Consider the following 231,875-nt stretch of genomic DNA (forward strand, 5'->3'; position numbering starts at 1 on the left):
TGCTGTGGTTTTCCATATTTCTCAGCTCCCCATCAGTTTTGTAACATCAGATTCTCCAAAAGCCCAACCTATTCAAAGGTCAATGGCTGCCCTCAAATTATGGAAACCTGTATTGCACAGCCACTCAGCAAATATGTACTGAGCACATGCTAGGTGCCACTGTTTTGGGAGCTGAGAAACAAAAAAGAGCCAGGATACCAAGGAGAAGTGTTCTCAGCAGAGGCACTGATGTGCCAAGACACCCCAGGTCAGAATAAACTTGAATAGCTGGGAGGAGTGGGAAGGAAGAAGGCCAAGTGGCTGCCCAGATTCAGATCCTGGCTGTCACTTAATAGTTACTTATACTGCCTCAGTTTTCTCATCTATACAAAAGGAATAAACAGTAACCTCTTCAAGGGGGGCCGTTTTGACCCTGAAGTGAGTCACTGCATGCCAAGTGCTTACAGTGTCTGGTACTGCATACTAAGTGCTTGTTTCCCAAAACGCTGTGGCTGAACTACAGGATAAAAGACGGCCTGGTCTCTAGCACCTTGGAGGCCAAAGTAAAGCCTAGTTTTTACTCTAGGCTGTTCCCTAAGTTTAACAGCATTTACTCAGTGTTTGAGGGACTTACTTCCTGCACCTACAACCCACCCCTACAAAGCAGGTCCTTGTCAGACGGCCAAGATCGCACAGCAGGTAAGCGGGCCTGGGTTCACGCCAAATCAGGGCCAGAACGTTAGGCCGGATCCCCTCAATCTCCCGGCTTCCTGCTCTCCGCTGTGGAAACCGACTCCGGCAGAGGCGCGCTCCTGAAGGCTGGCCCTCTCACAATCCGGAAGCCAACCCCAGTCGTTCGCAGTCTGGGGCCCGACCCCGGAGCCCCCCTCGCAGTCTGAGGGCCAACCCCCGGCACCCGTGTCGCCGCGAGGCCTCGGGACCGGAGAAGAGTAGCGGGCGAGCAGAAGGGGCTGACCCAAGGTCAGTGGGCCCGTGTTGTCCCTCGCTCCGATCCCGCCCCTAACCCCTGGACCTCCGACCCGCCGCCTCTCCACTCCCCGCGTTGCGAGCTCTGCGGCCGGCGGGGACCAGCTCTCACCTCGCCAGAACCAATAGCTCAAGCCGCTCCACACCGCGAAGCCGACCCGCAAAGGTCACCGAGTGCGCAGGCGCCGCGCGCGGCCCGCCGGGAAGGCGGAAGGAGCGGCGGCGCCCGAGGCCAGAGCGCCTGTCCGATCGCTCCCGTGTCCCACAGCGCCCCCGGCGGCCGCGCGGGTCCTGCCGGCAAGGAGGAGGGGCACAGAGGCCAGGCGCCGCACCGAAGGCCCGGCCCCACGGGAAGCAGGGCGCCCGGGTTGTGTCCGCGGGTCCTATCCCGTGACCAAACGTCCGGATCTTCGGAGGCCTTGTAATGCTGAACCAGGGAGGTTCTGGACAAACCAGACGGCTTGCTAACCTGGAAGAAAGGGACCCTTGTTTTTAGTCGTTAATGGACCTTTATTTTCCTTGTTTATGCCCGGTGCTGAGGATGGAACCCAGCGCCTCACACGGGCTAGGCCGGCGCCCTACCGCTGAGTCGCGGCCCGGCCTCTTGACCTGACTGGGAGAGGGGCGCCGTCAGCGGGCGACCCCGGCCTCGGCCAAGCGGCCGGGCCTGAGCGGAGGCTGGCCTTGAGCGTGGGAGCCGTCGGCCTCAGGCGCCCTAGGGCTGGGCTTGCTGGCTAGTGCCACTGCGCCCGGCCAGAAAGCATGTCTTAGACCCGGAAGGACCGAGAAAACCGGACCGGAAGGAGCCGGGCGAGCGAAAAGACGGGCGAGACCAGAGTCGAAGACAGGGCGCGGTGGGGACTGTTGGGGGCAGGCTGGGCTTTGGAGCGCGGGTCCCCGGACGTGCGGTCCCAGTGCGCCCTGAAGGGTAGGCTTGGTATGAGGACTGGTGAGCCTTTCTCAGAGCCTCTTGGCCGGAAAGCGAAATTTTTCTTAAAATGGTGACTGTCACTTAAGACGGCCATCCAGATGCTAAGCAAGGACCTTACAAAGACAAGGACAGCGTTTAGAAAAAATTTAGTATCATTGTAAGGTCTTTCAAGACAAAACTGTTGGACTTCAAGCTAGACTTGAGATCAATAAGCTATTTTTTTGGGGGGGAGGGGTACTGGCGATTGAACCCAGGGACAGTGACCACCGAGCCCCGTTCCCAGCCCTATTTTGTATTTTATTTGGAGACAAGGTCTCACTGAGTTGCAAGTGCCTTGCTTTTGCTGAGGCTGGCTTTGAACTTGCCATCCTCCTGCCTCAGCCTCCTGAGCCGCTGGGATTACAGGTCTGTGCCACCCTGCCCACCAGATCAATAGGTTTTTAATAGCTAGTTTCAAATCCAAAATCCTAAGAAAAACACTTCAAAAAACCCAAAATGTTTAAGGAAAGGGTCACCCCAGCACATTTGTTTGAAGGATCTAATGCTGTGTTTTGTGGCTAGAAGGTCAGAGAAGACACACAGTGCCTCAAGCACAGTTTCTCTGGCTTTTTGAGAGGGCCACTTAATGGCATCAATAGCATTTGTAAATGCTTTCAGCTGTTGTTTTTCCCTTTAGGACAGAAGTTCACTCTGCTCAGTGAATTTGCCAAGCCTCCCTTAAATATCAAAGCCCAGAGGCCTTCAGCAATTTTTCCATGTGCTGTGGCCTAAAGGTCTACAAGCCTATTAAGAACTGCCTGATGTCAAGCTGTCCCCTTTAACTCTGAACATTGGCCAGGAATGCAAGATGAGCTGGGCCAAGTGAGTGGGGAGCAACCCAGAACCACTGAATCACATGGAGGAATCTGGGACTGTCTAGGGTAAAGAGATGTCTCTGGAGAAGGGTCCTAGGAGTTCCCAGAGGAGGAGGAGAACTTAACTCGGGACCAGAGGGGTTCTTGGCATACCCGATGGAAAAAAATTTCAGCATGAGCCAGACAAAGGCACACAGAGATTTATTTAGGAAAGTAGGTACCCATTTAAGGGGGAATATGGGCTGTCTCCAGAGTAAGAAGTCCTGACTTGGGCTGGGTGTCCAATGTTTATAGAATGGGAGTATCAGGGGCTGGACTAGTGGTGGATCTAGGTTGGAGCAGCCAGTTTTCCTGTGCTTGCATATTGCCTTCATTTTACAAGGGTATGGGCCAAGGTCTACAACTGTGTTTTCTGCCATCTCAGTGGCTTGATTCTTCATTTCAAGCTTGAGAGTGTTTTCCTTAAGATTCTGAACCCCCCTCTCTCTCTGTCTCTTTCTCTCTGTTTCTTTCTTTCTTTATACTAAATCCCTATTTTAGGACCACACAGAATATTTAGTTAGGAAACTAGAAGCAGATTCCAAACTGAAAAAAGCATCAAGACAGTGTCCTTATGAAATAGTAGCAAAGAGGATAAAGGTGCCTCCCAGAAAATGTTTGTGTGAAAAGAACTCTCTTCAGAAGAGCACCTTATAGCCCGCCTTAAACCCAGCAGCTGGGGATGTTTTGGAAATCACGCTCAGCAAGAGACCAAGCACCATTGGGAGGATTGGAGTGTTAGACCACGACGCAAGAAAAGACCACTGACTCCAATTAAAATCAAATTAAAGCAAGCTTATTATTTCGACCGGCCGGGCTGCCTTGCCCCTCAAAATCGTGGGAGCCAAGGACAGCCCTGAGGCTTCTTTGTGGCCCAGTTTTATAGCCCAAAAAGTTACACGAAGGGGGGTTACAGATAACAACACTCTGAAGAGCATAACACAAGTTTACATTTTTGCTGGCCCCGGCACCAGAATTTATGGAGATCTTAGAGACTCAGAGAGGGTCCTTATCCGGCCAGGGAAGGCCAGAATTTATGAGGCGTCACTAAGGTTTAGGAAAGGGTTGTTATATGGTCAGGGAAAACCGGACCTGGGTGAGTTCAGGGCACGGGCAGGCATTCCAATCAGCTTTACAACATCAACTAATGGCCAGGCCATACAGACATCCTGATATTTTTACAAAAAACAGAAATGAATCCTTCATAACTTGTGACAAGCTGGCTTCTGATCTAATGAGATAACTAGGCTAGGTATATCAGGAGAACTTGGTGGACTTAGATGAGCTAGTGCTCTGAAGTTCTGGTCCCTGAGCTGAGGTTACATGGGGCTTTTATAGGAAATTTGACATCATTTCTTAACCATTATGACATTGGTGGGTTTGAATTCTTGGCCTATGTGACCAAAGACAATGCACAGGGAATTTACGATAAGTAGTTCACATGTGCAGAACAAAGGCAGTAAAACACTTGACAGTGTTATCTTTAAGTAGTTTTTATCACAGTCAGCAGCAACTCAAGATGACTTGAGTTTACCTTCCTAAGAGCTATATTTCTAAGAACTAAGCCTATGAGGTTATAGTTTAGACAGCAATTAATTGACCTATCAATTAAATGATGTAGCTACATTCCTAGAGTTTAGAAAGTTACAGAAGAGAAGATTCTGTTCACACTCATCAGTTGAATCTCTGGCCTTGAAAGCCTGGCACAGGGGTGTTTACTTTTCAAGTCTAGTCAAACTCCTAGGGACAGGTATTTACAATCCAATGGGTAGGGACCCATGGTTAATTAGGTTTTCTGAAGAAAGGTTGACAGAAGGGGAAGGGAATTAACCGCTTTTTTCAGGCATTGTTTTTTCATCATAAGGTTTTTTTTTTGAGAGAATTTTTTAATATTTATTTTTTAGTTGTCGGTGGACACAACATCTTTATTTTATTTTTATATGGTGCTGAGGATCGAACCCAGCGCCCTGTGCATGCCAGGTGAGCGCGCTACCGTTTGAGCCACATCCCCAGCCCCATCATAATGTTCTTAAAATTTCATTTTATAATCAAGTCTGGTTTTTCAATCACAGGGAGGCTGAAGCAGGATGATAGAGTTCAAAGTCAGCCTCAGCAACTTAGCAGGACCCGATCTTAAAATAAAAAATAAAGAGGGCTGGGGATGTGGGTTCAGTAGTTAAGTGCCCCTGGATTCAATATCTGGTACCAAAAAACAATAAAAATCAAAACCAAATCACCTTCCACTTAAAAACACTTTGTGATGTGGACAAAGGATGATAACATGTTGGAAGAGCAACACATCAGGGGTACAAATGTCAGTGAGTTCTGGAATTACTTGATGTGCTTTTGATGTATTTATTGAAATTTGGAGTTGTGTCTTAGCTTTTACATGAAGCATGAGTTGTAATATTTTCCAATCAGTGTTGAATGACCTACTGAGCCTCAATGGCTTTGTACGTTGGGAGGTAATTTTGAGAGACCACAGTGTTTGGAAAAGTGTTTGAATCTCTGGCCTTGAAAGCCTGGCACAGGAGTGTTTACTTTTCAAGTCTAGTCAAACTCCTAGGGACAGGTATTTACAATCCAATCACCAGTCACATGGTCAGAATATGAGACCCCAAAATTGTAACATAAGTTAGTGGCAGGACTGGGACTTGGAGCAAGGACTCCTGGCTTGGGAGGAAGCAGGTTCATGTTTTGAGACACTAGGCGCTCCACTCTGCCTAGCCTGGCTTCTGTCTGCACGGTTTGCAGGCTGACTTCTTATTTGCCTCACTTTGGACATTTTCCAGTGTACAACTGGGCTTCACAGTAGTGACCCATGCCATCTGCATGTTCCTTACATATTCTTACATGTGGCTCTTTCCTGAGAGCCCACATACCAGCCTCTGCACTGGGCACTGAGGATGTGATGGTAGTGGGCAGTTCTTTCTGTTATCTTCCTCTGTATACCTTTGCTGGGTTTTCATCCCGTCCCATCTTTGAGGGTATTTCTCAAGGTGCGTTGGAGTGAGTCATGGCATCCATATAGACTGGACACATTTTTATCTTTCTACAATGTGTCTGAACTTAATAAATAAGAATAAATTCATAAACTACATCATTTTCAGACTTTAATTCACCAGTTACACATGGTTTCACTTGGTATCATGACCAAAGCAATCACAAGTTCTTTTATTCCATTCTGATCTTAATTACTAATATCCATAACACTCAAGTCCCATGTCACACTTCACATAATAATATGTGTGAGTTACAAAAAGGTGAAGAAAGTTTAAGATGGCAAAGGCACAAGTACAAGTCACCGTAGGTGGCTATCAAGGGATTAAAAACTGATGGGGTCCAGCCCAGCGGGGGAATCCAAGGGTCCTGAAGGAGGAGTGATGTCAGCGAAAGAAGAAGAGATGGGACAACAGGTTGCAAGTTACTAGCATTCTCCAGAAGAAATCTGCTGCCCCTAGAGGGGCCTTTATTTTCATACCTTTTTTTAAATATTTATTTTTTAGGTAGATGGACACAACACAATGCCTTTATTTTTATGTGGTGCTGAGGATCGAATCTGGGTCCTGCCCATAGCTAGGAGAGCGCTCTACCACTGAGCCACAATCCCAGCCCTTCATACCTTTTTTTACAGGTGTTTTTTTCAGATAGTTAATGGATAACTTCAAAGCCAAAACTTCTTTGATTTACATAATTTTCAGAGTTACAATCTTTTTGACATACATTAATTACCTAAGATATTGAGTATATTGTTCAAAATATTTTTCTATAACCTTAGCCAATCATGATTAAGCATTTATGTTTTCACCTCAATCACTAGGTGCTAGGCGACGCAACTATACTACATGACTCCTGACCTATTATTCACTTTAAATTTTAAAGCATACCAATAATTATTTCATTAACTTTTATTTTTTAAAAATATTTTTACAATTGTAGATGAACACAATATCTTCATTTTTATTTATTTGTTTTTATGTGATGCTGATGATTGAACCCAGGGTCTTATGAGGCAAGTGCTCTACCACTGAGCTACAACCCCAGCCCTAACCTTTAACTTTAAAGCATACTTATGATTATTGGTAAGCTTTCTTCTAAACTAAAATCCCAGTAAAACACACTTAAAGAAGTGAAAGTTATTACTTAAAAAAACCCCACTACTCTGAAGTGCCTCTAAAATATATCTATGTTAATTTTACATTATTTTATTTTTAATTTCCAAGGTAATTTCCTTTTTTCATATAACCTATTTGACTACTTTCTTACAGAATTTTCTTGATCCTTGGTCAAAGCACACCAATTCTTATGTCTTGTAATCTTTAACAGAAGGGCAGGCTTTACACCTCAACCCATTTGTCATTTATATTAACTATGTGTTTTCCACTTTCATCATAAATTTCTGTGTAAGGCAAAGGAGAATGTGTTAGTGGGGGGAATGTATTTTTATTAACCTCTTGTCCTCGAGGAGGATAACATAAGCTACATACGGTGGTCCTTATTGTTGGCACAGCAATTGTTTTTCTGTAGCTAGATGTTGTACAGGTTGAGGCTTTAGGATGGGGTTGGGGGGGTAGTGTAAATTGTTAACCATGGGATAAGTATTTCTTGTTGCTTAGGCTTGGGGAATAACACTATTGTTTGTATCCTGAGAGATACTGAAATGCACCTCATGACATGTCTCCATCGTATCCTTAGTCTCATTCTGGGAATTTTCCTGCAATCTCAGGCAATATGTACTTTTATTATTGATTGATATATGTCCTGTTATCCATATCATGAGTATCATAAACAAAACACTTAACCTTCCTGATGGTTTTGGTTTCCAGATGGTGCAGCCTTGCTGCAGCATCCCCCACCTTGTGACCTTGTCCGACATCGGATGTAGGACCGCCTTCACTAAAAAACCAAGTCTGGAAGGTGTCAAGGGGCAGAGCTGCCCTGATGGCAGGCAGTTCTAAGTGAGCTCGTGGTGGGATGGATATGTGCTACAGGCAGGAGGAACAGTGATGAGCTAAAGCCTGGGCATAACTGGAAGTTTGTCACACTGTGGTGATTTTCCTGGGCAAGGCTCTCGACAGGTGACCAGGTGATGTGTCAGTGTGCTGCCATGCCAGTTTGAGATACCTCATTTTAAGGGTCTTAAATGGGGGCAGGGTGTTTACATCTGGTGTGATTGGTAAGTTTGTGTCTGGTGTTTCTGATGATTTGATTATGCCCAGGTGTCCATGTGCTTCTGATTTAATTTGATATGGTTTCCAGGTGATCATGTTTTATTGGTATAAATAAGTTAAAATCTGTGCTTTATGATTGTGCTGGGCAGATGGCAGTGTAGAAACAAGGTTTAGTCATTCCACCTTGGCACTTGTACTCAGAAATGGAGAAACTCATGGCAAACCGTTGTATATGATACAGGGCAACTCAGAGGTAGGCACAGCCTGGAACTGCTGATCTATATCAGGCAGTAACTCGGAGCAGGACCCAGCCTGCGCCAGCGGCCCTCCACCCCACTTCCTGGAGCCAGGCTGGACCATTTCGGCTGCTCTACGGGGGTAACATCTGGCCCACCCCTGTTTTGTCCAGCTATATCAGGACACTGCCACCCGAGACTCAGATTTAGTAAGGACGAGGATAAATCCCAATGCAGAGTTGAAGAAAGGACACAAAGACAGGCAGCAAGCAGCACGTTACTGCAAAAGTAACCAAGTGGGGAATTCTACCAGGAGAAGGGCCGTGAGCCGGACGGAGGGCCTGACTTCCGCTGGTGCGCTTTGCCTTCCTTCGCTCTCCGTCCCCTCCCCGCTCTCCAGGACCGTGCCCGCACATCGATTTAGTCTACCGGACGCCCGCAGGTGTCCACGAGTACGCAACTGCACCTGACTGCGCCCCGGGCCAACGTCCAGGGCCACTTTGCTCGGCCAGGAAGCTCACATACGGGGGACCTTCTGGGATGGGTCTGGGCGAGGCCCACCTCGCCCGCACTGGGCGCCGTGCCAAACGGCCCCCGGGTCCTGCCTGAGGCCTCCTTCACTGCTTACCCTTCAAGGCCCCGCCGAGGCGTCCTTTCTTCACGAAACCTTCCCCGACCTCCTCTTTGTCCCTCTCCCCAAAATAGGTGTGCGGAGGCCTGAGCCCAGCAGCCAGGGGCAAAGTCCCTGCGCGCTTGCGGTCCAGCTCCCGAGGGCCGAACCTCAAGGCCGCCCGCCCTGCACTCAGGGGCCTCGCGCCAGACCCGCGGGCAGCGGCTCCCGACACACCGCACGCGGCCGGGCATGGCGGGCAGCACGAGGCCGAGGGCGCGGCCCCACTCTCCCGCCGCGCGCTCTGATTGGAGGGCTGCGGGTGGGCGGGGCTTCCGGAACGCCGGCGGCGCTGCGCGGGGAGTTCCTGCCTCTGGCTGTTCCCGCGCTCGGCAGGCGGTTGAGGAGGCGCGACGCCAGCTTCCACTATGCTGCGCAAACTCACGGTCGACCAGATCAACGACTGGTTCACCATCGGCAAGGCCGTGACCAATGTGGAGCTGCTGGGCTCGCCCCCCGCCCTCCCAGCCGAGGCGGGCAGGGATGAGGCTCAGCGCAAGGACGTGGCCCCCAGCGCTGGCCCCTCGGCCCCGGCCCCGGCCCCAGCCCCGGCTCCGGCTCCAGCTCCAGCCCCGACCCCGGCCCCTCTGGTCGGGGCCCTCGGGAGGTAGGGCGCGGGGAGCGGGGCAGGCCGCTAAGCCCTCAGGAGCTGCCTGCGCACAGACAGCGCCTCCAGAGCGTTGCCGGCGTTTCTGCTTTACCGACGGGCTCTGCCCTCAGAACCTGCAGTGGGTTTCCAGAAACGTCGCGAAGTGCCCGTGTGTCCCCCTTCCCAGCGCCCACGTGACTGCACGTGCACCGGCATCTGCTGCGGTTGGGGAACCCGCCCGACACTTCGCGGTCACCTGGGGTCCGTGGCGTACATTAGGGGTCGCGCTTGGTGCCTTGCGCTCTGTGGCCTGCGACTAGCCTCTGACGACGGGTGCGCTGCCGTCGGGGGGGGGGCAGTTTTATTGCCTAGAAATCGGCGCTGCCTGGGTTCCTCCCCCCCTCTGCCCTGCGCGCTCGTCTTTTTTTCTGCTTCCCTGGTTTCCTTTGCAGAACGCCCTTCGGTGGCCAGCAGCCATGTGCCCCCTTTCGCCCTGCCTCCTTTCACTTAGCCTCCTGCCGATTGACCTTCCTGCCTGCTCTCGGCCTGGTGGCTTTCCCCTTTTTAGCACTGATGGGTCCTCCATGGGATGTACCACATTCACCTGCTGAAGATTGGCTGCTTCCAAGTTTGAGCAGTTGGTAAAGATTCTATGTAGGTTTTTCTGTGGACAAGTTCATTTGGGTAAATACCAGGGGTTTGTGAATGCTGGATCTTCGTTCAGTTTTGTTAACCCTCCTCTCAGGATTCTTTGGCTTAAGAGCTGCTGTAAGTTATTCGCTTCACGTGAAATTTGTTGGAAACAAGGCAGGAGGATAGTCTCTTTGATTCAGAGGAGACCTAGATCTGGTGTCTTTAATAAAAACAGCCTGAGAAGTCCCCCTAGCTGAGTGCGGGGAATCTCCGTTACTCTGCTGCACCCCGAGTTTAGCACCTTTGAAGTTGGGAGTGGTTTTTTTTTTTGGATAAAGTTATTCTTGTTAACAGGTTACATCTGATTTGATGGTTAGGCCCAGACTATGGGTCAAGTTCTTGTGTGTTGCTTCAAGCCTTTTGTAGGGTCCTTTCAAATGCAATCTTGGGATCTTTGGTAATTGTTTTCTTAGAGCCATGGCAGGGACAAAGTGACCCCTTGTGCAGCTTAGAAGTGGTTGCTGTTTGTACTCTCTTTTCTTGAATGACTGTGGTGAATGATCCTTCTCTGCTCAAAAAACTGGTGAAACTAATTGCTTGAAGTAACTCAATTAAATTATTAAGTTATTTTTGACTTTGTCAGAAACTAAAAATATATATTTAAATGTCATTTTAACTATTAAGGACCATTTTTAAAAATTTACAGTTCTTGGGACTGAGGGTATAGCTCAGTGGTAGATCCTGGCAAATGAAGCCCCGGGGTTTCAATCCCAAGGACTGTAGAATAAATAAATAATCCAGTTCTTCATGGACTAAAATGTTTATAAAAATAAATCAAAATGAATTTTCAGAGCAATAAAATGGGAAGACAAAAGCCCCATTTTATTCTATTAAATTTAATGTGTAAAATTAATTTATAAAATGGTCATAAATGTTTTAACTTTTGTACTTAGTCCTCGACAAACAACATCTTTCTCAGTAGTGCTAGCTGAGATGATATTCCTCTGTAAGTGCCTTTCTGGGCTTTAAACATATATATCCAATGCCAGAGTTTCTATCATGTAGTAGACACTCAACTAAATGCAGCTACATTAGTTAATCATCATAACAATTGTTTGGCATTATCATTAATCACCTATTATGATTTTATAGAGGAAGAAATAGACTTGGGTAGCAGAGTAACTTGCCCAACTTCATGTAGCAAATGGTCATAATGGGTAGAATGACCCCCAAAGATGTATGCTAGACCCTCTGAATATGTAATGTTACATGGCAAAAGGGAGATTACTTAGATTACCTGAATGAGCACAATATAATCACATGAGCACTTAGGGCTGGGGACATAGCTCAGTTGGTAGAGTACCTCCCTCACTTGCACAAGGCCTTGGGTTCAATCCCCAGCAATACACACACACACACACACACACACAACAACAACAACCAAATAAACAAAAAACACATGAGCCCTTAAAAGCAGAGAATTTTCTGTGACTGAAGTTAGAGGTTTGAAAGATTTGAAACATGGCCAGATTCTTTTTTTATGAAAACCATTTCCAGTAAGGAATTGAGTACCTTAGTCCTACAGTTGCATGGAACTGATTTTGACTGACAACCTGAGTGAGCTGTCAGTAGGGAAGGCAGTCTTGCAAACCCTTGATTTTGGCCTACGAGACCCTAAGCAGAGGGCCCAGGTGAATTTGACTGGACTTGTGAGGTCAGTCTCTGTTTTCTTTTTTATACCTTTATTTTGTTTATTTAGTTTTTTTATGTGGTGCTGAGGATCGAAACCAGTGCCTCACGTGTGCTAGGCAAGTGCTTTATCGCTGAGCACACCCAGCCCAGTCTCTGTTGTTTTAAACTGCTAAACTTGGGATCCTTTGTTGGAGCACCATTGCAGTTAGGAAACCAACACAGTGGTAGGGCTGGGTTGCAGATTTTGGGTGAGTTGACTCAGGAAGCCTGGTCCATAGTGTGGTTCAAATGTTAGTTGAACTATGTCTTTCCAGTAAAGGAGAGTTCTGGCTGCAATTTGGGCTTCAGTTAGAAAATATTTGACATGGGAAGGTGGCTTTCACAAGCTGGGGCTGTCCCACAGTACTGTGTGTGGGCTAGTCACTTAGTGGTTGTTTGCAGCAAGTGACTGGCGTCCTGTCTGTGAGAATGTTGGTAAATCAGTATAATGAGTAGTGGCCACCAGCATTGAAATAGTGAACCTGACTGTATCTCAGGTAGTTCAGAGAACTGCTCTGTGAGGGATATGTGTGGGTGGTGAAGAAAGGGCTACAGTTTATTTTCAGTGGGTAAAACATTGCTTGCTTTCCTGCCATGGGAGGTTGGCGTGCTGGGCTCACAGGGCTTGGTGCAGTGTGTGTGAGGATGAGTAGTTTGCAAATCATGCTTCCCTCAGCCACGGGGCTCCCCCTTTCTTCTTTGTGTGGTGCTGGAGCTTACTTGTTTTGATTGTGGATTATGCCCTGTTGTCCTTACTTTCCTTGGCTTATGAGAAAGGAAACCCTGGAGGCTGTGCAGGGCATTTTGAGCATTCTTCTCCAGGGCTGTTGGTCTGTCTGCCCTCAGCTGTGGCTCTTATGCCCAGTGCTGCTTTGTGCCTTCTGAGTTGGAACCTCCTCTGTCTTCAAGGCTTACATTAACTCCTAGTCCATGACATTCTTGAATAATTCTCACTGTTGTGCCTTTGACTCAACATCTTAAAATTGTGCTCTGACCCAGAGGCTTCCCTGAAGAGAGCTTCCACCCAGATTACTTCCGCATTTTTCCTCTGAATGCCTGCTGTGTTGGACATTGTACCAGGTTGCAGTCCTTCCCACAAATAGAAGTCTCACTCTTTGAGGGAGTCAAACATCAGAGAAGTTGAGAAACTGACCTCGACCAGTCTGCATACATTGTAGAATACATATCTTTGACTCCAAAGTATATTGCTTTTTTTCTTTTTGCCTTATTGCCTTTTGGTATTTTGGCCTCACACAGATGTTAATGTGTCCCTCTGTTAACTTCCAAGAATTCCTGTGTTCTATTTACTCACTGTTGTACTTTGGATCTTAAAAATCTCCCAGAGGCCCATGTGTTAAAGGCTGGGTTCCTAAGGTGGTGCTTTAGAGGTGGTGGAATCTTTGAGAAGTGGAGCCTATTGGAAGGTCCTCAGGTCATTGGGGGCATGCCCTTGCATGGGGTAATGGGATTCCAATCCCTCCCTCTCCATTTCTTTTTTTGCTTCTTGGTCATGAGGTGAGTGGTTTTGCTCTGCCATGTGCTACTGTCATGATATGATGCCAAGATGGGGCCGATTGATCATGAACTCAAACCTGCAAAACAATGAGTCAAAATAAACCTTTTCTTTTTATAAGTTAATTACCCCAAGTATTTTGTTATAGCATTGGATAGCTGACTAACAACACCACAAAGTCCATGTTTTTTATATCAAAAACAGATATTTTGACTAACAGATGGTTTATTAGGTAAACAATATTCCCTATTGATTAAAAAAACACTGGAGTATCCTGTGTGTATTATGTGCAGCTAGAGTATATTGAAAGGGAGGTAAAAGATGAGGCCAGAGAGGTAACAGAGATTATGTGTTGTCTCTTAAATCATAGTGAGGACTTTGTTGCTTCATCTGTGGGAGCTGGGAGCCACTGGAGGAGACTTGGCGTTTTGAGTGGAGCTGTACTATGGTTTGACTTATGGCTGCACCAGGATCACTGCTGCATGATTTAAGTGGGTAGAAATAAGATCAGGAAGGAGTCTGTGGATATTATCTGTGATGGCTAATTTGTGTGTCACCATGGCAGAGTCACAGTGTCTTGACAAATGGTCAAACACTGCTCTGGATTTCAGTGAAGATGTGTTTTGGATTAACATTTGAATTGGTGGACTTTGAGTAAAGCAGATTACGCTACATGATCTTAGTGGGCCTTCTCCAATTTTTTGAAGTCCTGCATACATCAAAGACTGGCTTCACTTCAGCAAGAAGAAATTCTGTCATCACATGAACTGGTACATGAGATGTGAGCTGCAGCTCTTCCTGGATCTCCAGTCTGCCCAACAGATTTTGGACTTGCACCTCTATGATGGTGTGAGCTAATTCCTTAAAAGTAAATCTCTCTGTACAGATGTCCTGTTCTGGTTCTCTGGAGGACACTGACTAGTACATCATTCAGGCAAGACATAGGATGGTGGACTGGACCAGAAAGGTAGTCAGGGGTGGTAAGCATGGTTGAACTGGGGATATGCTCTTAAGATAGAGGTGAGAACCTTGTAGCTGGGCCAGATACAGGATGTGAGTGGGGAAGTGTTGTAGGTGGCAAGAAGATTTCTGGCTGAGCAACTGGAAGGTGTTGCTAACAATGAGGAGGGCAAAACTGCAGGAGGATCTGCACTATATGGGGGTGGGGGCTATACCAGAAGTTTGACTTTGAAATGCCTGTTGGCAGTTAATGCAGACAGTCTATGTTGAGTCAAGTATGATTGGAATTAAGACATCTGAGGGTTAGGGCTTTGGGCTTAGTAGGGTGAGACCACTCAGACTGCGGGTGCTAGATCCTGGTGGGTGGGTGTAGAGTGAGAAGAGGTCCACAGCCCATGCCATGGTGCTTGGTGTTCAGAGGTTGTGATGGAATGAGCAAAGAAGACTGGGCAGGAGCTAAGGGGAGGGTCAGGAAAACCAGGGAGTGAGACCTCCCAGGAGACAGTAGCTTGCTTTACATCCTGAGTGTGAATCTTTTTGTACTGTATGGGAGTTATAATATGGGTTGTTTCCCTGCAGAAGAACTTATTTAAGACAAATTGTCACTAAATCTCTACCACTTAGTGCAGTCCCTATCACATAGTATTAGTGCAGATATTTGTTTGAATGAGTGAGCTGCATTAGTAGGTCCTAGGTACTGGGTGCTTACAGTATGCCAGGAGAGTTGCATTGTGCCTTGATCTTTGGCTGTATGTGTGAGTAAGCTACTGTAAACTAGGGGATTCTGACGATTGTGCTGTACTTATTTCCAGAATTACAGTGCAGCTCACTGTTTCCATACCATCAACCTAGGCCAAACCATGGTCATCTCTTGCTTGGATTATTATAAAAGCCAACCATTTCTGGCTTTCTGGTTTTGCATCCTTGCTTACTAATGATCTGTCTAGCACTTACAAGAATTCTTGGCATTAGGTCCATGTGGAATGATCACACTATCAGTCTTTGAGTACCTGTGTGACTCTGGTGGGGAGACTGCCTTGCCCAGTGTTGCTTAATTGGTACCTGTGTCATCTGCTGCTCTCTTTCCTGCACTAGGGCTATACTTGCATTTTTCTCTCTGTCTTGAAGATTCCAACTCTATTCCCACCACTCAGCTTGTGCATTTTCTCTTCCTTCTGTGTCGATTGTCCTCCCTCTTTATTTTTCCTGTTTTTTTTTTTCCCCCATGACAGGCTCCTAGCATAATTGGGGCCCTGTTCAAATATCTGCTCTTCAGAGAAATTTCATATGACTCCCATATTCTTTAATTCCTCCACCTTCTTTTCCAATCTTAGCCTGTTTCACCTTTCTTCCTCTAAGTACTTATCATATGCCAAATGCTTGTTTGTGATAGCCAAAAACTAGTTCTGCCAGTCATCTTTGCATTTGTGTGATTATGACTTGGTCCCCTCCCCTACCCAGGGAGACCAGAAAGATTCTGACTTGTAGATTTGGATGGTTAGAGAGTGTTGTCATTTACTAAGATGGACAGGGCTTTTTTTTATATTTATATTTATTTTTTTATATTTTTTTAGTTGTAGTTGGACATAATACCTTTACTTTATTTTTTAATTTTTATGTGGTGCTGAGGATCCAACCCAGGGCCTCACATGTGCTAGGCAAGTGCTGTACACTGAGCCACAACCCCCCCTCTGGACAGTGCTACTTGATGAAGTGTTTGAAGAGCTGTACTTTTACTGTGTGTGTCCTGGGCATTGTCTTAATGGTGTATGTTTTGGCTGATTTCTCCCTTGATTTTTGTTCTTTTGGAAAAGAAACCTTTATGATTGGTGGTTTTGAGCATGTTGATTTTCATTTTGTTTTAATTTTGAGACAGGGCCTTGTCAAGTTGCTGAAGCTGGCCTCGAGCTTGCTATCCTCCTACCTCAGCCTCCCAAGTTGCTAGGATTATAGGCCTGTGTTACCTTGCCTTGTGATAATTATGTTGACTTTGAGGAGATGTTGAGTAAGCAACTGTTATTTTACATTTGGATCACAGAAGGTAGGTTTGGGCAGGGCAGGTGAGATAGAGTGGGTGTGCTTCCCTTCTGTTAGTTAGTTAGCTCTTGCTGGGTGAGCCACTTAATCCCTCTGAGGCAGCTTGCTCCTCTCTCAGGTGAGAATAATATCACTCACTGATTTACAAGGGTAGGATTGAATGGGAAGGCACACATGTTCCTGGTATGTAGAGGACTTACTTTAACATTATTCCATGGGTTGAGCTGGTCAGGAGTGCTGTGGTTGGAGTCTGTTGTGTTGAGTCCTGTGTAGAGCTCTTTCCCGTGAATGTCTTTACTTACTTCTCATTGTTCCCTAGCTAAATGCTTCTGTGACTTCTCACACCACCTTCTCTTGATAAAATATACCTGCAGAGTTCCCAGTCATCCTCACCCTTTATTGTCCTTTGTATTTTTTAATATTTACTTTTTTTAGTTATAGGTGAACACAATGTATTTATTTTACTTTATGTGGTGCTGAGGATCGAATCCAGTGCCTCACACATGCTAGGTGAGCACTCTACTTCTGAGCCACAACCCCAGCCCTGTCCTTTGTATTTTTGACCCTAATTCCTTTGCCAGCTTTAGGTATTATAAATAGTCGGTGAATAAAAACCTTGATCTATTAGTATTCAGGAAATTATTTGTGTTAAAATTTCTATTTTATTTGTTGATTTTTCCAGAAACAACTCTATAGTTTTAAATTTCATAAGCTAAGACTTTCTTAAGAAGCACTGTTATTAGGTTATTGCCAATTATAAAATGAGAGAAACTCAAAACAGAGTGTATTATTCTATTCTCTTCTAAAATCTGGTTGTAAGATGGATTTTGGGTGACAGATGGCCTGGCATGAATTCTCATCCTGGAATGACACAGCTTCGGTCATGATGGTATATACCTGTAATCCCAGCTGCTCAAGAGGCTGAGGCAGGAGGTTCAAGTTTAAGGCCAGCCTGGGCAGCTCAGTGAGATCCTGCCTCAAAATAAAAAATGCAAAGGGTGTGGAGTCGAGTATCCCACACTGGTAGAGGTCAATCCCCAGTACCTCAAGGTGGGGAGGAAAGAAATGGTAAGGGTTTTAATATTCTAGGTTTTTTATTTTTTATTTTTAGTTATCAGTGGACCTTTACTTTGTTTATATGCAGTGCTGAGAATCAAACTCAGTGCCTTACGTGCTAGGCAGGTGCTCTACCATTGAGCCACAACCCAGCCCCAGGATTCCAGTTCTTTAACAAAAGAATAAATTTGACTAATGCATCACTTTCTACTTTAATTAAATTATTAAAATGTAAAATTTTTATATATTAAGTAATTTGCTATTTTATTTTTTTTTGAAGAGAGAGAATTTTTCTTAATATTTATTTTTTTAGTTTTTTGGCAGACACAACATCTTTGTATGTGGTGCTGAGGATCCAACCCTGGCTGCTCGCATGCCAGGCGAGCACGCTGCTGCTTGAGCCACATCCCCAGCCCTAATTTGCTATTTTAAATGAGTATACATTGTCAAGATTGAAAGTTTTTCTGAAGTAGGATAAAAAATCCATTTATTTTTACTGATACACTGTAGAGATGTTTTTAATACTTTCCTTTAATGTTAAGATAGAAAATAAGTAATTAAAAATGAATCTGAGTCAGGATAAAGCACTACTTTGTTTGTAAACTGCAGGTTATTTCCTCCCTCAATGCCCCCTTCCCCTGTCCCCAGCCGAGTATGAGATCACATCATGGGATATTTACATCATTCCACTGTTATATTGTATAGATAGAATTCACAGTAATCATTTATTTTATACGTAGCCTATTTTAGAATAAAAATCAAGGCTAACTAAGTTTCACACAGGATATATAAAAATCCATACTAAATTGCCTTGGTTCCTGTGAGATGTGTTTGAAGGATAAGAAAACACTTTAAACATTTTAAAAAAATATTTAGGAAATAATTTAGTTAGAAGCATACTGTTCAGTGAGAACATTACATGTTTAGAGTGGTTAAAAAAGAACAATTTAAAACGGGATACTCATCCATGGGAATTTTAACTTCTGACCTCATGACAAAGAAAACTGAAGTCACATCACTTTTGTTTAATGTTAGGAGTATTGGTTCTTGGATGGCTTGGTTATAGGAACCTTAACTTGGTGGGTAGTAGTACGGTAGGTTCCATATTCTGTAGGAGCATGCTGGGAACCTGTTCTTGCTGTTCCTGTCTACGTAACTTGAGATGGTGGGTATTTCATCTTTTTCTGGACTCTTGGAGCTTTCACCTGGGAGTGTTGAGTCGGGGGGACAGCCTATGTCCCAGGAGTGCTGTGGGCCCTCATGCTGAGTCCCTTTGTCAGGACTACTGAGGAAGTCTTTCAGAACTTGCTTGAAGATGTAGACTATTTCCCATGGCAGCACATCATTTTCTGCTAGAACTTCTCGAAATCTAGGGGGAATGCGGGAATGAATATCCAATTCAGACAATTTTTTTTTTGTCACGTCCCTGCAACTCCAAGTATAGCTTACATAATGTGATCGATACTAGTTACCCACCTTTTGAGTAATCTGTACGTAGCTCTAAAGTTATGCTTCTAGTAAAGAAATTTTGATTCTAATTGAATTTCCTACCAGTGAGATATCCACAGATATTTTTATCCAGCTTATCTCTAGGGATTTTGGTATGTGGGTATTTGGTATGCATGATTAAAGAATTTATGCCTTAGGTTACAGTTTCCAGTCTAAATATGTGAGGAGCTTAGACCTGGGTGTAGCAAATATCAGAAGAGAACATAGTATATTTACCTGCTGAGAATAGTTCCAGTTTGGCAAGGATGAACTTGTGAACAAAGAACTTCGAGTTGTCTTTGCTCTGCATCTGGGATGGTTGTATGGGGACTCTGGTAGTTTCTAAGCCAGTTATAATCCACACCTGTTTTTTTCACTTTTTGCTCATTTTCAATCTCTTGTATGAATCTTTCTCGCTCCTTTAGATGCCATTTTAATTCCCGAAGCAGAGTCTTTGTCACTATATCTGAGTCAGCATAGTGTGTAGGTTTGTAGGAACTGTTTTTTGGCCATTTCATCCAACCAAAGAGTGGCATTTTTAACCTGTGGAAATAGTCTCACTTGTTTATGTTTATACAGTTTTATAGTTCTGATCAGCAAATATTTGTTTGTTTATTTGAACAGTAAAACTGTCAAAAAAGTGCATAAGTTTTTCAGTGGCTAGATATGCAGGTCAAAATAAGATTAGAACATGGATTAAAGTCTTCAAATTTCTAACTAGGTCAGTGCCAAAAATCAAGCTTTGAAAATACTTTTATGTAGCTAAGCAGAAGTTAAATGCATAAAGTCAGAGATAATCTACAAACTGAATAATATCTGAAAGTAACACTTGCTATTAAAAGTTCTTCAGAGGCTTTAAAATACCAATGCATTGGAAAGGGCTGTCAAAGACATACTTTTGGTCTATGCTTTATACAGAAAAAGCTTAAAGCTTACCTGCCAAGTTGATGGATCTGATGTGGGGATGCTGCCACAGTGTACTCAAATTGAAGATGAAGCTGTGTCTCATTCAGGCATATCTCGTTCTCCTGGATTTTCCTCTGTAGAATGAGCCTGCTGATTTGCCCCGTGAAACTGTATTTGAAATAAATAACTTTCTGTGTTAGGAATGAGGTTGTGATGTCTTCTTTTGGAGAGACTGCTCATTAATTCACCTTGTAAGTAAGCTAGAAGAAATGACAAAAATAACTTACTATTTAATTTTCACAAATTATATAATGGCCTGCCTTTTGAATGCACCTCATTCTATTTGAAAAAGATGCCGGCAGCTATGGATACTGGTCCCAAATGCATTCCGACATGTCTTTGGTAGTGACGAAGAACATCGTCTGAAGCACCACAGATGCGCTCCTAGCTGGAGTGAAGACTGTCGCATGATGTGATGCTTTGCTGTGCATAGCTGTAGGTCACAGTTTAGTGCTGTATTTTTATGCCTGTAGAGCTCTAAAAATAACCATGTTGCTTTTATTCTTCAGCTTAACTTTCAGGCTATTTAGAAGCCAGGTCACTGTCCCCTCTAATGAAAGCAGGAAAAAATGGATCAGATTTGACTATCTGCAAAATACACACTCTGAGAAGTTTTGTTGTAATTGAACAAAATAGGTAAAGCATGCTGATATCAGTCATGTGAAATATTTAGCAAATGTTATGTTCAATATTACTTTTCTTGCAGAATAGTTAGATTTGTATACTAAAGCAAGTTTAAATGCTAGAGGACATTATAAACACTTAAATAGGTAACTTTAACATTCATTTGATAATCTCTGGATATAACATCATAAGGCAATAATCGGTTGTTAGGAAAAAAAGAAATAGATTTAAGAACATTTAGTTTAAAGTGAGATCTTATAGTTCCTCATAGAAAGCATTTTGATGTTTTATCTTAGAGCTGCCGATGAAGCATGGGTTAGGTGAGTATTGGTAGACAGTGCTTTTTATTGTGCTGATTTTCTATTCAGTATTCATCTTGGGGAAGAGTAGATAGAGAAGAAAGGTCTCTGGCTCTTTGTTAGCAACTACACAGTGATTTTTCCTTTTATAATTTTTGGTTTTTTTTCTGTTGCTTTTGTTTCCAATGAGCTGTGAAAAACAGACACTGTTCACATCAGACCTCCGTGTGTGTGATCAAGGGTGTGTGGGATGGTCCTGAGAAGCTGGATGTCAGGATCCATTACCCTCACTAGCAGGCTTCACCTTGTGCTGCATGCAGCACTCTGAGAAGGGAAGAATGAAGTTTATCGTGATAGAAACATCCTGCCTGATTTTATACTCAAATTGCAATGACTCTTCTTCCTTTGAATTGCCTTCTTGTTACTGCTTTAAAATGTCTTTCTTCTGAAATGGTGATGGAAAATATAACATAGTATATTGAATATGGACAGAAACCAGGTTTCCATTTGAGGCTCTATGCAGCCTTGTTATCCCTTCCCACCTGGCTCTTTCCTTGCTACCATCCCAGTGCCAGGCCTGACTGTCCCACACTTTTGCTTGCTTTTGATCCCTCAGCTCTAATTACACTGACTCTTCTTAAATGCTTATTCTTTCTCAACTATGTAGCCATACCATAATTCTTTTTCAGGGGCCAGTTTGAATACCAAATTCCAATTTAAAAAAAAATTTTTGACAGTACAGCGGATTGAACAAACGCAGAGGTGCTCTACCACTGAGCCATGCCCCTGACCTTTTATTTTTTTTATTTCAAAACGGGGTCTAAGTTGCTGAAATTGACTTATGATCACCTTCCTCAGACTCCCAAGTTGCTGGGAGTATAGACATGTGCCACCATGCCAGGCTCACAGTTCTTTTCTTATCACCTCAGCTCACAGGGAGTAACCTTCTTTTGAACTTACTCATATAAATCAGTTTTTGTATTGTTCCAAATTAATTTTTCTTTCTCCTGATGTTGTATTGAATTAGAGATCACATATCAATCTCTAGTGTTCCTCCTACTAATATGTAGATCAAGAACATGTGTGTTTGAAGATTGAAATAAGGAAGTACTTTTAGTGAATATTTTCTGTTTATAAGGGTAAAATCAGATTAACATTGGAATTTATTAAATATTTTATTAAGTTAAATGAGTTACTTCTAATGAATTATAACACTATTAGGATATTTTATGGGAAGACAGAGCTTGAACTTAAAAAAAAAAACAGCTTTTGGTTGTCACAGTTTTCTAGGCATATCTTGTTAAGCTAAATGGTATAAAATTTTTAAAGAGTCCAAGTAAAATAGGGCCATGTTATTCGTTGTGTGTGTATATGTAAAATTTCTAGAGGTATAAGGAATTATACAGAAAGGTAAGTCTGGAAAAATAAAATTAGGGAACCTTGCAAGGCAAACTCAGGAGCCAGGAACAGCTTTTTAGATGATATAATCAAAGTCATTGGATAAAGTATTCAATTGTTAGATTGCAAATAAAGAATTTTCATTATGGGGAGACTAAACTTCTGTTTTTTAATTCCTTTGCTATGGGATTAAAAGTTCTGGATTACTTTTTTTTTCCAAGTTAAAAATCATATTTCTGGGCTGAGAATATAGCTCAGTTGGTAGACTGCTTGCCTCACATGCACAAGGCCCTGGGTTCAATCCTCAGCACCATAAAAACAAAATATAACCCCACATTTTTATGAGGGATTGTTTTTATAAAAATACTTTAAACTACAAGTATAAGGAAATTCAACATAAAAAAATGCTGCATATGAAGCCTATAATTTATGTCGCAATCAATAATGAATGACTGAAAACTTTTCTCCGAGATCAGGAACAAGGCAAGGATGTCTACTTCTTTTTAAATTTTTTTATAGTTATAGATGGAAAGTATGCCTTTATTTTATTTGTTTATGTGGTGCTAAGGATTGAACCCAGTGCCTCACATGTGCCATGTAGGTGCTCTGCCACTGAGCTATAGCCCAACCTCTGCCACTTCTTCTATTCAGTACAGTACTGGAAATTCTAGCTAGATCATTTATGCAAGAAAAAGAATAGAGAAAGTTGTTAATACCAAGAAGGAGTCACTGTATCAAACTCAAAGTAGTCAGGAGGTTCTGTTAGAAGGGAGAGCCCTTGTGCACATGCCTACAGATAAGAACTGTAAAAGATTATCTGAAGGGCTCCTATGCATATAAGAGCTTTTGCCAAGGCTTTTCCAAATTTTAGCTTGCCACATGAGTCACAAGGACGGCTAGCCAGATGCACAAGAACACACACCTGAAATGAAACACTGTCTTCACTAATGAACTAAGTCACTTCCTATGATAAGTGCCTGTAGTCCATGTACTCTTTGTCACAAAATAACTTTCATGTATTCTTCTTTTCATCTTTAAAAACCCTTGTCTTGGGCTGGGGGTTTAGCTCAGTGGTTGAGTGTTTACCTAGCATTCGTGAGGCCCAGGATTTGATCCCCCGTGCCACCAAACCAAACCTAAATGAAAACAAAAACTTTGTTTTTCTTCACCTCCCTAAGTAGACCCATACTGTGTGTATTCATTTTTCATTTGCACTTGCTATGCTCATTTCAAATTGAAATCATTATCATTGGAAAATCTTTTGTTATTTATGTTGACAAAATGAAAGTCATTGAATAGTAAGGAGTAAAATTATCTCTCTACAGTTAATGTGATCTTACATGGAGAAAGCACTAAAGGATCCACACATACAAAAACCAGTGAGAACTAATAACAGGTAACAGGATACAAAGTTAACACACAAAAATCAGTTGTATTTGTATACACTAGAAATAAACATAAACAACACCAAAAAGCATAGAATACTTAGGAACCAAGAAAGCAAAAGACTCATCTGATGAAAAGTACAAAAGATTGCTTCAAGAAGGAACACAAGTGGAAATGCCCCATATTGATGGGTTGGGAGATCTAATATTGTTTAGATGTCAGTTCCACAGCTTTATTGCAATCTCTTATCAAAAAATCTTGTGATGTATTTTGCAGGAATAGGAACCCATCTTAAATTCATATGGGATCTTAAGTGACTTTAGATAGCTAAATCAGTCTTGAAAAAGAGTAAAACTGGAGGTACTCACATTTCCTAATTTCAAACCTTACTACAGAGATATAGTAAATAAAAAATTGTAGTGCTAGAATAAAGGCATACATTCCAATGGAGTAGATTAATGAAAGCCCAGAAATAAACCTTTGCATATATGGTGGAATTATTTTTGTAAGGATGCCAAGACCATTTAAGGTGAAAAGATAGTTTTATTTCCCAACAAATGAAGTTAAAAAAAAAACCACCTGGATATCCATAGGCAAAGAAGGAAATTGGATCCTTGCCTTTTGCCATATAAAAATTAACTAAAAATAGATGAAAGACCTAATGTGAGACCTAAAACTGAAACTCTTAAGACTTCATATCATTGGATTTGGCAGTGATTTCTTGCATATGACACTGAAAACCCAAAGAATAAACGAAAAATATTGGTAAGTTGGATTTCAGGAAAATTAACATTTGTACGTCAAGAGACCATTGGCAGAGTCAAAAAGCAGTTCCTGGAGTGGGAAAAAGTATCTGAGAGTCATCAGATTAATACACACACTGTCTAAGAACTCCTAAAACTCCATAGCAGCAGCAACAATAAGCTCAATTCAAAAATGGGCAGAGGAGAACTGGGGCCTGGGTTTCATCCCCAGCACTGCAAAAAAAAAAAAAAAAAAAAAAAAAAAAGCAAATGAAATTGAATGGATATTTCTCCAAAGATGATATATAAGCTCATGAGAAGATGCAGATTTTAACTACAATTAGATACTACTTCAAACTCATTAGGATGGCTGTTATCAAAAAGACAAGGAGGTAGAGAAACTGGAACCTTTGTGTGCTTTTCATGAGAATGTAAAATGGAACAGCCACTGTGGGAGACAGTATGGTGGTTCCTCAAAAAGTTTAAAATAGAATTAGCCATATGATCCAGTAATTCTGCGGCTGGGTTTAAATCCAAAAGAATAGAAGGGAGGGTCTCAAAGAGATGTTTTTACACTTATATTCGTCAGCAGCATCATTCAAGGAGCTAAGTGCAGAGGCAACCAGTGTCATGTCCATTGACAGTGAATGGTGTTTTAGTCATCATTTTCAGTGCTGTGGCTCAAAGACCTGAAAAGAACAATTTTAAAGGAAAAGTTTATTTGGGGCTCATGGTTTTAGAGGTCACAGTCCATAGATGGCTTACTGTGTTGCTCTGGGCCTGATGTGAGGCAGGACATCATGGTGGAAGGGTGTGAAGGAGGAAAGCAGCCCAGTACAAGACAGCTAGGAAGCAGAGAGAAGTAGCTCAGCTCCCCAGGGTCAAAATATAAACCCCAAGGTACATCCCCAAAGATCTACCTCTTCTAGCCACGCCCTAGCTTCCAGTTGGGATTAATGTAGTGATTAGGTTAAGGCTCACATAACCCAATCATTTCACCTCTAAATTTTCTTGCTTCGTCTGACATGAGCTTTTGGTGGATACCTCATCTCTAAACCATAGCATAGGTATGCAGAATGTGGTTTCTCCTTGCAGCGGAATACTGCAGCCTTAAAAAGGAAGGAAATTATGACCTGTGATAACATAGATATTTTGCTAGGTGAAATAAGCCAGTTGCGAAATAGTAATATGAGATTCCACTGAAATGAGATGACTAGTCAAAATCGTAGAAAGCAGAAGGGTCATGCCAACACTGTGGTAGAGGCAAATGGAGAGTTGCTGTGTAGTGGGTATGGTGTTTGGATTTGTAACATGGGAACAGTCATGGAGCTGGATGGTGGCCACAGTTACACATTATGAGAGTCCTTAACAGTCGAGTGGTACATTTTGGTGGATATACCACAACAGGAAAACTGAAAACTATAGTTAATGTTTGATAAGAAGCTAAGATATCAATTTTTTTCAGTATTATTTCCTTCTTAAGATGTTTTACTTGATACCAATATATTTACTTTTTGTCACATTGCTGTGGGGTTGTTATATATTCTTGATTTACAGGAGTTCATGGTGTGCTTCTTTGTAATGTGTGGCAAATGGGCATGTGACCACAGTTTTTGCCTTTTATGTTTCATAAAGGTATTTGTCATAAATTTTAAATTATAGCTTAGCTTACTCATACCTTCTTTTTGACTTTCTGTCTCCTGAAGCATAATCTATTCCAAATTATCAAATATAGAATATTGGTTTTATGGCCTTAAAAACGGAAGTACCTGGACATGTAGTTGGTTTGCACTTGATTTGAAATTGATGTGATGATAGGGGTTAGACTTTTTTGGTCCCCAAATTGGATAACCAATATGCAAAGCAAGTGATCATTGCTCCACCCAGGAGAATTTCCTGGTCTTCATATGCCAAGTAATTTTGACATATATTCTGGGCATTGTGAATATTATATTAAGGGTCTCTGGGTCTTGTGGAAATCCTGTGGGGAGTGCAGCTGACCCATTTGTGTTCAGGCTAAGGTCTCCAGCATCTGGCTGGTTTTCAGAGCCATTGCTGTGCAGCCTACCTCTTGTCCAGCACATGTGCCCCCTGGTGGTCATTCTGCCCTCAGCCTTGTTTGGAGTCTGATGGCTCTTAAGGGTCAGAGCATGAGCAGCTCAGTGCTGACCCCAGCACTCTACGAACAGCCTCGGGTTCATTTTCTAAGCCCTTTCCTTCCTGCAGCTGTAGCCAACATCATCCAACTGCACCTACACCCTGGGCCACACAGGGGGAAGGCTGAACAGGAGAGGGGCAGTAGGAACTGCCCATTCTCTGTTAGCACAGCTGTTCCATGGGAAGGGAGGCTTAGGTTTCTGCTGGCCCCGTGGTGCTGCTGTTGCTGTTGCCTTCCATGGTATTTATTGCTTGTGGGCCAGAATGAGAGAATGGAGAAAAGAGGCGAAATGGCAGTTGTGAACCCTTGGCAGCCCTTTTGCTGCCCCTTGAGGCAGAGCTGAAGGTTTCTCCTGGCCCTCCGCCTGGACAGTGCTCCTGTGTGGACCTTGCCCTGGAGTGAGTTCAGGTCAGGAACACCAGAAGAAACAAGGGACAAATACCTCTGGCTTGGTGGGGCTTTGCATCTTGGCCTTCTTCCCTCATCTGCCTGCTGCTGTTGGCTTGTCAGAGGCCCCAGATCATTGGGAAACGCTCTGTACAGGGTATTAGGTGCCAGCTTTAATTTTCCATGCTCTACTCTGTCACAAGTGTGGTTGGCCCTGCCTGTGCAGTCTTCCCAGGGTCCTGTTTCCATTGATCTTTGTGCCACCCTGGTTCATTGCTGCAACAGTCGGTGTTGATGGTGGGGGTCTGCTGTGCGCCTCTTCACATGTTCACCCTTAAAGCAGGAGTCAGATATTTATACCTCTCTGTGTGCTCAAGTCCCATCTTACTCAGAACAGCAGTCAATATCTTTCTAGTTACTCCCTGACCCTCCCCAGGTATCCCCAGTTCTCCCCTGTACCTTTCTGAGTATCACCTTCCTGTTGTCCTTTTTCAGGCTCTGTTGACCACATTGGGTATACTCTGGCCTCAGGGCTTCCCAGGATTCTTGGGGAGGAGAGCTTTCTCTGTGAGTAGCTGTATAACTGTCTTCTTCAGACTTTTGCTTCAATGTCATCTGTCACTGTGTTTAATGTTGCAGTCTTTCTTGCCCAATCTTTCCTTCTGGTTTTATTTCCCCCTATGCCCTTATCTAACCTTCTTTGGTTTTACTCATTTACTCCTTCCCCAGCTGGACTGTAAGTTTCAGGAGGGCAGTCTGTGCTGGTGACCGTTCCAAGCTTAGGTGCTCAGAAGAGTGCCAGGCACAAAGTCAGACTTCACTTACTTATTGAGTGAACTAGTGAACAAATATCAGGCAAACAGTAACCAAAAGAATGGTGCTATAATTATTAGCATTAGGCAAAAGAAAGCTCTAAAATGAATAGCATTTTATTAAAGTGTATCAGGGCTCTCCAGAGAAACAGGACTGATGAAATGGATGATTATGGTGAGAACTGGCTCCTGGGATTATGGAGACTTGAAGTCTGGTGATATCTTGGGGAACTAGGAAAGCCAGTGGTGTAGCTCAGTTAAAGTTTGAAGATATGAGAACTTGGGGTTGGGGGAGCTGCTAGTGTGTGTACTGGAGCCCAAAGTCCAGGTACTTCTGCGTCTGAGGGCAGAAGAAAATGGTGGTCCCACCTCAGGGGACAGAGATATTATACCCTTCCCTTCATTTTGCTCTGTTTGGGTAGGCCTCATGTGGATGATGACTTCTCACCCATGTTGGGGAGTGTCCGCTTAGTCTGTTGGTTCAAAAGCTGATCTCTTTCAGAAGTGCCTTCACAAGATGAAGCTGGATGTGGCTTAAGCAGTAGCGCGCTCGCCTGGCATGTGTGCGGCCTGGGTTCGATCCTCAGCATCACATACAAACAAAGATGTTGTGTCTGCCGAAAACTAAAAAATAAATATTAAAAAATTCTCTCTCTCTCTCTCTCTCTCTCTCTCTCTCAAAAAAAAAAAAAAAAAAAAGATGAAGCTGGAAATGGTATTTTACCAGCTATCTGGGCATCCCTTGGCCCAGTCATATTGAGTGAATCAGTAGCACTCATTCCCTGACAATAGTTGCCTTAAATTAGTCATTGGGAACAAAAACACAATACAATTTAGCATGCATATTGATAGCATGTTATGGATGTCACTGTACTTGCCATTTTTATGATACTTAATGTCCTGAGCATTTTTATCAACTAATGTGAACAGAGCTGTGGTAATCTTTAAACACCATGCACATTAAGGATGTGTTTTTCAGATTTTAATCATAATGAATATCATGAAAAGTGCTCTTCCTCCCTGGAGTTCTTCACACTCTGGCAGTTTTACTTTCTCAGCTGCATTCATAGCATCTTACATATTGGGTCTTATTCACCAGGATGGTAGTTGTGAGAGGGCGAGGATTTGTCTCTGTTCACTGCACTGTACCTGGTGTCTTGAGAGCACCTCACACATGCAGGTGCTCAGTTGGTGTTTGCTGAATGCATGTGAGTGTTTACAGGTGTGAGTATTTCACTCAGGGAAGTTTTGATTGTAGGAGCTGTGTGTTTAACATTTTAGGAGATACCACAGATTTCCCTTTAGCATAAATGGTCACATTCTACTTACCCAACCTCCCCCTAAATATTCTGAGGCTGTTTGCTCTTTTTGGCAACATTAGTGTGTGAAAAACAGGTTCTCATTGTTTGAATTTGCATCTGCCTGGTAGCAGTGAGTTTGAGTGTATCTTAGTTTGCTTCTTGGCTATTTGCATGTTCCCCTATAACTTAGTGTAAACTAAGGAGACAGGAACTCTGGCACACAGAGGTCTGGTGGTTTTGGGGAATAGTATCCAGGTTTTACTATTCTTTTCAGGTCACTCAGCCAGAGGAGCTCGGAAATGGAGTATATTAACAAATACAGACAACTTGAAGCACAAGAATTTGATATGTATAACAGCGACCAACCAACTTGTGGGCCAGGTAAACAGGCATCTTTAAATATATATATTTAAAGTATGATGTGTTAGTGTTCACACATTATGTTCTTAAAAGTTTAAAAAATATGGTGTTTTTGTTAAAATAAGAAATCACATTACTTGTTAATGTTTTGGGGCATGAGTATATGATAGATTATAGAATGCTCACTTTTTTCTTATAGTTCCTAAATTGTCTGTTTTTTGAATATTAATAAGGATTCTTTGCTTTATTATTAATTAAAACTACTTAATTTTTTCTATTACTTACTGTAGGAGTTGCTTTTTTTTTTAACAATGAACATTAAAATGAAAATTTAACAAAGCATGATGTGTAACGTTTGGAACAAGTTGCTTTAGTGCTTTTATAGTGTCAGGCCCTGTTTGTGTGGTGGAAGCTCCCTGTTGAGTTTTTGCTTTGTAAAGGTTGACTGTGGTGCACTTCCTATTGATCCAGTCAGGAAGCTCCTCCTCCCTTTTCCTATGTGGTATACTCACACTCTGACTTAGGAATAGAAGTTGGGGTTACACGAATATTTCCCTTTTCTTTGTTTTTTTGTTTTTTTTTTATACCAAGGATTAAACCTGGGGTGTTTAACCACTGAGCCACATCCCCAGAACCCCCACTTTTTTTAAAAAAATATTTTTTAGTTGTAGATGGATACAGTACTTTTATTTATTTATTTATTTTGATGTGGTGCTGAGAATGAAGCCACAATCCCCACCCCCCCAGCACCCCTTTTTAAGATATTTTATTAAGAGGAGACATTAAGTTGCTTTAGGGCCTTGCTGTTGGTGAGGTTGGCTTTGAACTTGTGGGCCTTCTGCCTCAGCCTCCTGAGTTGCTGGGATTATAGGCATACACCATAGTGCTTGGCCCCTTTTCTTTTTTAAGTCTTATTAATGATGGTGATATCTCATCCGTACAATGAGGGTACTACTATATAAATCCTTATCCTTTTTGGGATTTATTTGTATTTTTTATCAGTTTTAGAAAATTCTGAACTATTATCTATGACACATTTTATTTAATTTTGTGTTTTTAATTTTTGGGGGGCATGGGGTCATTGTACTGTAGTCTGATTAATTCATTTATCTTTCACCTTAAGGCAAAAGCAGCCTTGGCTCCTTTGCCTTCCTCTGTGTTCTTGCCTTAGTGTAGACATTGGCCTGATATGTGTTCATTGGATCATTGTCCCTGCAGTGCCTTTAAGGAGATGTTTGTGTATGTCACCTAGCATCTTTAAGTGGCCTCAGGAGAGAGATTTGTCTGAATAGTTGAATGCATTATTATTAGAAGTGATAGTTCAGAATACCTGTGCCCTTTGATGCAGCTTCTCCTTATGCTAAGAGCAGTATAAGGTTGTGCACACAAGAATGTCTGTTGCATCATTGCTTACTTATGGGAAGTCTAGGAAGTGTTGAACTTCCTCCTCAGAATAGAGGGGTGGTGAGGTGCTGTGCAGCCTTGTTAGGGCGTGGAGGAGCCCTGTGAGTTACTGTGGAGAGAGGTCTGTCATCTAATGCTTTAATTTGGGGAAGCATGCTGGTTAGTTTCTAGATAACTCTATGTGATTCAGTCCTTCCTATTACACCTCTGCTGGCCTGGGACACACACACAGTCCATTATTGCATACTGCATGTGATCCCGAAGTCTGCCATCTGGGATTTCAACTGTTAAGTTGCTAGATTACAAATGAATGCCTGCAGTTCAGAGTGTCTGTTCTCCCAATTTACGATTTTGACTCATATTTGAAACTGCTCTTTGCTTTCTGTCTGTGGCTTTTTAATACACTTGGAGTTTTTCACTGGGCAGTCACTTGTCCTGCAGCTTTGACTAACTGAGGAGGGTATGTCCAGCCACCAGCAGCCATTGAGGCGTGTGTGAGCTAGCATGGGAATTCAAAGGAATAACTCCTCCTCCAGATCTTATTGAGGTCAAGGAGTTGCATAAGTAAATGCTTTTGGAGTTAAGTACTTTAAAAGAGCTCTGGGGGGCATAAAATGCTACCAGTAAAGGGACAATTGGGCTTAGAGTGGAAGGGCAGGTAGAATTAAGCTCAGTGGCAATGTGCGGAGAAGATGGAGGGAAGCTTGTGATGGGAGGAAGCCTGGTGCCAGCCCTGAAGGAGGAGGCTGTTATTGCTGGGAGTAGAGAGTAGGGAGGGATGGGAGGGCCAGTGAGGTCAGCTCTGTAGGTTAGATACTAGCGCCCCAGCGAGGTCCACACCCTACTCCTAGAACCTGTGAAAGTGCTGCCCACATGGTAAAAGAGACATTGCAGATGTGAGTTGCAGATCTTGAGGTGGGAAGATTTTGCAGATAGGTATTGTTCAACCCAGGGATTTCCTAAGAGGGAAACAGGAGGGTCAGAGCCAGTGGGGGAGCTGTGGGTGAAGTGCTCTGAGGACAGGTACCAGCAAGCAGTGCAAGGCAGCCTGAGAAGCCAACAAGCCTTCCCCACAGGCGTAGGAGGGTACGTTCATGCCTTGATGTTGCCCAGTCAACTGACTGTGGCTCAGATCTCTAGAACTGTGGAGAAAGAATATGTGTGGAAGCGCATTACAGCAGAAACATAAACTCATACAGTTGCCTTGGATGAATGAGGTTGTGCAAGATGGCGTGCCCAGAGATGGGACCCACAGCCATGGCCAAGAAGTTTGGTCTTAACGGGCAGAGCAGTGGGAAGCTACTGAAGTTTCAATTTTTTTTTTCTTGTCAGGGGAGATGAGTGGGAAGGGAGGAAGGGTGTCACATGCTTAGGTTTGTGTTGGGGAAAGAACATTGTGGCTTTTTCAAGGCTTGATTGGAGTGGTGAGAGTGGACTTGAGCAGCTGGGAGATACTGCCTGGACCGGGGGGACCTTTTGTGGACATGCAGTATGTCTATGTATGTGTACATAGACATAGGGCCATTTCTATTTCTGTCTCCTTATATGAAAACCATGAGATGACACTGCTACCCTAGCTCTAGCCAGCCCTGAAGGCTTCAGCTGAACATTGTGTTATATCTAGTTATAAAATACTTTTGATTTGGTGAAATATTTTAAGTATTTTAAAAATTGTTTCTAAATAGAAATTCAAGGAAAGATGCTCAGTGAATTTCTGTAGATTACATTAGAATCATTTCCTGTAGTTAAAGGTTGATCAGTTTTTAGAGCTGGAGCTGGAATGGCATTGGTAAGCAGAAACTCTCCTGTCTGAAGAGCCCAGCTCCAGGTTCAGATCTCCTTGGGGGCTTTTCTGCTCTTGCATGGCAGTTGAGTTTGTCCAGGGTAGTATCTTTGGGTGATGATGAAAAGCCACAGTTCTGCCTCCTTTTTAATTTGGGGTGTCTTTAGTGGTTGTTCAACTTCCAAGTAGCTCTCTGAGCTTTTAAGAGCTTGGCCTCTGTAGAGTGTCTGAGAAGGGAACCCCCCTGTCAAGCTGGGCTAGTTTTGTGTGCAGAACCATTCTGTCCTTGAAGAACTTGATATGTAATTAGCTGTTTCGAAGATTTAATTTTATGGTTAAGTTAGAAATGCATCAATCTTTTTTTCTGTAGTGTCCACTGTTTGAATTTTAAAGCAAAAGCCATTATATTCTCCATACGGCCTGGGGTGCCACTCATTAGTTAAAATCTTTTGTGTACTCTTTGGAATCTCTAATTGTGAAACTTTGGATTATATTTTAAATTGTAGGATTGCTTTGGAAAGAGAACTAGGGATTTTTAGGATTTTCCCAGTTTATATAAACTATTTTAATCTTATCAAGTTAGGATAAAGAGACAATGGAAAAAGGAGAGTAGCAAATTTTGAGGCTGTAGTCTTTGTCCTGCTACTTCTGCACTTCACTTTGTTGCATGTAATCTGTTAGTTGCCTTAGATTACCCTCACTGCTTTTCCTTTCTGTTCTGATGCTGAAGCGAAGCTGATGGAGTCACGTGCTCTCTGGCTTCTGCCTGCCCTGGAGCTGTGTGTGCAGAGGCGGCTCCCTGTGTGCTGGGTCTGCTTCAGCCAGTGACCTGAAAACGTCAGGTGGTGTTTTTGTGGCACCGGGAGAAGGCCGTAGTTTAGACAGTGCAATGAGGGCTTTTGGCATTTTTTCCCTGTGAAATTTCTATCTGTAAGTAACAACCTTCAAAATGCAAGTAATCAAGTCATATAAGTCACATCAGTATTGTCAGAGTAACAGGGTTCGTTTAGCAGCACAGTGAACTAGGGCTTCAAGTCTCTAAGCAGAAAGATAATCTCTAAGTCTCTAAGCTTCTTGTTTTTTTCTTCCTCAAAGAACCTTTATTCTTTCCTCTTGGAAAGCTCTTCCCTCAGCCTCTGGCTCCACTTTGTCCCTAGCTTGTTTGCTTGTTCCTCTGCCCCTGCCGTATGTCCTTACTCACTCAGAGTGTGTGGCTTCTCCCTTTCCTGATTGTGTTCCAGGGCCTAGGCACATAGACTGGGAAGGCAAGAAGTATCGGTGACCCTCTTAAAAGCCGGGAGGAGTACTGGATGAAAGCGAGGTGTGATAATGAGAAAAAAAAAATTCCCTGCTTTAGAGAAGCCTAGGAAGCTCTGTGCAGAGTGGGACTTGGAGAACATCCCCCATCAGTGCAGGGACCCCTTAGGAAGAGTACTGTTTTCCACAAAGGAACATTTTTTTTTCTTCTGCTCTGAGTGATTACAACAGATCTGGCTCCTATCATTGCAGAGTTAAGACGGGTAGAGCTGTTCAATGTGGGGAGGCCTTGGACTCCATTCCCAGCAGGGCCAAAAATAAAATGAAAAAAAAAATAGCCACATCTTAATTATATATTATTAGACCAATTATGAAAGAAAAACTTGGGTCCATGTTTATCAGGTGGGACAGTGATAGGGAGGAGCCGCTGGAACAGAAAGGAAGAGCCAGCCTGGGGAGGGAGGAAAAGGGCTCCAAGAGGAGGGGCATCCAGAGAGGGGAGCGATTTAGGAAAGAGAGAGAGTAAGCCTAAAGAGTTTATTTATTTTGGAGATAAAATTTATTTCACAGCGAATGCTTGTACTCCAAGAATTTGATAGTTGGTCAGCTTGCCAAATGATGGCCAGAAGTCGTTCAGGGTTTTAGGGCAGCCACAGCAAGGCATATATTGAGAGGGGCACCCTCAGCAGGGTGATGTAGTCCCTTTCACCAGGCCTGGAGTTTTAAGTAGTGTGTGATTTATTTGTTGGCTTATTTTAGTAGTAAAGTGGGTGTATTCTATTAAGATTCCATTTCAGCACTTTTTTTTTTTTGGTTATCAGGGATTAAGCCCAGGGGTGCTTAACCACTGAGCCACATCCCTGCCCCACCCCAACATTCATCCCCCTTTAAAAATTTTTTTGAGACAGGGACTTAATAAGTTGCTTAGAGATTTGTTAAGTTGCTGAGATTGGCTTTCAACTTGAAATCCTCCTGCCTCAGTCTCCTGAGCCATTGGGATTACAGGTGTGTACCACCAAGGCCAACCATTTAAGCACCTTTTAATAAGTGACTTGTCCTGTTTTGCAGGAGATTACCTTGGGAAGCAGTATGGTTTACTGTGATGGAAGTGTCCTCGCTGTTCTAGGTCCCTCCCTCCCTCCTTCCCTCCCTCCCTCCCTCCCTCCCTCCCTCTCTCCCTCTCTCCCTCTCACTGTTTTCTTCTTTTATTTTAATCTAAGGAAAGTTTCTAATGTGCCTGCTGGCCTTATTAACCTGTAGGAAATGTGCTTTTTTTTATTTGCATGTGTACATATACATGCCATACAGATAGATCAGAATAACATTGGGTTCTGTACTTTGTATTTTCTCAGATAAGCTAGTCCATTGTATTTGTTTGTTTTGTCTGAATCCAGGTCCAAGGCCGCCTTTGGCTAAATTAAGCAATGCAACATGCATCCCAGAGACAACTTATAAATACCCTGATTTGCCTATAAATCGATGTAAGGAAGAGGTAAAATCATTTTTGTCATAATGTAATTTTGCTTGTTGAATAGATGCCTGGGGCCCAACACTGTTGGTTTACCATGTGAGAGTGAGCAGATGAGCCCACCTATGGTATGCAAGGCTCTGTGGGTAGAGGCTGAGGAGCTTAGCCTGGGGCTCCATGGAGGTGGCTCCCTGGGACCATGCTGCTGATTTTCCTGTTGGCTTGTGCTCATTGTGCTTAGCCTCCATCCAGATGGCCTTGTCAGCCTCTGCAGTAGCTGTCAGTTATTGTTGGCCCCGCCCCAGCAGAGCTGATTTAAGAAACTCACCACCAGGTCTCGTTAGAAATGAGTGTGTGCTCAGCATCTCTATCGGGTTCTCCTTGTAGTATTGGCCCATTTTGTGCCTAGGATTGATTTTGTCAATCATTTACAGATCATTTTGTTATGGATGCCAGGCCAGTTCTAGCAGGAGGATGGTTAAGTTTCTGATTACTTACCTGTTATTAAATAAGGTTAAAAGGAAGTATATTGAAATCATTACCAACTAGCCTAGTGGATAAAGCAGTTACAAGGGAAAAACAGTGAAAAATGTTCCAAATTTCATTTTTATTTTGCTTAAGATTCAATCATGTAACTTTTTATTGAGTAGATATACTTTACTAATTTTTAAATTTTTTAAAATTGTTGGTAGACCTTTATTTTTTATTTTTTTGTTTATTTTTATGTAGTGCTGAGAATCAAACCCAGTGCCTCACACATGCCCGGCAAGTGCACTACCGCTGAGCTCCAGCCCATACTTTATTAATTTTTAGAGGCCAATATTCAGAATAATTTGTATTCTTTTTTTTTTTGGTGGTGCTGAGGACTGAACCCAGGGCCTTGTTCATGCAAGGCAGTCACTCTACTAACTGAGCTATATCCCCAGTTCTAATTTGTATTTTTTAACGATATATATTGCTAGAAGCATAAGAGAGCTTGAAGTGGGGGGATGGTGGGGAGGAATCAGATTGGAATTTAGAATGTTCTGTATAATCTGTAAATGAAGAAGTAGATGTTTATTTAAAAATTCATCTTGAGTTTTAAATGGAAATTTAAAACCACTTGAGTATAATAACAGCTTTGTTTTCATGTAGAATCACATTCAGATTTATGACAAAATTTTGAATCAATAGCAATTTAGACTTAAGAGCATAGAAATCTAGTTTGGGCTTGAAGGTGGCAACCATTTATAGCCTTCTTACTCTCTCTTGTGATGACTAGATGGTTAATTAATAAATTTTATTTAAAGGAAGACAAAAAGTCTTCTTAAGATAGATAATACTTTACATTGTTGTCAATTTTGTGCCAATTTTGAAAGGTAACTTTTTAAAAATTTCAGGTTATTTCTTTGATAGAAAGCAATTCTGTGGTAATTATACATGGTGCCACTGGAAGTGGTAAGAGCACTCAGCTCCCACAGTACATCTTGGACCATTACATTCATCGCAGTGCCTACTGCAACATTGTGGTCACTCAGCCACGGAAGATAGGTGCCAGCAGCATCGCCAGGTGGATCAGCAAAGAGCGTGCTTGGACTCTCGGTGGTTTGGTGGGCTATCAGGTGAGCATGGGAGCGAGAACTGAGCTCTGTCTGCTGTGTTTTCTATGTAAGTTGATAGCATGTGACTGTTTTCTACTAGCACTGAAAATGAAGCCATTTTACTTAGAGTGGAACCATGGCATAAATTAAAAAAAAAAAAAAAAGAATTTCTTGAAAGTAATTTTTAATTTCTTACCCTGTTGAACAGGAGACAAGTGAGGATTCTCAGGCTCTTAGCTTTTATAATTTTATTCTTTTAATTACACCACTGTTGTCTAGAAGGTGTTTTCATACGCAGTAGTCATAACATGAAAATGTTTTAGGCAGTATGACTAGATAAACCAGCCCCCCTACCCAGAAAGGAAGAAGAAATCAAATCAAAGGACTTGACTTCAATTTGGACCCTGTCTTCTGAAATATAATCCTTTTAAATTCCTTACCATCCTTTTAAAATGGACATACCCTGTTTTGGTGGTTAATGGGAGCCATTTAAACCTGACCTTTCCCCCATCTCCCTTCCTTCCCCAATTTTAGGTAGGACTAGAGAAAATAGCAACAGAAGATACCAGGTTAATCTACATGACCACTGGAGTCCTGCTTCAGAAGATAGTCAGTGCCAAGAGTTTGATGGAGTTCACACACGTCTTCATTGATGAAGTGAGTTCTCTGCCCTTAGTGGGCCTTCAGGTGCAGAACATGGGCAGGTCTCCTGCAGTGTGTCCTCCTGTAATGGGGCCTCGAGTATTTTGTGTCTGCAACTGCCCTTTCTACTTATGAATGTGAATTTTTAAATTCTTCCCTCTTTGTTTCAAATTATGGGAGCAGAAAGTTGAGAACTAGGAAAAGATTGCTTGTCGAGGACTGGGGATTGGCAGGCTGTAGCCTAGTCAGGCTTGGAACTGATTTTGTAGCGGAGATTTTACTGAAGCTATTTGCCTTGTGTGTTGCTCTCTGTGGTGCCCTGGCTGCGGGGGCAGAGACCATCCCATGGGCTCCAGGCTGGGGCTATTCACCGCTCCCCTTCTGTAAGGGGAGACACCTGCCACAGAAAGACAGTTAGGAGAACCATGTGGTGTGTGCATGTTTTCAGTCACATCACAGGCATTTTCTATCTAGTAAATCAAGGACTTTTTAATAAATTGGGCTGGGTGTGTAGCTCTGTCCTAACATTTGTAAGGCTTGGGATTCAGCCCCTAACAGTGCAAGCAAAACAAACAAACAAAAAACCACAATAAAATTGAAATTATTGCTCTATTTACTGTTCATAAAACAAAAAACCCAAAACCCTAATAAAGCACTGTGAACCCTGTCTTTGTGCCTGGTTTAGCTTTCTTATTTTTCTCCTTCTCAGTACATTTTGGATTTCTCAGTAGAATGGGATATTTTAATCGATGTTTATATTTCCAATACCACAATTTTCCCAGGAGCTTTGGAAATGGCTCCACCAAACTTCTGTGTTTTAAACCTCCTCAGCAATTCTGTCCTGAGAGGCTTGGCTCATTTCTAGAGGGTAGAAATGTCTACTAGTCCATAGTTCTGTGGAAGGCATGAGGGGAGGCCGGCGCTCAGAAAGTCCAGCTGACTGGGCAGCCACTGCCACCAGGCCCTGCCACTCTTTGGAGGTGTGAAAACAGTGGGCACCATAGGTAGGGCTGTTTGGTGTGCTACACTCTTGCGCATGCTTACTTGGCTTTATAGCACCGTGGGTGTATAGGAGAAGGTGGAAATGATTGGCATTCCCTCAAAGTAGTGTCGTGGACAGCGTGATTCAGAATTTTTTTTATTGACAATTTTGAGTGTCTTTAGGTAGAAATAAAATTCAGATTTAATAAGTAGTCACAATAGGCTGTCCCTTATTGGGCTCTACTATGGTCGAGAGCTCATTTTACATGAAAGGAACCTGAAGCTTAGTAATGCTCAGTGATCAGGCTGCTGGAACAGATGGTGTTGCAGCACCCAGAGCGTACTCCAGAGCCTGTGGTGCTGAGGCCCACCTTTGCTTTTCGTCTGATGTCTGCTCACTAAGTATCTCTCTCTGCATATACATAGGTGAGTAACAGACACACTGCATCCTTGACCACATTCTTTTCTAATGGTTGAACAGAGGTGGCTGTTCTCTGCAAGAACTCGCCCTGCAGGAGTAGTGGAAGGGACGGCGGGGGTATGCTGTGCCATCACCCCATGGCCACAGCTGCCTGATGCAGCACCGAGTTGCCTGCATCCAAGGTGAATATACTGAATGTGCCTGGAGAATTACGTTTATAGATAAAATTGATCACATTCTCTGGAATGATTTGAGTTTCAGAAGCAATGTAAGCGCCAGAGTTGAAGATAGGCAGTTTAAGATGGAATGATAACATTTTAGCTTCCAGCTCTTGAAAAAGAAAAAGCTCACTTTAGGCAGGTTGTTTGTTCAGGGAGCATGTTTTGAGTTCCTGCTGTGAAAGAGGGGTCTCATTGGTGCCTAGTTTCTGCTCTCAGCCCCTTGCTGCCTAGGGAGATGGGTAGCTCCTGAGGGGTGTGTTTGTGTCACGGGGAGAGGCCTGCGGTGGGGGACCCCAGGGGCTTGGAGATGGGGTAGGTGAGATCTGTGGGCAAATGGTAAAAGATGAGTGTCAGAGTTCAGAGGGGAAAGGTTTCCATGTTGGGAGCAGTGGTGGACATAGCAGTGGGGCTGGGGTTAGGGGGGAGGTTGCTCTGGGGGTCCTTTACTGGCTGTAGCCTTGGTTTTTCTTTGTCAAGTAAGATATGGGAGGCTTGCAATGAGATGTCTCAAGGTTGGTGATAGGACAAGGTGAGAATGAAACTTTGTGGTGGGCTGAGGACTTCCAGCTGTTATACATGCTGACAAATGCTTTCTCTGTAGCACTTCCCTGCACATCTGCTTCAGTGGGGAGTGGTGCCAGGAATCGGGTTGTGAATAGAAGAGCCTATGAAATGACATGTTGGGGCTTTTATCCTGAGGAGAGTGCCCCCTTCTTCAAATGTAGTGGCCATCTCTCTTCTTTGACAAAGTGTCTTCAGATGGAAACTTGCCACCCCCTTGTGTGCAGAGATACCCTGACCAAGTGTGGGTTAACTGGATTATTTTTGCAAAGGGGCCCTTTGTCCCTGGCTTGTTCGGAAGGGCCAAGGGGAGGGTGGTGGCGCTGCCATGGATTTTGGGGTGGCTAAGTCTGCACATTCAAGCAGGGCTGGAGGCAGCTGTCTCCTGGAATGCACTTCCATGCTAGTGTTGTTGAAGTTCTGCTGTTGACCTCACACCCTAACCTTGCTTTGACCAGCCCAGCTTTTCCAGGGCCATCCCTTGCCCACCCTTGGGAGTTCTGCACATCATGGAGCATGACAAGCGGTTCTCCAGCCATCATTAGACTGCTATGTCTTTGTCCCTGTACTTGGCCAAAATAGCAGTGAGCCTTTAGACCATGGCTGAGGGGAGTCAAGGGGCATGAGGGGTTGGCCCAGTGGTTCTCTGTGCTTGGGGAAAATGGGAATATTGTTATTTGCCAGTGACCTGGGGGTATTATTGGCATTCAGAGGACAGGGCCAAAGATTCTTCACATTGTTTTTCCCAAATGCCAGTAGGTCCTCAAGAGCACACTGAGGTAAGAGTGGCCTACGCGGTAGCCTCTGGCTTGTGGGCAGATGCTCTTTGCCTTCTCTGAGCCAGGAGTGCTGTCACTCCCCTGAAGAGCTGTGCTGACAGACAGCTGGGTTAGCCCATCTCCCAAGGGTGCACTAAAGTACCCTCTCCCCTCTCATTTAGTAGTGACATGTTTGCTTGTTGCCATGTGGGGACGCCCCCTTATTTTATTTTGTAGGTACATGAGCGAACAGAAGAGATGGATTTCCTGCTCTTGGTAGTCCGCAAACTTTTAAGAACAAATTCACGTTTTGTGAAGGTAAATTTCATTTTATGAGTAACAGGAATATTTATAAAGTTAAGACTTACTGTTTATTTGTGTTTTTCCCTGTCCTATTTTAGCAGAAACAGTTAGATCCAGCCTCTTAAAACTCATCATTACGTGTAGTATATTCCAGGTCTTCCAGGAAGCGGACTGACGGGCATTCTGATGTGCATAGTGGGGAACACTTTTTGGTTATTGTGTTGTGTTGAATTCTCACACTTTCTCCAGGCTTTAAAAAATGACCTAGTAGTAGTTGGCTGCAGTGAAATGCTGGGTCCTTGAACGGGGACTGTGGTTTAAAGGTGTGTGAGTTTCTCTGAAGCCCTATTTTGGAAACAGCACTAAAGTCCTGAGGTGCTAGAGCTGGAGGACAGCAGATGTGCTGCTGTTCAGAGGTACTGACGGCTGTGGGGAGGGAAAACACCCTTTTTTATTTGAACCCAAAGGAGGAAGGTATGTATGTGGGCAAAATAGTGAAGGGTTTAGAATAACTATGCCATCTGCACTGGGCGCATCTGCTGGCACATGGCTATAATCCCAGATACTCAGGAGGTTGAGGAAAAGGATGGCTAATTCTAGGCCAGTTTGAGTAACTTGGTGAGACCCCATCTCAATTAAAAAAAAAAAACAATAATTATGTCATCTAAACAAGTCTAAACATGGATCACCCTCTGTTCAGCTGTGCTGAGCAGAGGTCTTTGGGAGACACCTTGCAAGTGTTTGGGATATGCATGTATTATAGTGTGGGACTGCTAAAGGATTCGCTGTTACTGCAAAACAGTTGCCTTCTAAATCATGAAGTGTTTGTCTCCGAGTCTCAAATCTATTCATTTTATTAGGAAAGCATTTCTTTTCCTCTCCCACCCCCAAGGTGACCACACCTTAATTTGGTGACGTTTTTTTTTAGTTGTAGATGGACAGTATTTTTATTTTATTTATTTATGCTTTATGTGGTGCTGAGGATCAAACCCTGTGCCTCACATGTTCTAGGCGAGTACTCTACCACAGAACCACAACCCCAGCACCAGCTTGGTGATTTTTTTAAAGAAATACAACCTGACCTTCACTGTGGGTTTTCTTGGTGCTCTGAGTTACTGGAGAATGAGTGAGAGAAGGGGCTTTTGTTCCTGTTTAGGAACCTTAGGTTAAAAATGGCACTGAAGATAATTCAACAAATTGAGGTATTGTGTGATTGTCATCTGAAGACTTTTCTCTTTTACTCAAATCAAAATAATGACTAGATTATATAGTTTTTTTAGTTTTCAATGGCAAGGAGAGTTAAGAGTGTTGGTGGATTTAAGAAGAAATTCTGGCACACTGTGGACAACAGTGTTGAGGAATGTGAACCTGTCCAATAAGAAGCAAGAGGTTTTTCAGCTTCAGTGTGTTCATGATTTATTTAAAAATATAGGAAGCAGTATATTTTCCAAATATATAGACATGTATATGTGCCAAATAATTAGAAGTCAAGTTCTAGATTGTTCTGTAAAGTTAAAAAAAAAAAAACTCATCAAATCCTTGGTTATTTCCTTCTTATGCGAGTGCTGCTGTTAGAGAATATGGGTATAAGAGAAAGGGTATCCAGACTGCATCCCCCTACCCAGACTGTAGAGGTCCCTTGGTTCTCCTATCAGGGTTTCTCCCTGTCCCCGCTTGCTGTCCTCTGGCCCGCCCACCCTGGACTAGCATGTCTTGAGTAGGTTGCCACCTTGTCTTGTCTGCAGGAGGGGCTGGGCTGCTTGGGGAGGCCAGGGCTGTGCTGAGTCCAGTATGGCTAGGCACAGTGTGCTCCGCCAAACAAAAGCGGAGTGTACCCAGTGATAGAGCACTTTCCTGACATGGTCAAGGCCCTGAGTTTGATCCCCAGCACTGCAGAACAAACAAAAGACAATAACAGAAACCAAAAGCACTGCAGTTCACTAGCCTGCCCTCCTTAGATGACGGCTAGGGATTTTGTGAGGTGACTGGGTGTGTCCCTGGGGGTCACTCTTTCACCCCAAGTGGCCTCTCAGAATATGCTTTCCTAACCTTCTCAAAATGAGTTCTGAGCAGTATGATTTTACCATTTGTGTCTCATGTCTAAGGGAGAAACCAGTGTTTGTCCACCAGTAACTGCACCAACTGTGCCGAGGTCAAGTCTTTACTTTTATGCCAAGATTCAGACCCCTTATTGCCAGATGCAGCAGGTAGTCAGCTGGCAGCCAGAGAGCTGTGTTGCCCACTTAGCCTGTGAGTGCTGGGGAATTGGCAAACCTCAATAATACTGCCACGTTCTCCAGGCACGTTTGATGTGCTGTGGACACTGTTTCTGGCATTTGGGACCAGGATTCTTAAGGGTATTATCTGACATTTGCTTTTTGGCAAACCTTACAGTTAGTTGTCTCCTGAGTGTCCATCATCCTACTCTGGCCTGGGCTAGTGCCTTGTGTCTGCTGCACAGCTTTGATGCAATTTCTTGGGCTATAGTCAGGGTTTTCTGGATCTCTTTCTCTTCCTCTTTGCTAGTCCACTGCCTCAGTTTTCTGGAGCATATTATCTAATAATTTATTTTTTAAAAATTCATTGATGCAAAATTTCCTGTTAGATAAATACTGTAGCTTTATTGGAGACATATGATTTCTCAATTGATGAAATAATGTAGGAGGAATAGTAAAAGTTAGTATCTGAGCATTCTTTTTTTTTTTTTAGTTTCTTTTTTTTTCTTTTTTCCTTTTGATTTATTGGTTGTTCAAAACATTACAAAGCTCTTGACATATCATATTTCATACATTAGATTCAAGTGGGTTGTGAACTCCCATTTTTACCCCAAATACAGATTGCAGAATTACATCATTTACACATCCACAATTTTACATAATGCCATTTTAGTAACTGTTGTATTCTGCTACCTTTCCTATCCTCTACTATCCCCCCTCCCATCTTCTCTCTCTACCCCATCTACTGTAATTCATCTCTCTCCTTGTTTTTTTTCCCATTCTTTATAATAATATGTATAATACATGACATTAGATAAAGGTTATTATTTAATATCTAAATGTTATTAAATATAGGAATGAAGCAGAAGACAAACCTGGACTTTTAGTTGAGCTTTATTTCAGTGATTGTTATTCTCATTGTTTGTTACTGGAACGACCTCTCTCATCTGTAGGTGGTTCTGTCTTTTATCTGTAGGTGGTCCTGATGTCTGCTACCATCAACTGCAAGGAGTTTGCAGACTACTTTGCAGTTCCTGTTCAGAACAAGATGAATCCTGCATATATTTTTGAAGTGGAAGGCAAGCCCTATTCAATTGAAGAGTATTATCTTAATGATTTGGAGCACATTTATCATAGTGTGGTATGTTGGATGATTGTTTCTTATGCAATGATTGGTCTTTTGTATGTGATCAAACCTGCACTTACCATCTGTGGTTGCAAGGCATTATTAGAATTTGAAGTTAGAGCAGAGGGGACAGAACAGGTAGAAGAACAAAGGAGGGAAACTCCCAGGTGGTTGTTATAAACTGAGAACCATAAATACTCATATTGCACATCCCAGTGAAAATTAGTGGGGCTGATTTCATACTTTGTTGATGTTGGAAATAAAATGTTAGATTTTGATCAGTACAAAGTTGTAGATTCACTTGGGAGTCAGAGGTAATTTTATTTTAAATAAAATTTTGATTAGACTTACGTTTTCTAGTATGAGTAAGGTGTATTGATCTGACCATGAAGAACTGGGGCAAACATTCTCATGAAGGTTGCCATGGATGTGAAATTGCTTTCATTTGGTGGAACATTCAGAGACTCTGAGGTGAAAAAGTGAAAGCAGACCTGACACTTCTCCTTCCTATTCCTGCTGAGTGCATCTCAGTGTTGGAGCACTTGCCAGTATGCATGAGGCCTGGGCTCAGGACCCAGCACCATTCATGTGCATGGAGGAGGAGAGACTTTCTCATTCTCCTCACTTTCTCACCTATGTCTTCAGGCAGCAGCAGTGGAAGCCACTCTGTGTGACCTCTTGTGAAATCTCCCCCAGGCTTACTCCTGAGGATGAATAAGAGCATGCTGCGTTACCTTTGACTGAAACAGCAGCATTCTGTGCTCATTCTTCTTTCTCATCTACTTGTTCGTTTCTTTTCATATCAGTGTGTAGTGTTCTTGAGAGCTGCAGTAACCTTTGTTCACGTGGATGTATGCCATTCTTTTTTTAAATAAGCCCTAATGTTTCTGGTCTTGGTTCTGGAAGGGAATTTCCACCACTTGGCTCTACTAAAGGTTGATGAAGGAAAGCAGGTTTATTCAAAGTTTTAGAAATACCAGGGTGCTGCAAGAAATCAAATGTGCTAGGAAGTGAGTTGGCAAGGTACCCTGCAGAAGAGTGTGCCCCCAGAGGGAATTCTACAAGCAAGTACACCTGGCCAGGCAGTATGCCCCTTGTTCTGATAGGAGATCGGGATTCTGCCCCTTGCTCTGGTAGGAATTCTGGTTTACAGTCTACATGATTAGCTAATTTACAACTGGGGAGAGTATGGTGAAAAGGCTACAGCTGTGATTGGATGCCCCTTAGGGAATTTAAAAATGGTATATTCTGACCACATGGCTTCTTAACTTAAAATGGCTCTATTATACACTGTCAAATTTAAGTTACTATAAAAATATTTGTGGGTTACATTATAGATTTAACTTTTAAAAAATATTTGTTTTTATGTTGTGATGAGGAGCGAACCCAGTACTTCACACGTGTGAGGCAAGTGCTCTACAACCGAGCTACAGCCCCAGTCCCTAGATTTAACTTTGATAGAAAAGAAAACACTAATCTTACAAAAGGCAACCTTGAGGAAGATAGGGGAGACCTTTTCTTTCTCAAATCTCCATGTTGGGGGGTGCTCAGGGCCAAGAACAGCTTTCTTAAGAGGAGAGGGGGCAGTGAGACAAAAGGCAGGGTATATACACATGTAGATTCAATTCTGCCATGCTAATAAGAAATAGGTTTGTTCCAACATGTTTCCTTAGGGGTAACTTTGGCCAGGGGTTAGTTTTCAGTTTTCATTCTCAGCAGGAGGAAATGGAGGATGTAGAAAAGCAGTTATCAGGAAGTTGCTTTTAACTTAAAGGGGTTCAGTTTCAGTCTTAGCACAAATACTGCTGCTTACACCTTAGTGCACCCCTGAGAGCATGTTAGTGGGCTGGAGCTTCTTACCCTCAGCATTGTTGGCATTCAGGGCCAGGTGGTGGGGGCATCCTGTCCATCGTCAAGAGTTCAGTCCCAGCCTCCATGCCCAAATGGAATCAGTGCTCCTCATGCCCTTACACCATGACATTGCTAAATATTCCCGGGAAATAACTCTGCCTTGGTCCTGGCACTGAGGACCCTGCTGGATCAAAGAACACATGCATTTGTGGTTTTGGTGGATGCTGCTCGTTGCTCTGTGTAGGAGTATTTTTGATGTTGAACTATGCTTTCTACCACAATGATGTGGTTGACTAGGGTTTCACCTGACATAAGAGACAGTTTGTCAAACTGAATCATGTTGGAGGCAGGCCAGCACTGGCTGTTAAATGTAGCATTCCTATTAATTCAATTTTAAAATGACAGTATTTCAAAAGGACAGAAAAGTGGAAAGAATATTGTAGTGAACGCCTACTTACCTATTCTAATCCTAGACTCTATAGTCAGCATTTCTTTTAGAACATGGAGTTCTGAGAAAGAAAAGGTCTCCCCTATCTTTCTTTTCATTGTTGGGAAAGCTAAGAAGCAAACATTGGTGTATCTCTGTTAATTGAATTTCCTTCTGATTGTTTGCCCAAGTTTTTCCAGTGTGTCCTTTGTCCTGGGACCATATCCAGGATACTGCATTACATTTAGTCTTTATGTCTCCTTAGGCTCCTCTGACTGACAGCTTTTTAGACTTTACTTCCTTTTGATGACCTTGATGGTTGGCAGGAATCCTGGTCAGGTGTTTTGTAGAATGCACCTCTATTGGAATTATTAATTAATTTTTATTTTTGCAGTGCAAGGGTTGGAACCAAGGGCTTCATATTTGCTAGGCAAGCACCCTATCACTGAGCTACTCCCTCAGTCAGTCTATTGGCTTTTGATGGTTATTTTATTTTTTTCCTCATGGTTAGATTTGGTTATGGTTTTTTGTGGCAGAGGACCACACAGGTGAAATGCTGTTCTTGTCATATTAGATATCATGACATCACTGATGATGTTGATCTTCATCTTTTGCTGGTTTTCTCCATCATAGCATCACTTTCTCTTTTCCTTCTACACTGTTCTTTCTCTGAAACTAGTCACCAAATGAAGCCCTTATTCAAGGGAAGCAGGGAGGAAGGAGCACTTATTTGTAACATTTCAACATTTTGTATTTCCCGATAGTTTTGGATTATGAGAGTAATGATGATTTTCTGGTCTTTGGCTAAAGTTTAATTAATTCCTCTTGGTGTTTATTTTGTATTGTGTGTCAGAGCTCTCAAATTATTTAGATGATTCCTTGTGGCTGTGCTGAGGAGCAGAGTTGGGTATAGCCATTTGCTCTCTAAGTCCCTTTGCTTGGGTCCACCCAGCCTCCAGAGAGCCAGCATCGCCATGGCTCCAGGTGTCTTATGTTCCGCAGGCTGGGGAGCACCTGTTTGGCATTTTGACTGAACAGCTTGACTTTGGTACCTGATTATTTTAATGAATGAACACACAAGACTTAACTATTTATATTCTTTTTTTTTAATTTGGTGGTTGGGGTGGCTGCTGGAGATGGAACTCATGCTTAGCATGTAAATGTAATTGTGGAGAAAACTTCCATGATCCTTAGCTCAGATCCAGCAGTAGAGCATCTTGTACCTTGACTTACTGTGTGTCAGTTTTGGACCACCTTCCTCCACCCTAAAGCATACCTTTTATGTATCCTTGATAGGGTTTTTTTTCCTTATTTTTAGGTATTTAATCCAATTAACCTGGATTCCTAGATGTCGTAGTACCATTTATTTTCCCATTGTCTGCAGTGCCGTTCTCTCATTTGCCACATGTATCCCTCCTTTCTTCTTGGACCCACTAGCCAGCCTAGGTATGTCCTTGTGATGGCAGATGTGTAAGACTCCTGGACCTCCACTTAGGACAGAAGTACTGTGATTACTGCCTCATTCTGGGGAGAGAATCACAAGGACCACCCACTTGAGTGGAGGGATACAAAGTGCCCTGGAGTGCCCCTTCTCATGCCATCCCCTCATGTACACACCCATGCTCACTGTCGGTATCTTGGTCCAGGAAAACAGTGACGTGGGCCGATGTTTTGTCCAGTCCATACACAGCAGGGATCCCCATGACCTTTCCAAGTGCTGACTTGGAAAGTATGGCTCTATTTGGTGTCTTACCAAGGTGTTTTTTTTTCAATACCTTTATTTCACTTATTTATTTTTATGTGGTGCTGAGGATCGAACCCAGGCTTTCCCATGTACGAGATGAGTGCTCTACCGCTGAGCCACAACCCCAGCCCCTACCAAGGTGTTTAAAAATACTCATGGGGCTCAGCTCCTAGAGTTTAGTGGAGTTACTTGTGAATCACTGACACTCCTTTTCTTTCTTTCTTTTTTAAAAAAAACCATCCAACTATTATTTTATTTATATTACTATGCTTAAGTTACATGGAAAAAGACAACCAAGCAGTTCTGGCCCATTTCAGAAAAAGGTTACAATCAACACCAGTTATGTAGTGACAAGTAACTAGGAATGGTGACATCTTTGGGTAGAGACTGACAAGGAAGAATGGGCTCTGGTGCTACGTTCATCTCCAGCAAGAAAATGGGCCAGCACAAGCCATGCTAACACTGAGCCTTTAGTGCTGGGCACAGATTCAGATCTCTTCTCTGAAGCTAGCAAATCAAGTGAAATAACTGGGTTTACAAAAAAGGTTTTAAAATGAAGCCCAAATAGGTTTAAAAACCAGGCTCTTGACTTATTCGCCATTCAAAATTTACATAAAACACACTTTTTTCACTCTAATAGCCCACTATTTCCTCACCTAGCCCACCATTTAGCTGCAGAGACTCTTCTGCCTCAAGATGTAAACATAGGGAAAAAAATTAACAGCAACTGCATAATATTCTCTCTACACACTGCTGTTGGATGGAAAATACAAAATTAAAAGAAAAGAAAAGAAAGATTCCATCTTAGATTCTCACAACCTCTTGTTCCGCAGTTCATGAATCTGACTCTGATGTATGTAAGTAGAGTTTTGTTTTCAGTGAAGGAGACCTGGGAAAAGATGGATTTATCTTTTTTTCTTCACAGATGGTACGTGCTCCTCAAAGCCCTCACTCTCTCTAACTAGAGCACGTTCCAGGATCACACGGCCTTCCTTATAATGCTGGCTGTCTTCAGTAGCAAACTCATAGATCCATCCCAGTTTGCTATTGCAGTTTTTGCAGCTCACATCTCGAGCCATGTGGCGGCCAATGAGCATGACCTGATCTTGAACTTCACTGTCCTGTAGGTTAACTACCTTGTTAAAAAGAAACGCTCTACCCGTGGCACCTGTGAACCGAGTGGAGATGAGTTCTGAGTGGTTAGTCAGGATCGTGTCACAGTTTGCACAAGAAAACAGATGGGTACCACCAATATGATCAAGGAAAATTCTGCCCATTTTGATAGCTGAAGTTCTAAAAAACCCTGAGTGGCGGTGAGATCAGCACTGCCAGCGGCTCTTTGCTCTTCAGCTGGGACAAAGCCCCTCAGCCACCCGAGTCTCCAAGTTTTTCCTGACACTCCTTTCCTATGGCTTGTTTATAGGAAGACTTCTAGGTGGGGTTACATGCCACTATTGGAGTTTGTGGAACATAGCCTTCTCTCCTCTTTTCCTTTCTTTCTTTCTGTACAGTTGTGTTATAGTGAACACTGGTTATTTTTGGCTAGAAAATGAAATTCTTATATGTGGAGGTTGCATGTTAGAAATGGATGTACGAGGCATGCTTCCTCAAAGTTATTAGTGAACAGAAGTCAACTTGTCATATTTACATCACTTCAGTTTAGCTATTAGCTGATTTAATTTACTCAGTAAAAATTAGAAAAAATAATTTCCATATGGGCTTAACTTCTGATTACCTGAACACTTCTTTTGATGTGTTTTTCACAAAATCAAACGCAGTATTTTACATATAGTAGTTGATAAGCAAAAAATTTAATTATATAAAAAGCCTTCTTTTTTAATTGATTTTATTTTTTAAATACATGACAGTGGAATGCATTATAATTCTTATTAAACATAGAGAACACAATTTTTCATATCTCTGTTTATAAAGTATGTTCACACCAATTCATGACTTCATACATGTACCTTGGATAATGATGTCCATCACATTCCACCATCACTGCTAACCTCCTGCCCCCTCCTTTCCCCTCTCACCCCTCTGCCCTATCTAGAATTCGTCTATTCTTGTTGGAAAAAATTCAGAAAGGCCATAAAATAGACTGTGGGAATTGTGCTGTATCTGTCCTGTGGATATTGTAGACACTTAGATAGCTCGATCTCAATTTCTGGAAAGCTATGCTCACAAATGGTCCTTCCAGCAGTGCTGGGGAGATGGTTGTTGTGTGGCTGGTGCCCATTGCTCCTTAAGAGAAGTCTTATAGGGCTGGGGATGTGGCTCAAGCAGTAGCGCGCTCGCCTGGCATGCGTGCGGCCCGGGTTCGATCCTCAGCACCACATAACAACAAAGATGTTGTGTCCGCCGAGAACTAAAAAAATAAATAAATATTAAAAATTCTCTCTCTCTCTCTCTCTCTCTCTCTCTCTCTCTCTCTCTCTCTCTCTCTCTCTCTCTCTCCTCACCCACACTCTCTTTAAAAAAAAAAAAAGAGAAGTGTTATAGTATCTGGGCTCAGCGTGGCTTTGTTTTAACACATGGTGAAAGGTAGTCTAGTGAGCTCTGAAGCCTTGGCAGATCACTCCCTTGTCATTTCCTTTAGCACATTGGTAGGAATATGATTGTGTCATTTCCTGGTATGTTTTGCATTTGAGGACCTTGGAATCTTAGGGCTCTTGAAGGCAGACTTTGGGTCCCTAGACTTTTGATGCATCTTATCCTGTACCTTCAAAATAGATTTCCTGCCAAATGTTTCGTCTCTGAATTCTTTTGACTCCATCTCTGCTCCTACAACTGGGTCAGGCGATTGATGAATGTAGGATGTATGTGCCAAGTTGTCCCCCTTGGGCAGTGTGTGCCACAGCAAGTGCTCAAGGGTTGCTACAGAGGGTGTTGCGTTCACTTGGGTATTTGTTAGAATGACATGAAGGTGAGAATTGCCCACCCATCCCAGCATTTCCCCTGCACCCTGTTTTGGTGTCTGACTTTCTTCTTTTCTCTTTCCAGCTCTCTCCCCATCTCCTGGAGGAACCAGTGATAACGAAGGATGTCTATGATGTTGCCATCTCCCTAATTCAGATGTTTGATGATTTGGACATGAAGGAGAGTGGGTAAGAGCAATGCAGCCGTGCTTCAGTGTGCGCCTTGTGACGCGTGTTGTTCACTTGGAATTCTTAGTGCTTTCACGTCATTAAGATACAGCAGCACAAACTATTGAGTAGTCACTGGATATGTTTTATACTCAGGCTAGTTTGGAAATGTTTTACTTAGAGTTGTCAAAACCAAGCTGAGTGGTTTTAGGACTGGTAGTTTAATTATTTAATTTAATTTTTTTTTTTTTTGTACTGGGAATTGGTCCCCAGGGATGCTCTACCATTGAGATACAGCCCTTTTTGTGTTTTGGAGAAAGGGTTTCACAAAGTTGCTGAGGCTGGCCTCAGACTTGTGATCTTCCTGCCTTGGCCTCCCTTGCTGAGTTTATAGGCTTATGACACTGCACCTGGCAGGACTGGTAGTTTTAGAGTTAGGATCTACATACACCCTGCAGGTGGAATAGCTTTTCTAGACACCAAGTCACATGGCTCCTAATCCTCTAGTAAGACTCTTAAGTGTGCCCAGTAGGAACCCTTGGGAGCTTTTCTTTGCCTTTGCTAGAAATATGTATTCCTGTGGACCAGCAGGCTTCTTTTGTAATCCAAATATTTATGGTTTGGCAGATTCTTTGAAACTTGGGTCATTTTTCCTTGAGGACAGTCTGGTTTTAAGTGGTGGCTAGAGCCCATGATTTAAAAAGAGTACTCTGTAATTTTCTTACAGTTTATATTTAGGACTTGTGTGTTGGAATGACAAGCAATGAGAATATAGATCCCACCTCCCAGCGGCCAGGACTGGATCCTGAGTGGCTTTTCTCCTCTAGTCAGAGGATAGTATCTCTTTTATTTCTGATTCCAGTAATTTGAGTCTTTTCTTTCCCTTGGTAAAACTCCTGAGAAGTTTGTCAATTATGTTGACCTTTTTAAAGAGCTGCTTTTTTTTCACTTTTCTCCTCCCTGTTTTTGTCCTTAGTTGTGAAATCGGACTTTCTTGCACTTTCACTCTTCCTAAATTATACCCCTCAAAGAATCTGCTGCTAAATGTTATCTTTTTTGTTTTGTTTTGTTTTTTGATTCTAGAGATTGAACTCAGGGATGCCTGACCATTGAACCATAGCCCCAGCCTTTTTTATTTTTAAAAATTTATTATCCTCCTGCCTCAGCCTCCCTAATCTCTGGGATTACAGTGCCACTGTGCCCACCTCTTAGTTTTCATTTAGCTAAAAATTTCCTTGTTTCACACTCATTTAAGTTTTAAAAAATTGAAGATAAAATGGCTGTATGTATACAGTGTGATGTTTTGAATCATAGACATATGACTTACTCTAATTATTGACTTAACCATTCACTCTCATTCTTGAAATGGAATTTTGTTAGGTGCAAGTTGAAGATCCCTTATCTGAAATTTGCATAGACTTCACTGACAGAGCACCTGTAATTCCAAAACCGAAATCCCAAATGCTCCAGTATCCGAAACTTTCTGATGCTCAAAGTGAAGTTTCAAATATTGGATCATTTCATATTTCAGTTTTTTGGAGTAAGAATGTTCAAGCTGTACGTATGAAATGTATGAATTCTGGGTTGTTATGTATTTCTCTTCATACATTTCTTTTTCTTTTTTTAAATTTTATTTTTAGTTATTGATAGACCTTTTATTTTATTTATTTATATGTAGTACTGAGAATTGAACCCAGTGCTTCACACATACCAGGCTACCGCTGAGCCCCAGGCACCCCCCCATACACTTCCTTTTTCTAATTTTACTTAAATAATATTGAGGAATATACAAATACATATAACATGTACATATATATATACACAAGTACATACATAAAATAAGTACATATAACAAATGTACTCATTATTCAACTAGAGCTCCTTAGGATTGTCTATCTATAAGATCATGTCAATTCTGAGTAGAGATGGTTTTACTTATTCCTTTCCAGTTTGGATACTTTTTATTTCCTTTTCTGGCTTAATAGCTCTAGAAAGAACTTCTGGTACAGTGTCAAATAGAAGTGGTGAGAGCAGACATTGGGTCTGTTTCTTGTCCTGTTGGAAAGGCATTCTGTCTTTTACTGGTAAGTGTGGTATTAGTGTGGGCTTCTCTGGCTGCCCTTTGTCAGGCTGAAGAAGTGCGTTTCTATTCCTAGTTAGTTTAGTATTTTTATTATAAATGAGTGTAAGATTTTGGTCAGTGCATTTCCTGTGTCTGTTGAAATTATGTGATTTTTTGTTTTATTCTGTTGATATAATGAATTACTGATTTTTGGATGATAAACCAATTCTGCATTGCTGGGATAAACCCACCTGGCTATGGTCCTTTTATTATGTTGTCTGACTTGGTTTGATCATGTTTTATTGAGGATTTTTGTTGCTCAGAGACATTATGCTTTAGTTTTCTTTTCTTGCAGTCTCTTTTATGGTTTTGATATATTAGGGTAATATTGGTCTTATAAAAATGATTGGGGGAAATATTTCTTCCTTTTCTGTTTTTTTGGAGGAGTTTGTGAAGAATTGGAATCAATTCTTTGAATGTTTGGTAGAGTTCAACTGGAAAGCCATTGGTTTCTGAACTTTTCTTTATGGTATCTTTAAAAAATTTAATCTAAATTTTTTGAGATGGGGTCTTACTATTTTCCCCAGGCTGGTCGTAGATTCCTGGGTTCAAGTGATCCTTCTGCCTGAGCTTCCTGAATAGCTGTAATTACAGGTGCATGACACTGTGCCTGCTAGGGGTATTTATTAAATTAGTGACTCATTCTCTTTGTTTGTTATAGCTATGTTCAGATTGTCTGTTTCTTCTTGTGTTTGTTTTAGTAGTTTGTATCTTTATAGGAATTTTTCTATTTTGTCTAAGCTATCTAATTTGTTGTTGGTGGTGTTCATAGTATTCCTTTTCTGTGAAGTCAGTGATAGTATCTCTTTTATTTCTGATTCCAGTAATTTGAGTCTTTTCTTTCCCTTGGTAAAACTCCTGAGAAGTTTGTCAATTATGTTGACCTTTTTAAAGAGCTGCTTTTTTTTCACTTTTCTCTATTGTTTTTCCTTTTGCATTTTATTAATCTCCACTGAAATTGTTATAGTTCCTTTCTGTTTACTTTAGGTTTAGTTTGCTTTTCTTTTTCCAGGGTCTTGAGGTGGGCATTAGGTTTAGGGGGGCATTAGATTTGGGGGGTCTTAATATAGGCATTTACAGCTGTAAATTTTCCTTTAAGTTCTGCTTTAGTTGGGTCTCATAGATCTTGGTGTGTTATATCTTCATTTTTTTTTCATTTGAAAGTATTTTCTTTGTTTCCCTTTGATATTTTCCTTGGCTTGTTGCCTCTTTGAGAGTGTGTTATTCCGTTTGCACACATTGATGAGTTGTCCTACTTTTCCCCTTTTATTGATTTCAAATTTTGGTCCATTGGGGCTAAAGAACATATTTTGCATTCTTTCTTTCTTTTTAAGTTTTTTTTTTGAAATTTATTTCATGGCCTAGAATACAGTCTATCCTGGAGAACAATATATGTGTACTTGAGAAGAATTCATATTCTGCTGTGGTTGGGTGGTCTGTTCTATAGATGGCCATGTCGGCCATGGTGTTTTTCAAGTCTTTAGTTTCCTTAATCTTCTACCTAGTTGTTCCAGTGATGATTGAAAACAGGGTATTGAAGTTCTCACTATTATTGCATTGCCTGTTTCTCCAGTCATTTCTGTCAGTTAATGCTTTGTGTATTTCTGTCAGTTAATGCTTTGTGTATTTTTGTGCTGCGTTAGGTGCATGTATGTTTACGGTTGTTTTAATCTTTCTGACTCATGGACCCATTTATCATAAAATGGTAAGTCTTCATCTCCTGTAACACTTTTAATTTTAGGTCTATTTTGTTTATATCAGTGTAGCCATTTTTCTTTTCTATGGTTACTGTTTCCTTGGCAGATCTTTTCTTTCCTTTCATTTTCAATCTGTTTGTGTCTTAATATAAAGTATATCTCCTTTACACAACATATCCTAAGTGGGATTACATTATATAGTCTAACAGTCTCTGTCTTTTGGCTGGACTGTTAATCCATTTACATTTAATATCATTATCAACATGATTGAATTTATGTGACCATTGGCTTTTTGTTTTCTGTATGTCTCATATCTTTTTTGTTCTTCTGTTCCTCTTTACTGCTTTCTTTTGTATTCAATAAATATTTTTTAGCCTTTTCCCCTCACTTATTTTAGGCTTTGCTTTAGGGTTTGCAACATGTACTTTAAGTGCTTCAGATTTATACTAGTTTAATACTAGTAATATATAGAAACATTACTGCTATAGAACTCTATTCTCTTTCTTGCTTTTTTTCATGATTATTTTTATATATTTTACATGTTACAAACCCACAAAAACATAGTTGTGTAATCATTACCTTAGTGTTCATTATCATTTCCTCAGGCCTTGATAGCTTTTTGAATATATATATTTTTTAGTTGTAGATGGACCTCCAATACCTTTGTTTTATTTATTTATTTTTATGTGTTGCTGAGGATCAAACCCAGTGCCTCCCACGCACTAGGCAAGCACTGTACTGCTGGAGCTTATTCCCCAGCCCCCATGATAGCTTTGCTCCCACTTACTTCCCTTGTGCTGTTATGGAAAATATATTACATGTTACATTTTTATATGTTATAGGCCCAGCAGTGTGTGTGTATGATTAATTTTAAAATCATCTAAGGGAAAAAAAGAACCAAACTAGATATTTATAGTGCCTTTTATAATTACACAGTTGTCTTTATCAGTGCTCTGTTTTCTTTCACATGGGTTTGAAATACTGTCAGCTTTCTTTAGTATTTCTAGTAACATGGGTCTGCTGGAAAAAAGTCCTCATTTTTTTGTTCACCTGGGAAAGTCTGTATTTGCCTTTATTATTGAAGAAGAGCTTTCTGAATATAGACGTCATAGTTGACAGTGTCTTCTTTGAGCACTTTGTGTGTGCCATCCTGCTGTTTTTTGGCCTCCATTGGTTTACTGAGAGAGCAGCTGTTAATGTTATTGGGATTTCCTTTGAATGTAGTGTGCCATTTTTTTCCTGCTGCTTTTAAGTTATTCCCTTATCTTTGGCTTTCATCATCCATGACATTTGCCATTTCCTGTAGGGCTGGTGTAGTATCTGAGCCTTTAGTGGACTTTTTATCATTCTTCAAAGCCAGCCACTGTGGGGCACATCAATTTTATGTGCCCATTGATCACTAAATTGGTCTCCTTGGCTGGAGGCCATACCACACAGAAGACTGTGGGATTGAAAAGAGTACCCGTAGGTCTGTGAGTAGATGTACGACAGGAACTTTAGGTGCAGGGAAGGGAACTCAGCTGAAATCTGTGTCTGTTTCCACAAGGGTAAATCATCATCCCTTCAAGATGAAATCATGGGCTGGGCTGGTTTACCTACAAGTGGCACAATATTTGGGACTTGGCATTTGGCCCCTTCTGCAGGTTAGTGGCCAGCAGTGGCAGTAGCCAGATCAGCCTTTGAAGGTGCACGTAATTGACTCTATACCTAAGCCATCATTCCTGCTGCCCTGGGAACTTTGCATTGAACAGCTCTTTAGGGACTGGAGGAGGAGACCACAGACATCCACATGGCCTCTGGTTCATCTGCCAATTAAAAGTCTCTTTCATGGGCTGGGGTTGTGGCTCCGTGGTAGAGCGCTTGCCTCGCATGTGTGAGGCAGTGGGTTCAATTCTCAGCAACATATATACATAAATGAATAAAAAAAGGCCTATTAACAACTAAAAAGAATTAAAAATAAATAAAAGTCTTCTTCACTATTGCTGCCCTATGGCTGTATTTCCTTGGTACCTGCTCCAAGAGACTCAAATGCCTCTTTATAGATTCTTTATCATAATTATTGCTGTCTTGTTATTTCCAAGTCCTAGACCAACTGGCCAATCAGTTAGCTTCCACCTCTTTATGGGATAGACCCAACCTAATGGCCAAGTCTGCTTCCACCTGGGGTGGACTACCAGATGCATGGATTGCCCTCCTTCTTGGGGAGAGTTCCCTTCCTCGTCATCTCTGAATGGGGTTATGATGCAGCAGGTGTCCAGTCCTGGCTGTTACCAGCATCTCCTTCAGGCCTATGCACGAACCAGGCCTATTTTTTTTTTTTTAATATCATAGTGTCTGGGCAATGGGTGTTGCTCAGAGAGGTGGCTGAGTAGCAGGAGCAGGCACCATTGGAGCACTGAGCTACCTTTGTTCTCATCACTGGTCCACCTCTCTTGTGCCCTTCCTCCTTCTAGTTGCTATTTCCAGGCTTTCCCAAGGCTGACTTCATATAGTTCCCTTGCTACAGCCTCAGGGAGGCTCCCTTATCATCCCTTTGCACAGACACTCCACACACATACCTCCCCAGCTTTTTCCCTTGTGTGCCCATTTCTTTCCTTCATGGTACTAAGGCTACACTGAAGGGGCTTTGTTCACTTGCCTCTTGTCTGTCTCTCTGGCTAGGATACAAGCTCCAGAGCAGGGTGGGGACACTTGTCTGCCTCATTACTGTAGTATCCTAACTGCGTAGAGGAGAGTCTGGCACAAATGGAGGGCTCGAAGGTTTGTGGAGGAAAGGAAGTTCTAATTTCATGCACAAATGTACCTACTACAATGGGAAGATAAGGGGATGATTTGAGATTTTAGTCTTTAGAAATGCTTTTTTTTTTTTTTAAAGAAGAAATGCTTTCCAATAATAATTTGGTCTCTAATAATAGTTTTCTTGTAGTTACTTTAAATGTTTTGTGTTTAGGGGTTCTGGATTATAGTAATTAAATTTTCTGAAAACTTGCAGATCATGCTTCTTATAGGTGAGCATAATGGGAGTGAAGAGTCCTGGGTTCCAGGGGCCCAGGATGTTGTCCTTGTGGCCTATGTTTTCTTATGTGAAGTAAAGAACATTGCATGTGGCCTGTGTTTTCTTATGTGAAGTAAAGAGCATTGCATAAACTCTGTGAGTGCTTTAACGGTCAAGGCTGGTAGTGTCAGAGTTCTTGAAAAGCAGTGGCTGTTCCAGCCTTGATTCATTACATAACTCTCATTTTCACAGGAACAAGACCTGGTCGGGGGCCCAATTTGTGTCAGAGCGGAGCAGCGTGTTGGTGTTTTTGCCAGGTGTGAATGTCATGGTTTTGTGACCTGAAATTATCATACTATGGATAGCACACATTATGAAAAATTATATTTTTCATTCTTTTTAGCCACCAAGAATATAAACAAATATCACTTTCAATTTAATTTCTTAACGAGAATGAAGAATTTAACTATTTGAAGGAAGTCTTGCCACCTTCAAGATTTTTAGTAAGATATTTAGCTTTGTTTAACTTGTATTCATTTATATGGCTGTAAATGTGAGGTAATTGTCATCAGTCTGCATTAAAACTTTTCAGTAACAGTAACATGTAACATCATAAGAATCATCAGCATAGTCTTTGAGTTCCTTTGACAGTGTTTGGGAAGATAGGCTCTTAGTTATACCTTTTTGAAGACATTAATTTGTATTGTACTTTTTCAAAATGATTTTAAAATTATTTTAATCAAGTAGTATAGTTTGAGAAAACATAACAATTCAAAAATTTTCTGTTGTCGAAAGGTAATAGAGCATGTGAATGCTTTAGTGATGGAGAACAAAAAGCTTTGCAATGAGAAAAATTTGTTTAACTTTGGAATGCAACATGTGAGTTTCAGATCTTTGTCACATTTTGCTTAGGGTATGGATTTATTTTATATTCAAGAAACAACCTATTAACTGACAATGGAGTAGAGTTCCATTTGCTAAGTATCTATCTAGGTATATAATATTATATTAAGGGAAAAGATCACCAAAGCAGAGCCATATTGAAACTAACTTCATACTGCAAATGAGATAAATGCTTTTTAACTGCTGAACATTGCCTGAACAAAATATTTATAAAGTGATTCTTTAATTCAGGTTTGGTGTCTGATATCTGCTTACATAAATTGAAGTTTGACCTGTGTTTATGTATCCCATTAAATGTTCTGTCGAGAGCCGCTCTTCATTAGTGTTCTAGGGCTGCTGTTACAGCGCCACTGCTTGGATGGCATAAAACAATGACTTCTTCCTCACTGTTCTGAGGCCTGACATTCAAAACCAAAGTGCCTGCAGAGCTATGCTTCCTGTCAGGCTCTGGGTAGCCTTCTTCCCAGAAGCCCTGGCCTCCTGTGGTGGCCATCAGTCATCCCTTGACTTGTGTCTGCATCACTCTCATCTTTGCTGCTGTCATATGGTATTCTCTGTGTCGGCCTGAGACTCTTCCCTGCTTAGGAGGGCACCAGCCCTGTTGGATTATGAGCAGTAACCTCATATCAACTGATTACATCTGCAGGGACTATTTCCAAATAAGATCACATTTTGGGGTTGAGACTTCATATATTTTAGAGGGGAATACAGTTCAGCCGATATCTGACTCAAATTCAAGACAAGGCAAAAGCACATGCAACTGATATAGATCAATAAACATTTTTTAAAAACCTAATGAAAAAGGTTTAGTGTATCTTTATGACCAGGTCTCTCTCCCTTTTTTTTTTTTTTTATTACTGGGGGTTGAACCCAGAGATGCTTTGCCACTGAGCTACATCCCCATCTCTTTTTATTTTTTGAGACAGGGGCTTAGTAAGTTGCTTAGGGCCTCACTAAGTTGCTGAGGCTGGCCTCAAACTTGTAATCCTTCTGCAACTCAGCCTCCTGAGTTGCTGGGATTATAGGCATGTGCCACCTTGCCCAACATTACCATGTCTTTAATATGTGCGCGCACGCGCACATACACACATTTAACGCGCACACACACACACATACACTTTATTTTGTGGTGCTGTGTGGTGCTGAGGATCAGACCTCAGAACCTCATGCATACTAGGTGAGCACTGTACCACTGACCTGTATCCTAGCCCCAGAATGTGTGTGTGTGTATAATTTTTTTTTTTTTTTGGCAGAGCTGGGGATTGAACCCAGGGATTTCCACATTGCTAGTCAAGTGTTTTTACCTCTGAGCTATATCTCAGCCCTCAAAATATTATTTTTTAATTGAAATATCTTGCATGCTCATTGTGGAACATTTGGGAAATCTGAGTGAAGAAATATAATATTGCTCATGTAGTCAGTGCTTATAGGTAGTCAACTCTGTTGAAAGAAAACATTGGAAGACTTTTCTCCATAATTTCGAGTTACTATTTTTTAATGTACTTGTGCATTTTTATTTGTCATCTGATATATTTAGGTAATAAAGATAAAAAGGCTTTCTTTGAAAAATATGTCATTTAAAAGACTGGATTTATAGCAATAAGTACAAATCTGTTTTTTCCCCTCCTTCCCCTGCTCCCTGCTTCCCAGGTCTGGGTGAAATAAACTATATGCATGAACTTCTCACAAACATGGTTCACAAAAGGTGAGTTTAAGTTGACACAGCTCTAGTTTTACTTTCAGACCATTGTGTTGTTTATGCTTTGCATATTTTTGATTATCTGAGTGAATAAGTGTTTTTGTATGTCATGTGTATCATGTGATATTCTACTTTAGGAATTTGTTTCTTAGGTTACAGGTCTATCCACTCCATTCCAGTGTGACTTTAGAAGAACAGAACAATGTGTTCTTAAGTCCAGTCCCTGGGTACAGAAAGGTAGGAAGGCGGGGAGGGTTCTTGGTTCTAGGTTCTTGGCACTTCAGGCACCCTTCTGTGGAGACTGTCCAGGAAGGACGCTGGCACTGCCTGCCCTTTATAGGCACATCTCCTGGACAAATGCTTGCTGATAACCCAGCTATGTCCCTTGGTATTGTCTTTTATTTTGTAAATCAGTTTGCTAAAAGCTAAAAATTTTATTTCATTAACTCGGGGCATTATTGCTAATGGGTTTTGATGACTTTTAATTATTCTTGGGCATCTCTCTAGGTTTGGGACTGTGCTGATGTCTTTGGCACCACTCTGGTGACTTGGTTAGATGCCTTAGTTGAAGTCCTCCTTGAGACATTGTTTAGTCTGGGTCATGTATGAGTGTTGTGATTGCCTTACCATGACCTTTCAGACCCTGAGCTGGTGGCCCTACTCCCTGATTTCCATGGGACTATTTGGAATCTCTGGAGGCAACCTAGACCTTGAATGGTAGTTCAAGGCTCATGGTTATAGCTCTTCCTCTGGATTTGACCTGGTTGTACTTTTGTTCCCGATAATTTCAGGAGCCCTGGAAAACATCAGAAGCAGGGTTAGGAGCAGTAACTTGCCCTGTGTACTTGCCTGATGCTTTTAAGCCTCTGTGTGTCTGGTTTTCCACATGTTAGGGGCTTCTTGATCAATTGTGATCTGCATAAAATAGGAAAATGGCTAAAGTTAAAATTTTAGTTCAGTATTTAAGAAGCTTTGAAATTTTCAAGATGGAGATTTATTTGCTGATTTTTTATTTTATTTAAAGCTCTACTTTTCTCTTTGGTGCTCAACAGGTTATTTTGTCTACCAACATTGCAGAGAGCTCTGTCACCGTCCCGGATGTCAAATATGGTAAGGTCCATCTCGCTCAACTCCACATAAACTATGGCTTCCTTTGGCCTCTTTGTCTCCTCAGGACACACCTCCCCCCACACAAGCTAATCACTTCCTCTAATAATAGAAGAGAGGCTTCAGAGAAGTAGGGTCATGTGGGTTCCCCATCCTTTCAATTCCCCAGTCCTCCTTAGGGTGTGCCACATCACTTGGAGCAGAAGTGTCCTCAGGGTGTGGGGGCTTGTGGGAGCAGAGTGTTGTGGGTGCCCTGGTGGAATTCTGTGACTGGAGGGAGGCAGGTGTGAGGGAGGAGCCCACGTAGTCTCTGGTCCTGAAGGTGTCTTGAAGGATGCCACACACTCCTCCATCTGGCCTTCTGCCTGTGTGCCCTTAATAGCAGATTCTTCCCTCATGAGTGTCCTAGGTGGATTGGTTGTGGTTGAATGCCGGATGTGTGGCTTTAGGAGTACAGCAGTGAATAGGACACAGTCCTTGTCTTCACAGTGCCTACATTCTGGTGGGAAAGAGACAATTAGCAGGTAAAAAATAACAATTTCAGGTAGAGATATAAGTGATAGATAAAGATAAATCAGGAGAGGGTTATGGTTACTGGGAAGAAAGATCTTTTAGCAATGCAGACATCTTCAGTGACTTTGACAAGGGTGGTTTTGGTGGAGGCAGAAGTGCTTACAGTGGGCTCTTGAGAAGGTACAGAGGAGGTGCATCACAAAGCAGCATGTGTGTGTGAGTGTGAGTTTCTGGGGATTGAACCCAGGTGTGCTCAGCCACAGAGCTATATCTCCAGCCCTTTTATTTTTTATTTTGAGACAGTCTTAGTAAGCTGTTGACGCTGGCCTTGAACTTGCAATCCTCTTGCCTCAGCCTCCCAAATCACTGGGATTACAATGTGTGCCACCATGGTGGCCAGATAGCACTGCTGAGGCCTTTTGCTGTAAAGGGAAGGTTAGAAATGGGCAGTACTGGGAGTGGAGGATGAGAGCCTATTTTCCTGGACAAGCACTTCCAGTGAGTTTGCTGGGTGAGGGGAGAGGAGCAGGAGAGGGTAATGTGGACATGTGAGGAACCATTCACAGTCTCAGAGAGAAGGCTGAGTGTGGAGACTGAGGCTGCCTGGGGGCAGAGATGGCCTGGAAGCTCTAGGAGGTCCTTGCAGCACCTTTGCCTGTGTGATGAGCTAGGAGGAGGACCCTCTGAGGGAAAGGACAAAAAGCCTGGGAGGCTCGAGCAGATGAGGTGGCCATCCACTGGCAAGGGAAGTGCTTTTCCCTCCCCAAGGCTTAAGGGGCAGGGTGGGGGTAGAGAGTTGCTGTGCTCCTGGGCCATTCTTGCATCAGACACTAGAACAGAGCAAGGTGGTGCCCAGCTGTGGCCTGGACTTGCTGTTGGTGACCAGCAGGGAGTAAGGCCCAAGAGGTCAGGTAAGGGACAGTGACAGGGCATAGATGGGCAGCTTAAGGCCCCAGTGGGTGAAGGCTGGCTGAAGTAGGGTCCCAGAGCAGGGGAGAGGGAGGACAGGAGTTCAGTCTCAGAGAGGGGTTCTTGAAGCTATGGTGAAGGAGGAGGTGCTGCTGGCACCATGTGGGTGGAAGGGGCACTGCAAGGAGGAAGCTGCTGACTGGGTGGAAGGCCAGGGCGTGGGGGGCAGGGCTTGAGCCCTGAGAGGGTTAATGCAGCTGGTGCCTTTCTTATGGGTATTGAAATCTCCAAAACTCATGTCGGGACTGGTGTTGTGAGAGGACCAGGGAGCCAGGGGCAGGGTGGGGTGCTTCATGGCTCCATCCCTGAGGCTGTAGCAGTAAGAGGTTGGCTTAGCATGCGAGGATGGGAGAAAGGTGGCCAACCACCATTAAGGGAGGGACTGTGTGTGTCTCCAGAGAGGGCTTTGTCACCTGTGCTCCACAAATGAGTACCTGAAGCACAGACAAACCAGGGGCTCTGTCACCTGTGCTCCACAGATGAGGACTTGAAGCACAGACAAACCAGGCAACTTGCCCTAACCATCCACAGATCCCCCGCACCCCTACCCCGCCACACACTCACACACACACACACAGACAGACTCAAGATTTGAATCCTGGCAGTCCAGAGCATCAGCCACTCTTGTTGAGTCCTCCTGCAGCTATGCCCTTTTGGGTAACCTTCATCTTTTGGGTACATCCAGGTAGGCCTTTCTCATGGTACATAGGGTCTCACAGGTTATTCTCTGTGCCCAGAGGCTCTCAGTCCTCAGCAAGAAAGAGGCCTCTGTCTTCTGTCCTGACTGTAGTGCATGGTCAGCATGTTCCCAGGTTCCTGTGAGCACACAAACTCCAGGGGCTTTGACTGAACCATTGTGCACTGTGATTCACTAGGTAGCAGTCTTGTATTCACTTGGGGTTTACATTCCTTTTTTTCAAATGACAGTTATAGATTTTTGTCTGACTAGAACTCTGGTTTGTGATGAAGATACGAATTATCAGAGTCTGCGATTGAGTTGGGCCTCTAAGACCAGTTGCAACCAGAGAAAAGGTAAGGCAATTTGGGTCCACGCTGAGGACTTGGTGGTGACATGGTGTCTTTGAAAACATTACTTTTGCTTTTTACTTCCTTTATTGGGATAGTTTTAAGTCTGCTTATCCGCATTGCATGATGTCAGTTTTTAACTCCACATTTCTCTTCTTGCTGTGTGTGGGGGCATCTTTATGCCTAAGGGATCTTATCTCAATACTGTTGTTTTTCATAGTAAAATTTAAACATTTTGGTTGAACAGTCATAGAAGCCATGTGGATCACTTCACTTATTTGACAAGCCTTCCTCGAATCTTGATGCTCCTAAGGTGCTTTTCCTAAATGGGTTGCACAGGGGCTCGGGGTTTGCCGCACATCTGCAAGTATCCCTGATAGAGGTAATGGTGTCACTTTTAAGTGCAGGATGTGTTGGCCACAATGGAAGTACATTCACAACATGCCTGACATAGGTGTCATTCTCTCCTGTGGCAGGAACTGGCCTTGGGGACAGTATCTATGGTGTGTTCTGAGGTAGGAGCAAAGGTATCTGCTTGGACTTAAAGGCTGTGCTTATGTGTGCCCACTATAACCCATTTGTCCTCAGAGCATCTGACATGCAGAGAAATGGGCCTGAGCTTCTCCTACAGAGTGGTAGGACCAAGATTCAATCCAGAAATCTGACTTCAGTCCTCATTCTTTTTTTTTTTTTTTTCTGAAGTATTTTTACTTGTAGATGGACTCAATACCTTGATTTTATTTATTTATTTTTATGCGGTGCTGAGGATCAAACCCAGTGCCTCACACATGCTAGGCAAGTGTGCTGCCGCTGAGCCACAACCTCAGTTATCATTCTTGACTGCTCTTTTGAGTTCTCTCTCCTGAAATCCCTCATCCAGAGGGAACTGAGAGCTGACAAAGGCGTCATTCCAACTTGGCTATCGAGGGTGTTTGATTGCTGCGAAGGCCTCAGGTTGGGTTGTGTATTGTTATAAAGTTAGGTGTAGTGTTATCTGTTTTTGTTGTTGTTGGTTCTTATAGAAATTTCAGTTTTATGCTTTAAATTTACATCCAGGATCCATTGCACATCACAGCCAATTGTGTACAAGGTGTGGCTTTAGGTCATGGTGCTTCTCTGCCTGTGGCCATGTAGGGGCTCCACTTCATGGAATCATCCTTGAGTTGAGTCTGTTCTTTTATGAAATGGTCATTCAGGTGCGGTCACAGCAGGAGATGCTGAGGGAGGGCTTGCCATTGCAGGGCTACATGGAGATACATCAGTGGTCAGGGGCATGAAGCAGTGAGGGAAGGTTGAGGCCATGCCTTTGTTGGGCTTTCTGGGGGAAAGGCAAGGCAGGCAGGTGGACAGCATAGGATTGGCTAATTTGAATAACACGGGTAGACTTCTGGTTCCCACGGTGATTCCTCCTTGCCTGGTACCAGTCCCTAGATGTTCTCACAGAGCCTCCTGGGTGTTTATCCTGGAACTTTGCTGGATTTGTTAATTAGTTCTAGGAGATATTTTTGTGATTGCCCTGGGATATTCTGTCTAGCCAGTCCTGTCATTTGCTGATAGGGTGGGGAGGGTGGAGGAGGAAGTCCAGCTTGCTTCAGTCTCCTGATGGCACAGGTGCAGAAGAAAAGCTCTGTGGGCCACTCTGTTTTTTTCTTTTTTTAAAAATATTTTTTATAGTTGTAGTTGGAAACAATAACTTTATTTATTTATTTATGTGGTGCTGAGGATCAAACCCAGGGCTTTGCATGTGTGAGGCTAGCGTTCTATCGCTGAGCCATAAATCCAGCCCCAACACTGTGTTTTTAAAACTGGGTATTTATTAAGGACTCCCCCATCCTTAGAAGATTTTGTTTCTGCTTCATAAGTGATACAATGACAGAAGGATAACAGGTTATGTTGTGGTATAGACTTGGGCTGAACTCCTGATTTGTATATTGCTCACTCATTTAGTATGAAGCAGCCATTTTGAAGGATGCCTTTGTTGAGATGTTAGGATGGGGGCAGGGGAAGCTACAGGACTGAGTAGCTGGGCCTAGTCTCCACATCTCTGCATTAGGTGAGCGCAGTGTCTATCACCAGTTGCATGACTTTTCTTTAGTGACCTCTGTATTTCTGTTATTATAAACAGTGCGTTTGCAGGAAATGAGTGTTATTTAAAATGTTTTGGTTTCCCCTGTATGTTGGGCCAAGGTTATTTTCTGTAGAAGCATGCACTGGATTCTATAATGTCGTTCACTGAATAGAAGTCAGCACTAACTCTGATTTATTCCAGCTTTTTAGGATATTTTTTAGAGTAAGTATGTATATATGCCTAATGAAGCATATATACTGACATATCCTGAAGTTTTCACTGACCTAGTTTGGGGGAGATGATTAAGTTTCTCCTAGTCCAGGTCTGATGGCTAACTACATGTCTCTTCATGCTGATGCTGAAGGGGTTGGTGCCAGGTGTAGCTGAGCTTCTCTCTTTTGCAGGCCGTGCTGGACGAGTGTCTAAGGGGTACTGTTACAGGCTGATACATAAGGATTTCTGGGAGAGCTCCATCCCTGATCACGTTGTTCCTGAGATGTTGGTAATGTGCTTTGCTTATTTTCAAAGTTGAATTTTACTGAATGGTTTAAGTAATATAATTATGAGTGTCATATACTTTTTTTGTGTGTGTGTGTGGAGCTGATGATTGAACCCAGAGCCTTATGCATGCAAGGCAAGCACTCTACCAACTGAGCTATATCCCCAGCCCTGTCATATAGTTTTGATTCCAAGAAAATCACTGACTGTTCATCTTTATTTTTCATTTTTATTTTTTGTGGCACTGGGGATAGAACCCAGGGGTGCTCTGTCACTTAGCTACATCCCAGCACATTTTATATCTTATTTTAGTGAGTAAGGGTGTGGCCAGGTTTCCTAGGCTGGCCTGGAACTTATCACCCTCCTGCCTCAGCCTCCTGGGCAGCCAGGATTACAGGGATGTACCACCATGCCCTGCTGTGCTCTTTTTAATCATAAAACCAGTTTATCATTTATTAAGCACCAAATTCTTCTAGGGCTCTTACCAGATTTATATCCTAATGAGAGGAACGTTTCTTGGTGTCTACTGGCCTATAGTGGCATTGTCCTTATATGCTGCTGTTTTCTGTTCCTTTTATAGTGAGTAATTGTTTATCAGCATTTGTCTTTCTGCTTTTCTGTCTCTCTTCTTTCTCCCCCACTCTCTCTCTTCTATTTCTTGCCCCTCTCTTCCCATTGCTTTCTTTTTTCTTCCTTTTTCCTCTCCCTGTCTTTGTCTCTTTCCTCCTCCTTTTATCTTCCTTCTCTCTCACCCGTTTGTTTGTTTCTTTCTTTCCTTCCTCCCTCACCAAGAGAAGAGGTTTATTAGCTCACAGTTCTGGAAACTGAAAGTCGTGGGTTGGATGGGGCTGGGGATGTGGCTCAAGTGGTAGCACGCTCGACTGGTATGCTTGCGGCCCCGGGGTTCGATCCTCAGCACTACATACAAAGAAGGATGTTGTGTCTGCCAAAAACTAAAAAATAAATATTAAAAGAAATTCATTCATTCTCATTCTCTCTCTCTCTCTCTCTCTCTCTCTCTCTCTCTCTCTCTCTCTCTCTCTCTCTCTTAAAAAAAAAGAAAAAGAAAAAAAAAAGAAAGTCATGGGTTGGTCCTTCCCATCTTTTTCTACCTCTGATGAGGGTCTCCTTGGTGAGATCACATCATGGCAGATGGCATTATAGTGAGAACATAAGGAGGGAGACTGCACCTGAGGGGACAGGAAGCCAGAAACCCAGGAGGGACCAGTCTGACTCTTCTGTGAAAACCATCTCTGGATAACTGACCAGGTTCCATGAGAACTCCCTTGACCTCTCATCAGGGCAGGCTTCTAATGACCTCCTTACTTTGCTTAGGTTCCACCGTTTTTGTTTTACCCTTTTTTCTCTTGATCTTGTTTTTCCTGCTTTCTGTTTCTAAAATACTAGTTGTGTGAATAGGTTAATCTGGTTGTCTTATCCCTGAATCTAAGTTGTGCTCTTTTCAGCGTTGTCCACTGGGAAGCACAATATTGAAAGTGAAATTGCTTGGCATGGGTGAGCCCAGAGCTCTCCTGGCAACCGCCCTTTCTCCACCCAGCCTGAGTGACATTGAGCGTACCATCCTTCTACTAAAGGAGGTAGGGTTTTCTGGAGTTTATCAGTGGTGGAGAAAGCTAAGGTTTTCTTATTTTACCGGGGGAACCTTAATTTCATAATCTTCAGTATATTTGGCTGTTGTAAATGCTCAACATGTGCTTGAAAAAGCCTGTGTAATGACTAACAGGTAATGCCATGTTTCATAGCCATGGTTTAGACTGGCTTTGTGGGTGGTCTTGCTGAAACGCACCACCTGTGCTGCTCATCTGTGCCCTGATCCCAGCACTCCCTTGCTTGCTGTGTGTTGATGGTAGAGTCTCTCTCCTGCTGCTCTTCCTCTGATTTTGGTCCTTTCCTTAGCCCAGCCTGTTTGGTGCTTGTGACCCTGCCCTTCCTACTTGAGTTCCACGGCCCACTCCTGGTTCACAACTCTGCTCTTGGAGCTTGCAGCCCCCAGCCATGGGACCAGCTATGTCCTTGTCCAAAGTCTGTGTGTGCTCTGCTTCTGACTCTTGAGGTTGAGGAGCTGCCTGTGTTTTACTCTTATATATGGTACCTGCTTGGGTTTCTGCAAACTGAGGAGGTTTTATTCATAGGTGGGTATAACCGGTATCTGTGGTGTGCCATGGGCTGAGGCTGCAGACCCTTTATTCAGTACTGTGTGTGCTGTATTTGTTAAGTAGACTTTGGTGGCAATCCTTGAGTGTTACCTCCCATATAAAACATATAATATATTTTAAAAGAAATAATAAAAGTCAAAGTTTCAAGAGAGAATTAAAGGTTTTAGGGAGCATTAATCTTTTATAAGTTGACTTGGATATCTTTCAGAATCTTATTCACCAAAATTAGGTCTTTATTTCTTGTTTTGCACTCTCCACCAAAGGATGAAAAGGATGTGAATGCACCCATGCTTGCTAATAACATTGATTTATTTTGTAAAGGTTGGAGCACTTGCCGTTAGTGGTCAGAGAGAAGATGAAAACCCCCACGATGGTGAATTGACCTTCTTAGGAAGGGTACTAGCACAACTCCCTGTCAATCAGCAGCTGGGTAAACTCATAGTGCTGGGACACGTGTTTGGATGCCTGGATGAGTGTCTGATCATAGGTGAGTGTGGGAAGCAAGCCTAGGGCGGCTCTCTGGTGCCACACTCTAACAGTCTTCATTCTGTGTCTTCTGTTGTCAGCGGCAGCGCTCTCATTGAAGAATTTTTTCGCGATGCCTTTTCGGCAGCATCTTGATGGATATAGGTATTTAACATTCATATTTAAGAGGTCACCTGGTCCTAATGGTGTTGAGTGACACTTGTTGTCATTCTGCAGGAACAAAGTGAACTTCTCTGGCAGCAGCAAGAGTGACTGCCTTGCACTTGTGGAGGCCTTTAAGGTGAGTCCCTGTGCTTGCCCATGGAGGTGGCACCACAGGCTGCCAGCATGTCCACATACATGGAGGCAGGGGTGGAGGGAGGAATGTTCAGCATTCAGCAGCTAACTGTTGGAGGAAGGGCCGTGGGGACAGGAGGCCAGTGCTGGGTTTCTATTCTCGCCACTAAAAGACTCAGGGGTCACTCTAGTTAAATTAGGCTAATTGGGCTGTGCAAAATAATCACACAAGAGACCCAAATACCTTTTTCTTTGGGGTCGCTGTGACAGCTCCTCTGACCTTAAAGGGTCCACAGGAAGAGGGCGAGAGCACGTGCTGACCCCTTTTATTGAGAAGCTATTCAAATGAGTCAAGGGGTCAGGTTTCAGGGGGCTGAGTCTATCTTCATGATGTCCACCGTCAGCAGGTTGACTGACATCTGGGTAGACCACACAAAGGCATTTCCATGGAAGATTCTATCCTAAACAGGGCAAGGGGTTATATTACAAAGGAACAGGTGAGCGTAGCTCCACCCATGGGGCTGTAGCAAGACACACCCATGCACAAGACACCTACCCTCGAACCCAAGAAGGGTGGGGAAAGCTCTGCCACATTTCTGCGACTGAGTGCCTCAGCACTCAGCCAGGGAGTGTGACTCAGTCAGGTGCAAGGTGGGTCTCCCACAGACCAGTGTCACGAAGGTGATTGAAAACATTCAATTTGCAAATTTCCTGTGGCCACAATGTGTTGAAATTGGAATTTTAAAACATCTGGTAGCCAATAAATTATTCTGAAACTGTGGATCATTGATTTGTAGACGTGGCAGGCTTGCAGACAGCGCGGAGAGCTGCGGCATCCCAAGGTTGGTAATGTTCCCTGTTGTTTCCTTGTGGTGGCATGAGTGACGAGGTTTCCTGAAGACTCTGTGTGCCTGCTTGTTCACTGCTCAGGAGCTGTGGACAGCTGTTGTGTGCTGCCCTCTGGGATGGGCAGCTGTGATCTTAAGTGGCTGGGTCCTTTTGCCGGTGCCCCTGGCTTTAGTCACTGGGTAGGAATCCATGCATCCTGCAGAGCACAGAGCTGCTGGCTCCACAGCTCCATGTGCACTGATCTTCCTGCCAGTTCAGGATACCTTTTTCTTTGGGGTTGCTGTGACGACTCCTCTGACCTACACTTCAGCTAAGTGTAGATAATAGGCTTCAGAGGAGTTTAATCTGGTTGCCTGCATTTCGTTTCTTTTAATTTGGTCAAGTTTTTTTTTTTCCTAAACCAGGTAGGCTTCAGAGACTTTGACAGGTCTGTGTAGATTGGCTTTGCTTAGGTGAGTCTCTACCAAGTGTGCAAGCTGCCCTAGGAAGCTGTCTTCTGTACACTCAGCCATGTCACCTGCTTTGGAGCTGTGCTCTTTCTCAAGCTAGTCAGGGTATTTCTGCCTTTAATGCTTGGGACAGGTGAACCATAAGAGTGGTTCCTGTGTGGTGCTCAATGTGCAGTTAGAAGCCCTGGAGAGGGTGTGCTGTGGTCACTGTAGTACGCTGTTTAGTGCACAGTTGCTCATGTGCCAAGACTTCTGTACAGGCTTGTAGACAGTGACTGAACCCAGGGGCACCAGCAAAAGGACCCAGCCACTTGCTTACTTTCTGTACATGGCCAAGTTCAACTCTATTTTCTGTACTTGGCCAAGTTCAACTCTTATTTGTTACCTTGACATTGAATATTATGCTTTTATGAATTTAAAGGATGAACTTGACTGGGGACGGCTGAATTATATTCAGATCAAGAGAATTAGAGAGGTAAGTTTTAAGTTCTTTTACTAAATGGACACAGGTAAAACTGGCTTAGCAAATGTTCACTGAGGACTGAGAATGCACAGGGTGGTCCTGACTGCTCTGAGAAGTGGCTCCTCCACCCATCCTATGTCCAGCAAGGCTGCCTTGGTGGCTTCATCCAGACATGGCTGTTGCCTAGGCTCCTGGGTAGGACTCCCTGATGCTTAGTATTAGAGGAACAGATGTGTGATATTATCAGGTGTCCTTTCAGAATTTGTCAGGATAGCATGTGGTCTCTTCATTGTTAACTGACTGACATGACTGAAAGCACTCTAGCTTCTACTGTCATGCCATCCCTGGGTCCTGGGTGCCTGCTTTCTCCTTTGAGTGTGTCCTGTGCTACTGGCCTGTGGTGTGTGTGTGTAGACGTGCATGCACAGGGACTTGCACAGGCACAGTGGGAGTGGATTTTGCTGTTAGGTTTGTGTACCCTTGTGGGATGAGCGTCTTCCAAGCTCAGGGAAGCTAATAGTGCAAACGGGGAATATGTGTCTTTTAAGTTGACAGAACGCACCCATGAAAGCCTCTGCCTTTTTGAGAGAGAAGTTTTTTTAAAAAACAGTATTTTCAGTTTCTCTGGTAGTTGCTGATCCTATCTGGTTGCTCACTTTTTTTTTAAAATATCTTTTTATTTTTTATAGACGGACACAATATCTTTATCTTGTTTTATTTTTTTTTAATGTGATGCCGAGGATCTAACCCAGTGTCTCACATGTGATAGGCAAGTGCTGTACCACTGAACCACCCCCCGATCCCCATTGTGTCTCTTGATTTAACTTTTTTAGTCTTCCAGAGATGAATATTTAATTTATTGATATTTTCTAATTAAAAACATTTAAAGCTATGAATTTGATTATAAGCACAGTTTTGGCCACATCCTGCTGTTCCTGTTCATAATTTCCTGAGTGTTTTCCTCTTTGACTCAGCTCTTTAGAAGAGTTTTTGTATAGTTCCAAGGTAGAAAAAAATTTTGCTAGATATCTTTATATTAATTTCTGATTTTATTGGATTTTAGTCAAAGGAAGTGACTGTCATCACTTCAGGATGATTTCCAGTTGGCTCTAGTGTGTATAATTACGCTCTTGTGGGAGATATCAGGCTGGCATCTGGACGTGCTACCCCTTCAGGGCTCTGAGTTTCTCCTCCCTTCACAGAGATAGTGGTTTTGACTTTCTTCTGTCCTTTCATTACTTTTTTTCCCTTCTTTTTCTTTTTTTGTGTGAATGTGTGCTAGGGGTTGAATCCAGGGCCTTCGGCATGCCAAGTATATACTCTACCTGTAAACTGCCCACAAACCTCCACCAGCCACTTGTAGGGTTGTCCCCTCAGTTGTGTTCATGCCTGTTACTGTATGTTTTTACATTTTGTAACACATTGAGATGATGTTGAGGTGACTGTTGATAGCTCATAGGATTGGAGCTGTGTGTTTTCATACGTGTTCACGTATTTAAATTTTTTTAAAAAAATGCGTTGTGCTCTAGGTTTCCAATTTGGCTGACCTATTATTATTATTTATTTATTGTACTGGAGATTGAACCCGGGGCACTGAGCCACATCCCCAGCCATTTTTAGTTTTTATTTTGAGATAGGTTCTCACTAGGTTGCTTAGGACCTCTCTAATTTGCTTAGGCTGGACTCAAACTTGCAAGGCTCCTGCCTCAGCCTTCTGAGCCACTGGGATTGAAGGTGTGTGCCACCATGCCCAGCTCCCTGTGTGTACATTTAAAGTTTGACATTTTGTATAAAACAGTTTTTGTTACAAGTGGATTTTTTTAATTAAAAAAATTGTTTTTCATTTGGAAGGACTGTTTGACCATTGGTCAGCTGTCTTGTTTTTAGTCACAAAAGCAGAACAGGCTCATGGCAGAGGTTGGGGAAGGAATTGAAGGATTTCAGGTGTGTAGTTGTGGTCACCTGCATACTGGACACTCCCAGGTGAGGCTGGTTTGGGTCTACTGTTGGTGTGCACTAGCTGAGGTAGAGGTACAGGCCGTTTCCTGTTTCCTACTAATGTAGTGTGGCGCATCTCGGGCTTATAGGATGCCTTGCGCAGCTGCAGTGCCTCACCCTGTGGGTGCTGGTGCATTCTGTTGTGCACTTACTCCCTGCTGTTCTTGCTCTGAGGAGCATATGCATGGGAGACACCAGATTTCAATGTGTTTTCTCAGGTGGCTGAATTGTATGAAGAACTGAAAAACAGAATCTCCCAGTTCAATATGTATGTGGATCCTCGGCGGCCCGTCTTAGACCAAGAGTATCCACATAAGCAGCGCTTCATCCTACAGGTGCGCTGGGGCTTCCTGGGAGTCTTTCCCGACTCTTTCTGCTTGCTTGGGTTTGGCTGAGAAGCTCCCATCTCCAGCTGTCAGCACTTCTGCCCTAGCTGAGCTTCAGAGATCTCAGGGCCACCTGTACATGCCTAGATGAATGGAGACTGGGAGCCATTCTCACTTTTCCTTATTTCCCACTTCCTGGCACTGAATTGACAACCCAGACCTGCATCTTCCAGGGCATGTTTGTGTGGAGTACTCAGCTGTCACTGAGTCTGTTGTGGCTTCAGAAAGTGAGAGTGTCTGTGATATCATTGGCACAGGGAGCTGTCCTCTTACCCTGCAGGGACATTTTAACTCTTGGGGCTGTGGGTTCAGATGACTAGCTGTGAGCTGGAACCGTCCTTATAGGGAAGGTAGGGAAGTGGGTCCTGGCAGGTGGAGGGTGCTTCTGCTGTGGTTTTTGAGAGGGGCACTGGCTAATCATGCAGCCTTGGACAGCTGTCTTTGTGGGAATGGGGATGTTTTTCTGGATGTAAAGTTACCAAGAGGCAGGAGAGTCTTCTATGGGTGTGTCCTTACCAAAATGATGCTTTGCAGAGTGCCTTTGAGAGGTGAGTATTAGATGCCAACCTGCTGCCCTCAGTCAGGTGTCCAGATGGGAGGCTGGGAGTCTCATTTATTTGCACACCTGGGAGAGTGGAAGTCAGTGTGGGGCTGGGCTATGTGTGGTGACTGTGCTCAGCTCCCTGCCTTTCCCAGCAGTGCCTCAGCTCCTTTGAAGAAAGGGTGAGTAGAGTGCGTCTGTTGTGGGGAAATAACCAGTGTGTGACTTCTACCTGGTGGGGGAGAGGTCCTGTTTTTATGCAGATGACACCTATCTTTTGCATATTGGGTGGCCCAGAAATGCTGGGGTGAGATTAGAAAACTGGTGAGAATAACTGATGAAGTGTGCAGTTTCTTCATGAAAATGAGCTTCTTTTTCAGGTTGTATTGGCAGGTGCTTTTTATCCAAATTACTTTACTTTTGGACAACCAGATGAAGAGATGGCAGTGAGAGAACTGGCTGGCAAAGACCCAAAGACGACCATCGTGGTGGGTACAGAGGACGAGAGGCTGTCCCTGGGTGTAGACTGAGTCACTGGTTTCCAGCTGGAATTGCCTTTTGGTTGTGGACAGTGCAGAACACGAGCCTTTCCAATTGTTTCTGTCTTGAGGCTTCTGTGTGGATCTTCCCTAGAGTGAATGTTAGCCTTGATTGGCCTTTCAGAGACTTCTGGTCCTTTTTAGCAGATCTGGGCTTGCAAAAAAGCCTGAAGAAATTATGTGTTCATGGCAAATGGTGATTTGATCATTAGCTGTTTAGAAGGATTTGAGGCACTTTTCCTTAAATTTAAGAACATTTTGTTAATTAGCAACTTAAATATTATACAAAATTAAATGTTGATTAGCAGCTTAGTACTGTGATCCCCTGACTTGGATGCCCAACAGAAAGTCTTAGGGAGTGTACACTTACTTATTTTAAAATTCAGATTAGAGGGCCTCTCAAAGTCTGAGCTAGAAGGTATGGCCTAGAAATCAGGATTTAAATAACATGTACTGTAGGTGAATCTAGTGATCAGCCACAGGCACTGACCATTGGGTCAATACTGTGGATTGTTTGCACCCCAGCAGCAGGGTGATGCACAGCTGGAGGGAGGCACTGGAGAACTGGACTTCATTGAGCTCCTTGCTTGGTGTGAGCTGGAGTTGGGCACAGGGTGGGAAGCACTTGGTGAAGAGCAAATGCACACATGGTCACTCCCTGTGTTGGTTCTGGGTATTGCTATGGCACTTGTGCTACTGCTGAGGAAATGAAGGTTCACAAGAGAAGGGCCACTCTACCAGAGCATTAGAAATTCCAGTCTGTGAAGAGCTATAGCTGAGCACTGTGGGGCCCTGGGTGAGGACCAGTGATTTTGTTGTTCATCAGGGATGACTGAGATCTTCTTTTGGCTTCCTCTCTCCCCTTGTCCCCTTTGTGGTGTCCTTCCTTTGGGTCTGCACTCTGGAAGGGCCCTAGGGACAGGACCCTGCCTTAAATGCCTCCTTCTGTCACCAGGCTGCCTTACTCCTCATGCACTCTGGTGGCCAGAACTAACTGTGCATCATAGAAGCTGCATCGTGCCTGGCTTGTCTTAGTTCTTCTGTAAGAAGCCTTGAACTAAATACTTTTTATTCATTCTTCCCTGAGCCTCACAGTGACAATTTTGAGTTAAGGATTTGTCCTAATTTCATGAAGTGGCCATTCTATAACTTGGTTAAGGAGACATAAGCTTCAGGAAAGGATGAGATGGGACAACGTGGCTAAGCCATGCCCTCCCTTGCCTGCTGCCCTCCTGCAGCTGGTGTGGGCCTGAGATCAGGGTTTGGCTTCTGAGCAAGGGCCCATGTAGAGCCAGAGCTAGGAACATGACTGGCCCTGGTGTGCACAGAGGGCATGAAGTGTGGCAGAGCCCTGCAGCAGCTGAGTTTCCTTGAGAGCTCACCTCTGGCTGCTGTGATGAGCATTATTAGTACATTTTTCTCTCATTATTAGTACATTTTTCTTTTGTTAGGTTCCATTTTTCCTTATGTAGAAATACAATGTTTTTAAAAAGATGTGTTTAGCTTGATTATTTTAAGGCAAAATAAAACAGAAGTCAACCAATATGAATTTTCCTATATTAGATTGACCTTTTAAAAAAATATTTACTTTTTAGTTGTAGTTGGACACAAGTACCTTTGTTTTATTTATTTTTATGTGGTACCAAGTATCCAACATAGGGTCTCACACACGCTAGGCAAATGTTCCAATGCTGAGCCACAACCCCAGCCCCAGATTGACCTATTTTTATAATGAAGAATGAGCCTTTAACATATTTTGTTATTTAAACTTAGTTATAGATTAAAAATCATATTAGGCTATTAAATATCATTTGGCTTCCTTTACCCGTAGCATACCCACTATGGGTGAAGGTGGTGACCTGTGTCTGTGAGCTAAGAGATAAGCAGCAGCCTGAAGCTGACAGACTCGGTGACTGCTCCATCAGCCCTCGGTGACAGCTCTAACCACTGCTGTGGTGTTGTGTCTTACAGTTGAAGCACATTCCTCCCTATGGATTCCTTTACTATAAACAACTGCAGTCTCTGTTTAGACAGTGTGGTCAAGTCAAATCCATCGTATTTGATGGTGCAAAGTAAGTAGATGTTTTTGTAATCAATTGCACTTGTGAGGGAGGCATGACATTCTAAGTGTTCAGACTCCAGTTACACATGGACGTGGGTCTTTGTGGGGCTGCTGCAGGTGGCTCTTGGAATGCAGCTTTGCTCTAGCTTGTCAGTAGGGTACATCATTTCTCTTACCTGAGTGGCCTCTTAAAGGGAGCACTGGAATCTGGTAGCATAGATGAGTTTGTGGCACAGTGGGCTTCTCTGCAGGTGCCCTCACTCGAGTGCCTCATCCCCAGATTTTCATGAAATGTCATGAATTTGTTATTTTATAACCACGAGGACACCCTGAACAGAATTTATTTGCTCTTAATTAATTAAAAATATCTTTCCTGAATGATTTTGATCTGTAGTCCTTGCAGAAGCTCAGATTATTTGGCCCTATTTTGTCAGCAGTCAGAAATGAATAGTTGATGGAGTATCACTGGGAGTTTTTATTTTTAATAGGAAATTCGTACATGCAAAAAGACTACTTAGAGTTCTTAAATTCACTAAAATTTTGAACTCAGAAAAGTTCTTTTAGTGTTTCAGTGTTTTAAAATTTTTATTTAATTTGACAAATCTAGTTAATAAGAACACTTTATCTTTGACTAACATCCTGCTAATTGGGTTGAACGTAGCAAATCCATTTTTAATTTAGATTATTCTTTCCAACATTTTAAGTTCCATTTTTGGTGATTAACATATACATTTTCTTTGTAGGCCTGTGAATACTTTCTGAGGCAAAGTCATAATCCTAACAAGCAGACCTTTTTAAGTGTACTTAACAGTCTTACAGGTTTAATGAATTGAACTTAGGGTTTCTGAAGAATCATCATGGGAGAGGCCCAGATTGGAAACCTTGTGTATAGGCCCAGAGTGGGGGCAGTGACCATCTGGGTGGGTGTTGGAGAGTTTGAGACAAGACTTCAAGCAGATGGAGAAGGTGGTAGAACAGGAACGAGTTAGGGCCAAGTGGCTACGGAGAGCACAGGACTGATGAGATCTGCGTGACAACTGTCTTGGCAGGAACTGGCTTTGTGTCAAGTGGCATCAGATGGGCTTGGGGTTCGGGTCAGGCTGGTCTTTTGTCACAGACTGACAAGTGTGAACATGAAGAGATGGGCACTTGGAGACCCTGCATGTCCTGTTCTGAGCTATTCTTTGGAGCCTTACTTAGACTACATGGAGGCAGATGAAGACATGAGAGGAAGCAGTCTGGAGACTGAAGGAGCCATAGCAGAGGCACTGACAGGGTCCACCCAGTGTGTTTGAAATGAAGAGGGGGTGGTAGGTGTAGCTCTTGGACTTGACAGTTGGTTGATTGTGGAGGACAAAGGAGAGAGGAGCTGAGGAGGCTCAGGTTTGGGCTTGGATGTTGAGGGCCCTTGATGCAGCCCTGAGCTCAGGGATGGGGTGGGCTGGGGCAGTAGGAGGTGGGGAGCATGCAGGCTTGTGGAAATGACAGGATGGATGTGCTCCTGGAAGGTTAGAGGCTTGGAAATGTTGTCTAGAGCTTAAAAGAAATCATTTTTAAAGAGGTACTTAGGAGCCTGCTAAAGAAAGGTGATACAGACAATTATGCTTCATTGAGCAGTAGGTAGGCAGACAGTGCATGTGTAGTAGTGACGGGAGTCCCAGGGGCTACTAAGGAGGGCTGAGAGAGAGGAGGGCATGCTGGTGTAAGCAGAGGAGGGGGCTAGGGATGGCATCAGCTTCAGGGAAGCAGGGCATACAGTGACAGGCTGCTGCAGGTTAGCCATCTCAGTCACATACCCACCGATGCTCTGGTTGGCTCAGTGTCCTTCCTCAGCAGCAGGGAGGACATAGGTCTATGACAGCCCACCACTCACTGATGGTATGGCAGAAGGGGTTGTAAGTCTCTTTGCATAGCCATGTGAACACATCCCAGAGCCACTGGGATTACAGGTGTGTGTTACTGCACCCGGCATCTAGTACTTCTTATTGATTAATTAGAATGAAGAGTCACTGGTGTTGTGAGGAGAGATGTACAGTGAGAATTTTTACATTTATGGCATTCATAGCACAGTGTGAACTTGCAGCATGGATGGCTGGCAGGTCCCCTTGCTTCATGCTTGGTTCTCGTCCCTCCAAGGAAGGGGATGGACTGCGGTCCCAAAATACATGAGGGGCCATGGGGGTAGGATGTTCAATCACCATCACTGGGTAATAAACTTAGTAGTTTTTGAAGGGAGATTAAGTTCTCTGAGCTGTGCACCTGTGCTATTTTCTGAATCTGTGTTTTTATGTGTAATAGTTAAAAAAAATCAAACCTGTTATTTTTGTTATTTTGAAAATTAAGATTTCTTGGGGCTAGGGTTGTGGCTTAGTGGTAGAGTGCTTGCCTAGCATGTGTGAGACACTGGGTTCAGTTCTCAGTACTGCAAATAAATAAATAAAATAAAGGTCTACTGGTAGCTAAAAATTATTTTTAAAAAGATTTCTTGGGTGAAATGGTCTTGTGTTATATTATATAAGGATAACACCTGGTTTCAGTGTAATGACTTATCATTGTAATTTTTATAAATTTTCTTTAAATCAATCTAGTTCTTTTTTTGGGGTGGGTAATGGGGATTCAACTCAAGGGCCCTCAACCACTGAGCCACATCCTCAGCCCTATTTTGTATTTTATTTAGAGGCAGGGTCCTACTGAGTTTCTTAGTACCTTGCTTTTACTGAGGCTACCTCAGCCTCCAGAGCCACTGGGATCACGGGTGTGTGTCACTCCACTCTGCATCTAGTACTTCTTATTGATTAATTAGAATGAAGAGTCACTGGTGTTGAGAGGAGAGTTGTGCAGTGAGAATTTTTACATAATTTCTAGATAAATTGTATGTGATTATTTTTACCAGATGCCTGATGAATGTACTTGCTTTATATTTGGGGAGCAGAGCCTTTGTGGAGTTCTCGAGGAATCCGACAGAGAGATTTAAAACCCTTCCTGCAGTGTATATGGCAGTTAAGATGTCCCAGCTGAAAGTGTCGCTGGAGCTCAGTGTACATGCTGCTGAGGAGATCGAAGGGAAGGTGCAAGGAGGGACGGTGTCGAAGCTCAGGAACACCAGGTATTTCTCAAAGACTTTGCCTGGACTCAGGTGCCAGATAATGTTTTCCTAGGGCTGTGCAGCCTGGTGTGTGCTGTAGCTTATGCTGCAGGTTTGGTTTGAATGCTAGTTGCATCACTTCTTTGTGTGTGCTTGGGCGCATTACTTAACCTCTCTATACCTCATGTTTTTTTCTGTTTAAAAGGTATGACACCCATTGTATTAGGCTTTAAGTTTAAGTAGTACAGATTGAACCTAATGTTAATTCCCTTTCTTCCTCTTTAGGCATGTGTATTTCCTTGTGATAGTTCTCTTTTAAGCCAAGTGGAATTTTCTTTGTTTTAGTGGAGAGAGGATGGGACATAGTGGAGGTGCAGTTGGGAGCACTTGTTGCTTGAAGTGCCAGCTGCCAGTGGTGTCCTTCCCTCCAGCCATGTGGTGTGGGCCGGGATTGCTTTATATCCATTGGCTCAGAGTAAGGCTTATGGACCTTCTTAAAACGGCCTCTAGTGTTTGCAATGGTTCCTCCCTGCCACTTGGGCAGGAAGTCCCACCATTTCTCACTGTGACCTTCCTAACTGGTGGAGCTCATTAATGATCTGAGTGCTGGTGAAAGAAGGGGTGTATGTTCGGCTGGTTTCGTCCAGTGCCTGGTGTGTTGGCTGCTGAACACATGGAGACATGGTGGGTTCCATCCTCTGCTTAGAGAATACCACCCTGCTCTATCAGAGTCCACTAGTACCTGAACACCAGTAAAGGAAAAAGAGTGGGATCAGATCTGTCTTATAATTCTTCCCTTCATTTTAGAATACCAGGTATTAGAAAAGGAAAATCTTGGGTTTATTGAATTTGTCTTTCATGTCCCAGATCTTTGGCACTTGCTGTCCTAGTGCCCTAAATGATGAGTGACTTGTCTTGGGCTTCTTGGACAGTTGTGTGTGTGTGTGCTCTAACTCAGCATTGAACCACGCATGGATTCTTAGCTTCTTAAAGTCAAAGCCACTACTGAAGTCACAAGGTAGGAACCATAGCAGGTCCTACTTAGATTTAGAATTTATACCCTTGAAAATAGATATTCTGTAAGAGTCTTGGCTTTTAGAATATATTCCCAGGGTGGTACATAATTATTATGGCATGCACCCCTTCCAGGGTTATTCAGGAAGCCACCAGAAATTGACTTCTATGATGAGATCAAACTCAGGGTCTCTGGCTGTGTTAGCTTTCCATCCCTCTGACAAAGGCCTAAGGTAATTAGCTTCCAAAAGAAAGGTTTATTTTGGCTCATGGTTTTAGCCCACAGTTGCTTGGATCTGGAGGCATAGTACACCATGGCAGGAGCACGTGGTGGAGGAGACCGTTCACCTCATGGTTTCCAGCAACAGAGAGGAGCTGTGCTCAGTGCTCTCCTTCAAGGGCATGCCCTCCCTTAGGGACATAACTTCCTCCAACTATGCCCCACCTCCTAGGGGTTCCACCACCTGCCACAGGAGGGACCAAGCCTTACAGTACATGGACCTTTGAGGGACATTCAAGATCCAAACTATAAGCCAGGTGTGGTGGCAAAGGCCTGTAACCCAGGGACTCAGGAGGCTGAGGCAGGAGGAATGCAAGTTCAAGGCCAGCCTGGGCAACTTAGTGATATCTTGTCTCAAAAAAAACAAACAAAAAAAGCGACTAGGGATGTAGCTCAGTGGTAGAGCACCCCTGGGCTCTATCTCTAGTACTCCCCGCCCCAAGATCAAAACTATAGTGCTGGCTTAGATATTTTTTTAAAATGTTCTTTTCTTGTAAAATATAGGAATAGGTGAAGTGAAAACATTTTGAGGGACACTTGATTTTTATGTATTTTCACAACACATGTGTTGTGTAGGGTGAATGTGGACTTCCAGAAGCAGACAGTGGACCCCATGCAAGTCTCCTTCAGCACCCTGGACAGGTCCCAGACAGTGGCAGATCTCCTTCTGACTATTGATGTCACAGAGGTAAGCACAGTGTGATGAGTCATGAGAGCTTCTCTCCTTAGAACCCACAGATACCATGTGTGTACAGGAAGTAAGTTCACACTTGACTGTACACCTTCATCATCTAGTGACTGTGGCCAAGCTTGAATTACTCTTCTTATTAAATTGGAATGTGGCTAAGATGGAAAGTGAAGCAAATATAAACAGACATTTAAAAAGACACATTAAAATATTAATTGGCATGATGATATATGCTTGTATAATTCAGTTTATATTCACAAAATAGGTTGGCAACAGTATTATTTGGGTATATTTTGCCTCTTTAAAAAAAAATTCCAGTCAGGCATGGCGACACGTGCTTGTAATTCCAGGGACTCGGGAAGCTGAGTCAGGAGGAAGGCAAGTTCAAGGCCTGCAACTTAGTAAGACTATGTCTAAAAGGACTGGGGAGGTAGCTCAGTGGCAGAGAGCCCCTGGTTTCAATCCCCAGTACAGAAATAAATAATAAATGAAAAATAAAATTTCAGTTAAAATACTTGCATGCTTCCTGGCCAGTCTACAGCCACTCCTCGCTGGGAAATTCCACATGGAAGTCTGGATTCCAGCCAGACTGGAACACTAGTGGTCATGGGCCCTCATGGTTTGTGGCAGCAGTGGTGGACATTGTGTAGCCGTGCCCTTTGACAGAGGTCCACCTGCTGCTACTCAGCTGGTGGGCTGTGCACCTGCCAGGTGAGCCTGGGGGCATCCAAGGCCTGTGTGTGGCTTCTCCTCTGGATGACCTGGAGACAAAGGGATACTCCTCTTGTGTGGCCTCCCAGAGCCCTGAGTAGTTGGGCATGCTGGAAAGTCTTGTGCCTCCAAGAGCAGCTGTGTCACACACATTTCTTCACTGCAGATAGCCAGAACCCTTCTTATTTCCTTATAAACCCATGGAGAGCACATGAACCCAGGAGTGCTGGGAGGTACCTGCTGCACTTTCCAGGCTTCACCTCTGCCCTCCCTGCTTTCCAGGTGGTGGAAGTGGGCCACTTCTGGGGGTACAGGACTGATGAAAAGAGTGCAGAGCTTCTGAGAAAGCTGACTGCTGAGATGAACCAGCTAGAGTTGGCACCCCTGCCCGCTCACCCGCACCCGGACTTGGTCTGTCTCGCACCCTTTGCAGATTTTGATAAGGAAAACTACTTTAGAGCTCAAATCCTTTATGTTTCTGGAAATTCTGCTGAGGTACGTTTTTTCATAACAAATCACTCAAAGGGAAAAGAGATAGTCTATAAACTACTTTGTAAGCTTATCTGGTAATTACAGGTGGAAATTACATGGGAAATCATTACAACCAGAACAGATTGCTCTGGGTATTCTGTGATTAGAGAATTAGAGAAGACCACTGTGCTGCTAGCATCAAGTCAGATGATGTTGTGGACACTGTGTCTGAGCATTTGCTTTCTTTATCTTGTAGGTGTTCTTTGTAGACTATGGCAATAGGTCTCATGTAGACCTAGATCTTCTAATGGAGATTCCCTGTCAGTTTCTTGAGCTTCCATTCCAGGTAAGGTAGAGAAGATTCTGAGGCATGAATACTGAATGCTAGAGGGCTCTTGCTGGAGGTCATGGGGCCCCTGCCCTTCAGCTTACCATAGGGTAGCCACAGCCCAGAGTGGGGAAGAAACTTGTGTCATACTAGCCAAACCTGATTTCTACTCACAAAAGGTCCAACACCATAGGTGTTTTTGCCATTATTGTTTTTGGAGTGAGTTAATATATATGGAGGATCTCAAGCTGAGCAAAGAAACATGTTGTTGTAATTGAGTGGTGTATGCTAAGGCTTCTGTTGGCACCAGGCAGAGTGTAAGGGGGCCATCTGTGTGAGTGCAGTCTCAATCACTCCACACTTCTGCTGGTGGTGAAAGCAGAGCCGAGTTTTTTTCAGCTGGGAAAGCCTGGCACACACCTTAATGAGGTCCAGAAACAAGGGTCACATATCTGGGTGAGTGTTCGCTCATTGATGAATCTGTCTCAGTGTGCATCTGTGTCCTGTAGGCTTTGGAATTTAAGATTTGCAAAATGCGACCCTCCGCAAAGTCTCTTGTTTGTGGCGAGCACTGGAGCAGTGGAGCCAGTGGGCGCTTTGCCTCCCTTGTGAGTGGCCGAGCCCTCTTGGTGAAGGTCTTCTCAGTTGTGCACAGCGTCCTGCATGTGGACGTGTACCGCTACTCAGGGGCGCAGGATGTCGTCAACATCAGAGATGTCCTCATCAGAGAGGGTCATGCGGAACTCGCAGAGGAGTCCTATGAGTCAAAGGTACAGTCCTCTTGCTGTAGAAGAGAGAAGGAGGGGCCCTTTCTTCCCTTCTGAGGTCCCCAGAGGGGGCTAGGGGTGGGAGGAGTTGCTCTTTTTCCGTGGTGGTGATTAAAATATCTTTTGATTCCTTTGAGACTAAGTTATGGTGGCTGGGTATTATTTTTCTTGGTTTCCTACTCAAGCTATTACTTTTGAAATTGAAAATTAGATTGGAAAATGTTCTAGATTTTTAAAAATAAATTTCAAGAATTATTTTCCATAATGGAAGTAGTTAACAAAATATTTATTTTAAATATTTCAAGCATTTTAAAATTTCTTCCAACTATTTTTTTTCAAAAATCAGTCATGAAGAGGTCACTTTTGAGTCTGATGTTGAGATCTTGCGTTGAACTTCTATAATTCTACTGGGGATGAAGGATGCTGGGAATTTGGAAAGAACAAACAATCCAGCAAAATATTAACTAAAGATCCAGTTAAATTTTCTGTTTTTTCTCTTTCACTCATTTATTTATTGTTGATTGGTACTTTATAGATATACATACATAAAGGTGGAATTCACTGAAATTCATTATTTAATATGTGAAAAACAGAAACAGTGTTAATATTCATCATGTAAAACTGAAATTTTTCATCAAAAATTTGTTTTTTTAAAAACAAATTTTTAAATTGTTTTTTAAAAAGTATTCTGTGATGGCTAATTTTTGTAAAAGCTTTCTTATTTGTTTAAATTTGAAAATGAATTTGATGAACATTCCCTGTATCTTAATGATAGTACAGATCTTACATCCATGAAATGTTTTGGTTAAGTTGTAATAGGGTGCTTTTAGTATGATTTTTTTGCTTTTATTAAAAGAAACTTTTTCTTTTGTTTTGTTCAGCAAAGCCATGAAGTTCTCAAGGGTCTCTTTTCCAAATCAGCAGAAAATGTGGTGGATGCGTCTGTTCCCTCTCCTGGGAAGGACGACGAGAAGCACCTGATCCGGATTTTGCTGGAGAGCTTTTCTTCCAACAGACTGGGTGCCCCAAACTGCAAGGTGATGTTTAGGAGCTAGTAAAAGATGATCTGGACACTGTGCCACTCCACACTGCAGGCTGAGGCTGCAGCAGCAGCCCCGGTAGCTTTCTACCTTGGTTTCCCCATGTAGTCTGGGCAGGTGCAGAGAGTGCTCCACCTGGCTTCTGTTGTGCTGACCTCCCCCTCTGAAGCAGTGCTGCTGGTTCCCACTGGGCCGAGGCATGTGGTGCTGGCTTCTGAGTGAGCTGCCAGGCTAGGTTTCCTGAAGCTCATGAGCCCATCTGCTTGGACTAGAGCTGGTGCTGCCCATTCCATTTGCAGAAGAGGGCTGGCTGGAAGGTCCCCTCCTTGTTCAGGTTCTCCACTTCTATTACCCTGGCCTTTGCCCTGCATGACCTCAGGTCTGCCTACTCAACCTACTCACTGGTCTGCTGCCATTAAAAGAAGAACTTTTGCCGATATATTTGGAGTGTTTCACACACCACACATGGGCTTGGTTGTGTTCCTTCAAGGCACAGTTTTCCTTACTGAAACATGAGGATGGTTGGATTGAGCTTCTTTTAAAGTATGGGCTGAGGTTGGGACATTTTTTTTTTTTTTTTTGCTACTGGTCACACTGTTTCGTGTGTGCAGGCGGTGCTCCATGGACCTTTCAACCCTTACGAACTGAAGTGTCATAGTTTGACCAGAATATCCAAGTTCAGGTATGATTGAATTAATTTTCCCATAAATTTTTCTCGGTTCCTCTATTTATAGCCCTCATCAGGAACTAGTCTTCCTCATATCTAAACTGTTAGAATATTTTTACCTTGTCCTCTTTTCCTTCCTAGCTCCATCTCAGAGGTGTTCTATGAAAGCCATTCTCTGATCACACTTTTGAGTGTCTTTCACCAGACTTCATTTCTTCTGTTCTCGTTTTAATCGTTACTCAGCAGGTCTGTGAGTGCCACTCTGTGCCAGAAACAGAGTAAGAATTAGGGGACTGTGATGAACAGGATACATTTGTCATCTTTGCCAGGATTATTATGTTCAGTGGGGGTGGGGGGCTGACATTGACAACATAGGGTGAATAGGTCTTGATAGGGGCCATAGTACATCATCAGAGTGGCTAGGGCCAGGCCATGCTTTGAAGGCCATGGAGTTCTTCCAGAGAAATCTGACACCAGAAGACTGCAGAGGAACAGGTATTTGGGGTAGGAAGGAGAAGGTTAGGGATAGTTCTAGTAATAAGCACATAGGCCTAAATCTGAGGGGTTGTACTTGTGAATAGTTTAGTATAATGGAGAATTGGTGACTGGGGGTGGGGGTGGCAGGGACTACAGACCTTGTGGCAGAGGAGTGCAAGCTTCATAAGCCATGTTTAGATTTCATCTCCAAACACAGATGGGAAGCCTTACAATGTGCATTCTAAAATGATCACATTGGGTGAGTTCAAGCCTTTGCAAGTTCATCCAGTACCAGTATCTGGGAATCCCTGGGGAGCTAATGGATATAAGGATGCTCAGGCCCATCCCGATTTGAGAGGAAAAGTGCATTGTCACAGGCTCTCCAGGAGATCTGTGTGTGCACTGAAGTTTTGAGTAGTCCCATGTGAAGAGCCCACTGCATTTCCAAGTAGAAGAGTCCTCAGGCAGGAGCAGACCTCTGATGCCGGTCACTGGTGTAACCAAGGCCAGGGCAGCTGAATAAACACCTTCTTCAGGAATGGGAGCAGCAGGATGGAGCTTGATTAGGGCCAATGACGAAGGATGAGGAGGAATGCAGGATTCCCTGTGGAGTGCGACTGGCTTCTGGAGAAGCGACAGGAGGAATGGGGTGGACCACATTGTGTCCCCTCTGCTAGAATACAGGTGACAGCCATGTGGGCTGGAGTGCAGGACAGACTCTGGATGTAGGAGCACGTTTGGACATGCATATGGTAATTAATGCCAAGGAGAGGTCTGGACCACGTCGGGGGTGGGAAGAAGGTAAGGCTTAGTGGGAGAATGGGTCCAGACAAGCAGGCCAGGAGCCTGGGAAGCCCTGCATGACGCACCCGTGGATTGTCACACTTGAGTGCTGGACCATCTGTTTGAAGTGCACTCCTGTAGGCTGGGCATGCTCCCTTGCTTGGTCCAGAGCCCATGTTCCTTCCAGGTGTGTCTGGATTGAGAAGGAGAGCATCAACTCTGTGATCATCAGTGACGCCCCTGCAGACCTGCACCAGAGGATGCTAGTTGCAGCCTCACTCTCAGTCAATGCAACTGGTAAGCAAAGGGCTTACCAGTTCATCTGTGGTCCTCCTCTCTTCTCCTTTCCTTGACTTTGGTTGCTAGGAACAATTGCTCCTTATGTGTTACAGTTTTAGACTGTTTTCTGGGTACATTGACTGATGCACATTTAAGAAATGGAGCACTATCACTCTTTGTACAGGGAATGTGGGAACTAACCTATACTTTCATCATTCCCTCATTCCTCCATGCTTGGCTACAAAGGAAAATAAATCCAATTCTTAGCCCTGGAAAACCTGATCATATAATGAGGAGGAGAGAGAAGAAAAGAACAACCGAATGAGTTGAACACCTACATGTCCTCATGAGGTGTCTTTGGGGACTGGAAGTAGGCAGTGCTTCCCTAGGGGGCTCTGTGGGGACCTCTTTGCAGAAGAGAGGCACTGTGAACAGTAGGACCAGCAAGGTAGGAACAGTACCCTGAGTAGCAGATAGTGGGTCTGACGCTGACTTTCATCCCAATGTGCAACAGGATCTACCATGCTGCTGAGAGAGACCTCTCTGATGCCTCCCATCCCTGGCCTCCCAGCACTCCTCAGCATGCTGTTCGCACCTGTGATGGAGTTAAGGTAGGGTGTGGGCCTCTGTTGTGTCCCTATACCGGTTTCTGCAGAGTGGGAATCTGCAGGGGAAAGTGGGAGCTCTCCTTGCTCCTTTGAAAGAAAGCATCCACCAAAGAGGTGGGAGGCAGCCCCACTGTGCTTAGCCTTCTCTATTCTTCAGTGTGCTCAACCTGATTGTCACTGATGTGAACCCCACTTCTTATCTCCCCTCCCCACCCCTTTGAGATAAGGTTCAGGCGGTCTCCAGCTCACTGTCCTCCCACCTCAGCCTTCCTGACTAGCTGGGACTACTGGTCTGTGCCACCTCCCCTGGCTTTCGCTTCTGGCTTTTGACTTCATAGTGGTGTGAGGGGTGCTCGTTCACACTGCACATCTTGAACTTTGGTGTGTCCCTGAGCTAGTGACATGCAGCCTGGTCCTCTGGCAATGCTAGGCAGCTCCAAAGAACCCCACTGTCCTGCTGTTGCTGAGCTGAGCTCTGTAGTTCAGGTTGCTCGGGCCTTTGACATTGGATGCTTTCAGCTTGGGTGCTGACAGGGCTGAGAGTGGAGGAGCTCTGAAAGTGGGGGATACCTGTACATGTGCTGGACTTACTTCAGAGGGAAGCCCAGAGGGCTTGGTAAGTTGCACACCATATCACAGGCACTCGGGGGGCTAGGGTCCTCCCATAGCAGCATGTTGGCCACATCCTGCTGTCCAGGCTGTGGATTCTGGGGAACTTCATTAGCTACCTTTTCCATGAGTAAGTCAAGGCCAGGAGATAGACCGTCTGGCAAACTGTAGCTCCTTCTGTGCCAAGATCAAACCAGGATTTCTCTCTCAGACTTTAATGTGGAGAGCTTGAACACAAGGAGCTGCAGAGCCTTCACTGATGGTGAAGTACTAACAGGTGTGGGTGGGGCTAGGGGCTGGGGAAGGAGATTGGGCACCAGGACCCATATTCTGGTGGGCCAGAGGAATCGGCCCTGACAGGCACTGAAGCAGGGGCCTCAGGGCACTCTGGGGACATGGGTGGGTATTTCCCCTTCTGTCCCTTCTATTCTGCTGATCACAGGGCTCAGTTGATAGACTGAGCTGGCTGAGTTGGGTGAAGGGAGCCACAGGGTCCCTGCCTTTTACTTGGTTCCTTCTGTGATGACACCTGCTCAGAATCTTAACATCGTAGCCTTAGAATAGTATTTTATTTTCAGTTGTAAAAATAATTGTGTATCTTATTTTCTGCATTAAAATATATGCTATGTAGAAAAAAGCTGAATGTGAGAAAATTAACACCATCATTTTAAAATTTATTTATATGTTTAACTATTTACATATGATGTCAAATTCTATAAACACTGTATTTTGATTTTAGATTTTCATCATAACTTTTTCACACATATAAAAGCATTCTCCTATTTTATATCTTTGTAACATCCATTTTGGTAATTGCGTCATACACCACAGATTGGGTGTCTAGTGACCAGACAGACGTTACACTGTTGGATTTGCCTGTGTGCTCTGACTTGTCCAAACAGGACTGGGTCCCTTCAGTTGGAGTATGGCTTGCCCTTATTTGCAGTAATGACTCTGAAATCAGGCATCTTTAGAGTTTTGTAGAGGAGATAGGTGAGGCCCTAGGCCAGAGGGTAATTGTTAGTAAGACAGCGCCATGCAGGCACCTGAGGGACACACCCTGTATGGGGGTGGATGCGTGGAGATCCCTTTAGCTAGACCATGCTTCTGCTTTAGCTCTTTTCTTTTAAATGAAAGCTTTTTGAGGATTTAAATAGCAGTGTATTACTTTCTAATCTCCAGATCCAAGTGGTTTTATTGCAGACCTTAAGAAAGTGTAAACTATCATGATGTATAGTCATTTTGTTAAATTTAAGTGAAATGAGCCAGAAGTGGAACAGGGTATGTGACTGCAGTTATATCCCGAGAAACCCTTTGTAAGTGGAAAGTGCATCAAGTACCCCAAGCCTGCCTCACATCCTACCTTAGCCACAGGGTGCTAGCGTGTCAGTAGTTACCTTCATGGTGGTGGGGCTGACAGCTGTGGCTTTGTAGCACTGTGCTGGTGTGAGGAGAGGTGAAAATCACAGTAGATTCCTACTGAATGCATACTTCTTGTGCATCAGTGAAAGCTGAGGAATCCCAAGTGGAACCTCCTACATCAGGGACCATCTGTAGTCTTTGAACCCAAAGGCTCAGCTAAGTGGCCATCAGGAAGGGAAGAGGTGCCCATTTGTTCAGTCCATAGCAACTATTTTTGAGAGACTTTTGAAAGGTGAGGGAGGCCTTAAGTTTGAGAAGAGTGGTTTCCTTTTCTGTCACCCCAGGGTGTCTTTCAGGCAGCAGGATGGGATCTCTGGCCTTGCTGGACTTTCATGAGTTGTATTGCAGCACTCCCTGGGGAAGGCACTCCTGGAGCCCAGCTCCTAGAGAATGCTGTGTGCCACCTGCATCCCTTTCTTCCACCTGCAGGGGGGTCTTCTCCCCTGTTCAGATTGGCATCTGGCTGCTACTCTATAGACTGCCCCAGGACCATTTGTGGGAACAGAGCACAAGACTCGTGTCTCTTGTTTATTCTGTTCTGCCTCCACATCCATCCTGAACTATCATAGCTGATTCCAACTCCAAGATTTGATATCTTGCCACCTTGAACTGCTCCCTGTACAAGAGTGGGAGGAGGATAAGATAAATGAAGAATTAAGCTCTTGCCTTTGTTGTGAAAATCAGGCAAGAAGTGGCAGGTGGCACTTGAAGAGTGGGAGAACTCAAACCTGATTTTACGCTGGTGGGCCCAGAGGAGATCAGACTCCAGATTGTGAGCTCCCCTCACCAGTTTTCCAAATGTTTATAGGTTATCTAGTGTCATAAATTTTTCTAGTCTAAATGATAGGATTTCAAGTGAGAAGCATGTTTATAGCAGCAGAGTAAGGGGAGGAACTGGCTCCTTTTATAAGGCCTTGGGTACATCTCTAGCCTTGGGCCAGAGCCTCCACAGGGACCTTCACACTTCAAAGGAAAGTAGTTAGATAGTTCCCCTGACTAGAAACCGGAGGAGACTCTCCCTTTCCCAAACACTTACTCTCAGGACAGTGTTCCTAGTTAGTTTGCATTCAGGCTTGGGTTGTTACCCAGTACACCTATTTCTTTTTGAGGAGGAGGGGGCATACATTCCCCCCTCCCGCCCCGTTGGCAAGCCAAGAAATCCAAGTAGAGGCCCTAGGCCTTTCTCACCCTGGCCTGCCTGGCTGCCTCCCTCCAAGTTCCCTGCCATGGGTCCTCTGGGGGAGCTGCTCTGGGAGCTGGCCCTGCCCACCCCATCCTACCACCTGGGCTTCACTCCTCTCTCAGTCCCCTTTTCCTACAGTGTGTTCCCTAAAGCAGGAACTGCCTGTAGTGTCAGCTTCAGCTCAGTGGTGTCACTACTTTGTACTTAATGGTGGTGTCCTCCTGGGTGAGAAAGTGTTCTGGGAAGGGCACACCTGAGTAAATGGTGTGACTGTATAGCCACGTGAGCGCCCCCTGTCTGCACTGTGGGGACACTGTGCTAGGTAGGTACAGGCTTAGAGCAATGCGTTCTTCAGGGCAAAGAGATTTTTCAAAACGGCAACAACAGAAAATTCTGACCTTAAAGCAGTTACACATTAAATGAGTAACTCGACTTCCACTCCTTGACCAGATGTTCCAACAACTATGGCTGGAAACAAGTTATCCCAAGTGAGGGGGGTATAGCAACCATAATTTGCTGTATGAATGAGGCCTTGAGACAAGTCCTAATGGACAGCAGCCTCTGCCCTGAGGGCAGGAGGCTGGGTAGGGAGGCTTTCAGTAGGGGCGGGAGGGGTCTGGCCCTGCCCCATGCCTTGATGGCGCCTCTGTCTCTGCCAAGGACTCCCCCAGGGGGTTCTCCTTGGCTAGCTTGGATGTCCCAGCATGATGGCTGGTGCCAAGTGTTCTGAGAGCCAGGTGGAAGCTGCGTCACACAGTGAGTTGGCCACAGCCACTACCCGCCTAGCAGCAAGGTGCAGTGTCCTTGACCCCAATGGTCCTGGATAGAGCCCACCATTGCCATAAGGACAGAGTATGGGTGGGAGTGGGTGCTGTTGCTCCTTGGAAGGGACCATCTGTCCAGCTGTACACTGCCTTCCTGTTTGCTTGAAGTTTTTACAGTGCATTCATGTGCTGCTTTGTAGTTTAAAAAGCCTTGACCTGCACCTGTGTCTTAAAAAAACTTGGACAAAATTCAAGAATAATGCAAAGGTGCCTTGTTGCAAATGAAGCTGGGGGAGGGATGCCCTTAGGTATGGCTGGGGACCTTGGGAGCAGGTCAGTCCTGCTGGTGAGAGACTGGTGGGGCCACCTCTAGCTTTGGAGGCCTTCCCACTGTGGAAAAGAGCTCCTTTGCTCTCCAGGGCTATTGTGGGGGTTGAGAGAGCTGTTCCCTGCTCCTGTGCATGTGCTAGCCCAAGTGTTGTGGCCTCAAGGGGAGAGAGAAGAGTCAGGAGGTGCTTTACCACTTCTCGCAGAGACTGCTGGCTGAAGCAGTGGCAGGTTAATCCACGCCTGTTTCTGAATAGTTAATGAGGCTTTTTCATGTGGCTATTTCAGATTGAACAGCATTTAATTTTGGAGGAAGTGTATGTCCTTATTTGAGCCCAGCAGGGAATCCCGTTAGTTTGCAGTGGGTATTCCTCCTCTCTCTTGCTTTGTCTTCAACCTGAGTGTCTGAGAAGTCACTCTCCAAACATGCAGCAGTCAGCTCATGCCTACCACTCCTCCTCCTTCACAGGAGCTGGCTGCTCGGACTCTGCCCTTGCTGAGCTCTGCATGGCACCTGCTTCTCTTGTTTCTGTTGAGATTTTGCGGTTTTAGCTTTAGTAGAAAGCAGTTATTATAGATGAATTAAACATGTTTCCATGATCTCAGTGGCTTTTTCTTCAGTTCACAGCGCATAGGGTCCTTAAGAGAGAATTGGACCCACTGTGTGTCGTTCAGCTTTCCACCACTGTGACAAAACACTTGAGGCCAATCAGCTTATAAGGGGAAAGTATGCATTCCAACTCAGTCTCAGAGGTCTCCGTCCTGGCTGCTGGGCCCAGTGAGAGCATGTGGTGGAGCACAGCTGCTCACCTCATGGGACCAGGATGCTGAGGGAGAGAAAGAGAGAAAGGGCCCAGGGTTCTACCATGCCTATCAAGGACATGTCCCCAGTGACCTAGTTGCTCCCACAAGTCCCTGCGTCCTAAGGTTCCACCCGCTCCCAGCAGTGCCACAGGCACTTCAGCATGTGGCCTTTAGGGACACCTGGGTTCAAACCATAACACTCTGCTTAGGTTGCCTTATCCACTTAGGACTTAGAGCTGATGGGCAATGGACCACATCCTTGGGCAGATCCATCCAAGGCACATCCTCAAATGGTCCTCGCTGAAGCAGCCGGCTTGTTTCGTGGCCAGAGAGCAAGGGCGAGGAGCAGTGCTGTGCCACTAGAAGTGATGAGATAGCTTCTCATGACCTTCACTTGTCTTCTAGAAGGGTCTTAAAGGAATTGAGCTCACAGCAGTGTGAATTATCTTAATAGTGTAGTCCTGGGAGTTTAGTAAATAAAAGAGAAACATTTTGTGACTGTTTTGTAAAGTAGATACTCGGCAACTAATTTGTAAGTCTGAATTCCATGTCTCTGTTCTTTGAGTCTATTTAAAAGCAGGATTTTTTTTCTTCACTTTTACTCAATAGAAAAAGGGGAGAGGGAACTAGGTATGGTGGCACATGTCTATAATCCTACTACTTGGGAGGCTGAGGCAGGAGAATTACAATTTGAGGCTAGCCTGGGCAATTTATTAAGACTATCTCAAAATTTAAAAAAGCTGGGATATAGTTCAGAGTAGAGCACCCCTGGGTTCAACCTCCAGTACAAAAAGACCACCCCCAAACAAACAAACAAACAAAAAAACACAAAACACACAGTAAAACAAAACTCAGTTAGGCTGGGTGCAGTGGTATGCAGCTGTTGTCCCTGCTACTGTGAAGGCTGAAGCAGGAGGATCACTTTAAGTCCAGGAGTTCAAGGCCAACCTGGGCAACAGTGAGGCTCCAGCTTAGAAAATTAAATTCGATTGGTCTGTGAACTTGCAGTTACAAGTCGAGTCAGTGCTAGGGACCTATTGCACAACAGCACCACGGCAGTGGTTAATAATACTGTGTTGTTTATTTGAGGTTTGCTGTGAGCCGATCCTGTGAGTTTTCACCACACACAAGAAAGGTGAAAAGGTGTGTGTGGCGGGGGTGTTTACAGACTTGATTGTGGTTCACTTCACAAAGCACACGTACATCAAGACATCTTGTGCACCCCAATTAAATACATGAAATTTTTGTCAATTATACCATGTGAAGCTGGAAAAAGACTAATTCATTCTGATGATGGTAAAAGTCTTGAGTGAAGTGTTAAGAAAATTAACAAAGCATTTTTAAAGGCTTCAGTGCTAACATGTATACGTGCATGTGTGTGTCATGTAATTACTTGTTGGGCCTTTTGTGGGTGGAGGCACAGTAAAACAAAACTAGTGCCTGGGCTGGTGGGGAGGGGCTGGTGTTGGAGAAGCAGCTGGAGGCCATGTTCCTAGATGGAAAGAGGCCTGCAGGGAGGACAGAGAGGAGGCAGCTGGAGGTGCCATGGAAGGACGGAGCAGAGACTGGGCTGTACTGTGACTTGTGTGCCCAGTGGTGTGCAGAGGTGGCTGGACACTAAGAAGCCCTTAAACAAGGAAGTCACGTTGCTGGATTTGTTTGAAAAGCTCCCACTGTTTGCTACATGGAAAAAGATTGGCAGAAGCAGGGTAAAGTTGGGGAGCTTGGTCTGAATGTTCTGGCATGTGGCTAGGTACAGCGTGGCTGTGGGCCAGGAATGGGGAGCTGGGTGGATTTGGGGGGAAGATGAGAGATGGGAGTGGTGGATTTGGGATGCGTTGTGGGTGGGGTTGGGGAGTTTGGGACAGAGCTGAGGTGCAGAGCCCTCTGCCTCTGTCGTGTGTTCGTGTGTTCGTTGTGTAGGGTGGGAAGGCAGGACAGACTCTTGGGCTTTAACAGCGCTGGCCTTGCATCATGGTCACAGATGTGAATGATCCTTTCTCTAGAATCTCCTTGGTAAGAACATAACCCACTGAAAGAGTTCGGAATGACACATGAATGACACATGAATGAGCTATTCACTATCCTGTCGATGGTAGTAGAAGGTTAATGTGATTAACATAAATATTTATTTTATCTTATGACAATGTTTAGTCTGTATTTCTAATGTGACAATTGGAATAAGTGCACAAATGAGACGAATTGCTAAACAAATGCTGGCAGAATTTGGCTTGATTTTATCCGTCGATTCTCTAATACAAAAAAGTCAATTGACTCCTCCTCAATGTTTCTTGCAGAGTTGATGGGGAGGGGAAGTGCTACACAGGCGTGCTCTGTGGCCTGGGCTGGAACCCCACCACAGAGGCCCCTGTGCTGCCGGAGCACGACATCGAGCTGGCCTTTGATGTGCAGTTCAACGTGGAGGACGTTGTGGAGGTGAGCAGGGCGTGTTCCTTACAGTGTTTCTGTGGTGTGTGCCGCGGTGCTATGCCCACAGACACATATGCCTGGTCTCTGAGGTGCCTGTTGCTCCTAGGCCCTCCGCACTGCTGGAGGGTGCAGAAGGAGCACTCCTCGACTGGCCTGCTGGTGTCTGCTGAGGGACGTCACTTCCTGATCACTGGTACTCTCATTTGGAATCTGCTAGCATGGGAAGCTTTTCTGGGCAGTCAGATGAAACGCCAGGGCAGTAGGAGCCATGAGTCTTTCTCCCATCACCTCTTCACTGGTTCACAAAGGGAAATGAGGAAGCAGGATCCCTGCCACTCCCCTGCCTGTCCTGGCTGACCCTGCTGGGCCCAGGGATGGTACATGGGGACCACACTCAACAGCAGTCCAGCGCTGCATCAGCACTACTGGGGTCAGGCAGGTGCAGGCTCAGGCTAGACTTCTCAGGACTTTTACGAAACTCGTGAACAAACCAGTTTGTCTTTTGAATCTAACAGTGAAAAAATGTGTGCTTGTATTCTGTATGTTTTTGTTTTTATCCTTCATTATTCTAGTGATTCTTTGTTATTGTTGTTGTTTTGCATTTTTCAAAATGGGAAAAACCCACTCTTCACCACAGATAGTCTGAAGGGCACTGCTCCAGAGCACTCAGACTCTTCTCCCTCCAGAAGCTCCATGAAGTAGGCAAGGCTTACACTGCAGCAGGGGAGAGGGAGTAAGGAGTTGCTGGACAGCAGGCCGAGGACAGGGCCTGGTTGCCCCAGGCGTTTTGACTTGTTAGTTTAGCTGTTAAGTATTAACTACCATTTCACATGAAAGGGCTTAAGGGATTGAAAATACTCCTTATATCATCGACCTAATTGTAAATATAAAATTCTGTAAGCAAAAATAGGAGAAATCTGTATAATCTGTACGAATTTGGGTTTGGCATGAATTTGTAGATGTAACACCAAAAGCACAATCTGTGAAAGATAACTTGATAAGTTGGACTTTACAAAAATTAAAAATGCATACCTATAATCCCAGTGACTCAGGAGGCTGAGGCAGGAGGATTGCAAGTTTGAGGCCAGCCTGAGCAACTTGGCAAGACCTTGTCTCAAAAATAGAAAGGGTTTGGGTTGTAGTTCAGTAATAGAGCTCCTTTAGGTTCAATCTCTAGTATTTAAAAAAAAAATTGTTGGGGCTGGGGTTGTAGCTCTGTGGTAGCGGTAGCGTGCTTGCCTAGCATGTGTGAGGTACTGGGTTTGATTCTCATATAAACAAATAAATGAATAAAGGTCCATCAATAACTAATAAAATTTTTTTTAAAAGATGAAAAAAATCCTGTTAAGAGGATGGAAAGAAAAGCTGCATATTGGAATAAAATATATGTGGATTATAGATCTGATATAGGACTATATTCACAATATGCAGGGAACTCTTAAAGCTCAATAGCAAAAAATAAGCCACTAGATGAACATATAGATGACAATGAAGATTGAACACAAACATGCTCAGCACAGGAAAGTGCAAACTGAGGTTCACAAGGCACCATCACACCCTGGAGCATGGCCATGGTGGGGCCAGTGTGGAGCTGCTTGAGGATCCTCAGTTCACTGGGTGGCTGCAGAATGCATCGGCCATATGACTCAGAAATCCCACCACACAGGTGTTTGTCTAAGAGATTTAAAGGCTTAGCACCCTCAGGGAGCACCTGTGTGAGTATCAGCTACAACTTATTCATGATTATAAAACTGGAAGAATGGAGATGTCCTTTAGCCAGGGAATGAGTGAGCCACCTGGTGCGGCCATACAGTGGACACTACTCAGCGGGGAATAGGAGGGGCTGATACATGCAATAGAATGGGTGCATCATAAGTGCATTTTCTGCGTGAAAGAAGCCAGGACCCTGGGCTGTGTGTGTGTGCTGCTATTCATATGACACTCCGGACAGAAAGCAGATGGGTTGTTGCTAGAGGCGAGGAAGTGAATGATGGCAGAGAGCACCCACGGGCTTGGGAGAGATGAGCTAGCTCTTCTTTGTGGGCAGAGGTGCCAGACACAACTGCATTTGCCAAGACCCACAGACTTTCTGTGCCCAAAGAGTGGGTGCTGATGCACACCACCCACACAGACACCCCAGCAGGGTGTCAAGGCCCCCCAAATCTGTGTTCTGGTGTGGTACATGTTTACCCAAAGGTGTGAGGAGGAAAAGAGCTTAAACTAGTTTTGGCTGGCACAGTAAGATTACAGAGAAGAGCTTCATGTGAACATGGACCTGAAGTTGGCAACAATTCTGACCCTGTTTCACATGCTCCTGGTGTTGAACAGTGAGGGAGTGGACGCGGGAGCCAGGTTCTCCTTTGGTGGGAGAAGAGTTACAAATAAGCATGAAAGAAAGGCCAGAGTGACCCTGTGGTGTTGGAATGGAGTTGATTGCAGCATGAACTCACAGTTAGCTAGTGCCTAGGGATAGATATAAGAAGAAGCAGTTCCAATCTGTGGACACAGGTGTTGTCCACACAGATTATGTCCAGCTCTTGGAAGGGTAGGAAGCAGTGACACCCAGAAGCAGCACACATGCCCAGCACCCATGTCTTGGTGTCTATCAAGGTCCTTCACTTGAGGAGCCAGGGTTCCCTGGGGGGACACCTGGGGCCAGGGCTGGGCCAGGAAGTGCACAGGATGAGTCTGGAGCTTTGCACAGACCCAGGAAGTTAGGGCAGCTTGAGCACCCAGGGAGGGGAGGAGTCAGAGGACTTGGGTGCCAATGAGAGGAGCTCCCAGTGGCCAGAGCTAGCACAATTAGAGCCACAAAAATTGGATTATAGCCCAGAGTGTAAAATATCCATGTGTCTGTATGGTTAGAAATAAATGACTGAATACCCAAATGGGAAAGAGATGTCTCTCCCTTTTGCCGAGAGTGCAGGTAGGTAGGTGCTCTCTGCCCCTGAGTGTGGGAGAGGCAGGGGAACCATGGAATAGTAGGGGATAGGGAGCGGAGGAGCCTGGGAGAGTGTGCTTGAGCTGAGCATCCACACCCCAGCGATAGGTTCTGATCGTTGCAGGCGCATGGTAGGATGTAATGAGAGGGCACCTCTCCTGTCTCAAGAAAACAAACTGCGCCATTCTACAGAATACCCCATCAGAACTCCACAGACTGCTGGGGTCTTAAAGAACAAGGCTGAGAAGCCCTCTTCGCAGAGGAGACATGACAAGTTCAGTGTGGTGCTTGGAAACCGGGTCCCAAAGTAGAAGTGGGATGTGAATGGGAAAATGGTAACATTGAAACTGCTTGGAGTTTAGCTGATAGCAACGCCTGGAGTAGGTTTCTCAACTGTGACAAATGTAAGGGGGACTGGCTGGAGTTGCAAGAACTGCCCGTTCTGTTGCCTGTTTTGCCTTTGCAACTCTGAGGTAAACCTAACAACTAATCAAGTTTATTTTCTAAATAACTGTGACAAAGGCTGGTGATGAAGCAGGGCATTGGTTCCGTGGGTGGGGGCCTCTCAGGCTTCCTTAGGAGCATCATTAAAAAGCCAGGGAGGATGCACACTTGTGTTACAGCTGTGTCCCCACAAAGTGAGACTGTGGTGGAAGAAGTATGTTTCTTAGTGATTCTTCATTTTTTTCCTTCTGCTGCTGTTTCTTAAATGATAGTAATGATTATCGATGTTATTCACGTTTTAATAATCCTCCTAGAAACCATACTGATGATAGCCACAGAGTGTCACTCTGAATGTTATGTATGAATTATTCAATGTGAGATGAAACTCAGCTACATGGAGCCATGTCAGTATTTATGTCCCCATTTGTTTACAGATCAATATTCTCCGGGCTGCCATCAATAAACTAGTGTGTGATGGGCCAAATGGATCCAAGTATCTTGGGCCAGAAAGAATCGTGCAGTTACAGGATAATGCTCGCCAGAAACTTCTCGGGTAAGCTGTGCAATCCCGATTGGCTTTCCCAGCCGCCTGGATCGTGGATGTCTTGAGTTGTTCAGAAGACGTACCACACTGACCACCTGAAGTGGGACACTAGTGCTAAGGCACCTGGGAGACATTGGCCCATGAACATTGTGCCCCCATGCCATTGAGGGTGCAGTGGCAGAGGTAGCCCAGAAGTGGTGTGGCAGAGGGTCATTACAGTGGTGCTGCAGTGTCCCATCACCAGTGGGCACAGGAGGACCAGTTTGGAGAGTGTGCCTGGGCCTCAGAGGCTGGCGGGTCTCCTGGTTGCAGCTCCCTTGCCTCTTTTTCCTCCTGCTGGACTCTGCATGGCCAAACCCAGCCAGAGTAAAGAGGGTAAGGATGCCATTGGTGCAGCCCAGGGGCTGAAGTCAGCCTGAGGAGCCTGGAGAAGGCTGGGAATAGTAGGCACACCTGGAAAGGGAGAAAAGAATGTGTCCCACACCCAGGGCTGCTCTGGTCTTGGAGTCAATGTCCTAGGCCAGGGGCCAATCTCTGCTGCCCCGTGGTCCTGTGCTGGCTGGGAGCTGGAGCTGCATAAGAACAGGTACAGCTGGTACCACACAGTCCTACACACTTGGGATGGGTTTTCCTTAGTTTAACAAACACCTCCAAAAAGATATTGAATATATGAAACTGACTTAGAGATTGTGGGAAAGGCAAATTTTAGTTACTTTCAGTTTTATAAAACATATTTTTATGTGAAGTTTGTGTTGAAGTTTAGCGTACATAAAGTACACGACCATAAGCCCATGGGGCCAGCCCCTAGGTCATGAGCAGTGGTCCCAGTCACCTGATGGTCCCTGGGCCTCCTTAGAACCACTGTCATCCTGGCTTCCCAACAAGGGTAACTATCCTGATGTGTTAGGCCAGCAGTGGGTGGTTTGTGTTTGTGTTTTTAAATGTCAAGTGGTTTTAGTGAATTTGTGGAGTTGTGCAGAGCATCAGCAAACTCAACACTATAGTGCTCTTATTGTCTCAGAAGTCCACTCTTCTACGTGGCACAAGGAAGTGGTCTTGTGCACAGTCTGCCCAGGGAGAGGCCTGGCCTGGCGTGCCTTCTCAGAGGGATCCTGAGTGCTCACAGCCTGCACTGTGTGTGGCAGCCCCACACTGCAGGAAGGGAGAAGGGCCTCTGTGCTAGGACCTGAAGACAGGTGGCAGGCCACCCCCCACCACCATGGGAACAAGCACCTGCCCTTGCAGCTGATCTTGCCCTGACCCTTCTCTGTGTGCAGGAAGCTTTGTTTCAGTGTTTGGCCAGGGTTTTTCTTTTTTTCTTTTTTTTTTTTAAAGAGAGAGTGAGAGAGGAGAGAGAGAGAGAGAGAGAGAGAGAGAGAGAGAGAGAGAGAGAGAGAGAATTTTTAATATTTATTTTCTAGTTCTCGGCGGACACAACATCTTTGTTGGTATGTGGTGCTGAGGATTGAACCTGGGCTGCACGCATGCCAGACGGGCGCGCTACTGCCTGAGCCACATCCCCAGCCCCTGGCCAGGGTTTTTCTTCACCATTCTGAGACCAAAACAGTGCGCACGAGGGGCTCCTGAGGATAGGTCTCGGATGCCACTTGCTTGACAAATATTTATAAACAGCATTGTGGTTATGTTTGCAGAACTATAAATTTACTAAAATTAATTAAATTTGTACTTCAAATTGGTACATTTTATGGTTTGTAAACTCTACCTCAGTAAAGCTGTTTGTAAAAACCTAAGCTTCTCCTGCCCCTGTGCAGTACTTCCCATCCCATCCCGACCCAGGCAGCTGGGCTGCTTTCTATAGTAGACCTGCCTTGTTTGACATTTGTGTGTACACAGACATTTTTCTTTTAAAAGATGGCTTACTTGGCTTGGCTTAGTGTTTCTGAGGGTCCTGCGTGCTGTAGCACGGTCATTCCCTTTTGCTAGATGTTGTCCTGCTGTATTGTGTGTCATGTTTTGTTCTGTCACCTCAACAGTTGCAAAGTCCTTGGGGTGTTGCCAGAATTTGGCCATTGTGATGAAGCTGTAAGAATCCCCGTGCTCTCTCTTCTTGTGAATATACATTTCCATCTCTCTTGACTAGATATCCAGGTTGGAATTTGTAGGTTGTGCCAGGTTTGGGTTGACGTCCCCAGACATTTTTTATTTTGAGACAGGGTCTCACCAAGTTGCTAAGGCCTTGCTAAGCTGGTGAGGCTGGCCTTGAACTTGAGATCCTCCTACCTCCCTAGCCGCTGGGATTTGAGCATGCACCACCACGCCCAGCTTGCATTGACTTTCAAAGAAAGGGCCAGATTCTTTGCAATGTGGCTGTACCTTGGCAGTTCCCATGGGCCACATGTGGGTGCTGTCTTGGTATGCCCCCCCTCCCCGTGTGAGGTGACCTCTCACTGGGGCTTTACTTTGCACTTCTTTAATGACTATGGCTGGAGTCTCCTTTTATGTTCCCAGTATCTTTTTTCTTTCTTTGGTGAGTTACCTGTTGAGATCTTTTACCTACTTAAAGATGTTTGTCTTCTCACTACTGAGTTGAAGAAATTCTTTGTAAATTCTAGATACAAACCTCTATTAGTATGTAATTTGCAAATAGTTTCCCCATTGTGCAGCTTGTCTTTTCATTTTAATAGTGTTTACAGAACACAGTTTTTAATTTCAACGAAATCTATTTTCTCTTTTTCCAAATGGATTATGCTTTTGTGTTACAATTGAAAAAGTCTTTGTGAACCCAAGGTCATAATGTTGTCCTCTTACATATGCAGGTGTGGAGCCATTTCAAGGCGACTTGGGTGTGTGGTGTACAGTGTGAGAGTTGAAGGGTTACTCTCCTGTGTGTGACCCTTTATGGTTTCCACATCCCTACAAACGTCTTCCCTTCCCCTGTTGAATTGCTGAAGTACCAGGGCCACAGACCAGCTGGTTGTGGTGTGGGGTCTGACGGCCCTAGCCTGTGCACTCTCCAGCTGTGCAAGGCTGAAGGGTGTGTCTGGAGATCACTCCCTTCCCGGGAATCTCGCTCCTCCGTTTTCTCTCCTTTCTCTCCTCCTCACATCCCTTCCAGTGCCAGCATGTCAGCTACAGTGGAAAGCCCCATGCAGGGGTGGCAGGGCTGTGCTGAACCTGCAGGTGAACTTGGGGACACTTGCACCTACACATGGAGCCACCCCGTCTGTGTGGGGAAATGCTGTCTTTCTGGGTGTCCTTTCATTCTGAGCTCTGGTTTTCACCATGCAGGTCCTGTACTTCTGTTGAATTATTTCCATATATTTGAGTGTTTTAGGTGCTATTGTGAATGAAATTGTTTTCTCAATTTTAGTTGTGAATTATTCATTTGATATTGAACATTATTAAATATTGTCACATATTGATTTGTGACTATTGTTTTTTTAATCCTGTGACCTCCTGAGCTCATGGATTAGTTTTAGTAGCTTTTGTACATTCCTTAGGATTTCCTGTGTATAGGGTGGTTATTGTTATGTGAGGTGTCTTTCCTCATCTCTAGGAACAGTTCTTATGTAGGGCCTATTTTGTCTGATTCCTACTATAGCCTCTCCAACCCTCCTTGGTTACTGTTGGAGTGGCATACCTTTTTCTGTTCTTTTTTCCTTACAACCCATTTGCATTTTTTTACTTCTTTAAATGTTCTCTCTGCTCCGTGTCACATGTGTTCCTGAGCCTGCCTTGCTCATGGATTCACACAATGCCATCCCTGGTCTCTTGGGCTCTGGTCATTTTTCTTTAGTTTCTTCTCTGTTCTTCAGGTTGGATAATTTGTATTGATCAGTCTTTGTTATTACTGATTATTTTGCTATCTGGGAAATTCTCCATTTTAGTTATTGTACTTTTCTATTCTAGAATTTCCAATAGTTTTTAGTTTTAGTTGAGATTGTCTTTGGGTCATTGCCACCAGATGTTCCTTTAATTCTTTAAACATAGCTTGCTTTGATTCTCTGAGCATGTGTGCAGTGGCTGCTTTGAGGTGTCTGCATGCTAAGCCCCCCTGGCCACTCAGTCAGCTTCTGTCAGCTGCTCTTTTTGTGCTGAGCAGGGTCACATGTCTCTGTGTCTTTGCAGGTCTCCTGAATTTTTGAAAAAAAATTAGACATTTTAGATAATGTAAATAATAACATCCAAGTCTGCTGTGCTCCATTTCTTTCTGCTTTTAAATGTGTTATAAATTATTCCCTGATCATAACTACATAAATTTTGACCTTTTAAAAACCTATTGTAGTTCTGATTTTAAGGGAAATATATGGGATTTAAATATTTTTGAAAAGAATCACATTAGTATTTCAAGTTACTAATGTATCATTAAGATAACTTTATCTTTTTTTAAATTTTAGTTTGTTCTGCCAGTTGAAGCCCAGGGAGAAGATTGTTCCCAAGTGGCACGAGAAGCCCTATGAGTGGAATCAGGTGAGAAGTGGCCATGTGTGGGCAGCTGCTGCTGGTACCAGGGCAAGGCTGCAGAGTGGCTGAGGGTACAGAGCCTTGAGGCTTTGTGGACAGGACATCCTGCTTGCTGGCTTTAGGCCATGTAGCCTTGACTGCCAGGGGTGGGTTAGCTGCAGCCGACCTTGATCTTTTGTGTGCTGGAGGCTGGAAGTCCTGGTGAGGGCTCTTCCTGGCTGTGGTGCTCATCTTCTCACTGTGCCGGCCAAGCCAAGTCATCTCCACAGGCTCACCCAGCTACCTTCAGCATAGGAATCTGGGGGACACAGTTCCCTTGTGAAGCAGGGCAGGGCTCATCTGGGCCAGTGACATTTCTTCTCTGTAAGACTTAGAAAACTGAGTAAGAGGTAGTTTCAGGAAAGGAATGCAAGGAGAAGGTTTAGGTTTTAATGCTAAGCCAGCTGAGGTGATGTTGCTCACTCCCAGACTTGTGTTCCCATCCCCAGCTACTGCAGGACTCCCCACTTGCCCCAGCTGGCTCCCTCTGGGCTGTCACTGCAGGCAGCCACTGTACCTGTCAGACAGTTGGGGGGTGTGGGGTTTATAAAACAGCAGGAAGTCATTTGAAAGCAGAATTTCATTTTGAGGTTGTGTTTTAGAAAACTTATATGTTTACATGAATACTTCCACTGAAGTCACTATCCACAGTTACGTAGGAGAGTGTGGGGATTTTCCAAGTAAAGGTCACCCTGTTATTAAACATGAGTTTAAAAGCTCATGTTGTACAAAGTGTGAATGTGGAGAAGCATCTGACTGGCTGTTACAGTGCCTGGTAACTATGTGCATGGCTTTACTTACTGTAATTCTGGACAAGCTCACTGCGAGTCTGACTGTTTCTTTTGTCTGCCTGCTAGGTTGATCCAAAATTGGTCATGGAGCAGGCTGACCGTGAAGGCAGCCGAGGGAAGAACACCTTTCTCTACCAGCTGCACAAGCTTGTTGTGCTCAGCCCCTGAGGCAGGCAGCTTGTGCCCAGTTGCCCTGCAGGAGCCATGAGAGCCCAGTCAGGGCTCCCCTGCAACCCTGTTCCCATGCCTGAGCATTGCCATCCTGGTCTGTGACTCCTGAAGAGTATCCTCCTTCCTGCTGCCTTCTCTTAGGAGAAGGGGGGTGGTGTTCTATTCAGGTGGGAAGGATTGGGAAGTCTAGTCTTTTCTAGAAACAGAAAAATCACTGTATTGACTATTTTGGAAGAAGTTGTTCTGAAAGAAGACTTTGTTTGGAAAAAGCTGTGTTTTGCTTTAAATGTATTAAGGTAAACGTGAGTGACTAGTCTTATATACCAGGTTCCAGAGCGTGCTGTGTGCCCTGTCCTGTGACAGGAAAGAGCGGGATTGCCAGTTAATCACAGGGACTATGTGTGGTTTTTTAAAAACATGCTGTTTTCTAATTTTAAAAAACCTAATTTTGGAAAACTTCAGTTTTGTATATTTAGAATTTTTTTAGTTAGGTTATAGTTCTTAGCTCATGTTTTAGGAGTCAGAGAGATGACCTACCTGGCAACTGGAATACCTGTGTTCAAACAATAAAAACTTTAGATGATGTTTCTGACTGTCCTTCATTAGAGATTAGTAAGTACGTCATGCCATGAAGAGTTGAGTCGATAACCTAGTGGACCCACGTGGGCTTCTCAACTCATCATTAGTCAGGGTTTGTCAGAAGAAGCTGCGGAAGACCTGTGTGAGGGATTTGGTGCATCCGTTGGCTCTGAAGTGAAGTGGAAAGGACTGCTGGAGGAAGCAGGAGCCCTTGCCGACCACCTCATGTAGGCCACTCCTAGGAGCTGAGTAGTTAGAAGCAGAAGTGTGTGTGCTCAGGCATCTGCGAGGGCTCCAGAGCTCGCAGGAAGGTGAGCAGTGCCCTGTGGGGGAGCATCCATGGAATGGGGGCCATGTCGTGTGTCTGCAGCTGCCTTGCCCCATTTGGTCAGCGGGGCCAGCTCAGGAAGCCAGCGGATTCTGTATGAAGAGGCTGAAACAGACTGTGGCTGCCATAGGCTTATGTCACTGTGTCACTGGCCTGGCCTCTGCTTCCTGCCTGCTTTCGGGTCCCCATCTTGCTCTAATAGAGCCCTCGGGGTCTGGGGATTTCAGGGGCTGTGCTTCCCAGTCTCAGGCAAGAGGTGGCAGCACTGTGTTAGCACCTGGCCTCAAAGATAAGGGTTCATGTCTTTCCAAAAGGACAGCTGCACAGGCTGCAGGTGTTTCCACTGCTGTTTGCTCCTTGCAAATAGTTAACCTCTTGTTACTATTTAAATGTTTTATTATTTTTAAAAAATTAAAAATTTTTAATTGTAGATGGACATAATACATTTATTTATTTATTTATTTATTTATTTATTTATTTATTTATTTTTATGTGATGCTGAGGATTGAACCCAGTGCCTCACACATACTAGGTAAGTGCTCTACCACAGAGCTACAGCCCAGCCCCTTGAATATCTTCTAATTTTTTTATTTTTGTTTTTTCCAGTGCTGGGGGTGGAACTTGGGGCCCAGATGTGCTTTGAAACTGCTCTATGTGAGAGCAACTCTTTGTGCTGAGTTTGTGTCATTTGTCTTTTGATTGATCACATTTTCTTTTTGCCTTTTAACTCTTACCCTCCCATGGAGTCAAACTTGGTGCTTCCTTTATGACTCTCAAAGTATAAATAGCCTGTTCCCTTCAGCTTTTTTGTCATTCATTTGCATGTGACTGAGTAACATTTTGAGTGTCAGTGTGAGTTCTGACAATCATAAACACCCAGGAAACCATGAGAAAGGAAGTACATGCTCCTGTTGCCTACAAAGTTCCCCATGCCCACCCTGGCCCCATGCCCCTAGCACAGCAACTAGGGACCACTGGCTTGCTTCCTGTCATTCCAGAGCCAAGGTGCTATCTGGTGCTGTTGGGCTGGGTGTGCTCACCTCGTGATTGGGTTGCAGGGTGCCATCTAGGATGGCATTCACAGGTAGGCTGTGGGCCCTGACTTGGCTGAGTGCTGATGGCTTTATGAGAAGAGGGAGTGACCAGAGTGGGGAGTTGGGAAGACAGAGCGTGCCACCATGATGCCTTCACCACATGCAGACTGTTGGCTGGACGACCATCACCAGGTGTGTCCTCCTCCCGACCTTGGACCAGGATGGAGAGCCCAAACCAACTTCTTCTCTTTGCGCTCACCCACTGTGTGGTGCTATGCCATTTGCCACAGAAGATAGAGGCAGGGAGGCTATGCCCCATGGGTATGAGCAGCACCCCGGCCTTTGCCCTCTCGGTGTCAGCAGTGACCTCCCTCAATATGTCCCTGGACTTCCCCAGGCATGGCCTCTGGACCCCTGTGCTCAGCATGGTTCTGGAATTTGGTCATCCTGTGTATGGACACATTATCAGTCCATTCACTTCTCAGTGGTTATCTGAGTCATTTTCAGGTATACCTTAATTACCAAGTGGCTTTGAATCATTTTGTATTGATCTTTGTGTGGACATCCTTCATTCCTCTTGGGTGAATGCTTAGGAATGGAACTGTGGGTCAGATGACAACTGTGTACATACAAAGTGCTTTTGACTAAGTGATAAGAAAAGCTTAAAATATCAGGATCCCCGGGATGAAACAGTACTAGATGAACATTTATAACTTAAAGTGCTTACATCAGAAAGAGGCTAGAATAATAATCAAATTATTTTTAAATTACAAAGTTTCAGGTGTTTTCTAGAGTGACAGCACCATTTTATCATATTTCATTCCCCCACCCCCCGCATTTTTTTTCTGAATACTAGATATTGAACCTAGGGTACTCTACCATTGGGCTACACCCCAAACCTTTCTTATTTTTTATTTTGAGATACAGTCTCTTTGAATTGCAGAAGGTGGCCTCAATCTTGAGATCCTCCTGTATCAGCTTTCCAAGTAGCCTGGCAATCATTTTGGGTTTCTTCCAGTTATTCCAGACTCCCTAGCACTTGGTATTGGCAGTCTTGGAGTTTTGTCTTTGAACAAAAATACTGGGTGACTGTATCCTATTGATTTTAATTTTGCATTTCCTTGATGAATACTGGTGTTGTGCACCTTTTTTGTGATTATTATTTGTATAACTTTTATTGTAAAGGGTCTATTCTAAGTCTTCTCATTTTTAGAACAGTATTGCTGTCTTATAGTTATTTGAGTTTATTAGATATTCTGGGCAGAAGTTCTTTGTCAAAGATGTACATTGCAGATATTTTCTCCAAGTCTGGCTTATCTTTTCATTTCAAAAAAAGTATTTATTTTTTAGTTTTAGGAAGAATGCATATCTTTATTTTATTTATTTTTATTAAATTATTTATTCTAGTTATATATGACAGCAGAATGCAATTCATTTCATATTACACATGTAGAGCACAATTTTTTTTTAAGTCACTGATTATACACAAAGTATTTTCACACCATTCGTGTCTTCATACATGTACTTAGGGTAGTGATGTCTAACTCATTCCACCATCTTTCCTACCCCCATTTTATTTTATTTTTATGTGGTGCTGAGGATCGAACCTAGTGCCTCATGTGCTAGGCGAGCATTCTACCACTTGAGCCACAACCCCACACCTATCTTTAATATTTTTAAATTTTTTATTTGTTTTAATTAGCTATACATGACAGTAGAATGCACTTATATACTTTGATATGTCATACATAGATGGGATATAATTTCTCATTTTTATCTTTACATTTTTTAATGGTGTGTTTTGAAGACTAAAATTTTTTTATTTTGATCACATTTGACTTTTATTTTATGATTTGTTATTTTCAAGTCCTGTATGAGAAATTTTTGGCCAAGCCAAGATTGCACAGGTTGCCTGCCTGCTTCAATTGAGCTTTTACATCTCTACTGATGTAAAAGTTCTATAATCCATTTCAAGTTCTATGTTTTATTTTTTCCACATTTGTTTCAGAGGGAGAGATGGGTGTTAACATGAAGTTGAGACTTTGTTTTTCCATCTGTTTGTTCAAAATCATATTCTTTCCCTATTGAGTATTTGTGTGGGTTTATTTTATTTTATTTTATTTTTAAAAGAGAGAATTTTTTTTAATATTTATTTTTTAGTTCTCAGCGGACCCAACATCTTTGTTTGTATGTGGTGCTGAGGATCAAACCTGGGCCGCACGAATGCCAGGCAAGCGTGCTACTGATTGAGCCACATCCCCAGCCCGTGTGGGTTTATTTTTGTACCCTCTTTTCTGTTCTATTGATCTATTTGTTCTGTCACCAGTACCATATGGTACTGATTGCTATGGCTTCATATTAAGTTTTAAAATTGAGTAGTGTCACTTTTCCAACTTTGTTCTTTTTCAGTGTTGAGTTGGCTATTTTGGGTCTTTTTATTCTCCATAATAGGTTAATATCCATGAAATAACTCTGTGATTGTGTTCCATATATAGGCCACAATGGGAAGAACTGACATCTTAACAATATTGAGTCTTTCTATCCATGAACATGTAGTATCTTTATGTTTCTTTAGATCTTTAATGAACTTTGTGGTTTTCCTCAGGTAGATTTTATACATATTTTGTTGGATTTGAATCTGAAAATTTCTTTTTTGGCAGTGCTAATGTGAATGGTGGTATATTTTAAGTTTCAAATTCTAATTATTCATTGCTAAAATATAGAAAAACAATTTAATTTTGTTTACAAACCTTGCATCCTATGGTCTTGCTTATTAGTTCTAGGAGATTTTTTTTTCCTGGAATTGGGCATTCTTTGGGAGTTTCCATATAAACAATCATGACATTTATGAAGACAAATTTAATTCTTCCTTCCCAAGCTGCATGTCTTTTATTTCCTTTTCTTGTCTTGTTGTATTAGCTAGGACTTCTAGTACAATGTGAAATAGTGGTGAGAAGAGATATCCATGCCTCATGTTTGGTCTCAGAGACAGAAATTTCAGTCCTTTACCATTAAGTCTAATGTTAAATGTATTTTTATGAATGTTTTTCATATAAATTCCCTTGTATTTGTAGTTTGCTGAGAGTTTTGATCATGAATGTGTTAGATTTTGTCAAATACTTTTTCTGCATCTATTGATTGTGTGATGTTTTTCTTCTTTGATCCTACTGATGTGATGGTATATATTATTTGTTTTTCGAGTGTTATAGTGGTCTTGCATACCTAGTGTAAATATACTTGATCATGGTGTATGATATTTGAAACACTGTTAGATTCTGTTTGCTAATACTACTTTTTTTTTTTTTACATCTGTGTTCTTGAGAGATACTGGTCTGTATATTTTCTTTCTTGTGATGTCTTTGTCTGGTTTTGCTATTAGAGTAATAGTGGCCTTATAGAATGAGTTAGGAAGTGTTCTTCTATTTTTTGGAAGAGATGAAAAGAAGTGGTCCCATTTCTTCCTTAAATGCTGGGGTGAAGTCACTGAAACCATCTGGGCCTGTTACTTGCTGTTTTAGAAAGTTGTTAACTTGGGCTGTGATGTGGCTCAAGCGGTAGCGCGCTCGCCTGGCATGCATGCGGCCCAGGTTCCATCCGTACCACATACAAAACAAAGATGTTGTGTCCGCCGAAAAACTAAAAAAAATAAATATTAAAAAATTTTCTCTTTCTCTCTCTCTTAAAAAAAAAAGAAAGTTGTTAACTATTTATTCCATTTTTTTTAGTAGATACAGGCATAAACAGAGTATCTCTGTTTCTCCCCGTATAAGTCATGGCAGGTTATGTCTTTCAAGGAATTCATCTTAGATATCAAATAGACACAGGATTGTTATTTTTTAAAAATTTTCTTACTGTCCATGGCATCAGTAGTGATGGCCCCTGTTTCATTTCTGGTTTTTATAATTTATATTCCATGTCTTTTTTTTTGGTTAGACTGGCTAGAGTTTTATCAATTTTATTGCTCTTTTCAAAGAACAAGCTTTTGGTTTCATTTTCTCTGGTTTTGCCTGTTTTAAATTTTATGATTTCTGTGCTAATTTTTATTTTCTTTTATTTTGCTTACTTTAGGTTTATATTGTTTTTGTTCTCTCTGGTTTTCTAAAACTGAGGCTTAAATTCTCCATGTGTGTGCAGCACATGTGCACAGATGCTGTGGATGGAACCCAGGGCCTGGCGTGTGTGAAGCACGTGCTCCACCTTTGAGCTGCATTCCCAGCTTGAAGTTTAACTTCTTGATTTTATATATTTTGTTTTTTTAATTTTTTTACTCCACAGCTTTATTGAGGTAAAATCAAAGTACAATAAAATGCTCATATTTGAGGTATGCAATTTGATCATTTTTGACATGTAACCAATACAACCAATATAAAAAGCATTTCTATTACTTTTTTTTATTTGAAATCATGCAGACTATGTTTCCTACATGATTTATTACATTAGAAATAAATCACTTTAAGATACATAGAACCGGAGCTGGGGATGTGGCTCGAGCAATAACGCGCTCGCCTGGCATGTGCGGGGTGCTGGGTTCGATCCTCAGCATCACATAAAAATAAAATAAAGATGTTGTGTCTACCGAAAACTAAAAAAAAAAAAAAAAATTTAAAAATTCTCTCTCTCTTAAAAAAAAAGATTCATAGAACTCACCCCCACATGTCAATTATTTCAAAATTAAATAGTGCACTTATAAATATCCCTGAGGTCAAGGAATAAAGTACAAGAAAAGTACATACAAAGTGCTTTTGACTAAGTGATAAGAAAAGCTTAAAATATCAGGATCCCCGGGATGAAACAGTACTAGATGAACATTTATAACTTAAAGTGCTTACATCAGAAAGAGGCTAGAATAATAATCAAATTATTTTTAAATTAAGTAGTAGGAAGGAAATAAGAGTAGGAGCAGAAATATATGAAACAGAGAAGAAATAACAGCTAAAATTTGATAAACAAGTCTAACAAAAAAGCAAGAACACAAAAATTTAATATCATTGGAAAGGGAGCTATCAAAATAACCTTATAAATGCTAAAAATATATTAATATTACAATTGTATGTCAACATATGTGATAGCTTACATAATGTGGTCTATATTAGAGAAGGATCTGTGGGGTGCTGAGAAGAAAGTGTATTCAGCCATTGGTGGATGAAATATTCTATGTCTGTTAAGTCTCAATTATTGATTGTATTATTTAGTTCTAGAGTTTCTTTGTTTAGTTTTTGTTTGGGAGATCTACCCAGTAGTGAGAGAGTTGTGTCAGAGTCACCCAGTATTATTGTGTTGTAGTCTGTTTGATTCTCAAAGTTGACAAGAGTTTGTTTGATGTACTTAGATGATCCATTGTTTGGGGAATAAATATTTATAATTGTTATGTCTTGTTGATATATAATTTCCTTAAGCAGTATGAAATGGCCTTCTTTGTCCCTTCTGATTAACTTTGGCTTGAAGTCCACTTTATCTGATATGAGGAAAGAAACCCCTGCTTTTTTATGTGGTCCATTTGAGTGGTATATTTTTTCTCATCCTTTCACCTTCAGTCTGTGGATGTCTTTGCCTATGAGGTGAGGCTCTTGGAGACAACATATGGTTGATTCTTGTTTTTTAATCCAATCTACCACTTTGTGTCTTCTCATTGATGAGTTTTGGCAGTTAATGTTATTGAGATATGATTTGTGTTCCCAGTCATTTTGTCTTATTTTTAATTTTTAATTTGAATTAGTTTCTCCTTTTTTTTTTTTTTTTTTGGTGCTGGGGATGGAACCCAGGGCCTTGTGCATGCAAGGCAAGCACTCTACCAACTGAGCCATACCCAGCCCTAGTTTCTCCTTTTATTGGCTGTTCCTTTAGTCTAGTTTCTCCCTTTGCTGGTCTTCACTTTTTTTTTTCCATTTTTATCTTCATTGAATATTTTGTTGAGAATATTTGTGGTAGCCTTTCTGGTTGCAAATTCTTTTACTTTAATTGTTGATCATGGAAGGTTTTTATTTTTTCTTCAAATATGAAGCTTAATTTTGCTGGATATAGTATTCTTGGTTTGCATCCACTTTCTTTCAGAACTTGGTATATGTTATTCTAGGACTTCCTAGTTTGGAGCATCTGCATTGAGAAATCAGCTGTATTGGTTTCCCCCTACATGTAATCTGATATTTTTCTCTTGCAGCCTTTAAAATTCTATGTTTATTCTGTATGTATTTTAGGCATTTTCATTATAATGGGCCTTGATGTCGGTCTGTTGTAATTTTGTACATTTGGCATCCCGTAAGCCTCTTGTATTTGATTTTCCATTTCATTATTTAGCTTTGGGAAATTTTCTGGTATTATTTCATCAAAAAAGATTGTGCATTCCTTTGGTTTCTATCTCTGAGCATTCATCTAACCCAGTAAATCTTAAATCTGGTCTTTGCATGCTATCCCATAAGTTCTGTTCATGGTTTCTTAATATCTTCTGTCCGTGGTCCACTTTATAGATTTTGTATTTTGTCTTCATCACTTGAGGTTCTGTCTTCCAAGTGGTCTAGTCTGTAGGTGATGCTTTCTATTAAATTTTTAATTTGGTTTACTGTTTCCTTCATTTCAAGAATTTCTGGTTTTTTTTCCACCCAGAATTTATCTCTTTATTGAAGTAATCTTTTGCTACCCATATATGGTCTCTTACATCATCCTTTACTTTGCAGATCAGTTTAACTATGTATATTCTAAACTCCTTCTCTGACATTTCTTCCACTGTGATGTTGGTGGATTCTGTTATTGGCGTATCTTGGTTTGCTTGGAGTGATTTATTTCCTTGCTTTTTCATATTGTCTATCTGTCTACCCATTTAACAGTATGAATCTGAGGCAGTAGAGTTTCTCTCCTGTGGACTTAATAGTGTCCCTAAAGGTTTCCAGTACATCACTGTTTAGAGGGAGACAAATAATAGCAACCAATGCAAACAATTTACAGCATTAAACCAAATAGTTCCTACTATGATGTCTACAATGTTAATTATCACAATAAACAGAAATGATATGATCAGTTATTGCCTATAATAAAAACAGCAAGTTTGTGAAAGGGTTTACATTTTCAAATGATATAGAATGAGATGATTATGAGGGATTATGATTATTAGGAGAGAAGATAGAAGAAAAAGATTGAGTGAAAGAGAGAACAATAGAGATTGGCTGTTAGCAGAAGAAAAGAGAAAATCAAGGGAAATAGGTTAGAGGAAAAAAATATATAAAGCAAAAATTTTTTACAAATTAAAAACAGGGCTGGGATTGTGGTTCAGTGATAGAGTGCTCACCTAGCATATTGAGGCACTGGGTTCAATCCTCAGCACCATATAAAAAATAAGTAAAAAATGTTATTGTGTTCAACTACAACTAAAAAAAATTTTAAATTAAAAATAGATACAAAAAATTAAAAAAACTAAAATATATTATTAAAACATCCTAGTTCACAAAAAACTAATCCATGTAAAATAACTGGCTTCAAGATGCTAGAGATAAGAAAAAAAATAAATGTATAAATGTCCATGTACTATTAAGGTCACAATTAAACAGTGAAAAAGAATTTTAAAAAAGAAAAAAAAATCCTGATGAAAAGTTAAAGAATTCTTTCCATTGGAAATCAAAATATTCTCAGCTTCTTTTCTTAGCAGTTTTAGGTGGGGTCTCCTGGAGTGAGAAAAGTAATTTCATAGGTGAAATTCCTGGAAGCAGGGTTTAAGCTTAGGCAGGCTCCAGGCTCTTTGCTGAATGCTAATTGGTCTGGAGATTTTAAAGAAGCACACTTCTAGTGCCCAGTACTTGCTGGTCCACACTGGAAGACTGTACCCCAGGGATCTCCCCTGAGTTCCACTCGTGGTGGGGGATGCAATTCTTAGTCCCTGTGTCACTTTCAAACCCCAAATTTCCTGGCTTCAGGTTTAAACAATTTGTCCTGCCCCTGCCCTTCCAAGTTCCCAGCCAGATGCATCTCTCCCCAGGAGGTTCTGCACCTTCCACCATGAGCTAAAAATCTTATAATTTACCTAGATTGTGCTACTCTGTTACTGTGACAGAAAAAAAAAATAAGACAAGTTCTTTGTGGATTTAAATTGGGTTGTGTTTTTATTGAGTGTCAGGAGTTCTTTATATATTTTAGATGTGAAACAGATCAGATATGTGATTTGCAAATATTTTCTCCTGTCTTTTAAATTTTTTTTTGTACCAGGGATTGAACCTGGGGTGCTTAACCACTGAACTATATCCCTAGCTCTGTTTATTTTTTTATTTTTTGAGGGAGGGTCTCACTAGGTGCTTAGGACCTTGCTAAGTTGCTGAGGTTTGCCTTGAATTTATGATCCTTCTGCCTTAGCCTCCTGAGTTGCTGGGATTTTCAGGCATGTCCCACTGTACCAGGCCTAACTTCTTGATAATGCCCTTTGGTATACCTATGTTCTTTAGTTTTGGTGAGGTCCAATTCATCTAGCCTTTGTCATCCATGTTTTTGGTATAAGATTCATTGCCAAAACAAAGGTCATGTAGAAGATTTACTCCTGTTTTTTTTTTCTTATAATGGTTTTATAGTTTTAGCTTTTATATAGAGGCATTTTGTGCTAATTTTTGTTGGATGAGGTAGGGATCCCAACTTTTAGCTAGACTAAGAAAAACAGAAGATGTGAATAGCTCAAATCAGAAATTAATGGGAGCCTTTCCACCACCCATAAGGATCACTACTAGGACTGCAAGAAGATGCCAGGAAGGTGTATGCCAACAGACTAGACAAAACAGGCAATGTGGACAGATTTCAGGAACACAGTTGCCAATGCTGAGAAGAAGAAACAAAATCTCAACAGACTTGTAGCAAGGAAAAGATAACTGGATCCTTGGTCAGAACCTCATACCAGAGTCAGGAATAGGTGGCCGTGCAAAGCGTTAAGAGGAACTGACAGCAGTCCTGCTGCGTCTCTTCCAGGCACCCATCCTGAGCTGTTCTGTGCCAGACAGACACTGTTTGTCCTCCGTGGACGGAGATGGAGAAGACCCCAGTGAAAGCTGGCAGATGGCAGCCAACAGCACCCTAGAAGATTGGGTACCACGATGCCTGGCTGCGCTTTGGCTCCAGGGTTGCGTCTGCCCCAGTGTGCTGGTGAGGTGGCTATCCTTACCCACTAGGATGAGGGAGAACGTGGAGCAGGGTCTGCATCTTCCTGGAGCACAGACTAGTGCCAGTGTAGGTTTGGTTTTTCAAAACAGCATTTGTGTGTCATAATTCAGCCAGAGGTTTTTTGTGGATGAGGATTGGTGGTGACATTATACACTTGGTGGTGAGGTATGGAGCCATGAGCCCCTGATCTTGTCTAAGTAACTAAGGTTGTGAGTGAAAAGAACACAGGTGGTTGCAGCCTGGAGCTCTGGAGGCCAGGTGTCCCCCGCTATTGTCCTGCACAATGACAGCTCTTCCAGAGCAGGCTTGGCTGGCAGGGGGATGTTGTGGGGACAGGTGGTGAACCCACTTGCAGGCGCCCTAGTTTTGGCTCTGCTGAAGGTAACAAACACCTTGTATTTGGCACCTGGCACAGCCCACTGGCAGATCAGCTGGGAAGTAATGCAGCCCCATCGCTGAGAAAGCTAGAGTGAGTGTTGTCAGTAGAGCATGTGACAAGACAGAAGTATAGATGGGACTGCAGGGTTGTCTCTGATCAGTGGTAGTGGAAACACTCATTGCTCACCTGGCAGAAGTCGTCCATCCAAAAGCACCTTCATGACCATGTTAGTATTAAGACAAACTTAATGTGTGTCGCATTTGCCTGGGAAAACAGTGGCTCCAAAAAAAAAACCCCACGGTGGAGCGAGTTCTCATCCACAAAAACAGGGAGAACCACTCCCCCAAACCTGTCTGGAAGAGAACTAACTTTGATGAAAATGTTTTATAAAATTCAAGCCAAGAAAAGCTGGGTGTGGTGGTGCATGCCTATGATTCCAGTGATTCAGGAGGCTGAGGTGGGAACATTGCAGATTCAAGGCCAGCCTGGGAAATTGAGCAAGACCCTGTCTCAAAAAATAAAAAGGGCTGGGAATGTGGCTCAATGGTAATGCACCCCTGGGTTCAATTCCTGGAACCAATAAATAAATGAATGAGAGGGAGGGAAGGAGCAGGAGATAGAACAAAAGAAAAGATTAAGCAAAAAGTGAAAACAAGTTAACTGGGCTTCGGTTCCAGAAGCTGAGGCAGGAGGATCAGCAATTTAGTGAGGCCCTAAGCGATTTAGCAATACCTTGTCTCTAAATAAAGGTCTGGGGATGTGGGTCAGTGGTTAGGCGCCCCTGGGTTCAATCCCTGGTATAATATTTTTTTTAAAAAGCAGAAGCTATTTTTTTTAGGAAATTGAACAAGGACTTATACTGATTTAGTGAAATTCATTCCAGAAAATACTTGTTCAGTGAAAACTCATTATTATAGATATAGTACCACTTGATATATTTTAAAATATATCACTTGTTTAAAATAGCAAGGTGGAAATTTTGGAGTCAGGACACATTGTAGCTGAAGTGTTCCAACTTGATTTCTGAAGGCATGTCTCCCTCCCTCCCACTGCTCTGTGGCCACTGTCCTGTTTCTGGGTGCACATCAGGCCAGCACCACCACAGCATGGACAAGGCTGCTCTAGCTGGCAGGGTGGACTGGGGCTGCCTTTCATCTCCTGCCAGCCTGGTACCCGCAAGCTGCTCCTTTCTCTTTGCACACTCTGTCCCTTGCACTTGGACTTCTTCCCCTCCTGAGTCTTCATCTTCCTCCTCAAGCCCCCAGAAGGGTCACTTCTGCCAACTGCTCTGGGCCTCCGGACAGAAAGAAGCACACCTTTTCTGTTGTACAATCTGTGTGTGCTGCCAGAATTGATCAATCCATTTGTTCACCAAGCATTTTCTATGGTTAGCAGGGTTTCTAGGTGAGTGTCCCAGCCCCTGGGTTGGGGCTAAGTCTCCTGAGATAGTGGTTTTCATGCTGTGTAGGTCTCTGGAGGGCTGAATCTTCAATTTGTTAATTTCTTAATCTGAGGAACCCGACACCTAATTGATATTCAGATATGGTCTGAATAGATCCATCCTCAGGAGCTGGGAAGGGGTTTGCTGGTCTGTATGGATGTGTGTCCTGAGAGCCTGGAGGATTTCTGACCAGAGTGGAGGGCGGGAGCCTAGGAGTTAAGGGGAACAGCATGACCCCACCACGGGGGCAAAAGCAGGCCTTGCTCCCAGGCCTCTCAACCCTGCACACCCACCCCAGCCCCTTGGTTGTCATGGGGCTCGTTGCTATGGCAATGTTAAAGTGCTGCTTTCAGATGTGAGAGCGACCTGTTAAATGTAAAATGGATTGCTGAGTTGGAATGACAGCACTTGAGTCTCAAAATGCAGGAATAAATTACTATAAATGTAAATATTTTTAGGGGAAAACTTTGTAAATAATTGAATATCAGCTGGGTCCTGGGTTACTGGACAAATGCTAGAGACAGAAATGAGCCTCTTGCCTAGACACACAAAAATCGTGCCATAGGGCTGTTGACCATGGCCTGTCTCTGCCTCCATGGGGGTAGGATGTATGGGAACCTTTCCTGGGTATTTTGTTAAGAGACTTATCGTCTCATCTGACCTCTGAAGGATGAGAGGAGGGTCAGGTAAGGAGTGCTTGGGGAGGGCCAGGCACTGCAGCCCTTCTGCGAGCTGTGGTCAGGGTATCGGGCTGTGGGCCACAGGCAGGGAAGCTGATAGGTGGAGAGCACGTTTTCGTCTGCCCTGCACCACCCACTTTCACCCTGAGAACTGATCCTGCACACCCCAGCTCTGAATATCACTTCTCCTCTCCTGTTGGGAACACCAGTGTGCCAAGCAGCCTGTGAGGAGCAGCATACACAGAAGGCTAGAAACACAGGACTGCACAGAACAGGGATAAGGGTTACCTCAGTGTGTACCTCTCTTCCCTTATAAGACCCACTTAGGACCAGGGATTGAATGCTGAAGTCAGTAAAGCTGATATAATGTAGCAATAGAAGTCAATTTCCCTTGAATTAAAAGTATATTATTTTTGTGGGGGGTACTGGGGATTGAACTGAGGGGTATTCAACCCTAAGCAACATCCCCAGCCCTGTTTTGTATTTAAATTTATTTAGAGACAGGGTCTCACTTTGTTGCTTAGCACCTCGCCGTTGCCTAGGCTGGCTTTGAACACACAATGCTCCTGTCTCAGCCTTCTGAAGAACTGGGATTACAGGCATGCACCTCTGCACCCTGCCATGTTTTTCTAGTTTATGATGAATTCACAAAATAGATGGTGCTTGACTACAAAGAGATACATTTTAAAAATAAGAGTACTTTAAGGCTAAACTTACAGTAGATGGGGTAGAGAGAGAAGATGGGAGGGGAGGGGAGGGGGATAGTAGGGGATAGGAAAGGTAGCAGAATACAACAGTTACTAATATGGCATTATGTAAAATTGTGGATGTGTAACCGATGTGATTCTGCAATCTGCATTTGGGGTAAAATTGGGAGTTCATAACCCACTTCAATCTAATGTATGAAATATGATATGTCAAGAGCTTTGTAATGTTGTGAACAACCAATAAAAAAAATAAAAAATTTAAAAAAAAAGGCTAAACTTATGATCACAATTCATTAAAATGACACCACTGAGTTGACCTCCCTCTTCCAAGTTTTAACTCCTGAAAGTTTAAAAAAAAAAAAATGCTCCTGAACACCTTTTGGATCAAAGAAGAAAATAAGAGTGCAACTATGAACTCCTCAAGGCAGCAAAGAGAACTTCACACCACAACTGTGAGAAAAAAAGCAGCAGGTACTCATAACAAATCAAAAAACAAAGGCTCTAGAGGAGAAATGTATTGTACCTATAGTATCAAGAAAAAGAAATTTACCAGGATTAATAAGTCCAAAAGCTGTATCCATAAAAATAAGCCTCTTATAAATCAGATCTAAGACAAAAAACAAGATGAGCTGAAGGCCTCACAATCCCACCACCAGAAATGGCAGAGCATCAGACAGGTTCATAGTCTTGAGAAAAGAGAGAACTCAAACTCTGCTTCACCTCTCCCAGGCCACAAAACTATTAGGAGCCTTCAGTTCTTAAAATGAACCGAAGGTACAAAGTTAAGCTGGCTTTTTAACTTGATGGCAGACCTGTTGGAGACAGTATCAGAAAACTGCACCATGCTCCCGTGGTCTCCATGAAGAAATGGATTGTTTCCTGTCCTTTCAGACACTGTGTCAACCAGCGAGATCCCATTCTTGGTCATGAATGTGTGGAGGTGTGAAGGCTGGCACCATAATTCACCTCAAAAACTTTGAGAACTGGAGCCCTTTGACACTTGGTGATGAGCTTGTCAACAGTAGCTAGAAGGGTGCTGGCCTTGCCTTGAAGGCATCTCAGCAATTTATGAGACTGTACCCACCACAGGACCGAGGATGTAGGAGGGAAGATCCCTTTAAGAGATTCTGGGCATCCTGCTTTCACAGGCAGAGCCACACCGGCACTTGGAGGTCACTGCGGCCATGGTTCTGGGGGTGATGAGCTGGTGGCAGACGGTGGTATCTTCCACATGGTGTTGGTTCTGCAGGGATTCAGGATGCTGGAGTTAAGGGAGCATGGAGGCTCCCACAGAGATTTCAGAGGAAGGCCTGGGAGGCCAGGCAAAGTGTAGGGTCAGAGTCTCTGTGGTCAGCCGAGAGGGTGATTTGTGAAACTCTGAAGGTGAAGCTGAAGCCAAAATGGAGACCCCAGGAATTAAGTGAGGCCAGTAACATGTTGTCTGCTGAGAAAAACTGCTGGCTACATAGAGAATCAGGCTAAGAGAAGCCTGTGTGCACTGCAGAGAGCAAGGCCCAGGGGCAGGGCTGCCCAGGCTCCATGGACAGCACACTGTCCCCCATGTGCCCCAGATGCAGAGGTGGAGCTACAAATAATATCTGCCTGGCTGGATTTTGGCCTTGCTTTGGCTGCACCCTTTCTTTCCAAGACCCCATTCCTTTTGGAGAGGGGATGTTTACCCTCCGTGGCTGTACACTGGATATACATACTTGCTTTTGATTTTTACAGGGCTCACAGCCAGGAGTTTGTCTTGAGTCTCAGAAAAGACTTCAACATTGATTTTTGGGCAGGTCTGAAACTGTTATGACTAGGGACTCTTGGAGTTGAACTAAATGCATTTTGCATTGTGAGATGGACATGAACTTTTGGGGGCCAGAGCAGAACGTTATGGGTTGGATATGAGGTGTCCCTGAAACTCCTTTTGGTGCAGGAATATTTGGAAGTGGACTGATTGGTTTAACTGTAGACAGCTGGAGTGTGGCTGGAGGAGCGGGTCCCTTGGGCTTGCCTGGAAGGGTACATCTACCCTGTGGGGCTCTCTGTGCTTCCTGACCCCACCATGAGTGAGGAGCTTCCCTGCACTGGGCCCTTCTGCCATGATGTATGGTGTCATCTTGGCCCAGAGCAGTGGATTTGGCCATCCATGGACTGAGTCCTCCAAAACTGAGTCACAAATAAACTTGCCCTCCTCCAGTTGTTCTTGTCAGAAAGCTGACTGAAACCAGCCAAGGGGAGCTGGAGGATGGAAGCCACTCGCAGTCGATGGCAGAAGCCAGTTCCTGCCAGCGCTGGCTGCCTGGCTGCAGGCTTGCCTCGTTATTTTTGATAGGTGAGTCCATCATTCATAGATCCTGTTTGATAGAGTACGTACTGAAAGAAAGAGATAGTGAAAGGATTTGTGTTCAATTAACAAGCGCTACATTGCAGAGAGAATATTCAGAGTTAAAACTAGACACCAAAGCCCATAGATATATCCTAGATGAAATGTGGCCATGAATACATGCTTGTAGGCTATTTATTCAGACTCACCTAAATTCAAAGTAATTCTTGACCTAGACCAGCTGGCCACTCTGGCCAGGTCTGGGCTTGCTTCCTTTAGAAGCACAGTGGGTCTCCATGCCGTTCAAGGTCACGCAGATCTGAGCAAGCTGAGGTTAAGCACCTTCTCTTCCCACCATGAAGTAGCTACTCTAGGGAACAAAAAGGATGTGTGGGGCTCAGGAAGAAGCAGCAGCCCAGTGAGAGAGCAGGTAATTACACAGTGTGGTGAGAAAGGGCACAGAGATGTACCCTGCGTTTGGGCATGTTCTTGATTATTTCTGAACTCACTTCTGTATTGGAATAATTATCTTACTTAGTACATTAACTTGAAAAGGCTTTTTGTAAGTAAAAGAGAAAATTACCATTTTAACCTCAGAAAAGTAGTGTAATGTTAAAAGACCACAGACAAAGGCTCTAGAAGAGTCTGAAATTAGACTGTGCTTTTGAAGACCTGTAATTAGAAACTGGCATGCTGTCGCTTATACGACGTTTCTGCGTTTCTGCTGAAATTGTGCTTCACAAAGAGCTACTCAGGCTCTAGTTGCTGTGAACCACTTTGACTGGGGAACAATTTCTGCCTCACAGACGGAGCTGGCAGTGAGCACAGCACTGCCATCTAGCCCGTTCCACCGGGAACCGCAGGCCCTGCCTCCACCCTGGTGGCCCCAGCAGGCAGAGCGCCAGGCCTTCCTACATGGCAGGGTGCAGGGTCGGTGTGTGTGGGGGGGTGGGGGGGGGGTGGGGGATGGTGCTGAGTTCAGGTTGTCGTTTGGTATTATTGGTTGCTTGGGCTTATAAAACCACTTCAATTTGGGATGATATGAAACTAAAAGATGCCACCAGGATGAGAGACACAACAGCAGCATGGCTGGCCTTTCTGGCATCCCCTTCTTTTTTCATGAAACACTGAAAAATCTGAGTCCCCACCCCCTTTAAAATCATCTGAGGTGTGACTTCCAGGCAGGGCAGGAGCAGACCTGAATCCCAGTGCAGAGCTTTGGTGGTCTCCCCGCCAGGGTCCCCTGTCCCCACAAGGCCTGCAGGGGTTTCGGTCTCTGTGGGACTGCTCTGGGTGTGGCGGGAGCCAGATGTCCATGTGGGGATGCCAGTGCCCAGCAGGGTTCCCAAGGTTCCTTAGGCTCCTGTGAGTCAGTTGTCCTTTACTGTCCTTGGCCATTGGTCTAGCTTCGGTCCTGAAGAGCTGGATGAGTCCACTCTGCCTGTTCCGCCTACGCTGCCCTGAACTGGCCTTTAGGGTGCGCGCTTTGGCTTCTCTTGGGTGAATGTCTGGGGCAATAGGGTCACTGCACCATTGAGCAGGTGGCTACTTAGCTTCTTAGGAAACTGCCGACTTTCTGCGTGTTGCAGGCTTGCTCTCGTGTGGCTGGGGCTTCCCTCTCTGCCCCCAGTCCACCTGGGCCATGAGTGTGCAGGAGCTGGCCCTGCAGGTGTTCCTCTGCCCGCTGAGCAGTGTCAGGTCTGCCAACAGAGCAGGGAGTGGCTCGTGGCCCTGTGCCTTCCGCCCGCAGGGGGCTTCAGCCTCCAGGAGCACCCCAGTCCTCCTGGGCTTTGTCCGGCCAAGGGGTCCTAGAGGTGGGGCCTGTACCCCACACAGTTCTCCCCCTGCCAGTTCTCCCCATCGCTAGTTAACGATTCTTTGTATCTAAGCGCGCCCACGTCTTCCTTTGCCATGTGTCTGTTCAAGTCTTATGCCCATTTTGGGGGCTCATTGCCTTTTCATTATGGAGTTATTCAGAATTCAAGTTCTTCATCAGATAGGTGTTTTGTGATATTTTGTCCTGGACCAGCCTTGCCTATTCACTTTTTTGTGTGTAATGGAAAATTGACCACCTTAACTATTTTTAGGTGTGTGGTTCACTAGCATTGAGTGTATTCTAGTTGTTGCAAAAGGATCTCCAGATCCTTTCCATCTGGCACACCTGGATCTGCACGTGCCTGTGGGACAGTGCCCGTGGGACAGCCCTGTTCCCTGCTTTTCCTGGCCCCAGAGACCACCGTTTTACAGCCTCCCAAATCTCTGGGCTTATAGATGTGCCACAATTCCTGGCCAGAAGTTTGGGATTTAATAGTCTGTTTTGTTGATTTTTAAATTTTGTTTTATGGCTGGTGACCAGAGTTTCCTAACTAAGAAATCTTTGTCTTCTCTGATTGAAATCTTCTCTTTTCTCCTGGAAATGTCATGGCTTTGGCCTTCCCTTTGGGCTGGGACCCCTCTCAGGCTCCAGCCATGCTGGAGAGGTGAGGGTGAGGCTTCCCTTTCCCCATTTATTGAGAAGACATCTGGTTGCTGCTGAGTGGTATGGTGGATGTCATGGTGCCCCTCCGGCTCCCCCCAGAAATGACAGTGTCCTATTGCTGCCGGGGCTGCTGGACAGCGGCCCTCAGTTGTCATGATCTTTGGAGGTTTTCTTGTTGGAGAGACAGGGCCTCACCCACCTTCAGAGGAAGCTAGTGTCAGAGGCCATGGCATTGCCAGGCTGTGGGACATCTCAGAGTGCCCTGAGGTCATGGTCAGGCTAGGTGGCCTTGCTCCAAGCCGCCTGCCCTCCCTCCAGTGGGTGGTCAAGTCCAGGTCTAAAAAGCAGCTGCCCTGACTGCTCAGTTCTGTGCCCACCGTGACCTCCAAGATGCTGAGGTGCAGCATGGAGGTCTCTCTGCACAGACCTGGGGGCTCCTCTCGCCCTTGCCAGCCAGCCTTCAGCCCAAGACTCTCTGCTCCCTGACTGGCCCTGGGCCCTCTCCCCTACTCGGGTTCTTAGGCCTCTCTCTGCTGGGTCCCCAGCATGGCCATCGCCCCTGGCCCTCCTCCTCCCTCCTTGCCACTTCTCCTGGCTTCCCCTCCAGACACAAGAATCCCAGCCCAGGACCCGGCAACCTTGCCTCCCCACAGCTACGATGCACCCCCGTGGGTCCCTGAGCCCAGCTCACCGGTCAGTGTTGTGGAGCCCTCTGTGGGCCTCAGCTCCCTCACTTGCCAGACAGTGGCTACAGGGTGACGGAATCGGCATGCACAGATGCTGTGAACGTGCCTGGCCCCGTGGGCTCTACAGAAGCTGGACAGCAGGAGGAAGAGCTTGCCTGAAGAAGCCACAGCTCAGAGGACCTCTGTGTGCACCTCATGAGGGACTCCCACAAGGGAGCTGTGTGTGTGTGTGTGTGGACAGCTCACGCCTCATGGAGTCTCTGTGGCTGACCCTGTCAAGCAGGGCCACCAGACCACTGCTGGTGACCAGTGGGACCTGAACCTTGAGGCAGAGATGACACCCTAGGGACAAAGGCTGCCTGTGCAGACATACACTGGGTGTGTTGAGTGTCCCTGCCCCACTCCACTCTCTACCCACGTGGCCACAGGTCCTTTACACTGGCCATCACCTGGCCTTCCCCACCCAGAACACAAAGGAGAGGGCACAGCTATTCCCATGAAACTTTCTTTACAAAACAGGAGGGCCAGTTTTCCCCAGAGCCACAGCTTGCTGGCCCCTGGTTCTCAGATTCACAACGTGTCAGAATCACCCAGAGGGTGCCAGAGCATCCGCTCCTGGGCCTGCTGGCGTTGCTGAGGCAGGGGCCTGGGGAAGGGCCTGGACATTCTGCAGTTTCCATAAGTTCTTGTATTTCTGCTGTACCAGGGGCTGCACTTCATGCTCCTGAGCCTGCACTCCAAGCTCAAGAAAGTGGATTGGAGAGGGAGCCAGGCAGACAGGGCTGCAGGACCAGTGGGGCAAATTATTGCCCAGGTTTTCTCAACTTGGTCCTCTCAAGCAGGTGCTCTAGCCAAAGACTTAGGAGCTGTTATAGTTTAGCTCTGGAATGTCCCCTGAATTGAAGGTCTGCTTCTCAGCCTCTGGCACTATCGGGAGGGAGGTGGTGGGACCTTCAAGTGGTGGGGGCTAATGGAAGGAATTTAGGTCACAGGGGTGTGCCTCAGTGGGGACCTGGAACTGCCACCCCTTCCTCTCTCTTTGCTTCCTGGCCATGGTGAGATGAACAGCCTCCTCCACTATGCCATAGGGCCAAAGCAACAGGGCCAGCCAATTATGGACTGAAAACTCTGAAACCACGAGGCAAAACAATGTTTTTGCCTTTTAAGTTGATTTATTTCAAGTATTTTGTCACAGTTACAGAAGACTGACTGACTCAGGGTCAGCCTTGCACTTTGCCCGTCTCTCTCCACCTAGCAGTCAGAGGTTGTGACAAACCTGCCAAAGTCCTCCAGGGACTGACAGTCAAACTCAGGGTTACAGTCATAGTCTCTGGCTGGCCCCATGGCTTCTTAGCCAGGGAACTCTCCCTGCAAATGTCCTGCCTGCTGACTTGACCGCCGTGTGGACTGGCTCAGGCCTGGGTACCTGTTCCTCTCTGCCTGGCAACCTGTGCTCTGCCCTGGCTCTGCAGGAATGCAGTCCTTCAGAGGGCCCTTCAGGCCACCCTGCTGAAGATACCTCCATCTGTCACTGTTCCCTGTTGTTCCTCTGCCACTGAGCCCATCAGACACTAGCATTTCTATTTCTCTTCTGCCAGAGATTCCCTGCCAGAGGATAAAGACCAGGAGGGCAGGTCTGAGAATGCCCATGGCATGGCTGGGCAACCAGAGAACACCTGGGGTGGAGGTGCACGGGCCACACAAAGCGGAACAGCAGAGCTGCCCGAGGACCAGCTGGTGCCACAGGAGAAGCTGTTGGCCGCCCCGGTTCTGGACTACAGAGCCTGGTGTGGCTCACATGTTGCTGGAGCCAGACAGAGCCAGGTGAGCCCAGAGCTGGGACTGTCACCAAAGGCCTGCCCAGCCCCACGCAGGTTTCCTAAGGCTTGTGATGACAGTGGGTAGCTAAGGAAGATTCCCAGGAGGCAAACTGTGACTCTCACAGTTTCACAGGATGGTGTCATTGGGATATAAAGCGTCCCCTGAAGAGTTCACGCATCAGTGCAGCAGTGTTCAGAGGTAAGCTATTGGATCCTGTGGGCTCAGGCCTCATAGGTGAATTGACCCACTTGATGGAATGCATGGAATGCATGAAGGGACTGCAGGGTGGTGACTGTAGGCTGGTGGGCTAGGCTTGAGGGAGTAGCCTGGGGGTGTGCCCTTGGACCACTGCAGTCCCTGGTTCTCCTTCCTCCCTCTTCACCCTCCCCTCCCCCCTCCCCTCTCCCCTCTCCCTCTCCTCCTCTCCCCCCTCTCCCCCTCTCCCCCTTCTCTCCCCCTCTCCCCCTCTCCCCCTCTCCCCCCTCCCCCTCCCTCCTCCTCCTCCCCTTTTTATTTTATTTTGGAATAGGGGTCTTGTTAAGTTGCTTAGGGCATCACTAAGTTGCGGAGGCTGGCCTCCACCCCTCCTTCCACCCCTCCTTGCCAGCTGTATTGAGCTGAGCAATGCTACTCCTTCAGGCCTTCTGCCTTGACATTCTGCCTCCCTCAGGCCCAGACCACAGGAGTTGACTGAGCATGAACTGAATCTCTGAAAGCTTGAGTCCAAAATAAACTTTTCCTTCTCCAAGTTGTTCTCGTCAGGTATTTGGTCACAGGGATGCAAAGCTGCCTGCCCAAATGGAGAATGAGCACGTGTTCCAGTCAGAATGAGGCCAATGGCGAAGCCTGAGACGGACAGTGGCAGGTCTGGAGAGTCAAAGATGGGCCATCGGAGGCCAACCTGGGTGTTCAGGGGGTGGCTGCTACTTGTTGAACCTCAAGTTTCTGTGTTGTTGTAATCTCCTGAACTTCTAAATGTGACGATTTGGAAATAGTCTTTAAGAGATGATTAAATTAAAATCAGGCCCATAGAGTGGCCCTAACCCAGCATGCCTACTGTCATAATAAAAGAGGAAACATGGACACAAAGAGGAACCATCTGCTAGCCAAGGAGAGGAGCCAGAAGGAACCAGACTTGCTGCCACTGAGATCTAGGACCTCTGACCTCCAGCACTGTGACACACTACCTTATGCTGGAGCCACCCAGCTTGTGAAGTTGTTCTTTCTTTCTAGGTACTAGGGATTGAACCCAGGGATGCTTTACTACTGAGCTACATCACCAGCCCTTTTATTTTATTTTAAAATAGGGGTCTTGTTAAGTTGCTTAGAGTGCCACTAAGTTACTGAGGCTGGCCTCCAACTTACATTCCTCCTGCCTCAGCCTCCCTACTCACTGGGAATACAGGTGAACCTCACACTGCAGCCTGCAGGCTGTGGTATTTCCTTACATGTTTGGGTAGATCAAACAAATAAGCACAGAGTGCTAATGGGACTGGGCTCCCCAGCCTGTCAGTGGCAGGATCTTCTCCATGATTTCCCCTGGGAATCAGAGGCTGGAGGGGCTCTTCCTGCAGACAGTGCTGTGCTCTGTTCTCAGCAGTCCAAGCCTGCCATCCCCAAGACAGCCAGGGTAGGTTTCTCTGCATCGGGGACCTAGCCTGCTGCTGGAGACCTCATGACACCCTGAATTTGCCTGTGTCCTGGCTCTTGCCCTGCACAGTGCGCTGGCGGACTCTGCCTGCTCCCGAGCTCGCCATTGAGTAGCCTCCCAGGGCTGGGTCGAAGGTGCGGGCTTTGGGGAGCTCCCGGGCTTCGGGCTTCGGGGCAGCAGGGCTGTGGAGGTCCTGGGCGCTCGGGTCCGCGAGGCTCGCGGCGGCGTTTGCACCAGAGCCTGGGCGCCGGGAGTGGAGCCAAGGTTGCTTAGGACCCGCCCCGGAAAGCGCTGCCCCGGCCCCCAGGACACACCAGCCGTCACATGCCCTCGCCACCACCGCCCCTGCGGTCACCATCCCGCCGCCCCCACTTGTCCCCAGCGCCAGCGGTGCCCTCGGTCCTAGCATGGCGCGCGCTGCGGCGCCCGAGCGACGGGTGCTGGCCGTCTATACCGGCGGCACCATCGGCATGCGGAGCCAGCAAGGCGGTGAGTCGCGGCCGGCGCCCTGAGTCCTGAGCCTGGACTGGGAGCCTCGGGTTGCTTTCCCGCCCGCAAGGGTCCTGGCAGAAGTCGCGGGTGGAGGGTTCAGCTGGGCCGCATGTGTGCGTAGGGGTCGGGCTCCGGCTCCAAGAGGCCTCGGGAGGCCCAGGGTCGGCCACCTGGAGAGAAAAGAGAGGGAAATCCCGCAGGACCTCCCTGCCACGGCTAGCTGGGGCACAGCATGTCCCCTGTGAGTGTCCCTCCCAGAGCTGGGACCACCCTGCAGCCTCAGAGCACCTGGGCCTGCCCCCTGCTTCGCTCTCCCCAAGGAGCCTCTGTTGCCTCCCCAGCTCCAGCCTTCCCTCATCACCGGCCCCTCAGGGCCAGCTCCAGGCCCCTACCTGGAAAAGGGTCCACTCTGATGCCTGCAGCTCAGGTGCAGCCCACACACCTGGCACTCAGTGCCTTTCTCTCTGAGACCTTGATACTGCCTGTTGGGCACTCAGCACTCTCCTGGTTACCCCTTTCCACTGGAGTGGGTACTCAGAAGCCGCTGTCCCTCTCCCAGTGGCTCCAAGGGCTGCTTTTCAGTCTTCTGTCCCTTCAGAATACATGGACATCCCTGAAGGCCCCTCCTGTGTCAGGCCCCAGGACACAGACCTGAGTTGAGCCTATCCCCCAGGGACTCAGACACCAGGGACATGGTTCATAGGTTGGCAGATGCCACTGAGGGACAAGGAATGACAGGGATCACTACTCGCACTAAGAGCAAGGCTGACATTAAAAGTCATGACACACTCAGCTGGGTGTGGTGGATGCACACTTGTAATCCCAGTGGCTCAGGAGGCTGAGGCAGGATTGTGAGTTCAAAGCCAGCTTCAGCAACTTAGCAAGACCCTAAGCAACTCAGTGAGACCCTGTCTCTAAATAAAATATAAAAAAAGAGCTGGAATTGTGCCTCAGCAGTTAAGTGCCCCTGAGTTCAATCCCTGGTACAAAAAAAAAAGTCATGACACACATATGGGAGGTTGACCCAGGAGGGCTGGGTTCTGCCAGTGGGCCGCAGGTCGAGTTGTATTGGGGCTGCTGGAGAGGGCCCCTCTGAGGGCATGAGGGATGCGGGAGGAGTAGCCCCTGGGCCAGGGTGTGAACAAGCCAGGCCAGGAGCTACAGTGTGAGGGGCTAGAGCAGAGAGGAGGCAGCAGGGCTGGCCCTGTGGACTGTCCACTGCCTTGGTGCTGCCTCTCCAGGCTTCACACATGCCAGTTCCAGTTCTCTGGAGCTCAACACATGGTTATCCTGTGGTTCAAGCTGAGGCACAGTCCTGAAGGAACCCTCTTCCCTGTGCCCATCTGGCAGCCTCATGGGCTTGTTCCCAGGAGCAGGCTACATTTCTGCAGGAGATATGAAGCCACACTTCTGGAGGTGAACCAGACTTTGAAGCCCGAAAGATGGGGTATAGCAGGTGTCGATTTTCAGGCAGGTAAAAGTCTGTTAAGTTTCCCAGGAGCTCTGGGCCCTGGGATCCTCAAGGCCTGGTGATAAAGGGGGACCAGCAGACCCATACCCATGCTCTAAACCCCTTCCTGGGGGGCCTACCCCACCCAGCAAGTTCAGAGCAGTGGCCCGTCCTGCCTGAACCAGGTTCTGGAGCCTTGGTAAGATGCAGGCAGGTGGCAGGGAAGTTCTGACTGTGGTAAGGGCTCTGGTCCCCACACTAGCCACTTCCAGAAAGGACACCCCCCCTTTCTGGCAGCCCCAGGGTCTGCTGCTGTGACTCTCCTTCAGAAAGGCTTTCGGGAGCTTCGCCCCAGAGGAGGAGGAAGAGAGTGAGGTCTGGCCCCTGGTGACCCCTAGAGGGCGCTGCAGCAGGCCCTGGACTCTGGGCCTCAGGGACATACAGATGTGACTGGGCACCTTGGCTTTTTTGCCTAAAAATGTGTATGAAGTGGAAAGACTTCCAGGAACGAGGTAGCACTCACAAGGCTAGGGAGGTGGGGACAGTTGGAGGGGCTCTGGGCAGAAGGCCTCAGGCAAGCCCCAGCCTTTTCTGATCCGTGAGGAAGGGGTTGAACTGGTAGCTGCCTGCCTGCCTGCCCTGGAGCTGCGGCCCCACAAGCACCAATGATTAACTTGCTCAGCCCTGCTGACCTGGGCCCTGGCCTCACGAAGGGCATGGGTGGGAGTGTGGGCATAGCCACAGCCAAGCTGTTTGGGTTGTCGCTGTTGTAACAGCTTCTGCGCCTGGTGTACACAATGTCCTGCAGGGCAGAGCATGCTCCCCAGCCCTGCCAGAGTTCTGGGAGGGCAGAGGTGATGGTACAGCGCTCACCCTGTATCTAGTTCTGTTCATAGTTTAGCCAAGAGGCTTTATAGTCCAATAACCCTACCTCGGCCCAGCCTGCATCAGAGGCCACAGGGGAACCCAGAGGCTCCCATGTCCAGCTGTGGCACCTTTTACCTGCTGCACTTGGAGCCGGCTCCTTGTGGACACAGGGAACAGCCAAGCTCCAGGGAACAGTGGTCCAAGGCTACATTCCTATAAGTGGCATCCTGCCCTGTTGCTACCTTTGGCCACAGCTGAGCCTTGGGGCAATGCCCACGGCTTCATGGTCCCCGCAGCATGACATCTGTAGCCACCGCCTGGACCTCCCTCCCATTGATGGCTGCGTGTGTTCCAGTTCACATTTGGGTGGTTGAGCAGGCCCACTGCCCTGGGAGCAAACCCCATCCCCACTTGAACATGTGGGGAAGGAGCCCAGAGATTCTTGTGAGGTCAGTCACATGCCTGCCATACAGGAAGGGTCAGCAGGGGCGGGGCCCAGGCTGCCCAGGCCTGACACTCTTGGGAGACCCTCAGCAAGAAGAGCAATGAGATTTATGAAGTCCCAGTTGGGGGTGAGAGCGATACTGACTTAGAGTGGTAAAGAAATCAGCGACTTACAGATCAGAAGGGATTCCCTGGAATGCAGAGACGAGCGTGGCCCAGTAAGCCCCAGGCCTGCCTTCAGGGCTCCTTTCCACGTGCTTCCTGGCAGCCTGTTCTGGCTCTCAGAGCATAAGGGTGCATTTGCAGAATTTGCCTGGAGAGAAAGGCTGTAGGGTCTTTCCTTTGTCCTGTGATACCCACGTGCCCTCTGAGTGGGGACACCAGGGCCTGTGTGTGCCCCCTCCTGCTGGAGGAGCCCTGCTGTGGACAGAGGTGCCTTGCTGTTTGTGAGCATTTCCCGCCAACCCTTGCCAGGTGTCCTCTGCTTCATCTTCCCCACTGTGGATGTCATCATGGTGCAACCCATGGGACCACGGGATGGTGCCATGACAGGAGATGGCCATATCCTGGTCACACCTGGGGTGTCTCCAGACGTCAGAGGGGATGCCTTAGTTCCTGTGGGTGCTGTGACGAGTTACGACAAGCCAAGTGGCTAAAAGCCCCTGAGTCCACTGCCTCTGCTCTGGAGGGGAGAGACTGAGTTGTTTCAGAGGCCGGGCTGAGGCACCAGCCGGGCTGTACTTCTTCCTGTGGCTCCAGGGAGGAGCTTCCAGCCTCCCCACCATCTGGTGGCTGTGGGGTCCTCTGCTGGGGGCCACATCTCTCCTGTGTTCTAGGCCAGCGTCTCCCATCTCCTCACCAGCACCTAGCCTGTTCCGTGTAGGTCTGGTCCCCCTCTGCCTCCCTCTTATGAGGACGCCTGAAGTGGCATTTAGTGCCCATCTGAAATATCCAGGATCATCTCTCTAGATCCTTGATATAATGGAACCTGCAGACTTTGTCACAGAAGGTGACATCCGTAGGCCCTGGGATTAGGACATTCATAGGATTCATTTTCAACCTCACCACACATGGACAGGGACACTGATCCCCAGTGCTGGTGGCCAGAGTGTCCCCTGAATGTGGCGGCAGGCCACATCCTGCTTACACCTGAGGTGTCTCCGGACGTCAGCAGGGCTGATGAACTCACGGGCTGCGGTTTCCACATCTGTTTGCTAGGCTTGTTCACGTGACATTTCGCAAGCAGCCACACCTCAGCCAGTTTGCCCGGGGCTTGCAGGGCTGCGGGCCAGGCCAGGAGAGCCAGTGGGCGAGGAGCCATGCCAGTGCTCCTCTCCAGTGGGAAAGATGGCACCACACACCCCACAGGCCTATGGGCCTGGGAGCCGGGGAGGGGCCGGGCTGGGGCCAGGAGAATGGACTGAGAAAGCTGTGGTGGGGCAGATGAGGAACAGCCGCCAGTTCCAAAGCCTGCCAGGCTCCTGGCTACCAGCTGGGGCGCTGTGGATTGGTTGAGTCCATTGCTCATTTGTGACAGGCTGGCAGCGCTGGGCCTGGAAGAGGGAGGTGCTGCTGGGGGAGGAGGGGACATGTGTCTGTGGCCAGAGCTATATATGGGGGAGAGAGGGCCAGGTCTAGCTGGATGAAAGGCTGGGCACTCCGTGTCACAGCGATCGGAGGAGGGGGCACTGAGGCTGGCACCCGACCCTGACACCTTGGCAAGGCTTCCACTCTGTGAGACCAGTGGGATTGTGAGCTGCTTAAGGGGACGCTGGGGTGCCAGTCATTCTCCTTGTGTGCCCCGTGGGTGCCAGCAGCACTTCCTGCGAATGAATGACCAAGAGCACTCTGTGAAGGCAGTGGAGGGTCAGGGCGTGGGACATGGAAGGAAGGCCAGGGCCAACTGACCCCAGGCCTGTTGTTGTCCATTCCAGGGGCTAGAGATGGGGGCTCCTCCTTCTCCTTGTCCCCCCACAAGGTCCCATGTGACTGAATCACATTCTCACCCCCCACCTGTGAGTGGGGACCTTCCCATGGCAAAAGGACAGCAGGTGTGATCAAGGTCCTGACTCTGTGATGGGAGGTGCAATGGGGCTGTCTGGGGGGCCTGCCAGTTCCCATCAGCCCTTACCAGAGGATTCCTCCCTTGGCCAAGGAGGAGGCAGCCAGGGGGATGAGGCCAAAGAGAGGCCTGGCTTTGGAGACGGAGCGCAGGGCCACACGGGGAGTGTGCTGCGAATGACCCCAGGGATGCAGCACTTCTGCTCTCCCTCACATGGGATGCAGTTCCACCAGGTCCCGAGTGTCTTCCCCAGAGTTTCCAACAGGGAGCACAGCCCTGCTGATGCCTGAGCCTGCCCGGCTTCTCACCCCAGAGCTGGGAGATAATATGGAGGCTGTTTAAGGCACCCTGTTTGTGGCAATGTGTGATTAGCAACAGGGAATTGTCCAGCCACCTGAGGGTAAGAGCAGGGACCAGGTGATGCCCAGGAACACGATTCCTCCTGACCTCACATCTCAGTCAAGGAGGCTTCTCTGGAGGACCCTGTTGTCCTTGCCAACGTGTCCCAGTGCCCAGGCACATGGGAGGCTCACAGACTGTGGTAAGGAGTGAACGTGCCCAGAGAGGCTAGCTCACTTGCCCAAGGACACAGGGCTAGCAGCTCGGGGCACTGGCCAGGAGCCTTTGTTTTCAGAAAACATACCTGTGACCTTGTAGGACAGGATGCCATTTCTGCACAGTGCCACCTTAGGTGCACATTTCTGAGAGGCAGAAGAAGCTGCTGGCAGGGATGGCTACTGGTGAGGCCTACCTGTTGGGCACCTGTTGTGTGCCAGGCTCTCACATTCACTGGACGGGGCAGGGACTAGGCTGGAAGCTGGAGCCTGAGGAGTCACAAAGTGAATGCCCTGAGGGAGCGTGAGGACCAGCAGGGCAGCCTGTGGGAAGGGCACACTACCTGGCATTGGGGAGGGCTTCCGGGAGGTGATACTCTGGGCTGGGCCTCAGAGCACCTGCTGGGTGAGAAGTGGGGCTGGGGCAGGGCTTTGAGGCAGCACCAGCAAAGCATCCTGGGCATTCGTGGAGGTGGGGTGGACCTGGGTGGGCACACATGGCTGCCTTTGGAGAGGGCCTAGCTCAGTGGGGGTCAGTGGATACATTTTCAGTGGAGTATGAGCAGAGATAGGACCTGGGAAGAGTGGCAGCAGAGGCCCTGGGGCTGGGTTCCAAAGAAGGAATCAGCATTGGCTCCAGCTGCCAGCTGCCATGCTCCCAAGGTTTCTAGTGGCAGCTATGTCTGGGTCCTCCTGGCCTCCTGGGCCAACCCTGGTCCTGCCCTCTGATCCTGCCCAGGGCCTGGCACTCAGGAGGGGAGGGTGTGGGCTGAGAGCTGTTTGCAATGCCAGCCCTGACCCCACTCTGCCTGGCCTCCACCTGCAGTGCTTGTCCCAGGGGGAGGCCTGGCCACCATCCTGAGGGCGCTGCCCATGTTCCATGACCAGGAGCACGCCCAGGTCTGCAGCCTCCCCAACGACACACTGGTGCTGCCGTGAGTATGGGTCCTCTGGGGGACAGGGAGAGTGGCCCTGAGCCTGGACGTGCCTGTCGGGGGCCAGGGAGCAGGCTCTGGTTTCCTCGGCAGTGATCTGCCATTTGCACGAGGCATCTTTGTCCTTGCTTTGCGGGCTTCACAATTGCCCAGGCTGCCTTCCAGGAGAGCCTGGGCCCTGGGCTCAAGGAGCCACCTTCCCTAGCCTGCTCCTGGTGCCTGCTCAGCCCACTGGGTTACTGAGCATGGGGGCACCCCTGTCTCATGGCTGGCCCAGTGACTTCTCCCTCCCGGACGTGGCGGTCCTTCTATTTCTGGCTCCAGTCCGACTGCCTGGAGCCCTCTGTGGCTGGAAGGCTGAGCTGGGAGTTCCCTGTGGTGGCTGGTCTCCCTGAGCGTGACTCTCCCAGCATGGACTCTGGCTGCTGGTGGGCTGATCCCAGCCTGCCTCTCCGAGCTGGTATGGGAAGGTGATCCTGCTGGGGGCATCCTGTCCTGGGCCACATTCTTGCCTCCTCTGGGGACTCCAGATGGAAGGAAGGTTGCACCCTGTACTCAGGTCGCTGGGGCCTTAGCAATATGCAGAGCCCGCGGACAGATGTTGCTGGGTGCAGGGGCCAGTGCCAGGCCAGAGGAGAGCAGAGCAGGTCAGGATCCAGAGGGGCGGAGTGGGAGCCGGAGTTCTGCTTCCTGCAGCCCTGCCGGCCCGGACCAGAGGATCATCTACACCGTGCTGGAGTGCCAGCCCCTCTTCGACTCCAGTGACATGACAATCACCGAGTGGGTTCAGATCGCCCAGACCATAGAGGTAGGGAGTGCCAACGGGGCTGGGGGTGGGCAGAGCCCACCTGCAGGAGCACTCTGGGCAGGTGAGGACAGGGGCTGTATGGTGGAGTAGGCAGGCCCAGCCTGAGACGGGTGGTACCCGGGAATGGCAGCCCCCGGAGTGGGACAGTTTCTTGCAGAACACTCCACTGCAATGGAGGCCATGTCCATGTTCTTGGCAAGGGAGTTGAGGCCAGAACAACCCCACACTGTCACAACCCAGGTCTGTTCTTCCCCATCATCGCAGCCTCAGTTCCTGGCACAAAGACGTCCTGGGCTCCCTGAGTTGGGATCTTGCTATCCCACCAGTCCCTATTCTCACCTGCCTCCTGTAAGAAGCCCATGGTCCCCTGTGTGGGGTCACTTGAGTCACACCCTTGTTTCCTTCTATCTGAAGCACAATAGGACCCTGACCCCCACCAATTGCGAGCTGCTCAGTATAGTATGTGGCCCTGGGTCTGTCCCATTCCAGGAAAGGGGCTGCCAATGGGCACGTCTGGTCTAGGTTGTGGAGGTCCAGACCGTGTCCCTTGTTTGTGGCTGCAGCACCCTTGGGGACAGGCCTGATTTGGGCTGAGGTCCAGATGGTGCCCTGTGGTCCTTCGAGGTTCTGCACCCCACAGCCTCAGGAAGGCCTCCTAGTCCTGTAGCCTGGCCTGGCCAGCAGAGGGCGCCCGCCCCACTCCCAGCTGCTCTGCAATCCCTAGGCTGGCCTGGTTTCCTATTTAGTGGGCCAGGAGGGCCCTGTGTGGCCAGAGCTGTGCCCCTGGCAGCCGCAGCCTGGGCAGTTGCCCTCTGCAGGGCATCCCCTCGTGGCCAGTTTGCTCCTGCTGAGTGGCCAGTGTGCTTGGGAGGGCTTCTGGCCTTTGCTAAACCTAGAAGGCCCTCCCTGGACGTTTGCCCACCAGCCTCCTGCCTGCCTAACTGGTCCGCTCCTCCCAACCACCTGCTGGCTCCCAGGGACGGGTGGGCCTTGTGTTGGTTGTTTGTGCTCATGCTGACTCTCTCTAAGCAGCAAGGTCCACTGTGGCCCTGGAGGCAGCGGGCCCTCAGCCAGCACTCAGGATTAGGGAGCCCAGTTCTGAGGTAGCCCTGCCTGGGGAGATGCTAACTGGAGTCTAGGGAAAGTCCAGGGCTCCCTAGGACCCACATTCTCCCATGCTCTGAGGCAAGCCACAAGCCAGGGCCCAGGCCAGGGCTGGCCTTCCAGAAAGGCCCAGAGGGGTGGTCATCTGGTATCTCCCTGAGTCCTTCCTGCCTCTGGGCCCTTTCCTTTCTTTCCCAGGTTGAAGGGGACAGGCTGCCGCCCTGACCTGAGCACCTGTTCCCAGGAGCAGGGCTGACAGGGGAAGGCCTGGACCTGCCCTGAGCTTGCTCCCCCCACAGAGACACTATGACCAGTACCATGGCTTTGTGGTCATCCACGGCACTGACACCATGGCCTTTGCTGCCTCTGTGCTCTCCTTCATGCTGGAGAACCTGCAGAAGCCCGTCATCCTCACTGGTGCCCAGGTAACCTAGAGCCTGAGGTCCTGCTGTGCCTAGGCCTCCTGAGGCCACAGAGCAAGGCCCCGCTGGAACCCAGCATTCTTGTTCAGCTCCCTGGACTGCTCCTATGTGCCCCGTTCATGGCCCATTTATTTCTGCTCCGTCTCCGGGGGCCCATCTCAGCCGTCCCTGTGGCTGGAGGTCCATGGCCTGCTGGTGATTTTGTCCAGCTGTGAGGCTTCAGGAGCACCCAGAGCCCACCCCCAACAGTTCTGCCCTCAATGAAGCCTTTTCTCTTTTTGCTAATGGGCTTCAAGTCTGCTGTCCACTCAGCATGGTGGCCACTCCAAGGACAGGCCACTCCCAGCCTTTGCTCTTCTCTTCCTTCTTGCTACCATGGACCCAACATATGGTGCCCCCTCCTCTGTTACCCTAAGCTAGCACACCCCCGCCAAAGCCAAGGCTGATGGAATGTTCTGGAAAATGGTTATATTTGAGGTCAGGGAACAGAGGAGGTCTGCACCTCCATTGGGGCCTGCTAGACCCTGACTTGGGGGTCCCTGTTGCCTTTAGATGGCTTCATAAGAGGGAGCCCCAGTGGCTCTTGGGGCCAATCCTAGCCAAGCCCCTCAGCATCCGTCCCTGTTGGGAGGCTGAGGCCTGGGCTTGGGAGCCAGTCCCTATGTCCCTGTCAGCAGAACCTGATGAAGCTCTAGGGAGACCCTCTTGCCAGGGCTACCAGGTGCCATTGAGGTGACTCCGCCATCCCCCAGCTTGGTCTCCCTGGCTGTGCGGAGGCTTCCTGGGGTACTGGCGCCCTGTGTGGAAGGCCCCAGGCCACTGAGCACACCTGCTGGCTGCTGGGCATCTTCTGCTCTTGTCTGGCTCCTTTCCACAACTATGTCCCTAGCTTGGATCCCTGTTAGGCAGATGGGACTTGGGCCAACTGCCTAGCTGCTCCCTAGACCAGGGGGGTGAGTGCCATGCAGCTCTCGGGGTGTGGAGGGTTGGAGAGCACTGCCGCCCCAGGAGCACCCAGCATGTTCTTCAGGCTCACACCAGCCTGTCGTGAGGCATCCATGTCCCTGGAGTACTGGAGGGGAAACTGAGGTTCTGGGCAGGGCTCACCCACAGCCATACATCCCCTGGGCCAGTGGTCTCTCCCAGATGACCACACCCCAGCAGACCTTGGCCTCTGCACACCCCAAAACAGTCCTGCCCACCTACTGGTCAGGAGTGGTGAGGAGCTGGGCACTGCTCAGAGTCCCCTAGGAACTGTCCACAGTAGACTCTGGCAGCTCAAGGATGAGCTGGACTGTGCCAGGGCACCACCCTTGGCTCCTTCCCACCCATGGCTCCTATTGTAGCAAGGAGCTGTAGTGTCCTCAGGAGCTGTAGTGGGCATCTGATCTATGTGGAGCAAGGCCTAGGCTTGGGCTGGCACTGTAGCAGGAACCACTGCTGGTGGACATGGAATGGGCTGCTCCTCTCCAGAGGTCCCTGCCCCCAGCCCACACCTGCCCACTCTTCTCCTTCCCCTAGGCTGGAGGACTTTGACTGGGGAGGGGGGCCAGGTGGCTCCTGTGCTTCCTGAGACTCAGCCCCAACCTGTGGCTCTCCCCAGGTGCCCATCCATGCACTGTGGAACGATGGCCGGGAGAACCTACTGGGGGCCCTGCTCATGGCTGGCCAGTACATCATCCCAGAGGTACCTTCCTGGCCTGGTGTGGGGTTGCCTAGGTCAAAGGTGGGACAGTGGGTGATGCAGCCCCGGAGCTCTGAGGAGCACAGAGAGGGGCTTGTGGTGCGGCGCTCACGGCACCTGCCGCCCAGGGGCCGGGTAGGTTTCTAAAGGTTTACCTCATGTTCCAAGAAACACAGTCATGAGCCTTGGAGGAGACCATCACCCAGAGTCACTATTCGGAGACATTAGTGTCATCATCCTGGCACGTGTGCTTCCGGTCTTTGTCACAAGCATTCATTCTTGTGCTGCAGATGTGTGTGTGGGTTCCCACGAACACAGAGGGCTCCCCGCATAGCTCGGGAGTCCGTCCCTTTCCCAGGTGGCCACCTCTCCCGTCCCACAGTGTTAGGACTGCAGGCTTCCCTGTCCCTCTGGGGCCAGGATGAGGAGCTGCCTTTGTTGAGCGGTTCCCCGGGCAGGTGGGGTTAGAGGGAGGGCCTTTCCACAGTGTAGCATCTCCAGGCCCATCTTTCTGCCCACTCTGGTCCAGCCCCTCCTTGGGGACGGCTTTTGAGCCGCTCAGAGGCGGGGCAGCTCCCTGTGCGCCCTGGAAGGGGTCTCTGGAGTCCCTGTGCCCCACGCCCCTGTGGGCTGCATTCCTGGGGGAGAAGCCGGCTGGAGCCCCTGCTCACCCTCTGCGCATGCTGCCCGGCCCTGCAGGCTTGCTGTTTCCCATGGGTAGTTGGTGGGGCAGGAAGGGGCCTGAGGGGAGCAGCCATCTGCAGAGGTTGCTCCTGGGCAGGTCTCTGCTGGCCCCCAGGTCTGAGCATCCCTGCGGATGGCAGTGTGGTGGGGAGCGCTAGGAGGAGACAGTCCCCCAGCTCCGAGCTGCTGCCTCTCTGTCCTGCAGGTATGCCTGTTCTTCCAGAATCAACTGTTTCGGGGCAATCGGGCAACGAAGGTGGACAATCGGAGGTTTGCAGCCTTCTGCTCCCCCAACCTGCCCCCACTAGCTACGGTGGGTGTGGACATCACAAGTGAGCAGATCCAGGGGCAGGGCCTCTGGCCACAGCGCTCCCTGGATGGGGGTTGTGTGGGCTGCTGTGGGGAGTCTATGCTGGGCTTTGGCGAGGGCTCCCTGAACTGGCAGAGGGCACAGTGCTTGGTTTTGCCCTGAGCTACGGCAAAGCCAGAGGGCTGCTTGCAGAGGGTGGGCCATGGGGCCACAAGCCAAGGAGGTGGGAGGCCTCAACAGACCACCACATGTTAGGAGCTGGGGGCTGGAGAGGTTGGGGATCTCCCTGCCCATGTGGCCACAAACTCAGGAGTTTCTCTGGTGGCTGTCTATGGCTCTGCCACACAGCTCAGCCCTCCTCGAGACTTGGGCCCCTGTGGTGTGTCTGGTCCCCAGGAGTTCTGGGGAGTCCTCTGTCCTCTGGGCCCACGGGCTGTCCTTATGGGCCCAACAGATGTTCTAAGCTGGTCCTGGGCTTCCCCAGGGGAGGCCCCACCAGCCTCTCCTTGCCCTGGGTGTCAGGCTGGCACTCTGGTCAGGCCATACTGGAGACTCAGGGTCACTGTAATGGCCCAAGGGGAAGTCACTTCAGGACCACCGTCTTTCCACCTGAGAGGTCTAGTCTCCTAAGGGGTCTCCACCTTCCTGGACGTGGGGCCATCTTCTCCTGCCTCTCTCTGGCTATTGCCCCTCCAGGGCAGGTGTGGGCCCAGGCCCTGGGGCCTGTGTCCCCACCCTACTGTCTATGGGGTCCTGCCTCAAGGGTCTGTCCTAGAGAGATCTCTTCTGGACCTGTCCAGCAGAGCTGGCCTTCCTTTTGGGAACACTGGGGTCTTGGTACCTTGCCCAGGGCTGGGTTCCCCAGGCGGGGCTGCCTGTCTAGAAGCAAAGCAGCTGTTCCTGTTTGACTACGTGACTCTTAGTGTCCCAGCCCTCTTGGAGGGTGGCAGTGTCCCTTGCCCACGCTGTGCTTCTGCCTGGGCCACTGCCAGCCTGTGGGTTGGGCACAGGGTGTTTCTGGGCCCTGGAGAGAGCTGTTCTGGGGGACCTCCTGGTATAGCAGGTGCTGACCCCCCAACCCCACTTTAGGAAGGAGCAGTTGCCCCCTGAGAGAGGGATGGGCTGGGGGCAGCCAGGACCTTGACCACCCAGTGTTCCCCAGAGATATGGCAGGAGTTCTGGGGCCTCAGCCCTGGGTCCTGTTGACCATTTGGGAGCTCTGACCCCACCCACTCCCCTGCCGCCATCCCGGCACCTTCCAGAGAGCACAGGGCCGGGAGTTTGTCGGTGTCTAACATGTGTCCTGCTCACCCAGGACTCCCGGGCCTGGGCAGGGGTCCATGCTCCCCAGGGTCGGAGCAGTCCAGAAGGCTGCCTGGAGGTGACAGCACAGGAGCTGGGTGGTGGCACCACCCCTGCAGCTGGGAAGGAGGAGCGGGTGAAGGTGTGGGTGCTGCCCTGCAGGTCACTCTCCACCCGGTGGAGTCATATCTCCAGGGACCAGGACTGGAGCTTCTCCGTGGGCAGAGGGGCCTTCACTTTGGATTCAGGGCCTCTGCCCCACATGGGACTCAGGGGTCTCAGTCCCAGACCAACTGTAGCAACCCCAGCACAGAGCTGAGGCCACCTCTCACCCCAGCCCCAGGCCCCTGCCCATCTTCCACTGCTCCCGCATGTGCCAGGGGTGGGAAACGGCACTGCCTGCCCTGGCTGATGTCAGGCTGCTGGGCCGGTTCTGACACCCAGCGTTGGGAAACTTCAGCAAGTGCCCAGGGTGTGGCTGCTGGGCCCCTGGGGAGGGGGAGGGGCAGGGCCAGGGCCTACCCTGCTGTGTACCCCATGCCAGGACTCCCTGGACTCTTCACTTATGCTCTGGGAGGCAGCAGCCCCCTCCCCACCTGTTCTGCCTGCTCAGCAGACACACAATCCTAAGGCGAAGAATGTCTCCTACCATAGTGGGCATGGAGGGGCCCATGGCCTCTGCCATGGAGGGGGGGGTGGAAAACTCACCGCCCTCCCCTCGCCCCACCTCCATGTGCAAGTCTAGAACGTTCTGTTCATGATCATATGTGAATAACACTGGAAAAAATGGCAGGAGGCACAGGGGCTCCCACCCCAGTGAGGTGCAGGGAGGTGGGGGGCTGAGCCTGGGGTCCTGGCATCCTTTAGCATAGGGGAGTCCCCAGTGTCCTACTCTGCTGGCTGGAGGCCACATGAGCCACGGGCTCCAGACCTCTGCTGGCAGTCATTGCTGGGGGCCTGGCAGAGAGGTGGCCTTCAGACTTGTGGACAGGCTGACCCCGGGGGGATTCAAGGTGTGCTGACCCTGAGTTCCTGCCCCCGACTTTCCTCAGGCCTGGGGTTCCACGTCGCCCTCCCTGGGCGAGGGGTGGGAGTGACAGGCACACACCACACCTCCAGGATTTGGGGGCAAAGAGACAGAGGCTCCTTCCCCGAGGATGAGGGGTCATTCACTGGTTGGTGGGGTAGGCAGTGAGCACAGCAGGTGGGTACCAAGGGCAGCTGCTGCCCAGAGGACACTGCCCCAGCTGTGTGCCATGTTGGTCCTGCCCGGGCGCCGTCGCCCCCCCAGATACCTCTGCCGCCTGTGAGGCTCAACTAAGGCTCCCTGCCATGTTTCCTCTCCAGCCCGGTCACCCGTGCCACCTGGGTTAGCACTGTTGCCATCATCAGTCCTTCTCTCTGGGTGGAGAGCACCGGCTCCCCTGGCCCACCAGGGCCAGCCCAGGAAAGGAGGGTGGGCCTGGAGGGGAGGTGGGGCAGGGGGGCCTAGGCTCAGAGGACACTAGAGAGGTCACCCTGCCTGCCCCCTCAGCCCTCTGTCTTCACAGTCAACAGGGAGCTGGTGCGGAAGGCCAGCAGCAAGGACCGGCTGGTGGTGTGCAGCCGCATGGAGCGAGACGTGGGCCTGCTGCGCCTCTTCCCGGGCATTCCTGCCTCCCTGGTAGGGGCTGTGGCCCCAGTGCCCCCTGGCTCCCATGCCCCCAGGGGCCTCACCTGATGCCCAGGGTGCTCTCTGCCCCCCGGCTCCCCAGTGCCCATGCTGGCTGGTGCAGACCCCACTTGGAACTGAGGCACTGCACTGTGGCCCCCTTGCTTTGCCCTGCTTCCTGTTGCCCTGGCCCTTCTCAGGCCCAGGCATGAGCAACGAGCTAACCCTGGGGACGTCCTCTGGCCATCAGCTTGGAGGCGGCCTTCCTGGGCTGGAGTCTGACACACAAGGGCACCACGCCCACGCTGTGGATCCTCCCTGCTGCCTCAGCTGAGGCTTGGGGACCCGCTCACCTTATTAGTGGCCTTGCCTGTGGATATTGGAGGATGCCCAGGGACACAGAGCCCCTCTGAGGCTGACTGGGGGTAGCCCCAGAACTCCCTGCTCCTTCCTGTCACTTCTTTTTGGTGGTCTTTTGTCTGCTTCTGCTGCTGGCCTCTCAGCTACCGGCTGTCCTTATGGTGGCCACAGTGCCTCCCTGTCCTAATTTCTAAGCTGCTGATGGGGGCCCTACCCTGTGCTCTGTGGCCTGAGTGGAGCTTTCCAGCCAGTGGGATGTGGGCGGGCCCCAGGGAGCCTTGAGTGTGTATTAGTGCAGCATGCTGTCCTCCAGGACCAGCTCCCGAGCGCCCGGGCCTCCTGGTGGAGGTGTGCCACCTCCCAGCACGTTCCCACAGTGTCCAGTCCTGTCCTTTCGGCCCCACATACTGTGAACATGTTTTCCCTTTGGGAGGCATAGCAGGGACAGCCCTCCCAGATTTCTCTAGGGCTACCACACAGGCCTGCTCAGAGCAGTACCACCCTGGGCATGGTGCAGGGCCTGGGGCAAGCCTTGTGGGTCCCCCCTGCTGGAGCAGAAAGCAAAGACCCTCACCATGCACCCCTGCCCTGCTGCCCCCAGGTTCGGGCCTTTCTGCAGCCCCCTCTGAAGGGTGTGGTCATGGAGACCTTCGGTTCAGGAAATGGGCCCACCAAGCCGGACCTGCTACAAGAGCTGCAGGCGGCAGCTGAGCGTGGCCTGGTCATTGTCAACTGTACCCACTGTCTTCAGGGGACTGTGACCTCAGACTATGCCTCTGGCACGGTAGGGGTGGGAAAATGAGGGTTAGGGGAGGAGGGGCGAGTCTGGGGGTACCGCAGGCTGGGCCCTGACCACCCCCATGTTGGGGAGGTTCTGGGAAGGAGCACGGAAGCCATAGGGCAGGGGCCAAGGTGAGCCGCCCCTTCTGGCCCTTGTGCCCCTTCTTTGCAGGCCTTAGCAGGAGCCGGCGTCATCTCCGGCTTCGACATGACATCTGAGGCTGCCCTGGCCAAGCTGTCCTATGTGCTGGGCCAACCAGGGCTGAGCCTGGATGACAGGAAGAAGGTGTGTGTGTCCTTTGGGCTGTGGGGCACAGGCTTGAGGACACACACGGCTCCTGAGGGCGGGCCAGGGGACTCCAGAAGAACAGGGTCTGACTGGGTGGACATGTGCGTGGTTTGGTAGGGCAGGGATGTGGGGATCCCTGTGGAAGGGAAGGGCCAGCTCTGGAGCTCAGCACAGCCTGTCCAGCCCCGGCCCAGGCATCCCTTCCTCCAACTACTCTGGGGGTCTTGGATGCCAGCTCAGGATGAAGCCATCCCAACTGTCCTCGGACATCCTCTCCCACGCCTGTCCTTTCCAAGTGGGGCTTGCACACAGACGACCCCCAGTCCTTGGGCTTTAGCCCTTATTGATCCTTAGAAGGCCCTGGGCTGTGGGACTGGCCTGTGTGGGGACCCTAGAATCATGCTCAAGCCCCTGGTGGAGCAGGGTGGTGGAGTTTCGGGCGGCTCCCCTCAGGCCCTGCGAGGCTGGTCTGAGCGCCTTGGTCCCACCCTGGTTGAGCCCCTGGCCTGGATCCTCTTGCAGCTGCTAGCCCAGGACCTTCGGGGGGAGATGACGCTGCCTGCAGTGGATGAGTGCTGGTCCTCACTTCAGGGCAGCACCCTGAGCCGCGCGGTGTCCTGGCTCCTCCGTCTGAGCATCAGCCAGGTACGGCCTGGTGCAGGTGGCAGCAGCAGGGGGCTCGAGACACCCTGGGATACCCCCTACCCAGGACCTGCCAGATACCAGCCACTACATCTGCTCTCCAGCCCAGGAGCTGGCTCAAGCCAGGGTTCAAGGCCCAGGGATCTGTGGGCAGGATTTATAGGGGTCCATGGAGCAGAATTCAGGAAGGGACCTCCCAGCTCGCAGACATGCAGACACATGGCCAGGGAACATCAGCACTGGGTCTCAGGGCTGGGGCTACCTGGGAGCTGGGAGCACTTGAGTGGAGTGACGGGCTGCCTGTCCTGGGGGCAGAAGGGTAGGTGCCTGCTGGGGTCTCACCTCTACCTGGAGACGCGTTCCAACCTCCAGCTCCCCTCCCCCTTTTTAGCCTGGGTGTTAGACCCAGGAAGGGGAGGTCAGCTGGGGACCCTGCCCCAACACGTCCACCTGCCCACCTGGCCTCTGGGCCAAGCACCAGGCCTGGTGTGGGAGCCCGGCAGAGCAGAGCACTGCTTCCCTGGGCTGCCTCGGCCCGAGGGGCTCCTTTCCCTGGGCAGAGCTGCCCTGGTGAGCCTGCTGGTGTTCACTGCTGCCACCTTCCCGGGGGCTCAGGCTGGACCTCCCTCACCCTGCCAGCCTGACTTTGGGGCTGGGGTCTGCTGGCCTGCCAGCAGTGGGTGCAGCTTAGGGCCAGGCACAGTGGCTTGGACCCCACCCATGCAGGTGCAGCCGACCTCCCAACCTCCCGTGGCTTTGCTGTGGGCGAGCCATGGTCAGATGAAAAGGCCTGGGCTGTGTGGCCTGTTATTAGGGTGGCTGTGCGGGGGCCTTAAGTGCTTTGTGATCAGGCCAGGCCGTGGGCATTGGACGAGGCAGCACCTCTGGGGCTGGGTCTTCTGTGTGCCACAGACGGGATGCAGCTGGGAGCCCTTGGAGGACAGGGCCCTTCCAGGAATGTGCAATGTGGGGACAGGGTCCTTTTCTGGGAGGGGCCCGCATACTTCTGCTCTCTCTTGAGATGACTTATGATTCTGTCCCTGACAGCAGTGGGGGCAGGCGAGGACGCACACCTTGGAGGGTGGGTGGCAGGCCCCAATCACACATGGGGCAAGAAAGGAGGCTGGTGGTGGCTTCCTCCTGACTTTATTCACAGGAAGTGGGGGCTAGGTGGCCTCTGTGTCTAATAGTGACATGGGAGCCCAGGGCCTTCAGTGTGGCCATTCCAGCTCTTTCCTCTGTGGGGTGGGACCTACTGCACACTGCATGGGGGAGGCAGGCTCACACAGCACTGGGGACACCAGCTCCACCTGTGTTCAGACCCCAGAATAAGGCATGAGGCTCAGGTGATTCCGTCCTCTCTCAGGAGGCTGAAGCTCTGCGGGATGCTCTGATGCCCAGCCTGGCCCTTGCTGCAGCTCACTCTGGGGACCTAGAGGCCCTGCAAGCACTTGAGGAACTGGTGAGCTGCTTCTGCCCTGGACCAGCCGCTGCCACCTGGGCCTGTGGGCAGGGGCTGGCCCCTACGGCAGAATGACTTTGCTTGGCCTCACCTGACTCACTGAACCCTCCTGCCCGCCTGGTGGCCAGCAGTAGGGCCTGGTGGTGGCGCAGGGGCAGGCACAGTGGCCTTGCTGACCACCCGTGCTGGTGCCCAGAGCTGCCCTTCCCCTCCTGTGCTCTGCCTGCTCCCTGGCCCTCTCTTGGGGGTCATGTGTCCTTGTGTCACCCAGGGCAGTGGCCTGAGCCTGGAAGACCCTATTGGTCAGACCCTGCTGCGTGTGGCAGCCCAGAGGGGCCATGCCGGCGTGGTTGCCATGCTGCTGCAGAGAGGAGTGGACGTGAACGCCCGGGACCAGGATGGCCCCAGCCCACTGCTGCTGGCTGTGAGGGGCAGGTACCTGGGTTTCTGGGCACTGCAGTGGGCACGGGGGAATGGCGCCCGATGAGGACACCTCTTTGGTGTGAGCAAGGGCAGTGTGGGGTGTGACCAGGGCCAGAGGGAGTCCAGGCTTGGCAGGACCATCCTGGAGGGCTTCGTGGCAGAGGCAAGCTCCCAGCTGAGCCAGCACACCCAGGAAGGCTGAAGCTGCCTAGAAAAGGGGACGCCACTGGCTGCACAAGGGGACTCGCAGGTGCTCTCCAGGTGGCCAGGGCAAGAGGAGAGCGATATGGGGCTGCCCCAGCCTGGTGCCTTGGAGGTTCAGCCTGCAGGTGCAGGAGACGACCCCGATCCTCCCTGCAGGAATGGAAAGCCCCCAGAGTGTGGGGACAAGCTCTGCCAGGTTCTGCCTACCTTGTGCCCACCTCTGTTTTGCCCTTGGTCCCAGTAGTCCAGGCCTGACCCTGAGAGATGCCAGGAGTGGGCACGTGGTGGTCTCAAGGCCAAGCCACAAATGGAGGGGAGGGAGGGGAGATAATGCCCGAGGGCAGGGGTCCTCTGGCCATACCATGTGGCCACGCTGGTGTCTGTGCCCACAGCGTGGAGCACCGCTGGTGCAGGGCTATGTGTCCTGAGAGCCCATGTGAGGCTGCCGGCTGGCAGGACCCCGCCCGACGTGGCTCCCAGCAAAGGTGACTTGGCTTACTCACACGGTTGGACAGACCTGCCTGACAGCTTGTCTGTGCCCACCTGCACCCTGCAGACCTGCCTCCCCGGGGGTTTCTCCCAGGGGGCCTGTGGCCTGCAGCCCAGGGGGGCTGGGGGGGGGTTCACCTGCCTCAGGAGGAGGCAGGTGTCTGAGGCCAGGGTCACCAGACTGTGGTGGCCAGTCCCGGGCCCTGCCCTGCCAAGAGCCCCTAGTGGGGCATGTCACCGCTGTGAAGGGCCGATGGGGTCCAACTCTTTTCCCAGAACAGGCCTTGGAGGTGGACAGTGACCTCTGCACCACGCTCCGGTGATCTGGGCTAGATGGACCTCGGGCGTGGGTGGGTGGCGTGGCGATGAGATGAGCTCACTCGGTCCCGCCTGGCTGTCACAACACTCCCTGCTGCTCCCCCAAGACCTCCGCCCAGTCCTGCACGGCCCCACACTCCTCCAAGGTTCCCTAAGACTGGGGTGGCTGTGTGATTTAGAGTGTACCCCCAGGGGCACAGTTCGCAACTGGCACCCCTTGTGCTTTGCTGCAGCCTTGGGCCTTGCTGGGCCCCTCCTGTGGCCTGTGGGAACCTGTCCCGGCCCACAGCTTAGCTCCCTGAGCTGCCACTGGAGGAGTCGGCTTCGGGGCTCCAGCCACCGTCCCATTCCCTCTGGTCTGCAGGACCTGCATCCAAGGGCAGATGTGGGGCACAAGTGACTCAGTTTCCCCAGATCCAACCCCAGGCCTGGCCAGGGCAGTCAGGTCACCATCGACGTGTGAGACATGCAGGGTGCAGTGGGCTGGCTGGCTCAGGGTGGGAGCCCAACCTCCAGGGCAGACCCCGCAGGACAGTGGAGTCTCATGGGGGCTCATGGTCTGCACGGAGGTGCTGCTCAGCCAGGGCTGTCTGGACCTCTGACTTGGTGGATGCTGACCATGCCCTGTAGACCCCCGATGTCCTGGGAAGGTGTCCAGGAAAGACAGAGGAGGTGGGTCCTCAGGATGGCATCACACGAGCCAAGGCCAATGGTCGGGGCAGCGTTCCTTGCTGGCCAAGGCCCACCCAAGGTCCCAGGGGCTCGCCCTGGCCCCTGCACACAGGCCTGGAGGTGCTGCTGGTGTCGAGGAGTGGGCTGGGGTGCACGGGCCTGGCCAGGGCCATGGCTAGCACACTCACTCTCATGGCAGGCACCGGGGCGTCACTGGGTTGCTGCGGGCCGCTGGGGCCTGCCTGTCTCCCCAGGAGCTGGAGGACGCAGGGACGGAGCTGTGCAGGTGAGAGCGGCTGGAGCTCGTGTGGTTTGGGGGAGTAGGCGCAGGGCTCCGGGAGGGGAATCCAGGCCTGCTGGGAGGGACTGGTGGGCCCAGGTGTGGGGGCTGAGGAGGGTGAACCTGTGCCCCAGCCCGTGGGCACCAGCCTGGCTGATGGGCAGAGGTGTCTGAACTGGAGCACATCACGGGGTCACTCCCAGCTGGGAGGACAGTCCAGTGAATGTGCATGTGCCCGCGGGGATCAGGAGGGGTACGGCAGGAACGGGAAGCCAGGCAGGAGATGTCCTGGTCGGAGCGCAGGGTGGGAGGGGTGGGGTGCAGGGTCTGAGTCCCTGCGCATCGGGAGCCCCAGGCCCAGAGGGTGGGTGATACTGTGGACTTCAGGCTAACAGGAGGCTGGGTGAGGACCCCGAGGCTCTGGGCCCTCCATCCCTCATATCTTGGCCCAGCAAGGTCTCTCTGGGCTCCAGTGTCCCCAGTGCTCAATGTGGGGCTGGGTGGCCAGACCCACTAGCCCCAGCCTTGGGCCTCCTGAAGTTTTCAGTGCTGTTCCCTGATCTCCCCGCCCCCCCACTGCCTGCGCTTCTCGGGGGACAGGGGCTGGGGGTTGGGCCCTGGGAGGACTGGAGCCAGCCTTGGCTTTGGGTGGCTTGGGCAGGCCACACTGGCTCCAGGGACAGATGGGGAGCTGAGGCAGAGAGTCCAGGGGAGCTGCGGCGTGGCTGGAGGGGCTGGGGGCCCAGCCTGGCCTGCCAGGGGCCCACTCAAGGGAGCAGACGCCTCTCCTGGGAGGCCTGTGCGGGAGGCGTGGGCACAGCTCCAAGAAGGGCCAGTGGGACCGTCCAGCGAGATTCGAACCCAAACTGCCCAGTGCCACTGTGGGGCCTGCTGCTGCTGCTCCCTGGTCAGGAGTGGAGTCCCCCGGGTCCTCAGGAGGGCCTCCGTCCACCCACCTGCTCACCTGGGCAGATGGACTGGGCTGGCCCCACACTGGCCTCCAGGGTGGGGGACACTGGTGAGGTACAAGGTGTCCCCAGCTTTCTCCAGGGCACGTGGGCCCCACCCCTTCCCGCCAGGACCCCCATGCAGCTGGTGGGGCCCAGGACCACCCCCCAGGCCCCTCCTGCGTCTCCCTCCTCCAGCCACCGAGCCACCAGGGCTGTTGTGAAATGTGGAACTGGCAGGGCGCTCGCGGGAGGGGCGTGTGCGTGCCCACGTGTGCGCGGTGCGTGTGCCCTGGGAGCCCTTGACCTGAGTCAGTCACACCCACTGGGCGAAACCAGACTCCAGGCCGAGCAGGCCCCCACGACTCTGCCCCAGGGCCGGGCGCTGCTGGGTCAGCTGTTTGGGGCTGGCTTTATTAAAGTGCCCAGGGCCCCTGGAGGGGTGGGCTGATGGCGGGGTGCCCAGCCGCCCTGACGCTTCCCCTCCGCCCCCAGGCTCGCCTCCCGGGCAGACAGCGAAGGCCTGCGGGTGTGGTGGCAGGCAGGGGCTGACCTGGGGCAGCCCGGCTACGATGGGCGCAGTGCCCTGCACATGGTGAGTGCCCCGCCTCCCGTGGCCTCTGGAGGCGCCACCTCCAGGAAGGCCACCCTGACTGTCCCACCTCTGCTGCTCCCAGGAGCAGGAATGCCGGCTCTGGTGGTGCGTCCCATGGGGGCCGACCCCTCCCACCCCAGGCCTCTCTCAGGCCCAGAGCTGGGGAATGAGCAGGGAGGACACTGGGGTCCTGGGAGGCCAGGGCGTCCTGCTTGGCGGGCTCTCAGGTTTTGTGGGGTCCTGAGGCAGCCCCTCCCCATGCTCCCCCACAGGTGGAAGCAGCTGGCAACCCGGAGGTGAGCGCCCTCCTGCAGAGCCTGGAGGGTGGGGTTGGTGCCCAGGCCCAGGGTCCGGTAAGTCCCCCCCCCCCGTGTCCCCTCTCTCAGCTCCCTCCACCTGTGGCTCCGGAGTGCTTCCCAGAGCAGGCTGCAGACAGGGTCCAGGGGCTGAAGCGGCCAAGGTCGGGGTCCGCAGTCTCCTCCCGCCACGGAGAGTGGCCTGGGGAAGGAGGAGCCCACCCAGGCCCACCCCGGCCTGGCATTCTGTCCACCCAGCCTGCAGGAGCTCTCAAGGCCTCAGCTCCAGACCACCAGCCACACACCCTGCGGCCCATCCTGGCCTAGAGACGCACGGGACTGGGTGCTCCCTCCTGTCTCTCAGGCCAAGGTCCCAGCTGACACCCCATCCCCACTCCATCAAGGGGCACTCCTAGAGAGTTTTAAGGCTGGCTAGGGTCCTGCTGCCCCCCAGGGAAGGCTGGGCCCCACAGACAAGGCTTATACACTACCTGTGCCTCCACATGTTCTCAGGAGACCTCCTATTTTCAGGAAGTTCTGCCTGGGGTCTAACCTGAAGCTATTTTGCTGCATAAACCCTAAGCCATTCCTGCCTACTGTGACCTTCTGGACAGACTTCAGGCACACGCCTGCCCACTCTGACTGGGATGAAGCCTTTACTGCCACCTCTGTTTCCCCATCTCTTTCCATGACAAAGCCTAAAGGCCTCTGTTGGGCAGAATGGCAATAAAGTGCTGTGGGAGCAGTTGCTTCCTCAGGTCCCCAAAGCCCAGCTCAATGGGTCTGTCTTGGCTGCAGCTGTGGAGCTGTGTGTGGTTGGGCCTAGGCTCTGGGGCAGAGTGCGATGTCTGCACCCTGGAGGCAGGGGGTGAGCAGCCAATCACCGCGAGGCTGCTGACCCTGCCAGGTGGCACAGGGGAGGCCGGGCCTCCATCTTCCCAGCCTCCCTGCACCTGTGCTGGCCGTTCCCCACTCCACATGCCTCTGCCCCACCTGAGTCTGTTCAGTCCCCCCCCCAACCCGCACCCCCACCCATCAGGGCTCAACAGGGTGTGGGCTAGAAGCCCCCGGGCCTGCCGTGCTCATGTGGCTGGTTGTGCAAGGCCAGGCCCAGTGTCTGGGTGAGGAGCAAGGTGGCTGCCAGCCACAGTGCCAACCAGGGCCTTCAACCAGGCTGAGGAGCCCAAGGTGTGGGCAGAGCAGCCCTGCCAGGCCCACCTAGGTGTCAAGGGCCAGCCCTCAGGGTCACACCTTTGCCCCATATCCCCTAGCCCAGGGCCAGGCAGATGGAAAGACAGGTGGGAATCCGCGTGGGCATGAGGCAGAGAGGTACCCAGGCCAGGGGCAGCTTCTCATGCCCAGCAAGGAAGGTCAGGGGCTGTATGTGATTCACGCTGGGGCGTTGGGCCTAGGGTAGGCTCTGTCCCTGCTGGACAATGTAATGTTTGGACCAAGAACTTCCTGGGGTCCAAACACCTGATTTCACCCTCAACCAGGTCCCCGATGGGACATGTGGCTGCCCACCAGCCTCGGAAAGCCACACTCTCTGGGCAGGGGGCCGCCCTGCCATGGGCACCTGCACCCCATCCCTCACCCAGGCGGGTCCAGTAGACCACACAGGCCCTCCCTGCCTCTCCCAGCAGGCAGCAGCCCGGGAGCCTGGCTTGAGCTGGGCCTGGGTCCAGGAGACAGACCAGCCGTGCCGGGAGCGGGGCCACTTCCAGAGAGGAAGGCAAGCCTTCTGGCCCCTTGTGGTGTGCCCCTGTCCTACAAAGAGGTCAGGGCACAGGGATGCCCCTGAGCTTTAGAGCCGGGAGCCCTGTGGCCACTGGTGGGCTGGGACCTGTGGGGGGTGGGGTTCGTGGAGGGACAGTCAGACAAATGCCTTGTGGAGTGAGGGGGGGCGAGCCCAGCCTGGGGTCACATGGCTGAGCCACCCTGATGCCCACACGGCAGCCTTCTTGCACCTGGGTCCAAGCTGTGGCTTCTGAGCGCCCCTGCTTTGCTCCTGGGGGACCAGGAGGCCCATCGCTCTAGGCCACACACACTCAGCACTTCTCTCGGCCTGGCCTGCAGAGCCCCAGATTGTGAAAGCCACAGGTGGCTCACGTTACCCCACATGGCAGGACCCTCCCAGAGCAGGTGCCAACCTGCCAGAGTGGAACGCCCACTGGGGCCAGGGATGAGCAACCGCTGGTGGGGAAACGCCCACTAACCCTGGTGTCCATGGACAGCCCTGCTGAGCTGGCATCTCCCCAAGTGGGTCAGACAGGGTTCCACAGAGGCTCTCAGGGCAACAGGGTAAGGGGGCTTCGACAGCCGGGCAGGGAAGCAGGACTCCCCACAAGGCCCGGAGGAGGCCAAACTGCATTCTTGGGCCCTTGCACACTGTGGGGACACAGCTTGACCCGCAGCCCCGGGATGGGGCGAGGTCTGGAGAGCTGTGGGAAGTTGTAGGTAGTTGTCTAGAAACCTCCTGGGGGTCCCTGGGGAGAGGCCAGCCCGGCCCTTAGAAGGGCCGGCCATGCTTGGGCTCCAGGAGCACGTTGCTGGGCCCCACACCCTCAGGGAGCACTGGGAAGAGCCGGGCAGATGGCCACTTTGGAGTGCTCACGTTCTGCTGTGTGTTGGCTCCTCTTCCCTTCTGGGCCCCTGAGGAGGGCACTGAGTCACTTTACTTTTTACAGATGAAGAGACCGAGTCACAGAGCTCTGCAGTCCTGCACCCAGGGCCCCTGCCCGGGCACCTGGCAGAGCTGGGCTGAATCGGCCTGTCCTAGCCCCAGCTCCTCTCTGGACAGGTGTGAGATCAGGTCAGATGTGGGCAAGGCTCCGCTCAGCTCTGCTGCCGCGTGGGAGGTGGCTGAGCCCAGGGCCAGGCCCCTGAGGGCCGCGTTACTCACACCTGGTAATCTCCTCTGGGGAGGCTTCTGCTCCCACAGCCCGTCCAGAACCTCTGGGTCCCAGAGTTATCTCTGGGGAACATCTCCCTTTCAGGGAACCCACAGTCTGTTTTCCCAGTACCTTCTACCTAGGATTGGACTCCACGGTTGAGGCCCCCCCCCCCCAGGACGACTACCCCACCCCAGGACCCATGAAGAGCCAAATTTCTCTTGTGTGCTGCCCAGTTCTCCTCTGGCCATTCCGTGGTATTTCCTGCTACAAGGGAATCACGGGGCCTTGTACTTGTCACCTCACCACAATGGACCCCTTTGGCGCTGAGACAGGACCCACCCTAGCTGAGTGGGGACAGCCCACCTCTGCCCCCCATGGGACTGCTGTAGGGCTCCGCACTGAGGGAGAGGAGGTGGGCTCTTCCTGCACAGGCAGCTGGGAGTGGTATTTCCTCAACTCCTCTTCTTGGTCATAGGCCACTACCCATCCCCATGTCAGTCCTCTGACCTCAGTCCCACTCAGCCCTACAGACCAAGCAGCGGAGGACACAGCCCCTTCTCTACAATGGGAGCTGGCGAAGAAGTCACTGCTCTTCTCTGATTCTCAGTTTTCCCAACTGCAAAATGAATAAAATAAAGCCTCACTGTTCACTCTCCAGGGCGTTTTGCAATAGGTAGACTCCACGAGGCACAGGCGAAACTGCCCAGCCACTCCCTCGCAGCTTCACGGTTGGCCCTGACCTAGGCCCAAGCTGTGGCTCCTGAGCAGAGAACGTGGGTCTCCCCTGGGGTAACCCTGAGTAGTTCCCTGCACTTGAATGAATCATGACCACCTCTGCTGCCCACCAGGGGCTCCAGACTGGGGGCAGGAGCTTGAGGAGGTCACCTAGAGCCCTCCCCACTGGCTCCAGTCCCTACTCTGTTCAGAGTTCTTGGGAGCTCCCCCTGGGCTCCAGCACCTCCAGTCCGCAGGGCGCACGCAGAGCGCCTCCAGGTTGCCACAGCACGCTGGGCTCTCGCTTTGAGGGCACGGTGCCGGCTCCCGCTGCGCGCGTGGAGGGGTGGTACCGGGAAAGGCGGGCTGCGGCGCCTGGTGAGGTGGTGTTGGGGCTGCCCCTTCCCTTCCCCCAAGGAGGCGAGTGTCCCGCAGCCAGAAACCTGCCCTCCTCCGCCCGCGCCGGTTTCACTTTCTCTTTGCCCCCACCCCAGGCTGGCTTTGAAGTGAGAGGCGCGGGATGGGCGTGTCCAGCCCCGGTGCCCGCCCGCCGAGAGTGCAGACCCGGTGAGGCTCGGTCCTCGCCCACCCCAGCCACCATCGGCCAGTGTGGACCCCTCAGTGAGCCTGGGCGCCCGGGTCCAGGCGACATGGCGAGCATGTCCCCCCCACCCCGGCCAGCCCCAGGCCAGGTGCGCCCAGGCTGAGCGCTGAGGCGGGGGCGCCGGGCGGGGCCGCGCGGCGGGTGAGTCAGGGCCACCCCCGCGCGGGCGCGCCGAGCAGGTCCCGGGCCGTGGACCTGCCGCGCGACCCGCCGCGCGACCCGCAGGCCCAAGAGCCGCCCCGCCTGGAAAAACCGGTCAGGCCAGCGCGGCGCGGGCGCATTCCGGCGCCGGGGAGGGCGGCCGCGCCGCATAAAAGCCGCCGCCGCGCTGGCCGCTGCCGCACGGAGCGCAGCCGCCGGGCCAAGAGGGGCCTGCGGGACTAGGGGACGCTGGGGTCGGCGGGGACTCGCGGATGAGGCGTGGTGCAGGCGGGCTGGGCCCTGAGTCTGCGCTTGCCCTGCGCGGGTCGGTGCGTCTGGGGTGCTCCGAGCGTCTGCGAGGGGGTGGAGACGCGGACTGCAGCCGGGCAGCGGGGTGCACGGCGAGAGGCGACCCGGGGGCAGGAGCTGGGCACCTTGGAATTCCCGGACGACGCCGGCGGTCCCCAGGGCAGCGGGGTTTCTCTCTCCTCAGGGCGTCGAGCCGAGGGTACAGCGCGCCGGGTTCAGTGGTTCTTAACAGTTCAACAGTTCTGTAGCGCAATTGTGAAATGTTTAGGACCACTAGACCCGCCGCGCCTGGCAGCGCGACCGCAACCACCAGGCGTCCCAAGCGCCGCTCTCAGTCAAGGTCAGAGTCAGGGGCGTGCCAGGGACCGCCCGACCGGAGCCCAGACACCTGGCTGCGCGATGCCAGCCAGGTGGAACCCCGCGCGCTGCGCCCGGCAGTCCCGGGGCTCTGGCAACCCCAGCTGTGGACCTGGGGGCCCTGGCTGCCAATGGGCGGCCCTGGACGCTCAAGCAGCCCGAGATCCGAGAGCAGCAGGGAGGTGGCCGGGCGGGGCCTCCCCAAGCTCTGGGAACTGCTGGGGTCGGGGTGCGCTGGGTCGCCCACGCTGCTGGCAAGTTGCCGACCAGGAGACGCCATTGCCACCCTCCTTCGCCCAGGGCCCCACCCTTGTCGAAACTCAGCCGAATTCCCAGCGAAAACCTGGCAGTAGGTCTCGCGGGGTTAAGGAGCGCTCCTTGCCCTGGGCGTCCTAAGGGCTGGTGACTGGGGCAGTGGCAGCCGCACCCTCCTGCGTGCTGGAGAGAGCTGGGAAGTCTGCCTGTCCTAAGCCCTCTCACTTCCCCGAGGGCCTGTGGTCCGCAGGGCGGGGCGGGAGTCCAGTGAGTGCTGGTGGAATTAAGGAAGAACCAGAATTGGACGCGGAGGAAGTTTGGAAACCCCATGTGGTGACAGACCCGGAGCCTGGTTGTAGAGTTGGTGGCTTGCCACCTTTGGACCAGAGTGTCCCTATTGGAGTCTCAGGCTCCTCTGATGTGTGGAGGGGTGGATATTGGGAGGGGGGTGCTAATGTGAAGCTCCCGGAAGCCCTGTTTGTCTGGGGCTGCCTGGCCTGCTGGTCTGGCCCTACCTCCCTGTATAATGCCCCCTTGGGTCCCTCAGGGGAGCTGCAGGGCAGCCTGGGCAATCTGACAGGCCTGGATTTGCGGCCCACCAGGGCGTTTCCTGGCTTGGTGGCCCTGGACCAGCTGTTCTCTCTGTGCTCCACCTCTGTGTCCTCCTCCTGGCAGGGCTGATGCAAGGACTCAGGAGATAAATGTGGTGGACTGTCCATGGAGAGGGCCAGCCAGGGCGGGGCCCCTGGCCACCCAGGTGGAAGAAATGGTGTTCTCTGAGGGGCCCCCACCTTGGGTCAGCACCTTCCCCTGTTGTCCATTGACCACTTCTCAGATGCTGGCTTGGGTGCTGGGGTCCATGGTGCTTAGTGGGGCCAGGCCGTCTCTGCAACAATGGTACCTGGTGGCAGTTGCATTTTTTATGGTGTTTTTCCCTCTGCCAGCTGCTTGGCCCTCAGCAGCTCAGGGAGAGCGGTTGGGGTTCAGCTGGGGAGTGCTGGGTTTTGGCCTTCTCTACAGCTTTAACGCATTCTGTGTGGGGTAGTGTGTGTCTTCTAGGTTTGTAAAAATAAACTTATTTCAAAGCATCACTGTGTCCCTGAGGCTGGCTGTCCTTTTCTTCTGGGCCTCATCTCTGTGGCATTTCCTTCCCAAGCTAATCACAAGAGTGGTCAAGGGTGGGCAGGTAGCGAGGTCCTTGCTCTGGGTTGCTTCCCAGTCCCAGTCCTACCTCTGGCCCTTTGGTCTCCGGAGAATCCTCCAGCCCCTACTTGGATGGGCTGAGTCTGCCCCAGCTTTCTTGTTGCTGGGGAGGGGGCTCAGACAACTGGATCTGACCTCCTGAGCCAGGCCTCTGGGCCAGATGCCTTCTGGGGCTTCAGGTGTTGCTGCCTCAAGGAGGCAGGCTGGGGTGGCCTCAAGGGGATCCCATTTCTAGCCGCCTCCAGTCTGCTTCCTGCCTCACCTGACAAAGCCCCTCTGCTTGCTCCTGTTCATCCCCACTTAGAGGCCCTGGGGACCTAGCATGGGAATGGGCCAAGGGAATAGCTGAGGGGCTGAGGAGAGAGGGCCCGCTCCCACCCTGCCGCCCCCTCCCTTGGCACAGGGGGCTGAGAGTCAGTGGCGGGTCCAAACCCCAGTTCTACCAGTACAAGCCATCAGCCTTGGCCAGTGCCTCAAGCTCTGGGAGTACCTTTGTTCTCCTGCAAAGAGGGCAGTGGGGATCCCTGGAGGGGCCACTGAGACTGTGCAACCAATCCCCGAGCATCTGGGGCAGAGCTAGACCCCTCATAGACACCAGTACTGCATCATGGTGGGAAGATTGGTGGGGCTCACTGGAGGATCCTCACTGCAGCCAGGGTCTTGGAGGGTCCATGGAAGACCTCAGGTGGCCATGGGGAAGGGCCTCACAACAGGCCCCTTTGTCCCTAGAGCTGTGAGGAGGGCAGGCAGCTCTTCCTGCAGAGACCAGACTGGTGCTTCCTGGCACCCCAGTCTCTCTGTACCTTTCCGTCAGGCAGAGGATGCGGAGGATCCCCTGTGTCCACTCCATCTGGTGATGGAGTTGCTACACGCTAGCTTGCCACCTCCCGCCCCACACCCAGGTCTCCTTTCCCAGCAGCCTCCCTGGGCTGTGGACTTAAGAGGCAGTTCTGCCCAGGGAGCGTGGACAGAGATGGCTGCAGGTCTTCATACTCAGCCTCCTCTGCCTCCGAGCAGAGCCAGGAGGCTGCGAGAGCCCCTCTGCTGAGCACAGGGAGGGCCACACCCCAGAGCATAGCAAGGCGTCCCTGGGTGACTGACCGTGAGTCTGCCGAGGTCTGCTGGGGTTTTCTGGGGGTTAGCATTGAAAGTCCAGAGACAGGATGGGAGCTGGGAATCGGCCCAGGGTAAGGACCCGGTACTCATGCCCTTCGCCACCCAGGCCACGTTCCAGCCTGTCCTTCCTTCCCATGGAGAAATGAAGCTTCTGACTTAATAAAGCCACTGCTGCTCTGGTGTCTCTCAGTTGCTCAGCCAGTCGGCTAAGTCAGGGTTCCCAGGCTGCGGCCGCTGACTCACAGGTGGGGCTCATAAGGAGCAGAGGCCCAGGCTCTGGGAACGTGGATGGGCTGAGTCTGCCTCTATGCAAGTCCCAGGAGAGTCTGGTGAATGTCCAAGGCTGAGGGCCACCGTCTCCAACAGCAAACTCCAGCCAGGGAAGGGAGTTAGGAAAAGCAAGGGGGCAGGACCCTGCACTGGTGGCTTTTGGAGAGGCCCCGTGCCTTCTAGTCCAAGCGGAGCAGGAGTCCAGAGCAGAAACTCCCTCCCAGCCCCTGCACCCTTCCCAGGGTAGCCCAAGCATGACACAGGGGCATCCACACTCCGGCCCCCACTGCACAGGTGACCCTACAGGGCTCTGGTCTGCAGGAGGCCTGAACAGGTGTGGGCGGGGTCTCATTCTATCATGCTCAGAGTGGAGATGGTCAGAGGATGGCTCCTCACTGTCTGCCTCCTTGGTGACTTGGGGAAGCCTGTGGAGGAACATCTGTCCACTCTGGAGGGCCATGGGGCCAGCTGTGACTGGCTTTCTGAGCATCTGCTTGGGGTTCTGAAAGCTGTGGCAGAGGACCAGGAAGAGGTGGGAGGTGCCCAAGGAAGTGACCTGGCCTGAGCCTTCTATCTTGGGGGCACTTTTCTACTTGCTGTTGCAGGCTGGTGGCAGGCTTTCCAGGAGACACATGGTTCAAGCGTGCAACTCCCCTAAGGGTAATCCGGCCTGGGTGATTCTTCCCACAGGTCCCCTCCTTCCCACTCCTAGGGGTTTGTTGGAAGGTTTTTTGTTTTTTGGTTTTTTTTAACAATACCTTCATTTTTATTTATTTATGTGGTGCTGAGGATTGAACCCAGTGCCTCACATATGGGAGACAAATGCTCTGCCACTGAGCCCCAGCCCCACCACTGTTGGAAGTCTTTTTAACTGCAAATTCCATTGTCTTTACTAGAACAGGACTACTTAGTTTATCTGTTTCTCCTTCAGTGAACTTTAGGAGTTTGTTTCTTTTAAGAGATTTCCTAGGATGTCAAATTTGTTGGTATAGAGTTGTGTGTGACACTCCATTTCTCTCTTGTAACCTCTGTAGACTCTATAGCAATGTCCCACATCCCATTCTTGATATTGGTGACACATGTTTTGTCTTTTTCCTTGATCAGTTTGACTAAAAGTTTATCATCGTCACTGATCTTCTGAAAGAACCAACTTTGGGTTTTATTGATTTTCTCCGTTACTTTTCTGTTCCCTACTTCACTGATTTCCACTCTGATCTTTACTGTTTCTTGTCTTTGGGTTTTATTTACTCTTCTTTTTCTAGTTCCTTTTCTAAAACTTTATTTACTTGACATCTAAAAATCTTATGTATTTGTTCAGCTTGTTTTTAAATAGATTGTGGAATGGCTAAATCAAACTGCTAACAGATAGATCACTTCACATTTATAGATTTTTTTTCGTGGTGAGAGCAATTAAAATCTATCCTCAACATATTGTCATTAACCCTTGTTATTAACATTGTATGTTTCACAATATTGAACTTGAACTTATCCCTCCTAATTTTTTTTTAATCTTTTGGCTGACATCTCCCCAACTTCTTTTCCTAGTATGTTAAGATAGAAGCTGAAGTCTTCTATATACTACCTTTCTTCTTTTATAATGTAGGCATTTTAGTGCTATAAATTTATCTCTAAGAATTGATTTAACTTTATAATACAAATTTAGGCATACTTTTCTTTCACATTTAACCCATTCAAAATACTTGCTAATTATTTTAAATTTATTTATTTTAAATTTCTCTTTGACATTGGATTACCTAGCGGTGCATAATTTATTTGCAAAATATTTGGGAATATCTTTCTGATACTGATTTTTAAATTTAATTCTATTATGAGTAGAGACTATACTCTTTGAGTAATTTTAATTTATTTGATTTATTTTACGGCCCATAAAATGGTCTATCTTGGTAAGTGTTCTGTATATCTACTCTGCTGTCATTGGGTGTATTGCTCTCTATATAGATGATCTTCAACTTACAATGGCTTAACTTATGACTTTCTGAATCTATGATGAGAGCTAGGGTTGTGGCTCAGTGGTACAGTGCTCATCTCACATGTCTGGGGCACTGGGTTCAATCCTCAGCAGCACATAAAAATAAATAAAATAAAGGTATTGTGTCCATCTACAACTGAAAGAAATTATGATGGGTTGATCAGGGTATTTAAATGTATTTTCAACTTATTCTACTTTTGAATTACAGTGGGTTTATCAGGAGGTAACCCCCCTCATAATTTGAAAGACATCTGTGTGTCAGGCTGGGTTGGTTGATAGTGTTGTCCAAGCCAACAATATCCTTGTGATTTTCTGTCTGGTTATTAGAAGAAGACTCCAACTGCAATTGTGGATCTGCCTATTTCTCCTTTCAGTTCTATCCACTTTTGCTTTATGTATTTTGAAGCTTTATTATTTGGTGAATAAACATTTAGAATTGCTTTGTCCTCTTCTTGAAATAAGCTTTTTCTCCTTGATCAGATTCTTTACTCTGAAACTTAACTTTTTGTTTCTAATATAGCCACTCCATCTTGCTTTTGAATAGTCAGTGTGGCATTTCTTTTCTATTTTTTTTCTGTTAACATATTCCTCTCTTCACATGATTCAAGTTATAATCCTTCAATCTTGTGATATAAGGTTTTAGATGCATTTTCTTTTAGGTAGCACATAATTGGATCTCATTCTTTTATGCAGTCACAGTCTCTGCCTTTTAAGTAGGATGTTTAGGTCATTTACATTTACTGTGATTACTGATACATTTGGATTTTAATCTATCATCTTATTCTTCTTTTTAAATAATGTTGATACTAGTCTCAAGATTTTTATTTAGTTGTAGATGAACACACAGTATCTTTGTTTTTATGTGGTGCTGAGGATTAAACCCAGTGCCTCACACATGTGAGGCAAATGCTTTACCACTGAGCTACAGTCACAGCTCCTATAATCTTCTTTGTTTTCTTTTTTTCTTCATCTGTTATTTGTTCTTTCTGTTTCCTTTTTTTGTCTTCTTTTGGATTGATTTATTTTGTGATCACATTTTATTTTCTTTATTGCTTTGTTAGCTACATTTCTTTGCTGGGTTCTCTCATTGGATATACAGTCGTATCTTGTTTAACAACAGGGACATATTCTGAGAAATGTCCCCTAGGTAATTTCACTGTGCAAATACTATAAAATATCCTTAAACCAAATAATTCAGTTATGATGCTACTGGGTGATGTAATATTATGGGACCACCTTTGTGCATTCAATCTGTCATCAATGGAATTTCATTATGTGACATATGTGTCTATAATGTACATCGTTAACTTACCATATTCTATTGTCAAGTAACATGCCATTTATGTATAATATATAAATTTATGTATAGTTATATGAAAGCCTTACATGTGGGTGCAGAGGTGCACACTTGTAGTACTGACTACTCAGGAGGTTTAGGCAGAAGGATCAAAAGTTTGAGACCAGCCTATTTGTCAAAATAAAATAAAAAGGACTAGGAATGTAGCTCAGTTGTAGAGCACTCACCTAGCATGCATGAGGCCCTGGGTTCGATTTCTAGTATATGTAGAGACAAACAAACAAAAACAATAATGAAGTAAAAAAAAAAAAACCTTACAAATATATAATAGTATATATTTCCACCCCCAGGTTTTGTGCTATTGTTATTTTTATTTCATTTCTACATGTTATAAATGGCACAATATGGTGTTATTTTTGACTTAGTCAATTATCCCCCATCCCCAGCCTACTGGGGATTGAACCCATGGTCCTGCACATGGTAGGCAAGTGCTCTATCACTGAGCCTTTTTTATTTTTTATTTTGAGACAGAGTCTCTGTATTAGTCTTTTTTGTTGTTGTTGTTGTTGTTGTTGTTGCTATGACAAAATACCTGACCAGAACAATTTTTCAGGAGGAAAAGTTTATTTTGGGCTCAGAGCTTCAGAGGTTCAGTTGGTTGGCTGTATTGGCCTGGGCCTGAAGTGAGCCAGAATATCATGGTACAAGGGAATGGTGGAGTTCATGGTGACTGGGGTGAGGAGAGAGAGGGTGGGGGAGGTAGAGGGAGGGAGGGAGGGGGGAGGGAGGGGGAGGGTGGGAGAGGGAGAGAGAGAGAGTAGGAGAGAGAGGGAGGAGCCAATCACTTCACCTCCTGCATTAACATAGGAGCTTTCAGGGACACCTCACATCCAAACCCTAAGTTGTAGCCTCAAAAATGTGATCCTTCTGCTCCAGCCTCCACGTGGCTGGGATCACAGGTGTGCCGTTGGCCTGGCATCAGTTCTCTTTTTAAGAGATGTGAAAATCTGAAAGACAGTTTCTGCTGGCTGGCTTATCTGCCACTTTGGGTGCTCTTACCTCCTTGGTGGGGATCAGACTCCCCCTGGTGTCACCTGCTTAGAGAACTTCTGCAACACGTCTTGTGCTACAGGTTTGCCGGAGAGGAATTCACTTGGCTGTTTAACCTGTGGTCTGGGGACACATTGTCACTGGCCATAGGTTTCCAGGTTGCAGAGCACCTTCTTTCACTGCCCTGCAGTTGTCCCCTTGTCTGTGGCTTGCGTCATTTCTGATGAGACCCCCACGGTCATCCTTGTCTTCATTCCTCTGTCCATTCATGCCTCCCTTCCCGCCTGCCCACGGCGGGTGCTTTCTTCTCATTATCACTGAAACTTTCTTCTGTGTATTAGTGGTCTTCTTCACGGCTCTTGTGACTAGGGTTCACTAAGTTCTCAAATCTGTGGGTGTACTATTTTTATTAAATTTACAAAGTTCTCAGTCATCACCCTCTTTAAACACGGCCCAATATGGCGTTATGTTTGACTTAGTCAATTATCCCGCCCCACCCCCACCCCCACCCCCACCCCGGTCCATTATTGGGGGTTGAACCCATGGTCCAATTTATAAATCCCTAGTCCCCTTCTGGGATTCTAATCGCATGTGTATTAGGTCAATTAAAGCTGTCTCAAAGATCATTGGCAGTCTTGGTGTCTCCTTGTCTCATGCTGGATAATTTCTAGTTCTATATCAATAATGGCTTTTTGTGAAGGGTCTAATTTGCTATCAGTTCCACTGTCATTTCCATGCTGGGCATGACATTTGTCATTGCTGGGAGTTTGATTGAATCTGTTTTATAGATTCTGTTTTACATATTCTATCTTTTTGGACATGTTGAAATTAGCTATAACACGGTTTTAGTGTTCTTGTCTGTTAATTCTTATCATGGGCTTCATTTCTGGGTCTGTTTCTATTGACTGATTTTTCTCCTCGTCATGTGTTTTTCTGTTTCTTTGCAAACCTGGTCGTTGTTTATTGGCTTCTAAACACTGTAGGGTGCTGGGTAATTTTTTTTCTTATAATATTTTTCTGGGACATGGTTAAGTTACTTGTAAATAGTTTGACCCTTGGGAAGGTTGTTTTTGCTTTTTTAGGTGGTGCTAGTTAAACCTTCATTATAGGACTAGTTTTCACACAAGAAAGTTTGCTCCGATGAGACAGACTTCCTGAGTGCTCTATACAGTGCCTGTGAATGATAAGGCTTATTTATTTATTTACTTATTTTTAATCATGGGCAGTGGGAACACAAACCTTCTCAGTATGGGTTTAAAATTTTTTAAAATGTTAACAAATTATGGGGAAATACACGTACACATGCCTATACATCTGCATACATACATATGATAAAATCCACCATTTTAGACACTCCAAGTGTACACCTAATGGCACCTGGGTAGCAGAGCTCAGTCCCTTCTGAGGGAGCTCCCTAGGTCTCCCTACCCCTCCCTCCTTCCAGCCTTCCTTCAGCTCAACCCCCTGACATGAATGCAAGCGTGGGCAAGGACTGTGGCTGAAGGCAGTGCCCTTGGCTGAGGCCGCCCTCAGTGGTGCCCTCGGCCCAGCCTGGGGTGTCTCTCTTCCCTCTTCTGCTCAGGCTTTTCCTGCAAGTTTCATGTATCACTTAGAGATCTACTATGGAAGCTGAGGGTTTTATACAAACAACTTTGACCATTTTCTATCCTGAGCTCTATCCTTCCTACAATTTGGTCACAATTTTGGATTAAGCCAACACAAGAGTTTACATTAGTTCATGAGCTACATAAATGTAATCCACAGTAGCACACATGATCACAGCTCCTTGCTGGGACTGCTTTTCTTTTAAAACATTTAAAATGAGTGCCCCTCTTAGAACTGTATATAGTTGGATATTGTGGATAACTCCAAGGCTGTTGGATAGAAATTTAATTTACTCTTCTACATGTTTTCAACTACAAAAATAATCGGTTTACTCTCTGCCTCCCCATCAAGGCCTCCCTGTAGACGTCTCTGAATGTTTGCTGAATGTGACACCCTTGAACCCCCTTCCCCACCAGCCAGAAACGCCCTCTATTTTTCTGGTTGGACCCTATGTCCTTGGTTCCATAGCCTCTTTTTCCTTGGCTTTGTTCTTTGTTTTTGGGGAGCTCATCTTCCAAGACCCTCAAGAAGGGGGAAATAATCAAAGGCCAAGTTTTTCTCTTTGTCCACTTTTATGCTCAGTGGATAGTTTGGCTGGGTACAGAATTCTGTCATTTCCCCTCAGCTTTGGACACGACACCATCTGCCTGCTTCCATTGTTACTATGGAGAAGTCGGATGCCAGTCATTCTCTGGTCCTTTAGGTGGGGACTCCTCCCTCCCTCCCCTTTTAGTATCTTCCATTTGTCCTGGTGTCGTTTTGAATTTTCGCAAAGATGTTGACTTTTTTTTTTCTTTTATTATCATAGGCATTGAAGACTCCTAGCCCAAGGTTCTTGGAATTGTCATTTTAAATTTTCGTATTATTTCCTCACTCATGTTTTTCCTGCCCTCTTTCTCTGCAGCTCCCATTAACCAGAAATTCTACTTCCTATTCTGTGTTGTCATTTTTTCCCCTTCCTTCTTCTTTTCCAAGTCTTTTTGCTTTGCTTTCTGGGGAATTTCTTTGTCTTTGTCTTTGAGTCCTCTTCAATTGTGTTTCTATTGTCATACTTTATCTTCCAAGTTGCTTTTTAGTTGCTTTCTGAATTGCATCTGCCCGTGAGTTCATGGAACGCAGTATCTTCTTTTTCTGAGGACACTCCTTGACCTCACCCAGGACCAGTTGCCATGGAGATGGTGGTTCCTGGGGGAGCACCGTGGTCAGCAGTGCTGTCTGAATCCATCTTCCTCCATCAGCACTTCAGAGCAAGCCGTCAGCACGCTCTGCGTGGCACCCCACAGCTGCACACTCTTGCATGTGGCCCTCTTGCTTGCTCACCCCCCCCCACTCAGAGCCTGCATTCACAAGACTGCCTTCATGCCCAGTACTGGTCCCTTGGGGTCCAGAGCTCAACTGGACTCCCTCCACCCTAGAGAACTCCCTGAGAGGTGTGAGAGGGTGTCTTGTGTGAGGTCTATCCAGGGCCATCTGGGAGCGAGCAGGGCCATTTCTGGCACAGCGTGCGGGTGCTCAGGGCTCCACAGGTGATGCCTCTGTGTTGTGGGTTTCCAAAGTGCACCCAGGGAAGCTGCTGGGGACGGGTAGGACTCCTGCCCCAATGTGTTTCTCTCCTCTGGACACTGCCAGTTTCAAGATGGAGGTTGAGTCCAGTCTTGGAGGGGCAGAGAGAGAGGGAGCAGGAATAGGAAGTCAGGGGTAGGGGGAGTAAGGCCTGTTAGTGGGGTGAAGGGTGAGGGGACACAGCAGCAGCAGGTCTGGCAGGGCCTAGGATGCACGCCTTGCTGCTCTCCCTTGCTGCTGTGTTGAGACCAGTGGGAGGGGGCACTGGGTTAAGGCCTCTCAGGAGTCCAGGTCAAGCCTTTGCCCCTCTCAGTTTTCCTATCTGTGTAGGAGGGAAACTGGACCAAGTGATTGCTTAGTTTTCCTCTGGGCGCAGGGACTGTGGCCACGGTGCGCCACCTGCTGGTCTCAAATTCAGTGTCCGGATTCTGGATGTAGCTGAGCAGGACTGAGAGCAGGACGGCTGGCAGGGTTGGGGCGTTGAAGGTGTACAGAGAGGCTTTTGCATGTGGGGGTGCCGATCCTATAGGGGAATCCAGGTGGGGCACCCTGGAAAGGGTCTGAATTTCTACCAGGGCAGGGAGCCCTGGCAGATGGGCTGGAGGCCCTGGTCAGGTGAGAGGGCCACTTGGTGCCATGCACATCTCCTTCTTGGAGCTGGGAAGCGAGATCAGGAAGGCTTCTACTGGCCAGGGAAGTGTTCTCGGGCTGGGCCTCTGGCAGTCACATGGGCTCAACTCTTTCTTGGGGCTGGGCTGCATGGTCCTGGGAAGTCATACTGAGGAGGGTCTAACATTGAGGCTGTGCTCTGGGTGTGGTGGGAAGGACAGGGGCCCCTCTGCTGTAGGGCTCATGTAGGAATGAGCAGAGCTTCCCAGGGCCTTGGGCATTCTTTTATTTCCCCAGTGGTTTGAGTGGGTTTCTGCTCTGTCCCAGCTCAGAATGCTGCCCCCTGGGAGCTGACTTTACCGTGGGCTGTGGACACCACTCTAGATGGATGAGAATTTAAGCAAGCCAACACTGAGTGCTCAGGAGGAAAGGGAAGCATGGGGGGGGGTGGCCAACTGGAGCTTTAGGAGGCAGGCGGGGAAGGCTGTGCTGTGCAGGTGGCGTTTCAGAAAACACTTGGGGCGAAACTCGGGGGGCAGGTCCCACCCCTCAAATGAGGCAACAACAGAGCAAGGGCTGCTGCTGGGGGGCAGTGAGGAGGCCCCTGGATATGGAGTCCAGCTTGGGGCAGAGTGGGGGAGGGCGGCCAGGCCCTGCAGAGCACCCTGCCTCAGTGGGCAAGATGGGAAGCAGAGGTCCTGCCTTCTCAAAGCTCTTCCTTGCTGCTGTGGTGAGACCAGTGGGAGGGGGCACTGAGTATGGCTATTGCAGGGAGCCTGTGGGTGGCCGAGGCCCTGAAGACTGAGAGAGGCCTCCGGTGGATGCTGGGCTGTGGGAAGTGAGGAGGCGTCAGGCATGACTTGGGGGTGGTTGAACTGAGGGTGAGGCGGCCTCCTCCCTCTCCCTTCTCACTCAGCAGTTTGACAGGGGAGCACTGCAGCCTGTGGAGCACCAGGCCCTCCCTGGAATTGGCCAAGGTGCTGAAGTCACCGTGCCAGCAGTGCCAGTGCTCAGCCGGGGAGGGGGAGTGTGAGGGAGGGACCAGTGAGGGTCCCCATGCTACAGGCAGCGGCCAGATCTGGACTCTCTCTGCGAAGACCTTTGGCTCAGTGTCCTCCCCAGGATCCTGGCCAGGCACCTGCAGCCCTCTGTGAGCTGACCACCCGTGGCTCCTGTGTCTGTCCCTGGAGCAGGAACTGCAGGTCAAGGTCCATCCCCATCCTCTGCTCCCCTGAGGCCAGCCCCTGGAGTAGAGAGCCGCAGCACTGAGGGCTGAGGAGCCGGACTCCATCAGACTCAGGGATGAATTCTGGCTGGTGACATCTTCCCTCAGCCTGAGTCCTACCTGTGCACCTCTTCTAGCACCATGGTGAGGTGTGAAGGAGTGAGAACCGCCCCGTGGGTGACATGAAGCCCAGATGGCAGTCAGCACCAGTGACTGCGAACCCCAATGGGCTACCCTCCCAGCACTCAGACGCCCCTGAAGAGATGGGGCTGGCGACCTCCATTATCACTGGAACCCATGACTGCCCTTGGTGCTGAGGAGGAGGAGGAGGGGTGCTGCCCAAGGTCAGCTGGCCTTGTGGACAGGGCTGGATGCTCTCCTGGGACACCCTCCCGCCTCCCACCCAACAGCATCTGGGCCTCCCCTCCCTCCTGGGGCTGGTGAGCCACCAGGCTTGGGGGAGCACTGGGAGGGGCTGAGGTCCCTGGGGATGAGCAAGGGCTCTTCCCATCCCCACTCTGGGAGGCGTGAGGGTCTGTTGGACACCCAGTGTGTCGGGCCCACTTGAATCTCTAGCAAACCTTCCGAACCTCCTTATCAAACGCCGTGACAGCGATCCGCACAGCCCCGGGAGCAGAAGCACATGGTCGTGGGTATGCAGTGGAAGCAAAGGCCCCTTGCCCTCTCCCCAGGGCAATGGCTTCACTTCTCATGCTCTTACCTGGAAATATAACACGGCCACACTGCACTGTGTCGGCCCCTGTACCGCATCTGGGCCATCATTCCAAGACCCCAGTTCCCACTGCCACCCACCCACTATCACCAAGGATAAAGTTTGAGAGTCGGCTGTTTCTCATGCCACTGCCAGGAGTTGGACCTCTTATGAATACCCTGGGACCAAGTTTTCCTGGCCTCCAGTGGCAGGCTCTGAGGACTGTGCTCTTTCCTAAAGACTGGACAGAAGAAGGCAGAGATGACCATGGGCCCTGGGCTCAGATGGACTTCCTGTGTTGAGGTGCCTCCCTGGGGAGGAGGGCTCCTCAATGGCACCAGCATGTTGGGGGCAGGGTTCCATATGCCCAGTGCAGGAACCTGACCACTCCAACCTCCCTGAAATATTACCACACAGGGTCTGACTGGAGGCTGAGCTCCAGCAATTAATCCCGGGGAGGCTCTGCTCAATTGCAGGAGGTTTTTTTCTCTTTTGCTCCCTTGGCCTAGATTTCCCTGGGGACAGCTCTGATCTGCCGCTGCGGGCCTGGTAAATTAAATGTTAAAAAAATCCCACAATGACTTTAATCAATCCAGAGATGGCAGATGACCCCCTCCCAGAAGGCTCAGTACACTGGAGGGATACCCGCGGCTCCGCTAGCAGACAGAGTGGAAGACTAGGAGGGCAGGAAGCTTCCTCCCAGGCCCCTGCGGGGGAGGAGGGGAGCCCCAGGAAAATCCAGACCAGGGGAGATGACAGGAGGGTCTGGGCAGGGCCTCTGGTGCCTTTGAAATCTTGCCAGCGATCTCTTTCCCAGGCAAGCGGTGTCAGTGCCATGGCCTCTCTCCTGAATCGAAGCCTGGATGGGGGCTAGGCTAGTGTAAATTGCAAATAAAGTGTTCCTGAGCAGCCTGTTGGGAGACACCGGAATCGTTGGGCTCCGGTCCTTCAGTTGCCACTGGGGGGAATCGGGGAAGGACCCCGAGAGCCTGAAGGTCTTTGGCTTTGGTGGAGCAGGTGGCAGGGGATTCCCGTCTTTCCCAGGGTGGGCCGGCTTCTGAGCGGGTCCTTCCCTTGCCCGCTTCCCTTTCAGGTCCACTCCAATGCTCATCTCCCCCGGGCCATTTCCCGACACCCTCTAGTTCCCAAACACTTTCCCCAACGGGCCTGGGAAATTTAGATGACCCTCTCTCGCTGCTTTGCCATCTTCTCCCTGGTGTCCTGCCACCGCACACCAGGCCGGGCGTGCCGCACCATAGGATTGTGGGATCCCGGCTTGAGTCTGGGTCTGGGCAGAGCCTGCACCTGCCCGGAGTTCCTGGCTCTGAAAGTAAATTTGGTTGCGCCCTGCGGTCAGCCAGAATCTCCCACTCCGAGAGAAGTCCCAGGAGTGCCGGAGGCATCGGATCCGGGCCAGAGAAGGCCGCTGGAAAAGGCAGAATTGGGGACCCAGAGTGGAGGAGGCGCGGGGCCGGCGCGCCCTGCCACTGGCGCTTCGGGGCCCACCTGCCAAGGTTGGGCGCGGGATGGGGCTGAGAGCCGCTCAGGCAGGGGTGTCCTGGAGCTTGCAGGGTGACGAGCACACGGTCATTTGGCTCCATTAAACGTCTTCAGGGACCAGGACCCCAAGGCGCGAAGTCTCCCAGACAGATTGGAGGGGAGATGGCTGGGATTATGCCCCCTACCGGCGGAGGTTTCGCGGAGCCACGCTCAGTAGCGCTGCCCCTGTGGAGCTCCGCGACCCCCCATCCTCCGCTCCGCAGCGGGCGGGGCCCCTCCCCCCTCCGGTCCGCGAGTCCGGCTCGCCGCCTGGGCGGAGGGGGCGCTGTAGGCGCGGGCGGGCGGGGCCGGAGCGCGGGGGCGCGCGGCGCGGAGCGAGCGCAGGGCCCGGGGCGCGGGCCGCCGAGGACTGGGGGCCTGGTGGGCGGCCTGCGCCGTGCGGGGCGCGGCGGCGGCGGGCGCGCGGCCAGTGAGCGCGCGGGCGGGGCGGCGGCGACGGCGGGAGGCGCTCGGGGCCGCTCCCCGCGCTCCGTTCCTCCATGGCGCTGCCCGGGCCGCCCGAGCCGCCCCGCGGCGCGCCCCGCAAAGCTCCCAGCCTGCTGGAGATGGGGGCGCTCTGTCTGGACTCGGAGATCATCCTGGGCTTCACCAGCCACCTCCTGCGGCGGCGAGGCAAGGTGAGGGCCGGCGAGGCTGGGTTAGCGGCGGAGGCGCTGTCCCGCGACTTTGCGGCGCGGCTCCAGCGCTCAGGGTGCGGCGCGTGGAAGAGGCGGCAGGTCCCGGCGCACTTTCCTCGGGTGGTGCCGCTCGCTTCTCTCTCCTGACGGGACCCAGCCCGAGGCTATCAGTCAGGGCGGGGAGCGCAGAGCAGGGACCCTGGTCTCACCTTGCGCCTTCTGGGGTGGGGGAGGCAACGGTTCCAAGGGTCCCTGGTTGATTCTGAGTCCATAAGGTGACTCCTGGCTCTTGCGTCCACCTCAGGGTTCTTCAGGACTGTCTGGGCTCCCTCGCAGAACCCAGTGTAAGGTGAGCGCGTGTGCTTCCCGAAGAGCCTTGGGATGCGGTGAAGTTTCGGGTGTGGCTGGCAGTAGGCGCTGCACCGAGGGCTCCTGGCGTTGTTTCTGCGGGGTCCGTGAGAGGAGTGCTTGTGTGTGCTTGTGGATCTGGAGGACGTGCGAGCCACGCTTCCTGGGCCCGGGTGTGTGTCCCAGGGCAATAGAGGGGCGGTGCTGTCTGCAGGCCCTCGGGGTGGGGTAGGGAATGGTGTCCGGGGTACCCAGATCCCGGGGTGGGATGACGTCTTCTTTAGTGAGGCTGTGATTAGCCGGGGGAGGAGTTTCCAGTCCCCCAGGTGTGTGGAAAGGGGCCGGCGCTGTGGGGTTACAAAGGCAGATCCGGGAGCCCCTGCCCACTTTATTCCTCACTTCCCGCCGCATTAGCAAACCCCTCAGTCCACTGACGACCTGGAAAACCATGAGGATCACCTACCCCACTTTGTTGGGGAGTGTGTAGGAGTGGAGTAAAGGGGGATGTTTAAGTAAAGGGGGATGGGCTAAGCAGAAAGGAAAGGTCGATTTGAAGGCTCAGTCCTGCGACTGTGGGCATGAGAGGCGGCAGGCCGGGGTCTCGGCTGGATCACGCTAGCTCTGCAGTCCTGGCCTCGGAGGTGCGCCTCCCGCCCGGATCATCTGTGTGGCGTGGTGTTTCCGCGCCTTTGAAGCCGCGTGCGCACGGAGACCGGCAGGGGGCGCTTGCGTCACGGGGAGCCCAGCCACCGCGGCCGCCTAGCCAGACCTGAGGTTTTAGACTAACCCAGAGAAGGGAGCAGAATCGCCTGCGACCTCGGGTGGCGGCGACACTTGGTGTTGGGCTTGGGCGGGAGCAACTGGTCGCCAGGGAAGAGGGAGCGACCTCCCAGCCGGAGACAAACAGGCAATTAATTCCGGAGCTAAGTTCCCATCTGCCAGGCCTGCTGACAACAGGTCTCGCGCACACCCCCAGGGCCATCCGCTACGCTTCCTCTAGTTTCCCGGCGGCAGGGCTTGCACACCCACTTTCAGGCACATGCACAGCTGCAGACACGCGTGCCGCTTGCAGACACGCCAAGACACAGATACCCGCCCGGGCACTTCCTGAGCGCAGATCGCGGCGACACTCACCCAAGAGAGGCAGTTATACCAAAGGGTGGCCAGCCACACACAAAGTGCGCTGGGAAAGCGATTGGCAGCTTGGGGCACAGGGACCAATCCCTTCTTTGTCCCACTTGGCTGTGTGGCTTCGGGCAAGACCCTCCCCTCCGTGGCCTGTTTCCTGCCTGCAAAGAGTGAGAAGTGGATGGGTGCCTTGCAAAAGGCGCCGCAGACCCGGACGTCCCAGGAGCGTAGCTGGAGGCGCATGCGCGTGCGTAACTTGAGCCTCTCCGCGACCCCCAGCGCCCCTCCCCCGGCTGGTGCTCACCTTACAGGTTGGGTCCTTGGAGTGGGAGGGGCCGCGCGTGGAGGCAGGATCCCCCCTCCCGCACGCTCCGTGCAGCAATAGGTAGGGGGCGGCGCTCCGGCTCCCCGCCCCGTGCAGCCCGTCCGGCGCCCCGCCCCCGGCCCGCCCCGGCCCAGCCCGCCCGAGTGTACGACCGCCGCTGCCACCGCACGCTAGCCGCCACTTGCCCGCGCCGCCAACTTCGGAGCGGCGGGCAGGGCCATGGGGGCGCCCCCGGGCCGGATCACGTAGCTGTGGCGCCCCTAGAGCCAGCGCTACCCCTCCAGCGTCCCAGTCATGGGCGGCCGCGGCGCCCCAATGTGCGCAGCGCAGCCCGCGGTACGCGCGGCCGGGTCCGGAGCGGGCAACCAGCGGTGGGCGGCGGGGACAGGCGGGCACCCAGCACGGAATACGGGACGCCTAGAAGGCTGGATGGGTGGCGGCGCCCTCTGGGGGTCGGGCCTGGAGCGGGGCGCGGCGGGACGCCGGCCTTCTGCTGGGGCTGCCACACTCGGGACCTCCGCGGTGCGGGGAGAGGGTGGGCTCCACGTTCGGTCCAGCGCTCTAACTTTGGCGAGAGGGTCGCTCTACGGCGGGGCGGGCCAGGAACTGAGTCGCCGGTGAGGGCTTCTGTGGTGGCTCCGCCCAGCAGCCCAGCTAACTGTGTCCTTTCTCCCTCATCTACTATAGGTGGCCGAGAGTGGCCCGGCCCGGGAGCCTCTGCCGCTGCTGGAAGTGCCCCCACGCAAGAGGCTGCCCTTGGGGCCGGACCAGGACCCATGTGGCAGCCGCCCGGCGCCCGAGGGCGCCGGGGCTGGCGCAGAGCAAAGCCACTCGACCAGCGCGGGTGGCTGGTGTCGACACTGCCACACGAAGCTCGTGGAGCTCAAACGACAGGCATGGAAGCTGGTCAGTGGACCTGGGACACCCATCCGGGTAAGCGATCCCTCCCCAAGCTGTTCCCTCCGTGGAGCTTGGGAGACCTTGCGGCTTGGAGGGAGGCAGGGTTCCACACCAGGTTTGTTTTCATTTGCCCCTCCTGGGCCTCAGTTTCCCTGTCTGTAACACCATGTATGAGCTGGGGCTGCTCATTCTAAGGGGGTGCTGTGTGGGCCAGAGAGAGTTGGGCGTGGGTTTCTTTCCTAGCCATAGATGTCCCACAGCTGGAACCTCTCTGTTTGGGAGGGGGAGGAGAGAGAGCCTGCTGGCAGGGACTCCACCCAGGGCAGGACAGCTCCTGCCCTGCCAGCAGCTAGAGGTTACTTGGTGCAGTGTGGCCCTGGGGGCACCTGGGCCCGCAGCCAGGTGAGTCAGGTGTTGGGAGGGCATGGAGGGTGAGATGGACAATCCCCCCTCCCCCCACAGCTTGGTTCTTGCCTGCCGCTCACCTGGTGTCATGGGTACAATCTGTGTGTTCCTCTCATCTGGGACTCTGCCTCTCAGGCCAGGGCAACCCATGTGGGAAGTGAGCTGCTGGTTCTGGCTTTCCCAGGCTGCACTGCTGCTTGTGGGAGAGGGTTCCACTGGGCTTTCCGGCCAGTGGGCTTGCCCCCCGCCTGGAAGGAGCTGGCTCCATTGTTCCAGGGAACAATGCGCCCTGGAAGTCTGCAGGCCAGGGAGGTGGGGGTCTCCAGAGGAAGCTGAGAGCCTGACCTTCAGTCTTTTCGAAGAAGTTTCTGGGAAGTCCACATAATCCTCATTGAATCTAAATATAGTTCTTCACAGAGACCTGTGTAGTCTGGGGGATGACAGCAGTGGAGAGAGACAGGACCCTGTGTCCTTCTGGGCCAGGGCAGGACGAGGCAGGAGCCAGGCTGGTTTCTGTCCGGGTGCCCTCTCTAGGCCTCGAGGGGTCAGCCAGGGGTGGGATGCTGCTGCTTCTTTCTGTGGCCCTGGGGAGGGGGACCTGTGGGCCTACCCTGGGTGTGGCTGGACACTGCAGTGTCCACTGCCCTGAGCAGGCTGCAGCCTTTGCCAGGCTCTGTGCCCCAGATGGTCTGGATCCAGCCAGCAGGCAGCAGGGACCTTTGAGGATCCCAGAGAGGGCCATTTGGGATAGGGTCCTGAGGGCTTCAGGAAACCGAGGCCAGAGAGGCTTTAGTAACTGACCTGGTCTCCCTCTCTTGCAGTGGGCTTTGCCTATTGCCACTGCCTAGGCCCAAACCATGGTCCTTGGCCAGTCGAGAACCTGGTCTGGCTGGCCACAGGTGGGCTGGGGGTGCTAGCCCAGGTCCAGTCTCTGATAGATCCCTCATCTAAGGGGAACCTCCCTCATCTGTTCCTGCAGACAACTAGTCAGCAAAGCCTCTGACCACTCATCTCCATGTTCCCTGAGCTTGGCCTTGACATGGCCAGTCCTTGTCAGTGCCTCTGGCTTGGCTTTTAGGAACCCTTGCTTTGGGTGTCCTTGCCTGATCTTGGTGGGGGGAGGGAGGGAGGTGGTGAAGGGACAGCCTGGTGGGTTGCCTTGAGCTCGGGCTTCCTAAGCCGGCCTCAGGGCCCTGGCAGGGCTTATCTCCGCTGGCTCCTCAAAGCCCTCATGCCAGCAGACGGCTCCCGTAGGCAGGCTTGTTGAGAGCTCTTGGCTTTGATTTCCCATCTGTAACATGGGGCTTCCTTTGTGCCTGTGATTTCACGGGTGTGGCGGGGCAGGGTAAGCCTTATACCCTAGCTACTGTCGAGACACAGGCTTGGGAATCATTCTGTGCCTGGGTCTTCGGGGGCCCACGGGTGTTGGCATAGTGGCTGGGGCCTTGCTGGCTGGCTGGCGGCCTGCGTTGAAGGCCTGCCTCCCTTTGCCATGGTGTGGCCTTTTCTCCCTGCACCTCCTTGGTTTCCTTGTCTGGGCCTGCAGGGACCTCATGTATAGGACTGTGCCCTCGGCCCATTTTGAGCCTCATACCCTCTCTGGGTACCAAGTGGAGGGCATGCTCTCTTTCAGCCCAGATCGGAACTGATCTGAGAAGGGCCTTGGGCCCTGGGTGTGGAGAGGCAGTCTCTAGGATGGCCCCCACTGTGCCACCTCTCCCAGGCCTCACGTCCCAGGTGACTGCTTTAGGATCCTGCTTGGCCTGGGGTCCACCTGTTGACTGGCCTCCTGTGGCCTCCATGGGCCTTTTCTGGCCCTTGGAACCTCATGCCTCCCTCCCTCCCCTGCCATAGATGCCCCCTCCTCCCAGGCCCCCAGCCTCCCTGGGCAGAAGGCCCTGCTGTCATGCTGCTCTGATGTTCTGTACCCCTTCCCAGGTATCCCTGCCTCTGAGACTCCCTGAGGGTCTTGCAGCACAGTGACCACCACTTGTAGGCTGAAGCCAGGCCATTCCTCTTCCTGCCACACCTGAGCTGTTACAGAGAAGTGGTCCCCAGGTTCCACCACACCCCTTTCTTTGCCTCCATGCCAGTCGAGGGTGCCACCCCCAAGTAGTAGTTCTGCCAGGGGAGGCGTGGGGTCCAGGTGCCTTGGAAATGTTTGTTGAATGACTGAGTGGCCAGCACAGTGGGGGGACAGCCAGCCACACCTCATGTGGTCACCTTGAGGCTAAATTCTGCCTCTGTGTTCCCCAAGGTGACAACTGCTATGGAGTGTGGCAATCCCTCTGCCCGAGGAAGGATCACACCCCGCTGCAAGGGGATGGGGTCCTCCCAGCTGCTGCCCAGATGTGTTATTTAGAGGTGACGACTTCTCCAAAGTCCCTATGACATTTGAAATGTCCATATCAGTGCTTACTGATCGCCCTGGTGGGGACATGATCCGTTCTCATGTAGCTCCCCAGGTCTCTGGCTCATCTCTGCAGGGTCTCCTACTCTGCCTCCCAAGGGCTCCAGTCCCCTGTGGGCACTGGAATTGCCCACCGGTGTGGTAGTCCCTGCCCCCGGCCTGGTACTGTGTGTTTGATGTCCAGGTTTTCTCCAAGCAGGACAGTGAGCAAGGCCACTGGGGGCTCCTGTCCCTGTGCAGCTCAGCATACTGTGCCCTGGCTTGGGTGGCCCCTGTACACAGGGAGCCAGTCCTCAGGGGTCAGGGATCTGGAGCCTTCTTGCTCTCCTGTGGCCAGGCCACTGTGGCCTGAGCAGGGTCTGTTTTGCCTCAGTGGGCCTTGATCTTAGACTCGGGTGAGGTGTGGAGGGGTCCAGCTCTCCATTCCTCTGTCACTTCACTCAGGACATCTTCAGCCCTCTGGATGGATGGGGAGTATCTGTTTCCACAACCCCCATCTCTAGTGACACTGTGATTTGGGAGTCCTGAGTCTGTGGGTTGTGGTCCTGTGGGGGGCTGGCTTTGACTCATTTGATTTGGAAGTTTGCCCCCCGGGGTCAGATCTGTGCCGCCTCCCCCAGCTATGGGCTGCTGCCCCTGGTTGTCTGGAGCATGGCCAGAGCTCCACCCGCTTTGGGGCCACCGCCGTGTTGCTGTGCTGGCGACCTGTGCCAGCCAGACGGTGTGTGCCTGGGGCTATGTAGGGCGGGGTCCTGGCGCCAGAAGTGGTTCCCAGCCCAGCCAGGTGTCAGCCCAGCCCCTGGCAGCCAGGGGAGGTGTGTGAGGGCCAGGCTTCCTGGGCTTGGCAGGCCAAGGACAGGGTGCATCAGCCTAAAGGGACCTGCTCCTGGGCTGGACTTGTAGGGACAGAGGCTCTGGGATGCTGAGGGGGACCGGTAGGGACTGGGAGGAGGTTGACCAGCCCCAGCCTCACTGTAGAGCCCCCATGAAGCCCTGGCAGCCCCTCCCCACCCTGGGCTGGCTTTCTGTCCCTGCTCCTAGGTTTTCTTTGGCTTAGTGTGGCTGGGACCAGAGCCGTCCCCGTGTCTGTCTGTCTTGTGCTGCTGGCCTGGAGTTCCAGGGATTGGGTGGCCTTTGGGGAAGGGCTTGAGCTTAAGGGGCCCTGGGGATACCACCTGGGAGCAGAGGTGGAACCTGGGCAGGGGGCTGTGGAGCACATGCCTTGGGGGAGGGAATTGCTCAAAGAGAGTCTGGCTGTGTCCAGACTGGGGCTGGGCAGTACTGGATGTGGTCCCCGGCCTCACTCTCTGCTGAGGGCTAGAGGGATGGAGGAGGCTGACTGGAGCTCACCCTCATACCCGGGCTGCTCAGTCATGGCTGGAGCTCACTCTTGTACCTGGGCTGCTCAGTCAAGCTGGAGGGGTTTGGGATGGTTTGGAGCAGGCCAGGGAAGGAGTCTGGGGCCTTCCCAAGCCGCCCTCCTGTGTGCCCGCAGGGTCTCATACTTGGAGTCAGAAGAGCTGGTGTGTGTCTTAAAGGCACAGAGAGCAGAGGCCTTCCAGGAGGCTCACAGCAAACCTCTTCAACTCTGGAAACCACATGAGGCTTTTCTGTGTCCCTTCTGGGAACGGATGACTCCTGTGTTTCAGCTGTGACTGTCTCCGTGTCCTGGTTTTGTTTTTGATTTACACTGTGTAATTCTTGGAAGCCACAGCACAGTCTTCGTGCAAGATGGAGCGGGCTGTGAGTAGCTAGTGTAGAAGTGCACTGAGTGCTCGCACCTGTCTGGCCCAGGGGAATGGGAGCCTGTGAGGGGTGGGGCCGGAGGCTGGGCTGTGCCCTGGGGGTTCCTGCTGGCAGCTGGGCTGGGAGGTTTGGCCACACCTGCCACTGAGCTCTGGTTTGAATTTCTACTGAGGCAAATGCTGTGCCCAAGGACTCCCCTGGGCAGGTGGAGCCTGGGGTGGGACCCAGAGGCCTCAGTTTGCCCATCTGTGAGCAGGGTGTTAAACATGGTGGAGCTGTTACTCGTGTTCCTCCAAGGGGCACTTTCCCCCTGGGTGTCGCTCTCATGCTTTTGCAGATGGACACCCTGAGCTGTGTCCACCTTTCCAGGGCAGCACCTGTCAGGAGCAGCTCCTTGGGGCTGGACCTGAGCTGGCTGCAGGGTGCCTCAGAGCTCCGTGGCAGGGCTCCCGGTCATGTCTGCTCTTCATCTCCAGGGAGCATTCCTGCTTCAACTGGGGATGACACCAGTCACTGGGCCCCTGGGGCTAACGGATTTACAGTCCTGCATGGCCCAGTGCCAGGCCTCGTGCCTGCTGTGTCCTGCCTTGGATGGATGTGCTTACACGGCCATGTGCATTATTAGCCTCTGACCCCGGTGATGGAGGCCAGCTTGAGCTGCTGCCTGTTTCCGGTGGAGCGTGCCAGGCGCTGGCCTGTGCCTGGACCTTGCTCTGGGGCTTGGGCTGCGGGGTGGACCCATTCCTATTGTCCATCCCTGTACTCTCCCCACCTTGCAGCCTCCGCCACAGCCACAGCCCAGCTCTGCCTTCCAGTCCCACAGCCAACCTGAGTAGAGCCTAGGGAGTCCCAAGCCATTCCAGGCTGGCCTGCTGGGCAGCCGCAGGCCCCTCCTACTGTTGTTCCTGGGGCTCCCCAGTCCCCACGCCTGCCCCCAGCTGGAGATCTGGGAGACTGGGAGATCTGGCTCTCAGCCGTTTCCTCCAGGCGAGAAATGGATCTGTGCTTGAGAGGGCTGCCCTGTCAGCTTGGCCCCAAGACAGGGGTCGATGAGGAGGAAGCAGGGGTTAGGGCTTGGCAGCGGGGGCCTTGGGCTTGGATTGCACTCTAGCTCTGCTGCCCAGGCTGTATGTCTGGAGGTGTCTTGGCCTCTCTGAGTCTCGGCCTGTAAAGGCGGCATATATTCATGGTGGCCAGAAAGCAAAGTGACCGCCTATGGAGGCAGGAGGCTGGGGCCCAGGGATTGTCGAGAGGTGGATGGGTGGCCAGGGGTACCTAGCAGTGGCGTGTGGGTGTTGGATCTCGGAGTGGTGCCCATCTTCTCTGTTGGGTGTGATGAGAATAGGGGCTGGTGGCTGGGCTGGGTCCTGTGGATATGCTCCCCTGTGGACCAGGAGGCCCCATCTGGCAGGTGAGATGGGCAGGTGGGGAAGGCCAGCCAACGCTTCCACCAGCCCCCAGACCACTGGTGCTGTGTGGGGCAGGGTGGCAGGGTGCCAGAACCCCTGCACTTATCACACTGTCCTCACGGAGCAGGGAGGAAAAGGCACCAGGCGTGACCCGCTGAGGCCACAAGCTGCCCCGCATGCGGTGGAGCCTGTCGCCTGGCTTCTCCTCCTCGGCTTGTGCCTGGAGCAAAGAGCAGTGGGCCCTGGGGGAGCGGTGTGGGGAGGTGCAGCTAGTGGGAGGTTAGAACGAGACCCGAGACCCGTGGAGAGATGAAGCGAGTCTCCAGGGGGTGGGAGCAGTAAGAGCTCTGGGGACTTTTAAGGGCAGTGGGTTGGGGGATGGGGCAGCCAGGTGGGTGGCAGTTTTGCAGTGTGGCTTGCAGTTGCAGGGGCCTAGGGGTCCCAGGAAGCCTTTTGTGAAGGAGTTGCAGCTGAAGGCCTTGCCTGTTGACCCAGCCTTGGGTTTTCTGGGGAGTCATATTGGAGGGGACTGGTGGTCAGAACAGATCTGTGGTCACCCACATATTGTGGTCTCCTGGTGTCTTTCCAGGGGTCCTGGGACCTGCTGGGAGGGAAGGGCTGATTCAGATTCTGCACATGCCCCTTTCCTGCTGCCTCCTGGGGCTTGGAGCTGAGCCAGGGGCACCTCCAACCCTGGCTTTGGGGTTGGCCTGCCCATCCAGGCTGTGAGAATCGGCTGTGGCTCTGAGGGTGGTGTTTCCCTGCTGTCCAGGAGTGAACAGCTAGCAGGGGCCTGTGCTTGGCCCAGTCGCTACAGATTGCATGGGGATGGGGGGGTGGGGGGGTAGGATTGAGTGCAGATGCAACTCTGAGACCCTGTAGTACCTCCACGGGGTGGCTGGTGTCCTGATGACTTGCTGCCACCCCACCCAGACGAGGCCATCCTTGTCTGTCTGGCCTTGGGCTCCTCAGGGCTCCCTGTGCTCTGCTGGAGCATTGGTGGAGAACAGGGGAGGCCATTGAGGGAGGAGGGGAGCTGGCCTGTGCCTGAGAGGTCCAGCTGGTCTGGTGCCTGGCAGAGGACCCTGGGGATGGCGTGCCGGTCTGTGCTGGGTGGGCCGGGCCACATCCTTGGCTTGGCAGAGAAGGATAGCCTGGGTTGGCCCAGAGCCCCTCTGATGAGCTGCAGATGGTCAGATGGAGGGTCTGAGCCTTTGATGAGGTGCTTGGCGAGTGTTGGGGTGCAGGACAGCCACAGCTGGCTGCCAGTTTCTAGGCTGGAAAACTGAGCCCTGTCTCCTGGCTGCCTGTCCCAGCAGGCTGCGGGAGACACAGGACTGTCCTCAGTAGCAGGGCCTGTTAGAGCAGCCATCGGCCCCATGTCCGGGTCCCTTCCTGGACCTGTTGTTAACTCCGGAAGCCGTGGCTGCACGGGGTCATGGCCCAGAGGCTTTGTTTGGGAAGGGAAGGGAGGACATGTAGAGGGGACTGCGGCTGTGGGGGCCTCGTGCTTGGCTGCCACTTGCTCACGCCTGACTGGTGGAGCAGGAGAGGGACCCCTGAGTCTGGGGCCTCTTGCTGGTGGGGGCCCTGGTTGTGACTGCTTTTGTAGTGGCCCTGGATCACCCAGTGGTTCTGGGTCCCCCTTGAAGAGACAGGGTGGTGGGCTCAGAGAAGGCCTTCTGCGGAGGACACTGTGACTGCTTGGGACCTGGACACAGCCCCCTTCCACCCCCCTAGTGGCCTCAGCTGGTGGAGGTCTGGTCTGCACCTGTTCTGTCCCCTCTCTCCTGGCGCTGGCGACAGGGCAGCCTCCCACATGGGAGAAAATGGAAGGATTACTTAAAGCAACCCAGAGACCCCAGAAGTGAAATGAAAGATGGGAAGATATCATTTCTAAGCCAGGAGGCTCCCTGACGCCCGTGGTGTGGTGGCTGGGTGGTACCCAGTGCTAAATTGAATCAAATGAAGAAAAACCTTTTCCAAATGCAAGTAAAATATCTGTTTAATTAGACTATAAAGAGAAAATTAAAAGTAATATTTTGCAGTGGGGTAATTACTGTCTTTCTGAAGGCATTGGGTTTCAAGGGGAGGGCAACGGGCCCTGTGATGGAGCTTTGGGGGCTTAAAATCCTGAACTTGGACAGCAAGCCCTAGAGGTTGGGGTCTGTGGACACCCGAGCTGCCAGGGTGACTGGGCATGCAGACCTGGCCTGGGGAAAAGTCTGGCTGGCTCTCCTGGGCTTCCCCCTCCTCGCAGCCTGGGCCGAGCCCTCCAACATGCAGGATGTGCTGCCGCTGCCCTGGGCCCACAGAGCAGGCTAGGGAGGGAGGAGGGTGGGGCTGTGGGGCTGCTCTGCCTCTGTCTGCTGGGGTAGCATCTGGGGTGCCTGAAGGGAGCAGCTGGTGCTGTGAGGACTCCTCCTTCATCCCCCTCCTCCCCATAGCCCTGCATGCCCAGGAGCTCTGGGCTGGGCTCCATCTCGGCCGCAAGGGGGTAGCCTCGTGGGTGGTGCAGTCTTGGTCCCTCTGGAGCAGGCTGGGTTCTGAGTGACCTGGGTGCTCTGCTCAGTAGTTCTGATGCTTCCTGAGCAGCCAAGGCTCCGGGATCTGTGCTGTGCCCTGCTGTCCCCTGGCCTTTGGGGCCTGCCTGCCTCACTCAGCACCCCTGCTGCCCTCTCCTCCTCTCTTGCCTAGCCCCTGTCTCAAGCCAGGGCCAGTGGGAGTCTGGTGGTGAGCGGTGGGCCTGATGCTGTTCTAGGAGAGGGGCCCAGCCTGGGTGCTTGTGAAGCAGGCCAGCTTCGGGGAGAAGGTCCCTGGCTGAGCTGCCTGGTAGGGGCTGCCACCGCTGAGCAGGTGACCAGGCAGCCTCTGTGGTCTTCGTGGTGGAACCTGAGCTTGGTGAGCTCTCCTTGGACTCCATGGTTCTTCCCAGGGCCGAGCCCTGGATAGGGCTCTGAGTTCCCGAGGACCCCGTGGGATGGGGGCCTGGCAGCAGGGCTGGGCCAGGGCTGCTCGGCTTGTCACCTTGTTTCCCACTCTCTCCTGGCCAGGTTGCAAAGGGCCTGGTAAGTTTGCAGGTCACCGAGGGCTCCCGGCCCTGCCCTGCCTCCTGCTCACAGGCCATGAAGCGGGTAAAGGGCTCCTCTAGAAGCCTCCGGCCTCAAGACAGGTGGAGGTCATCATCCTGTCCCCAAGCCCCAGAACAAAGGGCAGTGGGCCTGGGGCCTCAGACTGGAGCTAGGCCTGGACTGGCCACCTTTCCAGGTCAGTTAATGGCTCCAGCAGGCGGGCACTTCCTTCCCTTTCACAGCCTCCTGCCGAGTGGAAAGATCGGCGCAATCAGAGTTGGACTGCGAACAGGCCCCACTGCCCTCAGCCTGCAGCTGGGGGCTGAGGCCCTCGGCTCTGGGTGGAGGTCATCTGGGAGGGGACGCTGGCTTCCTGGTGTGGACCTGTGTGCGCCTGACTTCAGGGCCAGCTGCCCCAGGGCGCTTTCTGGTGGAGCCTCCTCCCCTGCAGGGCTCCCCGTGGCTGAGCTCACTGAATTCCCACTGGGGTGCAGGAGGGAGTGGGGTGCGGGAGGGAGTGGGGTTCTGGGCCATCAGGACCAGACCTGCCAGGCACCTCAGAGCCTGGAGGAAATCCAGGCCTTTCCAGGGGCCGCAAGCCAGCAGGCGGCTCCCGCTGGGCCCGGCCAGGTCTGCCTTTTTGATCTGATGAGGTCTGCCTGGGGTCACATGTACAGGGCATACCCTGTAGGGTGGGGTGGCACTGGAGACAAGGAGAAGAGAGACCCCTGCTCATGCTGGGCCCAAGGTCCCTCATCTGAGCTCAGCTCTCACCACTGTGTGCTTCCCATGCGTGGTGGACAAGGACCCCTCAGGCTGCCACAGCAAATGAGATACACCTCTGTGGTGGCCTCAGCTTCCTCAACCGAGAAATGGGAGTGTCTGGGGAAGCCATCATCTCTTGTGGCCACTTCAGGAGCTGGATAGGAGCCAGATGTTGGAAATCCCTGGGGTTCTTGTATGGCAGGGAGGCTCAGGTTGGGGACAGGCAGTGGGACTGGCAGAGTCTACCCACTGGGAAAGGACCCTGGGCTCTATCAGGGTGATCCCTCGGAAAACCTGGGGTGGCCACTACCACGGGTGGCCACTACCACAGTTTGGCTAGGCTGGTGTTTGTCCCAGGGGCTGCCTAGGCCAGGTGTCCTATGTTTGGGCAGGCCCTTGATGGGGGTGCTGGCCAGCTCTGGGCAGGAGCAGAGCCAGCTGGGGGCGTTGGGGCATGTGGGAGGGGGCCCTGAGACTTGGCCCTTCCCTGACTCTTTGTAAAGGGGGCCCCCCAGAAGGACCCTCTGACTAGGTGGGGGCCTGTGGCTCCTCTGGCTCCTGTCCTTGCCACCTCTGGATCCACTCTTATGGCTAGGGACCTCATGTGTCCCCAGCTCTGTGAGGGTGGGTGGCCTTGCCTCTGTCTGCTGCTGCTCTGGAGATGACCTCGCCCACCCGGGGTCTTGTCAAACATTCTTGGTGCCTGACTTCATCCTCCAGCTGGAGACCTGGGGAGGCAGGGAGAGGGTCTCTAACACTCTCCCACCCCACCCCACCCTGCCCGCCTGCCCAGTGAAGGAGGCTCCTATGGCCGTTCCCGCTGGCCTCCCGACCCAGGCCAGGCCTGGGCCCAGGGGCCGGTTGTCCAGAAGCCGCCAGCACGCCTTGTTAGCTGCGAGCTGTGAGGTTAGTGACGGCGCGAGAGGCGCGTGGCTATCAAGGGCACCATGAACCTCACTATTAAGTTCCAATAATTATTTTCCTGCTGGGCTCCTGTGGATGGAACTGTGTGGGGCTTGTTAATCTCCTGAGGACAGCAAGGGACAAGGGCTCAGTCAGTGCCGGGATAGGAGGGCAGGCGCAGAGCCCACACCCAGGCCTCACCTCTGCAGCACAGAGGGCTGACGCCAGGCCATGGAGCTGTCCTCAGGATCCCTGCCTCTCTGCTCTGCTTCTTGACAAGCTGCCTGCTCCCGGGGTCCTGCCTGCCTGCCACCCGGAGGCCGAGAGCCGCTGCGACGTCTGCACCATGCACCTGCACCAGCTCACGCGGGAGGCCCTGCGCCTGCTCCAGGCCCCTGCCGGCCGAGGGGACCCTGACGCCCCTCCAGGAGGCCCCGGGTCCCCCAGCGTTGGAACCATGAGCAGCCCCAGGGATGCCCCTGGACCAGCGGGTCCTGCAGGGAGGCAGCCCTCAGCGGGGCCTGACAGGAGGAAGGGGATGGCCTGGCCGTCTGGGCCCAGTGTCCAGGTGTCTGTGGCACCGGCGGGCCTGGGCGGGGCGCTGAGCACGGTCACCATCCAGGCCCAGCAGTGCTTGGAGGGCATGTGGAGCGTCTCAAGAGTCAACAGCTTCTTGCCACCCACCTGCCTGGTGAGTGTCCTGGGTGGGTCAGAATTGGGTCCTCTCCCAGGGCCCCCCACATTCAAATGCCTTGTAGGGGTGGCTTCTGCAGGGAGGACTGTGGCGCAGGGGTCCCCAGACCTTCCTGAGACCCGCATCGGGTGCCCTGGGGGGTGCTGGCTGCAGCACCCCCTGCCTCCTTGGGAGTGGCTGTCACCATCTTAGTCTTGCTCCTGAGGTCATGGGTGATGCTGTGGCCAACAGAGGGACCCAAGGTCTCCTGGACAGTTCCAGTCCTTACATTGGTTTGGGGCAGAGGGAGTGGCTCCCAGTGAGGAGCTGCCACACTAGGCTTCCCAGAGGGGCACGACTCAGGGCACAGGTCTGGAAGAGCCACGTGAAGGATGGGGCCTCACCAGTGGCCAGGTTCCATGCCCACTGCCAGGCTGGCTGCTGTGCTCGGAGGAGGCCAGAGACTGTGTTGACTGGAGGTGTCCCAGCCTCCCTCCCACAGCCTCTCCAGGGCTCTGGCTCCGCTGGAGCTGGCTTTGCGGCCCTGGCCAGGGCGGGCTGCTTTCATGGAGGGACCAGGTGGTCAGCTGCATGGCCAGTGGCCATCTCTGCAGCTGCTCTTCACTTGGCCCTGGAGCCTGCTAGATGGAGTCTCTTTCCTGGGGGTCTCAGAGTGGGAGGCCTGCTGTATTGGGGTCTCCTGGGGGGCTAGAGGATGTAGTTTGGGTTTAGGAAGGTGTGGGGGCTCTGGAGGGGCCTGTTCCCAGAAGAGCACCCTGCATAAGCCCAACCTGACTTGGGGTCACTTCTAGGGACACCATGCCCTTAGTTGTAGCCACTTGCTTGTTGAGGACTGAGACAGAGGACCCTCCAGTGTGTGCCCAGTGTTGATCTGGGTTCCCCAGGTGGACAAAGCAGGAGGACCCAGCAGGAAGAGTAAATGGTCTGAGTGGAGCTGGAGCTGGAGGCCTATGGAGGGTCCCCCTGCATAGCCACCTGGGGCCAAGACAGAAGGCCCTGCGGTGGCTGTGCCCAGTATACTTCCAGGTGGCACAGGCCAGCTGCATGGGCTCTCCTGTTGGCGGCAGTCTCTTAAGTGAGCAGGTGGGTCCTTGGCCTCTGACCCCCAGGGTGGTTAAAGGACAGGTCCCACAGCCACTGGGCAGTATTGATACAGGACAGGCCCTGTCCCACCTCTGCTGGCTGGCCCCACTGACTCTGGTAACATGGTGCTACCTGGATGTGGTGTGGCCCCGAGACTCCTTGAGCTGAGACCATCCCTGGGCTGGCTGCTAGGCTGCCCCTCAGGGCCACTGGTACTGACCTTGGGGCGGGGTGCATCCGAGGCTCTTAGGAAGAACTGATGTTAACTGGCCTCCAGTGGGTGTGACGACTCACTGTAGGACTGGCTTTGCTGCCCCGGCCTGGACAGGAGGCCCCTCCACTCGCCCTCCCAAGAAGATTGCAAGAGGAGGCCAGCCCCTCTGGGTCTCCTGGCCTCACGTCTGGAGGAGAACGCTGGGGCAGCCCTGGGACAGGGCTAAACTTCTGTTTAGCTGAGCTGAGAGGTTTCTTGGAGGGGGCAGTGTTGGGCTGGGCTCCAAGGGCTGGAGGCTGAGGTGGTGGCCCAGAGCTGCCTCTCCCCCACCCCACCCCATCCACAGCCAGCCTGGCCGCATCCCCTGCTTTTTCTGGGAATGTGTGAGGCTGACTGCGCTTGGTGTGGTGGTGCGGTGGTCGGGGACAGTCGGGGCACTGGCCCCAGGTTGGGCAGCCCCGCTGCTGGCCAGCAGGCCATGAAACATGGGCGTGTAACGCACGTGCTCCCTGCTTTATGAGCAGGTCAGTTGTGTTCAGGGCAGGCGGGCATGGATTTATAATTAGAGCATAGCCCCAGCCATCAATAGGGGGATTATTAGAACTGTAAATAGGACTCGAGGACCCAGGTAAGGTGTGTCCCCAGGTCAGGGCATCGATCCTAGAGATGGCCTTGCACTCACCATGCTGGGTGCTGCTGTGGAGGCCCCAGGGCCCAGCCCCCTGGTCTCGTAGCTGTTGGGCAGCCTGCGGCCCCCTGTCCTGGGATGTAGAACTGAGTGAGCAGGGCTCGGCCCAGTGGGCACTGTCATCTTGGCTGAGGCCAGTGTGGGATGCTGGGAAGGAATGGCCTGGCCTGACCAGAAGGGCTGGACCTTGGAGTGGGAGGAAGGGGACCCAGGGCTCCAAGGGTGCAGAGTATTGGAGGTCATGCTGGAGCCTGCCCTGGTGGTCCTGCTCTGGGTCTTTCTGTGGTCATGACTGTCCTGGAGAGCCCTGAGTCCTGGTAGAGCAGCCATGGCCAGCTTGGTGCCATTAGAGGCCCCTCCCACATCCAGCGTCCACGAGCTCAGAGTGTGGCCCTCTCTGGACCATTCCACCTCCTGAGCATCCAGGCAATTGTGGAGCTGCCCAGCAGGAGGCCCAGCAGTCCATTCCAGACTGTCAGGTGGGGCAGCTCTGCAGAGCCTGGCTGCCCCGGGATCTGGGCTCTGGGCCTGTTCCTGCCTTGCTAGCTCTAGGGGTGCTGGACTGCTGCAGGCTGCCTCAAACCCCCTGCCTTAGCCTGCTCCTGGGACTGCCAGGCTCTGGACACACTGTTCTGAGAGTGCCCATGGGGACCTTCACAGAGGCCAAGGAAACCTGTGCTCATTGTCCCCCCAGAGGTTGTGGGGTGGAAGCCCTGGCCTCCTGTGGATACCCCCAGATGACAGCCGAGGAGCGGAGGCCCCTGGAGCTAGGGAGTCTCTCTGTCCCTGGTGCTTGGTGGCACTGGCCTGGGGTTCCTGCTGCCTGCCCTGGGCCTGCCTTCTCCCTGCTGTGAGCCTTGCAGGAGGCTGGTGGTGCCCCTGCCCTTGTCCCTTGTCCCTGGCTATAGGCTGGAGGGGGCTTAGGTGGGCTCAGGCCTGGCTCTCCATGATGCTTCTTGACTCACTGCTGGTGCCCTGTGCGAGCCCCAGGTCAGGGGTTGGCAGGGTGGCCCTCTTTTGAGGCTGTGATGATGCTTCTGTGGTGTGGGAGTGGGCAAGGCCCCTGCGGGGTAGGACTTCCCAGCGTGGGCTCTCCAGGTGCCCAAGACCTCTGGGTGATGAGGAGGAGCTTCAGGGGGTGGGGGAGTCTGCTCACGGAGGCTCGAGCATCCCTTCCTGCCTGTGCAGGGTGAGATAGCGTCTGTGGGTTCAGCCTGACTGCCCGGCCATGCCTCAGCACCCTCTGTAGTACCCGGGGAGGACGCTGGTGGACTCTGTCCTTCAGAGTCCACAGCTGTGGAGTCTGGCCCAGTGCGTGTAGGAAATGGGTGTTTCTGTATTTCCTAAACTGAGTTTCGCGGCCCCTGGAGGTCTGGAGCAGTGGCCTGGGCCCTGCCGGCGGGCCGGTGTCGGGCGCTGGGGGCTCTGGGGGCGAGGCGCGGGCTCTCTAGCCGCCGGCCGGCCTCACGCTCCGCTCTCTCGTGCTTTCCCTTCCGTTGCTGCTCTGGCACCTGCCCACTGTCTGTCTGGCTGCCCTCCCTGTGTCCCGGCCCCCGTGTTGTGGTCTCCCCTCTTGCCGGCCCTCCCTCCCCGCTCCGCCTGGCTTTGGGACGGCTTCTTTTGGCATGCCTGGGCTCTGCTTCTGGCAGGAATTGGCAGTGGCCGTCCACCCGATGGATGGAGCCCTGTCACGGCAGCTCGCGGGACGGTGGAGCCAAGGCACATGCAGGACTCCTGAGACAGGTCAGTGCGGGGAGGCCCTGCTACTACCCACGTGCACCGCCTGGCAGGACTGAGCAGGCCTGCTGGGGCCAGCAGATGGGTAGGCCAGGGTCCAGCTGTCGGCACTGTGGCCTCCGTCCCCCTGGGCTGGCTGGCAGGCAGGCAGGTGCGTGGTGTGGCTGGGCCTGGCACTGGGATGCTGCCTGGGCTCCCTTGGCAGTGCCGTCACTGGCTAGTGAGAGCCACCTGTAGCACCAAGTGGGCTGTGGGTGGCACGCCTCCTGCCCACCTAAGAGCCCCTGGCCCTGGGATGTTGGCTGGGTGTCCAGTGGGTGCTCAGCCAAACCCAGCTCTGCTCCAAGGAGCTCTGGTGGCCAACATGGTGATTTTAAGATTAATTCTTTTCTATGCCACTCTGCTCAGCAAGGGAATTCAGATCTTAAAACAAAGTGATACAAAAATACTTTGAGGTGAGAGAGTGGCTTGGAGAAAGGGAGGGCCGGCCAGGCTGGGCTCTGAGGGGTGTGGAGGAGCTCCTGCCTCAGGCTGTGGTGGGTATGGTGTGCTGGCCCAGTGCCTGTGAGCTGTCCCAGCTGCCTCTTTCTCCAAGCTCTAGGTTTTCCCTGTATTGCCACTGACCTTTCCTTCCTGCAACTGTGGGGAGTGGCCACTGCTCTGGGGGCCAGGAGGATGCTGGGCTTCCACTGATCCTTCACAGACAAGTTCTGCTCCATGTCCTGAAAAGGATTTGGCAGCCATTGTTGGCTGTGGGCTTGGCAGGGTGAGACTCTCCTCCACGGTGAGGAGGACTCTTTCTGGAATGTTCCTTCCTGGGCCTGGGTGGCATACCTGCTTCTAGCCTGTGCCCCTTGGGAGACCCTGAGGACAGTGGGCTCTTCCGCCCCCACATCGCCAGACTAGACCTGCGTCCTCAGCCAGGGCACTGCAGCCCTATGCCAGCCGGACAGAGGATGCCACGGGCAGGTTTACTCCGCTCAGTGGAGCTGGGAGGCTGGGAGGGTCTGGAGCAGCTGCCCCCCGGGAGAGGTGAGCCCCTGCCCCCCAGAGCCAGTGCTGCCTGGGGTCTAGGGCTCCAGATATGCTGCGAATCACAAGCGGAAGCTGGTCCTGGGTCCGCTGGGTGCTTCCTGGGGAGCATTTAATTACATTTGAGCTTCATTATGGGGCTGTCTCCTTTCTGGAATTTATTTTAGCTAATTAGTTGGAAATGCCAGAGTAGTATTTCAGACAGCGGAAGCACAACACGTCCTCCTACGTGGGCAGTTAGTGCTTGTGCCAGATACTTACTGTGGTTTTTGTCTGATTGTGTCTCTGGGCACCCGCATGTGGTCCAGGTGAGAAGGGTACAGGGCCCTGTCCAGCTGCCTTGACCTCGGGGGTCACTGCATTTCTAGAACCAGGCCCTGGTTGCAGGGCCCCTGCCATGGCAGACCAGGTGCATGCCGTGGCTGGCCCAGGGTCCTCCTGCCTTGCCTTGGGAGCCAGGCCTTCTCCCTGCCTTGGTCTCCCAGCCTCTTGGCCAGGAGTCAGGGCAGGGGTGTGCCGGGGTGGGGTGGTGCCTGGGCCACGGGCGTGTCTGCTGCCCCTCTGCTCCTCACCTGGACTCTCCTTCCCTGCAGGCTGAGGCAGCGGTGGCTGCTGTGGCGGTGGCAGACACGGTCCGAGATGGTCCCCCCATGGCGGGTCCTGATGGCGTGTCCAAGGTGTGGGGCCGTGGGGGGGCCTGCACATCGGCTCTGGTTACTCCAGCCCCAGGCTCCCCGGCAGGGGGCTCTACAGGCCCCTCTTCGGCCGCAGCCTCCTTCTTTATAAGGTAAGTCCTCCCGGGGCTGTTTGGGCAGCAGTGTGCACCAGAGTCCTATGGAGGGTGATGAGGGCACCTGGGCCCCTGCCCCCGATGGCCTCTTAGAATGGGGCCTTGCCAGCTGTTCACCCAGTGGGTGGAGGTGGGGACGCAGGTATGGCTGGCTGCCCAGCGCTGGTGCCCTGGCTTTCTGTCCCAGGCTAGAGCTGGGTTTCTAGGAGTGACTGGCTGTGGTTTGCAGGATCAGACCCAGGAATACCCAGCAGAAGCCGGAATATGGCGGTGATCTGGTTCCTGCCGAGGGAACATGGTGCTCAGGGTGGGGAGGTGGGGGTTGGCGTGCAGGAGCAGAGTCTTCTCCCCCGCCTCAGCCCCAAGACGGACCCAGGCCCGTGGCTGGGGGATGTGGATCACAGGATGTAATCGCGGTAATGAGTGGTAATGGCGAGCCCAGCTGCGGGTCAGTGTCCCATTAGCAGCCCGCCTGGGTGCTGATAAGCCTGTCCATGAATCACGCCAGGCAGGCGGGAGGGGACGCCTTATCAGTGCTGTTCCGGGGGCTGCAGGCCTGATTGGGGAGTGACGGGGCATATGATTAGGGCATTGTCGCGCTGGGCTGAGGGACAGGCTGGCGGCTGTGCAGGTCTGCCTCCTGATGGATGTGGCCTCAGCCGCCACCCCAATCAGGTGCAGAGGGCCCTGCTGGAACCCTCTTGGGGGGGGGTCCTTCCCAGCCTGCTTAGGTGTGTGCCATCAGTGGTCAGTAGTGCCCCGGGAGAGTGCAGCTGGTCCTGTCCCACCCTGCCTTGTCCTGATTTTCAGGGCCTGTGTCCTGTGGCTCCTGGGGGACCGTTCCTAGGTGGGAATGGAAAGGAGACTTCCTGCAAAGAAAAACCACCTCCGCGCCCCTGGGGCCACCTTGCCGCTGAGGCCCCTGGTGTTTGAGGAAGGGTCTTGTCACTGAGGAGTGCAGGGCGGTGTCTGTCCCCCACACCGGCTCATTAGCGACCCCGAGCCCCAGCAGAGCGGGCGCTGTGCCTTTTGTCTCCGCCAAGGCTGGCGCTGCTCCCTGCCTGCTCAGCGGCTGACCTTGGGAAGTTACCATAGAAACAAAGAAACAAGCACATTGGGCTGGGGACCAGAGGCAGGTTTCCCGAGGGGGGAGCCCTGCCGCCTGCCATTACTTCCAGCCCATTAGCTGCCCTGAATCACAGTGAAGGCCCTTCTTCCTGAAGGCCCAGGGCAGGTGGTGGGTCCTGGGTCAGGTTGGGGGTGGGTGGCCTGCCAGGGGATGGTCCTGGCAGGGGACCCCTGGTGAGACCCTGACCCAGGGGGTGAGATCAGGGGTGCTCTCTGCACATCTGCCTGCTCTCTGGCTTGCTTGCTAGCTTTGTGGGGTGGGGACAGGGCTTGTCAGAGTCATCAAGAGACCATGGGACTTGGGCTCCTGCTGGCATGTCCTGGGCTCCCACCTCTACCCCAGCAGGACCGAGGGCAGCTGGCCTCAGCGTGCCCTGCCCCTGGGAGCCTTCCAGGCTGGGGTTGGTGGTCTTTCTGTGGAAGTGGCTGGTGGGTCTTGGGCACTGGAGGCAGCTGGAGAGTGGGGAGCTGGTTCTGGGTGGTGTGCCTTGGCCACTGCTGTCCCTCTGGGGGGCTAGCCCACAGCCTGCCCTTGAATCCTGGGAACGGGTACCAGGTGCAGATGTGGGGGTACTCTGGGACCCTCCTCACCCTGTCCCTGGGCCTCTCTGGCACCCACCGAGCCCTGGCCTCATTTCATTGGGGGCAGGACTGCAGTTCTTCCCACAAGGCCCCTGAGGAAGCTGTAGGGTAACCCCAGAGGTAGGGTGGGCCCAGGGCAGGAGGGGCTGCGGTGGCAGGAGGCCGGCAGAGCCCTGGAACAGACTGATGAAATTCAAGCCTGCTCACACTGCTGACCTCAGTGGACGGCACAGCCTGCCTGCTGCTGGCCTCCCCAGGGGTGGGATGTGGCTCTGCCTTCTAGGGTCCCCTGTCTTGGCTTCCCGCCCTGCAGCAGGTGCACCGTTGTGCTAGGCAACAGGGCTGGGCTCCTTCTGCGGGAGGTGTGCTGTGAGGTTCCCGGGCCGGCGGGCGGGCACAGAGGCCTGCTGGCAGGTGGTTAGAGGTGGAGGGCCTGGGCTCAGGCCTCTGGGAGGCGCTCTTGGCGCTGCGTGAGGCCCGAGGGCAGTAGACACAGGCCTGGATCCCCAGGGCGCAGGTGCCACCGCTGCCATCAGCTCAGGACCTGGGAATTCAAGTTTCCGAGGCCGAGGACTCTTGGCGTGGGAACTTGTCTCCTGCTCTGCTTCGCCTGGGCGCGCACGGTGCCTGCTGGGGCTCTGTGGAGGACTCCTCCGTGTGTTGTAGATTATTTTTATTTTCTGTGGTGACACCTCGCTAGGAGGAAGCCATCCCCGGGGTCTCTTAAAAGACAACTCCTATTAAAGATGAGAGGAGTTTCTCGCACGCCGCCCACAGAGCTCCCCGTGGTGGGAGGTGGGGCGGAGGCTGAGTGGCCCCAGGTGTGGGGCCTTCTGTGTTGAGTCCTGGGTGGAGAGAATGGACCCAGGGAGCTGGGCAGGGAGGGGGCTGGGAGGCGGGAGAAATGGGGTGGGGTAGGGCTGGGAGGGGAGCTGTGAGTGTCACTGGTGCTGCCTGGCGCCCGTCTGCAGCCCGCTCACTTCCTGGTGGCCTGCCCCTCACCAGGGGCTTCTCCACTAGAAGGTCAGGACGGGCACAGAGAGAAGGGCTCAGCCAGGGTCACCTGTGCACACTTTCATGTGGGAGATGACCCTGGGTTGCCTGTGCTGGAGGACATGGGGTGGGTTGTGCAGGCCTGGTGCTGGGCACAGGATGTGGGCCTTGGGTGGGTGTGCCCAGGGGAGTGACTGTGTAGAGCAGGAAGGTGGAGGGCTGGGGGCTGCCAGGAAGCCCACCCCAGGAACTGGTGAGACCAGGCACAGCAGACTGACCTGGGATGTGTCCCTGGGTCTGCTTGAGGCACGGCCCGTGGTGCCTGGGCCCGTCCTATGTGTGTACATCCTGGATTTGGGTCTGCTGGGTACCCTGGGAGTCCACAGCAGTGGTTGCCAGACTCGCAGGTGTGGGCGCCCATCAGAGGGCCCAGGGGCTGCTTCCGCTGACTGTGGTATCCACAAAGGACCGAGGCTGTCTCCTCTGGGGAGGGCCAGGCATGATACTCATGGTAGCACCATTAACTGATTGCCTCGTATATACAGGCACCTTGAAGGGACCGCACGAGGGCTACCAGGGGTCACGTTATTCCACCTTACAGGTGCGGCACTGAGGTCCTGCTGCCTGCAGGTGGTGGCCTGCAGCCTGCCTCCCACAGCAGCTGCAGGACTGGAGACAAAGACAATGCTTTTCAGGGCCCCACACTGAGCAGGGAGTGGTTCCGCGTCTGCCTGGACCCCCTGTCACCTGCCTGGCCTTGGTGCTGGGCATAGCTGCCAGGGAGGGGACACTGCTGTGGCTTCAGCAGTCCCACCTGGAGAGGCGATGCCCCGGCCCTGCAGCCACACTCTGGCCACGTTTCCTTGGAGTCTCCTGGCATGGTGGGTGGAGTCTGAGGGCGAGGTAGCCTTATGTGTGTGTGGACACAGTGCTGTAGTGACAGAGATGGCTTCTGGTGCTTCTCCTCTCCAGGGCTGCCCAGAAGCTCAGCCTGGCCTCCAAGCACAAGAAGCACCATCCTCCACCTGCCCCTGCTGCCCGCGGTACCTCTACCTACCCCACGGACTTCAGTGGTGTCCTGCAGCTGTGGCCACCCCCGGCGCCCCCCTGCCTTCTCAGGGCTGCCTCCAAGACCAAGGATAACCCCGGCAGCTTCGGAAAGGTAGACCAGCCCCGAGGTCAGGTGGCCCCTGGGAGGTCAGGGGTGTCTGGGAAGGTGCAGGTGGTGGAGGGGCCCCACTTCACTCTCCCAGTTTAGGCAAGATGGTCAGCAGGGGTGTGGATGGGGAGGCTGGGGCCCTGAGGTGCAGCACCCAGGAGGAAGCAGGAGGCTTGGAGACTTCCTGTGGCAGGGCTGCAGGAAGTGGTGTGAGGTTGTGTGTCGGGGGACCCTGGGGGCATGTGCTGGACAGCCAGGTCGTGGACTGAGGGACCTCTGCTCCGGGGTCCTCTTTGCCTTGTCCTCACTGGATTCTGAGAGGGAGGTGGGATGCCCTCTCCTAAGTCACCATCTCCAGGCAGATCCCAGCCATGGCCACTGAGAGAGGAGTTGATTTGGGGGCCCTTGTTTCATGTGGGGACACAGCGGCCTGGAGAAGGCAAGGGCTCTGACTGGGATGGGCTGGCTGGTCCTGGCCCCTCTCCAGAGCTCTGGACCTGGGCCCTGTGGGTTGCTGCCCCTGAGGGGCCTAGAGAAGCACCCCACCTCAGCCTGAGGGGCATCCGAGCTGGGACTTGTGTGCTCGCCTGGGCACGGCGGATGCTTGGTGCACGGCAAATGGGGGGCAGGCTCACGAGGCGTGGGGCCACAGGTGGACCCCAAGCCAGATGCGTGCCCGTGGGCTTTCCTCTGGCCTGTTGCCTTCTCTGCAGCCCAGTCATCCATCCCGGATGCCCTGGCTTCTGCTCAGCATTGCCCAGCCAAGGGGAAGGCCCTACAGGCAGGCACCCTGCTCAGGCCGTCAGCAGGCTTTGTGCTCCCAGGGGCTCCAGCTCCCCAGGGATGGGCCTGGACAGGAAGCTGAGTGTTGCACTGGCCCTGCCCCCAGCCCCAGGGCCCAGGCTGGCCCACCTGCTCTCGCAGCCCCTTCTGGAAGGCAGCTCTCTTCCGTCAGCTGGCCCGTCACAGCATCGTGGGCCAGACACGCTTCGGTCCAGGAGTCCTTCCCTTACCACATCCCCCCACAAGGGACCTCCTGAGTGTCCACATCTGGGGATGGTATGGAGCCTCATGGCCCAGGACCCTGTATAGAGCTCAGGATTGATGCCCCGCCTCTGCCAGGCGAGTCGATGGCAGTGAGGCTGCCATTGGCGTCACAAAGCTTACCTGGTGCCTGGACACTAGGTTGGCCAGCCCTGTGCTCAGGGTCAGGAACGGTCAGTGGGCACACGAGCCTCAGACACCACAGTCAACTGGCAAACTCCCCACCTCTGGGCTGACCAGCTGCGTGGATCTGAATAAATTAATGTCCCCTCTTGGTCCCAGGTCACCACACCTATGGCGTATGTGCTGGCTGGGTGGCCTGGCTCTCTGGGTCCCTGAAGTGGACATTTCATGACCCAGAACTGCTGATTCTCTCTGAGCTGCCCTGGGCTCAGGGGCAAGGGCGGCAGCCTGCTGCTTGGAGAGTGGCTTGCTGCCCCTCTGGACAGGTGCTGGGGTGCAGTGGCTGTCCCTGCCTCATGCACAGCATGGGGGGAGAAATGGGAGGAGGGTGTTCCCACCCCGTGCCTGCGCCTGCTGGGTCTTTGGGCCCTGCTGGGCATGTGAGCTATCTTCCAGCAGTGTCCCTAGAATCAGCCCCATCCCGTGACCAGGAGGGAGGACGGGTCCAAGCCTGGCTAACTTGGGTGCCCGGTGTCTCCACCTGGGGACAGTCAATCCCATGAAGGGCAGGCAGTCTGGATGCTGGTTTGCCCCTGCCCTGGCCATGTGGGATGCAGACCTGCAGGACAGCTGGGCAGTCGGGACGGAAGGTGGCACCAGGCTCCCAGCCCAGCACTGGCTCTGGGCTCTGATCCGGGCTGGCCTGGTCACTTAGCCTGTCTGTACCCACTGGGCTTCTGCTTGGCACAGTGGGTGTGGTGGTCACTTCTTCTTTAATTCTCATAGAACCCTAAAGATGACCAAAGTGAGGCCCTGAATGGAAGGACACACCTCCCAAGGTTACAAAGCTAGTGGTGGGTGTGGGGGGATGCTCCCTCAGACAGGCCGTGAAGAAGTGAGGGGCTGCCTTCTGAGCTCCGCAGCCAGCTCCGCTGTTCTTACTGTCACTGTGTCATTTCAGGCCCTGAGGTTTCCCTCCACCCCCCAGGGCCAGGCCCAGGGGACTGAAGGCAGCCCTGGACCAATCAGCACCTCCGCCAGACCAGGAGCCCTGGCCTGCAGCCTTCCAGCTCCTGTTACTCCCGGTGCCCCGCGCTCCTCCCGCGCCTGGTGTTATTAGTGCTAATGTCACAGCGTCAGAAATGCCTCCTGAAAAGCATTTAATACTGTCACAGGAAAGAAGTTAGATTACATTCAGTTTCTGACATTAATGTGCTACTTAAGATAATTCATCATGTTGTGGTATTAAAAAGACATCCCCTCTGCGAGGTGCAGCACCCCCTCCCTGCCTGGGCCACCTCTGGGAGCTGCAGAGCCTCCTTTTTTATGCAAAATGTGGTTTTCTTCTCTGGCAGGCAGCCGGAGCCATTCAGGGCTTTGTGATATCTGCACATGGGGGAGAGGCTTGGTGTGCTTGCCTCCTGAAGACTGTCATTTCCCGTGGTAATGACAGGGTCTCTCCTGGCAGACAATGGCCTGGCACTGGGACAGGGGCAGCGGGGGTGGGGGGGTGGGGGGGTGGGCGGGCAGGCTGGACAGTGCAGCCCCTGCCCTGTCCCCTCCCACCTGGGATAAGTGTCTGCTCCAGAGGCAGCCAGCAGGAGGTGTGGGCCCAAGTGGGCTTTGCCACCTCTCTTCCCTGCTAGGAATTTTCTTGAAGCTCCAGACCCATTTGGCTCTTGAAGCGGTGAGGGGCTCACGCTGAAAAAAAATTGCCAAAAATTACTGGGAAGTGCACATTTTTCGTCTGCTTTGCAGCAGCGTCTGGAAATGAAGTAGTTTTGTTCATGTCATCTGGGAATAAAAGCATCGATTCTCGCCTGATGGAGCCCAGGTTCTGATGAGCACAATAGCCAAGTGCTCCTTCGCAGCTCCCAGAGGGTGGGACACCCCACTCCACTCGGGGAGGCTCTGCATATCAATGTGCCGCATGCCCAAGGGGGTGGATGGCGCCTGTGCGCACTTTCCGCGGTAAACCAATTTTACTGGCGTTATGTATCTGCCACTTACAATTAAATCCGTGAAAAATATTGGCTCTGAAATGAGTCTCGGGTAATTTGATTTACACTGACGTGGGGAAATCGGAGATTTCATCGGAGAGTGGACGGTGGTGTCCTTCAGAAAGCAGAGCAGTGCCTGGCTCTAGGAGCCCTGACCCAGGGTGGCCCTGGGGGAACAGTGCCTGCCACCCAGGTCACACGCCCTGGGGCCCCCTTGCACCCATGATGGCATGCAGTGCTTCTCTCTGGGCCCCGGGCCAGCCCTGGTTCCTCTGAGGGCCTGGGGCACAGCCTCAGGGCGCATTCAGAGATCTCTTTTGTGCTTTAGAGGGACACCACTGGTTCTGCCATAAGCCCAGGCTGACTGGTCACCTGCAGGGCTCTCAGAGCTCAGGCCCCGCTCATCCCACTCACCCTGCCTTGTTCCTCCGGCCACACGGGACTGGGTTATATATTGGGATCTCCACTGTCTTTCTGCTGACCCCAGTTCTGCAGGGACATAGGGTTTGGGGAGTGTGGCTTTCTGGGCGGGGGTCAGAAGCACCAAGCCCCGGCCCCCTGAGGTGTGTTTGCTTGTTCATTACACAGCTGTTCTGTCTCCCTGGGGTGTCATGAGGGCCTGGAAGGCCGTGGGCCGGGGCCACTGGGGAGAGGCTTGTGGGGGCAGCAGGGTGCTCCCTGTGCCTGCGCCCAGAGTGCACTGCTTGGCAGGGTCTGAGCACCTGTCTGCTCCTGGAGTGTCTGGGGCCCCTACCCCTGCTCCTCTTCCTTCCCCATCCCTGTTCTGCACACCCTTCGGGCCTCACCCTGCCCTGGGCTTCGTTTTTTTCCTGCCCCGCTGACCTCATACGGGATCCGCTCTGGCTGCATTCCTGCAGTGTTGGGTGCCCGTGTTGAGGCCTGGTCCGCTGTCTTGACTCGCACGCGGCTCCTCCTGCCCTGTAATTAGCGGCCAGCTGGGTGGGGGGGCGGCGCTCAGCTGCCTGCTCTACCCGCCCCCCAGGTGAAAGTCATGCTGCGCATCTGGCCAGCACAGGGGGTCCAGCGCTCAGCCGAGTCCACATCCTACCTGAAGGTGGATCCCCGGAAAAAGCAAGTGACCCTCTACGATCCAGCTGCCGGGCCCCCTGGCAGCGCGGGCCTCCGGCGTGCTGGCACTGCAGCTGTCCCCAAGATGTTTGCCTTTGATGCCATCTTCCCCCAGGACTCAGAGCAGGTAGTGGGGCGTAGCTCCCGGGGGCCTGGGGGACAACGGGTAGGGTCTGTGCTGTGTCCAGGAGGGTGAGGGGGAAGTGGGCCCAGTGGAGCCAGTGGCGGTGCCTGCTGGCTCCCTGCCTCAGCTGCCTCTGCCCCCGCCCCTGGCTTCACCCCTCAGCCCAGCCTGTTCCCCGGGCCGGGTCTCCCGGGTGCTGCTGGGAGTGTGGGAGCCCACCATCCTAGGAGGCTTTCTGAGGGGTGCTGTTCCACCCTTATGGTGGGGCACCTGATGCCCCAGGGTCCTGCAGGCAGCGTGGCCGTGCGTCTGCGTCGTCTGGTGTCCTGGGTGTGTGTCCATGCTGGCAGCAGCGCTTCTGTCTGGCTAGTGCGTCCTGCACGTGTTGCGTGTACTCTGCTCTTCGCCAACATCCCACGCTTCCTGTGCCTGCAAGAGCTCTGTGCACCTGGCCACGTCTGCCAGCTTAGCTGCCCCATGGGCTGACCACACCACCTGTGTGTGCCCAGGACAGAGGCCTGAACGCCTGCCTGGTCTCTCCATCCCTAGGCTGAAGTGTGCTCGGGGACAGTGGCCGATGTGCTGCAGTCTGTGGTCAGCGGGGCTGATGGCTGCATCTTTTCCTTTGGCCACATGAGTCTTGGTAAAGGCTCCCTGTCCCTGTCCCCCATCTGCATTGTTGCAATCCCTGGGCCCTGCGCCTGGGTTGTGGAGGAAGGTGGCTTTCCCTGTGGGCATGTGGGTGGGGTCTCATGGGGTGGAAGCCGGAGCTTCCCAAGCTGGGCGGCAGAGGGATTGCCATGGACAAGAGGCCCCAGGGTCTCAGTAGCCCCTGATTACCCGAGTATCCTAGGCAGGGCCCAGGGGACCCGTCCCAAGTCTGCGTGGGTCTGAGGCCCAAGTGGCCGTGCTGGACCCTCACACACCCCGTGGCCCCCAGGCAAGTCGTACACCATGATCGGGAAGGACAGCTCACCCCAGAGCCTGGGCGTGGTGCCCTGTGCCATCTCCTGGCTCTTCAGGCTGGTGGAGGAGCGCAAGGAGAGGACGGGCACCCGCTTCTCCATCCGCGTCTCGGCCCTGGAGGTGTGCGGCCGGGACCAGAGCCTGCGTGACCTGCTGTCTGAGGTGGCCTCTGGCAGTCTCCAGGACACCCAGTCTCCAGGCGTGTACCTGCGAGAGGACCCCACATGTGGGTCACAGGTGCGCCTGGGCCACTGTCCCTCCATGGTCAGAGGGTGGGCAGGGGTTGGGGGCTGCATGGCTCTGAGCCCCTAAAGGCGTGGTGGACTCTCCCTTCTTCAGCTCCAGAGTCAGAGCGAGCTGCGGGCGCCCACGGCAGAGAAGGCTGCCCTCTACCTGGACGCCGCACTGGCCGCTCGCAGCACCAGCCGGGCAGGCTGTGGCGAGGACGCCCGGCGTAGCTCCCACATGCTCTTCACCCTGCACGTCTACCAGTACCGCGTGGACAAGTGCGGCCAGGGAGGAAGTAGGTGCCTGGGTGGGGGGTGCCAGGAGCCGTCTGCCCAGGGCGTCTCCTGAGGCTCCGCCCTGCACTTTCAGTGTCTGGAGGCCGCAGCCGTCTTCACCTCATCGACCTGGGCAGCTGTGAGGTGGCACCTGGCAGGGGTGGAGAGGCCACGGGGGGACCCCTGTGTCTGTCCCTGTCGGCCCTGGGCAGCGTTATCTTGGCTCTGGTCAATGGGGCCAAGCACGTGCCCTACAGGTGAGTTTAGGCACCTGGGCAGGCACTCTCTGGGGTGGTCCTGGGAGCTGGCCACATTCATGTCCAGGGTGCAAGGCAGACCTGGCTCTGGGCACAGCCCTGGTCTTGGAGGGAGCCTGCCCCTGCTCCAGCCTGGAGCACACACCCCGCCCAGCCTCCTACCCCGAGGCGCTCCCAGGCTGGGCCTCTGAGCCTCTTGGCCCTCAGGGACCACAGCCTCACCATGCTGCTGCGGGAGTCCCTGGCCACCGCTGGCTGTCGGACCACAATGATCGCCCACGTCTCAGATGCGCCCGCCCACCACGCCGAGACGCTCAGCACTGTGCAGTTGGCCGCCCGCATCCACCGCCTGCGCAGAAAGAAGGCCAAGGTGGGCTCTGATCTCGTCCACCTTCCACCCGAGGAACTCCAGGCTACGGTGTCCTCCAGGGGCCTGGGGTGGCAGCAGCAGGGGCCTGTCCTTGATAGTCTGAGTGTCCGGGGGCCACGGGTGGCATCAACATAGCCCTGCCAGCTGAGCCTGAAGCCCCTGGTGCACTAGGCAGAGGCAGAGCTGCTCCCATGGGGGGTGGGGTTGCCTGGCCCAGCAGCAGGCCCCGCACCAACCAAGCCCAGGGCAAATGGGACTGGGGCACCCCCATCAGGGGACTTCTTGGCACAAGTTACAGCACTTGAGTGTGGCCTTTCCGTCTGTCTGTCATGGGAGGGAGAGAAGCCCAGAAAACCTTGTGTTGTGCGCCTAAGTCTAGTGCAGGTCCAGGCGGGGGCAGGAGCTGGACCACAGCCTTGTGCTGTAGAGAGGGTCCAGGGCTGGGGTGGGAGGCCAGGAGGGGTGGAGGGGCATGCTCATGGGCTCTGCCTTGCCTTCCCCCAGTACGCGTCCAGCTCCTCAGGTGGGGAGAGTTCCTGCGAGGAGGGCCGGGCCCGCCGCCCCCCACACCTGAGGCCCTTTCACCCACGCACGGTGGCCCTGGACGCTGACCGCCCGGTGCCGGGCCTTCCTGGAGACCCTGACTACTCATCCAGCAGTGAGCAGTCCTGTGACACGGTCATCTACGTGGGGCCCAGCGGGGCTGCGCTGTCAGACCGGGAGCTCACCGACAACGAGGGCCCGCCCGACTTCGTGCCCATCATCCCCGCGCTGAGCCGCCGCCGGCCCTCTGAGGGCCCTCGGGACGCTGACCACTTCCGCTGCAGCACCTTCGCAGAGCTGCAGGAGCGGTTGGAGTGCATCGATGGCAGTGAGGGCCCCTGGGGACCCCCAGGTGGCACTGGTGGAGCTCAGGCCAGCCCTGCCCGAGGGAGCAAGAAGCTCTCGCCCCCGGAGGCTGCGTCCCCCAGGAAGGCTCTGGGCCCTCCGATGGCTGCCAGCACCCCTCGAGGCCTCCCTGGCCCAGATACACACCGGAGTGTCCCTGAGCCCTCCAGGGCTAGTGCCCAGAGTGACCAGAGAAAGGACAACAGCACTTGGCCCGAGCCACCTGCCCCAGACCTGGCCACCGGGGATGGAGGCAGGAGGCCACTGCCCAGCCCCGCCCCTCCACCACCTCAGCAGCCAGAAGCTTGTGAAGCCCCTGCAGATCCTGGGGGAGGGGGCACCAGCAGCATGGTACGGACACCCCCTGTGGGCATGAGCGGGCAGGCGGGCCAGCCCCCTCCCTCCCCAGACGTGGCCTGTTCCTGCCCGTCCACTCGCAGCCGCTGTCTGGATCGCGGCTTGCTGACCACCACGGTGACCCTGCAGCAGCCCGTGGAGTTGAACGGCGAGGACGAGCTGGTGTTCACAGTGGTGGAGGAGCTGCCCCTGGAGGGGCTGGCAGGGGCCACACGGCCCTCCAGCCTGGCCAGCTTTGGCAGCGGCTGCTCTCTGCAGGCCCTGGCCTCGGGTTCTCGGCCAGTCAGCATCATCAGCAGTGTCAATGATGAGTTTGATGCCTACACTTCGCAGGCACCTGAGGGTCCCTGTGGCTCTGCAGGAGCCCTGGAGGGCACGGCCTGGGCAGGCAGCAGCTCTGGCCCGTCCATCAGCTCCTGGCTTAGCGAGGTCAGCGTGTGCACTGCCAATAGCTCCAGCCCTACACCCGGGCCCCCCTTCAGCCCCGACTTCCCAGCAGGATCTGGTCCTGCAGACACCTCTCCCGTGAGCAGTGTCCCAGAGGAGAGCAGCTGCAGGTCTTCGGAGCGTGGTGGGCCCGTCTGTCCTGGTCCAGCCCACAGTCCTCACCCTCGGGAGGCTACTGCAGCAGCCCTGGCTCGATCTGTCAGGGAGCCCTGGGACGCGACTCCACGGGGGGCGGCCACAGCTCAGACCATCCACTCCAGCCTCCCCCGGAAGCCTAGGACTACCTCCTTGGCCAGCCGAGCAGGATGCACCCGCCCCAGCCGGAGCCCACCCGGCCCTGGAGGCCCACTGGAGGACCCCTGGCTGCTCCGTGCTGACGACTGTGACATGCTGCAGCTGGCCTCTGCCGTTGGGGCCTCAAGCCCCACCCTGGGCGTCTCCCGGGTGCCTGAGGCACAGGCCGTGCTGGCTGGTGCCCAGAGGGTGGTGGACGGGTACGAGGTGGCAGCCAGGGGGGGCCGCAGGCCTGAGGCTGTGGCTCGGATCCCACCGTTGCGGAGAGGTGCCACCACTCTGGGTGTGACTACACCTGCCGTGTCCTGTGGGGACACCCTGACTGAGGCCATCTGCTCAGGCAGCCTGAAGGCCTCCCCCAGCGGCAAGAGGAGCTTGGCTCTCAAGGGGGGCTTCTTTCCAAGGCCCAGCGGGGCGGTTCCGCCGACTCCACCTGTACGCAAGTCCAGCCTAGAGCAGAACTGTGGGGGGTCGGCCCCTCCCCAGGCCCTGGGCCTGCCCCGGGCCGGGGCAGCTGCTGTCTTCCGAGGGGAGGAAGAGTCCAGGCCCAGTGGCCGGGTTGACCACTCCATTCCCAGGGCTACATCCAGCCTGAAAGCTCGAGCTGCCAAGATGGAGGCAGTGCACCGTTCCGCCGGCCACGCGTCCCTGGAGCGGAGTGAGGGCCTGGCACATGGCAGCAGCAAGGTCAGGGAGGCCCCCGGGCGGCCACCCAGGGCTGTGCCCAGGCTGGGCGTCCCACCCACCAGCCCCACGCCTGGGCCTGTCCCTGCCTGTCGGGGCAGCCCGGCTAAGGGCATGGGAGCCCCCAAGCCCCCCACTGGTGGAGCCAAGGGCCGTAGCCTCGTGGCCAGTGGGTCTCGGGCCTTGGGAGCATCAGTGAAGCCACTGGCCCCTGCGGTGGGCAGGACCCCTGGTGGCCCTGTGATGGGTCCCCGGATGGCTCCACGGGCTGCGCCTGGCCTCGGGGCCAAGGCTGGCCGAGGCACCATCATGGGCACCAAGCAGGCGCTCCGGGCTGCCCACAGCCGTGTCCATGAGTTGGCGGCCAGTGGAGCTCCTGGAAGAGGCTCCTCATGGGGGTCGGCCGACTCAGACAGCGGTAACGACAGCGGCGTGAATGTGGCTGAGGAGCGGCCACCTGTGAGCCCCGCCCTGCCCTCGCCCTACAGCAAGGTGACCGCGCCCCGCAGGCCCCAGCGCTACAGCAGTGGCCATGGCAGTGACAATAGCAGCGTGCTGAGTGGGGAGCTCCCACCTGCCATGGGCCGCACCGCGCTCTTCTACCACAGCGGCGGCAGCAGCGGCTATGAGAGCATGATGCGTGACAGCGAGGCCACGGGCAGCGCCTCCTCGGCCCCCGACTCCACCAGCGAGAGTGGGGCCGCCTCCCCAGGCGCCCGCTGCCGCAGCCTCAAGTCCCCCAAGAAGAGGGCCACAGGTGGGTGGTGGCGCCAGTGCCGCTGGGGTGCCGCCTGCCCCCGCCCCATGCCAGACTCCTGCCTTCCCAGCAGCCCGTGCTGGCTCCCATGGGCGGGCCTCTGCGGGGCACCTCACAGCTGCGGTCTCTGGCATGGCCTGTAGGGTGCCCGGGTGCACAGCCCTGATAGTTGCGAGCACCCCTGGGGCATTTGGTGGATAGGATGGGGGCCTGGGCAGTTCATAGGTCAGCAGGGACTGGACAGACAGAAGGAGTCTTCACAGATATAGGTCCCTGGCAGTTTAAGCGTTGGACGTCCTGGCACAGGGTGGGCACAGGCCCCCAGTTGGTTGGTACACCTGTGTGTGTCTCTTCTGATCCTCATGCCTGAGGTGGGCTCACCCCTGTCCAAGCACAGTCCCCTGGCTGGGCCCCAGGGAGCCAGGCGAGACCTGGGCGTGATGTCCCAGCTACCTGGAAACCCTTGCCAAGGCTGCAAGGAACAGTGTTCTGGCCCCTCCCTGACTCTGGGCAGTGGGGCCAGGGAGTGCTACTAGGGTGGTGTGGCCAGTCAGGGGTTGGAGGGTACCCCGGGGGAGGCTGGCGGTGCGGCTGCTGCTGTGGGCAGTGGTGTGGCTATGCGGGTGGCAGAGGGCTGGAGCTGGGCCCAGGTCTCTGCTCACCAGCGCTTGGCTCTGGCTCTCCCTTCCAGGTCTGCAGCGGCGACGGCTGATTCCGGCCCCACTGCCTGACGCCGCTGCCCTGGGCCGGAAGCCCAGCCTCCCAGGGCAGTGGGTGGACCTGCCGCCACTGGCTGGCGCTCTGAAGGAGCCTTTTGAGATTAAGGTGTATGAGATCGACGATGTGCAGCGCCTGCAGCGGCACCGCCCACCCCCGAGGGAAGACCCTGCCCAGGTCAGGGCTCGCGGGGCCTGGGGCTGGACACTGGGAGCCAGGGTGGCCATGTATCTTGGGGCTCGCCAAGCCTCTGGAGCATGGGTGACCCTTGACCTCGCCTTCTCTTCCCACAGCCCCCCCAGGATGTGGAGAAGGTAGGAGCCAGCCCTGCCAGCCCTGGGCCTCTGGTGGTCCCTGCTATCTGCCTAGGAGCTCTGGGCGTGGCCCCCACAGGTTCTACCCTGTCTATGAGGCCCCCATGTGTGCCTGGTGGGTGGAGGGAGGCCATGGCCAAGGCCAGGGTGCTGGGAGCCCTAAACACAGCCTGCCCGTGACTGCTTGTGGGCCAGGCCTGAGGCCTCTTGCGCCTGTCCCCTGCTGCCAGGGCCCAGTGTGTGTCAGCTCCAAGCTGCGGCTGGCAGAGCGCAGGCAGCAGCGGCTTCGGGAGGTGCAGGCCAAGCGTGACCACCTGTGCGAGGAGCTGGCTGAGACCCAGGGCCGACTAATGGTGGAACCGGGCCGCTGGCTGGAGCAGTGTAAGTGCCCCCCCCCCCCCCCGCCGCCACTGCTGGGCAGCAGGACCCTCCCCAGCTGTGCCCTGCCCTCTAGTTGCCCTCCGGTGCTGGGGGAGGTTCTAATGGGCCCGGGTGCCTTGCCAGGGACTGGGGTGGGGCCTGGTCACTGCTGGCCCCTGGCCGACCCTGTCCCACCTTCTAGTTGAGGTGGACCCGGAGCTGGAGCCTGAGTCCGCTGAGTACCTGGTGGCCCTGGAGCGGGCCACAGATGCCCTGGAGCAGTGTGTGAACCTGTGCAAAGCCCATGTCATGATGGTCACCTGCTTCGACATCAGCGTTGCCACCGCCGCCGCCGTGCCAGGGCCGCAGGAGGTGGACGTCTGAGGCCGGGCACTGGGCATGGGGGGGTGTTCAGGGGGTGAGGACGGGACGTGGATGGCGTGAGGATGTCTGAGGGTTAGAGGGAGGAGGATGTGGGGTCTGTGCAGGATGGGGGGCTCAGAGGGGAGACGGAGTGTGGGGAGGAAAGGGCCGGCTGGCCGCGGACAGCAAGTGGGTGCGCAGAGACCGGAAGACTGTCGCCACGGAACAGCCACGCAAGTGCCTTTGACCTTGAGTTGGACTTTGCTTCTTTTCACATTTGGTGCTATGGACTCCAGACACCAGCAGACGGGGTGTGGGCTCTAGCCACGGCCTGGTGGCCTCCGCTGTGGCCGGTCGTGTTTGCGTCTGACCCGCTCCCTTGCAGCAAGCAGTTCTGTAGCAGGACCGACCTGTGCTCACCAGCTCTTTCAGTCCCGGGTCCTTTTCCTTCATAGCCTTTCCTCTTGGCAGAGTGGTTGGCGCCAGTGGGGTCTCCCGAGTGGGAAGACTGACCTCGCGTCCCCTCCCTTCCTGGAGGACCCTGCTGTGTCCCTAGCGAGGGCATGGGCGAGGACGGAACCACGGGTACATGTTGCCTTCTTCCACGGCAGGAATTCTTACCAAAACCACAGCAAAAAAACAAAACAAAACAAAACAAAAAAAATACCACAAAAAACCAGTCCCGACAGCAGGGTGGGTTTTGTAAGGTTCTGCTGGGTTCCTATTTTTGTATTGTTTTGCTTACGAACACGGATTTGCAGTGGGAATTTGAAGACAAATGATCTATGTTTTTATGGTTTTCTATGGAAGGTCTCCTGGGCTGGAGAGGGCTCTTTCTAGGGGCACCCTGGGCAGGGTGGGGGCACCAAGCACAGAGCAGCGGTGCCTGCCAAGCCGAGGGATGCCCCGCCCGGCACGTCCGCGTTCCTGGGCACCGTGCGTTTTGTGGGCGCTCAGGCCTCTGTACAGGCGTGTAGATGGCATCTCGCCACAGTTTTTATTTGTGAATAAAAGATGCACCCATTGTTCCCAGGTTCCATTCATTGTCCCTCGCCCCAGGGTGCCACCTCCAGGAGTCACTGGGCGAGGAGGCCACAGGGCATGGGAGGGACGTACCTGTGGGTCCCAGGGACTCTGGAACACTGTCAGGTAAGCACACTGTCAGGTGACAAGGCTGGGACTCAAACCGTGCTTCTTCTCTGACCCCCCAAGTTGCCCTCTTCTCAGCCCCACGTAGTTTGTGGGGTCCGGAGCCTGGGTGGGGAGCCAGGCTTGGAGCTGGGCTGGTTCTCAGCCCTCTTCTGGTGACAGCAGTTGAAACAGGTGACACCAGCCCCTCAGAGGGTTTTCTTTGTTCCCTGCCTGCCTTCCCAGGAGACAGACACGCACCTGTGGACACTCAGAGCTGGCAGGAGACCCCACCTTGCAGGGCCAGCACCTGTGTTAGGGAGGGGAGGCTCAGGCCTGGCTGCTTGGCCTCTGCCTGCTGGGCTCTCGGGAGCTCACTGACCTGAAGTCTGAGCGTTCACTCCCTGGCCTGGGCACTTCCTCGTCCACCTGGCTGAGGCACCTCCAGTGCCCTCTCACTGTGTGCGCCTGCAAGCCCATACCAGTGTCCCCATATGCAGGCCTTCAGAGGCTGCTATGGGGTGTCCACCCATCTGTGCTGCTCTGGCCTCAGGTTGCTCCACCTGAGACTGACCTTGGTCCTGGCCCTGGGCAACCACTTGCTGCCCCCAGGCTCGGGCACAGATTCTGGGAAGGGTGAGGGCAGAGAGCCCCTTGCCCACAGGTGCGTCCTGGCAGCCCCTGTGCCCAGGATGCCCCTGCTCTAGGGCTGGCTCAGCTGGGTGCCCCTCTCCTGGCTCTAAGTGGAAGCACAGACCTCTCCTTGGTGGCCCTGCTGCCTGGGCCCCTCCCTGTGGCATTACACACTGTGTGTGGTCTCTCCCTATCTCCCAGCCTCGGTGGGGCCCTCCGGGTGGGGTGGGGACTGAGTTATTCCTACACCCCTATGTAGCATGAGGCTGGGCCCCAGTGGGGCCAGGGCCCTTGCTGAAGGAAGGACGAACAACCGCTGAGTGGCTGAGTCTCCTTAGGGAGGTCTGGCTGGGCAGAAGCAGCCCAAGGAGCCCAAGCCACACCTGAGGGTTTGCAGAGCACCTACCCTGGACCCTTGTTGTCCTTAAATAGGTCCCCGTCTTGTGGCTCAGGTCGCAGGGCTGTCTACTCCTAGGCCCCACCCCAGTTCCCTGCTGCAGCTGATACAGGGCTGGCCCTACTCCCAGGCCCCGTTCTCCCATTCTGAGGCCAGAGTTGGCTCTGGCAGATGTCAGACTTCTGGGAAGGTCATTTGTCACCAGCCAAATGCCATCCAAGCTGCTCTGTCTGCATTTGGAGGACTCAGTTGCAGTGGGAGGAGAGCTCAGGGTGTGGACCGCAGGGTGGGACGGGATGTTGCTCAGGAGGGAGGCTGAGAAGCCCATGCTCCTGTGACTGGTGCCTGTGCTGACCACTGACCTTCTGCACAGAGGCCCTTCACTCGGGGACAGTGCTGGCTAAACACAGGGCCTGCCTGAGCCTTGGTCTGCAATCAGGTCTGGGCTCTTGTTCCCAGCATGCACTGCCCGGCACGGCTCACCGTGCAGCTGCATGGGAGGCAGGAGCCTGGGCAAATCCCCTCCTTCTGCAGAGACCACCCAGCCGCCTCCCCTGTCCTTCTGCTTCTCTCTGGGAGCCACTTCTGATCCACTCTGCCTGTCCTGGCCCAGGGGTTCTATGGTCAGGCCCAAGTGGGGTGGGCTGGCCCTGGGGCTGGCCAGGTGGATCCCATTCCCACAGCCCAGGCGGGGTCTAGGAGGGTGGTGTCTGCATTTCTGGACAAGGTATCCCCTGTCCTGGGCTGGCCTGGGAGCTTTTAGTGGCCTTTCATCTGGGACATCAAAGCCCTCAGCCCTGTCATTACTGGCTGGGAACCCCGTGGGGAGCAGAGGGAACCTCAGTGCACCCATTTTATGGATGGGAAAGCTGCAGCCACCCAGGACCCAGCCTTTGACTGTGGCTGAAGCCAGCGCGGATGCCTGACGCCACCTGCAAGGAGTCTGTGCATCCCGCTCCCTGAACACGGGGTGGGGAGCTGAGGCCGAGGTGCAGGGAGCACTGGAGCCCCCCCTGTGTCTTCCTCCCTGTGGCTTCCTCCGTGAAGTAGGGACGGGTTGGAGCCTGGACAGGAGTAAAGGCTGTGGGGAGCCAGCTGCTGATAGTGTCGGGGAGGAGGCAGGGGCCTGGCCGGGGACCCAGGGCCCAGGGGAGGCACGTGCCTGCCTGGGCTGTGCGGGGCTCAGGCGGGAGGCAGCTCAGGCGGTGGCTCTCACGGCTACAGTGCTGGCCTGGCACAAGGCCATCTGCTCCCCTGGGGCGAGGTGCCCGCCTGACTCACCCAGCGAGTCAGGGCCTGCTCTGCTTGCCCTACCCACCCCAGCCCTGGCACTGGGGGACACATGGGGTGTGGTGGGGAGGGGCTCCCAGGGCCCGTGGGGGGCTGGGAAGAGGCCCCAGCTGGGGTGGGGGCAGGCTGGTGAGGAGGAGCCACACTGTGGGGGGCCCTGGGAGCTGCCCGCCCTTCCTACTCCCAGAGTAAGGAGAGCGCTGCAGATGCTGGTCCTGCCCCGTGCCCCAGGCCTGCTGTCCCAGCGGGCTACTCTCCCTTCTCCAAGGACGGGTCAGCAGGGAGGAGGAGGAGCCAGGGCCCCATGCCCCGGGCAGACTTCTCCCTTGGGGTAGAGGGCTGGGGACCCTGTGGCATCCCGGTGCCAGGGGGCAGTGTGTGCTTCCAGGGAGAATGCTTGGTCCTCAGGTCCTGAGAGCTCCTCTCAGGGTCACCATCTCAGAAGTGGCATGGGGAGATGGCTTGGGGGCAGTGGGGATGGAAGTAGCAGAGATGGTGGGATGGTGCTGGGCACTGGGCTCTGGGGATGGACGGGAAGGGTGGCCAACTTGGCAGCAGAGCCCTGTGCCTGGCAGATGACAGCCCAAGGGCAGCTAGGCTCCCTTCCCTCCCTGCCCGATGGGAGCCCCTGGGGGCAAGGAGGCCGGTTGTCCTCTTGACCTGTCCTCCAGGAAGGGCAGCAAGGCAAATCTTGGGGTTCTCGGGGCTCTGACCCTCTGCACCGAGTATGGGCAGCCTGGGCAGGCAGGTGATGGGCCCAGTAAGCAGCAAGGTCATTGCCGCAGATGCCCTCCTGGAGCAGGGGTGGGAGGGAGCCTCGGTGTCCTCTTGGCCAGTGTCAGACTGTATGTGAGTGTCCACGCTGGCCTGTCCCCACCTGTCTTCCCCCAGTGCCAGCACTGGCTGCCTCCGGTGCATGGTGCTCTGGCTCTGTGGTTGTGGTCCTAGGCTTGAGCAGGGGACAAAGTGGCCCTGCACCAGGGGAATCTGCAGAGACCTCTGCTTGTGATTTTACCCTCCGTGACTAGAGGGCCCCTCTTGGGGTGAAGAGCCTGGTGGCTATTCCTCTTTTAGGACAGGAGCTCTGGGGCCCGGCCCTGGGATCGGCTCCCAGCAAACAGGAAGTCCCAAGGAGATTTCTCCCTCCTGATATTGTGTTTAGCAAGGCGGGATCCAGGCCCACTTCCACACAGGAAGCCCTGGAGGCTGGGAGGGGGCCGGGAAGGAATTCCCCAGGCCAGCCAAGACCAGGCCTTCCTGTGGGTCAGCAGAGGCGTGGGGGTGGCGTGCAGCGGGGTCCTGGGCAGGCGGCTGGGAGCCAGGAGAGGCTCCTGGGCTGCAGCCTGTGTGGTGGGACCCACTCAGAACTCCCGGCTGGGTGGCCTTGCAGTCCCTGTCCCCAACCAGGCTATGACTGGGGACACTGAGGCCCAAGCCCAGGTCTGTCTCTCCCTTGGACAAGGACAGGTCAGGGAGGCAGAGTCTCCTTCCATGGAGTCCAGGCGGGAGACAGCAGTGGCCTCAGGGAAGGGCCCTCCAGGGGTCCTCCCTTCATGTCCTGCTGGGAGTCGCCAGTCCCCGTCCCCCTGCCCAAGGCTCTCACCCGCCCCAGGGGCGTCAAGCCTTCGCCTTTGCTGTGCTGTATTTTTTCAGTCATCTTTAAGAAAATCAACTTTCCTTTCCTTTTATAGAGGAACTCTGAAGATTGTGCAGCGCTCCATGTACCCAGGCGCTGCCCCGAGAACGTGTCCCTCAGTAGCGAGGCGCACATGTCACAGCTGACCAAGGGGAGGGGCGTTGCTAACCACGGAAGGCAGCCTCAGTGTCTTGTGTCCTTCTGGCCCAGGACCCCACAGTTTGTGAGGGTGGAACACAGACAGAAGTGACTTGGGGTTCCCGAGCCTCTCTTCCCATTAGTTCCTTGCTTGCCTCCGTGGGGTCTGTGGGTATTCATTGTCTATTCTGAGTTCTGTCCCGCACGACTTACATTCATACGCAAGACGCTTCTGGCTCTGGCCATCGGGAGCCCTCTCATTGGCCACCATCCCTTCTCTGGCCCAGCCTGTTGCAGGCACCAGGACCCTGCAGGCCTCTGAGGGGTGAGCCCCACTCCCTGGGCTCTGAGCCCTGCAGGCCGCACTCAGACCTATTGTCCCACGTGGTCCTCGGCAGGGTCCTCCTTGACAGCTGAGCCCCCAGGTCTGGTCATCTCTGCTGGGGTCTCTGGAGTGACAGATTTGAGTGGACAGGAGGGCAGAGGCTTCTGGGAAGCGAAGGCCTCAGAACCCTCAAGTGTAAGGAGCAACACATGGTGTAGGCCTTCTTGTCCCCATGGTCTGGGCTCCCTGGACAGCAGGGAGCTCCTGGGGCTGGGGACTGTTCCACCCATGACTAGGTTCCCACGAGCAGAGGCCCCTCACTCAGTCTTTGAAGTCCAGAGTCTGTTCCCTGGCACCTGAACAGGGAGGAATCCTGGGTGGCTGCCTGCTGAGGGCCATTACCAAGTAGGAATGACGCATCGAAATTTCCTTGCCAAGCGTACCCCATGCTGCTTAGAGGACATTTGATGGAACATTGCATGCATGCTTTAATAAGGTGACCTTGCTCAAGGACCAAGGCGGATCCAGGTTTAGAGCTGATCAGGTTTGAGGAAGTAACCGGCTCCTTGAGTTTAAGGCGTTGCCAGTTTAAGATAATGGGTTTTAGGGAAGTTGGAAGTTGAAGATTATTGCTGGGATTAGGGTGTTCCTGCTGCTTCTTCCCGTTGAGTTCTCGTGAGAAAAAAATGGGATTTGGAGAGAGCCTCGTGGAGTAGGTGGTTGGTGCGGGAGACAGGAGAACGTGTTTGCCCCTGGACCTGTGTGGAGGTGGTGTGAGAGCTGGAATAAAGAATTGCTGTTTGAACCTACAAAGCTGTGAGTGCCTCGTGATTCTGGTGCCAAGCTGCCCAAGGCTGATGGGCCCAGGCCTGGGCCTCATGGTGAACTTGGTGCCCAGAGTGGGGGGCAGGGCAGGATGGAAGGTGGTGGCTGGCCACTGTGCCAGCGTCATGGAGTCTAATTGCTGGTGTGGTCTAGGCAGTCCAGCCTTGCCCTGAGGCTGGAGGAGGGTTAGTGACGTCCCTGAGAACCCCAGGGGCGGCTCCTGTGAGACTGCCCTGTGACAGTCTCCCTGCCGTCACCTCCTCTCCTGGGACTGTGAGGTCAGACAGGATTTGCTGCCTGGGGCACAGGCCTCATGCCAGCCCACCTGCAGCCAGACCATATCCCGGTGTGTCCTCTGGCCCTGGCGCAGGGCGAGGGCGGGTTGAGCAGGCCCCTCCTCTCCCTGGGTTTGCTCCCATCCCGAGGCTTCTGCTGCGTTCCCTGGTTCGTCACCGTCTGGGAAGACGTATTGTGCAGGGGGTGGAACGGCCTTCCTGTCCAAGAGAACTGCTGCTCACAGAAGACCCTGCGCCCAGGTCTGGTGGCCCAGGCACGGACTGGCAGGACCAGGGGTGCTGGGGGAGGCTGGGTGGGGCCTGGACACCAGGGCACCGTGGGTCTGGGCAGGTGCTCTCCACCCCATGCCTTGACTTTCCTTCCTGTAGGAGGAGCAGCCGCCGGGCTGCCTCTGTCATCCCCGCCGTCGGACCCGGGCTCTGTGGTGTGGAATAAATCTCCCTTTCCTCCAGCACCGGGGAAGACAGGCTGTATTTCTCGCAGCCTCGGTGGCCGTCTAGGGGAGCGGATCTGCCTGGCAGAGGGTGACGCTCTAAATCCCACACCCGGCCATGATTTGTGGGCCTGGCTGAGCTGGCGCAGGCCTGTGGCATCTTTATGAGGCGAGGGGCCTCAGCTGAGATGGGGACAGCTGGCGTGATCTACAGCCCGTCCACCCCAGCCTCCCATCCAGCATTTGCTGGGCCTCCTGGAGCCAGGCCTGCTCAGCTTCAATCTGGACCCAGGCGGAGGACGGGAGGACGAGAGGACGGGAGGCACTGGCTTCCAGTTGCCACTTTCCCAGCAGCCTTGGAATTTGGCTTCAGAAGGGAGTTTTCACAGCTACCTGGGGGACAGTCCAGTGCCCAGGCTGGGTGCTGGGCTGCACTGAGCTGAGAGCTGGCAGATGAAGACCTGGTCCTGTCTGCAGGGAACCCAGGCTCCCAGGGCACAGGGGGTGGGGCCTCCCCATGGCAGGAAGGACCTCTTAGTCCTGGCCTGCAGTGGACCAGCGGAGGCTGTCCCCTGCTGCCAGAGCCACTGGCGGGGCCTCAGCATCGCACCTGTGAGCTCCACGCGGGGCGGTCCAGTCCTGGCCCCAACCCTGTGGAGCGGCAGCCGAGGCGGGAGTGAGGCCTGCACAGGGCAGGGTCCTGCGCAGGTGCCAGGGGTTCCACCAGCACCAGCCTCTGTCTTCCCAACAAGGCTGCCCTCTGCCCTCCCCAGAGCAGGGCCCAGAGTGGGTCGGTATCACTCCTGTCTGGGGCACACTCCTGTCTGGGGCACACTCCTGTCTGGGGCACACTCCTGTCTGGGGCACACTGCTGCTTCGAGCCTGGCGGAGGCAGAGGGCCCGCCAGACACAGCCACTCGTGCTGGCGGAGCTGGTGAGAGAGGGCCACCTTGGACCAGGCCCCCGAGGATGTGGGATGGGTGTCCCTGAGGTGTGGGCAGGGCCACGCCACACGTCAGAGCAGGCCAGCCCTGGGACCGGAGCTGGCCTTAGCAGGACCCCTGTCCCTGGCTGAGCACTCAGGCACGCTGCCACTGGGCTCGCGTTGGGTGCTTGCTTCTCTGCGGGTCACCGTCTGTTCCCGCCAGGACATATTCAGAGTACCCAGCCTCTGACCCCTGTATGGATCCCATTGAGGCCCCTCCTCAAAGCCCCAGAACCTCATGGGCTCCTGCAGTGGCTAGCTGCCTGGACCAGCTTCAAGGGAGACCCCTGGCCCTGGCCCCTTGGCCCCTCCAAACCCTCAGGCTTCCTGTGCCTACATGAGCACACATTCACAACGCCATCTCGGTCCCTCAGTGGGTTGGTCCCCAGCCACCCCCCAGACAGGGGAGACTGCTTTGAGCACTGCAAGCCACAGTTGCTGTGTTTTTTCTTTTCTTTGGTGGGGTTGGGGGGAGCTGGGGATTGAACCCAGAGGCACTTGACCACTGACCACGTCCCCAGACCTTTGTATTTTTAATTTTTAATTTTGAGACAGCATCTCACTAAGTTGCTTAGGGCCTCGCTAAGTGGCTGAGGCTTGTGGTCCTCCTGCCCCAGCCTCCCGAGTTGCTGGGACTGCAGGTGTGGCCACTGTTCCTGTCTGGGTTTTCTCTTTCTACCTAAGAGTGTGGCTTTCTTTGGGTGGGATTTGGGCTCAGTCAACACTCTTGCTGGCTGCACCCCGTGGGTCCTCTCTTGACACTCGCGTTCCATACAGCTGGTGTACAGCCTGGTTCCTTCGCAATGCTGTGTGATGTCAAGGAGTGAGTTGGCTTCTCTGAGCCCTGAATCCTCCCTAGGAGAAAACCACTGTGCGGCCTGGGTGCCTATGGGAGGTGAGTGCACTTGGTGAGCCGTGTGTTGCTTGGGGAGAGATGGGGGGTGCTGTGGCACCTCTCCTGGCCCACATATGGTGGTGTGGGCTGGCTTCATCGCCCTCTCTCACAGCTTAAAAGCTGCTGCCCTCAACGGCCAATTGCCCTGGCCCTCCACTACTGCCCACTGAGGAGCATGGTCCTGGGGAGGCTGGCACTGCCCACAGCAGAGGTTTCCAGCTCTACAGGAGCTCGGGGCCTGCTGGGGTGCTGGGAGGCTGAGGGTGTCCTGGATCGGCCCTCTGTTTTGCTGGCCAGCTCCTGCAGCAGCAGAGCCCACCTGCCCTGGACGGGCCGTACTCTGTCTGGTGGAGGGGAGCCTCTCTGTCCCCATCTGTCTCCCTGACAGGGCCCTGGTGGCTGTACCCTCTCCCCAGCTGTGCTCCTGCCTTGGAGAGCTTCAAGGGAGACCCCTGGCCTCAGACAGCTGGGTGAGGTGGCAGAGGGACAGGGCCCAGGAGGGGCAGGGAGGGGAGGCCGCCACTGCTGCTGCTCGTCCTGGTCCCTGGGAGGCCCCTCAGTGGGGTGGCGGCGGGCCTGGGGTCTGTTCCCCAGGGCTGACAGCTGTGCGGGGAAAACTGGGAGTCCTGGGGCAGTCCCAGGGGTCACAGCCCCCTCAGCTACACCCTGCTAGAGCTGGGTGTGGCCCGGACGCTGAGCCCTTGGCCAGGGACAAGACGAGGAGCTGGCCAGGCGGATGGCTGGTGACAAACCATGCCTGGTTCCTGCCCATGATGCTGCCCCAATGGTGATGGGGTCCCCAGCGGCCGTGTCCAGTGTGTGATTTGTGAATAAGCCGCTGAGGAGAAGGAGCACCTGATACGCACAGGGCCAGGTGCACACACTGCCACGCTCTGGGTGCTCCCGGGCTCTGCTGGCTGTGCCGGGTTCCTGGAGCCTGGTGAGGGGCTCTGGCCTTCCCAGCTGCCCTCCCGGCCTTGGTCTTCCACAGACCTGCGTCATGGGCACATCTCCCCCTAAGCCGAGATACAGAGCAGGAGTCCTGCTGCACACGGGTCCCCCAGGGCCTTCTCCCAGGCAGGGCAGGAGGGGTCAGGCTGGCCTGGCCTCCTAGTGGACAGTGGCCCCTTCCCAGTGGCGGGAGTGAGTGTGGCCCGTGAACCCAGGGTGGGCAGGCTGCATGTTCAGAGCATACCACTGGGCACCTGGGTCTCGATTCTGGACCATGGGACCAGTTCCTGAGGGCAGCAGGAAGCCTCAGCAGCTGCCGAGGGAGGGAGGCTGGGCCCTGGGGTCTCAGGGTCCCAGCTTCTCAGGGTGGGGGGATCTGGGCATCTGGAAGTGTAGCTCAGGGCCCTGGGCTGTGTCGGAGCCCCCTTGAAGGAGCCTGGAGTAGAATACAAGCATTTTCTTCCAGAAGCTTCTACAGTGACACCTTTATCGGAGGCCAGGACCCCCCTGGGGAAGGTGGCCGGGCCTTCCGGGATTGGGACTTGAAGGCTAGAGTGCTGGGCAGACTGGCCTAGACCCTGGGGGTTTCCCAGGGTCCCGCGGGGCAGCCCTGTGTGCTGGCGAGGAAGAGGTAGGGAGGGTGAGGGGGAGCAGGGTGGGATTAGAGGGACAGGGGGTTGAGGGCCAGGGCTGACCTGGGTGGCCTTGGGCCCACATGGAGTCACCATCACCTTGATGCTTCAAGGTGCTTGGACAGAGCCTAGTATCTCCAGTTTTGCAACCGAGCCCCCAAATTATGACCCTGGTCCTGCTATGCCTTGGGTGAGGGCTGGGCAGGGTCCCCACACTGAGGCAGGCGTGTGGCAGTGCTTCTCAGCCCCCGCAGGGTGTGGACCAGGCAGCCTGAGGCGGCCCTCCTGGCTCTCGCCGTCCAGGCACAGAGGGGGGGTGGGCAGCGGCGGCTCAGCCTGGAACCCCACCTTCCGGGGCCTGCCAGTGTCTGCCTACCGTCCCTGGGCCCCTCGTCCAAGGTCACAGATACATAGATAGGTCAGGCAGCGGGGACCCCAGTACCTGGACCCGCGGCTTGTCTGGGAGCAAGTTCCTCTCAGCTATGTGACCCCAGGGATGCCATCGAACCTCTCTATGCCACTGTGTGCTCCTCTGAAAATAGAGAAAAGCATCCACACACCTTTCCCGGGTCAGCTAAGGGTGTGACTTCAGTGAGGGGCTTGGCAGGGCCTGGCAGGTGGTAAAAGTCAGTGACCCTTGCACAGGCAGACACTGTGTGGGTCCACAGCAGGCTTTGCACCTACTGGCTGTGTGACCTGGGATGGCCACTTACCCTCTCTGAGCTCCCTTCCCAATCTGGGAAGTAGAAAAATATGCTTAAAGTGCTCATGGTGCAGCCAGGGACACAGGAAGCTCTGCCGGGTTCTCGCCATCAGCATTGTAAAGCCCTGCTGGTCCAGGCCCAGTTGGTACCAGAGTCACCTGTGTTATAGTCCAGGGAGGTGAGGCTCACGGGAGCGGCGCTGCCCCAGGCTCAGAGAGAAAGAGGGAGGCTGTTCGCAGGCCTGGGCGGGGCTTCTCTGCCCCCTTGGCCTGCAGCGGCCCTCCGGCCTGTGAAGCCCAGCCAGGGCAGGCCCAGGGCTGGGGAGGGGCCCCAGGGCGGTGTCCTCTGGGCGGTGGATGCTGGCCTGCCCTTCCCCCAGCCCCTCTCTGCCAGGTGTGAGGGGGGCACCCAGCAGCCCACCTGGGTGCCAATATACGGGTGTGAACGCCAGAGCGGGGAGGGGACATTGGAAACAGCCTTGGCAGAGTGAGGCCTGGTGTGTGTGTGTCCCAGCCCTGCTCCAGGACGCCAGCCAGGGCGCCTCTGTGCTCAGGGGGCTGGGAGGGTCCCTGGCCCGGGCCGCCAGCCCTGCCTCCCCACCTCGAGGTCTGAGGACCGAGCTCTCGCAGCCTCCTCCAAGCCAGGCTCCCTGTCGGCCCTTTCTTGACGTCTGGTCCACTCCTCCTCCACGCTCCCTGGCTGCTCTCAGCCCCTGAGCCCTTCCTGGGCCTGCCCGCTCCGCCTCAGGGGGCCCTCAGCACTCTTCATGCCCTGCCCCGTGGCCTCTTCTCCCCATGGGGCACCTGTCCCCCAGACCTTCAATCCCATCAGCCCCTGGGCATCTGCACCTCGGCCATGTGGACTCCCTGGGCCCCCTAACCCACTTCTTTCCATGTGCCCCACCCAGGGGGGCTACCTTGTCCTCTTCACAGTGCCTAAGTGTGTCTCTGTCCCTGGCACCTCCAACCAGACCCTACTGCCAAGGGGAGGTCAGGACCTGGGCTCTCAGGCAAGCCCAGGGAGACCCAGGGCCAAGGCAGGGGACAAGCAGGGCAAGGGTACGGCAGGTCTTTCACCGAAAACCTCAGGCAACGCTCTGCTTATAACCCAGCTTTCCATTTAAAATACTCGGAACGTTCCTTTGCCGTGAAGCGAGACCCTGCTCCGAGCTGCTTCCTGTGGCCGGTCAGCCCCGGCTGCCTCCTGGCTGGTCTGACTCATGTTTCTTGTGGATGTTCACCCATCTCATCCTCCACCTCACCAGGCAGCCTGCTTCCCCGCGCCTCACCGGAAGGCCACCTCCGGCACCCCTGGCGGGGCAGGAGGAAGGCGATTTATGTCTCTTATGGATGTTCTTTTATTTAAGGAAAAAAACCTGAGCCCCCTGTGGCCTCTGGCTGAGACCTGGGCATTTATCGTGGGCACTTGGTAAAGGGTCAAGTCCACGGTGGCAGAAATGGCTTCTGCAGAGGTTCGGCCGACCCTACAGCTCAGGAGGGAGGCTCTGCTCTCCTGGAGCAGTAGTCCCTCTTGCCGCCACCTGGCTGGGCACCTGGGTGAGAGCAGCAGGTGTCGGCTCCATGTCACCCCAGCATGGGCCCTGGAGTGGCCTGGGCTGGGCCTTCAGCCCTATACTGGCTGGGCTGCAAAGTCCTCTTCTGCAGGATGGAGGAGAGGTTCCTGCTTGCCTAAGGACACAGCGGTCAGCGTGTGAGACAACCTGGGCGCTTGCTCTGCAGGAGGCTGGACAGAGGCCACAGTGGCCCTGCTCTTCTCTAACTCCCTAGGCCTGTGCTGGGGGTGAGCTGGCAGCTGGGTGGGGCTGGGAGCCTCCAGCAGGTAGTGCACAGCCTGGGAGATGGGCAGAGTGGGCGGTGCCAGGCCCAGGAGGGGTGGAGGAGGCCCAGCTGGTGGGCGGCATAGCCCTACAGTTCTGGTGTGGCAGCACCGTCTGGGGACCTGCTTGGGCTGAGGTGCTTCCGATGGCCCCAGGTGGTGTCCTGAGGGCAGCTCTGGGAGGGCCTCTGCACCCAGACACAGGCTGTGCTCCTTTGTGCAGGCAGCTGCGCTGGGCGCCAGCTCCTCTGGCTGGCAAGACGCAGTGATGTTTTAAAGCTTTTCAAGCCAGTTGCTAAACACATTTGTCATTAAATAATGTGGAATCAAATCATGTCCCGATCCCTGCTACAGCGTGGAAGCTAACTAGAGTCTGGGGGGTTGGCACGGCGTGCTGGTTGAATGAATTAAATTTGTGTGCAGGCTGGAGATGGTCGAACAGTGAGTCACACATCACATTTAGTGACAATGACTTCATTTGAAAGAAAGATGTGACTTCCTTTGTCGGATCACATTTATGGCAGTGACGGGGCTGGCTGTGAAGACGTGAATCCGCCAGTCCCTGTGACCATCGGGGAGGTGGAGTCCAAGTGGAGAGTATGGTACACCTTCTCCTTTTACTTCTTTTTTTTTGGTGGTGTTGGGAATCAAACCCGGTAGTGCTCCAGCCCGGCCCTTTTTTATTTTTTATTTTGAGATAGGGTCTTGCTAAGTGGCTGAGGCTTACCTTGAACTTGTGATCCTCCGGCCTCAGCCTCGAGTCGCTGGGATTGCAGGCATGGCCACGCGCCCACTTGGTCTTACTCTGTGATTTGTGTGCATGCACCTTTCCCACAGCGACATCGATACTGAACTTGTGTGTGAGGTGCTGTTTCTCAGAGAGCTAGTGGTTGAATGTGCGCTGCACCCTGGCGGGGCAGGAGGAAGGTGACATCAGGGGCCCGTGAAACAGCCGGGAGGGTTGGTGCGTGGGATGCAGGCGGGGGTGGGGAGGGGGGGACAGTGGGGGGATGGGGGCTCCAGGTGGGGACAGAGCTCTCCAGGGAGGGGGCTCAAGTTTGGGGGAGGAGAGGATGGGCCAGGGGTGACCAGGGTCAGGGCCCAGGGCCACGGGGCACTTTGGTGCCAGCAGTTGAGGGGCTCTGGTTCAGTGGCTTTTGTTCCCTTTTTGAGACCAAGGGTCTCATATCTGGAGCCGTTGCCCTGCCCCGCGTCTCCCTCCAGGCCATTTCTGCCTGCTTCTCTCATCCTTTGTGTGACAGGTGACAGTGGCGTGGGCTCCCTTTATTGGCATCTGCCCACCCTGGCCCACTCTTGCCTGCCCGTGCTGAGAACTGGTGTAGGTGGAGGGGGCGCAGCGCTCTCGGCCACACTGGGCTTCCTCCCAAGGCTGCTCCATGCTGGCTGGCAGGAAGGCCACTGGAAGCTGGGGAGGGCGGCTGGGTCGCCACCTCTAGCCCACCTGAGGGGCTTGCACTAGTATGGTCTGCGTCCTTTTAGGGCCAGTCCTCTCTCCCATATTCCCCTCTACCCACCTGCCCGCCCACCCTTCCTTCCTCCTTCTGTCAATCATTTGCCCACCTATTTCCCGTATAACCACGTCTGCATCCCTCATCCACCCATCTCTCCTCCCTCTGTCTACCACCCATCCACCCACCTCCGCATCCGCTAGTCCTGACAACCAAGACTTCCTTCACTCTGGACCCAGGCTGGGCAGAGGGCCTGGCATTACCTAGTGTGCCCAGGCCCCCGGAGGCCTTTCCCCAGGAAGGCTGATAGCTTGCAGCTCCTTTCCATATGGGGCAGATGGACCCTGGTCCCCAAGAGGGCCTGAAATGGTGACTGGGCTCTTTGCCAGGTCAGCAGAGCTGTGGTGGCCCCACTCTAGAGCAGAGCCCTGCCCCCTGGGAGTGGCGCTGGGGAAGCCAGGTTGTCTGGTGAGGGTGGGAGATGGCATCCTGCAGACCTGAGGCTGGCTCTGCCAGGCTGGTGCCGAGGCCCTCTGCCTCCTCGGCCCTTAGTGTTCTCATCTATGAAAAGGGACGGCTGTCGTGAGGTCTAAGGTCAAATAGTATGGTGCCCTGGGGCAGCCACATGCAAATGGGGTGCAGAAAGGCTGTGGGGTGCTGAGGGAGGCTCTGGTGCAGGGGGCAGGATGCTGAGGCCTTGGGCTCAGTGAGCTGCTCTTGGGGATCTCCCACACCTGCGTTCTCTCCACAGGTGTGAGCACGCACACCCGCGGCAGGGGTGGGTGGGGTCTGGACAGAACACACCAGCCAAGGAAGTTCCTGGGGCCAGAGCACTCAGACCCAGAGCCAGGGAGGCAGGGATGCCACTTTGTTCTCCAGGGGAGGGATGGAGGCTGCTGAGCACAGGTGACCTGCCCTGGGTCTTGTGCTCTTGTCTGGCCCCTGTGCTCCTCCCCTCTCAGACTTGCCTTCCCGCCAAGCTGCCGGTCCAGCGCCTCTGGGGGCGAGGGGTGCAGGGCGGTAGGTGGGATGGGGTCTGGACAGGGGTAAGCTGGGAATCAGACCTGACACCGGTGGCCGGGCCTCATGGCTCCCTGGCCCAGGGCTCCTCGCAGGAGGAGCAGCAGTGCTCTGGGCACCATCTGTCTGGGGTGATCTGTGGGGCAGCCATGGAGCCGCGTCCTGAATCACGCTGGGCGTGTTGTACACACATCATCAACAGACTTGTTCCTAAATTATCTTTTATGATCACCAGCAAGTCCTCGGGTAGCAGGCATTTGTACCCAAACCCAGACGCACTGTGCGGCGGCAGACGCGGCATTAATTATTGATGCGCCCGGCCACCTCCTCACCACCTCCAGTTAAAATTCATGGTCCAGCCACTCTGCAAATATTGATTCTGACCCAAGTTGATGTTTTCCCCTTAACATTATTATAATGAGGGATAAAAATCAAATTGCCTTCACCGAAACTCAATCATCCCTCTATGCCACTCTTCATCGATCTTCTTCTCCCCAGATTTTACCATAAATTATTCTATTCAATTAAGTAAACTCACACATAATGGCATTTTGCAAACTGAATAATTTATTGACTGTGTTTGGCAAGAGGCTGGTTTGGGGTGGGCCAGGGAAGGAGATTTGTCCCTAGCCTTCCCCTGCTGGACACTTGGAGCCAGGCTGGATGGGGCTCTTGGGGACTGGCCTCTGCCTCCCTGGACAGGTCCTTGGACTGTGGGGTGGGCAGGGCAAGGTGCGAAGCCTCGGGTGTGACTGTGCCCTGGTGAGAGCAGGGACTCCAGAGAGGATCGGAAGAGAAGGGTGGGAGGGAGTGGAGGCTCCTAGGGGGCCTAGGCCGGGTCCCCAGACAGAGTGGGCGTGAGCCTTCTCACTGGCCCACGGCAGCCTTACTCCCCTCTTGGTACCTGTCTGCCTTGGTTGCTGCTGGCCTGCCGAGCTGCCACAGTCGGCCTGGCTTACATGCTGGGCTCATCTCAGTCCTGGAGGCGAAGCCCGGCTCCTGGGGCCTTTTCCTGGAGCAGCTGTGTCTTCTCCCCGAGTCCTCACAGGGTCTTCTCTTTGGCAGGTCTGTTTCTGGGCCTCTTATTATAAGGACACCATGTTGGGTCACAGGCCCCTAGTGACTGCAGTTTATCTTAGTCACCTGGTCACAATCTGCAGTCCTGGGGTCAGGATTTCCACATGGGAATTGGGGAGGAGGCCTAACTCGGCCCAGAGCATCAGCCACAAGGTCATTGTGGCCCTCTGCCTGGCCTTCAGGGTCCAGGTCCAGCCAGCCTTTTCCAGATCCAGCCTCCTCAACCGCCTCTACACTGGGGACTGTGGGAACCTGTCCCCTTGCGCGGGCCTGGCTGCACCCCCAGCCTGTGCACCCCACACCCCAGGCGCTCCGTCAGAAGCCAGTGGAGTGAGGGGCTAGAACTGGCAGCAGGACTAATGGGCAGTCCTGAGACTTCCTGAATCCCAGCCCTCCCCCTGCATGTGTCCCCACACCTGGGACATGACAGCCCTCAGCGGTACCTTTGCTGTACCTGTGCGCCCCATCCCACCCTCCTCCAGCTAAGTATGTTTCTCGAGGTCCAGACCTGTGCCTTGGACACGCCACAGGGCCTCAATCGCAGCCCAGCCTAATCAGAACTGGCCCCACCCCAGCCTGGGCCCTGGGTCTGCCCCATGCTACTCACCCCTCAGTGGAGGCCGGGAAGCTGGGGTTCCCCATGCTGCCTTCCCAGACTCCCTTCCCAGCCTGGCGCCCCAGGGCCCTGCCAGCTGAGCAGCCCCGCCAGGTAGTGGATGCCATCATGCTGCCTGGGCAGGGCAGCAGTGGAGACCCTGCCTCTGGGCCAGCACTGCCAGGCCACTACCACCCTGCCTGGAGCCTCAGCATGGGGTGGGCAGGGGCCAGACACTGGTGCAGGCCCAACCTCTGTCTCACCTTGAGATGTGATTAGAGGTCCCCTTCAGGAGGGTGACCCTCGGGACATGGAGTGTGGGAATGGGTGACCTGGGGGCTGGGGCTGCATCCCCCATGTGGGAATGTGGGCAGTGGAGCGGGGGGTGCCCAGGGCAGCAGGAGCAGCCAGCTGGCCTTCAGGGAGACGCCCTCCCTTGCCCTTTGAATGTGTGTGCTGTCCACCCAGAGTCCTTCCCAGAGGGCCAGGGACTTGTTGCCCCCAGGCCAAGATCAGGTCCTTGGAGGAATCCTGGGGCCCCGGGACTCTTCCTGGCCTGGAGTGGTGGGCGGGGCAGGGTCAGCGCCTGGGGATCGTTAGGGTTAATTGGTCCAGAAGCCCATCCTGCTCCAGCTCCAAGCTGTTGTCACTGATCACTTCCATGATGAGCGTCTTGCAGGGCTCTGGAGGTGCCAGGTGGGGCTGCCACCTTTTCTCTGGGCTCCCTGTGGTCCTTTGCTGCAGGGTAAGGTGTGGCCGAGCCTCTAGGTGCTTCTTTCCACAGCCCTGGCAGGTGGCTTTGGGTGGGGTGTAGCTGGAGGAAGGTCCCTGGAGTGAGTCCCTGGGGACTGCCTCTTGACCCTGGCACACTGGAGAACAGAAAGCAGGGCAGGCCGGCTCGGCCCCACGCGGCACTCCACCCACTCGCCTCCCTCTGGGCACTGGCTGGGGAGGTGCTTATTCTTGGTGTGAAAGGCCACCAGGCGGAAAGCCTTCTGAGGCCCGCAGGAAGGCTGGAGGCCCAGTAGGGTCACCTAGCCCTGCCTGGCCTGGATGTGGGAGGCTGGAGCATGTTCTGCTAAGTGACCACTGGCCTCGAGCACCTGGCCTTGGGCTTGGCTGAGCCAATCATGGTGCCCAGAGCGCCCTCAGCTGCTGGGGGGGCTTATGGATATGGAGGGTGTTGGAGACCCTTCCCTTAACCCTCTGCCTGGCCTGCACTGTCAGAATGACCTCTCAAAGGCACAGCTCTGCTTGTAGCCCTCCCCTGCTTATGCACCTTCCATGGCTCCCTAGTGCCCAGCCTTGTGCTGGTTGGTTAGGGTGGCTGTAGTGAGGGCCACAGCCCAGGTGTTGAAGCTACAGTTTATTCTCACAGTTCTGCAGACTGGAAGTCTGAGACCAAGGTGTGGGCAGGACTGGTCTCCTGAGGCCTCTCTCCTTGGTTTACAGATGGCGCTCTTGGCCCTGTGTCCTCAAGTGTCGTCCTCTGTGTCCTAATCTCTTGTACAAGGGTGCCAGTCACCCTGGGTTAGGGCCCCCTAGTGACCTCATTTTAGCTTGCTGCCTCTGTCAGGGCCCTGTCTGCAGAGTGAGGACAGCCTGGCCAGATGGGTGAGTGCACCTGGTGAGCCTGCCATGGACCTGGGGCTGCCGTGGACCGGGGGGTGCTGAGATCCCTCCTGAGCCTCGGGTGGAGTGGCTGCCCTCCCCGAGCTCCCGCAGTCCTTTGTCCCATGACGGGAGCTAATGTCCAGCAGGTGGCCCATGGCTGCTGACTGGCTGGGAGAGGGGCTGGGGGTTTCTGGAAGCTGGAGGGAGGCAGTGGCCTGGGTGGTGCTGAGAGGCCGGGACCCCAGCAGAAGCTGAGGTTGAAGGACCCTGACCCACCCTGAGCTGCCCTCTGCTGTGACCTGCTCTTATGACATGGACCTCGTGTGCTGCAGGCTCAGTCCCCAGCGCAGCAGCGTCCAGACCTGGGGCTCTGGGAGTGATGGACGCAAGGGTCTGACGCAGGAGTGGACTAGTCCACTGATGGCCGAGAGGGCTCCTGGAGGAGTGGAAACAGTGGGTGGGGTGTAGCTGGAGGAAGGTCCCTGGAGTGTGTCCCTGGGGCCTACCTCTTGACCTGGCTCCTTCTTTTCTTGCTGTCTCTGCTGCCCGGCTGCCGTGGGTTGAGTGGCCATGCTCTGCCACCACGTTGCTCTGCCTCATCTCCGGCCGGAGCAATGGAGCTGGCCGACCGTGGACGGAACCTCTGAAACCATGAGCCCAGATAAATCTTTTCTCCCTTAGGTTATGCCAGGTATGTTGGTCACAGTGACAGAAAGCTGGGGGACACCCTGTCGAGGCCGCAGTGGAGCTCCCAGGCCCCTGACCCTCTGGGGAGTTGTCGGATGCCTACGTGTTTGGGATGCCCGCACTTCAGCAGGACTGGGGCCTGTGGGACGCTGCCCCTGGCTGGGTGCCTCCTGCCCTCCCCCTGCCCTGCCTGGGGCTCTGACCCCTGGTCTCCCTGCCAGGCCTGCCACTGCTGGGGCGGCCTCTTTCCCTGCCCCGTGAGACGGCCCCACACTGCATCTGCCCAGCCCACAGCCAAGACCCCACACAGCACATCTGGGGACAGGGATCTGCTTTCCAGGGATCTGCTTTCCAGGGATTTTGCCCCGAGGGTGACGATGGCATGTGCCAAGAAGGTGTGGAAGGGCTCTTGGGCAGATGAGAGGTGGAGGCAGACCTGGCTCAGGGGCTTTGGGGCCGTGAGGGCCTGAGGTCATCCTGACTGACCCTCTTGGGGCTCATGTGGGGAGAAGGAGGCCAGAAGTAGAAGCTTGGCCACCCCCAGGGAGGCAGGCCTGGGCTGGGTCTCGTGGCCTGAGGCTCCGAGCACACTGTCCACCCCTGCTCCAGGCTCCTGTGGCTGCAGATGTCTGGTGGAGGGACTGCAGTGTGACCGGTGCTGTGAGGGCCTCCATTGAGGGACAGAGCTGGAAGGGTGCCCAGAGGAGGTGGCATCTGAGCTGTCTGGCCAGAACTGCAGGGTGCACCCCCTCTAGATGGGGAGAGTTCAGGACCTGTGGGCTGGGCACGGAGAGGAGATGGCGGGGCTGGAGGAGACAGGTCAGGAGGCCCAGGCTGGCGTGCGGGCTTGGGCGGCTGCTGGTCTGGTCAGAGAGGTGAGTGCAGCGGGTGAGCCTGCCATGGACCTGTGACTTGACTGCGGGCACAGGACACCTGCCACAGAGACTCTGGGGCCTTACCCACGGCACTCAGGGGCCAGGGACCCCTGGGGCCAAACTGCAGCTATAGTGGGGGCTGCCAGGGCCAGCCCCCATGTCTCAGGCTCCCCTGGGCAGGTGACCAGCCCATGGGAGAGCACAGCAGGCCCACGTGCCATCTGGCAGCTCCAGTGTGTCCAGCTGGTCATTCCTTGGCCAGGGCTTGAAGGGCCATTCCCAGAGGCCTCAGAATGGACTTCCAGGGCCAAGGATTAAGTCATTGCTGGCAATCGAGCCCCAATGAAGCCGTTAAGTGAATTTTGCCGGAGGATCGATGGTGTAATTGGCGCAGACCTCTTTCTTCTCACCTCGGTTCCGCTCTTATCAAGTCCCCAGCTCTGTCTGGCTTTTGTCCTGTGTGTGTGGGGTTTCCTGGGGGCGTACCCCAGGAGGCCATTCAGGAGAACCCCCTGCCCAGAAATACCATTAAAGAAAAATGGGCCTTGGGCCATCTTTGGGTTTTCCCATCAATCCTGTTCCTTTCCATTTCAGGAAATGTTTTCCTGATCCTATGAGTGACCTGCCTGTAAGCCGCAGATAAAGGAGGGCATCTGCATGGGAGAGGGGTCCCCAGGACACTCCTCTCCTAGAGGGAGCGGAGCCGCTCTGTGCACTCGCTCCCGGGGCTGGGACGGTCAGGCCAGCGGAGGGCTTTCCCCCTTCGTCTGCTAACTATTAGATGAAATTTGAGAGATTTAATTGGTCAGGTCAACGGGGCATTAGTGGAGGATAAATCGTGCCTGCCAAGGAGCGGGTGGCCTTGGTCTCACTGTGGGTGCTGTCCAGGTGGGCCATGGACAGAAGGCGGAGGTTTTTGCCCAGGCTCAGTGCCCCCCGAGCTGCCCTAAGATGATCAATGACTCCTCTGAGTGCCCTGTTGGGAGGGTCACCAGTGCTATGCCCACACACCCACCAGGCGTGGCAGTGGGGACTTAGGGTGTCCAGTCTTTGGAGACCCTAGTGGGGGATTGTGCAGGTCACGCAGAGGGCTGGGTGGGGCTGCCCTCAGCACGCAGCCAGGGCCCTGTCCCTTCTGTGTCCCAGCAGGCAGGGTGTCTGGCTCTGTGTGCTGGGTGCGTGTGCGTGCCTGCGTGTGCCTGCGTGTGCATGTGGGTGTGTGTTCCTGCTGGTCGCTTGCCTTGAAGGTCTTCTTGGTTGCTCGGTTGGGTGGACCTTCTGGGCCTGCAGGTGGCCCATTGCTTCCTCCATGGCAGAGGCGAGCTGGGGGTTGTTTTCTGGATCATGGGGGCTGGCATATTCTCAGGGATAGTCCCCAGAATGTGGCCAGCACTGGATGCAGTGGGAGAGCTCAGTGGTGGGGAGAGGGTGTTCTGGGATGACCTTCTGGACCTGCTGTGGCCTCTAGGGCTAGGGCTGGGCAGAGTCAGGTGCAGAGGCTGGCAAGGGGACATGGGTCCAGGAGGTGGGACCAGCCAGCACTTATAGAGGGACCTCTGGGCACTGTGGGGAGGGAGGGGCCAGGAGTCCTGGGCTTCTGACTGGGAAATGCAGGGGCTGTCCCTGTGGGGTTTGGTGTGAGGGTAGCAGTGCCAAGGATGGGCCCCCTGGGGCCTAGGAGCCTAGGGCAGGGTTTTGTGCCATCTTGGGTAGTAACCCTTGCAGGCCTCAGAGCCAGACGTGCAGCTGGCCAGGAAGGGGACTCAAGCAGGGAACCTTGTAGTTTGGGTCTCCCTGGATGGCAGGGCTGGGTGCCCAGGACACCTGTGGAGCTGCAGACCCCCCTCTCTGCCCTCACCACCAAGGGAAGAGCAGGCCAAGTACAGTCCACTGCTCCTGAACGGGTGCTGATGGACCCCCACTTCTGGAACTGAAAAGAAAGTGACCACAACACTCGGAGTGACCAAAAGATCTTTATTGCAGCAGTGCAACAAAGAGAAAAGAAGGAAGGAAAGAGAGAGAGAAAGAAGAGAAGAGATGAACAGGGAGAGCGCAAGAGCAAGAGAGAAAGAGCAAGAAAAGAGAGCAAGAGAGAGGGGGGCCTGGCAGGTGGGAGTTTTTATAGCCCAAATGTAATGGGGCCTCTGGGTCTGCAAGCTGCCTTGTTGGCCCAAGGGGGGTTGAGTGCTCAGCCTTGAGCGGGACTTGACACAAACAGGTGATAAAGGACCAGATAGAGGGGGGTTTGAGTGCGTGGGCTATCTTGCAGCCAACATCTGTTCAGCCTGCCCTGCAGACAACACAGTTCAGCCTGCTCTGCACCCAACAGGAACCATAGCGGAGCTTCAAGGGTCTGAGGCACAGCTGCGTGGCAGGGTCCCAGATCCCAGAGGCCCCCTCCCTCCAGGGCAGGGGACAGGCCCTGCCCTGGCTCAGCCCCTCACTCTCTCCACCTGCGCTCCAGGCTTCAGTCCCCCATGAGACACCCCTGGGACCCACCCTGGGCCAGACCTGCCAATTAGGGCCTCTTAGTGAGGCCTGGCCCAGCTGGGCACCTGGGCATCCCCCAGGGATAGGATGTGGATTAGGGGGCCACGTCCAGCCTTGTCTTTGTTGAAGGATCGGCAGTGGTGCTTTGTGTCCCTGCAGCTGGGCCTGTGGGATCCTGGGTTTCCAATTGCAGCACCCTTTAAAGGGAGGGATGGGGTGGTGGTCCTAGAACTTGTACTTGGAAGACCCCCCCAGCTCCCTCGCTGCCCCTCCGCCTGCCTCTGAGCCCCTGCTCTGCAGCCTCAGCACCACCACAGTACAGGGGAGGGTGTGGCCAGGGCTCAGGTGGCCCTAGGAGCCTGGCCCTGGTGGCTTGAGATCCTTGTGGTGACAAAGGCCTTGGCAGTTGTAGGCCCCCCTCTGCCAGGTGCCTCTGAGGATCTGGGCCTGATACTTCAAAGTTCTGGTACCTCTAGCTGGACCTGCTGGGCTGGGGTCTCACCGCTTGGGTGTGGGGTTGTTGGCCCACTGGACAGATGCTGGGCCTGGGACTGTCATGCTCAGGGCAGGAGCTGTCTGTGTCCTCCCCTGCCAGGCCCCAGGCCCAGGCCCCTGCCCACCTATCTTGTGCTGCCTGGGTGATCACCCGAGGGGGAGCTGGGCCTCGAGGAATCCTGGCCACGGGTAGAGAGGAGCCCTCCCTGGCCACAGGCTGTTTGGTGATGCCACTTGAGACACCCCTGCCTGTGCCCATCCTCAGCCTGAGTCCCCCATGTGCAAGCTGGGACCCAGCGCCACTCGGTTGGTCCTCTGTGGCATCATTGGCTCGGGGTAGGTCTGTCCTTGGAGAGGCTGGACGAAGGAGGCCAAGCCCTGCTGAGAGCCCCCAGGAGGTCCCAGAGGAGGCCTGGCTCCCCTGGTGTGGCCCCCGCCCAGCCCGCTGCCCGGTCCGACCACCTCTGTGCTGGAGGTGCCTGAATGGTCTTCTCCCCCAGGAAGGTCACGTGCCCGGTCACTCTGTCCTCCCTGTACCCAGTTCCGCCCCTGGCCTTTCCCTGGGAGATGTGCAGTGAACAGAAGGCTGGAAGAGTGGGACCAGGATGCCACCACCTGGGACCCTTGGATCGGAGGCTCCCTTCATGGGGGGGGTCTCTGGGTCCCCCAGGCTGAGATGTGGGACCCCCAGCCAGGGCTCAGCCAGCCCCGCCCAGGAGGCAGCAGAGGGGCAGCAGGGGCCGGGGTTTGGGGTGCGCTGGGCTTGCGGGAGCTGACTGCTGGCCGTGCTGGGGCTCCTGCTGCCAGCGTGGTCCTGTGTTCACGGAGGTGACGTCAAGCCCCTTGGTGATCGCCCTGGCCACTGAAGGCCTGATTCACACACTTGCTGCTGGGATTCTGGGGGACTCTCCCTGTCCCCTTTTGTCCCACCACACAGGAAAACAAGCAGAGAGCTGCTGGGCCCACAGAACTCCGGTGTGTTGAAGCCAGTGTCAGAGGACAGCTGCGGTGGAAGGTGGGGCGCCTTACAGGCCCCGTCTCCTGGGGGCTGGGCAGCAAGAGGGCCATGAAAGAGAGGCTGTCAGGGGGGCCTTCTCCAGGAGGTCTCTACCCCGGCCACATCCCAACTCCTCCCTCTTCTCCTTTCTCCCTTCATTCTATTGATCTGATCCACCTTCCCATTTCACCTCTCCATCCAATCATCCATCCATCCACACCCCCATCATCCATCTCTCCATCCATCCATCCACACCCCCATCCATCCATCTCTCCATCCATACCCCCATCCATCCATCTCTCCATCCATCCATCCACACCCCCATCCATCCATCTCTCCATCCATACCCCCATCCATCCATCTCTCCATCCATACCCCCATCCATCCACTCATTCACACACCCATCCATACCCCATCCATCCACTTATTCACACACCCATCCATTCATCCACCCATCCACACCTCTATCCATCCACCCACACCCCCATCCACCCATCTACACCCCTCCCTCCCTCCCCCATCCATCCACACCCCCATCCATCCACTCATTCACACCTCCATCCACCCATCCACACCTCCATCCACCCATCCACACCCCCCATGCATCCACCCATCCACACCTCCATCCACCCATCCTCACCTCCATCCACCCATCCACACCTCCATCCACCCATCCATTCATCCTTCTGATATGGTTGGGACATGGTTTGACTGGACCTGGGGGTTCATTGTGAGGCATTAAGAAGGTGGAAATTTGACCTGACTGGGCATTAGAGGTGGGACCTCTGGGAGGTGACAGGATTAGTTCAGGGTGGAGCACCAACACTGAACCCTGTCTCTTGCCGTGTGGTGCCCCAGGCCACCTCAGGGCTCTGCCAGCAAGAAGGCCACCACCAGATGTGGCCCCTAATTCTTTTCATTAAAATCTACTCCGTCTGTGTCTTGCTGCTGGTGGCTGAAGGCTGACCCCACTGCTCCCCTCCTTCCGTCCACCCAGCACCTCTGTCAACAAGACCCTGCGCAGGTTTGGTCCCATCCTGTGGCTCCCAGGGCCAGGTCTTTGTAGGTGAGTGCTGTGGGCCCTTAGAGAGGCCTGGGGCTCTGCCCTGGGGAGGACAGAGCGATAGCTGGACCCACTGGGGACAATGGGCAGAGAATGGGCAGGGCTGGGAGGAGTGTGGGGGTGGGGGGGCTGTCCTGCACTGGGCCCCCCTGCTGTGGTCACACCTGCCCTGCTTCTGTCTTAGCTCTCTCAAGTGGGCTTAGCTGGGCAGTGGCTTCAGGACCTGAGCTGGTGTTACTGGAAAGTCCAGTGGGGGACAGGGAAGAGGCCTGGGGGGCCAGCACCCTCCCCTTGCCGACCCCTCCTCTCTCTGTCATTTGT

At 51.6% G+C, this 231,875-nt stretch overlaps 6 protein-coding genes and 1 long non-coding RNA gene across 18 annotated transcripts in view; 4 read left to right on the forward strand and 3 right to left on the reverse strand.

Moving 5' to 3' along the window:
- The window catches only part of Atp5mj (ATP synthase membrane subunit j), a 14,470-nt gene extending 13,233 nt beyond the window's left edge, over window positions 1-1,237 (reverse strand). For all 3 annotated transcript variants that reach the window (XR_013439319.1, XM_078051014.1, XM_005334653.5), the window contains exon 1: window positions 1,079-1,237. The gene's annotated coding sequence lies outside the window, so the exon portion shown is untranslated. The remainder of the gene's footprint in view (window positions 1-1,078) is intronic.
- A 7,897-nt stretch (window positions 1,238-9,134) lies between these two features.
- Window positions 9,135-105,637, forward strand: Tdrd9 (tudor domain containing 9). 5 transcript variants are annotated; one of them, XM_021732758.3, is made up of 36 exons: window positions 9,137-9,474; window positions 29,223-29,329; window positions 35,147-35,244; window positions 36,600-36,821; window positions 37,335-37,457; window positions 40,622-40,702; window positions 43,880-44,044; window positions 51,055-51,158; window positions 58,204-58,268; window positions 60,505-60,559; window positions 60,706-60,790; window positions 61,606-61,663; window positions 64,070-64,174; window positions 66,641-66,738; window positions 68,201-68,332; window positions 69,233-69,398; window positions 69,478-69,541; window positions 69,614-69,677; window positions 70,471-70,515; window positions 71,393-71,446; window positions 73,651-73,767; window positions 74,740-74,847; window positions 76,870-76,970; window positions 79,854-80,066; window positions 81,916-82,027; window positions 83,021-83,233; window positions 83,466-83,555; window positions 84,047-84,307; window positions 85,186-85,341; window positions 85,956-86,026; window positions 87,459-87,568; window positions 88,065-88,161; window positions 95,565-95,703; window positions 99,517-99,635; window positions 103,985-104,057; window positions 104,948-105,637. In XM_021732758.3, the coding sequence occupies exons 1-36, from the start codon at window positions 9,236-9,238 to the stop codon at window positions 105,047-105,049; spliced, it is 4,212 nt and encodes a 1,403-aa protein (XP_021588433.1). In that variant the 5' UTR covers window positions 9,137-9,235; the 3' UTR covers window positions 105,050-105,637. The 5 variants fall into 5 exon arrangements, with proteins under 5 accessions (XP_040130962.1, XP_021588433.1, XP_021588434.1 ...); XM_021732759.3 differs by having other exon boundaries at window positions 79,893-80,066; XM_040275026.2 differs by lacking the exon at window positions 68,201-68,332.
- Rd3l (RD3 like) lies at window positions 17,839-20,281 on the reverse strand. Its single transcript, XM_021732762.3, has 4 exons — window positions 20,068-20,281; window positions 19,811-19,948; window positions 19,112-19,417; window positions 17,839-18,755 (listed from the first exon to the last, which is right to left on the reverse strand). The coding sequence occupies exons 3-4, from the start codon at window positions 19,408-19,410 to the stop codon at window positions 18,458-18,460; spliced, it is 597 nt and encodes a 198-aa protein (XP_021588437.1). The 5' UTR covers window positions 19,411-19,417; window positions 19,811-19,948; window positions 20,068-20,281; the 3' UTR covers window positions 17,839-18,457.
- Window positions 48,957-49,411, reverse strand: LOC101958983 (protein yippee-like 5). The gene has a single exon (XM_040275876.2). It carries the CDS (start codon window positions 49,326-49,328, stop codon window positions 48,957-48,959), a length of 372 nt encoding a protein of 123 aa, XP_040131810.1. The 5' UTR covers window positions 49,329-49,411.
- Window positions 105,638-119,430: 13,793 nt separating the features above from the next.
- LOC144377968 (uncharacterized) lies at window positions 119,431-127,646 on the forward strand. Its single transcript, XR_013439320.1, has 3 exons — window positions 119,431-121,655; window positions 126,410-126,830; window positions 127,382-127,646. It is a non-coding gene; the product is annotated as an uncharacterized LOC144377968 (long non-coding RNA).
- Window positions 127,647-128,590: 944 nt separating this feature from the next.
- Aspg (asparaginase) lies at window positions 128,591-151,581 on the forward strand. 4 transcript variants are annotated; one of them, XM_005334650.5, is made up of 16 exons: window positions 128,593-128,772; window positions 134,979-135,087; window positions 135,784-135,895; window positions 137,299-137,424; window positions 139,025-139,108; window positions 139,995-140,121; window positions 142,952-143,064; window positions 144,014-144,196; window positions 144,365-144,478; window positions 145,004-145,126; window positions 146,490-146,585; window positions 146,857-147,020; window positions 148,891-148,977; window positions 150,414-150,513; window positions 150,786-150,866; window positions 151,341-151,581. In XM_005334650.5, exons 1-16 carry the CDS (start codon window positions 128,691-128,693, stop codon window positions 151,359-151,361), a joined length of 1,722 nt encoding a protein of 573 aa, XP_005334707.2. In that variant the 5' UTR covers window positions 128,593-128,690; the 3' UTR covers window positions 151,362-151,581. The 4 variants fall into 4 exon arrangements, 3 of the variants coding, with proteins under 3 accessions (XP_005334707.2, XP_077907141.1, XP_040131490.2); XM_078051015.1 differs by lacking the exon at window positions 144,365-144,478; XM_040275556.2 differs by lacking the exon at window positions 134,979-135,087 and having other exon boundaries at window positions 128,679-128,772.
- Window positions 151,582-170,732: 19,151 nt separating this feature from the next.
- Kif26a (kinesin family member 26A) lies at window positions 170,733-207,095 on the forward strand. 3 transcript variants are annotated; one of them, XM_078051016.1, is made up of 16 exons: window positions 170,733-170,900; window positions 173,389-173,634; window positions 184,558-185,001; window positions 190,352-190,545; window positions 194,224-194,413; window positions 198,581-198,793; window positions 199,340-199,433; window positions 199,731-199,993; window positions 200,096-200,279; window positions 200,354-200,516; window positions 200,724-200,886; window positions 201,391-204,313; window positions 205,005-205,207; window positions 205,324-205,344; window positions 205,575-205,725; window positions 205,907-207,095. In XM_078051016.1, the coding sequence occupies exons 1-16, from the start codon at window positions 170,763-170,765 to the stop codon at window positions 206,086-206,088; spliced, it is 5,772 nt and encodes a 1,923-aa protein (XP_077907142.1). In that variant the 5' UTR covers window positions 170,733-170,762; the 3' UTR covers window positions 206,089-207,095. The 3 variants fall into 3 exon arrangements, with proteins under 3 accessions (XP_077907142.1, XP_040130763.2, XP_040130764.2); XM_040274829.2 differs by lacking the exon at window positions 170,733-170,900 and adding an exon at window positions 172,819-173,037; XM_040274830.2 differs by lacking the exons at window positions 170,733-170,900; window positions 173,389-173,634 and adding an exon at window positions 188,639-188,732 and having other exon boundaries at window positions 184,885-185,001.
- The last annotated feature ends 24,780 nt before the right edge of the window (window positions 207,096-231,875 follow it).

Source organism: Ictidomys tridecemlineatus, chromosome 5, assembly GCF_052094955.1.
Source record: "Ictidomys tridecemlineatus isolate mIctTri1 chromosome 5, mIctTri1.hap1, whole genome shotgun sequence".
NCBI classification, from domain to species: domain Eukaryota; kingdom Metazoa; phylum Chordata; class Mammalia; order Rodentia; family Sciuridae; genus Ictidomys; species Ictidomys tridecemlineatus.

Excerpts from the sequence above, each read along its gene's own strand:
- Rd3l (XM_021732762.3), bottom strand. The coding sequence starts at position 19,410 with ATGCCACTCTTTGGTTGGATGAAATGGCCAAAAAACAGTTCCTACAAA. Across the intron at positions 18,756-19,111 it reads ACTGGAACTATTCTCAGCAG|ATTTCGAGAAGTTCTAGCAG; the intron begins GTAAATATACTA and ends CATTCCCCCTAG.
- Aspg (XM_005334650.5), top strand. The coding sequence starts at position 128,691 with ATGGCGCGCGCTGCGGCGCCCGAGCGACGGGTGCTGGCCGTCTATACC. Across the intron at positions 139,109-139,994 it reads GCCAGTACATCATCCCAGAG|GTATGCCTGTTCTTCCAGAA; the intron begins GTACCTTCCTGG and ends TCTGTCCTGCAG. Across the intron at positions 144,197-144,364 it reads CAGACTATGCCTCTGGCACG|GCCTTAGCAGGAGCCGGCGT; the intron begins GTAGGGGTGGGA and ends CCTTCTTTGCAG.
- Tdrd9 (XM_021732758.3), top strand. The coding sequence starts at position 9,236 with ATGCTGCGCAAACTCACGGTCGACCAGATCAACGACTGGTTCACCATC. Across the intron at positions 60,560-60,705 it reads ACAAACATGGTTCACAAAAG|GTTACAGGTCTATCCACTCC; the intron begins GTGAGTTTAAGT and ends TTTGTTTCTTAG. Across the intron at positions 84,308-85,185 it reads AGGAGTCCTATGAGTCAAAG|CAAAGCCATGAAGTTCTCAA; the intron begins GTACAGTCCTCT and ends TGTTTTGTTCAG.
- Kif26a (XM_078051016.1), top strand. The coding sequence starts at position 170,763 with ATGGCGCTGCCCGGGCCGCCCGAGCCGCCCCGCGGCGCGCCCCGCAAA. Across the intron at positions 190,546-194,223 it reads GCAGCCTCCTTCTTTATAAG|GGCTGCCCAGAAGCTCAGCC; the intron begins GTAAGTCCTCCC and ends TCTCCTCTCCAG. Across the intron at positions 194,414-198,580 it reads ACCCCGGCAGCTTCGGAAAG|GTGAAAGTCATGCTGCGCAT; the intron begins GTAGACCAGCCC and ends CCCGCCCCCCAG.
- LOC101958983 (XM_040275876.2), bottom strand. The coding sequence starts at position 49,328 with ATGGGCAGAATTTTCCTTGATCATATTGGTGGTACCCATCTGTTTTCT.